The 285,028-nt window shown below is 42.6% G+C and overlaps 18 protein-coding genes across 24 annotated transcripts; 6 read left to right on the top strand and 12 right to left on the bottom strand.

The window, feature by feature from the left end:
* Window positions 1-56,456: 56,456 nt before the first annotated feature.
* oma1 (OMA1 zinc metallopeptidase) lies at window positions 56,457-66,541 on the bottom strand. The gene is made up of 8 exons (XM_084549139.1): window positions 65,751-66,541; window positions 64,448-64,676; window positions 64,126-64,299; window positions 63,929-64,036; window positions 61,895-62,023; window positions 61,635-61,709; window positions 60,878-61,027; window positions 56,457-57,845 (listed from the first exon to the last, which is right to left on the bottom strand). Exons 1-8 carry the CDS (start codon window positions 66,125-66,127, stop codon window positions 57,456-57,458), a joined length of 1,632 nt encoding a protein of 543 aa, XP_084405265.1. The 5' UTR covers window positions 66,128-66,541; the 3' UTR covers window positions 56,457-57,455.
* Window positions 66,542-66,726: 185 nt separating this feature from the next.
* Window positions 66,727-72,370, bottom strand: mysm1 (Myb-like, SWIRM and MPN domains 1). Its single transcript, XM_084548927.1, has 19 exons — window positions 72,185-72,370; window positions 72,011-72,081; window positions 70,998-71,072; window positions 70,827-70,911; window positions 70,625-70,723; window positions 69,930-70,494; window positions 69,611-69,845; window positions 69,408-69,538; window positions 69,210-69,313; window positions 69,052-69,129; window positions 68,889-68,971; window positions 68,755-68,809; window positions 68,602-68,652; window positions 68,345-68,419; window positions 68,044-68,232; window positions 67,829-67,961; window positions 67,562-67,667; window positions 67,389-67,446; window positions 66,727-67,275 (listed from the first exon to the last, which is right to left on the bottom strand). The coding sequence occupies exons 1-19, from the start codon at window positions 72,251-72,253 to the stop codon at window positions 66,982-66,984; spliced, it is 2,556 nt and encodes an 851-aa protein (XP_084405053.1). The 5' UTR covers window positions 72,254-72,370; the 3' UTR covers window positions 66,727-66,981.
* Window positions 72,371-73,871: 1,501 nt separating this feature from the next.
* suco (SUN domain containing ossification factor) lies at window positions 73,872-112,979 on the bottom strand. 4 transcript variants are annotated; one of them, XM_084548806.1, is made up of 24 exons: window positions 112,705-112,979; window positions 95,767-95,881; window positions 94,155-94,256; window positions 93,384-93,718; window positions 92,421-92,561; window positions 91,915-92,101; window positions 90,426-90,537; window positions 89,894-90,021; window positions 89,596-89,663; window positions 89,387-89,494; window positions 88,713-88,818; window positions 86,721-86,741; window positions 86,383-86,438; window positions 85,383-85,474; window positions 85,047-85,112; window positions 84,164-84,247; window positions 81,349-81,430; window positions 79,829-81,202; window positions 79,633-79,720; window positions 79,419-79,523; window positions 78,581-78,735; window positions 78,260-78,351; window positions 77,389-77,444; window positions 73,872-76,889 (listed from the first exon to the last, which is right to left on the bottom strand). In XM_084548806.1, exons 1-24 carry the CDS (start codon window positions 112,755-112,757, stop codon window positions 76,323-76,325), a joined length of 4,293 nt encoding a protein of 1,430 aa, XP_084404932.1. In that variant the 5' UTR covers window positions 112,758-112,979; the 3' UTR covers window positions 73,872-76,322. The 4 variants fall into 4 exon arrangements, with proteins under 4 accessions (XP_084404932.1, XP_084404933.1, XP_084404934.1 ...); XM_084548807.1 differs by having other exon boundaries at window positions 77,389-77,441; XM_084548808.1 differs by lacking the exon at window positions 86,721-86,741.
* Window positions 112,980-113,936: 957 nt separating this feature from the next.
* tmed5 (transmembrane p24 trafficking protein 5) lies at window positions 113,937-117,906 on the top strand. Its single transcript, XM_084548271.1, has 4 exons — window positions 113,937-114,264; window positions 114,839-114,936; window positions 115,014-115,194; window positions 115,803-117,906. Exons 1-4 carry the CDS (start codon window positions 114,076-114,078, stop codon window positions 116,019-116,021), a joined length of 687 nt encoding a protein of 228 aa, XP_084404397.1. The 5' UTR covers window positions 113,937-114,075; the 3' UTR covers window positions 116,022-117,906.
* LOC311490661 (uncharacterized protein) lies at window positions 117,253-122,402 on the bottom strand. The gene is made up of 6 exons (XM_084548272.1): window positions 121,386-122,402; window positions 118,604-118,674; window positions 118,410-118,482; window positions 118,169-118,221; window positions 117,915-118,088; window positions 117,253-117,340 (listed from the first exon to the last, which is right to left on the bottom strand). Exons 1-5 carry the CDS (start codon window positions 121,452-121,454, stop codon window positions 117,977-117,979), a joined length of 378 nt encoding a protein of 125 aa, XP_084404398.1. The 5' UTR covers window positions 121,455-122,402; the 3' UTR covers window positions 117,253-117,340; window positions 117,915-117,976.
* Window positions 118,769-121,271, top strand: pigc (phosphatidylinositol glycan anchor biosynthesis, class C). The gene is made up of 3 exons (XM_084548270.1): window positions 118,769-118,844; window positions 119,360-119,591; window positions 119,663-121,271. The coding sequence occupies exons 2-3, from the start codon at window positions 119,364-119,366 to the stop codon at window positions 120,317-120,319; spliced, it is 885 nt and encodes a 294-aa protein (XP_084404396.1). The 5' UTR covers window positions 118,769-118,844; window positions 119,360-119,363; the 3' UTR covers window positions 120,320-121,271.
* A 99-nt stretch (window positions 122,403-122,501) lies between the features above and the next one.
* On the bottom strand, window positions 122,502-143,345 carry dnm3a (dynamin 3a). Its single transcript, XM_084548269.1, is given in 22 exon segments — window positions 122,502-122,893; window positions 124,097-124,255; window positions 124,345-124,568; window positions 124,894-125,055; window positions 125,676-125,787; window positions 128,493-128,602; window positions 133,287-133,400; window positions 134,126-134,152; window positions 135,836-135,896; window positions 135,986-136,056; window positions 136,142-136,228; window positions 136,319-136,457; window positions 136,527-136,594; window positions 136,756-136,891; window positions 136,988-137,142; window positions 137,145-137,205; window positions 137,207-137,378; window positions 138,166-138,264; window positions 138,414-138,617; window positions 138,731-138,880; window positions 139,223-139,296; window positions 142,780-143,345. Coding segments are annotated over 22 exon segments (2,580 nt in total). The 5' UTR covers window positions 142,941-143,345; the 3' UTR covers window positions 122,502-122,859.
* Window positions 143,346-144,112: 767 nt separating this feature from the next.
* On the bottom strand, window positions 144,113-147,970 carry mettl13 (methyltransferase 13, eEF1A lysine and N-terminal methyltransferase). Its single transcript, XM_084547850.1, has 9 exons — window positions 147,704-147,970; window positions 147,145-147,417; window positions 146,587-147,055; window positions 146,304-146,503; window positions 146,005-146,194; window positions 145,554-145,718; window positions 145,249-145,461; window positions 145,011-145,142; window positions 144,113-144,667 (listed from the first exon to the last, which is right to left on the bottom strand). The coding sequence occupies exons 1-9, from the start codon at window positions 147,854-147,856 to the stop codon at window positions 144,375-144,377; spliced, it is 2,088 nt and encodes a 695-aa protein (XP_084403976.1). The 5' UTR covers window positions 147,857-147,970; the 3' UTR covers window positions 144,113-144,374.
* Window positions 147,971-148,005: 35 nt separating this feature from the next.
* itpa (inosine triphosphatase (nucleoside triphosphate pyrophosphatase)) lies at window positions 148,006-149,875 on the top strand. The gene is made up of 8 exons (XM_084547851.1): window positions 148,006-148,177; window positions 148,408-148,465; window positions 148,553-148,617; window positions 148,704-148,777; window positions 148,851-148,882; window positions 149,018-149,130; window positions 149,216-149,292; window positions 149,514-149,875. The coding sequence occupies exons 1-8, from the start codon at window positions 148,115-148,117 to the stop codon at window positions 149,647-149,649; spliced, it is 618 nt and encodes a 205-aa protein (XP_084403977.1). The 5' UTR covers window positions 148,006-148,114; the 3' UTR covers window positions 149,650-149,875.
* A 5,185-nt stretch (window positions 149,876-155,060) lies between these two features.
* Window positions 155,061-156,592, bottom strand: rangrf (RAN guanine nucleotide release factor). The gene is made up of 2 exons (XM_084548420.1): window positions 156,192-156,592; window positions 155,061-156,040 (listed from the first exon to the last, which is right to left on the bottom strand). Exon 2 carries the CDS (start codon window positions 156,015-156,017, stop codon window positions 155,436-155,438), a length of 582 nt encoding a protein of 193 aa, XP_084404546.1. The 5' UTR covers window positions 156,018-156,040; window positions 156,192-156,592; the 3' UTR covers window positions 155,061-155,435.
* A 122-nt stretch (window positions 156,593-156,714) lies between these two features.
* vamp4 (vesicle-associated membrane protein 4) lies at window positions 156,715-165,263 on the top strand. Of its 2 annotated transcripts, XM_084548421.1 has the most exons (9): window positions 156,715-156,916; window positions 157,610-157,741; window positions 158,436-158,537; window positions 160,342-160,388; window positions 160,727-160,777; window positions 161,715-161,815; window positions 163,029-163,108; window positions 163,215-163,266; window positions 163,348-165,263. In XM_084548421.1, the coding sequence occupies exons 2-9, from the start codon at window positions 157,739-157,741 to the stop codon at window positions 163,377-163,379; spliced, it is 468 nt and encodes a 155-aa protein (XP_084404547.1). In that variant the 5' UTR covers window positions 156,715-156,916; window positions 157,610-157,738; the 3' UTR covers window positions 163,380-165,263. The 2 variants fall into 2 exon arrangements, with proteins under 2 accessions (XP_084404547.1, XP_084404548.1); XM_084548422.1 differs by lacking the exon at window positions 157,610-157,741 and having other exon boundaries at window positions 156,716-156,916.
* A 3,264-nt stretch (window positions 165,264-168,527) lies between these two features.
* On the top strand, window positions 168,528-175,598 carry myoc (myocilin). The gene is made up of 5 exons (XM_084549168.1): window positions 168,528-169,181; window positions 172,010-172,072; window positions 172,158-172,250; window positions 173,887-174,098; window positions 174,189-175,598. Exons 1-5 carry the CDS (start codon window positions 168,686-168,688, stop codon window positions 174,768-174,770), a joined length of 1,446 nt encoding a protein of 481 aa, XP_084405294.1. The 5' UTR covers window positions 168,528-168,685; the 3' UTR covers window positions 174,771-175,598.
* Window positions 175,599-176,671: 1,073 nt separating this feature from the next.
* Window positions 176,672-199,171, bottom strand: prrc2c (proline-rich coiled-coil 2C). 2 transcript variants are annotated; one of them, XM_084547724.1, is made up of 34 exons: window positions 198,358-199,171; window positions 193,407-193,576; window positions 192,982-193,156; window positions 192,754-192,863; window positions 192,336-192,461; window positions 191,866-192,200; window positions 191,667-191,746; window positions 191,208-191,353; window positions 191,006-191,093; window positions 189,780-189,963; window positions 189,047-189,692; window positions 188,784-188,953; window positions 188,041-188,344; window positions 187,729-187,939; window positions 185,192-187,648; window positions 184,497-184,660; window positions 184,248-184,402; window positions 183,692-184,136; window positions 183,489-183,574; window positions 183,213-183,407; window positions 182,864-183,121; window positions 182,587-182,679; window positions 182,362-182,463; window positions 182,087-182,258; window positions 181,763-181,981; window positions 181,472-181,593; window positions 181,207-181,385; window positions 180,883-181,114; window positions 180,640-180,750; window positions 180,338-180,532; window positions 180,151-180,251; window positions 179,309-179,435; window positions 178,731-179,018; window positions 176,672-178,576 (listed from the first exon to the last, which is right to left on the bottom strand). In XM_084547724.1, the coding sequence occupies exons 2-34, from the start codon at window positions 193,519-193,521 to the stop codon at window positions 178,319-178,321; spliced, it is 8,649 nt and encodes a 2,882-aa protein (XP_084403850.1). In that variant the 5' UTR covers window positions 193,522-193,576; window positions 198,358-199,171; the 3' UTR covers window positions 176,672-178,318. The 2 variants fall into 2 exon arrangements, with proteins under 2 accessions (XP_084403850.1, XP_084403851.1); XM_084547725.1 differs by having other exon boundaries at window positions 191,208-191,344.
* A 915-nt stretch (window positions 199,172-200,086) lies between these two features.
* LOC311490396 (flavin-containing monooxygenase 5-like) lies at window positions 200,087-208,379 on the bottom strand. Of its 2 annotated transcripts, XM_084547847.1 has the most exons (10): window positions 208,211-208,379; window positions 205,949-206,102; window positions 205,665-205,853; window positions 205,320-205,485; window positions 204,859-205,001; window positions 204,279-204,475; window positions 203,929-204,076; window positions 203,588-203,795; window positions 203,416-203,488; window positions 200,087-203,338 (listed from the first exon to the last, which is right to left on the bottom strand). In XM_084547847.1, the coding sequence occupies exons 2-10, from the start codon at window positions 206,078-206,080 to the stop codon at window positions 202,921-202,923; spliced, it is 1,674 nt and encodes a 557-aa protein (XP_084403973.1). In that variant the 5' UTR covers window positions 206,081-206,102; window positions 208,211-208,379; the 3' UTR covers window positions 200,087-202,920. The 2 variants fall into 2 exon arrangements, with proteins under 2 accessions (XP_084403973.1, XP_084403974.1); XM_084547848.1 differs by lacking the exon at window positions 208,211-208,379 and having other exon boundaries at window positions 205,949-206,316.
* A 3,517-nt stretch (window positions 208,380-211,896) lies between these two features.
* LOC311490756 (flavin-containing monooxygenase 5-like) lies at window positions 211,897-215,802 on the bottom strand. The gene is made up of 11 exons (XM_084548419.1): window positions 215,753-215,802; window positions 215,415-215,555; window positions 215,054-215,242; window positions 214,812-214,977; window positions 214,581-214,723; window positions 214,294-214,493; window positions 213,918-214,151; window positions 213,529-213,650; window positions 213,373-213,445; window positions 213,214-213,283; window positions 211,897-213,125 (listed from the first exon to the last, which is right to left on the bottom strand). The coding sequence occupies exons 2-11, from the start codon at window positions 215,544-215,546 to the stop codon at window positions 212,772-212,774; spliced, it is 1,683 nt and encodes a 560-aa protein (XP_084404545.1). The 5' UTR covers window positions 215,547-215,555; window positions 215,753-215,802; the 3' UTR covers window positions 211,897-212,771.
* A 3,853-nt stretch (window positions 215,803-219,655) lies between these two features.
* LOC311491175 (uncharacterized protein) lies at window positions 219,656-230,236 on the bottom strand. Its single transcript, XM_084549033.1, has 20 exons — window positions 229,818-230,236; window positions 229,489-229,677; window positions 229,191-229,356; window positions 228,950-229,092; window positions 228,652-228,851; window positions 228,420-228,555; window positions 228,118-228,337; window positions 227,949-228,021; window positions 227,380-227,632; window positions 227,129-227,272; window positions 222,480-222,740; window positions 222,160-222,348; window positions 221,912-222,077; window positions 221,663-221,805; window positions 221,329-221,525; window positions 220,916-221,051; window positions 220,604-220,823; window positions 220,414-220,486; window positions 219,964-220,216; window positions 219,656-219,874 (listed from the first exon to the last, which is right to left on the bottom strand). The coding sequence occupies exons 1-20, from the start codon at window positions 229,947-229,949 to the stop codon at window positions 219,725-219,727; spliced, it is 3,444 nt and encodes a 1,147-aa protein (XP_084405159.1). The 5' UTR covers window positions 229,950-230,236; the 3' UTR covers window positions 219,656-219,724.
* A 1,505-nt stretch (window positions 230,237-231,741) lies between these two features.
* plpp6 (phospholipid phosphatase 6) lies at window positions 231,742-240,771 on the bottom strand. The gene is made up of 2 exons (XM_084548805.1): window positions 239,626-240,771; window positions 231,742-236,691 (listed from the first exon to the last, which is right to left on the bottom strand). The coding sequence occupies exons 1-2, from the start codon at window positions 240,119-240,121 to the stop codon at window positions 236,324-236,326; spliced, it is 864 nt and encodes a 287-aa protein (XP_084404931.1). The 5' UTR covers window positions 240,122-240,771; the 3' UTR covers window positions 231,742-236,323.
* Window positions 240,772-241,153: 382 nt separating this feature from the next.
* Window positions 241,154-248,270, top strand: prdx6 (peroxiredoxin 6). Its single transcript, XM_084547717.1, has 5 exons — window positions 241,154-241,370; window positions 243,408-243,564; window positions 244,861-245,004; window positions 245,471-245,617; window positions 247,957-248,270. The coding sequence occupies exons 1-5, from the start codon at window positions 241,279-241,281 to the stop codon at window positions 248,080-248,082; spliced, it is 666 nt and encodes a 221-aa protein (XP_084403843.1). The 5' UTR covers window positions 241,154-241,278; the 3' UTR covers window positions 248,083-248,270.
* The last annotated feature ends 36,758 nt before the right edge of the window (window positions 248,271-285,028 follow it).

Genomic DNA, 285,028 nt, shown 5'->3' with positions numbered 1-285,028 from the left:
TCTCACACACACACACACACCCACACCCACACACACACACACACACACACACACACACACACACACACACGCCTCACCTGTCCCTCCTTCTGACTTGATTGTCCCAATTTCACATTCTTGCTCTCGACATCTTCCTCATCCATTCTTTCGCAAATCAATTTAACTCCTCCACAAAGAATCCATATTTATTCCTCTATTTCATCACTTCCTTCTACTGTAATTGCGAGGAAGAAACAGCACATCACACTAGGCTTTTGGCTAAAAGAGCGCTGTTGTGTTTTTTCCTCCCCAGTGGCAGTGACTGTGTAGGAGCAAAAAGGTGCTATGCTGCGAATGTAAATCCTGATTGGGGTCTTTACTCAGTGGACCAGGAGAGGGATGTTTGTATATGCGACAACAAAGACAATGACAGGTGAGCCTGGAGCTATGATTGATGTGCATCCAACTGAGGTGTGTGTGTGTGTGTGTGTGTGTGTGTGTGTGTGTGTGTGTGTGTGCATGGGTGCGCGAGTGCATGTGTGTGAAAAAGTGTGAGTTAAAGACTCAAAGGTAAAACTGTGGTAACGCGGCTCCTCTGTTCACAGTGGGACAGCTGGGGAATTACGGTATCACTGTCCTGCACACATACTCACAGCACATACACACACCCCAACCAAAAGTGCAGTGCTTGGGTGTACATCAAAGCACTACAAGGACAAAATGTCCCTCTGTGTATGTGCCATTGAAAATGAATAATGCTTTGTGTCTTTATATACTCCTGTACTGACTATATAACACTGACACAACACATATGACATGAATAGTTTAGTAGCTTTTACATGTGGAAGCTTGAGTGTCTGCGCAGGTCACTATGAAGGATATATTATGTCCTCCAACATAAGTCAACCTATCGATACATTATAATCAGTTCAGTTACCCAGCAGACATACACAAAGTCACAGATTCAAAAATGTACACTTTACATTCTGATGTGACAACCACTGACTTCACTAGAAACATGGATTCAAATATTAATATCTAGCATGTACATTTTATTTTAGTTTTGGTGTGTGTGTGTGTGTGTGTGTGTGTGTGTGTGTGATACAAATCTGTTCACATACACACTGGCACGTCTCATGTGACAGATAGCGGTGGTGCAAACCTCTGATAATTCGCTCAATGAGAAAATATTAGCGCCTAATGACCATGTAAATGTTTGATCCAGTCCTTTCGCTTGGCTTGGAACAAAATACACGTAGGTCCCACATGAGTTAACAATCAGGTGTGACTATTTTCTGGGAAGGACAGAAGCATGGCAGTCGCAAAGCAGGGAGCTGGAATCAATGTGGGCAGCACTGTTGAAACTGTGGGTCCGTCTCAGTCCATCTATATCTATTGAATGAATTCAGTGTTTACAATAAAGTTTGGGGAAAAATTACTTTTTCAACTTTTGTTATATCTCCAGCAGATGTAATGTTCCAGAGCAGACAGAACCGCCTTGTGCAGGTCAAAAACTACATATTCTGATTGATGTTTTGGGGCATGAAGACGCATATACACTGCCTGGCTGAAAAAAAACGTCGCCACCAAAACAAAAAAAAAGTTACACACACATTGGACCACATTTAGCTTTGATTACAGCACACATTTGCTGTGGCATTGTTTCCACAAGCTTCTGCAGTGTCACCAGATTTATTTCCATCCAGTGTTGCATTCATTTTTCACCAAGATCTTGTATTGATGATGGGAGAGTCTGACCACTGAACAAAGCCTTCTCCAGCACATCCCAAAGATTCTCAATGGGGAAAAGGTCTGGACTCTGTGGTGGCCAATCCATGTGTGAAAATGATGTCTCATGCTCATTGAACCACTCTTTGAGCCCCATGACTCCTGTCATTGTCATCTTGGAATATGCCCGTACCATCAGGGAAGAAAAAATCCATTGATGGAATAACCTGGTCATTCAGTATATTCAGGTAGTCAGCTGACCTCATTCTTTGGGTTCATAATGTTGCTGAACCTAGACCTGACCAACTGCAGCAACCCCAGATCATAGCACTGCCTCCACAGGCTTGTACAGTAGACACTAGGCATGATGGGTGCATCACTTCATCTGCCTCTCTTCTTACCCTGATGCGACGGTTCCCCACTATCCTTCCAGTTTTTAATAATGCGTTGGACAGTAGTTCCTGTAATCTCTTTAGATGTTTTCTCTGCTTGATGCATGCCAATGATTTGACCCTTCTCAAACAGACTAACATCTTTTCCACGGCCATGGGATGTGTCTTTTGTTGCCAGCTGAAAGATAATCACCCATGCAGTAATTAGCCAATAGGAGGCTTGTACCTATTTGCTTAGTTAAATCTTTTTCTAAAAAAAATCTAAATTTTTGGCCAGGTACTGTATCTTATTAATGGTTTTATAGGAATCTCTAATTAGAATGATTTGAATCAGCTTGAGCATCAATAAAAATGAATATGACGTTTAGGTAAAGGTATGTTGTTGTTAGGGTAGGATGAGCCATTCTTGAGCAAGTCTTGTAAGGTATGGTAAGGTTACAAAGAATCATGAAAACTTTGAACGTTTCACAGATACGCAAAGATGCACTGATGGAGGGAGGTGAGGAGTGGTGAACTGAACAAGGGAGGGAAGGAGAGACCTTGCTGCAGGGAAGACTCTCCACAAAGGTTCTCTGCAGGGTCTGTGTCCACCACACGTCAATACCCCAAGGCTAAAAACTCTCACACACTACCAATAATATATACACATGTAGACACATACACAGAAATAGAGATTTCAAAGGGACCCCAAGGGCAGTCTCTCTCTCTCTATCTGTCTGTCTAGATAGAGTATTGAAGAGACGTTTCACCACTTTAAGCAATTTTAATCTTTCTCCTTCCTCACCTAAAATGTGACCAAATAACACTAAGGCGCATTATTGTTCCATTATTTCATGGCCAAGAAGAAATTCTGATTGGTGTCAGTAAAACATAGATGTCAATTAAAGTAGAATTACGCTAGGTATGACCCCCACTACAAAATCAGCAATCAATACTAAATTTCAGGTTACCATAGCAACAGTGATGTTGAGATGTTCATTAAAGATATTATTGTCACAGTTACATAAAACCTATAAAAACCTTACTGTGCTCTGTGTTTGGCCATGATGAGGGTGTACAGAGAGAACTAGATGTGTACAAACTACTACTACTTTATTTTACTATTTAATTTAGTCAGTTATCATTTAAGATGTTGCTATTGTATTGGAACAAATTCAATTTACAGATGTGCTATGTTTTGAACTTCTCATCACTTTTTGCTTCATTTTTCAGTTACTGCTCTGTTGTGGAATGGGACTAACCGTGAGCCAAACAAACCAGACCTTTAAAAATGGATGATGAGCTGGACTCAGCTTCTCTTTTTTTCTCTGGTACTTCAGCATGATATGATCCTGAGAATACACTCTGATGAATCCTTAAAAAGTAATGGGTCTGGCAGTGTTAATATATGGAGTGATTCATCCTTAAGTATCTAAAGCGAAGCGAAAACCAAAGGGAACCCAAGGCCTTGAGTGCACAGTTAAAGGATGAGTTTTTAAATCGGGTGGACCATCATCAATGTTTCTTCCATATAGACACATTGTTTGTTTGTTGCTTGATGGAACCATGTTCCAAAGAACACAACTTTCAGATTTCATCAAAGATCATATTATAGGTCTAAGAGAAGATAGAAGTTGAAACATCCCATATTCCTCAAAGAACGGTCATCAAAATGTCGACTCATAACTAATCAGTTACTCAACCAATAGTTTCAGTTGTGGTGCAGATAGCCCTACTATATGAAGTAGTGGTGCTTTTGTCTATACCACATCATACACCATACCTCTCTGGGCATTATTATGTTACATGCATCTTTATGAGGCACAGTCCTACTGGAAATCATGCTACATCACCTACCAGATGAAATTACCATATCATGGGGCAAGAGGAAATGTTTGCCCATGGGCCCCCTAACAGGCTGATGCTGCCATCGTCTGACATTAACATTATGCCAAAGATATTGCCTCAATAACTAATTAAAAAACTAATCAGCTCTAAGACCAAATTGCTCTTTTAAAGCAGCGTCACATCTACACAGACACGTACTGTGGCCATGTGGGATTTTTGTGTGTATGTGATACCTGAGCGCGCAGGTACACACCTTGGCACATATACACTTCTAGTACAATACCCATTCTCACCCTAACTGGGTCAATCCACCATCTATTCTTCTGGGGGAAGGAGGAGACGCAGGTTTTGCTGAAATGGAGGAAGCAAACATCAGAAAGAGCCGCCTCACTGGGAACGAGTCTGCTGCTGGTGAATCTGGGACAGCTGTACGAAGGAGGCAAGGATGGAAGGAAGGAAACACAATGAGGCCGGGCAGCAGAATGGAAAAGGATAGAAAGTAAAAATGATAAAAGCACGAGTCGAGCAAATGATGAGAGGGTAGAGGGCAGACTGAGGGAGGAGAGGGAAGAAAGAGGCTGTGGAGAGGACAGTGGTTTCATTAGTGAGATTGATTAGATGAATGGAGAAGCTAACAGCCTCTCTGCTCTTTAGCTAAATGCCATCTCTGGGCCTATCAGCACCAGCTCCAACAACAACACATAAATTAGAGGGAGGGAGAGAGAAAGAGAGACAGCGAGAGAGAAACAAACAAAAAGAGAGCATAATCATCATCATAAAACACACACTGCAGGGTATTCCTTTGGACGTCAGAGATCACTAACAATAGCAAATGGCTGATCACCTTATTTCATCACAGGAATGTAAGCAACGGCACCGTGATGTATCCTGGTTGTGTGTTTGCAAGCGTGTGTCCAAGTGTGCGTAGAAAAAGCCCCTGAGAAACGTGAACTTGCCCCTAAATTTGCCTCACTTTACTAATCAACGTTCTATCACCACACTCACATAAACACACACACAATTACTAATGACATTCACCCATCCTGAGGGCTTCTTTCTAAAATGTTGCCTTTTACATGGAAACTTAACAAGTGTGAAATTAGAAGGTTACCAAATAATTCTCTCTCACACATACACACAATAACAAAGTGTGTTGCGGGGACTGGAGCTCAGATGTGGAAGTCCTAATTGAAAAAGCCTCTTCCTTCCAGGAGTTTGCTGCTGTGGAGAAACAGCACAATAAGGTAATTAAAAAGCACTGTGTGATGCGGCAGGGTTTATCTCAGGATTGTCACACACTGACTGATATGAATTTACATAAACAAATCATATTTTCTGCCCTATTAACTGAATGTGAAAGTGTGTTTGTGTTTGTAGAGGATGAGAAATAGAACGAAATACTAAGAACTACAATAACTGAGTTAAAGACTCCAGTGTCTGACATATCACGGATGCTTTTCCACTGACTTAAAGGAACAGTGTGAATTACTGAATGACATCTAACAGTGAAGCTTAATATTGCAACCAATAAATATCCTTTTCTTTTCAAAGGCTCTATAGAAAAACCTATGGTTGCCGCTACTCACTGTAAAAACAGTTTGGTTTGTTTGGTTCGTCCAGTCTGGGCTACTGTAAACACAACATGGCGACATTGTAGTGCAACATGGACTCGCTCACTCTGAAGATAAAGGGCTCATTCTAATAAGACCTTCACACAGGAAGGGACAAGCATCGATGGCGTGACAAGAGAACATGGATTTTCAACGACAAAGTGGGCAGGTTCCTAGTTGAAGCCTACAACTAATGGGAGAGACCGATGTGATTGACAAACACTGTGACGCAAGTTTTTCCAAACACTTGCAGCAAGGAAACACCATCCACGACTTTGGTTTCTAAATCCAAATTCAGCTTGGGGTGTTGAGTGACACCAAATGGATTTTCAAATAGAGAGGATAAAGAAGGTTAGCAAGGCAACCAGGAACTAGAACTAGTGACTGAGGTCTATTACAAAGCAATGGATGAAGAGCTAATCATTTTATATTACGGTTTAAGATACCAAAAAGTCCACCTGTGCTTTTCTTGATTTGTCTGCTATGAAAAATTCCACCCTATCCATGACATCGCCCTGCTTTCTCTCCTGGTGTCATCTTCCCATCTTTGTCACAGTAATGCTGCCATCTTCAAGACATTTACACCATCCAGCCCTCCTTGTCCATTTACTTGACTGATCTGAGTCTGGAAACCAGGTGATGCTGCTTTCATCAATTTCTGGAACTTTTCAAAACGAACACGCAACCACATCAAGCAGAGACTGGTCATTTCTCCCTCTTTACAGGACTATTTCTCCCACTTTCTACGTGTAGTATTAAATAGAAAGGCAGTAGAAAGGGCAGGTAAATCTGATTTTCTTCCTCTCTAATGATGACCAAGACTTTCATTATTAAAAAACACTTCAAGACAGTTGGAAATCATGTCGTAGACTGACTATTTACAGCAATAGATAAAGACGGTGGTTGTTTAAATGAATGACCCAACAAAAGGAGTGGGCCTTGTGAAATACTGTTGAGCAATTTGTGCCAATATGACTTTGCATTCAAACCCTCTATCTAGTCTATAAGTTATATCATTGTTATCTTTATTGTTCAAGAATATAGTTAATTGCAGAGTTACAGTGGACAGGGTTAAGACGAGGTATATAGTGTAACAGCTGCTTGGAGGCACACACAGTCACCAGTAGACTGACTCTGCCCAGCTATCTTCACCTTTCCTCTTCCCCCCTCATCATTTTCACTCAGGATGGAGCACAGTTTGCTCTATTAAATCAGTAATGAGATGCAAATAAGATGCAAATCCCTCCCAGAGGAGTGGACTGCTGGAGGGAGGCTATCTGATGTCAGCGTTCAAGAGAGAACCGCCGCCTCAGGAAGAAACGGAGAAGAGAAGGCGTGTGTATGTGTGTCTTAAGAGTGTCTGCCTATGTGTAAGAGAGAGAGAGAGAGAGAGAGACGGGGAAAAAGCAGAGCTGTTGAAAAAGGGGCTAGGGCATTGATTGCGGCTGTAGAAAAAATATTTTTGATTTATCTTGGACACAGGAGCAGAATGGGACCTTCAGTATCACCGCATGGCGGAAAAACTCAGCCGGAGAAAAATAATACCCTCAATCTGTCCTCTGTACAGCTCCAGATAGGAGGCAGAGCGAGAGGGAGGGAGGCGGAGATAGAAAGGAACCGGAGAAGTGTAAGGAAAAAGATGGAGATTGGAAGGGGGAGTCAAGGAGAGGCTGATGCAGCCATGCCTGTTGACAAGAGAAAAATACACCTTTCACAGAGAAATAAAGCTTCAGCTCCCTCACTGCTGCATTCCCTCTGACATAGCAACTCATCTGGCCTCGCCTCGCTCACACCGCAGAGAAAGAGGGAGGGAGGAAGAGAGAGAGGGAGGGGAGAAGGAAGAGAGGTACTAATAAAAAAAAAAAGAAACTACATCAATTGGCTTTTCCGACATCAGCTGTGAAACTATGTGTGTAGTTCATTTCTCTCTCTCTCTCTCTTACACACACACCTTATTCGTCCCATTTGTACGATGCTCCGTTGTATATGAACCTGCTGCATCTATGTTTGCCAAAGATACAAGCCAGGCTCTTGGCATCGGCCTCGGGTGTGTGCTCTCGTTCATCCACCTCTCTCTGTCCGACTGTCCTTTTTTTTTTCCTCCCTTCGTCCCAGTTCAAGCTCAGCTATGACTAAGAGATAAATAAATAAAGTTGGACCTAGACACAAAATACAGAGCCCATTTGTCTCACCATTGCTCACTTTCTACAAACAAACACCCAAGGGACGGGATGGTGATAAACCTGCACTATTTTTAGGTGTAAACACAAACATTGGGTGTCCAAGTTCACATATTTCACCAGAACTGTAAGACAACAGTTTGTAAGTTTTACTGACCAATATTTTAGAAATGACATTTATCATTTATTAGAATCTACCAGGGTCCTCAGAAGAAACAGAAACAACATTGTACCAAACGGCTAAAGAGTGTGTTTACATGGACTTCAGGGTTCAGTTAAGATACGTTTTTTATATTTAAGTAAACATTTTATCCTCATTTCCGAAATCTGGTTATGCTAGATGCTCAAAAACCTAAAAACCGGTGTGGCTTCCGTCAAGTCACATAAACACGCACAATAGCAGCAATGAAATATATTTGGCCGTTTAGATGGAAAAGTTTCCCATCATGTACAGTGTTGGCAAACAGTAAAGAGAAATATTATTGAGTGACCAAAGAAATATGTCTGAGCCACTGCAGAAAAAAGTGGTAATGTCAGATGCTGGGCCTCCACAGGAAGAGACATCAAAATCTGGTAAGTTGCTTAGCCAAACGTTGCATGTAAAGCAGTATTTTTCATTAATTCTTTTGCTTTGTGTAAATGACACGGGCACCTGCGCAAAAGGAACGCAGTAGTCACTAACCGGCGTGCAAGTAGTTATCATGTACACAGGGATTATTAATAACCTAATTTATCCGTGTTGCATGTAAATTTTCTAAATATGATAAAAACCAAGGAAAGGCTCATAACTGGGACACTGGGGTGCATATAAATGCAATCAATGAAATCAGAGACACTGGAAAGCGAGATTCTTACCTGACGAATTTCCCTACTGAAACACAACCTGCACAGAGCTTCATTGTTGAATCAAAGCCACTATGAGGAATATCAATTACTGTACTGGTAGTTAATTCAAACCAAAACAGTAACAGCAATGTTTAGATTTGGCTGGAGGATCAGTCACTTCTTACGAACAGTTAAAAATGGAAATCTTATCTATTTCTCCGTCTTCAGACTAACAGCTGTCCCTCTGTCTCTTACCATACACATCCAGCAGATTTTCTATGCAGAGGAGGGGGTCTGAATGGACTGTCATTATTCCATTCCCCACTGATGGTGATTTAAATAGTAAGTAAGTGGGCTTACTAGGTCGTCAGTCGGTTCATAAGCTTAAAAATCTCTTTGGTAGACCAATAGGGAGTCAGTAGTAAAAGCATGCGGAGCCAAAGCACTGCTGTGAACATTTGCAGCGACGCTAGCTCAGAGGCACATATCAGCAGAAATGTCCTCCAGCAGCAGTTAGAGGACAGCGAAGGACACGGAGAAAACGTTTGTTAAGAAGGTTAGTAAGCGTTGGTGCTTGCGTGTACATCTATAGAGTTCATATATAGTCAATATTTCCAACCAGGCACTGTCAGTACTATAACCAGGGATTGCTAATATGTTTGCATCACGGCCAAAGCAGCAGTATTATTCTGTCTTTTATTCTACAATAATATTCTAAATTGGACAATTGGTCGTAGCCTTGTATATACTGTGTACATTTGAAGGAATATTCTACAGTCAAATATAATAGATCGCCTTGAGATCTTTGATAAGCAATATGGTGTAAGGACAGGCTGAACAGCTGTCTGACAGTATTTGCAAACCTGGGGACAACAGATGAAGGGCACTGCTTGTAGTCTGTAAATGAACACATGGGGATAGCATGCTATTGAATGATCAAGTTGCACAAAGGTACATCCAGGTTTTGGTCTCGAATAAAATTTATAAATTTTACTTTTTTTACCTTTCATCCTGAACATATTGGACAGTTACTGCCTTTATTGTAATTTAGTCACTCACAGGTTTTGTGAAAGACAGAAATCACTATAATATGGCCCAACTCCAACTGCCAGTTCCTATTAGCATACGCACTGAATTGTGCTATACAGGTTAATTACTTACAGAGTTGAATCCTCAAAGAAGCAGACCATTAAATGAACTAAATAAAATGGGAAAATGTGTCCCAAAACATTTGCCAATGGACTGCCAATTGCAGACAGTTGATATATTCATCAACTTGTTTAACCCTAAACATAACTGTCACATGAGTAAAATGCAATATTATATCTACATAATTCATTCATTCATTCATCTTCTGTAACCGTTTATTCCTGTTAAGGGTCGTGGGGTCTGCTGCAGCCTATCACAGCTGTCATCGGGCGAAAGGCGGGGCACACCCTGGACAGGTCACCAGTCTATCGCAGGGCTAACACAGAGAGACGGACAACCATTCACACTCACATGCACACCTACGGCCGATTTAGAATCACTGATTAACCTAATGAGCACATCTTTGGATGGTGGAGGAAGCCGGAGTTATCTGCATAATGCAAGGTAAATTTTGACTGCAGTCCTCAGTCAGTGTGACTCCAAAACAGTTGTGACTCATCAGAGAATGGACATGGGCCTTCTGAGGCCCTGTCCTGTGGTTGTGGTGTCTGGCAACACAATGTTGTTAGTGGAGGCTTTTGGGATGAGGGGAGGGGCCTCTGTGAATCATCCCACAGACACTTGATCAGTTTGGGATCTAGTGAATTTGGAGGCCAGGTCAACACCTTGTGCTGTTTTTAATTTTTTTTTTTATGTTGATCCTAAACCGTTTTTGTGTGTGTGTCTCTGTGTCAGGCTGCATCCTGCTGGGGATGGCTGCTGCCATCAAGGAGTGTCATTGCTGCGGGGTGGGGGTGCCTGGTCTGGTGTAGGTGGGTGGTACAGGTCTAAGTAACATCCACATGAATGACAGGTCCAAAAGTTTCCCAGAAAAACATTGAATTGTCACAAGATGGTCAATGATATTTACTTCTCCTGTTATAATAATGTTCATAATGTTGTGGCTGATCAGTGTATTTTTAGTATTAATGCAGAAGATACCTGTGAGAGTGGGTGAAAGGAAAGAATACAGAGACACTGAGCAATATTCTCATCATACCAGTTTGTTCTTTCTGCATTCGTTGTATCTAGTGCCCATACTTGTGTATTCAAAGCACATAATGTGATGCACTATGTTGCATTGCATTGCAGTGGACAACTCACACAGGCAGAACGGTGCTGTCAGACATGGTATCGTAGACAGCACAAAATGCAAAATTCAGAACTGCAAACAAACTCACACGCGTTCATACACCTAAGTGTGCAGTGCTGATGCTGACAACTATTCTGTGGATAGCTGAAACTCTTCATCTTTGGCACTGTACTATATACGGTATCCATGTTTTCCAATATTCTAAAATTAGAAAAACAAATGTAAAAACACTCACTAAATAGGGTTCAAACTAAGTAGAACAATACAACAGCATTGATGAGAAACACCCCAGTATCACACTTTTAATGGCAATTCTAATGCTGCCTTGTACCTCACTCTCTTTTATTTCCTCTCTTCCCTATCAGCAGTAATGAAAAGCCATTAAAATCCTTTGGACTGTAGGCTCTTCCTTTATTTCTGGACTGATAAAGAAGATGCACTACTGTGAGTTAGTCCCTGGGTCCATGGTCGAGTGAGCTGCACTCAGACACCTGCTGCTCATTAACCACAACAGGGAAAGGTGACCACTTCAATCAGGATATTAAGACAGGAAATGAAATGGACGGAGAGGGTACATCTGGGGGAGGAGGACTTAAGAAGTAAATGGAGAGGAGAGGAGAGGAGAGGAGAGGAGAGGAGAGGACTGGGGGTTGTTCTTTGGCTTTCTGCCCAGATGCAGTGTTATGTCCCTCACCCTAACTCGGCTGCAAATTCCCCAGCACTCAGGAGCGTCCGTGTCTGCCCTGTCCACCTGACATCTCTTAACAGTAATAATGTATTCCATCCTTTTAATATGTTACAGATCAGGGAGTATATTATCGATCCACTAGCTCGGCCATTTCGTTAGCCTGGTCCCCTCTGTTCACACCTTTCTCTCTTGAAAGCTGCACCACTGACAACTCAAAAACCCCACATAGACACTCTTCATTTTATAAGCATCTGTCTATAATCCTCGTTTACGTCTTTGTATGGTTATAAAGCCAGCATCTTCTAGTGACACGGAATGACATCTGGTTAAGCATAACCCATTCTTCATGTATGTTAGGGTTAGGGTTGAAGGTGGTGAACAAAAACTTACCAACCTTGGGTTCTTGACTCTTGTTTCATAGAATAAATGGTTCATTGGATAAAAATTCATCAAGTGACAACATTTAATCAAAACAGCACACAGAGCAACATGGATTTAGCTGGTAAACAATAAAGTCACATTTACAATATGCATGTGGTGTGAATAGTCGCAATTATTCTAATCAGATAGCTTCATAGCACAAATGTGAGAATAACATGAGCACATCTCGCATTTAAATTCATTTACGAAACATGATTACATGCTACTAAAAGGATGAAGTCTTTCATGGAAGTGGTACCTAGTTATGCTCATTCAAGGATCTTGATCTCTATGGAGACATGATGTGGTTATGCTCCTGTGCATTTGTTTGGAGCTGACACAATTGATTAATCGCGTATACAATCACAAGGAAATCTGCAAATACTTTTTTCAAGCCTGATTCTGAACATGAAATTAGTACATTTGCATCAAATCTGTGCCATAGGAACACCATCGGTATACGGATGTAGGATGACGTAGACCACAACTACTCAGATTGGTCCAATATGCATTTCCTTGTCTCTCTGTGGCCAGACAAGCATTTGGTTTAATGGCTGTACACACCATTCACTCTGATGTCTTTTGTCTAATTATTGTTCAGCATTTAACTGCTCCAACTCCAAGATGATCCCCTTAGTCCCAGTCAACTTTGTTACACCAAGAAACTCAAAGCATGGCATAGAAATCACAGCGGCAAGTAGTGTTTTAGCAGCAAAATTACAAAGACTCACCATGCTATGAGCCACTTGCGAAGGATCTTTGTAGATTTCACTCGCAAGTAAAGACCAATGACACTGGACAATTTTTAAACTATTTTCTGACTCTTTCATGACAAACAGATTAGTTATCAGCAGGTTCACCAATAATAAAAATAACAGTCACAAACCTGCATTTATTCATCATAAGGACCAATATAAGTTGCTTAAAGTTTACAAGTTATAAAAAGAGCAACACGTTTTCTGGCTGGCTTGTAGTATGCCAAAAGAGATGTTGACTCCTAGCTAACACTGCCATACTCCATCACCATAATTGATGTTTAAGTTTCTGCTGCATTGCATTTCACTTACAACAGGAACTTGGATCAGGCTGGAAAAAACAGTGACGGTGCACTTTGTTGCTGCACTCACATTATTTCTAAACTTTTCTCCAGAAGAGAAGCCAACCTTTTCTGTTTCAGACTTAACAGCAGTCCCCACAGGCACACACACAAGTCCACCAAAAAATATACACACTGACCATAAGCAAATATTTCAGTACAATACAATGAAATACTTTTTAGATTAAATTAAAAATATCACTTTGTCATGCAGCTACCTACACGTGGACATTATAGGGATTTCAATATATATGAAGAAGCAATCTGCTCTCATATCCAAGCTGTATCACTCACAAAGAACAATTTTGCACATACCAGAGTCCACAACATTCATAAGAGGAAATGAAAAAGAGCATTGTCCCATCCTGGGCACGGGCATGTAGGACAGTGATTGTGTTGAGTCAATGTGATTACCTGGACTCACTCTCTGAGGCAAACGCTGCTGAGTTATTATAGTGTTATTATTCCCAAACTAATATCGCAGCCTGCCAATCACTTACAATGGATTTCTTAACCGCATGCTGACAAGAGCGGTGATGCACACATACTGAGAGGCATACACACACACACACACACACACACACACACACAGACCGAAGCACATTTATACAGAAACACATCCACGCAGATATACTGTAGGCTCACATTTAAACATGGTGAGAAGTAATAACATGCACAAAACGAATGACTGAATCCATACACACACACACACACACACACTCAACCGAACAGGCGGAGAGCCAGCAAACATTTACGCAGACACAGACTTCTCCGGAGGGCCCCAGGGCGAGGAGAATTGTCCTCTTCATCTGAAGTAGAGAGGAAGCCCATTGGCCAAATTAGATTGTGCCATTTCCTGACGGAGTTAAGCATCAATCTGCAGCACTGTGCTGTGATTCGCAGTGACCTTGGTCTATCACAGCGCAGCGTCTGGGAATGCTCAGAGAGCCTCTTAATCAGACCTGGAGGACAGGGGGCCTATGATGACATTACTCAGCCTTTATCTCTCTACACACATCCCTCTGTTTCCACGTGTGTCTCTCCTCTTCCCTTCATTCCCTCTTAGCTTCGGGGTGAGGAGGTGGCCCCACAGCTCAAATGGATGCTTACTTAACCTGACCTCTGAACGTAATCCATGTTCATTGATCCAATACTACACCGACAGCCGGCCCTCACAACGCTCACCAAACACACAACGCATTGCCCCTCTGTATCAAATGTGACCAGTTTTCACTCATTCTACTCAACTCAGCAGGTACATCAACAGGTCACTTTCTGCATCACTGATTGCATTTAAGCATCCGTCCTCGTACCATGCACACATATGACCGTCCTCCAAACAATGCGCACTCATCCTCATTCCAGAGCTACTGCACCCCCTATGTGAATGATGAGATTGCGCAGAGATGGAGATAAATGAGCCTTCATTACAGCCATGATAGCGCCAAGCAGGGCCAGAGAGAGGGATGAGCGGAAGAGAGGCTCTCCTCCTTTCTTTCCATCCGTCCCTCATTTGCCCTGTCCAAGGGCCCTTAATGCATAAAGGGCACAAAAGGACACGGTACATACTGTGGGCATTTAATAAAAATGTGCATTTATATAACCTCTACTTATACATACATACACACCACATAAAAGAAATATGTGCATTTATATTGCTCATTCACACACCCTCACACATATCTAGAGTGCTTCAAACCAAACTCCATCCACAGAGGCTGTATAGCAAACACCTACATACTGTAGATAATGGAATTCTCTGTCAGGATCTATCAAGGAAATGCTTTTACCTCCACATGGATAACACACTTACCCTTAGCTGGAAACACACACAAACATTCATGAACACACACGTTTCTCAATCCCACAGTCATTCTGCATCCCAAATGAATACAGTAAAAGCATACCGTTTTAGGTGCATTTGGCCCATTTGATGATTGAAAGAGATTTGTAAAATCAAAGATATAAAAAGCCTGTCTCATTGTTGGCAGACGGTGTAAGGAGAACGTAATTGGATTTTTTTCCCCTCCTGGTTTAACAGATGATGTTCTGCTATACGGAGGGTAGAAACTTATGAGTTCTGCACAGCACCTGTACACGCATTCGCACAAGCGTCTACACAGAAAATGCGGTACAGCAAATAATGTGATATTGCAATTGCCAGTATGATACAGTAGAGCTGTGTTATTTTCAAACAAAGTGATATTACCGCTCATATCCACTCTATATCAGCGACACTATTCACAGTCAATATTCTGCACAATACCAATACAGAAGCACGACCGGAATTTTAACAACCTTGTGACTAGCCAGTGATTGTGTCTATGTATATATATGTGAGTATATACTGTATGTGTGTGCCTGCTGCTGAGTCATGCAGCATCCACAATGGACTGAGTCAAGTTAAATTCTCAGTAGGTCAATGCCTAGTTGTTACCTCAGGAAGACATGATGTTATTTCACGGGAAAAAGGAAACCAAAAGGCAGAGATAGACAGAAGACATCCTTAAGCCATGCAGACCAAACCTTGACTTCACACACACAAAGTATATTTCCCTCTGTCCTACTCTCAGGCTTTATCTGTCAAACAGATGCACATATACATGTGGATGCACAAGCGTTCACCAATGCCCTCGATTGGCTCAAAGCCAACATAATGACTTGCATGTTTTATCTAAGACAGTTTAATTGCTTTCCCATTTTCCTGTCCATTCATCCTCCCACATCCCCGCTCTCTGCCTAGCTGTCAGTAGTATTGAGCACGGAGGACTATGGGCAGACGAATGAATGTCCAAAATGACTAATTTAACATCTGAAAAATGAGCAAAATCAGCCTTGAGATGTGATTTCTTAACATATACTAGACAGTGTTTATCTTGTCGAGGAGCTCTTGACCCACAAACATGACAAAAGTAACAGCAGGAAGGTTTAGACAGGGAACAGTACAACCTGAAGATGGGGAGATCCACTGTCTGCCCAAGGCCACTTGTTATCTGTCATGTAGGACGGAGGCCAGGACATCTGATGAGGGACAGTCAGTCTGCTCAACTGATTTGATTCAACCTCTGAATATTTTCAGCAAAAAAAGCTCCACTCACCTGAAGACAAGTGCTGTAGCGAGGCAGTGTGACAGGTGTGGATATACAGTACATCCCAAACTACATGCTGCAACTTCCACCTGACCTGAGGGGCAGCACCCTCTAACATCTTTTTATAATGAGGACTCCAGCACATCAGTTCCAATAATAATATACTAATACTATGATGTAATCCAACAGAATGACACATTATGTAAACTAAAGACACAAGCACAGTATCTCCCTGATATCTGTGAGAGCACACTTCTCCAGTCTGCAACCTTGAGGCAGCGCCCAGCCCACAGTGATTGATACTCTGATACAGGCATTTTTCTCACCAGCCAAGTCCAAGCCAGTCAGAAAAACACACACACAAACACGTCTGTCATCCTCGCTGAGCTCTAGCTGGCACAGCATACATCTCCCTTGCTCTCCTGCTCCATCCATCTCCACTTTTCTCCATTTATATTTCCTCTCACTCTCTTCATATCAGCATCTCTATATCTGGCTTCTGTGAGGATGTATTCATCTACAGCATGCCACAGAAGGATATCTCTTTTAATCCTTATCTACTTCTCTGACAACTCTTCTCGATCAGCTTTCTGCTTCTTACTTAACTTGAACACACAGAATTACACTATGAAATTACATGTTGTAAAGCATTTATAACTAAATCTTAACCCTGTGACATATTTCATTACTTCACATTTCAAGCATCCTTCCAACTGTACCATTCAAACCCACAGCAGACTTACTCATTCCTCTAAGTGCTGACACACACCTGACGGATGCTGCGCTTGTCCCAGGTCCTCCTCCTCTGCTGTGCCACCACACCACGAAGGTCACTCCCGGCCCACTGTTGCGTGTCTTCTGTCCCTCTCCTCTCTCTACCTGTCCCTCTCTGTCTCTTTCTGCTTTGGTCAGAAAGAGAGAGAATCCTTCCAGGAGCAGGAAATCCTCAGCTACAGACAGAGACGCTTAAAGACTGCAGAACCTCGCTGCAGCTGAAACGTGCCGGAGCTGCCAGCTGACGGAGCTGTGGAAAGTGTTGGGAGGGAGGCTACGGTCTGCACCACAGCAGCCCACAGACACATGCACAGCACAGTCAGAGAGCTTACAGAGTCGCTAGCTCAAAGCTCACCGCAGCAGAGCTCCGAGTCAGCAACCTAGCCCCCCGCCCCCCCACCCTCCCCACCCGGCTCTATCTCGCGCTCATGCTGCCTCCACCCCCTCCTCTCCTCTTGCACGGTTACCACATTCCACCTAATAGCAGAATCCTCTCTTTCTCCCTTAACTAAAAGGTACATCCATCCCATCCTCAGCTCAGTGACTTTCCTTCAGTCAGGCAAAGGAATGTTGCAGGTGAAAACCAGGCTCAGTCATTACCTTCTTCAGCTTCAAGGTGACTGTGTGCTTACGGACATGGGATAAAACAGGAGCGCTAAAAGTTAACTACATATTTCTTTCCTCCAAAACATCAACATGCAACTACCAATAGCTCATCTTGTGGTGTGTGCTGTCTACAAGACCAGTCTCTCTTTTTGGGACAGTAGTTAAGTTACAGCTTGCAGGTTTTCATTGAAAGTGGTCACCTCTTCCAGCGATTTTCCCTTATGTCTTCTCGGCATCTACTCTTAGGAGCGCTTCTCAGTGAGGGCAGATTTTGCTTGGAATAAAAACCTACAGACTGCTGCACATAAACTGGACCGCTATAACATTATGGCCACCTGGTCATAACCACTGGTCAAGTGAATAACACTGATTATCTGGTAATCATGACACCTGTCAGTGGGTGGGATATATATTAGGCAGCAAGTGAAACTTTTTGTCGTCCTAAAAGTTAAAAGCAGGAAAGATGGGCAAATGGAAGGGTTTGAGCAACTCTGAGCATCTCCAAAACTGCAGCTCTTAAATTATGAATGTGAAAACTATTAGTCCGACCGATCGTGACTGTGCCGGTCGACCCTGAGCAGAGCCATGCCAGCCGTGTGGGACAGAATTATCCGCATGTCAGTCAGGTATATCAAATTCCCAAACAATGCATCTGAACAGGTCAACATTAAAGAGCAATTTGCAGCGAGAACCAGTTTTCTGAATGCAATCGGAGCTATCGACTGCACACACATTGATGTAAAAGCGCCATGACGTGATGAATTTGTAAATGTCAACAGGAAACACTTTCATTCGATCAATATACAGATCATATGTGATGCGCAAATGCAATTAACCAACATTGTGGCACGTGGAGGACAGCATGCCAAAGAGGACATTTCTGCACATCTCCATATTTAAAAGGGGCATGGACAGGGAGGGGTCGGGTACGGGCGATTGGAATGTACAAAGGAAAAATACTTGTAGATCTGAGCGTGCGCCACGTTTTAGATGGAAATCCACTCAAGTCTTCGTACATGAGGCGCCTGGTCTGCAGTGATCAGTATCTATCAAACGTGGTCCAAGGAAGGAAAAGCTGTGAACAACAAGGTCATGGACAAGGCTCATTATTGTACGTGAGGAGCGAAGGTTGGCCTACATGGTCTGATCCAAATGACAAATTACTGTAGCTCAAATTGCTGAAAACATTAATGCTCGTTTTTAAAGAAAAGTGTCAGATATTGCATCACAGTTTGTCTTGTATGTGGTAGGGGAGCTGCAGACCAGTCAGGCGTCCATACTAACCCCATCCACTGCTGAAAACACCTACAACGGACACATGAGCATCAGAACTGGCTCTTTTACATCGCATGGATGGCTGGGGGCTAGGAATAACCCTTTGCCGTCGCCAATGAGGTTGAACTGTAACAATGCTCAGGTGTTGTTACAGCACGTGTCAAAGTAACATCCACATAACGACACGACCCAGGTTTCCCAGAGGAATATAACATGGTAATGAGGTAATTAGTGGTTTTACTGTTGTGGCTGATTGGTGTATATGTTGCCACCCCTGCCCTAACTGCAACTAGCAATGCAGATATAGTTGGGATTATTTTTCCAAGTCTTGAAATATCTGTCACTAGGACTTTGGCCTACACCTTCACAATCAAGGTCAATATCATTAGATTTGCCGTGTTGTAGACATTGAATAAATGACATATGGATTTCACTCAAAGCAGTTTCTGACAAACAATTAAAAATACTGAAAACTAAACCTAAATATCACGGTGAATACCAAAGTGTTTTTAGCCCTGTGGTTAAATCATCCTTTAACAAAGGGACATACAAACCACATCAATACACACTTACAACAGCGAGGGAAATATGAGAAGGACAGCAGCCCCCAGATGAAACCAAATCCACACACCACCACCTTCACCACCACTATTTATCATTTAATGTATTCATCCCTTTCAAACCTAATGCCCTGACAAAGACAGGCTTATTCAGCCCTCCCTAACACACAGATTAGCCACAGACAGACTACACACACACAGACACCCGCACAGAAGAGTGGGAAGAGAGGAACACATAAACAGTGGGAGGGGAAGTCAAGTGGAGCGTCACCCATTGGGAAAAAAGAGCAACTCAGGCAATAGAGGAGACAGCAGCAACTGTATCAGGCAGGCTTAGGTTGGAGAGATGTTGGAAAACATTTAACGTTAATTGTGGTGAAAAGCATGTTCAAAATGTTAAGATTAAATCTGCAGGACATTTGATATATTGATTCAATCATTTAATACCATTAATAAGACAGGCATCACGTTCAGCATGTGGTGGTTCTTCTTCTCTGCGGCATTTACATGCCCCCACACCCCACCCGTGACCAGTCACAGGACAAGCGGTTACAGAAGTTCACATTAACCATGTCTGTTATTTTATTATTATTTTTTATTTATTTTATTGATCCCTCATGGATCTTTCTCCACTTTTTAAGCCATCCATTCACACAGTACTGTGTACACTCAGAGCAATGGGCTGCGACAGTTGTAGCTCCCAGGGAGCAGTTCGGGGGTGAGGTGCTTGCTTTACTGCCGTACACGTGTCAGCCAAGTAACCCTGTTGCTGTAAACTAAAAGCCAATTTATGGTTCTGTATTGGTTTTTGTTATCCTTCATTGTGTAGTCTACACCGAGCCAAGGATTATGAGAGGCTGTGAAGACGCAACAGGAAAGAAACAACCACAGCAGAGTTCAGCCCGAAGAGGAAGAAGCACAAAAATACAGCAGCAGTGTTGTCCTTGTTAAGACTAGGTGTCTGAAGAGATGAACAGCATCGCTCTTCTGTTCTGCATTGATGTCACATAGCGTCTCCATATGACACACAGCCGGTGGGTAAATCCACTGTTCAAGTGGGAAGAGAGAAAATAATAAACTCATAAAAAGTATTTCACAGAGCTCAAAAGGATATGAAAGAAAGGCTCTGCTCAGTCTCCTCTAAAATTTCCTCCAGCCCTCTCCACCCTTCCCTTCTCTCTCAGTCCCTCACTCTGACTGCGCTTTCAACCCTCGCTCTCCTCTCTCATCTGAACAAGGACATTCAGTGCGTCGTCACAATAAAAAAAAAGAAAGAAATCTCTCCACTCATGGCCGTTGCTATGGCCACAGCCATAAACCTGACTGTGCTGTGGAGTGCCTCTATAGGATGTGCTTATGCTGTACATGCTCACTCTGTCAGGTCTGTAATAAAACACACACACATACACACATCACTCTTCCCTGCAGACCAGACACGTCGTGGCTTCCCACAGATCTCTGCAGCAGGATTGTATGGGAACGTGATTCCACCCAGGAAATTAGCTCTGCCATGAATACAGTTGCCATCTACTTCCTGGTCATTAAGTTGTTAAAAGGAGCCACTTGAGCAGCCTATTGACGGCTGTCGAGTGCGGCCAAAGGGGCAGATTGATAAGCAAGTGTGTTAACTGTCATTTGACAGAGAGGAGATAGATTATGCTTAGGTAATGACTGACTCAACGGTATTTAGTTGTGGAATGCTGTTCCGTCTCCCTGCCACTGTCACATGCTCATTAAGAGCATCAGAGCGTGACATTAACATACACGCATATGCTCACTAAAGCATATCATTAAATAGATTTAATTATCTACGTTTTTGAATAACGACAACAAGTGCACAGTGCATTCAACTTCCAAACAAATGACTCGTCAGTACATATCTAATTAGTGCAGAGAAGAGGAAAAAGACTGGTATTAACCTGGGCTTATTCAGTCTGTGCGTTTAAGTGCATGTGCGTGTGTGTTTGTGTGTATTCATTCTCAACTAATTATATTTCCAGGCAGCGCTGAGCAGAGAGGGGCAGGCCTGTGTGTATCTTCCATTCGGCTTATCAGACGTGTCCAATCCTGCGGCAGATCAGATCGAACTGTAAAAGCTCATTAATTACGGATGGTTGCTGTGCGACAGAAGAAGACGGGTAGGGAGGATGGTAGGGGTGAGGTGAGGGGACAGATAGGTGAGTACTCCAAAGCTGTGGTCATCATCACCACAGGGTGATGATGACCACAGCTTTGGAGATCAGAGGTTAAAGGTTGGTGGGTATCTCTGCTGATGGAGGCTAATTCAGTGTCCGTCACATACTGTACAAAGAAAGCATCACACAGCAAATACTCAACGAACACACATGGAAGATTTTAAAAAGGGAAAAAATGCAGGAAAAAAATCTTTATCCTTAAAATTTTCTGTTGACTCTTCTAATATCATTATCCACCAGAAAATTCATACAATTGGGTGATTTCACCTCTTAAGAGTACAGGTTTATCAAACTAATATTTGCTAGCATTAGATGAAATTAGTCAGTAATTAGTAAGTAAAATAGTCAACAGCCACAGATGAAAAGTCAGTGGGTGTTAATATTAAAGCATACTTTGTTAAGTGTCTATTATAACCTGCAGTGTTTCCCATACAATGTTAATACTACGGCGGTCCGCCAGGGTCTCATGTCGAATCGGAAATATTGCATGTTTCAAAAAACGCTGTGCTTGCTGTTTTCTCTCTCCCTACCTCCCCTCCCCTCCCCAAAACCGTCTCCCCCAACCCCTACACACACACACACACTGGTCACTCACCTGCTCTGTAATTTAACCCAAGGAGAAAGCGGCACAGACAACTCACGTAGCATGTGAAGCTATTTCTGTTGACTAAAACAATTTACGTTACCACCACTTTATAAAACCCAATGTTTGTGCTCTTGATTTTTTAGACCATGGAGATTTAAAATTATTTAAAGACAGTTGGTCAAAACCCGGAGAGAAAAGACTCCAGACATGACGTTAACAAGCTAAACATTATAAGCGCTAGCTAGCAAAGTTAGATTGAAAGTCAACCGCTTTCTATAAATAACATTTATTCGCTTTATTTAATCTTACATGCACTTGTCCACAGAATATCACGTCTCAAAGGCATTTTGTTTTGTATACATGTGTATGAACTGCACAGACTGCTGCAATTTGTCATTAAATCCGATATTGGCGTTATTACGGTAATTTAAAGACGGACTGGTAAAAAAACACTCAATCGTATTCTATGTGCCATATCCTGTATATAAAAGTAAAAGAAATAAGTCATTATATGCTAGACAGCAACAACACTGGGAAAACTCTGATGCAGACTTGGTCATTATTATAACATTTCACAGAAAAATATATTTATTATTTAAAAGTAGTTTCTTGCAAGATAGTGTTGGTGCTTTAACACACTACTATGTGTAGTAACACTAAAACAGAAATGGTCAAAGAGTTTCTGTAAAATTAGCCATAGTACCGTATTTTCCGCACTATAAGGCGCACTTAAAAGCCTTTAATTTTCTCAAAAAACTACAGTGCGCCTTATAATCCGGAGCGCCTTATATGTGGATTCATTCTGGTTGTGCTTACTGACCTCGAAGCGATTTTGTGTCGTACACGGCGCTCACGGCGCTCAAAGCCGCACCGCTTGCAGCATTACGGCTACCGTAGTCCGGAGAGCCGAAGTCCCGCCCCTCGACTTCTGGGTCATGGGACCTATCTTTCGAAAAAATATGAACGGCAGTCTATGGAGAGATCATAATTATTTTTTGGTCCCGTTTGAATTGTGGCATGAATTTCACACATGATGTGTGTGAATTTAAAAGATAATTTTTCACGTCAAGAGATAAATTATTTGACGTAAATAAGCTGAACAACATTAGGTTTTGTATGAGATCGCTTAGTGAACTATATCTCTCGTCTTGAACAATGTACGTAACTAGAGAACTATGGCTGTGTCGAGAGCTGTAGTTACACGAAGAGAGTTTTGGTCGGTTCTGTACACGCCAGCATGCGGGTAAGCGGTAAGCGACTTGGACTTGTAGTTCGTTTAATTACGTATTTTCCATAGCGTTTCTCTTAATGCGCCTTATAGTCCGGTGCGCCTTATATATGAAAAAAGATCGAAAATAGACCATTCATTAACAGAGCGCCTTATAATCCAGTGCGCCCTATAGTGCGGAAAATACGGTATATAGTAGTATAATACTGGAGCATCTTTGCTTTCCTGCAGCTGCTTCGTATATGCCTCTAGTCTAAATCCTGAATTCAATGTATTCGGTATGAAGGGCTGATTGGATTCCATAGAAATGACAACAATCTTTTAAGCTCCCTCTGCTTTACCATCAGTTCTCAGCAACCTCGGTGTGCACACCCACTGACATCACCACACAAAAACACACAAAACTCAAATAATTGCCCTTTCTGTTTTCTTTTGTAATTGTTACTATTTTCAACAACGAGTTTACAGGCCAGCTCTCCACGCGGTTAATCAGAGCAGCAGGGCCAGAGAACTGGCAGCAAGGCCCCCTCCACAGCCTGGATAACACACACACAGACACACACGCACACACCCACACCGACACACACACACGCAGAAGCAGGCATGTACAAACACACATGCATCTAGACCCGTGCACCTCCTTTTTCCATTAGTTGGTGACAGACTCCCGGATGAATAAAACATAGCAGATGATCATGCTGCAGTCCTCAGATTAGAGCACACACATGCATACATGCAAACACACACCGATACTGTACAATCACGTTTATGGCAGTACATGAGAAACCAATTCCTATTCGTCACACCCACCTTCAGGTCAGAGAGATAATCATAAAAAGTAATTGGTACACACTCCTGAATATATTAGTATTTGATTTGGGTTCCATCGACCTCCCACATATTCATTCTCAGGACTGGCAATATGGCACAGCGTGTTAATCAAGATTTTCCTCCTCTAACAAGAAGGCTTTTCCAAATGATTTCCTTATGGCAAAAAATAATAATAATAATAATAAAAATGTATAGACTGTAATACAGAAATACGTTGTTTTATAATTATTTCATTTTGTGTGGATCAATTTTATCGCCATTATTATTAAAATAAAATGACTAAATAAAATGTAAAGTTATTAGAATATCATTGGTTGTGCCTCCAAACCAGTGGTCCCAAGTCTCATGTGCACAAGGCTCAAAGATGTCCACTGGAATGGTTTTGTGACTGAAGGGACAAATTGTGACGGTGTAACAATAGCTATGTTTCAATATACCTCTAAATTATTCAAACCATTTTTTTTAAAAATGTTGCAAAAAGGAAAACACATAAGTTCTTTCCAGCAAATAGTTTGGAGCGAGTAAACTTAGCTAATAAACAAATTAGACAACCAGTTTCCATTGCCATCAGAAAAATGAGCAAAGGGTATTGACCACATTTCGTGTTGTCTGGTCCCAGAGAAATGCAACGATTCTATAGCGGCAGCAAGAACCAAAAGAACCAGTGACGGGCACCATACTCATGGAAGAGGGTCATCCTCTCTAGAAGCTGATACGGCCGATCTGCCAAATGAATTAAACATTCAGACACATATTCAGAACCGTGTTTCCATCTCATTAACTGCTTTAACACTTTTCAAGTGAGCATGAAAGTGTTTTGATTAAGGGAGTGTTTTATTCATTTATTTTATTATTTTTTTTTATTTTGTCAGTATTTTACAATAGGATACTTACAAATCAAAGCAACAACAAGTTTGGGTAAAAAGGAAAATACTTACCTATTATAATTATATGTGGATTATAATCCACATTGTAGTTTTGATTGAAATATACTTATTTTGTTTCTATATACGTCATGTCCACTAAATAAATTACAACCACATCTAAGACAGAATATTTGTAAAAGATTTCCATCCCACCAGCTTGTTGTGGCCTCTGCACTGCATTTTTATACTGACTTGCATCATGTTTGATTTTACGGTGAATGAACCGAATCGCAGCACAAAGGAGGAAGAAAAGAAGCACTAGCATTTACAATAGCACCCATTTATTTACGTCAATTCCACAGAGGCATCATAACACATTTCCCAATGATATATTGATATTTTAAAATCCTATGTGCAGCAGATTTAAGTACCTCTCAGCAATAACTCCACAAAAGAGCATCTCTGTTTCCCTCTATTTAATCTCCTGCTTCCTCCCTTCCTCCCACTCTCCCCCCTCCTTTTCCCAGTGCCTTCTGCAATGTCTGGGTGTCATTAATCTGATGGTAGTGGAGTGGTACCCATTACAGTCGCACACCCTAAATCAATGACTGATACGTGGGGGTGTATGTGTGTCTGCATGGCTGAATATTCCAGTGAAGAATCTGTGATGCTCCTTCTCCTCCTCTTAACACTGTTTTTTGATTCCTCTCCTTGCATTGCTGATGATCTTACTCTACAGGAGGGCCCTAATGAGTTGATGCGCCTTCATAAATAAATAGAGACAACCCACGTACACATGCACGTGCACACACACATACACACAAATTACTCTGACGGTTTGTTTTAAAGAGTGAACAGTGAGATAAATCACACATGCTAGTTAGAAGTAAATATTTGCATGTGCTAATTGGACTCATTAATGACAGAGATATGAGTGGGGGTGGGGAGGGAAAAGAGATGAGTGACTACTTAAATATACACCACTGATCAGCTATCTAATTGGTGCTTTGTAATGCACATGCACACAGTCAGCACTGTTTGTGTATTGGTGCGCCGGGCTGTGAGAGGGGAATGATTAATACCTTTCTGAGTCACACATGCGGGTGCAGGCAAAGGCTCTTCGCTGAACCCCCATCTCCAAAGAGGCTTTCAAGTAAATTGAGTTTGGGTTTAGGGTCCTGTTTATATTAATGAGTCCACTGCCGGTTCAGTTAGGCCCAGTGCTCTGTGTTATTACCTGCTTGATAATGAATGCCAGCTTGACTAGCAGCAGTCAATGGAAGCTGCCTCACACAACAGATAATGCTGCAACTTGCCACTGGCTTGAAAGAATAGATCGGTTGTGACCTCTCTAGACTAGAAATTGATAGTAAACTGCAAATGCAGACACACCCCGCAACGTTTACAATTACTATATAGTAAACCTTGATCAAACCGGATTAGCAGATAATTAAATGCATTTGTTTCAAGCTTCTTGGAGATTGGTGGCATCTCTCTCATGGACAATACACTAAGTGGCTAAACTATTTCAGCTGTAAACTGGTAAGGACTCTTGTGCTTAATTCATCCCACTATAGAAAGCCAATATACTTCTAATAAACTATGAAGCATTGTTAATCAATTCTATCATGACTATGGATCAACACTGTCTGCTTTATTGATATTCACTCTACTTTCTGAAAAAGTCAAAATGAATCACACGGATGCTCACTGCTACAGTTGCCTATCTGTATAATGGCAACGTACAACTAGATGGTTAAAACGTAGGCATTACATCTAAGCAGAGCCTACATAGTAGCCTCTGAAAGTGGTCTACACTGTTGTGGGATGTTATACTTGCTCCTTGCGCCTCACTCCGTAATTATGCCGTTAAAACGCTGGTCTGTGGTGTGTTCGTCCTTCAAACAGTGGTGACTGGAACTAAGATGATCGTGAACATATTACTGTTCATTTTACTGAAATCTCTGGAATGCAGAAAAGACAGAAGACGTTAAAGAAGATACTGTGTGCGACCACTTAATGAGGGGTGAATTTTTTCTGCTTCTCCAGCCACTGAGATATGTGAAAAGGCTTTTGGACCAATCACAGCTGTTGTGTCTGGGCCACTGCATGTCAGACTACAGCAGAGAGTTCACTGATACACCTTAACTCATGTCTACAATGTAGATTTGACGCAGGGGTATATATGTACTAATCTTAAAGTTATCATAAGATTAAGTTAGAACAAAGAGTTTACGAATCTGCTTCATTTAAGTAAACTATAAGTGAAGGCTGGAGATTTCCACCTGCAGTGCAGCAGTGGCCAATATGGCAAGAAAACAGCAGATCCACGAGAGTGTTTAAGGAGACTGCTCCATCATGTGAATGAAGATGGCACTTAAAGACGTCAGCTGATCATCACCTCATCACAAATGATGTCATGTTCCTGCTTAAGACCTGCACTGTGAGTTCCATTTTAGCAGCTTAATTAAAATAATGGGCTGCTCTATTCTCTCTGCACTCACTGCTACTTGAGTGGAGAATATACTAAAACCTGGTTGTAGCAACTGCTTTTTCCACCCACATGTTTATAGCATATGGAAGGATATTCCAGTATGGTCAAATGTTATTCTAGTACAAATAAGAAAACACTGACTGGAGTAGCGGGTGAACTCTGGGTCTTAGCTGAACATCTGAAATTGAGGATATATAAATATAACATTATCCATAACAACATAAATCTTGTAAGCGCAGCTCAGCCTGTGAGCTGTGTGTTAGTGCATCCAATGAATTATACCAACTCTGCACAGACATTTTCTTTCTGGATTTTAGAGATTGCTACAAATCTAAATTGTGTCATGAAACATGCCTTTGTACACGCAAAGGCGAGGCTATATTCCTCTGAAATACAGTAAAGTTTACCACCAATAGAACCAAAAGCCAAGTTAACTATGACAGCAGGACTTAAAACATGCCAGTACATTACAACTGACAGATAAAACACCTTCCTGTCGCTGTTGAGGCCTGGGCACACAAAACGAGCGCCAAAGAATCAAGAATCATTGTCAATGAAAGGCAACTGTGATGCTGCGAGCATTTGGACAAAAAAAGTTGCACTTGAACACACTACAAAGATTACAGCCAACAGCCAACTAGCATATATGTTCTGTGTGAGAGGAAAAATAACTTTCCATACCAGGTAGACAAGTAGGGGCAGCACAGTGGCACAGTGGGTAGCGCTGGTGCCTTACAGCAAGAAGGTCCTCAGCTCGAATCCCCAGGGCCTTTCTGTGTGGCGTTTGCATGTTCTCCCCGTGTTTGCGTGGGTTTTCTCCGGGCACTCCGGTTTCTTCCCATCATCAAAACATGCTAGGTGCTAGGCGCCGGGTCAGGTTGGCCCACAGTGGTGACACGCGGTCGCAGCGGCTCAGGACTAACCCTCCATCCGACCATGTAATTTCGTTGTATGATACTGTGGAGGGGGCGTGGTGCATCAGCTGCAGGAGAGAGGTGTGGAGAGGGCTCATGAGAGCAGCACCAGGTGAGAGTGATTGGCACACCTGCATCCTGTTAGACTAATCACTCTCTCCTTTAAAACACAGTAGCATGCTGGACCTGGGAGAGATGAGACACGAGACAAAGAAAGACACTCTTGGCGTCGGCAGGACAGACTATGCCTGCGAGGACACCTGTAGATGTGTAAATGTGTTGTGGTCTCAACAATAAAGAATTACAAATGTCATTGCTGTCTAACTCTTGCTGAAAGAACCCACAGTGGCTCAGGCAACGCCACAGATACGTTGTATAATGACAAATAAAGCACTCACTTTAGTCGTCAGTCAAAGGGGAAAACCAGAGGAGCTAGGATCAGCTGAGAAGCTAAGAAGAGGTAAAAACAGAGTTGACCTCTCCTGAATCATGCTAATCAGTTTGCCAGATAGCCATGTCAGTGTGAGATTATTGCATACTGGGATGTTCAGATGAAACAAAGAAGAAAAATTTATCTGAATTTGTTAATTGCTTACTTTCGTCACTTCTGTTTCTCTTAATTATCTTGTGATTTACAATGAACTGAAAAGATGCCAACAAGTGTCCCGTTAGTGCTAACAGTGTGAAAACTACTGCCACAGACACTCACTGACAGCCTGATAGGGACCACTGATACAGCTTGTTGTATCTCCACCCTAAGAAGAATCACTGCATTTAAAAAAAATAATGTCATTGGAATTCTTCACGGAGACGGTCGGTGTTATGGACACAGAGGCAGAAACTCTGCATTCAGTTGTGTATATTTCAGCATTTGACCCGCCCAACCACAGAATCACTTATTTTTTACCAATTATAACAGAGCTATGTTGTAACCCAGAACTATTTTGTCTTTTATCTGGTGTTCATCTAATAAAACAGAAATGCCATCACAATGAATCTTTAAAAGGTTAGCGAGTGCAAGGCAGCAGCAGCTCTTCATAAATCTTGCCTGACTCCAGAGCTGGGTTCAGCTTGAAAGCTGCAAACATTGTGAGTCAGGTGTAGTGATATTTCTTTGTGCTGTACTGAGCTGTAGTAAGAGTATGTTGTAGCTGGATGTTTGAAAGGCTGCAGCGGTTCATCTGCAGTTGCAAACAGTGAAATCCTCAAGCTTTGCTCAGCATGAGCAGTCAACATTCTTCATGTGTAGCAATTGTGAGTACAGTATCCTGTGGGTATTACATTGAACTGGCCTCTCAGTGTGTGTGTGTGTGTGTAGTGGTGTCTCAGTGGTCTGCTGGTTCTCTATGAGTGAAGCTTCGGCAAGCTTTAATAATTCACCAGTCTCTTTTAGCTCCTAGACAAACTTAGTTTTCACCGACAGGGGATTCAAGGAGCAAGCACAGAGGCAGCTTTGATTTAACTGGAGTCCAGTCCGTCTGCATACACACACATAAATGCACAGAGGCTTGTAATACAGTTCTTTGATACGTTCTCATAAATACTTCCCTCAACATCAACTCGAGTGTAGAAAACCATAGCTGTGTTTCCAGTTAACGCTCAAACAAATTTGAATCAAACTTTTGAAATGTCACCAAAATGAAAAAAAAATAAATTGGATGAGTTTCCTTCAAATGACTTAGAGCAAATAAAGTGGCTGAATTGCATATTTGAAGGCAACACACGTCTGTAATAAACAGAGAAGAGGAAGTGGAGGTCGCAAACCGAAAAACAAAACAAAACGTCAAAGCAGAAGAAACAAAACCAGTCACCCCTAGCCATTACAAGAGAAAATAAAGAGAGAGGGCAATTGAGGAAGGTTTTTTTTGTTGTTGTTGTTTCCAAATGTCTTCTTGAATACTGAATTGTTCATCAAAAGAACATGGCTAGTGTGGCAGACTTTAATGCTATGATGACAGGTCTACACTGGTTGTTCTAGTTCAGAGGTTTCTCCTGCATCCTATCAGGGATGCATTGTGTGAAATTATGGTACGGTACCATATATCATGCCTCTTAATATATTTTTGATGCAACATTGATCAAAATTTGATGGCTTTTATTAACCTCTAAAATTCAGGGAATCTTGACCATGTGACCAGGCTATATCAACCATGTTACATTCCTGTGGTTATCAGTTCAGTCCTAATTTCACCATAAAACCATTTCATGAAAAATATAATGCAACATGTAAAAACTGTATGGACAAAACGTTGTCGGATGCATTTTGTGAAGGAGACAACTACTGCCATGGAACACATCTGTAAAATACAGAGTTTGCTGCTTCTCTCAAGAGCCTAGCCCACAAATCCAAGGTTTACTGCAGTGTTTCCCATTATTTCCGTAGCCTATAGCGGCCTGCCATGGATGTAACATGTCTCAAATAACACACACAAGGTCGTGGTGGTAGTGTATCTTCACATGATCTCTCCAGACTAGTTACATCCCCTCTCTTCAGTCAGTCTTTGTTTTTCTAACATTTAAAAAGACAGTGTCCTCAGTCATGTGGACGGGAAACGATCAAAACCAAAGTCACATGATGTTGGAAGTAAGACACTGAGGTAGATTAAAGACAGTTTGAGCTGTAACTGTGTAAATGTGTAAAGATGAAAATTTTTTTACACGCCATCAAAACAGTAAACTGGGAAAACGAGCAGAGGCCCAACAGAAACATCACAATACACATTAATACTAATCAGATGATTTCATACAAGTATTAGTGTAGACCTTAGGGCTGCTCGATTTCGGAAAAAATGAGAATCACGATTTTTTTGGTCAAGATTGAAATCACGATTCTTCAAATGATTCTTTTTGAGTTTGAAAATAAAATGCATTTATTCGGCATTTCGGCAAAAAAAACTCACTGTAACCCCCCCCCCCCCGCGTTCAATTTGGGAGAGACCCAGAGGTGAACTGTCCCCCGCGCCCCCCTCCCCTTTCCCTTTCTCACGCACACCTTCTGTGCACGGCACCTTCTCAGAAAGCAGGGGCACCTGCAGCTCCAGGGGGCGACAATTTGCCAGTTCCCCACACAGATATGCCAGATAATAGAAAACCATGTAGCGGCGCAGATGTATTTGTTTATTTATTTTTTTTCCAAGTGCTCGTGCCGCCCCCCTTGTGTCATGAAAAAATGCCGCCCCGGGCGACTGCCCGGTTCGCCCGTGCCTAAAACCGCTACTGGCCGCAGATATCACACTGTAGCACATTTTGCACATTATGTGGGCCTGTGCTTCGTCGGATTCTTCGAATCCGAAGTGTTGCCATACAAGAGAACTTGTTTTACCCTTTTTATCGACCAAACGGGACCGTCCTACCTCTGCCATCTCGCTTGCGCTGTTTTCTGAATAAGTGTTGAGTGTTGCAGGTCACCACGCACACACACACAGAGCTCGTGGGGCCGCGTTGAATGCTCTGGGGGAGAGACTGAATTGCGCATGCGCGTGCGTCTCTTTCATTAAAACCTCACAGACAACGGAAAATGGCAAAAGAATCGTTCCAACTCGATTTTATTAATTTGGAGATCGTTTGAACCAAGAATCGAAATCGTGATCAAAATTCGACTAATTGCACAGCCCTAGTAGACCTAATTTGTTAATTTGGCCAGTAAATTTATGGCTCATTGACAGAATATAGAGATTGGAGAGTAGTTCAATGAATGGAGGAGCAGACACTTTATGAGAATGAAGAAAAGGACATGAGTTAAGGTAAACCACTGGAACATACTGTTTACTGCTCACAATAACTTAACACAAAGAACCACAATTGTGTTTTCTTCAACTCTCTTCAGAATAAAACGCACAAACGCACACACACCGAGGCACACAAACACAGACTTGTATGACAGTGATCAGTATTGAAAAGGCTACAATGTAACCCCATGTCTAATTTCACAGATGCTGAACAAATTGTCCTCTAACCTAAAGAACGTGCTTGTGCGAGTGGTATAATTTGTGTGTGGGTGTGTATGTGTGGGTGTGTTTGTTTGCGTGTGTATTCATCCCGCATTCAGACAATGAGAGAATGTCAGGGAGGCGTGACGGAAACACAAGATGCAGGGGGAATGTCTATGTGATTGTGTCTGTTCGTACATCTTGACTCTCTGAGAGAGTGTGTGCGTGCTTGCGTGTGTGTGTGTGTACAATAGTGAGGTATGCGGGCAATACAGTAGACAAGTACATCTCTGCACTGGGCTGCAGTGCAGAACGGCCAACAAAGCGTCACACACAGACACACACAGACACACACATCTTTTCTGCATTCACATTCCACCACCTATCTGTCTGATGCAAGTTGACAGTTTCGCTTCTGAACCGATTTACAGTGAAATGACTCTCGCACAGCCTCACTCGCTGCTACACAACCAATGAATAGCCAAACGTGTCGCATGCTAAACTGTTCATTGAATGTGTGCGTTACTGGATCAGTATCTTTCTCACTTACTGTAGATATAAAAGCGCTTATTGTATGTCACTCTTTGAAAGACATTTTCTCTTCTCATAATTATCCCAGCAGTTCACTGACTCAAAGAGCCATCTGTGCATTTATATTACAGCATTCACAGATATTTAAATAAATCACCATTTTGTTACCCATGAGAAGATTACAAAAGCCCTACAGACCTATAAACGCACATCAGAGTCCAGGTGAGGGTTTGTGGCTTTTGTTAAGCTGTGTGTGTGTGTGTGTGTGTGTGGATCTATTTTGTACCAATAAGACAATCTGACAGCCAAGGAGCTTACCTCAGTGACCACAACCAGGACAGAGTTTAACCTTATTACAAACAATAGCTCCCTGATGGCTACCTAGCTGGATGTGAGTGGTACTGTGTGCGTCTGTGTGTATTTTTTTCAAAATACACCTACGCCTTGCTCACATCAATCTGCCTCCCCATAAATGAACTGTCAGAAAAAGTTGTGTTCAAAGAGAGGCCAGATAGGAAGCAGGAAGGAAGCAGATAGAAAAACGAGTGTAGCAAACAACAAGCGACAGAAGAGAGATCAAAAAGTAAAGTGAGTACACAGAGAGAGCAGCGGCTAGAATAGTGCCAAGAGATCCTGTCTGGTTTGAACCCAGCCTGGAGGATACATGCTCCCCACTGTCCCCGTTTATGAAATGATTCAGACTTTGTTTTGTCAAGAAAAAGATGTTTCGATAATCAGATACAGAGAATGGATTCCGCTATGACAGATTTGATTTAATAAAAACTGTCCACAGATTAGACTAATTTGTTCATGTGTTCAGCTCACTGTTCTCCTCAATGTAAGATGACAACACATCGTGACAGGCTGATCTTTCCCAGCCTGTTTCCAACACACCCACACAATCCATCTGTAAAGAGCACAGAGGCAGTTCCTGAATGTTACAGTCAGATGACATTTATGGCATGACAGGACGCTTTTAACACATTCTCCACTATATGCGTATGTACATAAGTGTGTGTGTGTCGTACACACACTGTGCATGTGTGCGCGCGCAGGCTGGATGTGTCACTGTCTGGTTAAATGTGACATTTCCATGGTTAGAGATTGGGAGGCCAAAGCGTCATTAAAGGTTATCTGTTAATTACGAGGACAACTTCGGGTCACATCGAGGTTACAATGTCCCCTCTCGCCTTGCTTTCCAACATGGTGAGTCACGTGTAAGAGTGTTAAAAGCGGTTTGTTTTGTCTGACCTGACACTGCCTGTAAAGCCACTCAATGCTAAGAGGATTGCCACAAAAGCTCTATTGTCCCCACTTACTTTAATGTTCGCAAATACATTTACAGGCCCCACATCCATTAAATCCTAATACTGAAATCTGATAAGGACCTAAACCCGAACCAAATACGGTTTCACTATTCTGCTCAACCACACAGAGAATATAAGGGCAGTAGTAACAACAGACAAATCTGAGGGTCAATGTCTCTTATAAGACATTTAGAGCAACAGAGAACTGCTTCAGTTCATGTTCACAAACCACCTCTCTTGGGTAACCACAGAACCATTCAGTCTGTAGCAAACCAACACAGTTCATCTTCACCACCTCATTTACACATTAAGTTCTTAGCTGAAGGTCTCTAGTTAAGAATTGAAACGTGTAAATGTGGAGTTCAGAGTGCATCTGTTTCTGAATAAACTTCAAACAAACAGACTTCTGGCATGTCCGTCGTCTTCTGGAAGATGTGGCACCTCCTTTTTGTTTCGCAAACCGTGACAACTGCAGCTAAATACCAGTGTTAACAGGGTATCAGTATGTCAACAATGAAATCTCACCAACCATTCAGAACTCCAGACATCTGGACCATTCACTGTGGCATGGCCTCCATTAGTGAATAACAGTTTGAAAATTAGTCTTAATCTATTTCTGAGTCCACTTCAAATATTTATCTTTGTGAGCTCCCATAATACTATTAATTTGTTGCACAAAACACTCTGAGTCACTGAAGTCATTTTAATGATGATCTTGTTTCATTTTGTACGAAGTATCAGTGGTTTTAATGCCTCTTGCAAATCTTTTCCTGAGCAATGTCTTACGGCAGGCTTACCTTTAATTAAGATTACATGGAAAAATAATGACAACCGTGTCTGAGATTAATACCACTTACTTAAAAAAGCCACAAGAAACAAAACAAAATTGAAATACCAAAAACTAAATGTTTACTGAAATCCTATTATGTCACTTGCATAATAATTTGGAGAAAAGTGTGAAGTGTGTCAACATTCATTTTATTCAAGCAATTCAGCTGAATGGTACTGCATAAGGCAGACTGCACTGTTACCTTTGATGGCTTTCTATAATACTTGGGTGTTTTGTGTAATATCTAAGGAGAGGGGTGTCACACACATTTAAATGCATGTTTTTAACCATAGCAGAAGCACTTCACACTTAGCTCTACTACTTTAAAATCCCATTGAATCACACAGGACAAACTTAACAGACATTCTCTCTAATCCCAAACTTGCACGCAATACAAGAATTGAAAATAACAGCGCAGCACACATTACAGGATATTATTGTAATTATTGTACCAGATGAGGGAGCATTGATTGCACCAGCTCATAAGGTCTTATGAAGAAACGTAGTAGAACGTAGAAACAAGTATTACACCTGCAAGCTGGTTTACCAACAGTCAATCAAACCAACAGAAGAAAAATAAGAAGAACTCTGTAATACTATGGTCTTGTATTTATATAGCATGTTTCTACTACACTGTAAAATGCAATATTAATGCTGACTTGCATTTAATTGTTCACTTAACTATTTGGCGAAAGTATTTACATCTTAATGGTTTTTTTCAAGTAACACTTAATTGCAGGGTGAAGAAAGCAATTTACTTCATAATTCCAAGGTAAGGTCATTTACAAGAACCAAGTAAAGGAAGCAAGCCATTACGACACCAGTTGGAGGCGGCAATGAGCATGTTTGTGCACGTTTTTTTTAAGTAATGTTTACTTATTAGATTTTGCAGTGTAGGAGAAACAGACTAGTCTGTTGTCGAATTCACTGCTGTGCCATGACACCTTAAGTATTAGGTCGACTAGTCACTGATCATGTGACTAGAAAAACATGGACGCCACTCTGAGAAGACAGGTGAGGAGCTCAGTGAATGACTGCAGCAAAGTGTGTGGAAATACTTCACGAAAGATGAAGCCCATTGTACCGTGACACGCAGAATATGTAAGTCACTCCTGAATACAACAAAAGTACTACTACAATTCACACTCATCTGAAAAGGCAGCAGACAATTAACAACCTCACCAAACGTCCTGCGGTAACAGAGAGAAGGAGACTGCAAATCAAAAATTTGAGGGGGTGAATTTCATTGTCAAAAATATTAGACTTTTAGCTGCAGCACACGGAGAAGGCTTCAGAGAAATACTGCTTTGTTTTTTAACCCAGCTATACTATCCCATCTTACAACTAGAGATTGGCGATATTGACTAAAAAATTTATCCCGATAATTTCTGCTATTTATCACGGTAACGATAAAAATGGCGATAAATAAACACCATTTTAGCCTAATCCTTTTGACTGTATTGCATTGGCAAGTTTCGTCTGAGTTTTTTTTTTTTACCGGAGGCTTTGGATGAAGTCGACGCTTCTTGCGCATTTTCTTCATATTCTGGCTTGAGCTGTGTTTTAGTGGCGTTACTGTCCTTTTTATGCACTATTTGTTCGCAAACCTTGCATGTTGTAAATTGCTGCTCTTATTAGACTTTTAAAACCACCCGGCGTATCTGCTCTGCCTTGTAAATATTCAACTATGTTATATTATACTATGCTTTTATTAGCGACGTCATCAGCAACTAGTCGGAGGCAACTTTCATGACATAGTCGACTTTAGAAAATCTGATGGTGTGCAACCCCTAGTTTCTACCTATTAGTACTCAAAGCCTTTTGCAGTCACAATAACACAATCGTTCACACAGACACACGCCAAGCAACTCAGGGTTCAGTGTCTTGCCCAAGGACACTTCGGCATGTGGTCTATGTACCAGGGACTTAACTGCTAACTAGAGCTGGGACGACTAGTCGACGTAGTCGACGTAATCGACGTCATAAATTCGTCGACATGAATCATTTGCGTCGACGCGTCGCCCCCCCCCCCCCCCCCTTTTTTTTTGGTTGAAGTCCCCGTTCCAAACAACAACCTACTAGATGAACTCTCACTCCAGTCCAGTGGTGGCAGTAAATATGCACCAGAACGCTAGTCGCCAATCGCTGTAGACGCCTTAGTTTAAAACGGAAGAAGAAGAAGAACATAACAATGGCGGCGGCAAGCTTTAGTGGGAGCGAGGAGCAAGTTAGAGCTGTCCCAAACGATTATTTTTCAAACGATCGTACAGTATTTCACCATCTCTAATCACAGTCATTCAGCCCATCCCGGTGTACTCGGTCTCTCCAGCCCGCAAGTGAGCACACTCGCACTCACACACACATACACACGCATAGGTCGCGCTGCATTGTCTGAGCTTTCCTGGCTGCACCTGGCGCTCTCCACTCATACATCTGAGGACAGCAGGACGGCATTTGAAGAGAATTTATGAATTTTTTGAGAAGTGAAACGACGAGATGATCTGTGACGGGGTGCTCATTACGTCGATCGCGATCGACCGTTAGATCGCGATGGTAGTGCGGGTAGATCGCGTGTAAAACATTTATCTGTTGCAACTCCAAAACAAACGGCCATCTTTATTTATTTTTACTTTATATTGGCAACATGCCCACAGTTCAGCGGCACACATCCACAGCCACGCACAACTTCAACAACTCAAGACTAATCGTAGGCTATAATTAGTCGTTAGATTAGTCGACTAATCGAAAAAATAATCGCTAGATTAATCGTTTGAAAAATAATCGTTTGGGACAGCTCTACTGCTAACCCTTTGGTTTGTGGACAACTAGCTCTACCTACAGAAGGTTAAATGAGTGTGAATGAAAAACAGGTAGGGATGTGTAACAATATAGGATGTCTATACTTCAATCAGAACTGGAAGTGAGATTTTCAATATTTGTCTACAGTAGTATGGTAGTTAAGGTTAGCCTGTTTTAGTTGAGCTTTCTTGGAGCAACTGGGTCTTTTCCTCCCGTTAATGTAATCGTATTACCACGCAGAAAAGCTATTGTCACATGCTTCTGTCAAACGAGTAATGGAAACGCTAGCAGGGTTTATATAAGTAAGAGGAAGAACAGGGTCTTGCAGAGCACTGTAAAAAGCCATTGTGCAGGAGCTAATTTCATGCAATCAACAAAGCCACCCTGTGTCAAACCTTTGCTCTTTTTAAATCCTCCTTTAAAGAAGCTGCAGGCCTCTGAATCAAGTCTTGGACATGCCTCACAGAAGCTCACAATTTCATTTCACACTGAATGGAATTAGCCAGCGGACCAACCTTGCAAAGTGGCTTTAAAAGATTTTAGTTCCGCCCCAAAACACTCGGCATGTCGCTGCTGTGAAATGTGAATGTGAGGATGTGGATGAGAGTGTGTGCATGTTTCTATGAGGGGGTGTGTGAGTGCATCAGACTGAAATGTTTAAAAGAAATAGATTCATAAAGGTCATGACTAAAATGTCCTTTTTACTTTAGAAAATTACCTAGTAATGCTTCACTGCAGGGCAGGCCTTTAATATCAATATGTCCATTTCATCTGAAGCCAAGCATGTGCTGCTAACTGCAGAGAGAGAGAGAGAGAGAGAGACAGAGAGAGACAGAGAGAGAGAGACAGAGAGACAGAGACAGAGAGAGAGAGAGAGAGAGAGAGAACCCTGAATACTGGAGGCGAACAAGGCAACTGAGGCTACCTGCTCTCCTCTGTCTTTATTTGTATGTTTGGTCACGTCTTACCTTTTCCTTCCTCTCTATCCATCTGTTTGCTGCCCCTTGATTTTAGCTGAAGCATTTCTTAAGAAGCCAACAGTTAACAAGTCGAAAGGAGTTCAGGTAAAGTTAATCTTGACTGATGCATAATTAACAGTAAGTGAGTTAGGAGAGGGATCCTTGAAGGGCCCGAGGCAGAGCTGCACTCTTTTAACCTGCTTACATTTTTTCATGTTTTTATTAGGTAATTTGACTTCAATCTATTTTTTATTTTTTTGTAAAAATTCTGATTTCAGTGTCTCCCCTCTCCTTCATCTCTATATGATACCATTTGATGAGGCTGACAGATTAAGAGATCCAGACTCAAAAAGTCAAATCCAGACTCAAAAAACAGCAGAAGAAAAAAATAGGGAGTTGATCCTGCGTTTGTTGCTATGTGGTACTGGCTGGGGTCCAGAAGGGCCTGAAGGCCCAATGTTGCAGCTGATGAAGAGAGCTCTGCATCCCCACTCTTTCTCCTTCTGCGTACCTCCATTCTTTCTTCAGTCCCCACAGTTCGTCCCTGCCTCAACTCTCATTCTGTACTTGCTAGCTTTCTCCACACCTCTCGCTCCCTCCCTGCCTGTACCCTGCCAATGTGATCCATGTGTTATGCTCCTGCAAAGACTTGCTGAGGCAGCAGAAAGAAAGAATATTTACAGATCAGTCAGATGGGGTTCAGCTCTGCTCCTACTGCACACTCACAGTTCCTCGTCAATCACTGCTACAACAGCTGCAACACGCAGCCAGGGACACTGCTACACACACACAAACACACACACAAAGGCATTTTAGCCACTGTGAGTGTCAGAAAACACACAAACGCCTGCCCATCTGTCCATACAGTATACATAAGAAGAGATGCATAAAAATAATTACCAACTTAGAAACTCCAAATTACTGCAAATTATTGCTATGAATTCACAATTACTATCTATTCAAAAGATTTAAATACATGATGTCTCCTACTTTCTGAACGACCTTTCTCAGTGTATATGAAGAGCTGGTTAAGGTTTTCTCAAAATTCGCAAGGTGCCTTTCAATTTCCTGTTGGGCTGAAGTCTAAATTTCTAGTGATGACATGAATCCTGCTTGTAGCAGACTTTGTGTTATTTGAAACTGCATTTTATTGGGTCAAATGGTGGACATACGGTGCATTGCGGTATACAACGAAGATCAAGCAACTAACAGGAGTAATAATATGAAAGTATTACAAGCATCAGAACCATAACTTTTGTTTTGAGTGAAAACTTTTTTATTACTTTTTTTTTAGATCATTTTAAACAATAAACTAAGAATGTAGCGAAGCATTCGCTGATGCATATCATTCAGCAATGAACATCCATTGAGCCAAGCAGGTTTGCTGTCATCAGCTCAGTTCAAAGACTGAATTGATTGAAGCTCTGGACTTTTTGCTCTAGTACTACAAGTGTCCTCGAACATCCACTGTAAGCACACGGCAGACAAAGTTTCTTCTAAACTTGTGGAAATGTAAGGGATGAATCACCGGGTCCGATGGGAGTTTAACTAAAACTACACGGACAGTGCCAAAACGCACGCACACACAGGAACACACTGCCCTGCTCTAAGCAAACAGATGATGCTGCCAAAGAGAGGTGTTGTGCCTGCTAACTCTGTCAGCCCAACAAGGTCAACATTCAAAACAGAGGCAGTGTGTGGGTGTTTGTGAATGTGTGCATGCATAAGTGTGTGGGAGTGTTTGTGAGGCGTGTTCAAACAACATGGGGGACCTTTACATCCACTTTCTGAATCAGCTACCCAGCCGGGGCGGGTCTCTTGCACCCAGATCACCCTGTTGTCGTGCCGACATCCTGCCAACACCCTGTCAGTCACTCTGACCCTGCCCACCCTCCGGCCTTCACGCACATACTGCAGCACTTCTTCGCCCACCTTCTCCCTCCGTTCCTTACCTGCCGCTAAGGTCAACCAGAGCCATAATGTCAGCTACCGGGCTGGCAAAATAGTAACAGTTTGCCCAGCAACAATGTGACTCAAGGACAAACAGTCACACTGAATCAATGTATCCGCTGTGACCTATTCAAAACTTTATTTCATGCATTCATTAGATTTAAGGTTATCGGCTCCCACGAATCTGATCTGACACTCACACTCACAGGCTTAATGTCACGCTTTGATGCCTTTAAATAATGCTTAACGCTAATTGAAAATGACACAAGTTATCAATCATTTTAACGGTTATCCTCCAAACAGCCTGAGTAATTTATGTGAAGCATATCACCTGTGTAGGTAGTACCATGTACAGTAGGTAGACCAGGTCCACCTCCTGACACAAGGGCAGAAACCAGTTAAACCCTGTTGAATCTGATTCACTGCTACTTTACACCAAAGTTAAATAAAAAACACAAACAGACAGATTGACTGAAAAAAGAAAAACAACCGCTCTGTTCCATGCTCCACACTCTGACATTTACATCCCTCACACACTCTCTATAATAACCAATTATCTAACTGTTTAAGTTAAACTGACAACTGATTTTTATGTACTTAGGGTCTATTCATTTTTAAAGCTGTCCCAGAAAAAGGAGCTTTGATCTTCAATTTAAAAGCAAAGCATGTTACAGTCTCTCTCTCTCACACAGAAAAAAACAACATTAAGAAAGTGCACTTATGCAACTCCACAGTGTTGAGGCCTGTAATTTCTTCCACACCCTTCAGAAAGATTTAATATTAACACATCAGTGAATATGCAGTGTAGCAGACATCTAGGTATCAAACATGTTGCCTCAACCTATGATGACCTGACACTTCTCCCTGTAAAAGCACAAATTATTTTCCCATGCACTCAGTAATGTATGAAATTGCATATTAAAATCTACGATAAAGGTAATTAACATGGCTGTTATATGCATCTCTATAATGAGCAGTTTGGTCATAACTAGTGTGGAAGACCTTTTCTTTTTCTTTTTTTTGCATTGCTTGGTTTTACAATACACTGCAGAAAACAGCTAATAAAGTCCATTCTTGCAGTAAGGAATGATTAGAGTATTCAAAGTTAATAAACCTGATCCCATTCTGCATGTGTCCATGTATCTCCCAGTCTATCGAACTCCGCTCTTTTTCTGTCATTTTTATGTTTGTGCATCTGTCTTTGTTTCTCACTGGTTTTCAGGAGTATTGGAGAGGAATGCCTCGGGTGAAAGTTGAGCCAACTCTGAGCCAGACATTAATAATTGAGGAGGGCATGAGGCGAGAGAATGGCTGCTGCAATATTCATATGTCATATTGACTTGACTGCCAGCCACTCGCCCATGCGCCCAGTACTTATGAAGTCTCACAGATGACTGAGGATGCAATGCTATGTCTTCCTCCAGCTTCCTCCTACAGCTCCCTTTCCTTCCCTCTACACAGCTTCTCATCCTTCATCCGTATGCCACCTCCTCTTTCTCCTCTCCCTCCCTCTGCCATGCCCCCACTTGTCCCCTTCTCCTTCCCCTTCCCCTCCACCACTTCTTTTCATCCCCCTTCATCTGCTGCCATCTCTCAGAAGAGTGTTGCATGCCCATGGGCCAAATTCAATTATAGACCAAATTAAAGAGATGCTTCTCAACTCCCTGAACAGACAAAAGGAACACACGCGTGCACCACTTACAGTCACACACAGGCCGCCACATGCTTCCCACCCAACAACCAACCACTGACATGCACAACGGCAGATATTAACACTCTCCAATCTCTGCCGTGTGCACTAGACATCAACACACACTACTGACACACAAAGGGACAAATTGTAATTTCAGACTGAGTTCTGAGACCCCTTCCTGGGTGTTACATCACTGATGGTGCTTTCCGAATATTGCTCACAAAAATGAATGTGCCCCTCAATCTCTCCAGGCCCCAGATGCTGTCATTAATGAGCCATATTAATGGTAACATAGCCAGGAATACACAGCCAGACGCCTGACTGTTCCAAATCAAGGCGGGCTATCTGATCGTTAGTACCAGCCGTCTGCATTTTAGCATCAGCTGTAAAATATCAAATCCTCAAAAAGAGTGTTTCTGAGGTCAACCAATTATCGAGCGCCGCGAGCTACACTGGCTGCCTTTCAACATGATTAGATCTGAACCCACCAGAGGACATCCAGTCCACTTGTTCTCTTGTATGGAGGGATGAGATTACAAAGCTCAGAATGAAATGAATGGGTATATTTTGGATGCCGTTAATTCTACATCTGCTCTGATGAGTGAAGATGGAGAGCTGGACGCGGTGGAAAGAAAGACTTGTTGTGAGAAGACTGCAATAAAAAAAAAAAAAAGCCTCGGGCTGAAAGCTTGTGGAGATGTAAACGAGAAGAAAACACTACTGCTGCTGCTGCTGCTGCTGTTGTTGTTGTTGAAAGTACAATTCTGGTTTGATTTGCATTGCTTTTATTTCAGTGAGTGGAACAATTGCCATGACCCCTGGGCCTATAAAATCTGCTCAAAACCTATAATAACATTTTGCTAAAATGCATGAACATAAGGCTGCTGCGAAAAATTCCTGAAAACTCAGCTTTTAAACAATGCATTTTTAAAAACAGAATAATGGAAAGAAAAATACTCTAAAACTGAGACAGACATCATCTCTCATCATCAGATGTAAGATTCAAAGGCTTATAAGCTAATGGCGCATGGGGCTGTCCCATGAACTTGATGCATATATCAGGGAACAAACCTCAAGTCTGTCAAGGTGGCTATGTGTCCGTGTGTGTCCGTGTGTGTGTATGCACGTGTTGTGGAACGTGGCAGGGATTGGTGGTGGTCGGTGGGTGTTGCTGTACGTCACCTCTGCTCTCCCTGGGGATAAAGTAATAATATTCCTCCACCAGCCTGAATAGATACAGCCTGAGGGCTCAGACAATACATGGAAACAACAATTCACACGCACACCAACTTGAAATAGCTATAAACCAACAGCCGCCCACTCTGTCCTCACTAAACCAGGGTTGTAACATTAGTCTGCACCAACAGCCAGTTAATCACATACACGCGCGCAATATCAATTTGTGGAGCACAAGCACAGTGCAGTAATAAATATGTAAATAACCCCACAGCTTGTGTGTGTATCTGTGTGTGTGTGCACTATAGGAAACAAATAGTACCCAGGAGGAAAATAGGTGTAAGCTTTTATGTCATTCTGTGCTGCGATGACACACACACACACACACAGACTGACTTATCTATCACAGCAACTTCGAACAAATGGGCCAACAAATACAAATGGATCAATTGGAAAACAGTGCAGCCCACTTCCCGCCACCCTGTGAACACAGACACACAGTATCCATGACTGTGACCGTGGGCTGGGATGGGGGGTGCCTGTCATTGTCCTGTAAGGGGATATCGGAGCTGATGTTGGCGACTTATCCACACTCTTCATAATCCATTGTGTGTGTGATTGTGTGTGTATGTGTGTAGCCGACCAGGCCTGGTGTTGTTGATAAGGGCTGAGGGCTTAGTCCTCAGTCACAGGGACACACTCAGAGCATTAATGAGCCCACAGCACAGAGGAGAGCCTCAGCCAAAAAGGTCTTTATCAGGCACTGGAGCCAGTGTGTGTGCATGTGTGTGCGTGTGTAATAGCAAAAGAGGGAATGGGGGAGAGTCCCTGGGTGTTGTTTTTTTATTTTTTATTTTTTTTAAACACTGCACAGTATTTTTGGTATTGACGATCAAACGCTCTCTCCCTCTGCGCACACAGCCATGCTAGTGGATATAGTCTGAAGGTGAGGCTGGAGGTTGAGATGCAACACACAGCAGTAGTGTCTGAGAGGCCACATCCATCACATAGACAGCTTAAACTCAGAGAGAGTATATGTGCATGTGTGTGTGTGACATGTGAAGTTAGTTAGTTAGGTATTAGTGGATACCTTTGATTTTTCCAAAGCCAAGCAACACAGTGACTGAATGACAGAGCGTTATATTGGTTGTCAACATAAGGCCATGGACAAACGTCAGAAACGACATGGAGACATGGACAAACTGACAGGAGACAGGAGAAGGCAGGGTGACGTAGGTTGCAAAGAGGAAATGTCTGCAACAGGCTATTTCCCTTAACACAAGTACAACAAGAAGCAATGCGCACATCAAAGTATTCACAAAGACAGCAGCAAAATACACTCACCTATGCTCAACGCTGCAGAAAACAGTTGTCAACTCGAACTTTTTGATAAATGGCTTTTCTTCTACTCTTCTTCTGATTTGTTATGTTTCAGTAACCAGGAGGCACGGCTTTCATCTGTGAGAAGGTACAAAGCAAAAAGAGGAAAGATGGTGACACCAGGAGGTGTGATATATGGTGTCTTTTAAGCACCTGAATTTTGTTTATCATTTTCCTTTGAATTATTAAGTGCCATCAAGAAATCAATCAAACAGTGAGAAAATCACTCCGTCAACCAAAGAGAGACAGATGAAAGGGAAACGGGCCGAGTGAAAGTGGAGAGTGGTTTTGAAGTATTGCAGGTTTAGGACTGTGCATTAAGAATTTAAGGGATCTAAGTGATGCTGGTTTGAGATTGCAGCAACAGAGGGGTTCACTCATCGGTACAGTGATACTGTTTCTTGGCAGGGGGGCAACTGCTGAGTTGTGTGTAACATTTGACAGTGGGGGATGTTTCTCAGATATACGCACGCGGGAGGAGGAAGAAGAACAAAAACAGTGGGGGACAGACAGAATTTCAGTGAGAAAAAAAAAATCTACCTTAAAGTAACCAAAGCGCTTTTAGTAAACATTGCCATGAAAGTGGGTCACATTGAGTTACGTAACAATCTAACATCAAATCCTTTAACACGATTTGTTTCAGCGTATGAAATCTGGCCACAGATGACAGATTCAGCACAATATCTTTCAGCTTATTATGTACGTCTATATTTGTGGATTATTTATTTCCCAAGTTTGTTTTCTTTTGGACGTTTCCATTGATTTGTTTTCTCTGATGTGGAGATCTCATTTAAAGATACAAAGAACCTGTTCCAATAGTCATGGATGGATGAACTGATGCATGGATAGATGAATGGATGGATGGATGGATGATTTTTTTTCTAAACATGAACATAAATGTTTAAACAACCTTACAAGAGTTGCTTAAATAAAGTTATTATTATTTTTACAAAAGAAGTGGAAGTGGACGTGATATAATCCACTGGTTTGTCGATTACTGTCTTGAAGCCTCACGTTGTTGGCTGTTACCATGTTGTTTTTTTGTGAGCCATATATGGACAGAAGAGTGCAGCTGGAGAGGCGTTGATGCGTTGATCTCACTAACAGTTTGCCCAAACAATATCAACATGTCAGTCATTAGCCACACGCAGTAGCACATCCTGCTTTACTCCAAATGTGATCATAATTTACTAGATGAATATCACACTGTGCTGAGAAAGACTTGAAACTATCAATGAATACCAAAAATGGAAAAGGTTTACTCAGGTGATAAATCACGTGATGATTTCCTCATACTTCCATTAAATCAGACTTCTATTTGCAACATCCAGATCCATGAAGCAAACACACAATGGTAAGGGGGGCTTTGTAGGCTGAAAGAGTAGGTTTCATAACTTCCTGGGTGTGTCTAATCAGGGTGACAGGCTATGTGTGGGTAAGGTGAAGTAATTTGAGGTAAAACCAAGCTGCAAATTCGAGGACTGAAAAATGAAGCAAACAAAATCACTAATGTCCTCATTTCTGTGCAGGACAACTTTTATGTAACTGTTAATTATATCATGGCTTAAATGTATGTATAATTTTGGGGATGGCTGCTTTGATCAACAAGTGCTGTCACATGCAGCGATCTATCTGACAGGGTGTCACCTACCTGCCTTTAAAACGGCTCTTAAGGAAACCTATGGTTGTATCCATCTTTATATGCGGTCGATGGAAAGTGGAAGTCAAATGAAAATTGAGGAAAAACTCAAGCAGGTTCTGCACAAAACAACCAAATGACATTGAAAACTAACTGAATAAATAACACACAATGCACCAGGTTTATATGAGAACAAATTCATAACTACACGAGGGATGAAACTGATGAGGGCAGCATGAGAATCTCTTGTGGAGGACATCTGCTCTGCCTGATTCATAACAGACCCATATTACAAAACCTGCATACAGAAAGCACAAAAACACATACGCTCACATAACATGTCTGGTTCCTTAAACAGTATGTGTCTGCTTCCAAAGGCCTCGAGTAATAGCAGTCATTACTGCGACCAAGCAACATGAGCACACACTCGTACGCGCACATTGTCCAGCAGGTTATTACAGTGGCAGTGTAGCTTATTACCCAGCCTCAGCACCACTCAATTATTCAGCCGGAGTCCACAGGGAAAGGAAAGCAGCTCAGTGTGCTACTTACAATATGCCTAAGTAGGCCAAAGAGGCTGACTAAAGTATGACATGCAGACGCACCGCAGCTTCACCGCGCAGACCGTAGCAACTGGGAACTCCAGTAACGGATGACATATTTCAGGAGCTGCTTTAGAGTCTCAGTGCATGTGTGCTTGTATTACTCCTGGTGTGGGGAAATCTGTGTACACAGTCACGTTGGAGGGACGTGTTTTTGTCCATTTATGGATAGAAGGTCATTCAATTTTATGGCAACGATTTGGTTTGAAAATTGGTAGTCACAGTCAACACAACTGGTGAACAGGTACAGTCGCAGGAAGCCAAACACGAGGGACAATGAACGTACAAAATCTCAACACGGCCCAGCTCTGACAAATCCGCCCTGCATTACTGAAAACCGGGATATTTCTTCTCACCGCATTCCTATTGATCCTCCGTAATAGTAAAAAACTGGTATATCCTCAATCATTCCTTTGCCAGGGTGCATACATTCACACACACCACAGAGGTCGATACAACCTTGCCTGATCCCCCAATAGTTTATTAAATACTTTTACAATCTTGTGCAGAAGCGCAGAGGCAGGATGCAGAGGGGCTAAGGGGAAGAGCGAGGAGGGAGCAGATCTATTTTAGAGCGAGATTAAGCAGAGCTCTGTTGAAATAGAAGCCCTGACCGACCAAGCCATGATCTGGGGACTTATTAAAGACTCTTATTAAAAGTTAAGGAAGGCCCTAAGAACCTTATACAATAAAAGCGGGGGTGAGAGAATCACACAGTTGGGGGGGGGTGATGTGTGTGGCGGGCAAAGGATTGAGTTTAAGCTCTCTTTCCTTTACGCTCTGTACTCCTATTTTACTGTTTTCACACATATACCACAAAGTCTTTGTCCCCTCTCATCTGCAGTGACTCCTCCTCACTCTCCAACCAGGTCAGCTAAATAAAGTCCACGGTTTTAGCCTAATTTCTGACAGCCTGAAGACTTCACACAAAGACAGCGTCAGCGCACAAAAACAGTTGTGCATGTGCCGGTTAGTGATTTCAGAGCAAATCCTTTTCCCTGTATTCCTCGGCTGTGTGCAGTCATTGAGCATAACACGGGCCTGATGTAGGCTGATTTGTCTTGGTGCGGTCCTGTGTAACTGCAGCCTGTCCCGTGGAGAATAGAGGGAATGCTGTTACCACCTGCTTATCGATCAGTTAAAAGATAAGGCCTGTTAGAACTAAACATTTGACACCAGGGGAAGCGTTAGCGTAAAGCTGCCTTTCTACCTTCCCTGGAACCCTGGGGATGTGGATCGAAAACCAGAGTCCATGTGTGTGTGCGTGCGTGTGTGTGTGTGTGTGATGAGAGATGATCTTAAACAGCCAGTGACAAAAAAAGAAAAAGTATAGCATATTCACATACATCTTCCTTTAACATTCAGCAATTCTCTATCCCTCTCTCTCTGTCTTAATACTACCCATTATCAGTGCTTTGTCCTTCAAACCAGAGCAGGCAGGAAGCATAATGGGAACCATGGCAACGAGACAGCAAATAGACAGCACTGCTTAGGGTGAGTGAGGATGGATGTATGGATAGATGGGGTTCTCTGAAAGGACGGCTGAAGGGGAAGGCAAAGATACGTGGGAGGGAAAAAAATATGAGTCTCAACACCCTCCCTCTTACATGCATGTCTGGATAACACGGACATACACACACAAAACACACACACACACACACACACACCAGCATGCTGTAGAACTTAATTTTCTTGGCAGATCTGCAGGACTTTGAGGCATAGTGTGAGTCTGTGTTTTGGTTTAATAAAGGCTCTGCAGGGTTTTTTTTCCCCTCACAATTTCCAACTCTCTGCTATCAAAGTTACTCATTAAACATATACAGCTCACAGAACTGAGCTGGACTCCATCCAACAGAGAGTACGCATTTATTCCCAGTCACTAATGTCCTGGCATCAAGTCTGTTTTATGAACCTTACCTTACAGCATACAGCTTTAGGTTTGCTAAAATGTTGTGCTGGTCTCCCCCCCTACCCGCCCCTCAAGCAGTAAACTGGAATTAGATTGTCAAATTTTAAACAAACGTCATGAACACAAACGTACGAGGATTAATGTGAATTTATTCTAATTTATTCCAGGCCTAATCCTTCATAATATCCCTCGTAAGTAGCTGTAAGCAGGCAGATGCACATACACAAATGCCTTCGGTTCCCTTTTCCTGAGTAGCCACCACTAAGCCTTGTCAGATTGTCTTTCTTGTTCAGACTTGGATAATAAAGCAAGAAATTAACTTTAGCTAAATATAACTTATAGCATGTTGTAGCCAAACAAACAAAACGTGTGGCATTTAACCTGAATTATGTCTTGCTATGCTAATAAACCTGCTTTGGCCAACTATATTGTAATATAGTTGAGAATGTGTTAGCTAAAAAACTGTCTTGTAACATATTGTAGTTTATCTCATCAATTTCTTTCAGTTTCTGACTAATTATCCATTTTTTGTTGTTTGCTCTTGTTTGTCAGCAACTCAATAAATGTTCGGTTTATCATGCGGTAGCTTTATACATAACAGCGTGTGTTACGTTTTAGCATTTTATTTTTCAGCCTTATAAATATGAACTTGTAGTATGTCTTAGCAAGTTTAGCTTTAAAATAATAGCTGTATAAATAATAACTTTCAGCATGTTTTAGCATGTTTAGCCTTGTAAATAATAGTATGTTTCATCATGTTTAGCTTTATAAATAATAAGTTGCAGTATGTTTTAGCATGTTAGCTGTATAAATAATAACTTGCAGTATGTTTTAGCATGCTAGCTTTATAAATGATAACTTGCAGTATGTTTTAGCATGCTGGCTTTATAAATGATAACTTGCAGTATGTTTTAGCATGCTAGCTTTATAAATAATAACTTGCAGTATATTTTAGCATGTTTAGCCTTGTAAATAATAACGTGCAGTAGGTTTTAGCATGTTTTATCTTATAAGTAATAACTTGTAGTATAATTTAGCATGCTTAGCTTCATAAAAAAAAAAATGCATGTTAGGTTTTATAAATGAAATGATGAAACATAAAATAGGCCATAATATTTTAACGTGTTCAGCCCAATCATAATTGTAAATATTCACTAAAGTTACTTAAAGTAAACGATACGTGTAGGCTACACCTGTTTATTTTCACCGTGGTCACTTACCTTGCTATGTAGCTGAATTCTTAATGCCCGAGTTCCCAAGTTGTGAAAAAAAAATAAAAAAAAATTGGATGGTAACATCATATATTGTCCTTCTGTCGTAGACTATAGAGTTTTCTTTGCGATTTTATATGTCTGAGGGAAAGGTTTCTAATCTCAAGAGAGCCTCGTCCTGTTGGCATGGCGTTGCTTCCCTACCTGGTCGTTAGCTTGCTAAACCGTTGGCTAAACAGCGTCTGCAGATGACGGTTCTGCTTGGACGCCATTTTTTATTTTTTATTTTTTCACATTATGGAAATACGAGATTGTCATAGCCAGTTTTAAATGACCTTAATCTTGCTACACTGAGTAAACTGACCTCAGTTATAATGCCAAGCTCAACCAAAACTTCAATTTGATTGGTGTAATCAGACGAATTTCAAACACCTGTGTGAATAATATGTAAGGCTGCTGCTTGAACAGTCTGATACCTTTCAGCATGAACAAAATAGTTTAAACTGAAAACTATGATCAAATGCTCCGGGACTTCAAACTGAGCTCTATTTGTGGCATACTATCAATCAAAAGGTACTTATATAGGAGGAAACTTGTAGAAAAATGTTATAATTTGCACTAAGAAACGCTCAAGTGACAGGAATATCCTGAAAGTGGTGCGTTCGTGAGCTTGGGAGGCGCTCCATTGAGCACACATCGTGTGGACGAATGAAATCAAAACTTGTTGCATCAGCGCAGAAGACGTGCTGACCAGTTGTACCTTACTCAAAGTCTAAATGCACATCTAAGCCTGTCACAGTTTATTGAATTTAACTGACACTGACTGACAGTGTTTTGGTCTGAACTCTACTCCCCCATGTCTTTCTGATGGATTCACAGGGATCACACAGGAGGTGAGAGGAAGAATATAATGCACTACTGCACTGACAGACACATAGATGGAATAACAGGATGCACGGGGGGGGGGGGTTACACCAATGGACCACTGATGGCCACCATATGTTCTGACAGGGGCTGGAACCAATTATACCAAAAATAGTCAGCTTGTATCAGTAAATAATAAGAAGGAAATGTGGCAATCTGAGCTCACAACATATTTTTAAACTTAATTTGTTGTCCTTCAGTAAACTATACTGCTGCACGTTGTTCATTTTCCCCATAGACCCATAAAAAGAACAGCATCTTAATAAGCTTACCCCAAGTTGCGACTTGACGTATGCACCCAAACACTGAAAGCAACTAGTGTCAAAGCAGCTGAGGAAGACTGATTTAAACAATTTCACCTCATCTCATCTCCACATCTTCTAGTTCCCCTCGGCTTCCGCAATCTTCCTTCCTTTCATTAAACTGCGCCCTCTCCTTCTTGAAAGACCGGGAAGAAAGCTGGTTATTCAAATTTAAATCAACACTGACAGAGAAGCAGATGTAAAAAGAGAGAGAGGGGGGTGAAGAGAGGTACAAAGCAGGTACCTGACGTTGTTAGTATTAATGTGATTCCACTGCGAGGGTTGGGATCGATGCAGTCAGATGAGGGACTGTGTTAACATCCTAATCTCTAATAGCATCAGAGCAGCCACACTATAAAACCTCTACTAGTTCAACCATGAACACACACTCACACACACACGAGCACAGATCAAGACGATAAGACAGACAAGAGGACACGAGGAGCCATTAGAGGAGGACCTGTATTGTATGCTGAAAGAGAATACCCAGATGGCCTTGATGACCCCATGTCACTGCTGTTCACACAGAAACTCAGTTTCCAGGAAAACCACGGCTCAAAGTCCATGACAAAAAAAGCCCCCTACTTATGAAATGATTTGCAGTTTTTAACGAGAAAGAGGAAGTCCAATTTAGTTTAGATTGTGTTTATTTCAGATGCAATACAATTGCTTTTTTAAAAAAAAATTACAAGCTGCACCACTGATGAAATGGTTTACACTTCCAGTTGCCAAAGTGGGCACTGTCAGAAGTGTTGTTTTATGCCTATTTGATTAATTGCACCCTCATTTTGGAATGGTCGCCCTGCAAACCAAGGCTATAGTCCTCACTGCAGTGATGCCAGTTTGATTCAAACCTGCGCCCTGTGCTGTGTGGCGACCCCTTTCTAACACCCCGTCGCTTCCTTTCTGCCCCCACTACCGCCTATCGAAATAAATAAGTAAACTGCAAAAGAATAACAAAACAGAAGTAAAATACCCAGCTTACTGGTATCTAGTAGTAAATTGAGTTGGGATTGTTTGGAAGTGTTATTTCCAAGGCCAAGAATTGTACAGCCGCTGATTTATGACTGTGGACTATAAGCAGGATATTATATAAGATAATCAAGAGAGACTTACCTAAATATACACATTATATGTACATTATATAAATATATATATACCACCCTCTTGGGGTGGTATCTGTGTCATCCTCAAGCTCGGGTCCTCTACCAGAGGCCTGGGAGTTTGAGGGTTCTGCGCAGTATCTTAGCTGTTCCTAGGACTGCGCTCTTCTGGACTGAGGCTTCTGATGTTGTTCCTGGGATCTGTTGGAGCCACTCCCCCAGTTTGAGGGTCACTGCTCTGAGTGCTCCTACTACCACGGGGACCACGCTCGCCTTGACCTTCCACATCTGCTCCAGCTGTTCTTTCAACCCTTGGTACTTTTCAACCTTTTCGTGTTCCTTCTTTCTGATGTTGGCGTCTGCTGGTATCGCCAAATCTATTATCTGTCCTTCTTCTGCTCTTTGTCTACCACCACCATGTCCGGTTGATTAGCCAGGACCTGTTTGTCAGTCTGGAAGCTGAAGTACCACAGCACCTTGGCCCTGTTGTTCTCAGCCACCTTCTGTGGTGCAGCCCATTGGGATTTGGCTACTTCTATTCCATACTGGGTACAGATGTTCCTGTACACTATTCCAGCCACTTGGTTGTGTCTCTCCATGTACACTGACCCGGCTAGCATCTTACACCTTGCTACTATGTGCTGGACCGTCTCGGAGACATCTTTGCATAGTCTGCACCTTGGATCTGATCTACTCTTGTAGATCTTGGCCTCAATGGCTCTTGTACCTAGGGCCTGTTCTTGTGCTGCCATGATCCGTCCCTTATCACTTGTTGCTCGCAACATCCTCAGTGCAATGAGCTTGTAAAGGCAGAAGAACAGATGATAAAACATTCTAAATCCAGCCATAGAGATGTTGCATAAAGGATTGTGCATAGGTTATACATTTAGTTGTGTCATTGTTATACAAGGCCTTCGGTTTGTAACTAGTCTAAAGTTGAAGTTACGGTGAGCAGAGAACACAATCAATGGTAAGGTGAGCATAGAACACAATCAATGATACAGTCAGTAGTATTTTCAGTATCAGTACAAGAGAAAAACACAAGAAAATATCATATAGAACTGAATGGAAGGTTTCAAAAAAGGATAAATGGGAATCTTGCCAGGAGAAAAAGTGCAAAAGGAGGTTACGGTGGCTAGACAATCATTACAAAATGACACCAGCTAGCTCTCTGAGGTGTATGCAGCTGTGACAGTGGCTAACAAAAATTGCTAATTTATTATCTGCATCCTTTAGAAAAGAAAACATAGATAAATTGTATAAATTGTTCCTGTTATTACAGCCTGTTATTACAGCTATTGATCATCTGTGCCAGCACAATACAATGGCAGATACAGGACACATGTGATTTTTGAAGCTTGTTTTTGATTATTTTTCGGATATGTGTTGTGTGCTGCTGAGACACAGAAAGGTTTCAAACAAAGTTAATTGCTCCTAATTTGTCTGTCTGAAAAATGCACTTGCACCGTCAAACTGTTCAAAAAATTGTCTTATATTTAATTTGGTGACTATGAGGCAAAAGAGTTGTTCAGAATCTGTGCTCACTTTCGAGCCGACAACAGTGAATATATACTATACTACAATATAGGACCTGCATCTAGTCTCCTAAAGGGGCAGGACAGCAGTGAAACCCATGCGACAAAAGCAGTGAAAGTGCACGGTCTTGTTTCTGACTTTACAGAGTGAAGCATGATTCCCGTGCTCTAGCTGTACCGTGTGACCAAGGCAGACTCTGACTCCAGCTTTAGCACTCATCAAAGCTGCACCAGACGGTGGTTAAATATGGGAGAAACAAGGACTAGTGTTATCAGCCTACTTAAATGGCACAAGACTGCGTCAGACATGAAGAACCCCAGCCTTCCTCAGCACCACGGTTTTGACCTATTTGCTAAAAATAAAATCTGAGTGCCAGGTACATTAGGTGAAAGGAACAGGAAGTGTCAGTGTTAGAAAAGTAATCATTTCGTCCAAAGCAGATAACACCCACTGCAGTTTAAGGCTGAACGTTTATTTATATTTTCATTAAGTCCCATGCTGTCAGATTTAACTACACTCACATATTTGCATTTTAAGCTCCACAAGTCACATGACCTAAAGGAGGATTTTCATTGTCTCCTGACCTGTTTGAAAAGCTTTTGCTAATCAGAGTCAGGCAGCAGCTAAAAGAATGAAGAGTCTTTGCTTCCCCGTTGCTTCAAAACATTCCAAATCTAATTTTGACTCATTAGTAAACCTCTGGAGTACCTCTGTCTCATACTGCAGACACAACCTCTGGGACTTGCATGAGTGCGTGTGTGAGACAGCATCTTTAATTACCCAGGTAACACAGCCAGATGCTCCATCACTCTGGCAATGGCAGTGATTAAAAGCAGTAAAATATTCATTTCAATCAGACACCCACATGCCACATGTATAATTAATGCGCAGCGGAAGGACACGGCAACTTTTACCACAACCACACACATGCACAGACTTCTCCATCACTGTAGTCCCTCTACACATCAATGCCAGCTGCTGCATATGTGTGTGTGTGTGTTGGGGCAGCTCTAAGAAAGGGAACGTTGGATGAGCCACTCCGAACAGCTCTCCACAGGGAGGTCAGAGGGCAGGCAGACTGCAGTCTGGGACATCATTCAGCCACCTACACAGCAGATGTGCTGGGCTGCTCTTTCACTGCCCCAACTCTCTCTGGGAGTGTTTTTGTTGTGGAAACAGCATCTCGAGTTTGCCATCTCTCAGGCGTTGTGCCTTGTCTAGTGTGGGTGCGCTGCCTTTACTGATCCTTCTTCTACTTTTCAGCGCTTCTCTATTCGTCAATACCTCAAAATACCTGTAAGCAGTTTGTCGGAGGTCTCAGAAGCGGTCTGATGTCTCTGGTGGGCGGAAGACTATACAAACACAAAAGAATCTGAGACTTGAAGTAGACATTGGATTCTTAACATACTTCCTGGAACAGATCCTGTCTGCCCAAGACTGTAGGTGCGAACACAGAGAAACCACGCAGATTGGGCTGCACCGTGTTAAAAACTGAACATCTGATTTCAATATAAATCACACCAGAAAGATTCTCTTTCACACACTTGAAATCAAATCTGCTCTTTTCTCCTGTCAATCCCCGCGGTTCCGCTTTTGTCCTGTTTTCTATTTCTGTCCTTTCAATCCATCCGACTTTGTTTTCCTTGATTAAGCCCTCTGTCGCAGTATTGTTTAGACTCCAGCGCTAGGCTACAATTACTCAGCGCAGTGTGTGTATTGTATCACACTCATTACAATTACCTCTGGGTGTGAGTGTGTCATCTGTTGCCTGCTCATGTTCCAATTTCTCTGAGTGCTGAGGAAGCTGCACCCAGCTGCTTCAGTGTGCAGCAATGTGTCCGGGAAACAGGAAGTCTCCATTATAATGAAAGCGAGGTGTACGTCTCAAAAAATACGTGAAAAATGTCAAATCGCCAGGATCAGGGAGAGAAACATTTCAGTGCGTTTCAGTTTTACTTTACCCTTGTCTTTAGCAGAATATAGTAAAAAGGCTCATACTCTTGTTCAATACACATAGACCGATGTTGTGTTCAAGAAGTGAGAATGTGTAAAGAATACAACTTTGTGTAATACTTTTCTGTAACAAGGACATTACCCTCCGACATCAGTACATCACAGGTAACAGTGTACTCATATAAAACCTACTGTCTAACTGGCGATGAGAAGGTTCGATTTGTTGTGCAGGCTGATGATTTCTGCTCATGATCCATCTGTTCATCCATACATCCAATTCACGCATCTCACAATGGAAAGAAAAAAGCTAAAATCATTGTATTTCTCCCACCCAACTTTTTATTTTTTTCCCTTGTCTCTTGCAAACAGAACACTTTCTCCTGAGATACTGATACTCAAAAAACAATAATCCATTTGCTTTTCATTTCACTCTTTTGCACAAAACTCATCACTGACCACTCACTCTAATACAGACCTACCCTGCCTGCAGTAAAACAAAGCTTCCACAGCAGCCTCTTGATTGCTGTTTTGTAAGCTGATGGAGGCTCAGCACTTAAAAAGCATGACACAAATAATACAATTTATCCACAGTGCAATGCCACATCAGTAGTATTTGGATTTCACAGTGTAACGAAGTGTATTATTTTATTTCGGCGCACACATGAAAGATTACCAAGATCTGAACCGTAACTGCCCTCCTCCCCCCACTATGCGGCTGCTACCGCAGGCTGTTGCTGTAAATACAAATGTTTTCTCAGTCAACTCGCCTTGTTAAATAAGATTTTACAAAATCCCATGAAAGATTTCTCAAAGCTTGACGCTTGATATTGGCATTCTTGTGCAGAAGTCTGTGTTTTAAAAAGCTGCAAACAACCCGGCATAAATTTACACCAATAAGTCCCTCAGGCTAGAAAATGCATAAAGTGCTGTGTGTGTGTGTTGCATGAGAATGCAGTAGTCGTAATGAGAATGTAGATGTCCTCTGCCTTCCATGGACGCAGCCTCCAACATGCACACGTAAGTGCTTACCGTCGTCTCTTGCCATGTGTCAATGAATAATGCACATATTAATCTACCGATGTATGGAAGCTCTACTAATTAAATCAGTATCTCCTCATTCAAGGTTATCTTATTAATATGGCCTCTTTGTAGTCACTAGGCGTGGATACAATTCTCTGTTTATTTCTGCTGACTTTTTACTTTTATCATTCCAGTCACTTCTTTTCACGCGCCCACCCTCCATGTTAGCAGCGCCCAGATCAGCCAGAAGGAGTCTCTGTCAGTCATGTTTGTGGAAGGAAGTTTGTGAAGATTTAACACTGCTGTCAGCTGGTGCTTTGCACTGTGGGCTGGGTTCCTTCCCCTGCAGAGTAGCAGCTTCAGAGGCTGCTACAACCGTCTCTGAAGCTACAGCTGGAGCTGGGCCTTTACTTAACCGATCCACATTTGAGGAAAGAGGATGTGTAGTTTGAGCGAGCAGAGCTGCAGGCAGTCCCGCAGGGAAAGAGGCGGGGCTGTGGGGCAGGTGTGGCTTACGTGCCCTCTGTTGCCCTTCTCTCCCCTGGTCTTTGGCATTTTCCAGCAACAGCCGGACGCTCTTGGAGAAGACAACGCGAGGGTCAGTATCAGGCAGAGCCGGGCAGACACAACTATCCCTCAACTCCAGAGCCTGGTGGAGACAGCAAAGGACAGACACACAGACACTTAAGATACGTCCCTACAGCAACAGTGAAGAAAATAATACCATTCACCATTCAATCAAAGCTAAATGCCTTAATAATATAAATAGCTTTACACAAACAACATTATTCTACAATACAATTGTGTATATTTTATGAGTCAGTACCTGGTGGTAGTGTTAAGTACATCCAGATGTGCTATCAGCTGTGGAGGCTAATGTCAAACACCCACACATTTAATAAATGTTTCCAATTTTTATCATTATATCATTTGATTTCATATAACATATCATACTTGCACATTTTATTTCATCCAGTGTTCTCAAGAGCAGCTCAGCTTTCAGCCAATCACGTACCCCTGGACTCTCTAGAGCTAGCTTGATCAACAGCTACTGCAGTGATAGCCAGTTAGCTCCCTTTAGGCAGAGCAAAAGCAGTGACTATTTACATGGTCAAAATATACAGGTATTTTTGAGAAAGACAATGTTCTTACAGAGCTTTATACAAGGCTAATAAAAGTGAGTACTCCTGTAATATTCCCTCCTCCATGCAGCTGTGGATACATCAACTAATGTGCAACTTAAGGGCCGTGGCTCACTAAGCTGGTGGTTGGCCATTCACTGGTGTTAGGCCATCACTGAGTGTCAGTGACTCTAGTTTTTGATGTGTGTCCCACACTGTTGGTACTAGTTGGATCTCTGATGTGGGCTTTTCAGATGATTCAGCACGTTGCTGAACCAGAGAAACTAATGTGACCGAAGCAAGCAAACACAAGTCAAGATGGTAGACACAGAAGGCTCGTATAGTTTTTCACCTTCATCTCATCTGATCATTGCACACATAACATGTTCATCTGGTTCAATTAAAAGTAGGGCCAGCATTGTACACGGGTCTGGAGCTCTTCCTAGCTTCCAAGCTAAATAAACGATGAATACAGACTACTGCCACCTGCTGGTATAGTAACTTATTTCTTTTCACATAGACACGATGGTTGTGGTTCAAGTCCAACTTTTTGGTCCAGATATAGTAGTCATCTAATGTCAGTTTGTTGTGTCCATACACTTAAACTTGGTTGACCATGTGAATAAAAAAGGGTCAGTGTTGGATATTTACGCTCATTCAATTCCAGTTGACATCCACATCATACTTAGATATTTTAAATGTAAATGTGTTTCTTCAGAACAGAAAAGTAGGCATTTCATTTGGGGATTCATGGGGATAATGCTGAAGTTGCAAACTGCTGTATAAACCCCAACTGCATTTTACACTGTAGAAGCTGCTGCTGCATAAACACAGTAAAAAGTAAATACCATTGACCACTGTGTGACAATACAACGTTCCACTGGAAAACGTTTGGACCTGGTATTCGTGTGGATGTTACCAGACATGTACCACCCACCTAGACCAGACCAGGCACCCCCACCCCATAGCAATGACACTCCTTGATGGCAGCAGCCATCCCCAACAGGATGCAGCCTGACACAGGCGCACACACAAAAACAGTTTAGGAAACAACTCAAAAACTGGAACACGCCTGATCCACAGAGGCCCCTCCCCTCAACCCACTCTGTTGCCAGACACCACAGGACACCCTCTGAAGACCCATGTCCATTCTCTGATGAGTCACAACTGTTTTGGAGGCACAAGGGAGACCTACACAATATTAGGAAGGTGGTCATAATGTTATGCCTGATCGATGTATAAAGCTGCACAAGCTAACAACCTACAGTAGCAGAGATACAGTGTTTGTCTAGACTAATGTAGGAGGCCAATGTAACAATAATAGAGTCATGACAGAAGCTTGCCTAAAAATATGAGTAAACATATTACAGGAGGCAACTTCTCTATATTTCAGACAAACAGAGCTGGTAGAAACTAACCACAATCGCATCCCAGCAGCTAAATCCATTCTCTCTACATTGTCTCACACACCCACACACACTCCCCAACTCATTAATCTCTCACTTAGAATCACCTACAAGACTGAGCACACGCGCGTACTTGGCTTCCCACTCAACAGGCTCTCGCTCTCATGCTACCAGTGGACTTAATGCGCTTTGCTTAAGGATGATGAGCGCACTCGTGGAGGTGGAGAGCGCCCAGAAGAGTCGGGTTAAGTAGCTTGAGGCTGTCACCCCTTGCAAGGTTAAAAACATCACATTATGCATCGCTTTCACCTGACTGAGCTCAGCTGTTAACTGGCTCATCTGCGCTAGTTCCAACGGATGCTGGAATCAGAGAGTTTTCTCGACGTTTGCACGCACAGGCTGATTGATCCCCAAACAACGGTGTTCATCACTTCACTGCCTGCGGCTACGGCCTGGCCTCGACAACGCCTGCTGCTAGAGGTCAATCTGCCACGCAGGGATGTGATGTAATACACGTGCACATGCATCGGACAGGCACATACTCATCGACACAGGCACCTGATCGTCAATTAGTGGTTTACCCATCTGTTCCGTCTTCTGTGCTTGGGGCATCTGACAGTGTACCAACAGTTCAAGTGACTCTCAAGGTTAAATTCACTGCTGCCTCGATATAATGTGAATCTCTCTCTCTTTTTGTGTCTCAGATACGCACACGAATGTTGTAAGGACTGTTGCCCCTTCCCACAGAAGCTGCTGTCTTAACTGCATGTTGATTTCCTTCTTGCCTTAAGAAACGATTGATTGCCTCGCCACTGTTTCATGCACAGTGTGTGAACCTGTGAGACTGAGCTGCTAATGCGGGACTGTTTTCTCCCAGGTCTTCAATTCAAAGCCGACAAAATATTTAGTTAAGCAGGCATCCAGGCTCTGGTACAGCAGAGCCTTCCTCTCTGGCCTGCTCTCCATGTCTGCAGGTGGATATACATCTCTCCAGACGCTTCATTACATTAAGACTGTGTCCAACAGCACCTAAAGCTAAACTATTTCTCCTAAACAACTGATTAGTTGTTTCATCTTTTACTTTACAAATACGTGAATAAAAAATATAATATGCGGGAATCAATCAAGTAACTAATCATTGTGTGCGTCTGTACCTCTGGTATAAGACGGTCCATCTGAGTGAATCTGTTCCTGTGTGACGGGTGTGTGGATAGCCACTCAGGGATAGTGGGCTCTCCTGTCAGTTGGTCTCTGATTTCCATTTGCTGCCAGAATACAGGGGCTGCTCGCACATCTGCACACGCCTGGTAAGGACATACACACACTTCATGGAAACAGGAAAAGACACACAGATACACATGCACAACGTGGCATCCCTCCGTCCTGAGCCCAGATGAAAATCCTTACTGGCCACTAATGTTGAGTTTAGTTTGGCTTGTCAACAGTGCCCCCTAGTGTCCTGCAGTAAGAGTACAATAATTCTATAAAGATAAAAGTCCTTAATGACATCAAAAAGAACCAGTGGCCTTTAGTATTGTCACATTTAATCAAACTAGCAGAAGAAAACTTCGAGAATTTTTGTACCTTTTATCGGTCAAGTTCTGAAAATGCTGGATCATACATTTCCCACAGTACGTCTCATAGCTCCTTTCATATGGGATAAATATCATGCTATAATTCTAAATGGGGAAAAAAAATGTTTCGAAAGGTTTTGAACCTTGAAATCTGACAGTGTAATTAAGCTTTGGTTTTGGCAATGTCTGGAAAGGCTGAAAAAAATGATTTCAAACTTGACAGCGGCTGGATATCACTGACATTTCAAGCTTTCAAAAACACTCAAAACAGGACAAAACCACAATGAAAACAAGAAGCAATTTTTTTTAAAGCATCTTCAGAGTGAATGTTGTATACCTTAGCAGCCATCTGCAATCCTACTTGATCAGCCTCTGCCTCCAGTTTCCGGCTGTAGGGACGCCTGAACATCAGCTAAGAGAGAGCGAGAGAGGGGGTTTATGTGAAAGCGTGTAAAAACTAGATTCCTGCACACGTTTCTCACATAAAGTCTGTACTTTTCAAATACGTACTCACTCGAAATCATTTTCACACTGGAGGTTTTTCTTTAATAGTCTGTACCTGCATATATTTTCGAATGATGAATAGTAATGTCTCACCTCTGTAAGCTTTTCCTGTACCCACTGTCCCAGCACGGCCAGGCTGTCTCGAGGACATATTACCCAGATGGCCGTCAGCAGAATAAGAGACAGGAGGTCCACGACATGAGACAGACTGGCCTGCTCTGCCTGAAGAGGGGGAACAACGTGGAATGAAAAGGAGAAGGTGACAAAGGAGAAAAGGAAAGAGGGAGGGAGAGTAAAGGGTTGGGGCGCAAAAGCAGGAGGATAACACAGGGAGAGAAAAATAGATGTAAAAAGTTTCTGGGAGGTGAATGAGGCATCTGGAACATATCGATTGTTCCCATCTATTTTAGTGGAACGTTTATGCTGTAACAGATTTAGGGGTTTTAACAGCCAATCCAATAGAGCACACCTACTGGGTAATACCGAGCCCATCGATGCTCATTCCCTTCATCTAATTAAAATCTCCTTCAAGCATTTCCTCCGAGGACATTTAAAGTGTGGAAATACCCACAACTTCATTAGACACTTTTTAGAGCGGGAGTAGGCTTTTATAGCTGGAGAAAAAAACAGCCATCTGCGGAGAATTAATAAAGCGCAGCAGTGCCTGAGGTCGAAGGGACTTTGGTCATCACAGCGCAGACAGGATTAGTGAGTGTTTGGAGGTGATTGTCAGCGAGTCTTTTAACAACAGCTGATGCAACAACACAGCAACTCATGCCCCTTCAGCTAATATTATTCTTCAGAGACAGGCTGGGGGTGGAGATGGTGACTAGTCAGGAGTGTATAATGCGGGATATACAGTACAATGCACCTGTAGGAGGTCGACATGCATATTTTACAACCATATGCGGGAGAGACCCGAAGACCTCCAGCTGGAACTTTATGTGCCACGTAGTTGTGAATGACTAAAGTTTTGCTCTTGAACATTATTTGAACTTTAAGTGCTTTCAGTGACTCATCCTCATGCACAGGAAGCTCTGCTACTGATCAGTTAATCCTCTCAAATGTCAGCATACAGCATCAGTCTCAGGAACTAGACAGGATTCCATTAATGCTGCACTAAACTGTGTATCGGTGCGTTATTTAAGCAGAACAGTCTGGATTTAATGAACATAAAAAGACTGTTGTAAATAATAACTATATAATATATTATATAAAAGTTTGCCTATTATTGCCTAAAATTTTACGAAGTAGATTAACAATATGTAATAGGGGTGGGAATCTCTTGGCACCTCACGATTCGATTCGATTCCGATTCAGAGGTCAACGATTCGATTCTAAAACGATTATCGATTAATCGATTATCGATTAATCGATTTATTTTTTTATTTTTATTTTTTTTAATGTACATTTCCATGCGTGACTTTAAATTTTGTGATATATATATATATATATACACACACACACACACATATTTTAGTTTGGTCAGATTCTTAAATATGAGTTTGCTACTCAGAATTTGCAAATCATTTCCTACTATTGTGTTGATCATTAGAGAAAGAAAAACAGATGAATTACCTTCTCTAATTTTTTTTAGAATTTACCTTACAAACGGTGAAAGTCTTGTCGATCTTTCCTCCATCCTCAAAAAATCCAAAATGCTGCCATACATCAGCTTTTAAAGAAGCCGGTGCAAGTCTTATGGGTCTACCGCTCGCTGTTGCAGCCATTTTATCGCCGCATGTAAACAACTCGCACGTGTGTTAAGTGCGCATGCGCGTATAGCAGAGAATCAGCAGGCCAGAGAGGAGAGTTTTCTGTTGAGCTCCGCAGCAGGCGCACAGAATATTGCAGCGGGCGAACTAATTAAAAATTTTAATTTTAAAATTCCGATTATGAACTTATTTGAATCGAGACAGAATCGATAGAATCGAAATAAATCGGAGAATCGATTTTTTTTCCCACCCCTAATATGTAACAAGGTCACTAAAACAAACTCCTGAAGAACATGAACCGTGAAAGACTGATGACTGACTTTCAGTCAATTTGACTTTCAATGGTGACATAATAAGAGGTAAAAACAATGCATAATATCACAACAGCATCTGCTGAAGCCCACATACTTACAGAGTGTCCCAGTAAAGCGTGAGCCATCTCATGTCCCAGGACAACAGTGAGCTGGTGAATATCTGCCACAGCTTCCAGCATCCCCATAAACACAAACACTTCTCCGTTCTACACAAGGAAAAACATACACAAGTATGAGCCAAGAGACAACACTACAACACAACTAACAGTAAGGGTTCTGACTTTGTTTTACTCACTGGTAGGACAAAGGCATTGGTTTCGGGACTTTTCACCACATGAACAGTCCAGGTGAAGTCAGAAACACCAGGGATGTCGTTGTTCCTTTGTGCCAGGTGGTGCACCAACAGCTCCACCGCCTTGTGATGAGGGTCAGTGGCTGGTAGCAGCTGCTCTGCAAACTCCTCCATATACTGAAACAGAGAAAGAAACATTTAAGGAAGAATTTAATTTGCCTCACGGCAACATTTTCTCCATCTTCATCCGTTTAACTACGTCTCATCTTACTTGTGACCGTTTTCTTTTGGTTTTCTATTTACAGTGCCCTACATCCCATCTCACCGCCTTTGAGGTCAGAGCTGCCAGCTCCATGTAGTTCTCTCTGCTGAACACCAGGAGGCGGGTCCGTTCCGTCACTGGGGTCTCATCCAGGTGGGTTAGGAGGAGAAGAGCCACAGTCGCCATAGCAATGATCACACCCGCAGCCAGATGCCAGCGCCGCTGCCTGGCCCATTGGCGCATGAGCTGCCGGCGGTTGTCTGGCAGAGCCACCCACCACTTCCTTATACTCCTGCACACAGAGTCAAGACACAAGGTCGACTGCATTTCCTTACACTGTGGAGCTCGCAACAGTCTCTGTGATGGCATTTGTTAAGGAGCCCTGTGTTTGACACCATTACATTCACTTTATTTCAATGGTTCATTAGGACCAGTTAATTAAAAGCAGTTAATTAAAAAAAGTAAACATAGAGACAGTTTAGAGAGTAATTTATTTGTTGTTCTTATTTAAATGATACTGTCAATATACTTGTTGATAATGCAATTAGGAATGTGTTTATTATTCAATTATACATTAAGTATAATGTGTTGTGCCTAAAAGCAGTTATTACATTCTTCGATTTATATGCATTATTTAATATGTACTACTTTTTAAGAATTGTCAAGCTTTCTTTATGGCACAGACAGACTCTACATATACTGATATTTGAGTGTATTTAATGTGTATTAATTACGATATATGACTGATCACACACATCAGTCAGGCATAAGATTATGACCACCTTCCTAATATTGTGTAGGTCTCCCTTGTGCCTCCAAAACAGTTGTGACTCATCAGAGAATGGACACGGGTCTTCTGAGGGTGTCCTGTGGTGTCTGGCAACAGGATGTTGTTAGTGGGGGCCTTAGGGTCCTATGGGTTGAGGGGAGGGGCCTCTGTGGATCAGGCTTGTTCCAGTGCATCCCACAGAAAGTTGATCAGTTTGGGATCTAGTGAATTTGGAGGCCAGGTCAACACCTTGTGCTGTTCTTCATGTTTCTTTTGAGTTGTTCCTAAACTGTTTTTGTGTGTGTGTGTCTGTGTCAGGCTGCATCCTGCTGGGGATGGCTGCTGCCATCAAGGAGTGTCATTGCTATGGGGTAGGGGTGCCTGGTCTGGTCTAGGTGGGTGGTACATGTCCAAGTAACATCCACATGAATGACAGGTCCAAAAGTTTCCCAGCAGAACATTGTATTGTCACAAGATGGTCAATGTTATTTACTTCTCCTCGCAGTGGTTTGTTTAGATAGATAGATAGATAGATAGATAGCATTTATGCTGATTTGAACTTAAGACCATAATAATACAACAACTTGAGGCTCCTACCTGCCTAGGATTATAGCCAGGAGCTTCTGCAGAGGTTTGAGTACCATCCAAATGAGGGGGGCAGGCAGGGCCCTGAGCCGGGCTGAAGTGTGGAAGTGTTGAGTCAGGACAGGACCACGGGGATGAAGTAAAGAGGCTTTGGGACAAATCTGGACACACACCGTCCGTCCATTGCTACACAACAAAGAGGCTGGTCTAGTCGGAGTAGCTCTCAGGTGGACAGTTGTTGTGTGACAGCTGACCTGAGAGGACACAGAGCATGTCTTCTTCTTCGCAGGACAACCAGATTGTTTGCATAGCTTGAGGTTCCGTATCAGATGTCCAGAAAGAGAACAGAAGCGAGCTCCTTTTAAAAGGCTACCACAAAGCAAAGCCATTTCTCTTTTAAGGTAACACTCACAGGTTCATTCACAGACAGACGAAACAGCTGTCGCCACGGCTGATTATTATTTGAGAGACCTAGAAATGTTAGTCTCAAAAGGAGAAGTTAGTTTCATGTCGACCTGTCAATGTCATCGCTAATGGTGGACGCTACCTACAAGTAACCTTGGTTACCACTGTCCAGCGGCGGTTGACTAAAACGTTTGCTCCAGTTAAAGTGTTGGGTTTAAAACGCCATTACTCGTTGAGATAAATCATTTTACTGCCCCGCAACGCGAAAAGTTCAGAAGACAAACAGCGAATTGCTTCATTTGTAAGGTCCTGCCTCTTTAATGATTCCCTCTAGAAACAACATGCGGACGAACGTTCCGGACACAAAGCGTCCCGCCAAAAATGAAAACTTACACAAATCAAAAAAAATTTATGGATCTCCAGAAAACAAATTTAATTAATTTCCATCTGTTATACAAGCTAACATGTTTTTGTTTTTCCATTGGAGGAAAACTGCTTTTCTTTATAGCAAAAAATAAAAACATGTAGAAGTGTGTCACACAAAAACAATACAGAACAACAGAATATCAAAATATATTTTTTATTTACATTTTTAAAAGAAACCTGTGGAAATTATCAAATTTTCACACATGCATACGCTCACTCCCTCAAACACACATTGCTCTCTTGGGTCAGTCCCTAGTTTTTTGGTTGACACACGCACACACACACACACACACACACACACACAAAAAAACATTAAAAAAATAAAGAAATGAGTAATGACTATGTATTTACAAGAATGTTCTGCCTTGTTAAATAATGTAGTAAAGTACAAGTCAGTGGGCTAAATGGGTCTTCACAGTAAATAGTCATGTTCCGTCGACAGTACAGAGCCTAGATGTAACACAGTGCTGCTGTGTGTCTCCGAGTCCCCTTCCTGCTGCCTCTCCGGACTGATCAGATGATCAAAGTCAGGGTCGTCTGAGTCCACTGGCTCGGGTGGGATATTTGTAGATTCTCCCTCTTCCTGGTCAGAAGGCTCCTGCTTGGAAATAAAGTCTGACTGGAAAAGAGCCTGGATCTGGATGAGAAACGGGTCACCTTCGTCGTCTGGAAGGGGTTCCAGGTACCTCGCCAGAGATGCCAGCATCTGGAGGAAGGAGTTAAAGTGAACCGAGGCAAAGAATAAAGTGGTAAAATGAAAGTGTAAGTTTGTAACAAAGCCATCAGCCACTAATATGCAGAACTGAAGGGCCGGTGTACCTTGTCCAAACAGGTAAGATGAGAGTCTCTACGGAATAATCTGTCCATCTGCACACGCCTAACCAAACACAACAGGAAATAAACTCTTTAGACACCAGAAATTGTTCAAAATCACAAAAAGATGGAAGGCTGCATATTTCAAATTGGCCACAACAATAATGCATCTCACTCACCCAGGTGTTTGAGCGTATTTGTGGATGATCCACTGAGCCCTCCTCATCGTCTGTTCCCAGTCTGGGATGTCTTGTGATGACAGGAAGTCGAATCTGTAGGGCAGCTCTGAGGAGGACCACAAACAGAGACTCAGCCGGAGGGTAAACTGTGTTTCTGTGTACACAAATCACTAAACCACCACAAACCACATTGTCAACTAGATTTCAAAGCCTCTTGATCTTAAATGTTTTGAAGTTTTGAGTCACATCTTATTGTGTGTGTCATACTCTGGGGGCCTGAGGGTTCCTGGACATCTTTTACCAGCAAGCAGGTTGTTTGGGAATGGGGGGAGGGGTTGGCTGGGTCATACGGGCTCACTATCATGCCGATAAAGGGGGCTCCTCCACGTGAGAAATAACTCTGGAACAATGAAGACACAGTGGGTCAGACGAGGCGTTCACATGTAAATCCAGAAAGAGCTCACTCACGGGTTCAGTTTTACCTGAAACTGGTCCTGTGTGTTTATGTCCCGTACTGAGGGGTTGGGGTGAAAGGAGGGATGCGAGTGGTACCAGCCCACCACGCTGAAGCCCAGGGACGACAGCACGTCACATGCCTGCGTCTGAGACAGCGGATCCATCTCGCACTGCAGACCTGTGCTCACACTGTTACACGGCTCCGCTGCACAGATCTAAACACAGCATTAGAAGTCATTAAATCCAGTTTTCAGGAAATATTTATATTTAAAGTCATTTTTAGATCTAGTTTGTCTGCACTGCGGTTTCAAACCTCTTCAGACCTACCTTCAACACTTTCGCTTCCTCGTTGAAAGTTCCACCAAGCAGACCGATGACTTCCCCTCGGGACACGTGGGCATGCTGCACACAAGATCAAGGCACACTTGATTAATTATATCAGAATAAAGGTAGATATTATTTTTGAAAAGAGCTCAAATATAAGAAGCAGCAATAATTGACAATGAAAAACAATTTTAAAATCCCTGGTTAATTATTAGCAGCAGTAAGAAGACGTTCAGAGTGTGTGCTTGTGTTTAACATACCAGGTCCATGATGAGCAGAGTCTCAGCACACACTATGACCCGGAACGGTTCCTGAGGAAAACAGCAAAGAAGAGTTTTTAACCATTAATAGAGATGAGTAATGTGAAGATTACAGCATCACAGGACGACATGATAGGAGAGATGGTCACTGACCTGTACTTGTTCTTCAAAAGGCCTGCAGGGAATTAGCTGGAAGGGATCAATAGACCTAGTGGACACAATGAGATCATTATAAGTAATCCCGTGTGTATAATTTGTTACAAATTGCATTAATCTGGTGTGCTCACCTTCTGTATCTGGACATCTTGCAGGGTTTAGGCTGCTTCGCCATCTCCTCTCTCCGCCAGGCCAGTTCCTCAGCACTGAGGTGCTGATGAAAAAAAAATCAATAGATTATATGTGCTGATATACACTTTGCTGTTGTACTCAATTGTCAAACAGTGTCCAAACCTCGTATGTCTGTCCCTCCAAGTCTTTAGCGTCGCACCAGTTCCCCCATATGTCCCGCACACGCCGCTTCCTGGTCCGCTACAACCAATCAGCAATTAGCTTGAGGTCCAAAACCTTGTAGTTGGATGTCAGAGTCTGTGGGTTCTATAGATACGTACCATGCTCTGCAGTCTCTGGGCGAGCTGGTAGGCCTCGAGCACATCTTTGCCCTCCCTGTGCTTGGAGCGGTCCACCACCTTTGGACGATTATACACAGCTTGCTCTACAAAGAGAAGGTGAGAGCTCCAACATTAAAAATGTTAAACAAAGACCCATAACAAGATCAGTAAGAGCTGCTAAAGACTCAGCGGACTCACCACAATTAAAGTTGATGGCTCCAATGAGTTCCAGGTATGTGTGTATCCTCCCAATGCAGTTGACGTCTCCGCAGCTCTTCAGACCAGGACGCACTGACGTCTTGTTCAGGTACTTGGGCTTGCTCTTCAGCCTAGGGGACAAACACCGCAATGAAACCTTCCTCTGGTGGAAGAAGTCACCAAATGTGAGTGTAGGAATTTACCATTGATCCAGGATGTAGTTTCTGATCTTCAGATATCTTTCAGGGGTTTTGGACGGTCGTCCCTCAAAGAACTCTGGGATTGCTTGTTTCTCATCATCAGTGATGATTTCCATGTCCATCTCTACTTCTTGTTCAGGTGCTCTTAGCTCTTCTTCCTCCTCATCTTCGTCCTCCTCCTCCTCCTGCTCTTTGTCCAGTCTGTCGTTTACAGTATTCTCAATCTTGTCAGCAGAATCTACAAGGCAAAATAAATGCGTACAATCACTAAAGAGAACAACGTGGATGTTATCATGATATAGAAAGAGACAGTGTGGATTACCCATGCCTTCACTAGTGGCTTCTTCCAGTTGACCAGTCTGTGCTGGAATCTCACACTGGGAGCTCTGGTGCTCATTTTCATCAGTCATTTCCTTTGAGTCTGTCTGTGCTTGTGTCTTAGGGCTATACAGGAAATCAAACACTGTCTTAGTTACTTTCTCATCTAACCCAGTTACTTCCTCTGAGCAAGCGAAAGAAGATGAGGGTCGAGGACTTTGCGAAGAAAGAGAGCTGCGGCAGGGTTGGTCCTTCTTCTCTTGGACACTCTCGACTCCACTCAGAGCCGGCTCCATCTGTTCCTCTGTGAGGCTTTCTAGTTGAATCTCGGTTTGCTCTTCCGGCCCACAGGACTCGGATTTCAGCGCAGCCTGCGGTTTCTCATCTGCCTCTTCGTCATCGCTCAGATCGTTAGTGATGTCCACGTCCTCATCCTCATCGTCAGAAAGCTTCTCTATGCGGACGGCGTTGGCCAGAGCGGACATGTGACTGGGTGCGGGCTGAGGGGGTTGTTGTATGTGTAGGCTAGGACCTGCAGGGGGCGCTGCAGCTCTGGATTCTGGTTTAGCCTGAATGATGAAAGTCTTGTTTATTTGTCATTTTTATTTCACAAGCCTTTAAAAATAGTGTAATCTGGTTGTGAAAGAGTTTGTGTAAAAAAGTACATGTTTAAATGTGGGAGTCCACAATTAGTCTTACCTTGTGTTTGAAATATTGTCTGGCATAACTCTTGACCTGGAGAACGGTACGACTTTCCATCAGCTTGGCAATCTTAGTCCACCGTCGACCAAACTTAGCCTGCATGGACAAACACCAGAGCCACAATTTACACAACACAATCACGCAATAAACCTCAAACACCAGTAACATTTCTGAGATAACATTGACAAGGGAATCTCACCAGTCCTTCCTCAAACAGCTCTTTCTCCTGCTTGGACCAGCGAGAAGACGAGCCGGAGGCCGAGGCCGAGCTCTTCGTCGGAGACCTGAGCGGACAGGAGCGTAACAAGAATGTCAACAAAATGAGAGATCGGTGTCCTCGTGGTTGATGCTAAAAGACAATCAGGCTTACTTCTTCACTTTGGGTTTTTTGTGAGCATCACTGTGCCAGATGTGGTCAGGAATCTCCGTACCTGTCAGGTAATATCTTAAAGAAGAGTTGAGAAAAATAATAAAAGTGGCAATGGCAACACTGAAGTGACGCATCTACACTATAGTCTGTGTTGGAGCTGATCGGTCTATCATCTATTTTGACAGCGGGAGCTACACATCGATCTGACCACTCCTAATGTTGGTGCTACTGTTCCGATATACCAGTTTTGTCTGTGCAGCCTGCTTCACTTGAAAGCGAGTCGCGAGTTCACAGTTTCCAAATGTCGATGACACACTTGGATGATCAACTCAAAACTTAACTGATGAAGAAATAATGAATATCCTTCACCCGTCCATGAAACACAACACTGAGTCAAATGCCAAACTACCTTTGGTCTCTGCAGAATGAAGAAACTCAATATTAAAGAGGCATTATTCCAGTCTGAATGACTGGTGCAAAGTAAAGTTAAAGGGGAATTACTGTTTTTTACAACCTGGACCTTATTTCTGGCATGAAACACGATCATTTACTCACGTATACGGGGAATAGCACTAGCGTATCATAACAAAATATCGGTGAAATGAATGAGTTTCGCGGCAGATAATGCGTTATTTAGAGGCTGTGTTTTGGGGCCCCAGTCACTCCCACTATATGGATATATGCAGATCTTAATATCTTCCGAACGATTCCAAATGACACTCCAAGTGAGTTATATGGGTGAGTAAACGATCGTATTTTATGCCAGAAATAAGGCCCAGGTTGTAAAAAACGGTAATTCCCCTTTAAGAGTATGGCTTTTAACACTGTATTTGTTATAGAACTGTAATTTAAATATATTTTGTTAAACAGCTCAAATAAAATAGATTGTATCAGTGTCCAGACATACAGTATATGGACCTAACTATATGTTTACACTAGTCTCATCCTGTCGAAGTCACTGCCCTTCTATCAGCAGTAATCTGGTGGTGCGTTTAAGTCCCGTCAAAGGATACTGTTCCTCCAGCAGCATCCTCTCTATCACCTCTCTGTTCTCCGGGCTGATGGAGCTGTCCAGCTCCCAGGGCTGCACAGAAGACAGACAAGAGTCAACACAATGAGCCACAGCCATGCCGGAGCCGGAGCCGGAGCCGGAGCCGGATGAATATCAGAGATTTGTGAACTCATACCAGAGACCAGCTGCTGCTCTTCCCTGTAGACTGTACGAACGGCTCCTGAACTAAACCTCCTCCGTCCATCTCACTGCAACAGCAAGACAACACGCTGCCATTAATAATACAACAACACGTGAAGTGCAGAGGAGACTCTAAACATCCATCTGACCATCAGTGCAGCCTCTGTTATCCTGCAGTGTATGGGACTGAAAAACAACATCCGGGTCTTCGTTAACTAGCGCCAGCCGCAGCTCACAAGACAATCTGACAGTAAAAACACAATTTCCCCAGAATATGTGACCAGACTTGCCTAATATTGCTCTCGAAGTCGTCTCCCTCGATGTCAATATCCACCTCATCCTCCATATTGTCGGATAAACAACGGAGAGGAGGGACAGAGAGAGAAAACGCTGGAGGAAAAGTGTTCAGCTTTACTCACAGCGCCCCCAGTGGCCAGATGGTCTAGGAGTTTATCTTTTTTTATGGCTGCTGTGATTTTGCTCAAATGTCTCCATCTGGATTGAATCCACATTTCTATCAATTTACTTTCCAGTCTCCAGTTTCTCTAATCAAAACTGAGATTGTTTGATTAAATTATTTTGCTCCTAACGCTGATACAGTAATTAATTTAATCCTCCCATGTAATAAAATTGGACTGATTTATAGGCAACCGTAGAAAGAGGTTATAAGAAGAGACTTTTATTTATTTCTACACTCACTAGCCAGTATATTAGGTACACTAATGAAAATAGACACATCCTAATAGTCCAGCTCTAAATCTCAGCTTCATGATCGTTCTAATGTTCAGTTTATGTTAAAACAGCGTAACAAAGGTGGTAATTCAACCGTATGATCATTTTGGAGGATGTAGTTTGAGGTTGTTGTGGAATAAGAAATCAGAACGCCTTTCAGCATCTGCAGATGGACTCATGGCACAGAGTCCACAAAACAGATTTACTTTATATTTACTTTACTGTCTGCTGAAGGCCACATTGTTCACTCCCCTGTAGCTCCTCAGCCAGACCTCCCTTACAGAGACAACACGGCCTGTAGCTATGACCTGAGCTCAAAGCAGTAAAACTAGGATGGACACAAATGTCAACAGCAACAACTCAACTTACTACACATTACATGGCTCTTTCAACTGGATTGAACTGAACATTATGACATTAAAGTGTTTCTGTTATTTAGCCTAGCCAGCAGATTAAAATGGGGTTGTGGGAATAATAGAAGCGTGTCGATACAACACAGTACAGTTCAGTGGTACTACAAACCACAGCCTTGAATCAACAGCTCTCTCAGTTATTTGACACTAATGCTGAATACCATAACATCAGTGGAGCTAAGATTTAGAGTTGGGCTGTTACATTAGAATATATTCATTTTCTCTAATGTACTTAATGAACTGGCAAGCGTTTGCCCAGTTCCAGATGAATTATTTTAGTAGGACTGGAAGTAATGTTTTGTCTTACAAATGATACCAGCAGTGGTTGGCATGGTTTAACTGCTCTAACCCATGGACTGTATACTCTAATCATTGATTGTCTTCAAAAATAATGATTGGTTTATTTATTTCTTGTAAAAAGCATCATCCCCCCGTCAATGCTTTCTACAATTAAGATACTGAACCCATTCATGTTTCTTTGCCACACTAAGTAGGGTTTAATATTCCATCTACACACAATAAAACCCAAACACAAAGTGGAAAGACAACGAAAAAGTTTTTATTTAGAAATAATTCACAGTTTCTAATGGCACTACAGGAACTGTAGTAACTCAATCCTGCTCAAAAATACTGTGCAGCTCTTCAAAGTACTTGCAGAGAGAAAAAGAGGGAAGGAGAGAGAAGAAGAAAACATAGCACTTGACATAACAGGTAGAAAAACTAAAAAGGCGTGAGGAGTCGTACAAAGTGCACACTTGAGCAGTTTCTCTCCAAATGCTTTCTCCTCATTTGCTGTAGAGAGAAGAAGATTCAAAGTAGTCTTTCTGATAATAAACAAAACAAAAAAAAATAATCTCACATGCATACAGGTTTTACACACTCAAACAGAACATCATCCACATTCAGAGAGGGTTAAAGAAAAACAACAACAACTCAGGATTTGCTGGGCTCGTGGAAAATACATAAAGACGTTAATAGTGTTCCAAATCATACTCTTCTTCTCTGCGTTCCCTTTTTCCTGCAACAATTCATTTCCTCCTGACAAATACACCACTGCCATTCAAGGTGGGGCAAAAACATGGAGTCAATGACAAGTGAAGAGTGTAGAGTGAAAGTGAAAGATCAGCTCGTCAGGAAAGAAGACATGTAGCGTGAGAAAGCATGTCGAGCTCCTAATGGAAACACGGTGGAGTGGTTCATAAAAGCAGAAATATTCAAAGTGTTCTCCACAGTCACAGGGAAAGACGTGCAGCGGCGATGTGTAGAGAAGGAGGAGCTGATCAGAAGAGGTGATGGCGCTCTAATGGGAGAGTAATGGTAGAATGAAGTTCTGTCTGTCAAAGTGTACCCAAGACCAACCGCTCAGAGCCAGTCAGAAACAAAAAACAACACAAGAAAGGAGACAAAAGACAAACACCCCTTTAAACCTTTCACATCTGCAAACAACTGCAGTGTTTAATGTGAATTGTTACTGTTGGTCAGTTATGAAACAACAAACAGTTACAGGACAGTTCCTTTCCTCTGCGTCTACCTTCCCAGCAGCTCTGAACATGCACAACAGCAGCAGTGTGAGGATCCCAATAAACATCTGTCAGTCTGCTGGATACAAAACGTGACCGCTGTTTTTGTCGATGTTTCAGGCCGAGGTTAAAGCATTTAAAAGTTCATAGAAATAAAATATGAGGTGGAGCCATCCACCAGGTCTGTACGTGTCAGTACCACTGAGTAATATTTCTGTACATCATACTTGCATGGATAAACTACTGTGACGCTGCAGGCTGGGGAGGCTGGCAAACCAGTGCCTATCTTAGAAAAATCTCATCATTTAAATAAATAAATAGATAAATAAAACTGATCTGTCAGACTCGTCTGCAGGGTCCCAGTAGATGTGGTGTGTGTGTGTGTGTGTTCGTGTAAACATTCAGCTCCGCGTCCCAGTGTGTTGCCATACTACACTGTACTGTACATACCAGCTGTGAGGATAATTCAAACAGACCAAACTAGAGAAGATTAAAAGAAGAACATGGCTCAGTTTTAGGATGAAAGAAATAATGAATATGTAATGGAGTCAGAAAACAATACAGCTCGCCTCTGGCCTGTTTACCTTCATCACGGTCACAGCATCGTTTCTCTTCATGGTGTGAGAGAAGTGCTTTTGGGCCCAGCCCAAACTAACAGAGAAGGGTGAATACTTAATCGAGAACTGGCAGGATCTACAGACTGCCGCTGCTGGATTTGTGTTACGAGGATAAATGAGACACTGTGCTAAAATGGCTACCACCATGCAAACCTATTTTCGTCATTCAGCCCTGACGGTTGGCTTGGATCAGACAGACAGAGACGCAGAAATCAGACAGGTGCACAAGGACAGTTTAACACTCTGGTCCCCAACAAACACCTGCAGTCACTTCAGGACTAGGACAGGATGGATAAGGTTAAACAACAGCAATGGAAGACAGAAGAAAATAAGGATAAGAGAAGAGAGTTGCCATGCTCCACAGTCCTCTCGTAATGACACATTTCATTGTAAAGAGCAGACTAATACTTCCTGAAGGAACGTAGAGTTGAGGCCAGCTGCTCTCCTTACTGTGCTCAGAGTGCGGAAAAGAAAAAAAACATCACTGGTGCTCAGCTGTCATGGGACGATGTGCTTATCCAGTAGAAAAACCATCCTGATGGGTTCAACTTGTACTGATGCTGTACTCTCCACCACAGCGTCTCTCTGTGCACATCAGTTCTTTCAATTTCATAGAATTCCTAGAACAGATATCAAGGCACATAACCGTAAACAGGTCTTTGACAGGAGTGGATGAGGACTGGGTGATGTCGAGCTACTGCTGCCATAGCCACTTCAGTTCCACGGTGCGCCTGGGTGCTCATGGGAAATGTGGTTCTTTGGGATGTGGTGAGACTTCCTCACGAGTCTGCTACTATATAGTGTGTCTGTGGTTGTGAACACAAAGTTGTGTAAAGTTAAAGTGTGAGTATTCAGACATGTCCGGTGACGGCTGCCACCCCTATGGTCCCGACACTCATCTCCTTGTTTCCCTTCATGAGCTGCTGCAGGCTGGACAGAGAACCAACGCCCCCTCCTGGCACGTGGGCGAACTGCAGCTCCGTCTGACGAGACTTCCGCCGCTTCGTCGAGCGCTTCTCCTGACGGGACTTCGCGGGAGGCTGGCTGAGGGGGAAAGAAAGGCCGTGGCCGTTGCACATGCCGGCGGAGGTGAAGATGGGGGAGGGAGGGGGGAGGTGGCTAGTGTAAGACTCCTCAGAATGGGTGGATGAGCTACAGCTGCTGGTCTCTGAGGGGAACTCCTTGGAGGCGCAAGCGGGCAACGCTGTCACCTTCTCCGCAGATGGAAGGGGAGGTGGAAGGGGGGGAGGAGGTGGAGGAGGAGGAAGAAGAGGAAGAGGCGGGGGCCGGGGTGCTGGCGCGGGGAGAGCTGGGTGAAAGCCGTTACACTTGGGATCCCCGTTTGAGAGCGGAGGAGAGGGATAGAATGCCTGCAGGGTCTCAACCTTGTCCAACGACTTTGTCTTGCAGCGCTTTTTCTGCAGGAAAACAGAGATAAGAGAATTTATTTTAGAACAATTCAAAGACAAGACACATCTAATAATGTGAGTCCAGATTAACCACTTTTGTGCCGCACAAACTGGAGAAGGGTGGGAAAGTTCAACAGGGAATGATGGACTACAGGATTTGGAAAAAGCAAATATTACCAAAACTATTTAATGCATAGTAGATTCTCGTGCTGCGTTGTGATACACAGTAAAACTACAGTAAAACTACAGTACTCCAAGCTTTATTCACGTCATCATAACCATGAGGTGAGGTGGATAATGCACGGTGTGTACCGTCAGCAAAGAAGTGGTTAACAGGTATTTAGAGCGGACTTAATCTCAACACTCCTCACCAGATCCCTAGCATTGTCTACAGACTGAGGAAGAAGTTACTTCCTGCTCTCACACACTTTCTGCACACACTGACTGACACTAGAAAAAACACACAGCACTTATGTAAGGCGGCCATCACGGCCAGCAGACACTGTACCTTTTTCTCTGGAGAAAACCTTAGAGGTTCTACAATGTACAAGTCATCTGGACCTACTGGGGAGGGGAGAGAGGGGCCAGGTTAATGATGGAATGGCAAACAGGAATACATACATGTAACAAGCATGATGTGACCTTGCAAGTAGTTTTATTTAAGACAAAAAGGTGCTAGTCCGTTTTCTAATCAAGGCCTAAAGTTGGAACAGGAGGTAGCACAAATCATTTGACAGAAAACTAAACATAACGCTGAAACAACAGAATAGTGTGATTCAGTGTCATTTTATTATTGATCACTACTTGCAAACGTCTAACAGCAGCCACTAAAGCATTGTGCTCTATTGTTACACCCCATAAGCCTGCATGTGGACACAAGCTGGCAATGACAGCCTCTCAGCCTCAAGGGCAACCTCACACACACACACACACACACACACACAGTTGAAGGATAATGAACAGCAGAGGGAGTTTTAGGTTTCACAAGTCAAAGGGTTTTTTTTTTCTTTCATTGCTTGCGCCAGCCTCTCCCTGTGGGCGTGCGTTGCTTTAGGCACTGGTGACAGCAGGGACATCAGCCAATAAAGCCTGGCAACATGTGTGAGAGGAAATAGCAAAGGTATAGAGAGCGAGAGAAGGGAGACTGGATAATGCGTCCATGTGGACTGTAAGCCAGAGCTGAAGTTCTAGAAAGCAAGAGTTTACAGTCACATTTACATGAGCCAGCTGTGACTGTAGTATCAAGTCTCAATGTTGCTAATGTTTCGGTGACACAGGCAAGGGGAGAAACACAATAAATGGGGGGAGGAGTATGCTAGAGGAGGGACTTTTGTATAATGTGTGTACACGTGTGTTTCAAGGAGAAACAACACTCCTACCTTCTGTAGAGGACAGGTGGAACGACTTGGAGCGAACAAGTGGGCAGGTCACCCTGCGCTTTAGGCTCATGTCATCATAGGAGGAAAAGCATCTGACAAAAAAAAACAAAACAGAAAGACACATATTTACAAAGCTACCGTTAGCGGTAGGACAGGAGTGACAGCATCTGTCAAACAGAGAATAGCTGAAGTATTCAAAACCAATATCCTAAAAGTAGGCGCAGAAACATCATGAGAGATCTGAGAATAACTGAACAACACTCAGTGAATCAAATGCCCAAACAACAGAGACAAAATGATGTGTCCGTGTGTTTAACAAACCTCTTGGGGCTAGGGTAGTGGTTGCTCTTGGGAATGACAGCAGTGCTGGTACTGGGGCTGGGAGACGAGCTGCGGCAGCACTGCAGACACAGCAGGAGTCCCAAAGACAGACAAAGAACCAGAGAGACCACCAGGTAGCTCTGACGGTCAGATACCTGCAGAGGAAAAGTTTAGACTGGGTAAATATCTCATCTAGTTTGCCCTCAGAAATGTTCTGCAAAATACTAAATCATCAGTTTGTGGTAGATACCATATACTACACAAATACTACGTCTTTTCTTTTTAAATAACATGGTGCATTTTTGGGGTTTGGCGTATGATTTCATAAAAATTCCTTCCCACTTGTTGGCAGCTGCACGACAGACAGCTTTTCCCCACTGCATTCCTAATGCATTTATTTTTCATAACACTGTATTTAATCCCCGTGAACACAAATACTGTGCTGTTTGGAGAAAACAGAAAAGCCTTCGCAGCCTAACAAGTTGAAAATGTTTTGAAGTCCACTGACTGCAAAGAAGTCAGTTCTGTGACTGACTGTGACGTTCTGCTGCGCATTAATCAAGTATATCAGACATGTGTGAAAGACTTGTGGCTTAGTTAATGAGTTTGAAAGCAGCTAAAGACTGAACAAACAATTGTCTCAGGTCCAAGTTAACAGCCGGAGGGACTTCCTAGCACGTGTGTGCTGGAGTTGAACAATACTATTGTATCGTTTCGTACCAAACCTTTGACTGATGAATCTGATGAATGACGGTGTGACGCTTAACTGAGCATGGTGCACAAATGACACGGTTAGCTCTAAAATCTAATACGGCAAAGAAACAAATATTGATGTCACCTCTCTCTGCAGCTGGCCGACTGTAGCTGTGAGATTGAGCATCAGTTTGGTGACGTTCTCCAGCTGGCTCTGCAGGACCTGGATGGAATCAGTCTGTTTCTGGTCCTGAATAGATACACAGTAGAAACAAGCCACAACGGTTAATACAGAAATCCAACTATTTATGCTTCGTGAATCAACAGGTTTTTCTCTGATTAAATTGATGCAAAGTGACCTGCTCCTCAGCAATGCGGGAGGTGTTCTGCAGTTTGATGATGGTCTTATTGAATGCCCTCTGCATCTCTTCCATCTGTTTACGGTATCTGGAGGAAACACGTTAAAAAATAAAATAAAATTGGTAAAATAGGCAGTTTCTGTACAGTAATAATTTCTCTTATAAATGTAAAGTGGGCTGTTTGCAGCGGTTTTACCTCTGGCTGAGTTCCTCCAGGTATCTGCTGGACAGACTCATGTTCATCTCCAGAGCTTTGATCCTGTTGTTCAGCCTCATGAACACACTCTCCTTCTGGCTGGACCCGTGAACCGCTCCTCCATTCAATAACACGCCGTTCCCATTCACGGCTCCGCCATTATAATCTCCTCCGTTCTGCAGCTCCGCATAGAAGTCTGTAGCTGTGCGGTGGACGTTGCCATTCCCATTAGTGCTCAACAAGTCCTCTTCCGTGTCTTCCACCCGCTGGGGCTCCCCTGTCTGAGAGAGAGCGTCCCCCTGCTCCCCGTGGATCTGTGAAGCTTGAACAGTTAGTCTCTGCGAGTCCCCGCTGTCTGAGCCTGACTTAGCCATGTCAGTCTGAGTGTCAGTCGGTGGGAAAGCTGCTGGCAGTTCAGTGGGAGGGGGGGAAAGGTCTTCCGGCCTTGATGCAGTGGGAAGAGCCTGAACTGGCTGCTCCTTAACAGGGGGAACCACAACACCAGGAGAGGCCGTCTCAGAGGACAGAGGCTGAGGGGGAGAGCTGAGAGAAAGAGACGGGGTGGCACTGCCGGCCTGCTGCGTCATTGGGATAGAAACAACATGGAGGGGTGGAGTGGGGACAGGGTCCAAGGCTGTGTCTTTAAATGGAGGTGGCAGCTTCTCCTCGTGGGTTGGTGTGGGCTGTGTCAGGGAGCTGTGGATGTCTGAGAAACTGTGAGGGGGGATGGTGGCGGTTCTACTAGGCTCTAGGAGGATACTGAGCTCTGGAGTGTGTGCATCAGGTGTGTGGGTGTTCAAATGTGCGTCGGTTGTGTGCACGTCATCCAAAGGTTTGCTCTCAGTTTGGCCCTTGACAGACACCTCAGGCTCTGGAGGTTTTTCCGTGAGAGGGAGGGCTTCTTGGGGAGGTGTGGGGGCAGGGATCAGTGGAGGGGTGTGTGTGAGGGCAGGAATAATCACAACAGGGTGAGTCTGTGTTTGAGCGCTAAGCTGCCTCCTCTTAAGGCTGCGCAGCCTCTCCTTGGCCAGCCTGGCGGAGCACCAGCGATGGAGCAGCTCGGGCAGGGTGGCCATGCAGGACAGAGACAGGGAGGAGAAGGAGAAGAAAGGACAGTACTTCTGGCTCTCCCACTGGTTCCTGTCTGCCTCCTTCCTCGTCTCCTCCTCTCTCTTCTCTTCTTCCTCCTCTCCCTCCTCCTCCATGAGAGTGACGGTCGACTGCTTGGGCTCTTCGTCCTCCTCCTCTTCTACCAGAGTGACTATCTGTCTATCCTCTGGAGACTCACTTAGTGTGGGGGAAGATGAGGAAGAGTCACTGGAGGCTTTGGAGTCCTCCTTGGCTGGGGGTTGTTCTGTCCTCGCAGGGTCCAATCTGAGGAAAATACACGGTTACAAATTCAGAAACTGAATGTAGGGTTATATAAGAAAAGTGATGTCAAACTTTATAAATCCTTGTGAGATACATACTGTAAATTAATTTATACAGATAATGGTTTATTTGTCTTTGATTATCCTTACACTACAGAGTCTTGAGGGGCTTCAGATGACTTGGCTGTAACTTCTATGCTCTCCTTTTCATTCCCCTCAGCCGTTGTATTACCTGGGATTTGGACAAATGCAAAGGAGTTAGTAAACTTGCAAATCTCGGTCACCATTTAATATAGCTAAGAACATCCTGTGTGTCTGTAGGAGGCACAGTGTAGATGCACAGTACGCAGTGGAACGCCCCTGTTTGAGAACCAGTCCAGTCCAGTTAGAACTGATCTCTCTCCTACAGTCTCTCTTTTTCTCTGCGGTTGTAGGAATCAGAAGTGTAGCTGTAGAGAGCCAGCGGTGAAAGAGATGCTTTGTAAAGTTGGTCCTTAAGCAATAAATGGAAAACCAAATTTATATAAAGTACAATCTTGTAGACAGTAATTGTTCTTACGATGTTTAACTTCTCAAATTAATCCAATGAGTTCAATCTCAAAAAGGATTTCTATGAGTAAATACAAACTTATATGAGTAAATACAAAATTAGATATTTTTGTCCTGTAATTTGGTCCCACAGGAGAAACGCTGAGTAAGAGAGTCATGTCGATGCAGATCTCCGTGTGGTAAACTAAACTATGAGCCAGCTCGGCGTCACAGGCCCCACTCAGCCTGAATTTAGCACAGCTCCCAGCCAAGAAGTACAACACATCCGCAGCCAATGTTCTGCTTAAACGCTGCAGGAGACCTTCTGCCTACCACCGAATACACATCTGGCTCTCTCAGCACATATATGCATGAACAGCCAGGCTATGCATGTGCTTGCACTTTAGCGAAGGCAACAATGTGGCCCAGTTCTCGAAGTAGTTAATTCAAACAATATGTGGGGAGACACACAGGCTGGTGGTTAGACACACAGGAAAAGGAGAAAAAAGCAGATAAATAGTGTGGGTATGAGCAGGAAAAGAGGAACGGTATCTTAGTTTCCTACACAATCTGGAAAGTATTATTATTATTTTTTATCTATTAAAAAAGAAACAGTAATATTGTGCCTCAAGAATATGAACGATATCTAGGATAATTTTGCTTCTACTTTTATTATATTTCTTCATGTCTGTGAACAAAAGGTAACATCTCAGCTGAGTGTTTAAACTATTATTTGAAAATTATGTTTTATACTGGGATTTCCATTCAGATTTTCATGCATAAAAACAAAATGTGTGTCAATACTCATTAAAAGAACTTTACATTTAGTTGTGACTAATAATAGTGTCACCCTGGACACTCTCTCTTCTCTCTACTGCCATCAGGTCGGCATTTCCAATGCCTGAGGACAAAGACTGAGAGGTTGAAGAAGAGTTTCTATCCACATGCCATCCGCCTGCTCAACTCTGAGCCTTAACCGGACTTACATACCACCGCACCACTGCACTTTACTCACATAGCTGCTTTCAATACTGTAAATGTGTGTATATATACAAACTACCCCCCTTTAAGTTAACACTTGAGTTTACAGTCTATATTTTATTCTATATTACAGTCTATATTTTATTTTATTTTTCTTGGTTTACATTTACACTTATATTGTTTACCTTGTGTGTTATGTGCAATGACTACTGTTTTACTTTAGTACTTTTTTTTACTACTGGCTGCAGGTACAAAAATACATTTCACTGTGCATTGTACTATGTATAACCGTGCATGTGACAAATGAAACCTAGCTTATCCTAGCTTATCTTATCTTATCTAGTACTCAGTACATTACGGCATCTAAACCAGACGGGTCACTCATGCTAAACAATGTCAGTTAAAATCTAGAAATAACTTATGTTTTACAAATATAACCAGTTATAGTTTAGGTTGCCTTGAGATAAGGTGCAGGTTGCTTAAAACACACACACACACACACACACACACACACACACACACACACACACACACACACACACACACACACACACACACACACACACACACACACACACACAAGGGAACCCTTATGGAGGACTTAATGTTGTTTAAATGTTAAAAAAAAAATTCTGGCTTTTTATATCTTTAATTTGATAACTCTTAGTGGAGAGAGACAGGTAGAGTGGGAGGCAGGGGTGACATGACCGTTGCAGTAAGGACTACAGAATTAGTTTATGAAGCGCCCGACCAATTCAACTGGATAAGCTTAAATTTTATGACAAAAGAGAATACGCAGAGGAGCTCAGACAATATCAGAATAACTGACATAACATAACATGATTAGATCTGTTTCTGGGTACCAGTCATGTCTTAGCAGGACATATCCATGATCTCTAATAGAAACAGGAAATCAAAGATTAGTTGGTTGTAGTACGCTCCCTGACACAGTTTGTTACACAGACAGATCTGAGTAGCTGGCCTTGAAAAGTGAAAAAGGGGCATACGTTTCTAAAAAAAAAAAAATACTTTGAAGGGGATTGGATGACCCATTTGTCTATTACAGCCTAATTTCAACCAATAAACATGCTTAAAACATGCCCACAGCTGCTAGTAGATCCTCAGAGGATGGCAATTGGTTTGTACAACTTGTGTCCGTCCACAGGCGCACTTTATGATCTCGCAAAATTCACAAGATAAGGTGATAGGTGAAGGGAGAAAAAAATCTTCTTGAAATAATGTTTAGCTTGATATGAAACTGAAAATCACAACTTCCTAAGAAGATAACTGAACATATGGCTGTTCAATCGACAGTAACAAAACAGGAAACAAACACTTGTGAAGGAAAGACGGGTGACAACATTTAGTGAAACAAACTGCTGGTAAAGAGTTCTGTGTGCAGAAAGGTGAGACAGGAGTTGCTTGAAACTTGAAAATCAGAAAGAGTGGTGAGTACCTTCCGTTGCAGATCCACCCTCCAACTCGGGCTTGCCGCCGAGCACGTTAGCAGCAATGTTGTTTACCATATTTAGGATGGCATCTAAAAGAAAAGACCGTAACAACAACATAATTATTTTTGCAAGATGCATGGTTCCAGAGGGGCAGCAGTCTGAGGATAAACACATATTGAAGAAACCACAGGATTTGCCATTTGTTTTTCCTTTTTCCCTTACGACGCTGTTTATTTCCCCTACTATACTTTTCTGTCAGGAACTTTCTTTTTGCCCAGGCTTTCCCACTTTGCTCAGTGCTCCTCTTAAAAACTATATGACCCTCTGCTGTTTTATACATTTTTTGGTTAGAGCCCTTTAGATTTGAGTGTAAAGTAGAGAGGGGGCTGCGGCAGCTGTGCCATTGTTAAATCTGGAGACAGACGGGCACATTTGCGCAAGTGTGTGTGGTTTAAGGAAAAAAACTTAAAGTCGAGCAGCCGTGTGAATCCAAGTGGGTTAAAATACTAAGAAAACACTGAAGTCTGAATGAATCTATAACCGTGTCAATAAACGTACTGGTGTTTGCTGCGCCCACAGCTATACGGAGAACTGAAGTTTCTTCACTGAGATCAAAATAGCATCACATATGAAACGCAAAGCAGTTCTACTTTTCCGTATAGTATGGGATCAACCAGTCACATGCTGCTATAGAAAAGTATTCCCTACTTTGCGTTGTTAAAGTGCTTCTGGCACTGGTTTTCTTAACTGTCCCTCCTTCAATCATCCTAAATCACTTATGAGAACCAAACCTCATGGTGGATAATCTGCATTGTTGTGGCATTTCTAACGTTTTTTTCTAAAGTAACAGCATAAATTGTGTGTGTTTGTGTGCGTGTGTGTACATACTGGTTGCTGAACCAAGCAGGTTTTTAGAGGCCTTGTCCTCTGATGGTTGGTAGCCTGGGGGATAGTCTGCGGAGAAATAGTAAGACTTACATGCCAAAATACATATTTGCACTGTAAGAGACAGTAAGAAACAAGTGAAGGAATCTCTGCTGAAAAATGTCACCACCAGCCTGCGATATTTGGTTACTAATTCTGAGAGCAAGAATCTAATTACACTCCTTCCTCTGTGTAATCGTAGTCGAACTACGTTTTGCGGAGTGAAGCAGCTTAATTATAGTACATCTGGATTATCTGTGATAAAAAAAAAAAAATATATATAAAAAATCTCCATCTTACCATAGTCTTCATCCAAGTACTCCAGTCTTTCTGAGGGGTACTGGGAATCTGCTATCTCCTCGTACTCCTCCACCATGCTCGTCCCAAACACCCTACACAAAACACACACAAACATGGTGTTACACAAACGTACCTAAAGAAAAGGTCACAGGTTGAAAATACCACACGGCTGAGGCAGAGGAATATTGATGGGGGAAGGCAGCTCAGCAACACACGCTGCTCAGATCACAGTTGGGTCTCGAGTATATTCCTCGACTTAAAAGTGATGAGACTGTAAAAGAAAATATTGTCTAATGTTAATGAACACAATCTCTATAGTTTTCTGCACTCGATTTAGATTTTGTTTTCGTGGTTTGGTATGGTCTTCACTGTGGACAGTCTGCATAAAACCCACGCTAACCTCCTTGTAAAAAAAAAAAAAAAGGACTGGAGGGTTTTTATAAGCCCTTTAACCCCAAACTCAAGAATGTCCCCGATGACCCTGAGGACACACGTGTGTGTACATGTGTGCAAACAGAGCAATTAGACTGTGTCTGAAAAGGCAAGAAGATCCCTGGTGCTCTGGGTTATACCACAAACACAAATCTGAGAAGATAATGTTTTATTTGATGCAACTGGGTGGCTTTAAATCCACATATGTTACAGCCAGTATGCAAGAGAAGAGAAGAATAACAGTAGGTATGACGGCATTTTCTGCTGCAATAGAAATGTATAGAATGACAGAGGAATCCCTCAAAAGATCAACTAAATATTTACACAAGATCACAGTACCTCACTTTTTTTAAAATTACAGCACGGGTCCTGGCTTTATACTACAGTGTAAAATAAGCAAATAGACTGGATATTGTGGATATTAAAATGACATTTTTACCAGTAAAATAAATATAACATGACTGTCTGCAAATTGGTTTGTTAATTCTGACAACAGACATTTTGGTCTACGTCTAAATGAGCGTAAAGCTTCCCAACATAAATCGTGAAGTACAATTCATTATCTCACCTGATGAGACTGAGAGGGCAGAAATGCTCTGATCCAAAGTGAGAGAGGAGTTCAACCTGCAGAGAAAATGGACAAACTGTTAAAATTGTTGATTTAATTTTCACTTTAACACCAATGTCAATCCCAGATAATGTATTTATGCCGACCACATAAACCCACAACCCATTACAACTGCCAAGCTTTGACGACATAGTTTGTGTGCACGTTTCTACTTGTTCAATCTATTCCACATGCATTAAACATGATGCCGAAGCTCACCCATTACACTGTATGACCATTACAATAAATAGTGTTTATAAGCGGATCATAATCTCTGACAGAGAGAGGAGAGTGCTAACCTTTATGTACTTGATGAACATCTGATGCGACAGGAAGACAGAAGGAGAGAGAAATAAAACAAGAAAAAGAAATCAGTGAAGACTGATTCAAGCTACAAGCAAGTCAAGAATGTGCATACAGTTCAGCTTTATTATGAGACAAACTGCTGACATGAGCTGGATCATTGTTGTGAAACTGGCAAGACACTGGAGAGATAACGCTAACAAGCAGACAGAAAGATGCACAGGCATTAGGAGGGGCAGACAAAACAGACTGACGAGCTGAGGACAGATAAAATCATCAGAATGAGACGTAACGGTTTTAAGAAGCGTAGATCGGATCAAAGCGTATCATCCTGAAACCTTCTCGACAGTAAACTGTTTATGTAATCAAATAACACTGTTTCAAAAAGTGCACATTCATCACAGTAAGCGCCCCCACGTAACACCTACACTCCTCACATAAAGACGGATAATTATCCAAGCAGTGATCCATCGTTTAACTAGTCTACACTGTGAATATTTAGATAGACTTTCCCTTTAGACATTCAAATAACAGAAGACTGGATATCCAGTCATTCATAACAAGCTTAATAAATAGATTGTCACAGTGAACAACAGACTCAGCACTTGTGTCACCATTAAAGCTGAAAGAAGACCCCTTTGGGTGAAATTGTGGATTAGAGAAGCAGGCAGCAATGACTTAACTCTGCAGACAGAGTCGGTGCTAAAAGAGTTTTAAAAAAGAGACGGATGCCAACTGTAACTCTGGTAAACTGGACTATAAACACTGACCGTACAACACACTAGTTTCAGTGTTTTCTGCCTCTTTAGCTCCCTTGCTCAAATCTAATGTAAAACGAATGCATTTAGAGATCTTAAATGTTTAAGAATTTAAAATGAAAAGTAATCTTACCCACTGCAAGGGACATGAGCAGAAGGCAAGCGATTATTGAACATCACACACTGGATGAATTTAAAAGGACTTAAAAGATTTCTTCAACCTGATTCAAATCATTCTGATTAAAGATATCAACATAACTGTTTACAAGGGCACTAAATAAATTATCCTGCACCAAATCCCCCTCCATGGCTGCTATGATGTTCAGTTTATGTTGAACTGTTGTCATTAAACTGTTAAACTGAACTCGACCACTAAAACGTTCCTGTTATCTAGTCTAGCTCACTGGCTAAAATAGGGTTGTCAAATAATAGATAATAATACAAACCACAGCCTCCAAAATGAAAACACAGTTGAATCAACCACTCTCTCAGTTAATTGAAACGAATGCCGTGAAGATTAGATTTAGAACAGGAGAAAGCATTTGATTTCCCTAGTGTATCTAATGAACTGGCAAATGTATACCATGCCCCAAAACACTGGTTGGGGGATCTTTTTTAACATTTGCAAAGGGGCTCTGCCTGCTGTTGAACAAAGACAAGCTGATTCCAGATTCACATAACCTGAACTTCACCTGGAATTTACCAAGCACAGTGAACATGTGAAGAAAGAATGCATTTACTCTATCCAGAGAGAAAAGATCATCATGTTTATTAGACGCTAATATTTTCCGACTGAACAGATTATGAAAGGTTCTTAGCACCTATCTCTAATTTCTTTCCATCAGTCAAGTCCGTGGCTATTGAGGGCATTACACAAGACATTGTTATTCTGATTGGACTATTATTAGTACATTAGTGGCTCAACACTCGTGTCCAAAAGTATCAAGTGTTCGATATAATCTCCTGACCAAATCTCCGAACACCCTCGGTCCAACTTTGCTAAATAAGCTGTGACACCCAAGTCTTAAAATCAGCCCAGTTCTAATGTGCATCTGCTCTTTAGCTCCTACAAGTTAACCTCTGCTAGTAATGATGACAAGGCTAACGAGTCCTCCAGAGCTTTAAACGCAGCTTTAACTTGTGTATGAATGTGAACAGAGAATGAATGTCCTGCTCATTCCTCATCCCCTTGTGTATAACGCTATTCTCGCTGAATGAAAACACGAGTACCTTCACATATTTAGCATAAAGCTGTTCATCCAGCGGGAAACTCTGGACTATCCGCTCGTCACGGGCATGGAAAGTACCCAGCTTCACCCACTTGTTGGTGGGATACCTGCAAACAGAGCAATGGAAAAGTAAGCTGCGTGTTGACAAGGTCAATGGATTAAGCCAAACATTATCTGGCATGTTCTCAAAGGGGGGGGGGGGGGGGGCACAAATGTCATTGTATTCTTTCTGACAAGAGGTCGATCCTTCTATGCCAAAGGATGAATTTGTTTATGAGTTGTGGAGCAGCTAAAAATAAATCCCGAGGGTGGAATCCTAAACAAAGGCAACTCCTGCTCTGATTGCTCTAAACTTAGAGGTGATAATACAGGAGGAAGGAGATCATTTTTGGCAGCATTCGTCTTCAAGACCAGAGTTACATTATATGGTGATGTCTGAGGAAGTTTCACCAGTGACCTCAAGAATGAAAAGTAGTAACTTCCTATTGTCTTCAACACACTGAAAAAGCAAATAGCCACCATAAAGTCGTCAATGTGTTGACATTTATATCACCACATAATGATATTTTGTCCATTAAGTTGCCCGTGAGAACATGCGGATTATAGGGTTGTCAGAAATATATACCAGGTTATGAGTGGTTCTGTGTGTACATGGAAGGGACAAAGAGAGCATACCTGTCACTGATGGATACTAGAAAGTCTTTAGGTGTAGATGAGAAGAGCTCAAAGTTTGCAATGTCCAGCTGTTTCACTTGAATAGGCTCACAGAGCTCTATTACAAACCTGGGGAGAGGTAAATACAGAAAGTTTATTAACTCATGTTTATGAAACGTTCATACCTACGATCAGGTTCTCTTACAGGCAGACACTGAACGAGCACCCACCAGATCTTGTTGCTGCAGGGATTTAGCATGTAAAGGTCCATATTCTCCATTAGGATAGCTGAAGTGCTCTGAAAAAAAGAATGGTGATTAGCACCCATTAAGTAAGGCATATAAAACAGATGAATTTGTGACTAAATATCTGCTCTTGGTTCAGCTAAAAGTCTTATTTTACATGTATAAGAGCTTTTATAACAACTTTCATTAGTCTGCTGATACAATATGACAGCATGGCGTCAGTATCCTTGTAAGTGTGTGTTTGTAGGCGACAGTGGGGGGCAGGGGCTGTTGTGTGTTTAACCTTGGCCTCGTTGTTGGCAGAGAGTATCTTGGCACCACATTCCACGGAGGCGTAGTTATTCTTAAAGTTTTTCTGGACCTTCTTCACCGAATGGGGAGTGCCACTGGTTAAGGTGTGGAGAGACTGACCTGGATAGAGGCAGAGGGGTAAACATTAGCCACGTCAGAGCCCCTGGAAAAAGAGCATTGCCTGAGAGGAACAACTAGCGAGGTTATGCAACACACAGAAACGCACGCTCCAGTGACCACTGCTACAGAGAGAAGAGAGGAAAGAGAGAGATGAAGAGTGCCAGAGACAGAAATAGAACATGAGGGAGGAAGGAAGTAACAGAGAAATGCAGATTTAGACACGATACAAAAACAAGTGGCAAGATTTTGCATACAGAAGTAATGCTGCACCTGTGCTCTTAAGATAAATTAACATCATCAAGGCATTTTTCAGTTATCCAGTTTAAAACAGAGGCTCAGTGGGACGTTGCATGTTCTTGATGTTGACGTGCTGTGTAGCTTCCATTTATAATGTATGCACTTACTTTTCTCCTTCTCCACCTCCATGACTTGCTTCTTCCACTCATCGAAGGTGGGGATGTCCTCTTTGCTGGGCACTGAGGGATCAGTCTCCCTGCCAACATTAGCCTCCCCTGTCTGAAACACACAGGTCCAGGCGTGATGTCAAAACACAATCACATTCCTAATATTGGCTGTCAAAGTCTTTATTTCAAAGTTTGTTGTAGTTCACAGACAGAGAGTGCGGACCTGAGAAGGTAAGCCGACCCAGAACGTTGGCAAAGAACCAGATTTATACAGATCAACAAACGCAAGGGAGGGAATAGTACGTGGTGCACATGGTGCTGTGATCAAAGAGTGTGGTATGTGTTTGTATGTAGGTGTCATAGTCAGGTTGTCACTTGGCAATAACGAAGGGTATTAAAGCCAAAAGGTTGAAACTCTAGGGGTCAGAGGCAGTCCAGACATTGTTGTTATCTGATATTACGAAAGTAACACGTGGATGTGACCTTCTGGACAGCAGAAACAAAACAAGTGTATATGTGTAGCATGAGACTGATAAGAACAGAGAATAATGAGCCTCGTTTGGCCTTCTTCATCAGCATCCATCTAACACCAGCATCTCTGTGCGGAGGAGTACAGAAAGTACTGAATCTCAAATTGCTGCAGTGACTGTGACTAACAAGGTTACTGTGAATTACATGCACATCACTGTTAACGCGCATTCATGGTGTGTGGTAGAACAAGAGACCCCCAGACGCAGTCCATGGTAGTCAGCTAGCCCCCGGCCACTTGGGCATTGAGATGCATTGAGCTGTGAGTAATTTTTTGATGGATTACATAAGCGCCCTTTTGGACCTCACGAGCGAGTCTGATCCTAAAAATCCACCGACTCAGACGGGCTCTTATGTAAACACCCTGACGCGTACGTCCAGCCACGTACAGATTAGTCATCAGGTCTCAGATCCAAATAAAAAAAAAAAAAAACAATGTGCAAATACACAATCAACGCAAAGCCGCTGGGACAAATGTTTCCCCCGCATACAAGTGTCCTCCGTCCACGAAAAAGGGACTGAAGGCAAGTTGACTAAGCATTTGCAATCTGAAACATTCAAAGGATGACCTTTGCAAGAACAGATGTGCACACTGAATATTCATAGCGTTCATGGTAATGTGGCCAGCAGTTACAGACGTTCTCCTGTGATGATCAGATTTGCCCACTGCAGCATCACATTTCAGCCAGTTATGTCACCTGAGCCACGTACCCTGACTTCGCCATGTTCAAAGCATTCTTTCCTCAACACCTGTACAACAATCACATTTTTCATCAGGACACCTGCAGCTCTTTAATATCTCTAGCAACGCCTGCAGAAAACTCTGCCTTACCTTTCACGTTAGGTTTCTTTTGCATTTGGCTTTGACTTTTCTTTTAATTCACTTAAAACCTTCCTCCCCTTTTGAATTTGAAATGCCCTGATACATGGGAGAGACACTTGGGAATTGCAAGCTGCTGACCTGCTGTTCTTGGCGGTGGGGCTGGGAGGTGTTTCCCAAGTCCGACAGCCCATCTTCAAGGTCCTGCCGCTGCTGCTCTGGTGGTTCCTGGTCTAAAAGCCCTGGAGTGGACTGAGCTTCTGATTCAGGTCCAGAACTGGTATGTCTCTGGTCTGACCGCTGGTCGTCTATGGCCGCTTCATCCACACTGCATCACAGACATGGGGCCAATGAGGTGGACAGGGAGGAGAAAGGGAGGAAGAAGGATAAAAGAAGGAGGAAGAAGACAAATAAGTACACGGCAATATTAGACACGATGCAAAAAAAGTAACGAATGTTCAGTTTTTTTGACAACCCTTTATTGGAGCAGGCAAAAAAATGGAAAAGGGAAATTAAAAATTAAAAAAAGCAGAGGTAAGTGGAGAGCAAGGCCAGCGGTCGACGGATGCGCACAGCAGAGAGGTGTAGCTTGTAACTTGATTACCTGTCTCTGTGCTTTGATTGACTTCCGGTGGTTAGAAACTCACCTGAGGAGAGGGCTGCCAAAAGGGGAGTTTTCACAGGTTGCCAGTTCGGGGGGAATGACCCTGCACTGTGAATCAGAGTGCTCAGCAAAGACAAAGCTGTCTACTGGGAGTTCATCTCCTGCACTGGCAACCCACACTGCACTGAGGGAAAGAAAGGACATGGCGTTTACCACACCTCCTTACACTGGGGGAGGGTAGAGACAGGAGGATGGGGGGGGAGAGAGAGGAGGGCATGGGGACAAGGAGGAGGAGATAAATGACACAGGGCGGGAGAGAGAGAAGGCAGGATAAAGAGAGAAAAGACGGAGAGGAAACAGATGGACAGAAGGGGTAGATAGGTTGTTTGCAGGTGGGGCAGTCGATGTGCATGTCTTGACATCTTGACTGAAATGTCCTGTTGCTCAAAAGATGCCATGGGATGGACATATTCGTCTCAAAGGCTCAACCCAGAAGATGTCTTGACTAATCCTTGTCCAAGTTTCATGTCCACACAAATGGTTCTCCTCATTGTTCGTGACTGTGACATTCATGTCACTGTGCATAAGCAGTCCCACGTGACCGAAATTCTTGGCCACCAGGTGAATGATATGCGACCAAGAAATGTCCAAGATGTCCACTCCGCTTGAAGCGTCTCTTTCAGTTTGTGATTAGTTGTTTTATGGTTGAATTAGAAAACAAAATAATCGAAATAAAATAGACAACTGAGGGGAACAAAAGTTAACCAACAAAAATATCAAAGAAAAGGTACAATGTCTGACATGACAATGGGTTAATTCATTTGGTAAATCACCACTGGAACAGGGCTGAAATTGGCTTTAACCATTATGAGAGGAATATGCAGCCTGTTTTCTAGGCCGTCTAGGATTACAGTTTCGGTTCTCCAATGTGTTTTCTCTGTGGTTAGAGCCAACTTCTAATGCCAGAGATCAGGTCTCTGGAATGATGAAGTGAATCTGAGCTTACCCTGTGTGGGTCGGGCCAGCACTCTGTGAGGTAGGTACGTTTTCAGCTTCATCTGGGGATGTGGCTGGGTTTGGGTCCAGGCTGGGATTTGCAGCTTGGGCATCACTTGAGGTGTCTACTGGGGCTGGAGCATCTGCGGATACTTGGCCCTGTGCTGGAACTGTTTCTGGAGCGGGGGGCGCTGGAGCTTCGGGATCTTGGTCCTGGGTGCGAGTCTGCAGGTCCAAGTCACCCTGGGGGTCTGGGGTAGGTTCTGGCTCAGGAGCAACAGGTACAGTATCAGACTCCGAGTCTGGTTTCGTCTCCACCACCTCAACTTCCTGTGGATTCACAGTCTGGGGAGAGAAACACAAACACGCTCAAATACATGTGTAATTGTCTGATGCAGCTTTAATGTTGTCCTGTTCCACTTTAGCTGAGTTAAGTGACGCCAGTGTGTGCATCATATCCATCTTATAAATGTGTTTTCCCCCGACTAAAGACCAACATGATTCACCATTTTTTTTTTTATTTGTGCATTGTCACATCTATAAGTTGGAAACATAACTGACAGTCCTTCATAATTGCGAAGGTTTTGATGAAGAACAAATAAACACTGGCAAGTTGAAATGCTCTAAACTATCTTTTAGTTATTGACCAACTCATCTAGAATTGTATTTTTTGATCCTCCTCCGTTCTTGAAGAGAGTAGCACCGTGTCTCTGTACACTGCAATTTTAATTTTGTCGATCCAATTGCAATCTTAGAAATCTTTGAGAAACTCTCAGGTTACCTGGTCATGGTGTATGTTGTGTTTTGCTAGCTTCTCCAGCGCTGCTCTCTCCGTCTCTAATCCCATATCGTATGATGTGTGTGTCGTCCATTCTTCCACCACCTAGGGGAAAAAAATAAACAATCACCCCATCGCCTTGAATAAGAGCTTTAAATAACAGCAAAGCAGTTGCGGTATAAGAAATATCAGTGCATGACGATGCACTGCTGAGGCACAAGAATTCAGAATCTTTAAAATGTGTTGTTAATGATTGGTGTTTATGTTAAACATGTTAGATCCGAAAGGTCTTTGCATCTCAGGAAGTGAAAAAGCCCTTTGTTGTAGGACAAAGACTACGTTATAAGGCCAGTGACAGACTGCCAGGCCCTGCTCAACTGCCCTGGCAGGCCTGTTTGTTGCTGGACCTCAAACAATGATTCCTCTTCTTCTATGCTCACAAATGCATACCACAACACACTCACTTCCCCAAATTATCATTCTCCCTGATATTCGCGCATAAACACACAACTTTGAGGGTGTGTGTGCACAAGAACTGGGGCTCTGTAATATTCAGACCAGACCCAGCTCTCAGCCAGCACCAGCCCACTTCATGCCAACAAGGCCGCTCTTCTCTCCACGGTGAATGGATGAATGGCATCCACAGACTTAGAGATGGATTAGTCTCTACCCGGCCGGCCTTAAGCTGATGGGTGTGAGTTGGGTTATGCTCAAGGTTTCTTCCTGTTAAAAGGGAGTTTTTCCTTGCCACTGTCGCCTTCAGGCTTGCTCTGGGGGTTTTAGGCCGGGTTTCAGACCGGATGTTGACAATTTGTACTGTTATTGACGCTATATAAATAAAATTGATTTGATATGAATTGAATTAAATTAGTGTCCGACAATTAGTGTCAGCCACTGAGGTAACAGAGAAGACAACAAAGCTGAGAACTACATAAGCTTTGTAGACCCTGAACTCATGCCCCACTGGGAAGGTTCTAACCTAAAAACACCATGACCTCTATGACTCATTCGCCAAAAAACATATACTCCTGACAATATGTAACTGGGCTGATATTTACCTTAAAGTGGCTGTAAAACTCTTTCTGAGGTCTCCGGACAAAGTTTATATTATTATACACTGTACCAGCTAAAGAAAAAAGATGAAAAAACTGATAGGTTGTTTTCCTTTTTAATTACTCCAACCTGGGTAGGAGCTACAAACACTTACGTAATATCCTTAACGTCCCACCATGCACAGGGTGGCCTCTCTAACCCAGGACCTCCCTGACCAATCACTTGCATTTCTCTGTAACTACGCCTTCTCTCTCTCCAGGCCTCCTAGATTTCACCGGGGGTTAGTGGGTCACGAAAGTACATGACCCAGCTCCCACCACTACTCACTTGGTGTTCTGCTAACTCATGCATTTCACCAGTAAGTCTAATAATACTGCTCAGCATCTCAAAGCTGAGCCAGCAGTGTTGACCACACTGAATATTTAACTTATTTTAGTTGTGGCTATGACAGAAAATCATTTCTAGATGTAGTTTGTTACCAAAAATATTTTAAAAAATCCAAAGATCGTCCAAACAAACTGTATGGTAACATTACAGCTATTCATTAAAATCATCCACATACCTTGTTTTGAGTGGAGTCCTGCTCCTGCTCGTGGCTGTCAGGGTCTTTGTCCTGGGCAGACTGACCTCGGCCAGACAAGCTCTGCTCTGAACAATACACATGTTGACTGGGGTACCTGAAACACAGACAAATGAAATGCAACATTATCATCCACGTACATCAAGTCACTTGTACACCAACATACACTCACTTGCCAAAACATCAGGTACATACATTCTAATATAACAGCACTGCACTTTATCTTAGCTTCATGAAGGATATAATGTTCAACTTATGTTCAGACAGCGTCAGAAAGGTGGTAAATCAATTGTATGATTGTTTTGGAGGATGTCGTTAAACTGCATTGAATTAAACACAAAAGCGTTTCTGATATTTTGCCTTGCCCATTAAAATAGGGTTGTCAAAATAATAGAAACACGTGTCAGCACAAAACAATAGAATTCAATAATACTACAAACCACAGTTTAATTAAACAAAAGATGAATACCGTACCCTTTATGAAGCTAAGATTTGATATGAGCAATGGGTGCCTTTCTGTTCAAAGACTGCTATTGCTCTACATCACAACCTTCACATTGAAAGCATTTCCGTCATCGAGACAGGGTGACTGAGCTTTTTAGACACTGGGAGTGTTGAGGATAAAGTCGAGAGGCAAAACCAAAGGAAAGTACCCAAATTATGTCTACAGAGACAGGCGGGATGTGAATGAACACGTGTAAATAATCAGCAAAAACTAAAAATTCCACTCGTTACACGCATTCTTACAAGCTGCTCAAGGACAACTGCATTCTTTGATTCAGTATACTCAACACCATCCTGTTTGTCCCCCACATTTCAGCTCTAAACTTTTGGCGGGGCTAAAGGTATTGCTGCGATTCTTTTAGCGAGTCAAGGTAAACACAGAGCTCTAATCTGAGGCTCCATTCAGCCTCCGAAACTCAAATAGTCAATTTATGGTTTGGTGTCCTCCAACTTATTTTTGACGACTTCCAATGGTTCCCACAATGTACAAAAACATAGCTGCCCTTTACATGCAGTGTGCTCAAGGCCTACTGAGCCCGGAGCACAGATTAACTCACGTCATCTCTTCCGTACAAGTGGGAGACTGTAAAAGCACAAGAAACGCTGTTTTTTATGGTGAATTTTAATAATAGGCTGACTGTGCTGTCCTTGGAAAATAAATGAACTTTCATTTTATGAATGTCAGAGCTCAGCAGCAGGACAGACTGAATAAATGAGTGCAAATAAGGATGGGAAGGTTAAGAAAAAATAAAAGCCAGAGCTAATAGCAGGGAGACGTGGCAATGGACAGATAAAGAAAGAGCAGACCTAGACGGGGACAGAGGAACGTAACACAGTTTGTTATCTCATCACAAGAGCTGAAATGAAGTGAAGAATGGAGCAAGAGGTCTGTCTAAACATGTTTCCTCAGCTATGATGCCAACAAAGCCACTAACTGCACTTCCTTACCAGGTCATTATAGGTACTCTAGGGAATATAAATGCGTTCTAATACAAGAGTCCTGCACTAAATCTCCTGCCATGTTATAATCTTCAGTTTCTAAACAAGCTGTGTCAGAAAGGTGATAATTAAAGTGTACAATAATACTACAAAACCACAGCCTCCAAAATGAAAACACAGGCGACAGTTCTTTCAGTTAAGTGAATGTAATGCTGAATACAATAACCTTCATGAAGCTAAGACGTAGTGCAGGACTAGGGATGCACCGAAATGAAAATTCTTGACCGAAACCGAAAACCGAAAATGAAGAGCCCGGGGCCGAAAAACCGAAACACCGAAAGAAATACATTAAAAATAATAATGGAGCAAGAGCTTTAGCAGCTGGAAATCAGCATCGATCCATTGTGCTGTTAGACTGAGTATATTTGTTTTTATTTTTATTTTAAAAAAATTGGTTTCCAATGGCACGCCATCTACCCGCACTGCCTTCACGACCTACCAGACGTACTGTGCACCCCTGCCTTGGCATCATCACCGGGAAACTGTCTTGCTTGGGTTTCAGGTGATAAATTAAACCCCACATGGAGAAATTCTTTGCAGATGCACCCCTCTTGAAATTTCAGTATAACACGTTTTGCAAATTGCTATCAATGGGTCTTTATATAATATTTATATAATACTTTATATATTGAAATACGTCCACACGGCAGACATGCCCGTGTTGGCTGCGGTTGTTGCTTGCGTCATCACAACATCCCGTTTCGGCAATAAAAGTCTTTAACCAAATGTTTGGCCACCGAAAATTTTCACCAAATTTTCGGTGGCCAAACATTCGTTGCATCCCTATGCAGGACTGTTAAATTAGAATGCATTTGTTTTCCATACTGTACCTAATAAAGTGGCAAGTTAGTGTACACCTAGATTCAGCTGAATTTGTTGTTTAGCGGACTACTTTGAAGCTATTCGTTAAACTTGTTATACACAGACTGAATTACACTGAAAGAGGCCACAACCAAACAAAGACGTCTTCACACATTGGCCTCTGGTAGGAAAACTAGAAGGCCTCTATGACATGGACGAGCTCAAACTCTGAACATGACAACACCTTACATCAGTTGGTGTCGCATCAAAAGACACAAAAAGCCAGCTCAGCTTGCAAGCACCTTTGCGATTCTCAAACCGGAGCGACTCCTCTTGAGTGGTGGAGTATCAATGTCAGGAGAGAGCAGGCCACATGGACACTCATATTAGCACCCTGTCACCCTGGCTGTCAGAAGGAGGCAGATAAGCAGAGAGCCCACGTACTCACAATCGCAAAGAGACAACCATCTGTGCAAGTCAGTGTACTGTCACTCAGAGAGCCTCGCCATCTGTATTCTGTTCATTAGCTTTTGAGGGGACTGAATGACAAGAACATCCGGTTACATAAGAGGATCCTTTGAAAACTGCCAAGGAAACGGCATTGGATTTATGAACAAATAAGAACTCAAGATGATAAGGTGTTAATCCTACAATTGGAGCTATTTTTAATAAATTCATCAAGTTTCTCTTGAGTCTCTACTGAATTCAACATGTTGTCTGGGTGTGTTGCTGTAGGCTGTGGAAAGAGATTAATATATCTGCTTGTTCTGTGATGGACTATCTCTGTCTGAATGTTGAGAATAAGTGTGATGTCCAGGACAAAGACCTTGACCCCACTTCTGAGGAACAGTTGTCTCTGACACCAACATGTGACACCATTGTTGTTTTAGATCCCCGCTGACAATGAAATATGTGCATGCTTGTATATGTGTTAACACCTCATAATAAAAGCTTTCTCCGAAAGGGCCAAAAAAAAAGCCTCAAAGCCAGCGAGGGAAACCTAAGACGCAAGCACCGTACTGTACCACTGAAGCTAAATTGGGGCTCCTGGCTAAACTTGGGTTCATAGCTTTCAACTATGTTGCGTTTCAAATGTCTGCTGTGTCCACTCTTAACCTCTCAAACAAAAATGGATGTAACGCAAGGGCATCTTCCACATAGTTCGCTGAAAGCGTCATGAGGTTATGAGTGCCAGCAATTTATGAGGACAACATGAAATACTTCCAGTATCAACAGCGATGATTCATGGTTGCATCTCAGGATCTGATGTAACTCAGATACTAGATCCTTTTTCATGCCAAAACTTATGGATTGACTGTTGACAATCACATAATGACTAAACGAGAGAATCATTCAAATGAACAACATTTACTGTCTTGACTGTACATGTTCAGTCAAGACAGATCCACTACTTGCCTTTCTCAGGCTAAGCCATGTCAGGCAACACCCAATGATCACAACCACATACGCTGTTGAGTAAAAAACTGACACATGTTGTCAAGGAATGTCAAGGAACTAGGACAACAGTGAAAATCAGGCCAAACGCCATTAAAACATTCATTTAACACAGCAACAAACGCAACTCTCAGACTCCTTTCACTTCCTTAAACTGCAGATACTACAACCTTTGAAAATGATCCAAAAATGTATTCATGATCTGGCCTGCCATCACACGTAAAATGTATCAAGCAACAAGCAATCACAAGACGCTGATAGAAACTGAAAAGGAATTTTAACTGGGAGTGTTAGAGAGTGGCTCGCTCATGAAAACATAAATAATTAACACAGTCAAAAGGACTGTACAAGTAAGAATAGAGAAGTAAAGCAGGAGCCCATCCACTCCTTTTATAAAGGCAGGATACAGGGCTGTGTATGTCAAAATAATGGGCATAAATATTACTAATCAAACTCAAAACCCATTTTATTTTATCCCAACTGAAGCAGTGGATAACCAGTGGATTCTCCTCAGTTCCTACGCGCTAGAAGCCATATCTTTCTGCAGGTGTAAGGTGCTTCCATTTGTGTTGTTCTTGGATCACTTGACTGTTTGCACGATGTGTTTCCTCAAAGCCTGGCGTCTCTACACAGGACGAACAACGTTGTAGAATTCTTTACAAATGTCTGACATGGTCTAAATGCTGCTGAGAGGTGATGGCAAGTAAGTTCTGGCAAACTCTCTGAAACTAAGTGTGGCTGTTTCACTGTCTAACTTTACAGTGTAGGCTTGACTTTGACAGAGAGCAAATCATGCAAATATTTAATATGTGTATATATGTGTATATGCAGTTCCTGTTATTAATATTTAATAGTCAAAAATGCCTAAATTATTTAATTAGCAGTCCGTTTTTGTTCCTTTCTTGCGATAATCATTTTTTAAAAAGCCTTCAATCACTTAGATAAGAGAACACTTGTGTAAATAGCAAAGGACGTGGCTGACAAACAGATCACATACCACAGTGCAGGTTTAGAGGGAACACGTCACAGAGTAAACCATCCTGTATCAACGTCCCGGATGACTGATGCTAATCTGACGAACTTCCGCAAGTGACTCACTGAACTAATGTTTAACTTGGAAGTCACAAAGCCTTATATTCGAAAAGATAAATATTCAAATACAAAGATTAAAATATGTGGATCAATCTAAGACCACAATTGCCCGCCATTTACTGGGCGTAATGCCACTGTGAAAAAAATGAGATGCTCTCCTTGACTGAAAAGAAAGACCTGAGTGTTGACATTCCTTCCTAAGATTGAAAAAAAAAAGCTGGTGAAAGAAGAAAAAAAGTTGTCGGGCCGATCAGAGAGGATCTGCTCCGTGACCTACTTTTTAATTCAAATCATTATGCAACTATGGGTGGGGAAACGCATGACCCACAAATGCAGAGGGACTACTGAAACATGCATGTTTAAGTGTGACATTTATATTACATACAGGTAGTGGGTCAATGCCAAGACAGTGGAGGGGCCGCCTCAGGCAAGATTAATGAGTCAGCAGCTTCAAATACTCTCTTCTCTTCTGTGTCTATCCCCGTTTCCTGTCCCACTTCAGAATCACCTGGGGATTAGCAGGAAGTCTTTCTATCTTTTGCGTTCCCCTCTCTGAAGATTCAGCTATTTTGCAGCGCTTCCGAAGATAATCAGCTGTGGACAGATGCGCACATGGACCCTGGCTATGTCCTAATACACTGTCTGTACTGGTTCCGAGCAGCCAAATCCCCTGATATTTCCTGTTGGCTTTAGGACTATTCAGAATCAGGGGACGAGCTAACACGCCACCAAATCCACTGTACTGTACTAACACACTGAGATGACACAGGAGACAGGTGGAGGTTTGATTAATCTGCCAACAGCGAGTCAAATATTAGCCCCAGATGCATGACATGCAAAGTGCGCTCTGATATCTTCTTAGACAGGATATTTTCAGAGCATGACTTCACTCTTCTATCTTTTGCTTGTTCAACAATAGCTTATTTGTTGTCCTCTCTAAAATGTACACAAGAATCATAGGAGGTTTTCTCTAGTCATTCTGCCCTCTGATACAAACTCAACGTGGTCACAGCGTTACATGGCGACACATGAACTAGAACACCTGAGCCAGAGCAGATTAGTTGCTGCCTCTTCCTCTCCTGGCCTCAATCTTAGACCAGCTTGTTGTTCTTCATTATATAAAATCTCTCTCTCACACACACTGGTTTAAACTACCCAACAACACGTGATACACTAAGTCATTACTGTCCCTAATTGCCTTAAATGAAAAAGCGTCGCTGTGTCATGTATGTTGTTTTGAAGTTGATTCAAGAATTTAACAGCAGAGTGAATGCTACATCTGTCTGGCCTCTGCTCTAAAAGAGAGTCTTGTGATGTTTTTCCACTGAAGTTTAAACTGTTCTCGACATATGACGTGAGGTGGAAAAAAAACATAAATAACAGCGTGATGGTGAGCTGAGTTAGTTCAAGTTTACCTTTTAAACTAGGTTGTCTATTCGCATGTTCAGAAAGTGAAACACAAACAGTAATAGGGCATTTATTTCCTTGTGAGAACAACTCCTTTAAGCAGCCACACGATCCATTTTCAGCTGCTCCGAAAAGAAGAAAACAGAGAGGAAGGGAGAATCCAGGATCCACGTGGGCAGAGACGGATTGTGGGGCAGGGAGAAGGGCCAGGGCTCGCCAAGAAAAGTAGGCCAGCGCATCTGCCAGGCAGACAAAACCATGTCGTCAGTGTTCGGAGGCGGAGGGAAGGCAGAGCCTAAGAGCTCAGCCTTAAGAGGACTGACTGCGCTTGCGAATGTACGTTAGAGTCAACGCAACCCTTTCCCTCCACGTCGAAGCATGAAATAATGTAGAGCAGCAGTTTGTTCTAAAGCCTGCTGATCCCCCATAATCCTCTCCACTGGTCCATCCTCATGGCAGCTTGGACATAGTGGATGAACTGGTTAATAGCTTTCATGTCAACAAAGGCCGGACACAGTGCCACTTGTGCAAAGACAAGACCATATCTCCCCCTTCATGGTCTCTCTTCAGTGGTAACCAGTGAAATACAAACCTGATCCCAAGGTCAGTTTGTTTTCAAAGCATTGCCTTGACTTGCACCAGGATACAGAGCTAACATCCTCCATGCACACAGTTAAAATGTGACGATGCATTTTCTATTGCGGACCCAAAACTACTGATTTGATCAAATTTCGTCTTTCATTTCTCTTTTTTCTTTTCTCGATATTCTATGCTTTAGGCTACTGGATTACTAATTCCCGTCATTTTCTGTATCGATCCTCTATTTTTACTTGACTACTCATAACTTCATGTCTGTAAAACCTCAGGTACATCTGACCACGAAAGACAGCTGACGAGGGGCTCTCTAGTAAAAGGTGCATAGAGATTGTTTAGTTCAAAGACGACCAGACTTGTAAGAGTCTTGGTTTTAAAGAGAGGCTGCTACCAGGAACTTAGCCAACAGACAAGAAGTGCAAAGATTTGAGAAAATCGAAGTTCATGTGTTCTACCTTGCTGTTCGAGACACATTAGGACAGTGGTTTTAATGTGTTGCTCTCCTCTGCTGCACTGAATGACCCTGAAGGTATCGTGAGTGCTGAATTGAGTAAAGGCCTCATTTCCCTAAGTGCTTTGATGCACTCTGCTGACTTGATGTATAGGAGGAGTACAGGCAACACATTTCATCCCTTTTGAAGGGATCACCTGTACTTACTTTCAGATAAAGGAACCGAATCAGTCTCATTTATTTTCTTGGTCCAAACTTTGGGCTTAGGGGTAAAAACATCCAATTTCATTTTTTATCCTCCATCTTACTGCGGAAAGTGGCAGCTCAAACACAAATGTGCAACCTAGGGTTAATGATAATACTGCATTTAAAATAAAAGACGGTCCATAACAAAGACACTGAGCAGACACAAACTCCTTTTGATTCATTTTGTCCATGGCCAAGGGGCGACTGCTGTCCCACATCACGGAAATCAAGTCTCTGCTTCATGCTTACTTCAAAACAAGGAAACACAACCACAGCATATGTCACTCTCCAGTCCTACATTCAACAGATATGGACAAACAGTCAATGCTGTGTTTGTAACCAGGCAAAACAGATTCACTAAAGCTTATAGAACATCTGGGGTTAGTTTATATGGAGGACAAGTGTGTTGAGATGAAAGTGGAATTTAGTTGCATTTATTCAGATTTATGACCAACAAATAGCTTAAGATTAGTCCGATTTAGTTTTAAGTGTGCTCCATATTAAGTTATCTCGTTTGTATGTAGTAGCAGGTCTACGATATACTAAGAGACCTCTTTGAACGTGTAGATAAATACGTTCACTGACACTGAAGGAACCATTATACTTACTGTACGTATATTAAATCAAATCATGATTAGATTTACTGTCTTTACTTCAAATATGGAGTCTCTCTGAAACAACTGCAGGTCATGACTAAACATCTGCAGATTGAAACCTTGAGGCTTTGCCAGAACACCTGATCAACCGTGTTCTGATAAACTTGCGTCAAACTTCCTTTTAAAGAAGGTGATCAGAAGCTTTCTCATTATTCATGTTCAAATGCCATGATAATTCATGCACTAACACACACACCCAGTAGTTCCTGGCAGCGAATCATCAATTCGTCCTGTTTCCTCTTGATGCCAAATGATTAAGTCACTTGAGTACATTTCATTTTATAAAGGCTGCATGGTTCAATGATCTACATCATTTGTAGAGATCGACTATGATCCATAATGATCTTTTTCCACCAGCACTGTGACGCACATAAATCCTTCTTTGCCGTGTACACAGGATCCTTTCTCTAGGATGCAGTGTGAAGGAACAGGCACACCTTTATTTGGAGGCTATCCTGGAGAACCAAGCAGGCCAAGTCACCAGGTGGAAGCTGCTGAAAAGTAAAGTTCACCTCACAAATCTGCAACCCAAACCTAAATAACCAACAGTGATCTGCATGTTGTTTGCCTTCATTAATTAAACTATTCCCACGACCAAGGACACGTTACTAAAACATCACGATACAACCACCGAACTGAAATTCACACCGGTCAAACGGCAAATCCAAACAACCAAAGCACACTTGTCAATTGTTGCGAATAAGCTAAAACAAAAGCTGTCTATATGCAGATGAGCCTTCTTATTCTACCACTTATCTTCAAATTTGGTAAATTCTTGTACATTTATCTACAGGCTGAGCAGCCACTCAGTCTCTTCAGCAGAAATACCTGCACAGAGTGCCATCAGCAGCTCAGGGAGACAGACGGACTATGAGTAGACTGATAGTGACTGATATCCTTCATTATCTCTAAACGTCACTCATTGTTTTCATTCCTGGAATATTATTTGTATTACTGACATTTTACTTTTTTTTTTCCCAAGATATGACTGAGCTTCTGTGCTGCTGTAAATGGTTTTCTTTTGCTTATTCAGTTATGAAAGTAATAATGAAAACAATTGTGGAAACAAACGACTAAAGAGTCAATGAAGAACTGGGTAGATTATCGATAAGACAAAAATAAAATTCTAACAATTAAACACGGTGGTTAGTGGCTGGACCTCGACAATGAGAAGATGAGAACCCCTACACACCTACATGCTGATGGCAGTGGTAGGTATGGTAAGCCAGTGAGTCAAATAGCTAATTACAGGGACTGGTCGGGTACAAACAGTATTTAACGTTACAAAATGAGAGGGTCTGAACACAGTGGGTCAGCTATTTTCATGCGTTTTCATTAAGACAAAAGTATTTAAGTGCTGTGTTTTGGGACACAAATAACTAACTTATTTCATTGTTTATTATTTTCTCATTTGCTTGTTTTGTAAAATTAGAGACAGAACATGTATGAAAAAATTGCAGATTCCTTATTTTGTAAAATTACGTTATATATATATATTATTTTTAAAAATATATATATAATTAGTTTACTATCATAATCAAATAATCATCCAATCCTGATGATATGGATAATGTACGGAGAATGTTAAGAAATCAGTTTTGTGTTGACTGTCAAATGGACTTATTTGGTGGAAATCCTTACGCATGCTGAGTTGAAATAAATGTGTCTGTCTACATAAATGTGTAAAGCTTAGTTGCATTTATATAAAAAAACTTAAATTATGTCATGAGGGTTAAGAAGGAAAGCTATAAAGCAGTTACAGGCGTTTTTATCGATAAAACCCGGAGCTGTGTTCATCAGCAGTAATATGAAGCACACGCGTCGCCTCAGGTCTAACGCCAAGACAAAAGACCCACAGTGACAGTTTGGTGGCGACAGTGATGCTGTAAGATCGCAGCGTTCCCAGTCAGACGGGGATCAAAGAGGCTTGGGAACACGACATCGGGAACACCGGCCCAGGACAATGGGACTGAAAGACGCAGTCATGTGATCTAATGCAACTTGATAGGAAAAGCCACTTTTGACAGTGAGGGTTATTATGGGTGGGTGTGGTTACAACAATACATGTACATTCTTTGTCACCATGTATGCATCAGATGGCACAGCGGGGGGAACAACAACTCATCAAATGGTCTCCTCAGTCGGTACACGGTGTACCAAAGTGAAGCAGCATGGTGTAACACTTGCATTTTCTGTGCATACTCCGATATTAACAGTGCGCTCCTATCGTGCAGGGAAACACTGTGGTTTTCTAAAGAAAACAGTGGAAACTGACATGAGTCCTGTGACGTCCTGTGATGTTTGGTTACGACGAACACTTAACACCTTAGCTAATCTGAAACAATGACTTACAGTACTGTACAGTATATTGACCATGAATTCCTGACGTCTGTTACCAATTGAATTAAAGCAATATTTCATTTAGTAGGTGGCCTAGGGATATTTGATGAAACTGGAAGGACTTAATGTGCCATTTTCAGGAAAACATGCCCTTGATAGATTTAGTACACAATGTTCTTTTTGAGACCCTGTGTGTGTCAGGTATGGACACGTCTTCCTGTAAATTGCCCTGGCCGAAACATTTAAAAGGCACACATACATACGAGTAATAGACTTTCTAGACTAGAAGACTATATATACTACACCAACAAAGACTAACAGAGAAAGAGTCTGCGCATGAGAGCCAGTCAGTAGCTGCAAAAGGTAAACAGTAAAGAGCAGTGAGTGAAAGAGGGGGGAGGGGAGGAGAAGAAACCAGAGCATTTTCTGAAGGGGGGAAAAATAGTGCCTTTCTCTAAGGAGGCAGTATAAAGCAAAGCAAATGCAGTCTAAAACGCTTTGTGTATTTCATATCCAGCTATTAGAAATATCTCCAGAAACATTTAAACAAACAAAGATGGAGTGATTACATTATTTTAGACTCATAATACGCAATTAGAACCTAATGAATCACTACTGCTGTTAACATGTTTAATGACAAGAAGTTCAAAATATAAAAGAAGCTCAAGCCAAGTACTCAGTTGTCAAGTGAATCCACTCTCTTGCCTTTGTCATGCCCTCTCCTCACGGGGGCAAACATGTGCAGTAACACATTAGCTTGCTGGCGTCGGTTCCCCACCTTTAAAACCTAGCAATCTCCACCCTCTGAATATTATTCACAAACACAGTTAACCGTAGTATTTTCTTTCTAACCACTGACAGAGCCTCAGGCTACTGGCCTACTTTCAGCTCTCACCGCAGGACTACCTTTTCCCAGAAAAATATTAGTGAAGGTGAGCAACAGGATTCTGAAAAGAACTTCCTGCTGCTGGAAAAAAATTAAAATGATCATCCGTTAAGAATGTATCAGAGGAAAAATATGGTGTTATGCATTATGCATGAGGTTTAGCTCATAAAATCATAAAAACAGATTACTGAATTCTTTTTTGAGTAAAGGAAATAAGAGACGGGATGAACACAGAACCGAAAGCAAGGACACACCTTTCATTTTCACGGCGGACTTATTTATGACCGCTAACAGAAAGGTAGAGATGTGCCTCTGCTTTATGCTATTTAAAGCGTAAGAGTCATCTTTCACATCTTGCTGAAAATACTTTTATCAAACCTGACATCGATAAAGAGAGAGCAGCTATGTTCATGTTAACACAGAGGAAACTAAAAAGATAGGAGTTGTTTTTCCGCTCCCACTTACGATCGATGACTCTGATCAACCGGAGATGTTGGAGACGCAAACAAGCTTTACTAGTTCAGTAGCATAAACCGTCATGTAACTGAATTATGAACGCCACTTTCACCACAAGCAGCCCACGTTCAGCTGCGATCAGAAATGAAGGTTGTTTTGATGCTGTGACGTGATTGCTATTCTTTAGATTCAGTAGTGCACTCCTTTTATCCAGAACGTAATCTATCACAGATTTTGACGACTAAAAGAGGAGCCGGCGTTAAGCATTAGCACAGAGGGTTGTGCAGCTGGGACAAAAGAGGGCGAGCAGACGAGAGAGCTCTGTGTGCTCATCAGTCTACATGGCCATTGGGCAGGAACAATGGTGCGTGCTGGACTGCCAGTCCAACTCTGTCTCCTCACATAAAACTAGAGCAGTGCTAAACCTTGGTCTGCCACAGAAATATAGACTCTGGAGTTACCGAGCCTCTAGTCTCACAGCCAGCAGCTGAAAAGGGATGTTATTACATTTTACACCCTGATAAACACCGTTCCAAACAAAGTCACAATCACATTTTCGTCACAATTTAAATTTTTGGTATTTAGATGAAATCATGAAACATAACAGTAATTGTTTTGTTTCCAACGTGATCTATTTAAAAACGATTAGCAATCTTGACTGTGAGATAAACTTGAGTCTTTAGAAACCTGATTCTATTGATACTTAAACAATGCTTTACATTCCTAAGTTAAAGAAAGAGGCCCAGAGATAACAGACAGGTGAGAGTTAAGACATGATGAATCTTTGCTCAAAAGTTAGTCAAGGAAAGGACAAGTAAGTAAATCACCCAATCAGATAATTATTTGTGTGCTGGCTTGTCAGCATTGTTCTGTAAATAGTTCGCTGTGCTGAGTTTCTACATGTTGTAGTAGGAGCTGAAAAATGTTGAACACTAACTACTTATACTGAAATCATTGCAACGCAGAAATGTCGCTGTGACATGTAGTTTAGAATAAAGAGCTATTCACATACTCAAGGCACACCTGCACAGTAGAGCTAACAGACAGAAGCATAAGTCTACCTTTACGCATTGAGCACTGTGCACTGGAGAACAGGTAAGAGGTATAACTCACGACACTGCGATAAATTCTGACCAAGCATCGTGCACTAGAAAGTAAGAATATTGTTACTGTTATGTATAAATAAAATGAAGGCTACAAAACTAGACTCCATTACGACATGCCCGCTAAACCTTCACATTTACATCTTTCAGTCGGAGGCAGAATTCACGAGGCGCAGGCGACCGACCACAAGGCCAACGCCAGCAGAAAGACAAAGCCGTGATCTGATGGAGGCGGAATTAAAAGGACAGGGGAGGAAAAATAAGCACGTGTGTGGACTCATGCTGCAAATGACGTCAGCCAGGCGGTATAACAAGCACATAAAAGTTACAGCAAACCAGCTGGATGAAATTCATAGCTGGGAGCTGACGAGTTTCCGGAAAAGAAAAAATTCAATAAGTTATAAAGTCCTCTGCCAGGGTATCTTTTGTAACCTCCCCATTTACCTTCCAACCAGCTTCTACTTTCATAGCTGAAATAGCCTAAAATAAGCGATGAAGGCACAAAGCGTTCTCTGTGTTTTCGTCATTGCCCTCAGTGCAGAGTACAGGTGCCGTGAGCGTCCGCTAGTGCCATCCGTGACAACCCTCTGCACTGGCGCACGAGAGCAACACAAGGAAGATCTTCTTATGCAACTGCAGCCTCAAAACGGGAACTTTTACGATGTGGGCAGAACACATAGTTCTTTTAACGAGGGGGTCCTCCAGCTACATCCTGGCTTCCTCCCATATATCGCTTTCGAACTGGCATTCAGCTAGTATTCGAGGACGGCGTTCAAACACTGGAGCAAGCTGCAGGGAAATATTTTTATGCCTTTGTTTATTCACAACTCATCAAAGTATGTGTGCGCCTATGCACGATGAAGGGGATTTACCCGATGGTATATGTGAAAGCTTATTGTGCACTTCTTTTTATTTTTATCCAGAGTTGTTCCAAGTACTGGAGCTGTGAGAGAAAGCCCATATCATTCATCCTAAATAAAGGTTTTCCAGGAAACAAATTAGACAATCAAAAAGCCTGTGGTCTTCTCTTACTGGGATGATGTCAAAACATGCAGACGCAAACACAACGACATGACACTCTAAAGATTCTCCTGTAGTTACATAGACAAGACTAATCAGCAGCACAATTATACAAAAATCAGTTGAACCAGTAGATTTACTACTGAACAGCACTAGATGCATGACTTAATTTAATCTGTACAACCTAAATGCTTTGCTAGTTTATTTAAAGCTATGAATGAATTAAAAGTCTCTGCAGTATAATTGAATATAGTAGGAAGTCTCTTACTGGTTATATTGCTGCCTAGTTATCTCACAAGCACTAATCGTATTAGATAATAACAATAATCTTCAAATGGCTGTGAAAGTAATAAGCCTATGACACAGGGACATAATGAGATGATGACAAGACACCATCTCTCAGGCATATAAAAATGCAATAAAAAAAATCCTTTTATGTTTAGCTCTCCGTAGCTTTTACAGAATATACGATTACCTGAAAGACTGTCTGACAGAACAACTTCTAACAGTTTGTAACCTGCAAAAAATGCCACGCTCAGCCAACGTCTCGACATCTCAAGCTAACGCCTAAATGGGAAGAAGTAACATTTCAGTAGCAAGCATGTCATTACTGACAATCAACCTGGCTGGAAATGTGCACCCTCACGCAAACATGCACACACTTCCTCCAGCGATGCTGATGTCAACAGTCTGAGTTAGCATAGCGTGCACACAGTAAGAGCCCTGTTGCTGACTACGTGAGGGAAGGGGCAGACGGGACACAAACAGGACACGTTCTGCTGAGCCTCTCCGAGCGCTACAGCTCAGAGCTCTGTCGCCGAGCGGCCTCAAAGTAAAATACACAGCATAAGAAATAAAAACATGACACCTGAATGGCAAATATTCAACCGGCACATCGTTATTTAAAAAAAGAAAACCAGGAGAATCGTGACAACAAAACCTCCCATAAACATTATCCACCAGCCGTTTGACACAGAGCCCCCTTTTAATGCCTAAAATCACTGCTGCCTTGGAAACCTTTGGATTACTGCAAGAACCGCATTCCCCATTTCTCTCTTCCTGCTGGGAAGTGTGAGAGTTGGCACAGAAGAGCGAGAGGCTGACAGCAGCACGCTAAAAAGAGTTTGCATTAGTAATGAAGTCTGTGCGTGTGGCGGCACGGTCATTAGTCAGTTTGTGGGAAAGTGAAAAGGTGCACCAAGTAAAGCAAGTAAACAACTGACCTGCAAGGCCACTTGTGGGTTTAATTTATAATTCAGATTGTCTGTTCTAGGAATATAATGACACCAAATATGCCGATACCTCAGTCAGTATCTGTTTCCCTCATGAGGCAGAAAGCAGTAAAACAGTAAAAAAAATAATTCTGTGCAATACCTGACCCCTTTTGTGAGCATCCCTTACAGAGAATAGGTACAATAAATACAAAGTGAGAATGAGAAGGAAATTTATTATCATCTGTATTGATTTTTGAATTCAGCAACAAGTGAAAACGTCTTTTTCGTTTCAGTCTGATCAAATACTCGACTACATCTCCTCAGAAAAGCACAGACGCTGCAAAGGTGCTGCTCTACTCTATGCACTAGCAAGAAAGTTTCACTTATTAATGAGGACATTACATAACATGAATCCATGGTATGATCAATAAAACACGAGCAGTGCTTTGCGATGCTGTGACAAAACAAAGAAAAAAAAACAGGATCAGGGTCCTGAAATATAATAATCAGAGAGCTCAAGTATAAATGAAATGGATACGATCATTATGTAATGTGTTACCTTTGACACATCACTGCTAGCTCTATACTGGTAACACGGGTATGAGGTGGCAATGTCCTGGAAGCATGATGATAAAAGAAAGTCGTATACATCTGAAATGATGCAGTAATACCCAGGACAGCTCATTTGTTGCAGGATTTAAATCTATTTATTAGATAGATAAAAAAATTTAAAAAAATGTCTGCAGGCAACTCGCTGGATCGTGGGCAGCTACTGAGTCACCAATCTGGATAAAAGTGGCACGTTTTCTGGACTGTTAATCCCATTCCACAAACTCTGCGTAATGTTACCGGCGTCGTGCCACTGGGATTAAAACAAATTCATGAGTTGTGTTAATCTACCAGACGTCACCTCCGTGCGCATGTACTTTGGAGAAGAACAACAATGACTTTAATACTGCAATGTATTTACAAGAACAGATCTCTGACACATCTGTACAAGTGTGATGTTTTGTTGTTGTATTTTTTACCTTCACACACAGTAAACTCCTCAGTCTTTTTTCCACCACTGATTGTTATAGTAATCTATTCTTTCTTTGTTTCAAAAAATAATTATATGTAAGTTATTCCTTGTTCATACCATGGATGGACTATAAGCGCTTCTCTCCAGGTTTGTATTTTGCTAGATGATGTGGTGGAGTTGGCCTTGAAAAATAACCTCCAATGAAATAAAGGTAAGTCGGAGCTTTAAGTTTTAAGGAGAAATGAGAATCGCAGCATCACTCTCTCTGGTTATTGGTCATGAACGTTACCACCCACCAGCCAAGAAATAACCTTTGCCAACTTCAATGGTTCAAGTTAGCTAGCTATGCTGGTATTCAACAGCTGTCTACCAAACTTTCTCACCCAACACAATTCAAAACGACAAGCTGTATCAGCCAGTCGTGTCAAATATCAATACAACCACGTCTTCTTGTCTGAGTTACAGGTCAGAGAAACACCACACGCTGTAACAAGCTGATGATGTTAGCTATGTAGCAGAGGTGACTCTAGTCACTGACAATGCGGAAAAATAAAACCAAGCAAGCGACGTGACCAAGCGTGCGTATATCATGAAACGTGGTTCACTTATATTTATGACTGTTGTTCGTCTGACATGTCGTAAATAGTGTCATCTGAGGTGTTGTGTCAAGCTTACCAGCACAGGAGAGCTACAATGAGGCACACCAACAAAACGCGCAGCCTCTTCATTATCTTCCCGCGGGGACCAACATCCTCGCTCTTTTGAGTTCTCTTCTACTTTATCACGGCTACACCATACACCGAAGCCTTATGTTGGCTGAATATCTGCGTTAATTTAAAAAAAAAACACGGTTGTCTTCAGAGGATAAAAGCTACACTTGGGGGAGCGCTGCTGCTCATTGTGCGGAGCAGCTGTCCGCCTCTTTTTCAGCTTCAGTAGCCTCTGCTGTTGAGGAGTCGCTGCTTCCTGGTAAGTTCAACCCCCGCTCCCCAAGCGACCAATCAGATCGGCGATAGGCCTGCGTCGACCAATCAGAAGAGACGTAGCAACACGATTTGATTAAAAAAACGACGCCCCCCCCAGGCTCAGGATGAGCTGGTGATTGTGCAGCAGGACGCGTCACCTATTTCTAGATAAGCAAATCATTAAAGCACGCAATATTTACAATTATTGCACAATCGACTGATGGCAGACTATCCAGTTGAAGTGACAACTGTGAAGACATTTATTTGTAAATTCACTTAAGGTGAAGTCCATGGGATGTAGTGTGTGGTCAGTGCTTGAAACGAACACGATGTACTTTTTCTTCAACATTGTAAAACATCTTCAAAAAGTGAAAATATAGTCAATGTATTCATTTTAAAATCATGAAAGGATACAACAAAATGCAATCACATTATATTATGATATATAGTTAACTATCATATCATATTACATCCTGTTGACAGACTAATTTACCTCAATGTAGAAATTCCAAGTCATAAAAATTGTGTTACATAAATAAGATTTTAAATCTGGCTAACAGAATAGGACAAAAATAAAATTATACCCACTAAAAACACATCTTTATACTCTGTCAGTCATGTCTTTACACTTTGAATTTGATTTAGTTACAGCTGCTAGGTATTTTTCAATTACATCCATGTTATAAAAAGAAACACGGTTGCCTGTAGTTAACATGGTAAAGAACTTCATATCCCAAAGTGCAATTCGATATGGGGCCCGAAAATAATGCCGGTAACATTGCATTACAACAAAAGATGAATGCTATTAAAAAGAAATATATCAAACTAACTTGAAATGCTGCAGCGAAATAATTCGACATTTTAGTAATAAATAAATATAAATATAACATATACGTTTGATTTTTAAACCGGCGGGGTCCTGAACTATCGGCAGCCTTCATTAACTGAGTGAGAAGATTTCAACAGGAGTCAACTTTGGGCAAACGTAGCTAACTCTTCCGCTGTTTACTTTTCAGCTCAGTGGCCGGCTACATTGACACCGTTTTGGCTCTTTTGGACTTTAAAGCACGCATGTTTGACTATGGAGCCTGTCCCGGTGTTTCTGTGCGTCCTGTCCGTGTTTGTTTCGCTACTCTCGGAGAGGTTTGTGGTGCTGGCTGCCTTCTCTCAGTCACTGGACAACGACTTCACATTCACTCTACCCCCCGGTCGAAAGGAGTGTTTCTACCAGACCATGAAGAAGGATGCATCTCTGGAGATTGAATATCAGGTCACAAATACTCACAGCAATATTGAATGAAAGTATCTGGCTAGCCGAGTGAACCAACATTAACTGTCAGATCAGTAGTGAGAGTCAGCGTTGACATAACCTGTCAAACCTGATGCTTTGCCCTTTTTGTTGTGGGTGTTGTTCACGTTCTTTGCACATTGTGATATTGATTCACAGCTACAGAAAACAAATGCAACTCGCATTAATTTGAATTAAGTTATCAGATAAAAGTAAAACAGCAGGGTTATGTGGTTCACACCTTAGTTTTCATATAGTTGGGAACCTGTTGGGCAGGTCGGTGTGCAGATGACGAGACAATGGATCTCTGTAATGTGGGTACAAGTTAACATTTGTTGGAGGAAAGGTGCATTTTTTTTATATAATGATCTTCAATGAAAGAGGCATCCAGACTTCTATTTTCAGCTGGAGAATGAGAAGAAAGACTGGCATGCCTCAAATTTAATGTATGAAATAAATTATATCACAAGTCAAGGCAACGACACAAACATGTTGTATTGTAACATGTATTGACCTAATCACCTCTCTTTTATCTCCATCCTCCCGTCATCCACAGGTATTAGATGGGGCAGGTCTCGATGTAGATTTCTCCATCTTCTCTCCTTCTGGTCAGTTGCTGTTCAATGACTACCGCAAGTCAGATGGCGTCCACACGTGAGTAACTCGGATCATCTATGAAACTACCGACCTGGCCATCTGTGCAGGCGCTTACTGCTCGTTTTTCCCTCCAGCGTAGAAACCGAGGATGGGGACTACATGTTCTGCTTTGACAACACGTTCAGCGCCGTCTCGGAGAAGCTCATCTTCTTTGAGTTGATTCTGGACAACATGGACACGGATGAAGACCCAAACGACTGGAAGGAGTATATCCATGGAACGGACATACTGGACATGAAGCTGGAAGACATCATGGTGAGGATGCAGTTTGATATGTAACACCTTCTAGACACATAGATCAATAGATTTGATACAGTGATTTATTCTCACTTGCTGTTTTAGACTTTGTCCTTCTGTTGTGTGCCACAGAGATATTTGTCACAGTGCCACTTATGCTCCCTGGATGACATAGGGTGGGTGCAAAGTGACCCAACAGGCTGCCAGAAAGTATCGTGCAATCCACCACATACAGGCACAGTCAACAGCGAGTGTGTGACGAGAATAAAAATGTCATGAACTCTCACCTATTGGCTGAGGCCAGCCAATTGTTTCAGCTTGCACCACAGTAGCCGGCACCACCCCCTGACTAAAAACAGCCTTAATTTGTGTCAGATGTCACGCAGGCATGACTAAGTAAGAAGGAGGAAATGTGTCTTCCAGCTGTAGAGGAAGGTGCTTTCCCATTGAGGAAGAGAGACACCGGATCGAGCTCCACCGTTCACTAACTCAAGATCTCACTCTTATTTCGATCGCTATGCTTTTTGTTTGGTAATTTAGACTCGCATAGGAGCAAGATTAACAATCTTATATTAGCTCTCTTGTCAGATTCACTCGCTCTGACCTGCTTCTCTTCTCTCCTTCAGGACACCATCAACAATGTGAAGTCTCGGCTGGGTAAAAGTGTCCAGATCCAGACGCTGCTGCGAGCGTTTGAGGCTCGTGACCGAAACATCCAGGAGAGTAACTTTGACAGGGTCAACTTTTGGTCCGTGGTCAATCTTGTTGCTATGGTGCTGGTGTCAATGGTTCAGGTGTACCTGGTCCGTTCGCTGTTTGAAGATAAAAGGAAAATTCGTACATAACACCAGCCAGAATGGAAGAAAAGAGAGAGAACCATACTACAAACACTTGGGATTTCTTCATCTCAGCTCATCTCACAACTCTTAACACAAGATGTCATATATACACATACATTCACACATACAACACTAGAGACATTCACAACCCCACACCACAGTTGACACTCTGGTCTTCAGTCCACTGAATTTTGATCTTATCTTAATTGAAGATCTTATGACTGTCACTTCCTCTATATGCAACCTCTGTCTCTCTTTAAACAATCATGTTCTATGGTCCTCCCTAGCTGCTGTAGATCTTTACATAAGGTGACAAAACAAGTATGTTTATGATGCAACTATATTTCTAACGGAGCCTAAAATAATCAGCCTAGTGGCCAATTGAAAGTGTTAAGCTAAACTAGATGAAGAAATGTATGGAAAAAAAAAATAATTCTGCCAAACATGAGCTAGAGGGGCACAGTCTGTTAGCATGTCTTCCCCATAGTTGGTTACTTTTGAGTGTAACTAAGATGCCTTAGTGATTTGTTTTTAGCTGCCAGCCCTTTGCCAGTTTTGAGGCCTTTGAACATTTGTTTTGCTACAGTTCAATGTCACTTTTCTTTCGGTGTCATTACTGATAAGTGTTTACACAGTGCTGCTAATGCTGCTCTTTGGCACACAAGGGGTCGTGGGTTGGGCCACCTCCAGATCTCTTAATGACTACTGTACTACTCTCTTCGGCCACAGCCTGATGCCTAAATGGCTGCCAGCTATGCCACCCTGCTCTGTGAAGCCTGGCGGCTGCAGCTGGGTGTCCGCTTACAGCCACGTACTGTGTGAAGATGTTGAGCCTGCTTGTCTCTCTAGTGACAGAAGTCTATTTCTATCTTACAGACACCTGCAAGGTCATTACCACTACTACATTGCACAAGCCATCCACTGCCTTGTTAAAGTCAGCAGTCTAAACCTCAGTATCAGTGGATCTTTCAAACCTTTTAAGCCGACATGACAAACATCTGATCACTGCACTGCCTCTAATGTCACAAAATAACTTTTTTTTTTTATTCTCATGAAATAGTTTAACATTTTTGCCTCTGGATATATATATATATTTTTTTTTTTTGGTTGGGAGGGGATTACATGGACCTAACAGAAACGGGTGGACAGCTGGTCCCGATATGAAGTTTTAACTCATCAGTTGTTTGTATTCGACTAAGATTCTACAGTGGGTTGTGGTTGCGTTTTTGTTTTATTGATATTTATTCAGCTGAACAGTTGAAACCTGGCTGCTGCTCATAACTGACTGGAAGCTCCCTGTCGCCATCTCCTGAATTTGTCCTGTGCTGTAACATAAAGATCATACAGTGAGTTCTTGCCTACTTAGTTTACACAGCCCTGTGTGTGAATTGCGGAAAACCCAGCCCTGAGTATTCTAATTAATTTTAAAAATATTAGCTTATATCACGCTGATTTATGTGGATGTCTGTGAGAAATCCTCTTCCTCAGTGTCAGTGTTTATTCCTCTGTCTAGCTGATGTCACTGTGGTATCCAATGCTAAAGTCCTGTATGCTGATTCTGAGTCTTATAGGTGATGAATTAGTAATAAAACCAATTATTAAGATTCTTTCAAAATTCTATAAAAAAAATAAGACATTTTAAAAAGTATGTATGTTACTGATATTACTGAGAGAGAGAGAGAGAGAGAGAGATTAAACTTTCAAAGACCCGAAGACTGTTTTTTACTACCATGATGGAGCAGTGGGGGGGAATAGGGACCTTGATATTTATTCAACTAATGCCCTGTACATGTAAATGTGAATATGAATAAAATAAACGATCATACTTTTTCTGACCTTTGTGCTCTGCTGTGTGTCTGCTGTATGTGGAGACAGTGTAGCCACCAGTTGTGTAGATACCTGTAGAAAAGCCCCAGCTTCCTCCAGCATGCCGCAGCTCAGGTGAGATGATTCGTTCCAGGTCAAAGAGCTGCTGCGCTGTCTGGTGTCTTCTTCTGGGTTTGATGGCGCAGAGGTCTGATGATGAGACACTCTTGTAGTGCAGAATCAGAAGCCCTTCCCAAGTGTAATTGACTGATGGAAGAAAGGGTAATTGTAATGGTCCTTGTTTGCTTTGATCACCCTCACATTACACATTGATTCAAGATACCTACTGGCATCTTGGACTCCAAGAGGGTAATCCAGACCTGCCAACGCAAGATCCGATCTGACAAGTCAAACACAGGACATATGTAGCAAACACATAATCTTAAACTAACAACTAGACAACGGCTGTATGTGGACTGGTAGAAAGAGACGCATAATCCTTGTGTAAATGTTCTCTCTCATAAATTCTTAACTACAAGTTTTCTTATTTAATCATAAACTAAGTTTCACTGTGTTGACAGAATATACCGAAGAGGTCAACGTTGACACAGTGTTGGTGGTGGCCAGGGAGACAGGAGGCACTGGTCCACACACTGACAAGCTGTTTTAAGATAGAACATAGATGCAGTGATTGATACGGTCGTATTAAAACGTGTTGATCATTTTAAAATGTCACGCAAACCATCACCGTGAGACCGTTTAAGTTGAGAATATTACCTTACCTTTTAGGCATGTTGGCTTGCGGATTGGGTCTTTCAGCAGAGAAGGGGCCGCGTATGTTCAACACATGCACCTTGACAAAGAAAAACAAGCAGTCAGTTTGCTGTGGACAGTCAGAGGTACGGCGCACTGCAAAGACTCCAACACTAGGGGGCGCTGTGGGCGCTCTGAGGAAGTGCTTCACTTCCGGGATAGAGACGAGATGAGATTGTAGCATCGGAGCAGAACAAAATCCCTTTCCAGGTGGGTGGAAGACCCTTTTAAAATATTTATGGAGATATTACGGACATGTCTTAACATATTATAGTTTATTAACGCGTGTGTTTGCGGCATGTCTGGTTTTATTGTGGCGTCAAAACCGGAAATACCGGTAGTTTCATTTTGGGCCAACCGTCAAAACCGAGGTGAGGCTATACCCCATTCACCTGACAGCAAACTAAACACAGACAGTACGATTTAGTGCTATTTGTTATTTGGCCTTTAGAGTCGTCGACGAACTCATTTGGAATCATGAGATTAGGTTTGAAGCTTGAAGCTAATTTAGATTATTTGTGTCAAGGTGAAAAACTATAATAAAATATATCACCGTTTTCATAATAACCCCGTTAGGCCTCATTTCCTGTCTATGTATATAATGTGTGTATAAAAATGTGTGACATATTAGTTGAAGATGGAGCTCAGAGGTAGTCACACTAAGTCTGTCCCCGCTTCGATGCTGATGTGTAAGTTGTGCGCTTTGTAACTGTGTGTGTGGTCAGGGTGATGGGGCCAGACGGTGCTCCAGGTCCAGCTGTGCCCTGGAGGAAGGTGCTGTGGGAACGCCAGCCGTTCCCTGATAACTACGTGGACCAGCGGTTCCTGGAGGAGTTGCGGAGGAACGAGGGCATCCGGCAGTACCGCTACTGGGCCGTGGTGAAAGAAGCGGGCTTTGTTGCGCAGCAGCTGTCCTGTGTTGCCATTTTCATCACCCTGTGGCTCTACATGGAGGAGGTACAGTATTCATAGATACACCTGTGCTTTTGCTGCATGGTACTGAGGATTAATCTCTGCTTTCCCTGCAGGGTCTGCTGTCCCCTGAGATGTTGTTGTGGACCAGCCTTGTCTGCGCCCTGCTGGGTTATGCACTGCACCAAGTTTTGACGTCCCAAGTTGAAGCGTGCGCTGAGCCTCGGACGCGCCTGGCTGATTTACAGAGCGCCGCCATCTTCCTTTCCTTCACCTTTGGCTTCTCGCCAGTTCTTAAGACGCTGACGGAGTCCGTGAGTACGGACACTGTGTATGCCATGTCTGCTGTGATGCTGTTGGCCCACCTGGTGTCGTTTCCGTACGCCAAGCCCTCACCTCCTGGCAGCCTCTCCTTAAATGCAGCCCTGTTTGCCTCAGTGTGCTTAGCCTCGAGGTTACCTGGGGCCCTGCACACCTTCGCCATGCTCAGCTGCGCCCTGCTGGTGTTTGCCCTGTGGCCCTGCCTGCTGCAGAGGTTAAGGGACAACGCCCCCAACCAGTTTACCGCAGTGTGTGTGGGAGTGTGCATCGGAGGGGTCGGAGGTCTCGGGTCCCAGTCGCCAGGTGGAGCCGTGCTCTTAGCCCTGGCCCTAGGGAGCGTTACATTGCTCTGTCCCTTACTGCTAGTCATGCTGCAGAGGCACAAGGACAACATACAAGGACCCTGGGACGAAGCAGAGATTCACGAGGACCTGAGCCACTTCCTACACTAACAAACAGAGCAAAGATTAACACAGGCTGCTCCATTCAAGATGTAAACCGATAGAAAATGTATGAGAAACATTAACTCCGTTTGAACAACCATGGCAAAACTTATTCTCTCACAGGGAATATGAAGATGTTTTAAAAATGTTCAAGCTGCTACTGTTTTATTAAGTGCTGACCTCATGAAATTGTGTAGAAGGTGTCTACTAATATGCACTGCTGACTTAAACTATGGACACACCACGCACCAGTTTCCTGTTGGTGATGTTTTAATAATCTGTGGTAGATGTTGCACATTTTACAGGCTGCTGTTGTGTATAAATGAATGAATGAATGAATGAATGCATAGTGTTTAACACAACGGCGTGACTATAAAAAGGGCTCCTTTTGCAAAGGACATTTAAATATTAATATTAGAATTTTAAGATAAAGGGGGTAATTTTTTAATATTAAACAGTATTCACCAAGTGTTTAATAAATAAAAAAGAAGCACAACAAGCTCATCTTAAATGGACAAAGGTTAATGAAACTATTTTTACTGTCAAATGTGCACGATTGTCTGTTTAAGGTTATGGTACTGAGACACGCTTTTTGAAAAGATCAGCTTTAGTTGTAAATTGAATGAAGGTCATATTTTGTCAACAGTTCTTGATGACAGTGACAGCTTTCATTTGAGTTCACCTTTCCGTACTCGACTGCTCTTCCTTAATAATTTGGCCAAACTTGGGAGACTACCAGGGTGGTTCATTAACTTCACACTGATGAAACTTTTGTCTACTGACATTCTGTTTTAGTTTAACAGTCATTGTCATGGAGACTGGAATTACTCTGTTTATTTTTAATTTTGGTCTCTCTATATATATAGCCTATATTAAGGACAAACTACACGGTGACTCATTTCTTCGCTCTGGCTTTCGGTGGAATATAATAAAACGCGTCGCTGATAGTGCGACAAACTCGCCTGTGTGTTGTTTTTTTTTCTCTGTCTGAACATTGTTAAAATATTTTAGCTGACCGGGATAATGTCTGGAGCCAAACCTGACAGTAGCGCAAAGTGGACGCTAGGTGTCGTACCTTCATCGCTTCTCTCTGTGCCCTGGTACGGACGGCGACGGCGGGCCCCGGCCGCTTTGGTGGCGCCATGGTCTGAAACGGCAGGCCCGGCTCTAACGCAAACGTTTAGCCGGCCTGTGTGCAGCTGTGTGCGGCCTCCGTGCTCCTCAGAGATCCGCCAACACGGAGGAGAGAGTGTGTCCTGGTAACAGCGCGTCACAGACTCACTCTAAGGGTCTAATGCTTTTTTTTTTCTCATATATAATATTTTAAACACTCCCGAGAAATTACCCTCATTGGAAATAAAGCACAGGCCTACCAGGTGTCTAATTTCTGTGCCAGGGAGACCCCTATTGAACTTCACCAGTGTACTTTGGACAAATTTTTGCATCCACTCTTCTACTTTAGGAAACATCTGATAGTAATTTCAAAAAGTGATAACATGTGTTACTAATTATCATAAACATTATCTGCTACATTCTGGTGAGGATAAACGCTATTAGTTGCATAACTACAATTGTGCAACCACGTGTTGCTGGAGACCCCTACAACACCAGTAAGTCATTCTGTTTTATTTCACAGATCCCAGTTATTATAGTTCAATATTTTTCACTAGTTTTTTATTTTAGCTTCTTTTTTTTTCTTCAGCTGAGTTTACTTTCAGTGAGTCCCATCTTATTTCCATTTTAATGTTTCAAAATGTTGAGTTTTAATATTGTTTAGTTTTAACTACGTCATGTAGAAAACCCACGCTCAATAAACATATTCAATAATACGTCCTCATTCTTACTGTTTGACTAAACTAACAAACACTTAAACTGAAGGAATTTCCTGTATAAAGTCCGTTTAGTAAATCCACAATGTGTTTTTTTTCCTAAATTCTAATCTAGGTTTTATTTCCATTTATTTATTTATTTTGAAACCTAGTTTAAGCTTTTAATGTGGTTTTCATTAACTGTAATAACCTTGGTTAAAAACCCTACCACGCTTTATATATATTCACATTTTTCTTTATAAAAAAAAAGCGTGGACCACATTTTTGCTGTTTTTCTCATACACAGGCCACGTACAGTAAAGTGGTGAACAGTAACGGTGTGAAGTGTCGTTTCAAGCCCTCATACAATAAAAAAATAAAGATACGTGCTCAAAAATAAAATACCTGTTTATTAACAAACTGTAAAAACAGTGCATGTGTATTCTTTGTTTGTAGAATAGTATCGTGGTATTTTTATTTACACAATGTTCAGGCACTTGAGAGAATCAGCAGACGGTCACACACATTCCAGCATTTATGGCAAGTGATATTATGTACAAAACAGGCTGAGGATGGGAGTGAATTCTGCAGACAGCAGCTCCCAGAGGAGACGGAGAAGCCCAGCGTAGCGCTTCAGATGGATTACACATCAAGCAGGTCATGGTGTCTCTGGGTATAAGTCAGCTGCAGCTGGAGGGACTGTGGGGGCAGATGGGTAATGGAGTTCTGAACTGAGATGATTTATTTCACATTTGGTATTGCTGGGGGATGCCTCCTAGAGAGAAGATCAGATAGAGGGCATTATTGTATAGTTCAATATGTTATAACAGCATTTAATTTGCAATATTAATGCAAATTATTTTCTCTATGGACGACTAACAAAGTGATGAAAGAAATTATATACATCTAGTCATGCAGAGGATAGGTCTAATCCAGATTATTACGTTAGTCAGGATTTAGTATGAAGCTTAAATACCAGCTTTCAACCTTTTTATAGGTTACATTTTCCCAAATGAATGTAATATTCAAACAACATTTAAAATGCAAGCCAATGTCTCCACTGCATCGATAAAACTGTACTGGCACAACAGGGAGTATTTCTGAAACATGGCTTACGCTAATTGCTGACTCTAAATCTGTGTGTCATCACCGACTGATAGACATGAGACCATGAGTGATTTGATTTAGCGAGGAGATCATCCAAATGTATCAGAGTGAGTCAGGGTTCACATTTGTTCCCAGTACTGTTTACATAAACATTTATTGTAATTTTAATTGCCCATAAAGCAATGCATTTTGTTACACAAGTCATGGTCAGACACCGGTGTCAGTGGTGAGAATAAATATAAAAACACAAAATAGACTTAGACACATAATCTCATGCCCCATGTGCTCTATTGTGTAACTATAGAGGAGGCAAAGAGGATGGATGGAAAGAGTCAGGGAAAGAAAAAAGAGACTGTATGCGGGAAAGAACCTAAAGAACCGTTGGAGAGCACAGAGGAAATGAGGCAGAGAGAAAAAGGAGAGACAGGCCAAAAGTAGGGGAGGAACCAGTGAAAGAGGAGAAGTGAAGAAAAAGTACGAGAAAAAGAGGTGCAGGGAAAAGGAAAAATAACGGTTATTGCATGAGGGAAACTAAGGAAGGTAATAAAACAAATGCATGCAAGGAGAAAAAGGGGAAAAGGGAGGGTGAAGGAAGGACAGAGAGAAAGATGAAAACTTGACAGAGTGTTCAGCCTGTTGTCTCTGGCTCCAGTAGAAAGCTGCATGGAGAGAAGTCGTGTCTACTGAGGCTGATGGGAAGGAGAATATGAGAAACACATTTTCTAGCAGACCCCCACCCAGCTCAAGTAACAACCTCTTCTAACCCTGTGACTCTGCAGAGGAACTGTTGATTGTGCATTTGTGAGTGTGTTTAAGACATGGAGGTCATCATAATAGAACAACTCAGCTTGCAGAGCCTAATTTTTATCACCTTGGCACACTGGCTGGGACACGGTTCTGTTGTCTAGAGAGCTGCTGAAACTCCTCAGGGGCAGCTTTGGGTCCACCGTGAGGCACCCGGGGGACAGGTGGAGCATGGCCACGAGCCGCCGGCTTCCCACCGGTCACTGAGTTTTTAGCCGCACTCAGGCTGTGTAGCGGAGAGAACCTTAGGTTACAGACTTACAAAGATTTCTTTACTGCATGCATCTATTAACGTATCACTGCGTGTGTTTGTACCTGGAAGGTTTTATCCAGGAGGAATCTACAGGTGGAGGAAGAGGAGTGGTGCAGGTAGAGGTGGAGATCTCTCCAATGACAGCGAGCGCCTCTTTCAGAGCTGCATGCTTTCGGAGCACTTCCACCCGATGCTGCTGCTGCTCCTGTGACTCATCCATCAGTGCAGAGCATTCTCCCAGAGCGTAGAGCTGAGCCAGGAGCTCAGAGCTAATGAACTCCTTCACCTACAGAGAGGGATTATAAACTGCTGTGACACGTTAAAGTGTAGACTTTGTAAAATGATATTTTACTCTGACTTGGGATTAGGAATTCATTCTTAGAGGCGTGGTGATTTTTTTTTTCTGAAAGTTTCTCTTGTTTTATTCACCGGAATGGGATCAACTAGTGCATCTAATTGTCAATACATGCATGTTAAACGAATGAATTTGAAGTTTTGAGAAAGACTATTATCAAAACTTAAAGAACCATAAAGGAGCTTTAAGAAACAAAACTATAAAGAGAGAAAGAAAAAGAAAGTAAATAGTTAACAGTGAGGTCTGGATAGCTTACACTGTTAATCATGAGGTGCATAATGGTCTTTGGCATTAAGTCCCTGATGGTCTTATACATGATGCCCATGTAGGAGTCAACAAGGTTACGAATGGTCTCCACTTGACGCTCCAGCTGGGGGTCTGTTAAGTTTTCAGGAGGTTCACTCGCCTGCCCATCCTCCTGTGTGACAGACAAGTGGAAACTGACACTGTGAAGATAGTCCTTTATTTATTGATCCTTCATTTATAACCAATAATGTATAATGAGTAATATTCTGCGGGGAGTGCTGAGACGACACAGATGGTAAGTTCATGCTAATACAGATGTGTGAAGTGATTAAGATCTGACCTGTCATTTATTCAGTGCTGGTGACAAGAAGAAACACTTTAGATGGGATAAGAACAGGGAGAGTGGAATAGAGGGAACACAAAGGAGAGGTAAGGAGGAGTGGGGGGGGGGAGAAGAAAGAAAAGGGGGAGTGGGTGAGGGACGGGGAACTTCTGATTAGAAACAGACTAGAACACACACACATACACACATATTGTAGTGACATCATGGAGCAAGAATGCTGTGCTAAGGAGCCAACGACGGAGCGGGATGGATGGGGTGGGGGACTTGCTTTTTCGCTTTGGCAGGGGGAGAGAAGGGGGAACATGGAGAGAGAGGGGTGGGAGGTTACGGCCAGGGTTTAAGGTTAGCAAAGGCAATGAGCGCATACGACGCAAAGGTAAAGTGCAGACAGGTGCAGCTCCCCACAGCTAAGGTCACGGTCGGGTTTAATTAGGAGTCAGAGTACTAACAGTGACTTTCTCAGGGTAGACTCCGGCCCGTAGCAGAGAAGCCTTCCAGCTGTCCAACTCCTCCTGAGAGTTACAGGCCAACTCAAGGCATTTGTAGTCCTTATACACGTTCCTGCAATTCATTACATTCCTGTCAGACATCTCAAAAACATTTACAGTTGCAACACACTAAAAATATACAGTAATAACACACAAAACTCAAGGTTTCCATTATGCAGTGTAACATACACATAACTTTACACACTTTAACAAATACACCAAGTTGTGTAGATTGGCCCATCGCTTACAGGGTTCATACCTAAAACAAGAACAAATGTTTCTTGTTCCAACTCGTATCCACATTACAAACACTGAGCTATTTTTGCTTGAGAACTGTGTGTAGGTGACATTTCTGAAGTTTTACTAACTTTTGAAATGACCACAATCATCAATTATCACGCTGGGTGTAGTGTATTTAAAAGAGAACATCGTGGCCAAAAATGTTCCAAGACCACATGGATGATTTCAGTATCTGTGTTCTCATTTCTTAATAAACTCAGCTCTTGACCCTGTACACAGGTCAAATGTTGTTGGGACACGATGCCTTTGTGTGTAACATGTCAAGCCATAGAAAGCAGCACTTTGCTCGTACACACACACACACACACAAAAAAAGTATGTTTCCATAAAATAATACTTAAGAGAGATGGTCGCTACTTTAGTCAGAGTAGCCTCTATCCCCTTATCCTCCCATTTGCGTTATCAAGCAGTGCGTGTTGTGACTGGTCCTTCTTTTGGGCTGATGAGTTTGCGTGAGATTTCAGTTTAACTTTACTGCCGAACTAAAATCCTTTGACAAATTTATGAGCATGAAACAGTACAACAGCCAAGTCCAGTGTGCTGTATGTAGACTTGTTTACTGTAAGTGGTGCACTGTGTCCCATTCTCCCATCTTGCGTAATCTGCTGATAAAGGGGGTAACTGAGGCCATTTGATTTTATGTATGGGTCAGTCCCATGCAAGTGAACCACAGAAGGAACACACAGCTTTGATGGAAGCAGGTGGGCCAAACTCCTCTATATTACATGTTACAAGGTATACAAACAGACTGTAAAAAGAAACGGTTTACTGTCAAACGTTGAAGACAAGCTGCATTTGCAACCAAGCAGATCCACACATGCGAATGTGCAAACAGTTTTTTCGCCGCGGTACTTCACATAACCTCCCTCACAGCTTCTTATCTACTCATCGTCCTCACATATTTTCTCACTGTTGTTAATTCCAAGCTCCTCTTTCCCTCTGTCTTTCCCTCTTCACACCATTTAACCATCTATATGCTTTGGCAGCGGAGGCAGCCCAACAAAGCAAGAAACAAGCAAAGGATCTGGAGCAGGCTGCGGCCCATCTGTTAAACATTTTTCTTTAATCACTCACTTGTTTCTTTCCTCCTTTTGTTGTTCTCTTCTCACACTCAGAACACACAGCAATTAACCTCAAATATGTGAGACCTTCATGTGTATGCGAGGCAACAGAAATTCAGATAGGAACTGGATAGACTTCAGCAACAAGAGAGCCTACATAGAGAGAGAAGAAGAAATAGGCGTTCGGTTTGTGTGCTTAAGACTGGGCTAGGATGGGTGAGGCTAATAAGTCAGGGCGTGGTGGCTAGCAGACAGGGAGCCAGGCCAACCATGACAATACTAGAGCGCTATAACACGAAGATTGGGATGCTAACATTCAAATACACCAGCAAACACAGATGATTAAATTAGTTCTGAGTTGATTTGTCACTAACATCAGCTTTTTTCCCTATCCCTTTTGGTCTCATCTCCTCAGCTCATGGCTAGTGTGAGATTTTTCACTCATCATGTGGAATTTCTGCAAAGCCCTGACTGCTTTAGATTTGAAGAGTTTCCTGAGGTTTTTGATTACTGTCAGACAGGGACAAAGCCACTGCAATGTCTGCCCCCCGAAAACATGCACACACACAAATACAGAAAGAGAAACAGAGTGAGAAAGCAGGAAAGAGGGGGGTGGGGAGGGGTGGGGGGCTCCACAGGACAGACTTTGACACATTCCTGGCCGATGGCTCTGATACTCTCTCTCTCTCTCTCTCTCTCTCCCGCTTTCTTTCTCCTCTCGACCCGTCCAATTCTTCTTTCTCCCTCCTTTTTGTGGTGAGTCGAGCAATTCTTTCCAAACAAGAGCAGCCTCATCTCTGATCCAAGCTCTCTGGCTTTGATTAGCTGCTTAATGAGCATGCCGTCGGTATGCTGCGGTCTACACGAGCACTTTTTGCAAAGGCACATACACACACGCACAAACGCACTCGCAAATGCCGTTTATGCGTCCGAACGCAGCATAGCACAGAATTATAAACAAAGCCCACATGCTCTGGTACAATCAGGCAGGCTTTGGGTGAGCTCCAGCAACTAAACACTCTCTCTCTCCGTCTCTCTCTCTGTCTCTTATTCCTTGTGCTCTCTCTTTGTCTCTCTGTCCTTTTTAATCTGTTTCACACACATAAACCCAAGCTAAAACCTTAGCCCTGCCCTCAGAGGCCTGGCATATACTTGTAGAATTTTTATTATTTTTTTTAAACCCGCAAAAGTACCCACTGGATATCCTTTCAGTTCCGGTGGCAGAGTTGAATGGAAGAGGTCAGTGGAGGGACAAAACACCACTCTGGTATCTCCTCCCTATCTTCCTCCGACATGTCCACCCTTTTAAAATATCACCAAAATTTCAGCGAGCAGGTGACAAGAAGAGAACTCCCTTCTCTGACTCACGCACTCACTCACCACATACAAGAAAAACACGCCTCCAGTACCCACAAACCTTAGCTCTGTGTTGAAGATAGCAAAAACAAATTTGCTGGACATGAAGCTCTTTTCCACATCTCTGAGCTTTAAGTTGTCCAGGGGAAGCATGTACTTCTTCTCCTTTTCCTGGAAAAGACAGAATATAGAAAGATAAAGTTTGACAGAGGTCGGCGGGGTAATTTATGACATCACAGCGAGTTAACACAGGTGTTGATAGGAAAAAACAACAGAGACAGAGGCCCGATCACTCTGGAGCTTTAGATAAAATAGTTGTGTCTGGTAGTAAATATTTTTCAGCCTGCACCTTCAGATGGAAGAAGGGCCAAGAGACTCGAGCTCTAGTGGGAAGTGTCAGAAGGCGAGGCGAACAGGAGATGTGCAACACTGTGCTAGCAGAGCATCCAAGTTCATATATGATACTGATCTGTGTCTGACTGTCCGACTGACTTACATTAATGAACATCTAACTTGTGAAAGAGAAACAGTGGAAGAGAGAGAGCAGGGTCGAGATGCCATAAGTCTATGGTCTGTCATCACCATGGGGACTTATGAATGACAGAGAACAGTTGGAGGAGTGGAGCGACCAGTGTGAGGAGAACCAGACAGTATGGAGGCAGGGTAGGGAGAAGTGAAGCAGGGAGGGTAGGGAATGAGAGAAGGAGAACAAAAAAAAAAGAGGGAGAGAGACCGGGCCCACATGTGAAAGTCATTACTCAGACTCAAGCTCTAACACAACATTTCTCCAAAAGCGAAGCCCTTCCCCCTCGTCTCTCTTCCCCAGCCTGCTCCCTCTGTCTAACCTTTGAGAAGGGGCCTTCCAGAAAGGCTGGTTATAGGAAAACCATGGATGTTGTAAAGAGAAGAATTAAGATGAAGGAGAACTTTGACCTCCATCGAAACAGAGAGTAAAGAAAACTTCAAAAGAGGGTGTCCTACAAATGCTGTCAGTGTAGACGCATTTGAGCATGCACACACATGTGGTACGAGGTGTGACTATATGTACATTTCGGTCTTCCCTCTCTCGGTGCTCCCCTGAACCCTACGACTTTCTTCCTCTGCTCCCCTTTCCTTTTTTTTTTGTCAAAGGGGCCCACTTCCTGTAACAGAGGCTGAAAAAAATGACAGAACGCGATTGGCGCTCATACAGCAACATCTGGGATCGCTTTAGACACAGGGGGAGGAGACTGGAGCGAGTATAGGGTGCTCTGATGGGGGAGAAATAAAAAGTAGAGATGAGGAAGAGGATGGAGAGAGGCGGACAGAGGGATAGAGGGAGGTGAATTTCGTAGAAGTAGGCAAGGAAACGTTGAGGAACATAGAGAGTAGGAGAGTGTGTAGAAGAATTGGGGAGAAACTGCAGACCACTCCAAAGTTGATTCCCCATGGGTCCCATCAACCCATATATGGCTGCTAAGTTCCTCCCTAACTCTCTCTTCTTCTCTCACTCCCCTTATTTCCTTATGCCTTCCCTGAGTGAACAGGCAGATCCCTAGCTGAATGAGTGAATGTGCCACGTCAAGACTGGATACTACGCCGGGACACAGCCCTGCGGAAGACCGACTCGAGATACCCCAACATCTCTGAAGGAGGAACACCCAAAGAAGTGGATGTCTGATGTTTGTGTAGACCTCTCGCCCTGCGACCCAGCACTGAGACCGGATAAGAAAAACAGAGAATAACAGAGGAAACCTTTTGCCAACTCCCCTCCGCCTCAGGCAGGACTGCTAGCAAACAACGAGAGATGGAAATGGCAAGGCCGGAGAGAAGAGAACGTGAGAAAGGGTCCTGCTCCGTCATCCCAGTGTTCAGACTACCTGTTCAGGATCTTACTGGTGTACAGTAGTCTGCACATTGGTTAGACTGTGCAAGGAAGTGCCTCAGCAGCCTACGCTAATAACATCTACTTATACGATCAGGATAACATGAAAACCTGCACGTTCTCTGCTCTGAAGCAAATATGGGTTCTAATATTCTCTAATATTTCTTGCTAACAGATGTGCAAATGCCTTTAATGTGCAAACGCTATCAACAGCTTTCATTCCAGCAAATACCGCGATAATCTCTATATCTCTGTGTACAATTTGTCAGCCTGAATTAAGTGTCCTTGTTTACAGCGAAGTTTACAGAGAAGTTAACATTCAAGCGAGAGAATGTATAACTTACTGATGTTTTACTAATGTTTAAGGCTACAAAATTAGAGCTATAAATCACCTTTTTAGCTGAGCTTATTTGAGACCCGTTTATAGTAGAGACTCTCTAAACTAACAGTTGTTTTTTTCCACAGAATGACTCACACAGTTTGAGTTTCTGCATGTGCATCTGTGTTGCAATACGATAACTATTGCGCTCCCAGACATAGTGGCACTGCTCTGTATATGCATGTGTGCACATAAGTGTGTGTATGTACCTATATTCCCAATGATGTCAGGGTGGTCGTGAAGTACCATACATCAGAGCTGCTGTCTGAACCTGTGTCTCCCCTTCCTAGAGACTAATGGATCTGAGATATGGAACAGGCCTCACACGCACATACACACAGAGGAGTGCATGTAGATTAAGTGTATAGGCATGAGCCGTCTGTTTTTCTTCAGGCTGCCTGGTGGAGCCCTGGCAGTCGAGGGGTGAAGGAATGTATGTCTGTTCAGTGTGCTGTGAAGATTAAACTCTGAACTATTTTACTTCGCTCTCAGCATGAGGTCAACGCAGGGTACAAATATTATAGCTCACAGAACGCAGATGTAATGCACAGTCATTTACACAGTCAATTAGAGGTTCAAAAATGAACTGTATGGAAGTAATCGACACTGGGATGGTGAGGAGAGTCTGGAAGGGGGGTTTTGGGGGGTGAAGCGGGAGAAGAGGGGGTATTTGCAAAGAGACTGTGGGGGAGTTTGAAGGAGAAAGGGGGAGTCAAAAGGGGAGGTCTGCAGTGTAGAAACAGCCATGTGGGATTTCTCTGGGCAGATCTTGGAAGCTGGTGTTTGGACAAAGCTTCAGATTTTCCAGCCAGGAATGTGCACAGTCCCAGGGAGACTGCCAACCACAGAAAGGGGGAGAAAGAGAGAGGGGGTGAGATAGACAGAGAGGGAGAGAAAAGGAGGAGTAAAAGGCAACAGAGGCAAAAGAAAGAGAGAATAAAGGGGGGCAGCAGTCGAAGAAAAAAGAAATATCTGTGGAGGTAGTGTGGGCGGGGAGTTATGAGAGCGGGAACTGTAAGAGAGAAGAAGCAGAAGTTTGGCCTGTATGACTGTGTGTGTGTGTGTGCACACACAGAGATGTATGTGAAAAGGCAACCGATAGGATCTCTTAAGATAACACGGATGACCGACTATGCACTCAGGCCTTTCAAACACGTAAACAGCTGATAAACTTTTCCAACATAGTGCGGGCTTGCAAATATTAAACAATGACTAGTCAAACTCAAGAACCTAAATTAATTGATAACATTTGGTCTTTCATCCACGTAGCGAGTGAAGCGTATGCGCCTTAATGTGATCTGCAGACAGCCAAAGTTTGTTGTTCTGATGTGGTCAACAGATTTTCTTGCCTGTCTTTGTATGATTTCTTGCAGATGTGTTAAGTCTGTGTGCATGAGTGAATTGATTTGTAAATGCTTAGTAAGGGAATGACAGCAAGAGGAAACCTATAACACAGTGTGTGTACAATATGCATGCCTGGGGCTGTGACTGGAACACTGTGTTCAAGTGATCCAGTGTTTATCTGAAAAGTGACCATGTGTCTGTGTGAGTGAGTGTATATTTTTCTCCACTATTTGCATGCCACTTTGTTTACATCAGAGTCTGCATGTGTACTGTATACTGTATATACAATTATGTCCACTGTGTGTGTGTATGTGCGTGTGTGTGTGTGTCTTAGTTTGGCTTGGGGCAGCTCCAGCTGTGTCAGAGTGAGCCGCTCCAAATGCCTAAACTCCCAGAAGAGGAAGAAAAGGGGGAGTGAGGGGGGAAGAGTGAGGGGAGAGCAGGACGGACAGGGAGGGGGGTGTCAGAGGAATGAATGGGGGAAATGGTGGGGTTCAGTTGCAGATCCAGGTGGCAAGAGAGAAAAGCAGCAGTTACTTGCGCTGGAAAAAGGGGGTTACAGATGCCCCTTTAGTTGTGCATGTTGCAAAAACTCCTGCAGACAGTCTGTGTAGTTTTAGCTGCAACATGGCTTTCAAATAGTTTTGGTGCGGTTACAGAGAACAATAACTTATTTGCAAAAGCATATAATATACACATTGTTTCTACCAACCACTCAGTTCTCAGTCTGTCAAACAATACAACTCAATTTCACCAGCAACGTCATAGCCACAAACCTACAGTGTTTTCATCCAGATGTGAATGTTTACAGGTGCTTGTTTGTATCCATATACAAATGCTGAAATGTGTTTCCCCTCTTCTGATCTCGCCCCATTCCCTCTTCCCATGACATCAACTGTGACAGGATGAGACTGTTGTGGTGTGTCTGCCTGTCTACACTTGCTGTGCAGACCTTCTGCTCCTGTACAGCAGGCACAGACAGGCAGACAGATGGCAGCCCCACTGACGTCAGAACAGAGGGCTACTAGGGCAGCTCCGCCACCGACTTCAATAAAACAGCAGGGTTTTATTGAAGATAACTGTAGTAACAGAACAGCAACGATGAACAATTTACCTTCGACTTCATCCTCTATACTCAACAGTTGACGTACTATTTCAAGCAGAAGTATGTTTTAATAAAATTGTGCTGACTCAAGCGTACTGCTGTGCTTTGGTTTCACTATTCTCATAAATGCTCAGTGGGTATTAAATGAAGGTGCAGGTCTCACCTCATCATCCTTGTACCAGGACAGGGTCTCTGCAGAGAGGATGAACCAGTACTCCTTGGCTCCACCTTTCATGATACCGATGTTGTTTATGGTCATCCAGCCCTTGCATATGACCTTCACAACAACCAAGGAGAAGGAGCTCAGATGGCAACACTGACAGGACCAGCGCAAAAGTGCTGACAGGACAGGTTTTTATGCAAAGAAGGTCAACTCAATGACAGTGGACCATGCTGATGAAAGTAAGACTAAAAGTCAGAAACAATTGACACTGGAGGAAAAATTTAAGTTTGTGGCAGTGAGACATGTGCATGGCGCAGTCACCAAAACATTTCACTCACCACCAGTGGACATACAGTGATCAATGAGAATGTTAAATATTCAATAAAGGTAAAAAGAAGACAGGAAGCATAGAAATAAGAGCAGCCAATCACATCTGGAAACGTAAAACAGGACGGAAGAGACCGGGCAAAGGTGACAGACAAGGGCACTGTGGAGGAAAGATGTGCATAAAGTTACAGGAAATAAGACGTAACACCAAGACATGACGTACATATCCTGCAAACGACATAGGATATTTATGGAGCAGAGGAACTGAGCAAGATTAAGAATCATTAGATTAGAACAGAGGGAATTGTGTAAACATAAAAAAGGCTAAATAGTTTGTGATATTAGCAGAGTATCTGTTGCAGATGTTGAAAAATATGATTAATAAAGCTAGAAGAAGCGATTTTTGCCAGAGCACATGTTTGCTGCCATTAGTAGCAACCCACAACCCTTAAGTTTGTATCTCCAGCAGTGGTAGCAGTAAGTGAGAAGGATTAAAGAGGCTGGTCTCCTACTATTAGACTTGAACGAAGGGCCACACCCTAGAGAAAAACAGGAGATAAAGTAATAACATTATGGTAGAGTTGTTTTGTTTTTACAATATTACCTTTTATGGGAAGAAACTAATACTGAACATTTACTACTTGACTATTATGAAAGCAACGTGAGAGACTGTGTAAATAATTTATGTTATTTTGTATTTTTCAAGTTGTGGTTACAGTGTACTGCTGTTCAAAAAATATTATAACCAAGGTTCCTGTCTAAATCATATTTGAAGTGTGTTCTTAATTATCCCAGTTTTCTAATGTGGCACATAAATATCATGTTGCACATTAATCATTACAGATTGAGACAAAATGCCCTATTTTTCCCTGACTCAATTCCTGTGAAAAGCCAAGATCAACTATGGTTGCATTATTGGACCCAAAATCCTGCTCAGTAACATCACAAAAGTTTTGATTTATCTGCAGCTGTAAAGCTTATTAATGCTGATTAATGCATAACACACGGGACGGGGATGTAACTGGAAAAAACGGGAGACGAAGGGAAAAGTTTTAGTTCATGCGCTTGCACACACAAACTCTGCACTGCACAGAAGTATCACTTTGGAACTTTTAGACGCTACAGACCATTCTAATTAGTAAAGAAGACTGTGATTAAAAGCTAGCCATTGTTTCAAGCCTGGGGCATATGGTGCTAAATGAAGGACGTTTATAGTAAGAAAATTTGGATTAAATATTACTTGATTCTTTAGCTGGAAGTCACTAACAAAACCTTCTTGGGGATCATGACTGTTTCACTTTGACATCCTCCTCACACCACTGGAAAAGCTCCCATTACCTGGGAAACTAGGAAGCTAGAAGACCTACAAACCGTTCGTACAGGTTTCTCGTGTATAATACAGTTTATCCATTGTAGAATTCATGTCATTGTGAAACTACTTGTGTGTCTGAACACGAAGATTAGAGGTAAAACAGGCAAAGCTGTGCGTCCTTTGAACTTGGTCGTTATTTATTTATTTTTTATTTTTTAACTTTATCTTCTATGCACTGGTTCTCCAAGCTGAATCGATTCATCATGCTGAATAGGATGAAAACAACAACAACAACAGGCGTTCAACGAGTTGCAGGACAAACCAGAAAAGCTAGAGACAGAGACGTTCACCGATGGCCCGACACTGGACAACACCTGACCACCAGCTTCACCGCCCTTACAGTTTTATTTGTCCAGGCTCACATGTTGTACTGTATGTACTGAAGATTTTCAAGGGATTTATTTGTGTGGATCCTTGACTTTGTGCACATACAGTAAAATGTCCTCACTTCATAATTTTGTCCTATTAGATATTTGTGTGATATGTCGTCATTATTTTCATTCTGGATTTATAGTCAAAAATGTGCAACGTCACAGTGAACTTTCAGTTCACTGTCGAGTCAAAGTGAATGTTTGAGGCAAATTTGAAGAAAATTCTAGACGGACGCATTTATGAGTTATGACCAAAAATGTCATTTTTGAGGTGACAGTGACCTTGGACTTTGACCTTTTCTCACCAAACTCTAATCAGTTCATCCTGCAGTCAAAGTGAATGTTTGTACCACATGTGAATAAATTCCTTCAAAGTGTTCCTGAGATGACACGACACAAGAGTGGGCCAGACAGACATATACAGTCAAAAACATTAGCTGTCACATTAATGTCAGTGAATGTAGTACTGATGGTCTTACCTGGTTTCCTGTCGCCCCTGCAACAGTTTTCTTAGTGCTCTGATTGTAGACTTGGTGGGAACTGAGAGAGAAGTATAGCAAGGTGGAGTGTTACAGTTTCTAGTTCATTTCATAATTTAAAACTGATTAATTTATTAACCGGTTACTCACTTAGCGAAGCCAATGAAGTCTTCGTGGTTGGTATTTATGTAAGCAAGTTGTATGTCGATAAGCATCAAGATCTGAATAGAAAAAAAAAATACATTAGCAAGAGAAACTAATCTGAAAGTTATTCTTGAGTGCAATGTACAAGTGTGTTTAAATTACCTGCTCTCTGCATTTAATCTCCTGTTCTCGAATTTCAGTGGTTACAATTTTCTCTGTTTCATCTCGCAGTCTGGGAAATGAACTGAGCTACAGAGAGAAAACAGAGCAACAATCTGATTTGACCTGACAGTTTTGAAATCACTAAACGTACAGAACATGACACAGTAATATTCATACCTTGTTGATACAGTGGTACACAGTGGTGAGTAGTTCTTCACTGACCATGTCAATGCATTTAATACACGGCCCTTTTAGACTTGATATCTGTTTCTTCACTATGGCTTCAAAGGCCATGTCGGGAGTGAACAAGCCTGTCCTATGGGTGAAAATAAAAATGTTAAAACAGAAAACTGTAAATAATGCGAAAGCAGAAAAGCATACTGACCTGACACCATGGATGTTTCTGATGGCATAATTAATCTCCCGCCTTAGCTTCCTCTCATCAGTCTCAACCTTAGGACATGCACAGTACACCATAGGTCACAGTTGAGGACTTGTGTGAGGAGCAATAAGTTATGCATTAGTTAGCATTACAAAATTCCTACTGTAGTACTTCTGAATGTGAAGTATTATGTATCCACAAAGATAAACAAAAATCCTACACAGAATCAGACCTTGACCAGTTCATAGGGGAAGCGCTCATGGAAAATTCGATTGATCCTAGCACCTCCTGACAGATTAATAGTGTCCACTTCGTCACCCGAGCCCTCAATTAGTTTCTCAAAGTCAGTAGCCAAACGCTGCACTGACCTGAAAGACGAAAACACATAGACCAGGAAATACATAAATAATTTTTAAAACAGTATACGGGCACACACACACACACACACAGAATGACTGACTGACTGTAGCAGTGTCTTGGTCCTGCGTGCAGGGTCATCTTGACTATATTGTTCGTACTCTTCAGCCTCTTTGTTCAAGGCCAGAAGCTGGCTCTGCAGATGACTACGGAAGACAGGCAGTGTGTCCCGGATGTGGTTTGTCAATTGCTGCAAACAAATATTGTCAGTAAATATTCATACACATATAATGTGTTTTTATCTCTGTATGTGTTTATACGTGCTTTTTTTTTTAACCTGGTTAAGTATTCTTTGTAAATATGGGGTGCCCATTCTTTCAGTCATGTGTTTGTAGGCCGGATGGGACAGGAAAAACTTCTTCTCTGCCTGCAAAGCTGCCGTAATATCCTTTTTCCCATCAATGTCCTTCTGACTGCGGTTGACCACCCCTATGTAACCTGGGAAGGAAGAGATGAAAGGGAAATGAAGAGCATGTGGTCACTGCAAGGAAGACAAAGTGCAGCGAGAGAAAGGAACAAATTAGGCCTCTGATGTGAGACAGCTTCGACTTGAATTTTATGACGTGTCCTTGGGAACTCTTCCCAGACCGCCATTTGTTCCATTATGACTATAGCGTACAAGCAGGAAATGTGTGTCTTTGTGCAACAGCAGGGCATGCTGTATAAAGTGGGCCAAATCCCCTATTTAGTACAGTGATAGAAGTAATAGCACCAAGCTTCGTATCTAATGCTTCAGCTCTGTGCTGTTTGAGGGGAAGTTATTTCAGTTGGATTCCATGGCTAATGCATTTGCACTGTATGAGAAGCATGAAGGATCCAGCACCTGGTGGTGCTTTACCCAATCTGTACACTGCCCCGGGAGCCTCCTGCAAAGACTTTTTCCAGGGCTCTCTCTTACTCTGTCTCATACACAGAAAAGAAAAAAAAAACACAAATCTTTGATTGGCCAACAGACAAGCTGGTGCCTATCAACCTCCCTTCTCAGACAATCAGTAATAAAATTTCTTACTCCTTATGTCTTCCAGATATACACACGAGAACCAGTGAACACGGACGGACACGCAAAGTCATGTACACTGCAGTGATGTTATGTAAAGTCAAAAGCCATCTTGGCACACAGTGAGCCTCTGGCTGGTGATAACACACACTATGATTATGTTAGTCCATCGCGACTAGATTGTAGCTGGATGGCTAAACACACCAAGCACACATGCAAGCAGCACACCTCTGCGTAGGGGAAGCAACCTGTTCTCTAGTATTTGCCTGGCATCAGTTCCTTCATCCATCAGGTCCAGCTTTGTGATGACGCCGATTGTGCGCTGACCTAAAGGGGAGATTAAAAACAGTTTGTACTGCCTTACAAATGTGAGCTCAGAACCTATATTTAATATTTTAGAATAACACTTTACTTAATAATGTGAAAATAAATCCACAAAAAGACAGCAGGACGTTGAGTCATAGTTACAGGATTACCTTGTGGGTCAACATCTTTGGCCAGTTTAAGTGCATCAGAGTTGGCCAGATCAGTATTGGCCGGAGTTACGGCCAGGATGAGACAGTTTTCCTTACAGATATACTGCATGATCATGTCCCTTATCTGGTACTCTATGTCTGCGGGCTGATCGCCCATTGGAACCTTGGTGATGCCTGGCAGGTCCACAAGAGTCAGGTTCAGCACTATAAACACACACATATGAAGAAAGTGTACAAATAAATGAACAGGTCATAGGTTTGAGAAATACACTGCAGGGATATATCACGTGGAACACACAAAACACACACTGTGTTACCATGTGGTGAGTAGATCCGAAGGTTGATGGGGACAGGGGAGACGGCTTTATTAGATCCCGTCAGCCTCTGTGTCTCTGATTCGATTTCCATGCGGATCTCATCAAAATCTGTGAACTGCTTTCCTTTACAGTGGAGAAATTCACCATACTCTAGGGGAGACACACAAAGCGATGATATGGTTGGGGTATTTTTCATAGCTACATTTGTTTCAAGCGTCAGACCGTAGGGTCCCAGAATAATACAGCAACATACATGACTTCTGGTTAATGAAGTATATTTTGTTTTGCAATTCTTCTCTTCTCTAGCAAAAATGTAAAATTATTTTGAGACCGTTTGTGAGATAATAAAAACACAGTACTTTTTGATACTTGTTTAAGAAACACACAGTCTCACAGGTCACATTCTTAGACAACAAGGCAGAGTCATTGTACAACATCATACCGCCATCTGGTGGCTGCAGAGTGAGACGTGAACGGCACAAACGTTCTTACCAGTGTTAGCGCTTAGCAGCTGAAGGATTAAAGGTCTGCGAGTGACAATTCCTGAGCCCCGCGGAAGGAAGTCTCTGTTAGAGGAGAAACACCAAGTTGGAGAAGAATACACACACAAACACAGAGGTAAACTACGGCTAATCGGCAGCTGATGCCACTTCCAACTTAAATCTGAATTATTAGCTCGATTTCCCAAATTTAAATCATTTTACATACCAACATTAAACTGAAACTATACGATGAGCTTAAACTGGCTTACTAGCACCAGAGTGTTTAGTTCTGATATTGTCTAAATTATCCATAACTTGACAAGGAAGCCCAAGAAAATATTTGCCATCTGATCATCCCGATTAGATATGCTCTCACTTTCCAGTTCATTAGGAGACACCAGAGAAAAACAAATAAATTCCTCTGTATTGTGTTGTACCGACACATGTTTCTATTATTTTGACGACTCGTCATGTAGTAGGCTAGACTCGGCTAAATGACGGAAACACTTCTGTCTTTAATTAAATACATTTAACAGCACCATAATCTACATTCTCCAAAATGATCATACAGTTTCATTACCACGTTTCTGATGCCATCAACTGAACATTATAACAGTGTAGGACTGTTATATTATGATGTGTTTACTAGTTTGTGTTGACTAAAGACTAGAAGCTGCAGTGTTGACTATAGAAAGAGGCTGGGTGAAAAATAACCCTCCTCCTTCCTATTAAAATCAGATCCAGGAAGTTTGTTTTATTACATCCTGTTCCAGATGAACACAGTCCGTCACAAAAGGGGTGTCATAACATAGCCATGCCCGAGACAAAGCACTGAGGTGCGTGATAAAACATCAGCACACCCTCAGGAAAGCAGCCCTGCAGCGGTAACATATGTGGCAGTGGCACAGATAAAGGCCTGGAGAGACCTACTGCTCTGGACAATACATAGGCCTCCTTCAGTTAACAGAGCTCTACTGTTTCATGTATGGTTGCAGGAAGCTCGGAAACTAGCTCACCAGCATTCCTCTGAGACAGGATGGAACTACTTAGTCTCCTCATCACACATTTTAGCTGCAATGAAACTTTACCCAAACAACCGTGTTATTCACGAGTGAGCTTTGTTATTTTTAGGACCATGAAATATGCTGGAGGTCAGGAAAAGATGTAACACAACAAAGCTCTGTTCAGCTCGGTTTTTGGTGAAAAGAACGTCTTGTAGGCCAAAAAGAAAGCTGACCCCCCCCCACCGCTTCACTGACACCTAAATAAGTGATAAACTGCTGAGCTGACTACTGTCATACAGGCATTGACACGTCTGGCATCTGCCACTTCAGACTAGCAAATATAGCCTCAATACTAGAGCTGGATGTAGGCCATGATGTTGAGAGCATGAGCACGCCTTAAGCTCTTGATTCAGTTCAGTGAAAACTGCTGGATGCTTTTACTTTTGACAATACAAGCACTAAACAGCCAGAATCCTAACTCCTGGATCTATACACATTATAATCGTTACACATTTTTAATAAGAGCAGTGTGTCCATATTAAAGGATTTCATGAGAATTAGCAACAATTTTAAAATTCATTCATTCATTCATTCATTCTTCATCTTCTGTAACCGCTTGTCCTGTGAAGGGTCGCGAGGAGGGGTGGGGGGTGGATGGGGGTCTGCTGGAGCCTATCCCAGCTGTCATCAGGCGAGAGGCGGGGGTACACCCTGGACAGGTCTCCAGTCCATCACAGGGCTAACACAGAGAGACAGACAACCATTCACACTCACACTCACACCTACGGACAATTTAGAATCACCAATCAACCTAACCACCGTGTCTTTGGATGGTGGGAGGAAGCCAGAGTACCCGGAGAGAACCCACGCAGACACAGGGAGAACATGCAAACTCCACACAGAAAGGCCAGCCGGCCCATGGATTCGAACCGGTGACCTTCTTGCTGTGAGGCATCAGTGCTAACCACCCCGCCACTGTGCCGCCCAAATTATATTATTTATTTATAAATTATAATTAAAGGTAATTCAATCTTTGAGACTGATATATAAGAGTGAAATGGTTCATAAGGGTTTTGGTAAGAGGTTTACATTTTACATGTAGTCTATGAGTTATGAGAAAGAAGGAATTATAACTAATTATTTTAAATTAATGATGAAAACACCAACTTTCCCTTGTCAGGTGTCTGTCCTTTGTCGTTCTTTAAACTATCTTTTTTCAGTTGCAGTTACAATAACTTCATCTGTCCCTTTAGGGTTAATTTAGAGCAACAGTTGCAAACAATTACACCTAATGAACTCAATTAATTCACATATTAAAATCTGGCAAAGCATCAAACCTCAGTCAAACTCTGATCTGAGGAGCTGCTCAGAGATTTCCATCTGAGTTTCTGGCTCCACCATCTTTGCCCAGTGCTCATTGGCTACAGTGATTAATTCCCACCTAAATGCATATAACATCTTATAGATTTGTATATTAATCCAGCTAACTCACCTGGTATATTCAGTAATATAACTTATATTATCATTTATATTGTTTCAGAATCTTGTGCTCCTAATTAATTATAATAATTATACTGTATGCCCATCAAGCTTTAAATAATGTCTCGTCCATTCATTCCACCCACCACTCATCTCCAATAAGTAACATTACTACCACAATACTAACATTAACGATATAAACTATCCTGACGTTTCATCCAGGCTTTAGTAAAAAAAAAAAGAGGCTAACTTATAAACATTAAAAGTAAATAAACATTTCATCCGGACATCATCATCATTACTCCAGAATATTTCAGGGTTTTGAGCAAACAGTTCATTTACAACAGGTGCTCTTAGTTCATCCTAAAAAAAAGGACAGTATAAAAGAAAATGTGATTCATTCTCCACTTCTCGTAAATCACAAAGTTCACAAAGCCTCTGTTCCTCTGGGATATTTTTAAATCTGCCGACCTCATGTTTATTTGCACCAGGTATGGTTTTATCTCTTTTATCTATGTTTTACTTGTGTTTAAAGCTCACTGTTTTGTAGTCCTGTGTGTGTCTCAAGCAGATGGGCGTCCCCGTATACGGGTTCTGTTTGAGGTTTCGTCTGGTTAAAAGGGAGTTTTTTCTCTAAGCACAGTCACCTTAGTGCCTGCTCTGAGCTCTGTTAAGCTTCTTTGAGACAATCTGGGTTGAATTCGACACTATAGAAATAAAACTGAATTAATTGTTTGCAGTCCACTACTAAAAAGACATGGGACTGTCACTGTCAAGTAGTCATCAGAAGTCATAACAGTAAAGTAACAGATTTAGGAAGTGATTTGGGATTTTCCCCCAACTTACCACTGATATATGTGTTTATAGAGACTTGGACATGTCATTCAGTTGTCTTCAAAGAATATTGTGTAGTGTAAGTCAGAACTGAACATTTGTTTACAGTAAAAACTAAACTGAAAGTGGGGTTGGAGTTACTGAAAAATACCACACTATTACAACACCTGAGTTACATACAGAGCCCCTATTTACATATAGCTTTGCTTTTTCTTCTTGTACAGGACAGAGCTGAGTTGGTGTGTCTTACCTGCCCACGAAGTTTTCCAGCACGGAGCTCTTTCCTGCGCTCTGGCCGCCGACCACAGCGATCTGCGGCAGGTGGAGGCTGCAGCTCTGCCCCACGGTGCTCAGGGCATCCTGGAGCCGGTTGACCAGCGGGATCAGCTCCTCCATCCCGCGGTTGCCCATCGCAACAGGGGCGGTTACCTGTCCAGCCCCTTTGAATCCTGTTTTCCTCCGGTTCTAGTCTACACCAGTAACTGGTAGAATAACTACCATACTTAAAAGTTTACTTATGGCTAAACTGTTATTATTTGTGAAAGCTAACGTCTTAACTCCTCAAAAGTCGGTGCAGGATTTTAAATGTCCGAAAGAAGCCGTTGGTACGGTGTGGTTAGTTACTGGGTCTGGTAACGACAGTAGTCTGAGCGTTTCAACTCACAGATCTCCAGTCTCCGAAAATAGCTCGCTAAAAACATTTTCGTTGTCTTAAAAATCCGAGAGTTTGTAGCGTGTCGTTTCCCTTAAAGTTTTGACATATTAAACAAGCTGGCCTCTCCCCGAGTTTGCTCCACGGTCAGGAGGAAAACACTGCTTGACAGCTAACGGAATAAACTTTTGCTGCGCATGCGCAAACTTTAACTCGGCAACCCCCTTATGCTGAAGATGGACAAACTCCATGGCCAATTATGAAAGTGGCTTCCCTGACTTATCAGACACCATGAAAGCTATTTGAAATCCTACACATCCAGCCTGGGTAGGGCTCCGCTGCAGTACTATAAACACTGCAACTAGAACCACGAGTGTACGATGCATCTACTGTAAATAACGCAGCTGCATTCTTTCCCGGTGAGGGAGTGGGCACGCTGCAGCATGCTGGAAACCAGGCAAGTGAAAGAGAAAGTCAAGACTACATCCAACGGATAGGTAATGCAATTCTGATGACACACCTAATATAATGGGGTTCTGTTTCAAACTAAGGAGAAACTGACAGAGAAAAAGGTTGCTTCACTAATTTCAAGATGCCATCTTATTATTGTGAGGAATTTTGTCACTGTTTTGAGTAGCTAAGTGACTACTTTAACATATTAACTCATCATTTATGAGATTATAACTATTTTGAGGTATTTTTCGATATTGTGTGAAATACTTATTCTTTATTTCCAAGATTCTGATTATTGTGAGAAAGTTTATCCTCGATTTAAGAAAATAAGTGAGACAGTAATACATTATTTTAAGATACTAACTCATTGTGAGAATATTTCCTCATTATTATCATATTTTCAGAAAGTTAATCATTATTTTGAGGTACTTACTATTTCAAGAGTCCAATTATTGTCAGAAAGATTAACATTCTCAAAAATTTGTATTTTTTTTTTTACATTTTTGTGACATACCGATTCATTATTTCCTTTCTATTTTGCAGAACAACTCCATTAAGATGTAAAGATAAAACGGTCTTTACTTATGATTGTGTATGTTATACATTAATATGCTTTTCATTAAACTGCATTGAATGGGTGAAGGTACAGCACAGGTACCATTTCATTTTCTTCCACATACTGCTCTAGGCAGTCTTTCCACACAGTTAAAGTCAAACCTCCCCTTGGTCACAAACAAACTTCACTCCACTTTGATTTCTTTTAACAGCTCTGAAATGTCTATGTGTGGCTTGCGGTGGGGTTCAGTCCTGTTGGAGCACAGTGCGCTCTGTAAATTCTTGGCTGACTGGCCCAAAGTTGGGAGGATGCGGGCGGCATCTGATGTCTCCTTTTCTCCACGAGAGCACAGAAGGACTTCGTTGATCTCCTCTTCAATCTTTCGAGAGAGGATGGTGGGAAACACGGCACTCACACGCTCAAGCACGGTTTTCCTCATGGCTGGGTCACGACATGCAAGGTTCAGTATGAACAGACCTGCGAGGGAGAGATAAAGGCAGAAAATATACATATATATATAAAAAAAAAAAGAATAAATACATGATTCTGATAGACCATCTGTAACAAAATATACAACAGCAAACAATATGTTCTACATGTGGACTGAGATTGCTGTAAGTATGGTTGTTTATCAGTTTGTGTACTTGATTATTTATTTGCTTATGTGTCAAATCAATTTACCATGAGGCATTGTGCATACTGTGGGATGAATTAAACGTTATCTTATTTTACCTTGCACATTTCTCGTCATTGTTTCACTTACTGCATAAAAGACTCAAACACATAAAGACAAATAAAGATGTGATTAATCATTCTGTACCTCTGGGAGTTAGCAGGCTGCAAACTTTCTGCAGGATGGGGGTTTCTACAAAAGCAGCTGGAGGACAACTCATACCCAAAGTGCTATCTTTGTTGTCTACATCGAACATGATGACATCAAACGAGCGACAACCTTCAAAGGGGAAAAAAAAAGCCACAGTCACTTTTCTGTACAGTTGATATATTTACAGACTTGTAGCCTTACTTTTAATCGCCCTCGGTTCCGCTCTTCCACTTACCTTCTTTTTCCAGGGCACAGATGCGTTCAAGGCCGTCACCAAGAGTGACAGTTAAACAATCATCTGGTTGGAACCCGAACCATTTCTGTGCCACTTCCAGCACAACAGGGTCCAGTTCTACGACCTCAACAGTTACATTGGGCACAAAGTCCCGCAAAAACTGGGGCAGGCCTCCTCCTCCAAGTCCCACCAGGAGCACTGACACTGGGACATCTAAGAAGGAAAATACAGCAGGAAATAGGTAAAGTAAGATATTTTACGCAAAGTTCTTCCTCTTGCCGTTCTGATCTACCACAGACACACACCTTTGTTTTGTGGCGTTCCCACCCCAAGCATAGCGAGACCAGCCACCATAACCTCATGGTGAGAGCAGCAGAGGAAGCCGCTGTCCACGGTCAGAGAGTTTGAGGATGTTACTGGAGCAGCCGCTGCCTTGCCTTTCTTTTTGTTCTTCTTTTTATGACTTGACGCTGCAGGGGCACAAATACTCATTTAATTTACCTGTTGACATTATAATGAACAACTACTGTCACTATATGCTGTAAATAAAGTCATTATACTACTTTTACCTTTTCATTGTTTTTTTTTTAATTCTTGTTGGTCTGTGCTGAAACTGAAAAACTAAATCTTCATATGTTGCATGTTCACTGCGTGCACTGTTGGTTGTGCTTGATGTATTAATAACAGGTTTTAATGAGGTCGTTCAAAATATTCATTAAATAAACTGAAAGAAAAGAGGAAGCAAAAAGAAATTACCAGTACTTAATGCAACAAGGCGGCTCTCTGATTGAATAAGTGCAGCGTTGGACAGGAACACAAGTCTGCGATACAGCTCTCCATCTTCTCCTTTCACATTCTCCACACAGTACTGCCCACTCAGCTGACTCACACCACTGGCCACCTCTTCCCGCCAACCAAGGTCTCCTCCCACTGACAGAAATGGCACCTAGAGAAGGACAGTGAGCAGCAATGAATGTAGCGATGCTCTTATTTTGGTAAAGTGTTTTATTGTTTCAAAGAGACTTTTAAAAACAGGAATTCTTATGTGTGCTTACCTGCTGGTTGACTGGCATCCCCGGAGGAGCCAGGTCCATCACCATTGGCGAGAGTTCAGACTGGACAGACTGCATGTCTGTGTACTCCTGATTCCTGTGCATTGCGACAATAACCAGGCGCCGAAAGTTAGCACTGGCTGCTAGCTGCCGTCGTCCCTCACCGGAGCTGTACAGCCAAGCCGTCTCACTCCCCTGAGGCACTGATACAACAAGCAGATGGAATCAGGCAATAGGAAGGAACACAAGGAAAGCAGAAACATGTTGAGATGACTGAGGAGCTTACCAATAAATATAGCAAACTGGTTGGATCTTGGCACCTTGGCACCTGGTGGACAATCTTGTACAGTGAGAGTGTATCTGGGAAGGCCGGTCTTGGCGTGGCAGAGAGTGAGTGAGAGGTTTGAGCTTGCGTCAGTGGTTGTCCGGAGCTTCTTTCTCAAGACAGAGTAGGACTGATGCTCCTTCACAGCTGACAACAGCTCTAAAACCTGCGCGTGACGGACAGGGGCTCCGTCTTCTCCGAGACACATCTCAAGAATGGGCGTGGGCATGGGCTGCCGGAACTTCGTGCAAACTAGAACAAAAACAGGAAGAGCAAAGGAGTCTTCCTCTTTCCCTCTTTCCTCCTGCAGGCAGTGCAGCCTCACGGCCCATCCGAGCTGGACAAAGTGCTCCACAGCCAACTTGATGACTTTCTCCTGAGCCAGCGTCACACAGACGTACCGCCCTCCGACACATAGCACACGGCTCACCTGCAAACACAAGGACAGTGCAGTGACAATACAAACAGGCGCACTGATTATTTATTGCCTATGGACACCCTGCTCAACTGGTTCCTCACCTCAGTGAGCATGTTCTTGGCCAGAGCGCCTTCTTCTTCAGAGGCCATGGCATCCAGGGTGCCCTTGTCCAGAACAGCCTGGTAGCTGCAGTCTTCGTATGGAGTCTGCGTAGCATCCACCTGATGGAAGGTGAGGTCCGGCCTGCGTTCAGCATTTCTCTGGTTCATGTTGGTCACTACTGTCTCACTGATGTCTATATTGATCAGATGTTTGTACCCAACATCATAGAGCTGTTCACTCAACTCAGAGTTACCACAACCAACCACCAGCACCTGCAACACAGACGGACAACACACTTTTACCTAAGCAGTGTGATTTCAGGCTCTGGGTTTTGAAACGCATCTTGAGACAATTTGAACTGTTACTGGTGCTATATAAATAAAACTAAGTTGAATTAACAAAGCAAGAAATTCTGAACCAGACGTGTTAGCAGAACGTGAATGGATAATACAAACTGGCCAGCTGATCAGCTGCATTGAAATGTATCTCATGGTGACACATAAGTGTAACGATCCTGGTGCTCAGTGTAACGCTAAACCCCTGCATATCCCACTTTACCTTATCTTGAACTTTGATGTATTTATGCAGCACGCCGCAGAGTTTGTTGTAGTCTCCATACCATTCAAAAGCTTTCTCTCCGCGCTTCTTAAAAAACCTCTCCCAGTACCCAGCAGAGCTGAACTCCTCGGCGGTGCGAGGTAAAAGACTCATTCTCGGCTGCGGTGGTTACAGCTGTCAAAAAAAGTGTTTTGCTTGGTGGTATGTTTGCAACCACTTCTCCACATGGCACTTAGTACTTATTTTTCGACCCGGACAACTTTCCTGCCAGCACGGCTCGCTGATTGGTGAATAATTCATGGGCGGGGCCATATCCTGTCCGGTGATTCGCTGAGGCTCTATGAGCTGATTTTATTGGCCGCCGATGAGCCGGAAGTGCTCGGTCCGATAGTCCTCCGGGTTTTATGCATCATGGCTGTTCCCGCGGGAAGGTCTGTGGTCTTCGTGACTGGAAACGCAAAGAAACTCGAAGAGGTAAGAATCACACATGTTGTGTGTGAGACAGGTTGTGTGCTCACGGTTGTGTTGAGCTGTCCAGGCCATTTCCAGCAGAATACGTGCATTTACTGCCTTTATGTTGTCCTGGGACACTGCTTGCTAAATATAGCCGTTTAAACAGATTGTAATTCATTTCAGTGAACTTTTTTTTTCGTTAGCCAAATATTTTATTTGTGCTTTTCTCTCTCTTTGGTGACATCCATCAGGTCATTCAGATTCTGGGAGACAAGTTTCCCTACAAACTGGTGTCAAAAAAGATTGACTGTGAGTATTACTATTAATAAAAGTATAATTAATGATAAATGTTGCTGTCCATGGAATCATTTCTCATGCAATATATTCTTTATCCAGTGCCTGAATATCAGGGAGAGCCAGATGAGATTTCCATACAAAAGTGTAAGGAGGCGGCACGGCAGGTACAGTATGTTGTCACTGCACAAATTTGTACAGTATGAGAGTCAGATGACTCAATAAACAAGTACTTTTTGTTCATTTCCTGTAGATTGATGGGCCAGTCATAGTAGAGGACACCTGCTTGTGTTTTGGGGCTTTGGGGGGACTGCCTGGCCCTTACATGTAAGTACAATAACTTCTTCTGAGCTATTTTACTATTACATACCTTAATTAATTAAAAACATTTGTTTTGCAGCAAATGGTTTCTTGATAAACTCAAGCCCGAAGGTAAGTAATGAAACAGTAGCTTTGTATGACTTTTTGATCAAAGTTATGTTGAGCTGCATGAGAAAAATAAACTTTGGGAGCTGTCTAGCTTTTAATGTTTTTTAATATTTATTTTTATTCGACATTATGTTTAAGGTTTGCACAAACTGTTAGCTGGGTTTGAAGATAAATCAGCGTGGGCACTCTGCACTTTTGCTTTCTGTCCTGGGAAAGATGAACCCGTACAACTCTTCAGAGGGAAAACAGAGGTCAGAATATATCTCTCTTAGACCCAGAGTTTTGGTTGTTTGTGTGCGTTTGTATTCTTTATTGACATTTTTGTGGACATTGTAGGGGTGCATAGTTGAACCGAGAGGGCCTCGAGACTTTGGATGGGATCCATGTTTCCAGCCAGACGGATATGACAAAACGTAAGCACTGTTTAAAATTTCCACTACATACCACAAGGAGGAGCCAGAGGTTTACACACTGTCTATGTGAAAATTAAATACACTAAACCACAAGATCCTGTCTAGCTTATGCTGTACACCTGGAATATTCATGCATATTCATATAGATAAGTATCTCTATAATTTTACCTTCGTATCAAGAAAACATTTGTACTAACTGCAAATTTTAAATTCTCTTGCAGCTATGCTGAGCTACCCAAAGAGATAAAGAATTCAATCTCTCACCGCTACCGGGCACTGGCTGCCATGTCTGAGCACTTCATTAAAATCAACAATGCCTCGCCACAGAGCAAGAAGAAGAAAGAGCAGGAAGATTAAAGTATCCCCTTGGGACACCAGCAAGTTCTGAATCTGCGGCAATAATGTTTCAAATGTCTCGTCATCAGATTTGAAAAGGCAAGGGATACTCTTGATTACAAAGAAATTTTTTTTATTGGCCGATTTTTGATCACAACATGTGCTTGCAGGGTCTGCAGTGGAAAAGTTGCTGTATAATATCTGTTTCCTTTTTAAAAAAAAATAAAAATAAACTTCATGTTTAATTGTAAACAAATTCACCTTTCTTTGTGGACATTATTCTGTTTTTAGAGTAACAGAGCCTGTTACAGCACTGAAACAACATCTTGTCCTCTTTCTAAAATGTTCTAGTAATAATAGGTGTGCTGGCAACATATTTAAAGCTAAAACTGTCATCATTAATTTAATAAATAGAAGGAGCAAATTAGAGATGCACCGGATCCAGGTTCCGGATCCGGATCCGGCCGGATAATGGCGTTTTTATGGGGTCCGGTTACTGCCGGATACCTAGCGTGGCAACCGGATCCGGACCCGGAAGAACGTGATTACGCGGTTAATGTTTAGAGAAGCCATCCACTACATTGTGTTAGCAGTCCTCGTCGGAAATGGAAGCAGGGAGCCGAAAAAGTGCTGTGTGGCAGTACTTTAAACTGGTAGAGGGAGATTCAAGTCATGCGATATGCACGCTTTGCTGTCAAAGTTTGTCTCGAGGTAAAAACGTTAAAGTGTACTCAACATCTCCGCTGTTTTACTGCATTATAATGTACAAGCTGATGATCGGAGTAGGATCCGGATCCGGTTCCGGATCCGGCAGGATCTTAAGCAGTGGATCCGGTATCCGGCAGGATCCTAAAAATCAGGATCCGGTGCATCTCTAGAGCAAATACAGATGCCTTGAATTACCATTTCAGTACAGTCTGAAGCACGCAAAGAAAGTGCCACAGCGCCTGAAATAGCAGCTAAAGCTCCTGAAGTTCCTCCTGCTTCTCCTGAACTTCTTGCTGTAGCCCCAGAAGTTTCTGCTGAAGCTTGTGGGGTACCAGTGGAAGCGCCCGAGCTGCTCGTCCCAACAACTGAAATACCTGTTGTACCACTTGAAAAAAGGGTCCAGAAAGATCAGATGCTTCTCCTGAGCAACTTGCTGTTAAACCAGAAGTTTCTGCAGAAGCTTGTGAGGTACCAGTGGAAGCTCCTGAACTAACCATCGCAGCCACTGAAATACCCGTTGGGGATCTTGAAAAACTTGCTGAAGGACCAGAAGTACTCACTAAAGCTTGTGAGGTACCTCTTATAGGTCACAAGCTGACTATCGCAGTACCTGTTGGACTTGTAGCACACAATGAAGCTCCAAAAAGAACTGATGACGCTTTCGAGAGATCTTCTGCTTCTCCTGAACTGCTTGGTGCAGCACCTAAAGTACCCGCTAAAGATCATGAAGCACATATTGAATGTTGCAAGATACCTGTTGTTGCTCCCAAGCTGATTCTCACATCAACGCAATTAATTGTTGGAACTTCCAAAAAAGTTGATGAACCTCAACTAAGACCAACTGGTTCTCCTCAGCTTGCCGCAGCACTTGAAGTACCTACTGTCGCTTTCACGGCACTTGTTGAAACTCCCAATGTGATTTCCTTGGCACCTGAAACACCTGCTGAAGCTCCTGAAGTGGCTGCCAAAGCGGTCAACATACCTGCCATGCAGCCCACACTCCAGCCTGAAGCAGAAGACCAACGACAACAGTGGAAGGACAAAATGTCCCGTCTGGTGGTGGAGCAACAAGATACAAGGCACAGTAATCCAGGCACGGAAAAACCTGGAGAATGAAAAAAGACTGTGACAGCACGAGAAGACCAGCTTACTCCAGTTGATTAGTTCCGTGAAGGAGGCGCTTCTTAGATTGTGTCATCTGCTGATTAACATCTTCAGTCAATTAAATAAAGCATCAACAAATTAAAAAAAAAATACTTCATCTCATCTAGTGAGTCATATTTGACATGTTTCTAATAATATCTGTTTTTCTTTTTACGTTTTGCCGCATGAGGATTGAGAAAGAGCCAAAGTTAGTGTCTTGATATCTGGAGATTCAAGAAATTCTTGGGGTTTATCGCGGCTGTCATTGGGCGAGAGGCGGGGTACACCCTGGACAGGTCGCTAGTCTATCACAGGTCCCTACGGCCACTTTAGAATCACAGAAAGGCCCCTTCTTGACGTGAGGCATCAGTGCTAACTCACACCACTGTGCCGCCCAAGTTTTGGTTTATACAATATATTGATATTCCTGTCATTTCTGGCTGTGTTTGTTTGTTTGTTTGTTTTTGTTTTGTTTTTTCAGTATAGGAGTAGAAAGTGTTTTCCAAATCCAAAATGTTGCACCACCTAATACAATCATGTTCGTTTAATTTGATCAAAAATCAATTGCTTATTTAAAAAATGTCACAATATTTCCAACAAAAGACAAATACCTAGTTTTCAGCAAGCAAGGGAATGGATAAAGCGGGTTTATTCAGATTTGGATCCATCAGACAGAAATAGCTTTCTCATTAGGTGCATGTCACTTTGTGGAATGAGAAGAACCACTCAGTGTGTTGGTGAACTTTGACTAAAGGGCTCCTAAAGTGTTGAATCTGTTTGTTGGCTGAGTTACAGTAACACAGAGAGGGCACTAGATGGCCTCTCTGTGTTGTATCTGTTTTGTGTATTAGAGAAGGAAAAAATTAGATCTGTCTGTGTGTGTTTTATTATTCGCATTTAACCAGCATTTAACATGCTCTAGATTAAAATGCTAAATGAGTATTAAATGCTGCTATTTTGATTCTCAGTTGCTTCAAAAGTTTGAAACATTTCCTCCAGATAATTTAAAATTGTACTTTGTTCTAAAGTGGATACTGCTGAGACAACATTTTGTGTTTTTGTTTCCAAAGAATGATAAAGACAGTGTAAGTGAAGAGCATTATTCATAAAAAAAAAGAAATAAGCTTTAGGGTCTTGATGAGAGCAGCAGACCACTCTGCGGCCTGACTGGCTCCTGGAATTGGGGGATTAGGAAAGAGGAAGTTCTCTGAAGGGGAGAGTGGAGTGTTCAGCACAAACACTACGGTAATAACAAGGGAGTTTGGGTAATTAATTACCCTGGAGCTGGAAGTCTCCGAGCAGGAACTATGCATACACCTGTGACTGATGTCCCCCAGATGTACTGAAGATGTGACACATGACGGTGAAATATTGTTCTTACTGAAGTTGCCAAATGTTTACTAGTTTATGCACTGCACATGTACTGGCGTGTTTGTGCTCAATGAATCATCTTCTCATGTATCCATAATTATATTAGGCTTTTCTAATCATACACTCTACAGGGACATTTTTGCTACTGGTTATTGAAATGGAAAGTTAGGGGGTTTTGTCAGGAAAACACTGGATCCCTCTGTTTGCCTACACCTCCAGTTTTGTTTGGGGGCTCTCCAGGAAGTAGCAAGTAGCTGTGAGAACAGGAAAGCTGTATTTGTTCTCATCAGGGAGACTTCACTTCATCCTTCAGCCAAGTTTTTCACCAGAACATGGGAGAGACGTGCGCCAGACGGCAGGTCACTGTAGGTTAAAGACGTCACATTGAAGGCATCCCTCCTTTTTCTTTCCTCGACTCAAAATCATCACAGTTATCGTCAATTGCTACTGCCTAAATATATCTGGAGCATTTAATATGTCACCTAAGAAGGGGTTGGGAACGTTACAAATGGTAATGTTTCATTTGACTACTTTCTTAAGCTTGCAGTCATTTGAAAGCCATTCTCTTCTTTTTGTGCTTTCTTTTGAAAAACGCCTCATACAGCTGCAATACTTAATATCTCACTGCCTTCCCCTCGACATCAATGGCCGAAGTACCCCTGAGCAAGGCGCCCAACCCCAAACTGCTCCCGGGGCCCTGCACATTGCTTTGAGTGTGTTCACTGCTCTATGTGCGTGTGCACAAATGGATGGATAAAATGTTGGTGCCATATTACCGAAGGAACACAATTTTGTTTCCCTCTGTGTTGAGTATTGTCTCTGACATGACAATAAATTCTACTGTGAACTAAATGGAAATAAGGACAATTTATTTTTTTATTTTTTTATGTATGTTTTTAACAATGCCAGATTTTCTCAGTTTCTGGTTTTAGAAAGAGCAGTAATCAGAAGGTGGAGTACCTTTGCTTCTATAAATGTAATTAAATTAATTGCCTCCGAGTCTGCCTAGTATTTGGATATCCGGTTATATAAAATGTTTTAAGCCATTAATGATGATTATGAGAATCTGATTTATATGTTTTCTTTCTTTTGTTTATCCGCCTCCACAGATTGTAATAATTGATCAAAATGAACAGAGAGACTATAATTGGTCTGTTACGATTCTCTCTACGATGCCCCTGAGACATGTTGTATGGACTGTTTTCAGTGTTCCAGAAAGATAGGGCCAGATGGTTTGTACTTTTCCATGTTTAGGAAAACTGCCACGATCTGCAAGTCAAATGTCTTTTCCCAAAACCTCATCAGGTCTGAAAGACATTTTCTGACTTTATTACAAACAGAACTGTTGACAGCATGTTTATTTTATGCAGTCAGAAGGAGGCCCTGCTGTTGTGATGCTGTGGTTAATGAAGGAATGTGCTCCTCTGGGACCACTCAGAGGAAAGGAAGCCTGCCTTTATGAGATCTTAATCCATCATGGTTGAACCAGAGGATGAAGAGGGTTTGATGTGGCTTCGGGGGGACAGAGTGTACTTCCTTTTATTTGTTATGCAAGACTTACCTGAATTCCCCTGCTGTGATGAGGTGTGTGTAACAGCAGACTCAAGTTAAAACCATTTTTCTTCAAATAAAAGCACATGTAGAGTACCTGAAAATGTCTTTGATTAGATAGTGTGTTCAAGTCTGAAAGGATTGCTTGTGACTTCAAAGCTTCCCTTTTTAAAGGTAATTTCCTATTCCATAAATCTCACCAGACTCATTCTTGGATGAAGACATTTTTAAGATTCAGACTAATGAAGTATTCTACCATGAGGCCACTGCTGTAATGCAATGATGGAAACAGCTGACCTAATACATATTCCTGCTGGACTTGCCCTCTCACTTTTCACTGTTTATGCCCAAACCCAAAGTGGGCTGATGGCTCCATGAGTATTAACCTGCATTTTAACTGCTCCGGAGGGATGTTGTGTAAAGGATTGCATTTCACCTTTAACCTTCTACTGTGACCTTTGCCATCCCTTGTGTTGTTAATACTACCATACCGTAAGAAATATGGAGATTGAAGAGGAGTAGCACAAGCCGGGTGTGACAAAGTGAACTTTTAGTAGACCTTAGGTTGTGATTTATATATGCTCTGCATGCCCCACTGTTTGTTAGTGACCTGCAATCTGTGTATCCGGCTCAAGCGTTGCAGTAGCATATAAACGTAACTGGAGTAATAGACGAAGGCTGGACAAAGCGGGATGTAGTGGGAATATAAAGGCAGAAACCACAGGTGTAACTATAACTTTTGTTATTTGTCTCAAATCTCTCAGACACAAGCTTTGAACACAAATGAAACTTGGGGAAATTGGGAAATCCAACAACAGTGAAACTGCAACAGTCTTATTCTAAAGCATTTATGATGATGAAACTTTGACTACATCACGAGATATTTGGCTTTCAATTCAGTTCATTTGCTAGAACAAATATGTCTGGGCAGGACCACTGCTCTCGCCAATCTTTTGCTGGGCTTGGATTCAAAACATATTACATTATTCTCAGCCAAAACTTAAGAGAAAGGCTATGAATAATCAGGAGATAATTTATCCAAACAGCCCGGGATTGTGCAGAGTCAGAGTCTGTAACAAACGCTGGAAGTCCTGCACCGTCCATGGTTGTTTGTGTGTCCCTACAGCAGATGCACTGCTGCTGCTGGGGCTGATATTCTGTGGGTCGTTGAAGGTTACCAGCACATCCGTGGAAAACTGTGGCAGACGGAACAGACCCAGGTGAAGGGTCACTGTATTCCTAGCGTCTTCATTGAACTTGGACACACACTGCGTCCCGGTCAGCATCCAGCCAGAGCTGCACTCTGACAGGGACAGTCCGGATTTGGGCAGGGCCTCAACGCTTGTAACTTCAAAGGCACCTGGCTCCAAAGCTTTGTTGCTGCCTGCGATGTCCTCAAAGTGGTACCTGGCCGCATCATGGTCTGCCACCTGACCCTGGTACTCCACGAGCTCCACGATCAGGCTCTGGTCGGTGTGGGCGTGGGCAAACACCTCCTGGTTGTCCGGGATTTCCCTCAGATCGCTGATGTCTGTGGCGCTGTGGGGGATGACAGCTGACAGAGCTCCCCCAAAAAGAGGATGAGCCTGATCATTGCTGCCTTCTGCACTCTGCATCTCTCAGGGACGCCTGTTAGCAGCTAAGAGGGAGCAACAAGAAACACTATTAGACACTGGCTGCTCTTAAACACCCAGTTTCTGCTTAAAAATGATTCGAATTAAAAACAAACAAAGAAAGAAACACGTAAATCTGTAAATACGGCGTAATAAATAGACATCCACATGACTAACCTCGCGCCTGCCGCTGCTTCTCCTGAACATGCACTCGCTTCCGGTAAAAACGTTTCTTCTTCTTCGTGTTAAATTTTAGCTGCGTGACAAACGCTCTGCTGCCACCTACAGGCGAGACACACATCCGCCTTAAAACCTAAAATGGACCTAAACTGTAAAAGTAGATATTCATACACTTTTGTTATTAACTTAGTTTAAGTAAATTTGAATCTGTTTTACACACAGGAGCTATATAATTGTCTTTTTTTTAAATCTAGAGTTATATTTTGTTTATAAACGAATCCTACAGTACAGCAATTCATTTAGGTTACGACTGCGCATTTATTCGTAGTAATGCCCAAAAGTTATCCATATTGCCTTTTATATTCCTCTGTTTTATATTTACGGCGTAAAGAATAAAAATGACGCTAAAACTAAACATTTCCCCGCGCTGTCAAACATCTCCCGCAGCCTCTCGCTTCTTCTTCTTCCTCCTCCTCCTCCTCCTCCTCCAGCTGTTTGTGTTGATTTCCAGGTCAGCTGATTCACACGAAGGAGGAAAGACAAGAGGACCGCTGACGTCCACAGTGACCAGCCTTGTTTCATCGTCTCGACAGCCTTTGAGATGAAGTAGACGGATCCGTAAACCCTCGTTAACCCCTTGACATCTCTGGATTTATCCCCAGGTGTCTGTGTGTAGAAGTTCACCGGCGTCGAGCATCATCAGAGCGTGTGGGAATCACCAGGTAGCTAGTCACGTTAGCATCGTTAGCTTAGCTTATCGGGCTAGCTAAGGGGCCTGTCATTTCTGGCTAAATTAGAAAGTAACTAAACTTTACTGGCATTTACACTGCTCTCGATCTTTACTCTCACGGTTGTGGTGTCGTAGTCTCATTGTATGTGTATGGTAGACGACGATATTCAGTCGTGTTTGCGTACATTTAGCACAGACAGTTAGCTCGACTAGCTAACGTTAATAAGTGCTCTTGATACCTGTGATTATGAGATGTCAGTGTCATTTACTGGTACTTGCTCCTTCGATGAGTCATTTTCCTTCCTGAAAAAAAAAAAAAATTCTTAAAAAGATATAGCTGTACTTGCATTAATAAACACAGCATCTAGTTTCCTTCCTGGGATAGCAGTTGATAGCATTCTTCTTTTACTGTTTGCTTAAAGTTGCAATCCATAAATTGAATACTGTCCTGAATAATCAATAGTACTTACCTGTAGTTTTTTTTATGCCATTTTCACAGCTCTCAAATCTAAAATCGCGCATCTATAGCTCTCAGTAAATAAAGGCTGGATATAAACTGGTTATTTAATGGATTGCACCTTTAAAGTCCTCCTTGAAATAGACTCTTTTCTAAAGTCATCCCTCTTCAACCTCTCTCTTCTTTCTCTTCCTGCTGTTATGTGTCTTCACGCTGTCACTGCTTCAGACCTGTCTCTCTTGTCCTCTGTGTACTGGAAAGCTCCTCTTCTCTTCTGGCCCCTGAAAGGCCCTTTTCCAACTGCAGTGCCAGAAAAGGACGCTGGGAAAGCCACAGTGTCATACCTAACTGGATTCAATGGTATAAGCTGTATTTTCAGTGTGTGTGTGTGTGTGTGTGTGTGAGAGAGAGAGAGTAAAAGATCGCTGTGCTTCCCTCTGACGATTATTGTACTGCTGAGGTCCACGTGCTGTTTAGTTCAGTCTCACAAAGGCACTTTATTGCTGTGTTTTGTGTCACTGTTTGGAACATGTAACACCTGAAAACAGACTCGAGGGTGCATAATAGGAAGATCAGCATGTTTCCCGTATCTGAGTTGTAGAGTTTTTTTTGGCATGCAAAGCGATGATGACATTTCCTTTCACATCTAGTTGGACATAATGCCTGCTCCAGCTTCAAAATACATCTTTATATGTCATGTTTTTATTTGTCAGCAACAAATAAGATGCAGGAGAGCATGTTCTACATGTTCTCAAGGAGTGTTGGTTTCCCAAAACATTCTTCTTTACGCAGTAATTACTCGGTGAGCCAAAAGTTAAGATATAAACATTATCCTTTCTTCTCCATGTTCCGCCTTGAGCAGCCAGGATCTGGCTGTGTTTATCCCTGCGATTCAAATCACCCACTTCCTCCCATCAATATTAGAGTACTCTCATTCATCTGTGTGCCACATGTAACAAATGAGAACAATGGGAACGTTGTGGCTCGACTGTGTTCAAGTTCTCCCAAATTGTTGCGAACCCTAACGGATTTATATTGTCCTCCTGTCCTGCAGAGGGAGCCAGAACGGGAGGAGCAGCCTGAAGACAACATGCCCCCCAAGTTTAAACGACACCTCAACGACGATGAGGTCACGGGATCCATTCGCAGCGAAAGGGTGAGGCACAGATAGAGGTGGGGGTGGGATTTTGCTTTTAGCTGCAACCATCATCAAATAACAGGATGGAGGAAACAGACAGTGTACATGACAAAAGAAGGAGACGTGTAATAATAGTGCCATTGGTTTATTACTAATCAGACAAGGACTTTTGGTCATTGAAGGTATTGGGATATTTTTAATTATTTTTATCAGTTAAAAACAAAAATTTTAGTTGATTACTTATTGTTGTACACCGATTTACATGTATTTTTTCTTTGTCTTTCGCAGACATTTCTTTTAATGTTTCAACTATTTTGAGCTGCTGCCTTTCTTTGCTATATACGGTGTTTTACTGTGTGTTAACGTGCATTGTCAGATACTGTCGTGTTAAAGTTAGTTGTCTGGGATGGAACTTGTGCAGCGGTTGTCTTTCCTGGTTTGGCTAGTTAGATGGGGTGTTGGATCAGTAGTCTCTATGATGATCTATAATAATTGACAAGTCTAACTCTAAAATACATATTTTGCAGACAGGAAAAGCAACAAAACCTAGGGGAAAGAACAAAATAGACTGAAGTTTTGAAGTAGCTGAGGGATTCTAGGCTGGAAACTCCTTTGGCCAAATGTCTGGTCCTCATCAAAGTGATCGCTCCATTCCACCCACATCCACATCCACATCCACATCCACCTCCTCTGTCCTCTGTCCTCTGTCTTATTCTGCATCCTCTGTGTAATCATGCTGGCTGTTGTGTTGAACTGGCATCAAAGCTAAGCTTACAGGGGCATTTCCACCTTCCTTGATTTTTATGCTGTGCGTCCCGTCCGTTGATAATTGTTAACAGTTCTCTGAATGATTCCCGTTCTTTTTTAGAAAGAAAAGAAAGAAAGTTGAACTGAAGGAGAGCATCGTTGCTCCGACATATGAAGTTCTTTATAATTATATGGCCATTATACTTAATTTTCTTTGCAGATGATGCATTTACAAGAAAATAAAATGTCTGTATTTGTACTGCATTGGCTTGCAGCCATCGTCATTACAGTGCAGGATTTCCTTCTGTCTGCTCTTTGTAGTGGCAGGTGTTGTTATTGTTAGAAGGTTTTTATCATGACTGAAAAATGTTAATCCTCCTCATGATATTATACACTGGACTGAAGGGGTGTAATGTCAGGTTACTTCCTTATATGATTAAATTAAGTGCCCTTCTTCCCAATTGCAGTGAATATAGTCGTCCTGCTTCTCATCCAATGAAAAATACACTGTCACTGTCTCCTCCTGTTAGAATTGAGAGCTGTCTGCACTTGTTCTCTATAAATAGCATTTTACACAGGGTGCTCTCTGCCCTGATTAAAGCGATCAGTGGCTGAGACATGGTCGTGATCATGGCACAAGCTAATCCACATGATCCACTAAGATCCCAGAAATGTTCTTTTATCTGAATCTGTTCAGGTCCATCCTGGTTTGTCATCAAAGAGCTGAGTTTTTATTGAGCTGGGGAAGGCTGAACATCAGAGATGACTGGCAGAATACCTTAAGTGCTCTGGATTAATATTGTATTTGGCTCCATTTGAAGACATTTTCATTGATCTGTTCAGCGTCTGTCTACAGACCTCTGGAGGAGGCAGTGCAGCCAGATTCATGTCTCTGCATCAGCAGCATCTCAGTTGCCTAATTACTGCATCCTGGTCTTTTAAATATGTGAAACAGTTTTTGTGTGCAACCAAAGAACCTATGTTAAATACATTATCAGGCAGCCTGTAGTCCAAACTTAGAATCTTTCATTTATGTATGACCTTCCTTGACCTCTGACCTTCACCTCTTTTACAGAGAAACCTATTGGAGGAGGACTCCGATGAGGAGGAAGACTTCTTTCTGTAAGTCCGTGTGAAGATATATGCTTTTCAGGCCCTTCAGTTATATTTTACACAGGAAAGTCAGGAATAGCCTGGACCATCAGAGTGTAGCTTCAATGATCGATTAATTTATCAACAAATGTGAACATTATGTACTTTTATTTGACATATGTGAATAATCATCTGTGTGCTTTCCACGGTTTGTTGGAAATAATTGAGCTAATAGAGATCAATGGATTGATTAATAGTTATTAGAGCAAATATACTAACATGAGTTGTTACAGCAGAGTACAGACATTCAACAGCATCATTCAAACACAAAATTGCCAACTCTGACTTGATTAATGTCCGTTTTCCAGGAGGGGGCCTACAGGACCCAGATTTGGACCTCAGAATGACAAAATCAAGCAGTAAGTACAAACACATTCCTGATTACAGAGAAAAGACAGAGGTCAGAGTGGTATTTCCAGTACAAACTTTGGTATTTGTGTTACGTAACAGTTGTTTGTCATGTTAACCAGGAGCTGTCGGGTCGTTAGCACATTGTGTAAGAGAGAGGCTCTGTCGTGTGCAGATCATTGTGCAACCTTCCCAGCACCTCTGGGTTCCTCTGCAGTCTTGTTTCCATATTAACCTCCAGTCAGAGAACAGAGCAGGTCATTGTTGAGACTGCCTGGCACCTACAGTTGTTTCTCCACGCTCCCTTCATATTTTGCAGTTAGTCATTGTTGTGAGAGCATGAAACCGGATACCATCGTTCCAGGAGTGTCATGTGGACCCAAATTCACATCTGTGTCTGTCTGAACCTGAGGTCGTTACAGTGTTATTTATGTTTAGTTGATGGTGCTCATGCTTTTCTGTGTCCCCAGTCCCTGACGGTGTGTTTAGTCCTGCTTTTTCATTTGTACCACCTTCAGCATGCATGTCAAGCTGGAGGCCGAGCTCAGTCATTTCCTAGAGCCGCTTGTCTGAGGCAGTCGGTTTGATGGCGCAGGAGAACAGACGGGTGTTAGAGAAAGAAAATCCTTCATTTTATATCAGTTTAATATCAGTTATTCTCCCTTCAGAGTCTCTTTGCCTTTTCTTATTTCTTTGCCAAAGTCCTTATTCTCGCCAACCATGCAGCTCCATAATCTGGATTAGTCATGCCATGCTCAGGTACGAGTAGCATAAATAAAGCAAGGATTTGAGCATCATTCGGCAGGTGAGTGCGGGTCACTCAAAGGCCGAGACGCAGCTGACAGATTTTCAGCTAGCTAGCTACGTCCAGCTGTAGAGAATCTGTTGCGCTGCATGAAAAAAAACAAGATCAATCCTTCAGTTCCGATCATGATCCTGTGTTGACAGGGTGCAGTCGCAGGTTGACGAGGTGATCGATGTGATGCAGGAGAACATCTCCAAGGTGATAGAGAGGGGCGAGCGTCTCGACGACCTGCAGGACAAGTCAGGTGAGTCACGCTGGGTTTCTGTGTGCTCACACGTGCAGAGTATGAATTAAGTCAACTCTACAGGGACTGTTTTATCAGTCTCAACATACTGTACACGGGATTACTTGGGGAATTTACACATACGATTTTCCAAATTCAGACAAGCATCTATTTGTGAAATAACTCGAAAGGCTGTGATATCTGCCAAAGAAGGTGCCGCTGAAGAGCTGCTGTGTTTGCCACCTTTTACCAGCTGTGTGTCTAAAAACAATACAGTCTCACCCTCTCACTCATAGTGTGATCTCTCTGTTACATAACTTCACACACACACACGCCACACCGCTCTCCTCCACTGATGAAGACATGAGGCTGAGCTGCTCGCGCCTGTAGCCAGTCTATTTGGCATCACGTCAACCACTGCACATGTTGTACAGCTCTCCGTCATGTGGATGGGTCAAGCAAGACAATGATGCACATCTGGAACACATTTGTGTGTGTGTGTGTGTGTTTGGCTGTGAGTCTTGTATGACTGATTGCGTGTCTGCTGTTCGTGCTGTCCTTCAGAGCCGTCTTTATGTGAGCAGTATAATATCCTGTGATTGACACTTACAGTTTGCCATCTGCGCAGGTAACCTGTTGTTAAATTCCACGAGATTAACGAGCATCTTCTCAGATGCCCTGCCCGAGCGCTTCTCTTTGTAGTAGCGACAGGTCATAAACAGGCACATGGAGATGGAAACGGCAGACACAAATACTCTAAAGAAGGATGGGGGCTTGCACAAGTACAGTTCCGCACGCTAGGGAGCTGTAGCCTTCCTGTTAACACTCATAAACATCAAGTTAACAACCGTATCCAAGAAACAGAAGGACGGTCAGCAGTGTGGGCGAGCTGTTTGGATTTCATGACAAGGACAGAAGGGAGGATGCAGGAGGAAATGTGTTTCTGTTCCGTTGTGTTTTAATTTGGAAACTTATTCAGCATTTTAATCATTAAAGTTGAGTTTCATAAAAACAGTTCAAAGGAGTGATCTCAGCGGCGGGGTCTTATATAACACATCACACAGCCCACAGCCACACAGTTTGTGTTATCCAGCATCAAAGTGGAAACAATAGTCTGTTTATTGTTTACTTCGTGATTGATAGAAGTCTCTTTCTCCCCTTTCCTCCTCCAATTTATCTTCCTCCTCACGTGTGCTCCCCCCGTCCTCTGTGCTCCGGTCACGTGACGTCGCAGAGAGCCTATCGGACAACGCATCTGCCTTCAGCAGCCGGGCCAAGCAGCTGCATAGGAGGATGTGGTGGAGAGACATGAAGGTGGGGTGTTTGTGTCCGAGCGTGAGACACCATCATGTCTCTTCTTTGTTTCGCGGTTGGTCCAGTGTTGGAGGAATGCGTTTAATCTTTATCACTTCTTCCACAGATGAAGATGATTATTGCGCTGGTAGTCATTGCCCTCCTGCTGATAATCATCAGTGAGTATCAGACCAGATACGTGAGTGCAGCTTAATGTTGCCGGGGCTTCTTCCTTATGGTTCTTTCCCTCTCTTTTTCAGTTCCAGTGATCCTTCGATTTCATAAAAACTGATAAGGAGGACGAGGAGAACCATCCTCTTCACCCTTGATCTCCCTTTGCACTCGGTCATCCACTCCAGCTAGGGGGCACCAGCCAGCTTCCCAAACCCTCTCCAGTGTCAACCCATGTGCCCTCTAGGATCTGGCCTCGACTTGCACCTTAGTACCGATCTTTGCATTGCAGTCTCACATACATCTGCTCTGAGATCACTACTAAGACTAGAAACTAAGCTGCAGAAAGGGGACATGGGGTACAGATCTGGGGAGATATTTTAATGCAGTTTGGGAGAAAAGCTAACACCCAGCCCTCTAGTCAATGTGAAGGAGTGCTCCATTCCATGATACATATCACGTGTAGGGCCCTGGCTTTGCCTTGACAACAGGTCCTGCATGCCACATCCTATTGATATATATATACTGTAAAGGCAGGGAATCTATTCCACCTGTCTCTCTTAGGTTAGCTGGTCTGAATCTGCTGCAGCAGTCTCAAATAAAGGGGCTGTAACATCCGGCAGATGAACCTCTGATGTCTACCCACGATTCCTTGTGTGCTCTCTTGCTCTGTTAATATGGAGAATTAGAAGTTTAAAGGGAACACTTCTCGAATGAAAGCACATTTTTCTGTCCAACACAAGGTGGGTGGACATCTGAGGTTCATCTGCAAAGTCCAAAGCTGTTTTTCACAGAGTTTTTTCTGATTTCACTTTTCAGATATGTTTCCTCATCACAGATGATCAGAAAAGGGACAAGAAAGAAATGAAACGTGTTCATAGGACGTCCTGCTTTCTAGCATAAATCGCATAAATCACCTTAGCTTGTTGTACTTTGCTGAAGGACCATGTCTAACCAGAACACCCGGGTTATGAATGTCTCCTCACATATCTGTACTCTAAACCTCTTAACTTCCTTTCGCTCGGCTCTGGGTCGATTCGGTCACGGCTGTCCTACTTTCTTGCTAGTGATATCACACTGTCTGTCATTCTGCACATGGTTCTGTTTGGTTTTAATACAACTTCTAAGTTCTTACCTCCGTGATGCTTTGTTTGAAGGTTGGTATCACTGTCGCTACTGGAGGGACACCTTATTTTTCTTTACTGTTACATTTAAAGGTATACTATGCAGGATAATCCCAAAAACAATGTATGGACTCGTACAACAGTAATCCCTCTAAATCACTGCATCCGTGGAGACCCTGCCCTCTGCCTGTATTTTCCTTTCTTCATATTTTGCCTTGTAAGTGTGTTAGTTCAGGATGTTTCTGGGCTGCAGCATGTGGACAGTGGGTGTGTAGCCTTCAGCCAATAACAGCACGCAGGATCTCTGTGAAAACAAGCAGGTTACGTCGCTGTCTCCCGAGTCATGAATGTACGAGGAGCCATGTGTCTTTGGCAGAGGGTGGGGTTGAGCTGCAGAGCAAAAAGGCCACCGTGGACAAGACGAAGCATGAGTTTTGGCTAGAGTCACACAAAATCCGGTAATAGCCTCCATAAAACTATCCAAAAATATGTTTAGTGTTCCTTGGATTTGCTGCTTTCTTGTCAATAACGCCACTCCCTCTCTTCATTGAGTTTCTAGCTCGCTCAATCACCACTTTGTGCTCTCTTCTTTCCTTCTCTTTGAGTCGGGGGGGGGGGGGGGGCTAATACGAATGTTGTTTACAGCCACCAACTAATCCTGCTTAGTATACCTTTTTGGAGGGGCGATTTATATGACCTGAGTTAAAAGCTGATCTGTGAAAAAGCCTAGGTGTAATTGTGTAACATTGTCATTTATTATTTTTAATGTAATTTATTTTAGCTGTAAATATTGATTCTGTAATGATGATGTACGATACTCTGACATTGCATTGGAAGACTGTGATTCTTTTTGCTCTGAAATAAAGGGATTTTAAAGGGCACTTGTCTGGTATGTTCTGCTTCGAGCTAGGTCAATCTCTTGGGAGGTGGGGTCAGAATATGTGGGTATGGATGGAAAGAGCAATGAGGGTAACAAACGGTTGAAAATCCCGATGGGGGGGAAAAAAAGGTAAAGGGGTGAAAAAAATGAATCTCCCTGCCATCTCTCCATATTTGAACCCTCCTCGCACCCTCAGAGCCAGTAATGTCTCGGCCTTTCTTTTATCTCCTCATTACCCGACGATTTTATTGGTTTGTGACTTTACTGGCAGTGTGGAATCCCAAGATGGTGCTAAACTTGGAGGAACTGGAGCCTGTGAAGCGTTATTGTTCTGACAGACCCACTGCTCGACGCAAACCAGGGCTGACAGCTCTGCCCTTTGTTCAGCCAGCGCTACCAACCCATGTGAGGGGAGAGGGAATAAATTGGCCCGTAGGGACCCTTCGCTTTATTGAGCTACAGCAGACCCAGAAAGAAGGAGGCGATGGCTCTGTGTCAGCAATGAAGATGAAGACGAGGGATGTAATTTCATCTGACACACCTGTTTAAGGTGAAAAGGCAAATTGTTAAATCACTTCTTGAAACCAGTGTCTATGAACATGCTTTCATGTGATGTTGTCTTTTATTGTTGTTTGTATTTGAATGCTTTTCTGTTCAGTTCTGGGATATTTATTGTTTTGTTATATTTACACCGATCAGCCACAACATTATGACCACTGACAGGAGAAGTAAATAACACTGACCATCTTGAGACAATACAATGTTTTGCTGAAAAAACATTTAGATCTGACATTTGTGTGGATGTTACTTAGACATGTACCACCCACCTAGACCAGACCAGGCACCCCCACCCCATAGCAATGACACTCTTTTTTCACACAAAAAGATGAAGCCTGACACAGACACACACACAAAATGGTTTAGGAACAACTCAAAAAAACATGTGTCATGACCTGGCTCAACCACAGGGAGACACGGCAGTATTTCAGCCAAGCAATACATTATTTATTCACCAGATTAAATCAAATTAATGTGCCAAATTAAGAATAAAGTCAGTGGCGTGTGATGGGCATGAGTGAAGAGTATGTGTGCAAATGTTGTAAAGTGTAAAAGACATACAGTTAACCAAAAGGAACAGAACCAAAGAGTCACGTGAAGTGTCTGGGAAGAAGACCAGAGGGAGACTGATAAGGCTTTTTGTAAACTGGGCACACTGGGCACCACAGGTGCTCCAGATCACATAATCAGCTACCTGCAGGAGAGACAAACAGGGGTTACTCCTAAAGATGACACCAGGGGTCATCACACATGAAAAACAGCACTAGGTGTTGACCTGGCCTCCAAATTCACTAGATCCCAAACTGATCAAGTATCTGTGGGATGATCCGCAGAGGCCCCTCCCCTCAATCCATAGGACCCAAAGACCCCCACTAACAACATTCTGTTGCCAGACACCACAGGACGTCCTCAGAAGGCTCATGTCTATTCTCTGATGAGTCACAACTGTTTTGGAGGCACAGTGGAGACCTACACAATATTATTTCCTCCTTCCATTGTTCTCGTGTCTTCTCTCTGCTGTGTTTTTGTATTGCCCTGTCTCTTTCTTTCAACTTGTCTCAACCTCTCAACTCTAATGTGACCTTCTCCAGTTGGCACCGTTCGCTGTCTGCTGTTATATGAGCTTTACTTTGTCTGTCAAAGGTCTTTGTAACTTGTGTTTTTAAGGTCGCTATAGAAATAAAGCTATTATTATCTAAATATTGATAAAGCTGCAGTGAAAAAGCTGCACGTCATAGGAGTCCGGCTTAAGTTCCCCCGATAGTCCTGATTGGACGGAAGATTTCAGTCTGCCTCTGGTCTGAATGAGTGTGTGTCCGCATGAGACATTTTTTGTCCTTTTGGCCTGCAGGGACACACCCACACTGGCAGCAGAGGATGTTTTGGTCCTCTTAAGGGCTCATAGTGGATGACCTCAGATTCCGGGCATAGCGACTGTTATATGAATCATACTGTGTAATAGTGAGCGAAACTCACAACAGAGCAGGGTGGACAGTGTGCCAGCTAGACTTAGTCAGACACACGTGATCAGTAGAAGTCAGTCGATGAATGCTGAAAATATTGACATTATTTCCTTTTAGAACATGTGCTTAAATTGTGAATATTGCGGTTTGTTGTTTTCAAACTCAAACGCATATTTCATGCGTCTGTCAAACCAATCACAGCCATGCCTCATTAATCAAAATAGGCGTCTCAAGTATCACCAGCTGCCCGTAAACAAGTGCTGCAAGAAGAGTGCGGAATCAACCTGTAGGCTGAAGTGTGCTTCTAAAGGTCTGCGCACTTCATCTTGTTCACCCAATTGCAGCTCTCTTCTCCTGTTCAGCCTCTGACCTTTGGCGTTCCTTGGAGAGGATATTTTATGGATTAGAGTGGCCTGGCAGGTCAGCAGGGATGGACGGACGGACGGACGGACGGACGGGAAGTCTGAACACACGCAGGAGTTAGGAGACGCGCGGATGGGGAGAGTAGGAAAGGAGCCAGGAAAGACTGAAGGAACCCAAACAAAGAGGCAGGATATGAGGGTAAGATGAGAGCTGTGAGGTTCAGGACTGGAAGGCGTGTGTCACAGTCAAAACTTTCATTTAGCCTGTCTGAACGCATCCTCCATATTGCGTGACTGTAGAAGTGAGTGTCAGTGATTCTGTGTTAAACCAAAAAATAAAAAATAAAAACAGAGTTCTGGGCAGTGAATGTGAGTCTGCAGCATGAAAACACACAGGCTCGGCAGAGGGGGCTCGGTGTGTGCCGGGGTGAGCTTCAGGTATCCGGCGGGTCACTGAATGACTCTAACCTCGACCCTGTGTAATGACGGCTCTTGTTGGCTGCTTGCGTCACATTGTGGCCCCCCTACCAATATGAAAGCGGACACCGGCTCCTCGGGAGGTAATTGTATCCAAACTGCCACACTGGACCCCAAATCTTCTAAGACACATCTGACTTCATGACTTCATGTGACGGTAAATACACAAACAATAAAAAGACAGTGAGCTGTCAAGTTGGATTCTTAATCCTGTGAAGATGGGATGTTTCCCCCTAAAAACAACCAGCATCTGATTATTTTCATTTCCCTTCTTCCTTCCCTCTCACACCCCTCCACACCTCTCTGACTCTGATCTCCCCCCTCCCTTTCACTCCTCCTCTCGTCCCCCCTTTTTTTTTTTTTTTTTTTTAACTTCCCTCCTTCTGTCCCTTCCACACTGTATAAATATCAGAGAGCGGTTGAAGAGAGCTGCAGAGTGCAGACCTGCTCACAGAGGAGAGAGAAAGACTGATAGCAGCAGGGAAAGAACAAACACCTGAGGGAAGACTGAGAGGAAAAAAGAAAGAAATTGAAATTGAAATTGAGAAAGGTGTGTCTCAAACATGTTCCTCCTTCTGTCACTGTGTATGTGCGGTCTCCTCCTGCGAGGAGACGCACAGGACCGAGCTTCTGTGTGGAGGGGTAATGACCGAAGTGGACGATGCCACTACTCCTTCACCGTGCCCAGCCCCGTTGAAGCCAGCTGCCCGCAGACGGAAGGTCCGGAGGTGGAGGGTCTGAAGGCCAGACTCAGCCTCCTGGAGGTGATGGTGTCCCGGCTGAGCGGCGGGGACACTGTGCCTCCAGGTGGTCAACAGGCTGCCGGAGCCAAGGCTCAGCCTGAGCTTCAGGAGGCACTCAACCAGGCCGTGGGTGAGAGGAACCTGCTGCGAGGGGAGAAGGAGCGTCTGGAGAGGGAGGTGGAGGGGCTTCAGCGCAGGGTGGAGGAGATGAGGAGGGAGACAGAAAGGCTGAGGAACAAACCTTGTCCTCCCCAGACCCCCGCAGTTCCACCCGGCCCCGCTGTGCAGGACAGGGCCCCAATGAGACCTTCTGGAGGTAAGAGATACACCACACACTCCAAGAGAGCTATTACAAAAATGTGCAGCCCCTCTCATTTATAAATAGAAAATTATTTTTACCTGTATATAATCTATTGTTATTGTTCAGTTTTTAGCTGTTAGATGAACGTAAACATTTTATAAAACTCTTCTTTATTCATAATGAAAATGAACTTCATGACCTAACCCCCATGCAGACAGGCTGTCTTTCAGCTGAGAAATGTACTTAGTGACTCAGATATAATGGTTTATTGGGACAGAGAAGTGATGACACATAAATGTCATGTATGTATGGCATACATTCCCAAAATTCCAGTGCACTGGTCATGAGTGGGGATCCCCATACGTGTGTCTGTCTTTTCTTGAGGAGACGAAGTTCAGGTTCCTTCCGAAAGCAAACAAATCGTCCCCAAGGAAAGGTTACATTTTTATTGATGGACAGCTGTTTGCATGTGTTTTAATGTTTTGTTTGCCCCATTATTCACCAGAGTCACCCAGCTCAGGTTTCTGTCGTCCCCACTTCCTGCCCTGTATTTTGGGGAGATGGAGGCAAGCCAAAGAGGATCAGTTTAGTATTTATGGGAAGATCCTGCTTTCTTTATGGCCGGTGTTTCCCTCAGCATGCATGGCGAGAAGTGTCCGAATAGCCCGGTTGTGGAGGGGAGGAGGGGCTGAAATGCGATGCGTGCTGTAGAGGCGGTGGTTCCTTCTTGCCCAGGTCTCAACTCGGGGCTTTTGATGACTGGTGGGGGCCGGGCAGGGGGGGCAAGAACACTATACTCCAGGGGTTAGAGGGCTCTGAAGGTCTTTGGAGTTAACTTGGAGCCGGTGAGGTTAAGCTCCGGTATTCTGTGTGTGTGCAGTGGCCAAACATCCGTCTAATTGGCCTCCGTGCTCGTCTTTTCCCTCCATCTCCTGTTGGCCACCACCCCTCCACTCCCCCCTTTCTCCTCTAAGCCTGAGCTCTGTTTACCATCACAGCTTCAGTTGCTTCAAAAGCTGAGATTGCCAGCAGCAGTAAATCATTTCTTCTTTCCAGATCCTGCCATACATCCTTGTGCTCCCTCTACACCAGGGCAGCTTATGTACTTCATCTCCTGCATTCTCCAGATTATCTGTTGAGCTCTTCATGTTTGCACCTGCAGACTGAAATACACATAGAGGGCCTCCCAGGGTGACAGACAGATGTTGAATCAATCATAGACAGGGAAGACTAGTGCAGATAATAAATAAAACCACCCTGGCAAGTTTTTTTTTCATTTGTTTGTTTTTGTGTCTGTGAGTGAGGATACTCTGACAGGAAGATTTTTATTGTTTACAACCCAAGCCGTGGTTATGATCTGCAGTCGTACGTGCCACTCAAAATATATGAGGGGGCGTTCTATAAATGGGTGACGTTATTTTAAGAAAATAAAATTTACACCGGATGCGACAACACAAACTAGCAGACGCTAACAGATGGCAACATGCTTTTTAAAAGGAGGCCGGACCGACAACAAATCAAACCAGATTTTAAAGTTGCTTTTGAACTGCTAAAATAGAGAAGAGCAGTCTCAGATCTTCATTTAGAGATTTAGATTCAATTTGGATTTCTTTTAATTTTCTGCACATGCATCCAGCAGAAAAAGTCAATAATATTGTTTGTAAGGGTCACTCAAGGTCACATGCACCAGATAGACAAATTGCTTTCTTTGTTTCTCTATTATACATCGAGCATATCTAGAGGCAAAATGTTGATGACTGAGTCTGGGCCGCTGGCTCCTCACACAGAGCCTCTTTCTGGGAAATTAGGGAGGTTTTTGGTATTCTGTTCAGTGACATCTAAAACAAAGACACACACACACACACACACACACACACACACCCACACACACACACACACACACACACACACACACCACATACCAGGGAAAAGACAGGAGGGGAATTTGGCTGTTTACCTGTGATGATGATGAATGACTGCGTCCTGTGGGAACGGCCTCAGAGCTTAGAGGGGAGCTATTAAACTTTGTTAACCACTATGGACCCTTTTGTTTTGCAAGTTTTTAGCGTGTGCAAATACCTTTTCAGTTGGGAACACACTGTAACACAACATTCCTGTTGTTCCCCTTACCTGCTCCTCTCTGAGAAACGACATCGGTGTCCAGGTGCTAACGTTTATTGTTCTCCGCATCATTAGGGCCCGTTAAGGGTCGGAAATCACTGGACGCTGCACATGCAGCAGGCACGTGTGCAGGCATGTACTAACAGTCACGCACAGGCGCAGATACACAAACACAATGAGTATGTCAATCTTCACCAAAACACATTCTTGTAAACATCACCACATCTTTATCTCCAAACCTCAGAGGAGTAAACACATTACGGTTTGACATTGTTTACTTCTCACAGTAATAATGCCGTGAAGGAGGATAATGGAAAAATAAGGACAGAAGAGAAGAGAAGAGAAGAGAAGAGAAGAGAAGAGAAGAGAAGAGAAGAGAAGGCTGATATGTGACAGTGATATGGGGGAAGAAGAGCCAAACGGCTGGTTTGAAGTTTTGAGGATGTGACACTGACAGCGCTGGGGTGGGGTGGGATGGGATGGGATGGGGTGTCAGATGTGTGAGTGGTGTGTGTCTGTGTTATGGTCAGTCAATCTACCGACTGTCTGACTCCAAAGCAGCTGGGAATCCATTTAGGGTTGTTTGTTTCCTACTGTCACCCTTCCCCGCTGTCAGTGGCGTCATATACATGTTTGGGAACACTAACCCTCTCCATACGGTTGTAACGCCACGAGTGAAGTCAGTGAAATCACGAAGCTGTGTTGTTTGCCTGTGTGTTTAGATGCGCAGATGTCTCACCTGATGACCAGGCCCAACAGGCAGGGAGACAGCAGCAGTCTGACAGGTGAGATACATCTTTCTGCAGCCTTCTCTTTCATTCTCTCTTCTTTGTGACTTCTTCAGCTCACTCCATCTCTCTCTCTGTTCAGATTCAGCGTGGCAGTATGGAGGTCCCAGCTTTCAGGAGCTGAAGGCTGAGGTCACAGAGATACCTGCTCCAGACGGCAACGAGGACAACACAGGTCTCTGTCTCTAACTTGAAGTATATGGGTTGTTGCCATCTTGTGCCTGACTCCACCTAACTCATTATTCTTTTTTTCAAAAATGGGCATAAAGGTATAGCATGAACCGGTGGGTGGGTCATGCCAAGGCAAACAGCTGGCAATCTGAGCTGGAACCCACTTAGCTTCACCCTAAATCTATATCTAATCTATATTTTAATCCTAAAACAGGAGAATATAGTAAAGTTTAGTTGACTGGCCATTTGAGAAAATGCAGTTTTTGGCATTTTGTTGCTGGCTTCATTTTTCAGCCACAGAGGTTGGTGTCAATTAGTCTGCTCTGTGACATTAATCAAGCCGAGAAAAGATCTTAGTTGGCTCATACGCACAAAGCTGTGGAAGTGTGTGGAATGTGGACTGTGGAAGTCCCTAAATGTGCAGTTCCTCTACTGGCTCCAAAAGTAGACCCCGATGTTAAAATGTTTACAGCCTGGTACACAAAAGCAATTTTGGTCTCCATAGCTAATTTGCTGTAATTAGGCAGGAATTAAAATGCTGAAGAAACAAACAAAAAACATTCAAAAGTTGTTGAACAGTGAAAGAAACAATGAACATAAAAAGTTTTGTTTGAACTCCACAGAGCAGCTTTAAGATCAACTCTCTGATTATGAGTATTTCACAAAAAAGGGCCCAAAATTTGTCTGAAAGAATGCAGCGGCAAGTCACAAGTGGTCATATGTAAAAAGCTAAAACTCAAAGAGCATCAGTGTGATCCCTTAAAATCCGGCTTTTGCAGCTTAAACGTCTGACGCCTCTCCCTCCACCTTCTCCCCCTTCATCCATCTGACCTTACAAACATGACACTCACCCCTCCTGCTGACAGCCTCAAAGCAAATACTACTATTAATACTGGGGCATTTGGGGCGAGAATACCACAGTCATGCCAATCCGTAGGCATGAGGGTCCGCGTTTGTCTTGTAAATATAGAGGGAAAGCACCTTTAACACACATGCGCACACACACATAGTTAAACCTTTTATAGACGGGTTTCCCAAAACCACATTCTAGCTCGTGCCACTGAATCTCTCTCAGCAGGTTTAATTGTTTGGGTAAGGTCACGAAAATACACGTGCGGCCAACACGTGAAGTCATTTAATCTCAGATGAGACCACGCCACAGTGAAGCTACATGGTAAAGGGTGTATTTATAAGACATATTCCTATCTGACTCTAAATCAGGTGCTACATCCTGGGCCTGAGAGCGATGGTGTATTTTAGGCAGTGGTAAATATACAGCCTGCCTTATCGTTTACCCCGTACGAGAAGCAGAGAGTTCCTGCGCAGGATCACTTGTGGGACAGCTACTGCCGCTCTGAAGGCGGTGACTCAGACAAAGCTGGAGCTAACTGAGATGTCAGGCAGCGTCTCCAGACCTGCCGTCTGCCTTCAGGATGAGGAATGACGAGGTCATCACAGCCTTGATCCATTCTCGGGTTACCCTCATCGTTCGTCAGCCATACGTGTAGATCCCCTTCAGTGTACGCTCCTTACTCTGTGACTTCTCTCTCGAAGACTTACCTCAGCGCTAACACAGCCACCCTCGCAGAACCTAGATTTTTATCCTTCCCTCTCATGTTTCTTCTCCTTCCTGTTTGCAGGTTGCGGGGAGCTGGTTTCAGTTGGCGAGCCCTTCACTCATAGGAAGACTGACAACATCGCAGGTAAATATGGCGTCTGGATGCAGGACCCCGAGGCCGTTTCCCCTTACGGACCTAACATGGTGTGGCGTATCGATACTGTTGGCACGGACGTCAGGCAGCTGTTTGGGTATGATGACATGGAGCAGCTCTCTAAAGGCTTCCCATCTAAGGCAGGTGTCACGTGGAGGATATTTATTCATATGAATGAGTCCAAAATCTTTGGTCTTTCCCAGTTATTGTCTCGTGTTGTCCCATGACAGGTCCTGCTGCTGCCAGAGCTGGTAGAGAGCACAGGTGCCACTCTGTATCGAGGCTCCCTGTATTATCAGAGGCGCCGCAGCCGCACTCTCATCCGCTATGACCTGGCCTCCGAGAGCATCGCAGCCCGTCGTGACCTACTCCATGCCGGCTTCCACGGCCAGTTCCCCTACTCCTGGGGAGGCTACACGGACATCGACTTGTCTGTGGACGAGAAGGGGCTGTGGGCCGTCTACTCCACCAGCAAGGCCAGAGGAGCGATTGTGATCTCGCAGCTGGACCCGCACAGTCTGGAGGTGAAGAAGAGCTGGGAGACCAACATCAGGAAGAACTCCGTGGCCAATTCCTTCATGATCTGCGGCAGGCTGTACACCTTGGCCAGCTACACGGCCCGCGACACCACCATCAACCACGTGTACGACACCGAAGCCAGCCAGGGGAAGGCTGTGGCCATCCCCTTCAAGAACAAGTACGGCTACAACAGCATGGTCGACTACAGCCTGGCTCAGAGGAAGCTCTTCGCCTGGGACAACTTCCACATAGTGTCCTACGACCTCAGGCTGCGTCGCCAGCAGGCCAACTGAGGCCAACAAGAGAGACTGTCGAAAAGTGACATTTGCTCACCTGTTCCTGCTTCAAAGACTCACAGCTTTAGAACACAACACAAGTGTCAGCAGTAGCTAGAAAGCCGACACCATCAGTATTCACATCTAGACGAGCCTAACTACCAAACTTCATTTGAGGAATAGCGTGCCTAGCAGGTCTGCTTTTTTTGTTCTTAGAGGGAGGGCTTTTGCTGTGGCATGGTCCACAAACATGTTTTTAGAGGAATTATTTTTGTACTGCCTTTAATGTATGATTATGTTGTTTCCTTGACAAACTATATAGATATATCTGAGGTCAGAAAATGGGGTGATTAACATATAAAGTTTATGACACAAGCTCGTATGGTACTACATGCCCTGCAGTATTTGACACACAAACTGCTCTCTCGCTAAGCATGTGTTGAATATTGCACGTAGTCGTATTTTGTAATCAGCATAATGATGTAATGTTCAAAATCACGAAATAAACTTCATCCTCAGTTACAATAGTATGTCTGGTTATTTGTACCATTTTATTACAAAAGAGTTGGTGGCAGATAACAGAAGTGGCTGATATTGAGAAATCCTACCTACCTGGAAAAGGCTGGGCTAGAAGACGGGACGGAGGCACTAATCATAGCAGCACAGGAACAGGAAGTATAAGATCAAGAGAGTCGGGATCTATCACACCAAGAGTGACCATGGGTGCAGGCTGAGGTCAAAGGTGTCACTGAATCAATCCGACACGATGCAACAGGGTGTAAGACGCTAGCAGGCAAAGAATCATGGAACCAAGATGATACCGTAGTGTGTGGAAACATCTGTGCAGAGTATGATTCATATGAACTGGAGGTCCCACGGTCAAAATGGGAGACACCATGTGGTGGAGAAAGAGCCCAGATCCTGAGGGACTTCCAGATACAAACTGACAAACTGGTGACGGCCAACCAACCAGACATTGTAGGTTGTAGAGGGCAGTAGTGATAGATGCATCAATACCGAGTGATAGCAACATCAATTCCCCTGGTGACAGGAACAATGGGGGCTAGGACCTCCAAACTAGGAGAGCTGGACCCAGGTGCTCCACTTGACTTCTGAAGGTGTGCTGTGGTATTTGCCACGACCTGCAAGTTTTTTTTGTGGGGCCTCCATGGATCTGAGATCAACTGAGATCTGGGGAACTTGGAGGGCAACACCTTGAACTCGTTGTGTTCCTCAAACCATCTTTTCTTTGTGTGGCGTTGCACATTATCCTGCTGAAAGAGGTGACCACCATCTGAGGATACCATTACCGTTTATGAAAGGGTGCAACAATGCCTGGGTATGTGGTACGTATGAAAGTAACACCTACATGACTGGCAGGACCCAACGTCTCAGATGAAAACACTACCCTAAACATCACAGTGTCGCTTCTTAGGCCTAACTAAAGAAAAACATGCATCTTGTGGATTTGATGCAAAATTTTACAAATTACTATTTAAATTACTGAAATAATAAAATGTCTTGTCATAAAACTAGAATGCCGAGTTTTTTTTTGGGCTAATGAGATACATAGTTCAGCAAAGTAATACTTTATAAATCAGTTTTATGGCATTTATAAATTTTGAACAACTCAATCTAAATACATTTCTATTAATGGCCAATTATGTATGATTAAATTAAAGTATTCTATTACATCTCATTGCTTTGTTGAAAGGTGGAAATCATACTTTGCATTGGCCTTATGAGGAAACACGCTTTTCTCATCTCTCGTCATTAACAGCAGTGTTGTAGGGACACCTAGTGGTCACATGTCAGGTATTCTGAATCTGGCTCATGTGTACAGCAGAATAAAATCTTCCAGAGAACATTGACAGAAAAAGTCCTCAAGTAAAAACCAGACATCACTGAAAAAACATCTGAACAGTATATTATTTTTATTAGTTTCTGTAACCAAACCAAGAGAATGTAAATAAGACCGTACATATTTTAATACAGCGATGAAACCCCTGTACAAGTACAACAAAAAACAAAAGAAAAAAAAAATAAGTCATTACCCTTCCCTCCCTCATTCATCCTCCAAAGCACGGTAGATGTGAGGAGGACTCCCTCACTGCCTTAGGGTGCATACTACTGTACATTTCTGAAAGACCCTTGTCACATCCCCAAGATGAGAGCACTGTGGGTGGGACAGCCAGCGGAGGTGAGGCAGAGACAGAAAACAGCACTGATTGCTCTCATCAGTAAAGACAACAAAACAATAAGTGTCCTTCTGCCAAGATGCTTCGCATTTATTTTTCCTTGTTCTCCACCCTGTTCCGCCTCGCCACGGAGGTCCACATACACACTCGCAAGTTTTCTACCGTTTAAACAATCAACTCACAGAATCTATCCCTCTATACAGCCCTATCCTGCTATACTCGAGCTAAGGGCACTGAAATCAGTCAATAGCAGCAGGTCTGGGTGCTTTACAGTGAAGTGTGTATATGTGTGACAGCAAGGATGGGTGTGAATGCAGTGGAAGGGTGTGTGACAGTAGCCCCCCTATACTGGAACAGCTGTAAGTAGTGATCATACATCACCCACGTAATCCTGTTAAGTCCACTCAAAACTCTGCTGCCGTGGCAACAGCAATCCTAAAAGGCTGTGACATCATGTCAGCGCTGCTTTAACCTTTGGCTAAATATTCAGGAGAGTCCAACTACAAGCTTTACCCCCTGGTTATACCACAAGCACACACCCGACACACACACACACACACACACACCCCTCGTAATTCTCAGGCAAGGAGATGAGAGCGGAAGGCAGGAGCGAAGGCTCACAGGCAGACGAATCAACAAATCAATCCTTAAAGTCAATCAAATGCTGCAATTTTCACATTTCCATTCTGGTAAAACAAAGAAAAAAAAAAAAAAAAAAAAACAACTAACAAAATGACAACAGAGTTTCTGATTTCATGACTGCGTGCAGTAACTGGATCAAACCGTTGAGTGAGTGTGTGCACAGATCTCTGGATTAGTTACGATGGGAGACTGGGCAACAAAAAGTGTTCTTCACTAAATGACATCTCCTTAAGATTGTTCCAACTACAAAAACAAATCAGGTTCATTCTTTCGTTAACAAAACAGGTTTCTCCTATAACACGTGTGATCCTATTTGGGGGGGGAAATTAAAAGGAACAGAAATGAAGAGCTATAAAAATGGCAAACTCAGCAGCAAATCTCAAATTTCTCTCTTCAACTCTCCTCTTGTCTACCATCAAGAGTAGATTTTTTATGGAACAACTTGTGCAGCAATTGTATCGGCATCTAAACAAGATGGAAGAATCCAACTCAAATGCCCCAGCCTACAGTGGGACGAGACAGGGGAAGAAAGAAGAGGAAGAGGAATATGTTTACATGCGACAGCGCCTACTGTCAGTGACCACTACCGTCTGGATCTCTACCCAATTCATCCTCCTCCCCCACACTGTCCCTCCAGGGCTGATATGAGGTGGTGGCTGAGTGAATGAGGCTCTCTTCCCCTCTTCCATCCATTCATTACGTCACCCGAAGAGGGTCGAAAGCTGTTTACTTGCCCTCTTCTGGTTTGATGGCCTGCGGTTTTATGGGGCCAGTCCGTATGGGCTTGGCCGTGGATACAGGGGCTTTGTCGGAATCTGGGCGGTCGCCTCCCGCCTGGTGGTTTGGCGCCGACGCGTCAAGAGAGGGTTTTCCTCCTTGATCAAGCCGAGGTGCTTTGCTGACTTGCGGGGCCTTCAGTTGTTGTTGTTGTTGCTCTGAGAAGAACTTATGAGTAGACTGAAGCACCTCAGCCCGCTGCTTTGCCTAGAGGGGCATGAGAAATGACATGAGCCAACCACTCAGCAAAAGATCATGATTGGACAAGTAGGACTAACAAAACATATGCAAAAAATATAAATAAAACAATAATGATGATGATAATAATAATAATAGGCAAATGTCAGAACACAAAACATACCTTCAGGTCCTGTTCAGCTTTTAGAGCAGCATGTGTGCCTCTGGGTGTAAGTGAGGGACCAGAGGGTCCTCGTGGAGGGTGCTGGCTGTGCTGTGGGTGCTGCGGGTGCTGCATGTGCTGCGGGTGCTGCGGGTGCTGCGGGTGCTGGGGTCGGGGATGAGGCATGAGACCACCACTCACATTGGATGACATTGGAGGGCCCATGGGTGAGCGCTGGACACCTCCAGGAAAAGAGTTAGCATGAGGAGGGCGAACCAGAGGAGAGACGATGCTGGGCTGAGACAGGATCTGAATGAAGTGGAACAAAGAAAAGGAAAATAAATAAACCGGTCACTTTCCACAATAATACAGGCTGCCTTCAAAGGGACAACTGTCAGCTTGCAGTTGTGACGTGCAAGTAGTAACATCAGCTTTAGATCAATGTTACCAAGCAGAAGTTGGCATTTAGAAACCACAGAGGTAACAAATGGGTAACAGTCATATGAACTTTAATGTGAACATTGTAAAGTCAACCACATTTGAAGTCAGTAATAAACAGTCAAAACAGATTATTGCTAGATAACTACAGCATGTTTAACCTGTGGGTTGAACTGGCCCGGGAAGTGCTGGGTCATTCTCATGCCGGCAGAACTGGGCTGAAACTGCTTCTGGTAGAGCAAGCTGTTCATCTTACTGGACTGGCTGCTAGGAGACGTGGAACTGGCCCTGCAGGGAGAGGACAGGGTAAAATTACAAAAGTGTACGAAGTGCGTCGGAATGACACATGAGGTGAGGTAATATTTGAGTAAGATGTCCAGACTAGGGCTGCAACGATGCAAATGATTGTGTCGATTATGTAAATACGGTGATTTTGACAGCTCCTCCACTCAGACGTGCCAAAAACAATCAAATCAAAATAGCCAGAACCCAGCTGTTAAAAATAGTTTGGGAATTCAGAGATAAAATATGGTCCCACCACAGGAGAGGAACCACCAAGAACAAGAGCTCTTCTCACTAGAGAAGACTGGCCTGCTTTCTGAACTCAGAACAGTGAGTCATTAACGCCTCAACAATTTCTGTCAAAATGCCTAAAAATGCATTCCCAAAGTAAATTTAAAGCCATCCTTGAAACATTTGGAGTTTGGGTCTCTTTTGAAAGTCCACACTCTGATTTTTTCCTCCCTAACAGTCAGAATCTGTCTAATTGCTACTGGCACTTAGTAAAACGAGTTTGAATACACTTAAAAAGAAGGATTTTATGTCCGTCAGTTTTTGCTTCCAATGTTTTGACGTGTGGTTCTCATCTGCTGCCATACAGACAACACACGATACACTGCTATTCTTGGTTTCAACAGACATCTGGTCAATAAAAACAGTGAACGCCACATTGCTTTGAAAAGCAACTTGTGTAGTGGTAGTGATGACACAATTCACGCTGTACCTGTAATGGCTGGAGGTGGGCGTCGTGCTCCTACCACCGACAGGAGGGGTTCCAGGCTTCACATCCATGCCACTGCCAAAGAGTTTCAGATCCATGTCCATCTGCAACATATCACAGAAAAACAAAAGATTTGTATGATCCAAAGCCTCCCATTTGTTCACACAGTCAGACACACACTGTGCGGTACCTTGCTGGTGGGAGGCTGCATCATGTTGTGGTTTGGGCCCATGAGGCCTCTGTACTGCTGAGACACTGGGGGCTGACGGTTCATGTTGGGGGGCTGGGCTTGTGGTGGAGTGGGAGGCAGAGCCAAGAGGGGCTGGCCTCCACCTGAACCAAAGTTAGGAAGGGACAGCTGGGAACCAGGCAGAGGGACAGTCACCTGGCAAGGAAAAAAAATAGACATGGAGGAAAAAAAAATGTTGAGCTCCTGTTTTATGCCAGTAGAAACGGTTTGAAAGCTTTAAATATTATTTACGTGTAGGTTACCTGTTGCATTGCAGAACTGGGGGACTGAGTGTTGCTGTAGTAGCTACTCTGACCATGTTGTTGCACCTGCCCTGAGTACATGTTCGAATGCTGATTCATTCCCTGTCGAGCCTGAACCAAAAACACAACATCAGATTAAACATGTGCATGTACAAAAATAAATAAAATACATCCATCAGTATGACAAAATGACACTCAATATCACAAAGTAATGTAAATTTTTCCTGTGGGTAGTCTGGTTACCTGCAGCAGGTGTGTATCAATGAGCTGGGAGCCTCCCATACCAGAGGGCTGGTTGAGCTGTGGCTCAAACAGAATGGGAATGTGTTGGGTGGAGGAGGGCTGCTGATAAGCCAGATTGGACTGTGGCTTGCCCAGCTCAGATGCCTGCACGCCTGGATAGCTGTGCAGGGATGGTCCTGACAGCATCATGGAGGGCTGTGACAAGCTGCTCTGCATGAAGGCCTGTTGAGACCTGAGGACAGATGACAGGAACAAAATTGGGATCTTGGCGCCTTTATGTTTCAGCTTGGTTTTGGATTGACGACCTGAGATGCTGCGCGCTACCTGAAAGTCTGCAGCGAGGAGCTGAACAGGTCCTGCGGCTGTGAGACTGGAGGACCAGTGCTGAGTCCTAGCTGAGCCTGGTGTGTGTGTTGGTGTTGGTGTTGGTGTTGGTGTTGGTGCTGAGGCTGACCTTGCAGCGGAGCATATATAGGAATGGGAATCTGCTGCACTGCTGTTGGCTATAAAGCGGAGAAACACAGATGATTTGACTTTCCATTTCAAACATTTATACAGTGTGTATTTTACTTCTAACAGAAAAGCCTACCTGTGAGAGGCCAGGCTGGAAGCCTTGCTGCTGTGCCAGGGAAGGAGGAGCCAAACGAGGGTGGGGGGTACTGAAGAGGTGGCTAGTGTCCATGTAGAAGGCTGGAATCTGAGCTGCAGAACCTGAACATACAAGTATTTAAATATTTTTACAAGAACAGGACTATAACAGATAACAAAACAGCTAGGCAGCTTATCCCAACAAAACACAAATGGATGAAAGAACAGACCATTTCCACGCAACCAACACGTGTAGCTCTAGTGTCAGATGTCAGTGCTGTGTTTGGCTCACCTGCTGCAGACTGGGAGACATACACCTGTGGGGTCTGTTGCTGCTGGGGCAGGAGGGGAGGCACACAGCCGAGCTGAGAGAAGCTGCTGCTACTACTGCTACTGCTAGAAGACAGACTTCCACCTTGAAGCTGTTGGGGCTTCACTTTACAGATGTTAGGGGGGTCGGAGGCTGTGGTTGTCTTGGTGCTGAGGGACGATGTCGTATAGGTCCCAGAACCTGCACGGTGAAAATGATAAATTGGTAATTATGAGACGTCATGATTGATGTCTATGTAGGAGGTACATTGAAGGACCATGTATATGTAAGTGGGAGTTATGTTACCTGAGAGTGAGGTGCTGGGGGTAACCGAAGCCACAGGAATCTGTGGCATGGAGGTGGAGGAGAAGGAGGAGTATGAAGAAGCACAGGAGGTGATAGGGGAGGAAGATGAAGTGACTGGAGAGTTCTTCTCCAGACTTGGGGAGTTCTCCCATGCTTTGCGAGCCGATTCCATCTGAGGAAGTAATGAAAAAAACAAACAAACAGAGGCTTAGGTTACATTTCACTGAAACAAAGGGAGGGCAAATTTGTCATGAGCGTGCTGTACATCCACGTACCTTTAGTGTTAGGTCAACAGTAGCAGGAGAGACAGTGCTGAGGCTGGAGCTCTGCTGCAGTGTCTCTCGACGAGGAAGGGGCAATGAATGGGGTAGTGCCACCTTGGGTACAAAAAATAAAACTCTTTAAATAATGGCAGGGCAAAAATGGTTTTATTTTTATGACAACAAATGAAGAGATGTCATCTGTATGGTTATTGTGCCAGTGGAAGAATGTGTACTCACGTTAGCCACCAAACTCTCTTCCATTTTATTGCCTCCTGTAGGAACACTGTCAGCCAGCGAGGAGGAGGGAGCAGTGTAGTCAGTGACAGATTCCTGAGAGGGAGGGGCAGTGACAGTTTAACACCAAATCACTTCATGTTAATAAAAAGACAAATAATTAGGAAAGAATTCAAGCTTCAAGCAGTCTAGAGATATCAGTGAGCCCAATCATGTTATAACTCAAGTATGATCAAAACACACAGCCTGCCCGAGACCGTGAGACAGTAGCACTACATACCTTAGAGTTACTGTTGTACTCTGCTGAGGGGACTGTGATCATGCCCTCAATATCTCCACCCAGTTCTGGTACTGTGGTATCACTAGTGGGAGGACTGGAGTCTGTAGTTCTGCTGACGCCTCCTCCAGGCACTCCTCCTTCCATCCCTTCGCCTTCTCCTCCACGTGCATCTTTGGCCTTGCGGTTTTTAAGAGAGCGCTCTTTACCAATGGGACCTGGCTTGTACTCCTTGGTTTCCACAGGTTCCATCTCAGGTAGCTGAGGAGGAGGAATAAAAATATTTACTATGGAGTAGGCTTTCACACAATATGAATCAGTATTGTTCAGCAGAATAAAACAGTCCAGTTACCTTCTGTGTTTTGATTGGGCCAGCTCGAGGTTGTTTCTGTCTCTGTTCTTTGGGAGCAGGTAGTTTGTTTTCAGAGCCAGTTTCTAACAATGCAGGAACTCCATCACTGTCGGTGCTGCCTGCAGATGATGGTGCTCCAAACTGAATACTGTCTATTCCCAGTTCACCACTGCCCTCAGCTCCGGGCTTAACACCCTAAAACAAACAAAGAAAGTTTACCACACGGGAAGGAAGGAAACAACCAGTCACGAAAGATGCAAAAGGTGTTTAATGTACCTCTGAGGAGACAGTCCCTGTAAAGGAGGTAAGAGGTTTGTTCCAGGCACTCACAGAAGGTGGCTGGGGAGGGCTGATTGGACCAACTGGAATACACAGGTAAATGTATTTTAGGCCAAGCATTCGGATAAATTCACGACTGTATCACATCGAGATTAAGAAGTCGAGACGTGCTGAAAACAAGAATGAACGTTCCCACTCACGCTTCTTGACGTCAGGTAGGACAGTGGAACCTGCTACCTTGTTTTCCCACAGTTCTGTACCCAGAGTGCTGTGTGTCTGTGCGGGAGCAGGGGGTAAGCTCTTTGAGCTGAAGTCCACGGAAGCAGCGGGAATGGAGGCCAGAGGAGCCGTTGTTCCTTCCATAGTCTGAGGGGCTGCAGTCGGCTGAGAGGGGGCTAGATGAGGATGCTGGGCAGCAGATATGGGAGGCTGCTGTTGGGCCTGGGGGGCAGAGACTAGAGGAGGCTGAGACTGTGATGCCTGCTGTTGTTGTTGCTGCTGTTGTTGTTGCTGCTGCTGCTGCTGCTGCTGTTGTTGTTGCTGCTGCTGCTGCTGCTGCTGCGATGACTGTTTTTTAGCAAATCTTGGCGGCAGTTTTCCCCCACCCCCTCTGCTCTTCTCACCTGAGCCTTTTTTACCCCAGTTCTGTAGGGAGTAGTATCAATATTAATACAATGTTACAGCAGAATTACCTATTCTCACTGAAGTAATGCGTTGCTATTTAAAAGTGTGTGCTCAAACTATCCCCCTCCCTACCTGAGTAGTCTGCTCTTCCTTTTTCCGTTTCTCTTCATCCTGCAGGCGTTTCTGTTGCTTGCGGGAGACCACCTCTGTAAAGCCATCGTCATTGGCGCTGGACTGTGGGTCCTCTGTGGTGGTGACCTCCGGGTGGTCATCAATAATCACAACACCTACAATAACCAGATATTTACAATCACTTTTCAAATAATGAACAGCTGGATACAAGTACAGGTGTCTGCCACTGGCAAGAGACTGACTACTGACTCGCATAGTTGTTGAGGTCAAACTGAGACAGAGCGTTCTCCTTGGGCTTCTTGGTGGCCTGTTTGGCCTCATCTTTGCGACGGGAAGACTGCTCTTTTGAAGACCTCTGGCCACCTCCTCCAGCTGCTGGTGCTGTTGCATCCATGTTTTGCTGGGCTACAGGGCTATTGTCAAAGACAAGTTGGAAACAGAAAGAACAATTTAGACCCAGCACAAGACAAGTGTGTGCCATATGTCTTGGCATAACTACAGAGGAGGTTCAATACAATAAGATGTTTACAGGCAAGTAAACAATGTAATGAAATTTATGCAAATAACTACTGTTTTGCTTTATTACCACTGTCAGCAGTACAAAATGACAAAGAAGCCACTGGACAGCTAGCATGTGTGTTGATGCACTACATGCCACATTTAGTCATTTCTTTATCAAAAGATTTTGGAGGCCAGTTACAGAACAATGTGGAGACATCACTCTGAACAGTGGTAACAATGCAGAGATAATTAGGTTTTACTCTAGTGTTAGTCCACTTAGACACTATAATAACTACAAAAAACTGTTTGATGTGTGTGAATAAACCTGCAGTGTTATTCTACTGCACACTGCTCATTGTGTCAAACCCTCTGTTCAAGTGTTAATGTAAGCAGACCGAGTAAATGCTTAGCACCAAACAAAAGCCTGACTGTGTCAAACTTACCCTTTGCGGCCAGCTTTAGGCCCCCCTCTCCTCTCTCCTTTGCCCCCTGTGTAGCTGCGGCCTGGCTTGGCTCCGCTGTTTCCTCTACGATTCTGTCTCTCTGTAGGCCTCTGACTCGAGAAACTCCTTTTGGCTGCAGGAGCTCCATCGCGTTTTGGAATTACACCTGCATCAGGTGGGCTTTTATTGGGGGTCAAAGTTCCCTGAGGAGCTGCAGGTGCTGGAGCAGAAGCAGTGGCTGCTTCATTAGCAGCCTCCAGTGCTCCTTTCCTCTCTTCTCGTTCTCTCCTTTCATTAAAGTCGCTGCTCTCGGAGGCAGTTTCCCATTCCTCATTGGCTTGATCTGATGAGTTCTGATTTGACAAGTCAGGGGACTTGGTACCGACTGCAGCAATGCTGGGACTACTGGTCTCAGGCAAGGGTGTTTCTAAAGAAGAGGGCAAGTCGTGTGCAGGCACTGTGGCTGCCACTTCTGCAGGCACAGTTAGAGGGGTTCCTGGCGCTCTAGACAGGGTTGGGGATTGGGAGACTGGGGCAGGTGCAGAGCTAGGGACAGCAGCAGGCACAGAGGGTAAAGGAACAGAAGGACTGGGGACTGTTTCTCCACTAGCTAACACTGCAGCCTCGCGCTCTTTCAAGCGCCTAAAGCGGGGAGGTTTATCTTGCCTTGGGGGCCGTGCAGGTCTGGATCGACGAGGCCTTTCTCTGCTACTTTGAGGTGCCCCGTCCCCAAATTTCTTGCCCTCCAATTTGGGAGGTCGCCTGTCAGTGGGAGGATTGTCATATCTTGCCGAGGACTCTGCGTCCTCAGGCCTGAATGTCTCCATTGGTTTAGAGGGCCACTGAGAGGAAGACTCTCTAGCTGTTGACCGTCTAAGAGGGGCAGAGCGAGGGCCTCCACGTTCCCTTGTTCCACCCCGTCTACTGTATAAGCCTCCTCTTCCTCGCCGTGATGGCTCTCCTTTAGGAAGGAATCCTGGCTTGGGCCGACTCTCATCATCACCTCTCGGGCCAACCTTTTCCCCCATATGAGGAGGTCCAAAGCCTGGCTTGTGGGGTCCCGGCCGACCGTCCCCAGGGAGCTCTCTTCTCAATGGACGGCTAGGTTTGGTGCTAGGCTCACGGTCAGAAGGGCCAGTATCACTAGCAGACTCCCTGCCACCTTCACTTTCAGAGTCTGTGTCTGAACCACGACGACGCCTGCGTTTTGGTATAACTTCAAAGTCTGAGCTCTCACTACGTGTCTCGCTTTCCTCCCTGTTGCGAAAAGCAGCAGCACCTCCAACGGATGGTAAGTCAGAGCGTGATCGGGGCTCTCGATAAGGGTACTCTGGCCGGCTCCGACCACGACTCCCCCTGCCTCGACCACTATAAGTTCCCCGGTAGCTCCGTCCTCTCGAATAATACTCCCCTCGGCCGCGTCCTTTGAAATTTGAGTCAGCAGGCCATTCTCTCTCTCTCTCCCTGTCCATTTCCTTGTCCCTCTCCCGCTCCCTCTCCCTCTCCTCTCTCCGGTAGGCTCGTGGAGGAAAGTTGGACTCTTTCCGGGAGGGCAGTTTAGGTTCTGGGTGTTTATCACTGCTTGGTGGTTTTTCTGTTTTCTCCTCCTGAGAGGACGAGGTGGGAACCCCAGAGGAAGGCTGAGAGTCTCTGGTCCTTGGATGGGCAGTAGGTATTTCCTCTACCTCTGCAGTTTCTCTCTTCCCCTCACCCTGAGGTCTGATGCCCTCAGCCACAGCTGCAGCCGCAGAAGGAGCTTTGGAAGACTGATCCTTTTTGGGCCGGTCTCCTCTTTCCCCTCTTTCCCCTCTTTCCCCTCTCTCGTGACGCTTCTCTCGCTCTTCTCTTTGCTCCCTTTCTTCTTTCATGTCCCTCAGGACAGGCTTCTTTATTGGCCCCGACCTGCGTACTGGTCTCTCTCCCCCTGGTCCTTCTCTGCGTCCAGGCCCTGATCTCCCACCCCAGCGCAGCTCAGCTTTCTGCTTGCTTGGGGCAGGCAGAGGTAGCTTCTCCGGTTTATGTAATCCATCCACAGGAGGTGTAGCCCTGTTACTGGTTACTGCAGCCTGGGAATAGAGTTCATTCTGATTCTTATCATCAGGCCGTTCCGCTGTGTCTTGTAGCTCTAGTGATTTTGTTCCCAGGGGTAGCCCATCAAACCTCGGCTCATCCAGCTTAAGGGAGTGGCTGGAGCCCTGTGAGACACTCCTCTGGAGCATTGCTTGACCAAGAGCTTCCACCTCTTCCCCACTTGGTAAACCTGGCTCCTCAGAATCGAAGGCTGAGCCTACAGGGACCCTGTCTAGAGGACCTGGAGTATCCTCTGGGCTCTGGGTAAATGCTGACAGGGACTCTGAGGGGTCACGGAAAAAGTTACTTTTACGGGAGTCTAATGCGCTGTGGTCCTGAGGGTAGATAGCTGGAAGTCCCCTGTCAAGATCTAATCCGGAGTCCATCCTGTAAAGAAAGAATTGAAATTGTGTTGTTTCCAAAAATATAAAAGCCATTGATCATTCCTAAATAATAATATTTGTTACCTTTGCTCCTTGTTATCATCCCGTCCTTTTGGAGGTGTTACAGAAGGCAAAGGTTCTGACTGTGGGTAAGGGTCCGATCCCCATACCATCCTTGAGTCAGAGGGCAGGCCATGGTCACGGATTGGTCGGGTCAAGTGATCAAACGAGTCAGAGCTCGAGCTGGAGTTGTCACCTGGCTCTCGGCGCACAATTTGCTTAGGTGGCATCCTCCCTGAAAAGGAAAAACACAGAGTGACTTTAAGTTATCAGGCAGTTATCATCACATTAATCACAAACATGCTCATCCACGTTCTATTCTGCATATCTCCTTACCAGGGTGAATGTTAGATGGCATGTCAATAGGAGGGCGACCTGACATCATACGGGGGTCCATGTAGGACTGCATCATGAGCCAGCGGGGATCGAAGCCCATGGAGGCCAAGTGCTGGTGGTGGGGACCTATGGGTTGATACATGGAACGGTGTTGCTGCTGTTGCTGTTGCTGCTGCTGTTGCTGTTGTTGCTGCTGCTGCTGCTGCTGCTGCTGAGTAGCTGGAACACTGCCACCACTGGATGGAGATAACGAGCCCCCACTCTGCTGTTGCTGTTGTTGCCATTGTTGCTGCTTCATCTGCTCCTGAAAACCCAAAGAATAAAAGTAAAATTTATGAGCAATTAAGCTAATTTGACTATGGTACATATTCAGTGTCTGCCACCGACGGCCCAGGCATAACTGCTTGTTCGGACAGCACAGTGAACTCAAAATGGTCAGCTTGTATCCAACTGTAGCCTTTGCAAAGATATGACAGCACTACACAAATATCACAGAATTGGAAAGACTGTAATTAATTTACAAATGCTATTATGCATACGAATACATCTCCTGTTACGACAAGTCCATTGTGGGAAAATATCTACTAAACCCTAAATACTCTTTTCTTATGCTACCTTTGAAAGAGAAAATGTAAGATCAATTCAATATTAATTATCAAATCCACATTAGGAAGCTACACGACCGCACTTGGCAGATGTGTATTTTATGATTTAGACAATGTCGAGGCTACTAGGAACCTTACCTGCTGTCTGAGAAAACGAGGTGGCAAAGATTTTTGAAACTGCTTGGAATAGCCTGAGATTAGAGAGGGACGCATAGCAGCCGCTGCCTCTCCTTCCAGCTGTGGGGGTGCAATGGGATCCTCACCACTAGGGGTTTCCAAGTGGGACAGAGACAGGTGGGGCTCATCCACTGCAGAAAAACAAAAACAGCATTGTGTACATGAACTGATATGCAGTCAGAACATTTTCTAGCAGTTTCTTTCCAAATGTCTATCCAGGTTACCTCTGTTTTCTTCCACGTTAAAATAGTCACGGATAGGCACTGATGTCCTGTCAGTCTGGTTCTCCTCCATCAGGGGTCCGACCTCAGCCAGTGAGGTCTCACTCTCACTCTGTGGCTCTGGAGCTACGGCTACAGGTCTCTGGACAGGAGGGCTGGGCTGACGAGGCAACTCAACCTCCTCCTCAACACTTGGTTCTACTCTCTCTCGTTCTCGCTCCATTCTATCCCTGTCTCGATCCACCCTCTCAGATAGAGGGGCTTGCATGATTGGGGCCTGTGATTGTGAAACTGGAACTGAAGGTACAGGACTGGGCACAGGAGGAGGAACTGATAAGGAGGGTTCCTCATGGGCAGCTCCCGTCTCGTCACTGGTGGTCTGAGAAGAGCCAGGTTTGCCCTCACTAGACTGGCGGTGTTTTTCATTGAGGCGTTTAAGTTTCTCAGCACAAGCAGCAAGCCGCTGTTCTTCCATCCGCCGCTCCTCTTCCTCTCTCCTCCGTCTTGCCCGCTCCACAGCTTCAGAAACTTCCGAGGGCTTCTTACGCTTTTGTCGCCAGGCGTCAGAGTCCTCATCAGGACCAGGTGCGACTGTAGCCTGTGGTTTGCTACCACGTGGAGCTCCACCACCAACTGGACGACTGCCACCCTGGAAAAAAGAGAAATTAATACAGATACAGACTGGTCACCATGCCAAGATAATAGTAGGTTTGTGTCATTCATACACCTGCTTTACCTGGAATTCTTGGGGAGCAGCTGACTTATTGTACTGCCCTATACTGCCTGGCGATGGTGCTCTGGGGTCTGCACCGTCAGCCCATGAGGTTTTACCGCCCCCACGGTCTTCAGATCCCTCTTTCCAGCCCTCCTGACCATCTGATGTCCGAGATCTCATACGCTCCACTTTACCCATCCACTCCCTGAAAAGTACGTAATCAAGTAAGGTTCTTCAAACGGTCAATCCATCTACTGAACTAGGTTCCATACCTAACACGCAACCTGTGCATTAATCTTTATCACAAATGCTACCACAATAACAACACTTATTGCTTTTGCTAACTTCTACCATTACTGTAATAATCATTTCACTGTTCTTTAGCGCTTCACACATCAAGCCATAATAATAGTGCTGTCATGAAATGACCTTCCTCTAATCATTCTGTAAGCATGCTGCTTTATAAGCATCAATTTCAATTCTTCACCAATTAAACAGAAAGAGAGTATTGCAGTGTTTCCCACATAATTTCAGGAGACCCTGGTATATGGCACATAAAATAAGAGCCTGCGTTTAGTATCAGTCCGTCATAAATTACCGTAACAACGTGGACATTGTTTAGCGACAAAAAGCAGCAGCCTGTGCAGTTCATAGGACTAAAAACTAAAGATAATGCTGTTGAGACATGGCATTCTATGGACAAATGTATGTATATAGTAAACAGTTGACTTTCAATCTAACTTTGATAGTTAGCGCTTATTGAGTTAAGTTAGTTCACATTACGTCTGCAGTCGTTTCCTCCGGGTTTTGACTAGCTATTTAAATAACTGTAGATCTGCATGGGGCTTTGGGGAGGGGATGGAGGAAGAGATGATCTAACTAATGTGGAGAAATGCTTTGGGGAACAATAGGATAAACACTTGGACATGCATTCTTTATAGCTGTTTTTTTTCTTCCTAGCAAGTAGCCACTTTTCATTCATTTGTATACAGTATGGAAATCATCTTACAGGACTTTGTTTGAAATGCCAAACAAATTGGAGAGGAGCATTTCAAGCCTTAATGTAAAAGTTCTCGTATGGCCGTTCTTTTGCCAGCAGAGACTGATTAAAAGTACACAGTGATTTATTATTTTATAATATACTCAAATATTCTATAATTTGGACTAAATGGGCCAAATGTATAAATACAGAAAAACACTTGTGTGAAGATAATCAGTAAGACATTGTAAAAGATGAAAATGCTTACCAGTTTTCTCCTTTTTCTTTAGCAGCTTGGTTCTCCTCATCATCGCTGAAGTTTAGTTTTTCAGTGTAGTCCACCTCCATCTGAGCTCCTGAATTGTAGAAGATAATTGATACCAATGTAGAACTTATTTATCCAATTACCTTAAATATCCCTAGATTACTCATTAGTTTGTCATTTATAGATAAATTAAAAAGGTACTGACCTGCCCAGCCCTCATCTGCATCAGTGTCTAAGTTGTCCAGCTCCTTTAGTTCTGTTGCACTGATTATAGAGGGTCTATCTGGGTCTTGGAGCCAGGCCTGGGGGGGTGGTTGCTGGGGTCGTGCCGAACGAGGTGCCCTGACCGCCCAGCACGAGAGAAAAGAGAAAATCTCATTACTTAAGATAGTATTTATTAAGATACTAAGAGAATATGAGGCAGCGTAATGTGTCTTACATATGAGAACAAGCAACAAGTCATAAGATGTCAAATTATTTTGATCATGTGTTATTTTAAAAAATATTGTTACTTTTAAATATTGCAGAACATTTTTCTTAAATATAATTATTATTGTTTAAGGATAAATCATCATGTGTTCGCGCAGTGATTGAATACAAATAGAAAATGTGATCTCCTATTCCACTTCCACCCAGGTATCTAGGTTACTATCATTAAACTCACTTCGCTCCATCTTGTGGTACAGGGTATCTGAAGTTCCCTTGCCCTGGTGCAAAAGACATTTGAGGATAGGCATGGAACATCTGAAACACAAACACAGAAATCATTATGCACTGTAAAGAAAAGACAAAACGTTACCACTGGACATTGCAATAGTGATGTATTCATGTAGTCATTCCATAATAATTGATCAGTAACTTACGTAAGGTGGCATCATGCTCCTGAAAGCAGGGTCAAAGTGAGTTGGCACCCCAGCAGAAGGCTGCTGCCCCCCATTAAGCTTAGGCTGAGGAGGGCCAGGAGGGCCAGGAGGGCCAGGAGGGCCAGGAGGGCCAGAGGGGGGCAACCTCTCCCTGCCATCCCTCTTCTCCCTCTGACCGTCAGTGGTTAGGTTTCGGCCAGGTTCATCAGCCTCCCCTGGTGGTGTAGAGGTACCAAGGCCCGTACTACCCTCCTCGGGAGCCTTGTTGTCCATCTCAGGGGGGCTGGATGCAGTGTTCAAATTCCTGCCTCCACCCTCACGCCAACTGCCAACATCTAATGGAACAGAGATTGGTAGAGATTTCTTATTACCTGACATATTATCAGGCAGCCATGTGGCTCCCAAATACTAGGCAACAGAGAGCAACTAGAGAACAGTGGAAGATGTTTATGTGCGTATGTGGGACATACTTTGAGGTCTGAGGCTGGGGCCAGGTCCATATGGCTCCTCCTCCTGACCGTCCCCTTTCTCTACCTCACCAGCCGCCTGCAAGCTGGGAAACTCCTGGTGAAAATGGCTGCTCACACGAGGAGACCCTGTACAATGCAAGCAAATCATTATAAATGTGCAAAAATCACAAGTTTAGAAGGTCTAACTCTGGTTCACTTTTCTGGTGCAAAGCAGCTCTTCCATTCCAACATTACATCAACAGGTCTGCATGTAGGGTGAAACGGCAGTAAACCTTTCAAGGATTGTCCCCACGTTAGGTCACAAGCAGGGAACGTAGTAGATATTTTGTTTTTTACAAACCCCTACATAAATGGCATTGACCACTAAGGGACTACAAATGCATTTTCATGACAGGTTGCAGTTGTAGAGCATATTTACCGTCTAGCTGTGTCTGCTTGCTGTTTGCCCAGGAGCGACTACCCCCAATTGAAACCTCTTGTGACTGGATCACTGCTGGTTTTGTTGGGGGTGGGGGCGTCTCCTGCTGCCTATGGCACATAAAAACATGGCAGAGCTTTCAACAACACTAATAATTTAAGTCAGGGAGGTCGGTCAGAGACAATCATGCAAGTTATTAAAGATATGTGTGCAGGTTATTCAATTTACCTCTCCTCCCCTCCCTCAGGTCGCGATGCCCAACCACTACCGTCTTTGGGAACAATGTTGACGTTGGGGTCGTTTCCCTTGTTCTCTGCCTTCAGGCTGGGCAGGTTGGCCGGTGGAGGCATGCGCCGGCTGACAGCAACTTTGCCCAAACTCTGGAGCCCATGTCTGGCAGCCACTGCAAACATTTCATACATAGGCGTTTTTTTTTTTGGTTTTGTTTTTTTAATACCACTTTTCAACAGAAGATGAGTGTACAACAAGGGGAGGGGCTTGAAGATGGGCTCGCAGGTACAGGTAAAAACTTGATACTTAAAGTTTGTATTAAACAACATCAAAGACAAGCTATTCGCGTTTACTGAAAATACAGGCTACTCAGTTATCACTAGCAACTGCATGCAGGACCAAAATTATTAGTGGAAGCTTACCTGCAGTTTTCTGGGTTTCCAGAGACTTGCCTTTGTAGGTATTGAAGAGGCTAAGGGTCGCATACTTTGTTTTGCCATCCTTTGCCTTGGTGCTCTGCCCTGACTTCTCTGACATTTCGCTGGAAACTCATTGAGTCTGGTCCTTTGGCCTCGCCCCCAGAACCAGCCTCCTGTAGTTTAAGGGTGGGAGGAAACAAAGACGTCACAAAATGTACAGAGGCTATTTGGATACTGAAATGCAACATAACCTTGTCCGAGGTCGTGTTTACCTACAAACTACAGTTGCCGTTAAAAGATTCTTTCTTAACCATCTACACTTGATCATAATCTTTAGTACCTCACTTGTATATAACCTATGCCGTACAGTATGTTACTGCTGGTTTGTCTGTGTCACTACGTAACTGTACCGCAAAAATGGCAGCTGGTGTTGGGGTTTCTTTGTGTAGTTCAAACAATGGCAGCTGAAACTGAGCAGATTATGTTGGAGTTTGAGCTAATAAGAATTACTGCAAAGCAAGAAAGGGAAACGTCTAAGGAGAACGTGTGTGTGTGTGTGTGTGTGTGTGAAAACAGAAACCACTGAAACAGAAGCTGGTTGAAATTTCTGAGCTTGTCTGACCACTGACGGACACAGACAAAGTGGACCTATCACAATTGTAATGGTATGCCGAGACTAGTAGTTCAATTTCTGAGGAGGTCCATCAAATACGGCACATATTAAACTGTACAATGTGCAACATTTCAATTAATATATATATATATATATATATATATATAAAATATAAGTGAGCTACGCAGAATGAGGACAACTGGTTAAAGTATGATCAGGAATACCAACAAGTGAGTCGACGGAGGACCAAGGGGAAAGATTTACTCGGAGGGTCGCAACAAAATCAAAGGTCTGAAAGTGAATTATATTGAGTTGTACCAAGGACAGAGAGACAGCATGTTAGTAGCTGCAGTGTCTTTCCTATGTCACACAGAGGTCATTTATTATTAATGGAGCTTTGGTGTAACAGTGCCAGTGAGTGTGAGGTTGTGTTGGGGGTTGAAGGGAGCTGACAACGGATGGGGCTCAGCAGGTCTGGAATACAACATTGTAGTTGACCATATGTTATCAAATAAGCACCTTGAGCATTAACCATTACAATAAATTGTAGAATGTGGATCTCTAATTAGGTATTGCTTAATTATGATCATGAATGTGATAGGTTGCATTTTATTTAAAATAAAAAATATTTTAAGAGTATAAGTGTAAATCTTATGATGCACTCTTTTCTTCTTCTCCATCTTCCTTGTTGTAGTAGTGTTTATTCTTATTACCGAAGGTCAGGCAATGGCGGCATTACTATAATGCATCAACTACTACTATACTCCAGACACAACAATAGCAATAAAAAGCAATTTACAGATTTATAAGGTGATGGCACAAATCTAACGTTTACAACTCTGTCTTATGTGTCAAACAAACCTCGATCACAAAAGTCACACGTCAGACTTCCTTGAACATGTTACACTCAATTCTCGAGTGTAAAGCCAGAGTGTGTTTCTAAATCTGCAAAGCAACACGTATTAATTATTATGAGGAACTGACAGGTGAAGCAACTTCATTAGGGACGTCCAGATCGTTATGTGGAGATCACACACACTTTTTAAATGATCGGAGGGGAATCGGTATTGGGCTTCAGCCAAGCCCGATCTTTTCTAGGTTATTCATTTTAGATCTGCCATAAACCAAAACCACATCCCTGTAGCATCAAAGCATCTTCATCCTCTTCTGTTTTAACAGCAGCTGGCTAGCGGCAAAGCTGCCAAAAAAGAAAAGAAGACTTCGACCCAAAATACTGTGACTAAACATGTCTTCTGTGTGGAGGTATTTTACTGTGGAAAATGAAGTCAGCCGGACTGAAATTTGTAAATTGTGGAATGTGGATATTTTACGATGTGGTGGTTAGAGATTGTGAATCAATACCACTACAAAAAAAAAAAAAATCTAAACGGAACACGTCGAGTGCACTCAAGCAAAGTCGGCACCGAAGCAACAACAAACGCTGAACACTAAGATACTACTAAATACTACAGAGGGGGTTACTGAGTTTATGGTGTTAGATACACAACACACTTCTGGAGTAAAATCTGCAGGAAAGGACATTTTTGTATAAGACAGGGAGACAAAAGAATCTATCTTAAAAGTATTCAAACTTGAATCACTGCAGCTTTCCCGGGTATTTAGGTTTGTTTGGGACTCCTATGAGCTACAGTAAATATGCTGAATATAGAAAACATGTTATTGATGCCATTGTGTCAAACTGAAGGGAACACTTAATCAGAAGTACTTGTGATTATACCATTTTGATTGATTAACTTAAAGGGCAGAGGCTGGGCATATTAACATGTGCAGAAAACCTGACAAGAATATGGGACATGAAAGGATGCGTTTGATGAAAGGGGAATAACAGGAAAGACAGAATACTTCGTCTCGTTAGTCAAAGTCCATGTTCATCCGAGCACACGGACCACAAATGATGTTACCTGTTCACTGCCAATGAGACCACAGGAGAGCACTGGTTCTCCCGTGGCATGGAGCGAACTGTTCTTTTCATTTTGTTTATGACTGTGTCAGGTTAGAGCAAGAAAAAGATTCGTCATCAAGCGCACAATAGTGTTTCAAGTCTCCAAGCTCAACTGATCTGGCCTCACCTCCAGCAGGACCCTGCACCCCCGCAACTACTGTGGCATCACAGTCCATCAAGGTAAGACATTTAAACCCTTTTCCAATTCTAAAAAAAAAAAATAAAAAAATCAACACTTTGGTGTTTTTCCTGAGAGAGAACCAATTTACTTATGTAAATTGGTTCATATGTTCTAGTGTAAAGGCTACAGTGCTGAACTTTTGCATTTCCGCAGTGAGAATACTTACAAACACTGTTGATGGATGTGCATCACGAACACCTACAGGAGACAATCCCTTCACTTCCTTCAGCGCTCTCAAACACTTTAACTGTAATCAGTGTTTGTCCTTACTAATTGCTTTCTTTTTAAGACCACAATCGTTCTTCTTGTAAACACCAAGTTTCACCAAGTAAATCTGGAGCAACTTTTGGATGCTTCACCGCCATAGATGATATGTTCTGGGGACTTCTGTTACATCTGTGGATTTGTCCATCATAGACATCACCCTACTCCTAGTTGCTGTAGGCTCCAGTCTTTGTCGCTATGGTCGGCCCAGCTTCAGCTCTGGTAAACCAGTCATTACTGGCTGCTGTCTCTGTCCTGCACCACGGACAGGTTGAGGAGGTCGTCTGTCCCTCAGGCCATAAGACTATACGCCTCCCTGTGAGGAACCAACTGGACTGGGATTATATGTATATATATATATATATATATATATATATATATAGTTTTATTATTATTATTACATACCCTAACGCTGCAGAAAATCACCATAGACATTTACAACTGCACACGGCAGCCCATGCACCCCACTTCTTTGTTTACAGCGAGTCACGCAACATGGCAAAGACGCCGTGTACATGGACTAAATGATGGGCTTCATTGCTCCGAATGGTTTGTACAGCGGACGAAAGTATACAACACAAAGTTACAGTCATGAATTTTGATGTTTTTATCAATAAACATAGATGTTACATGGGCTGTGGACATGCATATTAATTAAGCGGTTGCATAACGGACCCATAACTAAAAAAAAAAACGTTGAATCCACCATTATAACTGATTACCGTGTACAATATTGCCTTTGAAGAAGCCCATCGCACTGACCCTGATCAAACGTCTTTACCACTACTTACCTTTTATGGCACAATGAACATAAAAGCTCGGAAAAAAGATGAGAATTGGGAGCCACTTAAGGTTATTGTGGTTCTTTTCAATGCCAAGTAATCAATGCTGATGAGGTGGTCTCCCTTGGGAGCTGTTGGCAGTTTCATTATGCACAGAACAAAGTGGTGGACGTCTGCGTCTTTACATTCATGGAACACTTGGATGCATAAATAAAATGTCTGCTGCTGTAAATGCCCGTTAACATGCAACCACTGTCTGATATAATCGATCCTTAAAGGCTATTTGTTACTTGCAGAAACAAAAAGCATGTGCCTTCCAAAAGACACGAGATCGCTGATCAGGCTGAGACACTGAGTGGTCAATCAATAGGTACCAATCTAAATATATGTCTGAACAGCCTCCCTCAAACCAGTGAGATGCACCAACCTTAAACGTATGAGGAGACAGCATGCCCATGCTGCCTACAGATAATGCCCCAAGTGTTTTCCACGTCTGAAGGAAGGATGTTCATGAATCACATCGTATCTTACGCATACAACCCTGCCAAACTCCTAAATGTGCACACTCACACACTAAAAATGTTCTTTAGGACCATTTCCCTGAATCTTTTAAGCACCACGAGTGGGAAGGAAAGGATGTGCCATAGCCCCATTAACATGAGGACGCACATCGCCTGAGCACATTGTCCAATTCGTGGGATATCTCTTTTGACATTTTGTTGTTTAGTTTATTTTCTCAAATCACTGCCATTGATGAGTCTTGCAGGCCATCCTTGCCCATGAATCAAACTACTGGTGGGCTGGGTGGCTCATACCGGCAGGGGAGAAGAGGCCCTTGTCGCCCGGAACTCAAACACACTGGGTTTATATTAACACTATAAAAGCGCAAAAGTTATACACCGAAACGCCAACCTTACAAGGTAGCCAACGTAAGATTTATTTTACAGTTTATGTGAAAACCGGTGCTGCTACAGAGCAGGCCGCCAGCTTGCACCGTTTAGCATAGTTTCGTTTCTCACGAGTCGCCATCACATCCACTTTCAACCCGTCAGTGACCAAAGTATGCTAACCAGCTAGCAATGTGTGAGCACCAACAAATCAGGGACTGGGCTAAACTACAGATTTTCAACTTGCATGGCATGAAGGCCCACCTGCCACCGCCGGTGCCTTCTTTTTTCTTTCGGGTGTTGAACGGCCTCACTTGAAATCCGGTTTCGGCCTGGTTGGTGCTGGACGAATATGTGTCTGGCCGGCGGATTACAAAAGCTGGTTAGCCTGCTAACCCAGTTCGGCTAACGATGGTTAGCTACTTCGCTCGTTGCCTGCCAACAAACAGCTCTCCACATGCACGGCTTTGAGCTTTACGTCTTCTCCGCCGTTAAAAGCCGCCAGCCAGTCCTCGTCTGTTCGGCCGTTACTGCAGGAACCGGTACGCCGTAGTCCAGTGGTTCCGTGTCTCTCCCCACCCGTTATCTCGTGCCAGACCGTTTTTCTAGTTGAGTGAGGCCCCGCTCGCGCCGCGGCCTGTCGCACAATCAAAGATGGCAGACTGTAGTTGCCAGATTTATCTGCTCTATCCCCCTCTCAATGCGTCCTCTCTGCAGGTGCTCCTTCACACGATGGTTACCACTTACCATCCACATCACTTATTATATTCAACTTTCTTAAGAGCAAGTAATATCCTCATTATAATGGGAGTTAAATTCTAAATTGAGCTGAATTATTATGGTATATAAAGTGTAAGTCTTCATAAATATTAACAGATGTTGCTTATGATATATTACAGTGATTCTTACTATGGAGCCCCTGCATTACAGGTTAACCAGTGATTTAATAACGTACAGGATGTTAATAACAGGATTTTTGTGGGTAATTTGATCACATAACCAGTTATGGACATAAAGTACTCAGTTGTAAAACGGCTAACAACATTTGTAGTAAGCTGTTCAGCTTTGGTGCATGTCCCACGTGTCCTTGTGATATGAATGAAATATATTATGAGATATAATGTGAGATTGTTTGTATGTGGAGCAGTATTTGGCAAATGTTCCTCATAACGTGCCTATTGTGTTTATTATTACTATTATTATTATTAGGAATATGTGTTACCAGTAGTCTAACTTAGAAGTAGATAGCGTATAGATACATCCGCAGGTTACGGTTTTATAATGAAGTTGTAGACTAAAGCATACAATAAAATCCCGCATCAAGTAGGGCTAGCCTACGTGAGTTGTTAGACATCCCCAGAATGACGTTCATACCTTGGTATCCCTAAACTTGGCAACCCAAATGTAAAAGAGTCACGCGTGGACGAAATCTAGTTCCGGGGTATACCGGTGGTTCACGAGCGGCGGTTAATTTGAAACTCTTTAATTATACAGTCTGTGGTTTGAAATCCATGGGCTAGGGTTGAAAACAAAACTATCCATGTGTTATCTATCTATCTATCTATCTATCTATCTATCTATCTATCTATCTATCTATCTATCTATCTATCTATCTGTCTGTCTGTCTATCTATCTATCTGTCTGTCCGTCCGTCCGTCCGTCCATCTATCTATCTGTCTGTCTGTCTATCTATCTATCTATCTATCTGTCTGTCTGTCTGTCTATCTATCTATCTATCTGTCTGTCTGTCTGTCTGTCTGTCTATCTATCTGTCTGTCTGTCTATCTATCTATCTATCTATCTATCTATCTATCTATCTATCTATCTGTCTGTCTGTCTATCTATCTATCTATCTATCTATCTATCTATCTATCTATCTATCTATCTATCTGTCTGTCTGTCTAATTTACATCTAGTCCTATAACCTGAACTATGTTTTATGGATATAAAACATAACATTTTCATCCTATACAAACACAGACTACAGGGTCTACAGTATAAAAATATAAATATACAAAAATACACAAATATAAAATACACAAAGCTGATCTATTTGCAATTATTTCAGTTGATTCTTCACACATTTAGCAAGTTTCAGGAGGCAGCGGTACTGTGCCATCCTGTAGGCAAAAACAGTCTTAGCTACATGAGGTACTAGAGGGGGATTCCCCATCACATGCCTCCATTATGATGCAGTGGGACACAAAGGACCATACTATACAAAGCCTCATGTGGCTTTTTCAGCAAAACATCAAGCACGTTCAGAAGCCACCATTAGGTGTCATCATTGAATCAGAATCAGCTTTATTGGCCAAGTATGTGTGCACATACAAGTAATTTGTATTGGAATGACCAGTGCACATTAGCTTAGTTCATGGTCCAGCTTGATATAGAGTCAGAGTAACACATTTACAGAATTACTGTGTGTCTATGTTTACTTGAGCAGTAGCATTTTTTGCTGTTGCAATGAAGTGAGGGAAATATTCACCTTTACAATGAATTACTTTAGTTTAAATGACCAAACAGTATACTAAATAGTTTCCTTCATGTATCAGCAGGAAACTCAAATGCTTGCTGCTTGGTTATGATTGGTTACCTTCTTGCAAACACCTTATGAGTTGTGCACTTTGGTGTGATCTGCCTGAGTTAAGCCACTCTCTCTCTCTCCCTGTTGGGTCAGACCCCATCAACTCTGCTATCTTATCCAGGCTGGCATACTTGACTAGAGCAAAGTTTTGTCAGAAAAGGCCATAGATAAAGGTCGTTTGGGGTAACAACTATAACTTAAATCTCTGGTGAGTATTTGGAATGTGCATAATCTGATATTGAATAAAATATGATGTATGGTACCTTCGATGTGTTCACTTGTACAGAAAATTGAAATTAATGATGAAAAATAAAACAAAACAGAGAAACAGAAAAACGCAGTTACATAGAAAGCAGATCCATGTTTCCAAGCAATCCTGCAAATGACTAATCTACTGTTGCCCAGGTTAAAAGAGTGTCCAGTGGAAAACCTGGCGATGTGTAAATGCACACAATTAGCACAATGTCAACAGCATGCATGGATAACCTCTTACACACATCCACCCTTAATACGAAGGCCTTTTTTTTAAGAAAAAAAAAGATAAAAAACTACCTGAGAATAAAAAGGCCGCTTACCCTGACCCTACATTCAGGTCATCATGTTAATGAAATAGATCTGGACTCCAGTCTACATATGAACCCTAGAACACTGACCTATGTTGTTTCCTTATCACAAGCTCTAAAGAAATATTGGCAATCCAATTGCCAACTGGAAAGCAAACAGTTATTCTGTGGTTGTATTGATGTATTACACAGCCCCTTCTGGTACATATCAGTCTGAGGTTTGTGTTGAGTATTTTATTTCAGTCAAAATTAAAACATCACTAAGCCAATTAATCATTTTTAAATCCACTCCCTAATTACAATAAACTGTCATTAAAATGCTATTTTTGAGATTCTTTTCAATTATCCTCTAATCCAGACAGTGTGACTGATTTATTTGGGGGGGCTATAAAGGTTACTGTAATTTCAAGAGGTGCAATATGTTTTTTTAAACTGTGGTATAAACACTGTATGTGGAAACAAAGTGCTTCATTGTTGTTTATTGTAAAACGCTTTAGGGTTACAATCAGACATTAATTAATAAGGGGGGCAAACTTAACACTCACGTCTCAATAAAGAAAGAGCAAACAGGAACATGGAAGTGTAGCAAAGCTTTGTCAGCAGCATTTCTCCTCCTCCTGTCCTGCAATGTTTATCTTCATGTTCATTCATCACTTCAAAGAAAGGCAGACTAAAAATTTAAAAGGTGTAATGAATTATTTTTAAAATGTAATGGACTTAGTTGAAATGATTTTGTTTCTATCTTTCTAATAAAATCTATTATTTCTAATAAAGTACATCCAAAAGCAAACAGTACATTAAAGCAAAGCATTAAATGTGTTTCTGCCCTGAGCTGCATCACAATAGTGGTATGTATTATTTTACCTACATATAAAATTACATGAGGCACAAGTACATTACATATAGTCATCAGGTTATATTCCATCTCAAATTAAAGCCCACATCGCACTGAACTGATTTCTTTCAATCAAAAAATATAAAGATAGAAACAGAGCAATACAGTTCTGCAGATTGGACAAATATGAGTAAAACAATGCACTAAATAATTTTTAAATCATTAAATGGGAGGGGGCCCACCTATCTTGTAGACCTCCTTCAATATTACACCCCCTCTAGACCCCTTAGATCCCAAGACAGACTGCTTTTATCAAAACCAACTGTCAGAACCAAAAGTGGTGAAGCCGCCTTTAGTTTTTATGCTACTCAGCTGTGGAACCAGCTTCCCATTTTAATTAGAACTGCACCCTCAATTGATTGCTTTAAAACCAGAATCAAGACCCATCTTTTTTCTGTTGCTTTTTCTTAAATCATCTTTCTGTTTCATCTGTTTTTAGTCTTTTTATTTCTTTTTAATTTTAATTTTAATTTTCACCTAGTGACTGGTACTTGTGTCTGTGAATCAATGTGCATTCTTCATTTTATTTGTGTAAAAGCACTTTGGGTTGCCTTTGGTATGAAATGTGCTATATAAATAAAATTGCCTTGCCTTGCCTTGCCTAAATAATGGCTTTTAGTGTAGTGCAAGATCAGCTGCTATTTGAAGTTATTCAAGCGCAACTTTGACTAAGGTGCTGTACATTGGTACGATTTCAGAACTTGCTGTGGTTTATTTTAAAACATTCCCTTTCATGTAAAAGCATTAACCACAGATGGAATGGGTTAGTTATAATTGTTGCCTCACTGTATGGGCAAGTACTCTTTAATCCTGTCCAGCAATGCAGTGGGATCCTGCAGGACAGCTGGAAGGTTGTTTCTGTTAAGGTAGGCAGCCAAGACCACAGCACCAGCAGTCGTCAGAAGCAGAAGCCACTTAAAAGATCTCTTGGGTTTGGGCTCATCACAGGGCCTGGTCTGCATGGGCTTAGCCACTCTCTCCCACTGAGTGAAGATGGCCTGGCGGGCCCCAGCCCACTTTCCTGGCCCTCTGAGGCGATACTGGTATGGCGTGCAGGGACCGAATAACACATTCAGTCCCAGCCTGGGTTCAGTCAGCAGCATCCTTAGGATGTTTGGTCGGACGCCCAGCAGCTCTGCTATCTCATCCATGTAGCTCACATAGTCAACCTGGATAGTGTGCCTCTGACTGGTGACATACCTGAAAATGAGACTCAAGTTGAATAAGTGCAGAACAAGCCAGTGCTTTAAAGATCTTGAGTAAATTCAATTCAGTACCTTTTAGCCATGTCGTCCCTCTTGCACTGAACGTCTTTAAGCATGGCTTCTACTGAAGGAAGCTTTAAACAGCCTGTTTGAAAGGGGGCACAGTTATTTTGTCTATTTTGTAAACACAAAACAATTCTGTACAGGGCTAAGTGATAAGAAAAAGTTAAAGAACCTCTGTTACCTTTAAAGACACGTGTGGCCCACCGGGCCTGCATCTCAGATATGGGCATAATGGCTCCCAGTGGCTGCACTAGACCAATAATAGCCAGTGTGTGCCGGTCCATCTCAGGGGGAAAGACATACTTGTACAGTGCTGCTTTGTTCTCAGAGACTGAGACAACATGTGAAGCCAGGAACGGAAAGGAAAACTTGTAACCTGTGGCAAAGACCTGCAAGACGGATATTTATGTCAGTCTTAAAGCTACTTGCAAAACGTACTGTTGTCTATGAGTGTGTAGGGAGGGAAGAAACACAAACAGACTGTGAGTGATTTAGTGTGTACACATAAATGATCCAACCTACCACAAGGTCAACATCTTCCACCACACTTCCATCATCAAACTCCACACTGGAGCCATTAAACCTGCGGATGTTGGGTTTCACCTGAACTGTTCCAGATAGGATGCGGTTGGGAAGCTCATCGTTCACGGTGGGATGTTGGCTGAACAACCTGCAACAACAAGAGTCAACAGTTCCACCAGTGACACTATGCTCCGAATAATAAAAACTTTTAATAGTGCCTCACAAATGGCGATAAAGCAAATTCAAAACAAAACAAAAAAGTATCTTGCCCTTAGGAACCCAATCATCAGAAGATTTTGAGGCAATCTGCAACACTTAGAGTACATCTAATAGTATAAATACAGTACTACCTGTGCTTTGGCTTTAGATTGTACAGAGCGTGGTCAAATCTTTGGTTGAGCCGGCTCTCTCCCATAGAACAGAATAAACCAAAGGGAAGAATTCTGCCTGCAGCATCCACCATCCTGTTGAATAACATATCAAGGGGCATCCCGTTGTCCCCAACTCTGTTCAGAACCCAGGCTCCCCTTCGAGTGCTCAGGTAAAGCTAGGAAGAAAAGAAAGTGTCATCAGTCAATGCGCTGATACTTCCGAAGTGTTTTTTTGAAAAGTGATTATTGTTTGTTGCATAGAATCTACATAATGCATAAAATCTTGGTTTTATGTTATGCACTGGAGAGAGAAATAAGAAATTCAGCAGAGAGAAGCTGAGGCTGCAGCTGCATTGTGGTGCAAGAGGACAGGGCTGACTGGCTGTAAAGAAAATGAGCTACTGAGAGTAAATAGCGACCGGTGGCAATCATTCTGTTGCCATGAATTTTATTGTGGGTTTGTTTTGGGAGGTTTTGGAACGATTTTGAGAACTGAGCATCAGGGCCTGGCTGAAATTCAGTCATCTATAATAACATAACTCTCTCATCTCAAACCCACCTGCTTAGTGACTCTGCTCAGCTCCACTGCTATGTCTCCTCCAGAGTTTCCTATTCCAATCACTACTGCCTTTTTATTCCTCCACTCCTCTGGAGTCTTGTAGTCTCTGCTGTGGAAATACTTTCCCTTGAAGGTGTCAATACCTGAAGAAAAAAATGAAAAAGACTTGTGACAACTAGTGTGTCTTCTCGTCTGCTTCAAAAAGACGTCAAGCATTATTTAAAATAGATATTGAAAGGTTGCCCCAAAAACAAAATTCTAGCTGAGGTTGTACTGACAACATAATTTGGGTGTTGCCACTCCCTGCACAGTGTCACACTGTACAAAGTTTAGACAACAGGTCATAAAGTCATATTATGGTAAGGTTGGAAAAACACAATTCCCTCTTCCTATTGCTGCAGCTTAATCAGTGCACTTTGCCCTTGAGCAAGCATTATCAGGATATTTTTATTCTGTGTTACCTGGGAAGTCATGGAGAGGCAGGTTGGGGATGCAGTGATGTCCAATGCAGATCATTACAGCATCAAAAATGTGTTTCTCCTTTTTGCCATCCTTGTTCTCTATTTCAACATCCCACTGGCCTGAGTGAGAAAAATCTGATCTCTGCTTCACCTGCAAGACTCTGGTCTGGGCAACAGAAGGACACAGACAGTATAAACTGATTTATTTATAGCAAACAGGGGACATATTTTCTAAAAATCTTGTACTAAACAGGGTTTCACATTCGCAAATTAAGATGATAATTTGCATAATGTCAGACACACAGAAGCAAAACTGAAGGCAGGAGGTTAGTAATGCATCCTTACATTAAAGCGTATGTGCTTGGTGAGCTGGAAGTGGTCAGCATACATCCGAAAGTAATCCATGATGAGGGAGTTGTGCATGAAGTTTGGGAAGTGTGCAGGGATGGGAAAGTCACTGTAACACATCATCTCCTTGGAGGTGTTGATGATGACAGAGTGGTAGATGCTGGCTCTGTCTGGCTCTGGGTTCTCCTACAAAGACAGTCAGGAAGATGAACAATCATCTTCTTTTATCAAACATTATGTGCTGAGTGCTGAGCAAACGTAAACTGCACGCAGTGTCCAACCTTGAACCTCCACAGACCACCAATGTCATTGCTGCTTTCGAAGCAGACGGGCTCCAGACCTTCATCCAGGCAGGATTTGATACAGGCTAGTCCTGAACTACCTCCTCCAACAATTGCCACACGGCGCGGCATGCTTCAGCTCTGTAAAGTCAACCTGCCCAAAGGTGGAAAGAAAGTGATTTTTATTTTTTCTAATGCATTCGACCACAGCATTTCACTAACGGTCATTGGCTGCACAGCTTACATACTGCATATATTGTATTCTTGTGTCTCTGAATATGGTTCAGTTTGCATCAGGGTGTGATCCACTGTGTGCTGCTGTGGACAGCGGCCTGTTTGCAAATTGTCCCTGCATCTTTCTAACAGTCTCTAATATTAATATAATTTGAGATCAAACTGCAGACACTGTAATACAGTCTTAAAGGGTATCACATGTGTTCGCACAAATGTGCTTTTGTCATAGGTCCCCTGTTGTTGCATAGATGTTAGCTAGTGATGAAGCCAGATTTCAGTGGGAGGGTAACTGATCATTTTGCTTCTTCGGAAGAGAGAACAAAATATCAATACAGTTTAAATAGTGGCTGAGACGACCATGGCTGTACATGACAACATGTTGCTGAAACAAGTGTTGTATTCCAACAAAGCTGGAATCAATGTGGGCTGCACAAGGACGTCAATATTGTCAGTAAATTTAGGAATAACCACGTTCTTTTGTTGTGTGGATCTGACACCCCACCGTGGCTGGAACCGCCTTGTGCATGTCAAAAAAGTTTTGTTGCATGTAAACAAATGTATGATATCGGATGTTTTATTTAGCATCCATGCAAACAGTTAATTTGCAATCTCTAATTATATTGTTTGAATATTTCAATCGTGATAGAAATTTTGTCCATGTAGACACAGAACAAGCTAATGAAATGAATAAAATATAATTCTGATTTGACTGGATTCCTACTGAGGTGGTTATATGAGTTACTTTTGTTCGGAGCTTGCTTATAATTCGGATCATTAGCGAAGTACTAGTGTCCGTGTAAACCATACCTGTCAAGTTTTGGATTTAAAAATAAGGGAAATTTTCCGGCGCCCGCCGCAAGCAGTCCCACCACCCCAACCAAGCTCCAGTATCCCTTATATCAGGGGTGCCCACATTTTTCTGGCTTGCGAGCTACTTTTACAATGACCAAGTCAAAGTGATCTACCCGTATATATATATATATATATATATACACATTTTTTTTTAATTGTCATATTAATAGTTGTTACAGTGTTAAAAGCTCTATCCATCTTTGTTTTTATTTATATCAAGAAAAATTGGTGCACTGCACCTTTACAAAAATAGCGCTGTCTCTTTAAGAAAGACGGTAGTCTGGAGTTGTTGCGTGGCTGTGGATGTGTGCCTCTGAACTGAGGGCATGTTGCAACTATAAAGTAAAAATAAAGATGAAGGTTTGTCTTGCTGTTTGTTTTGGAGTTGCAATGGATACATGTTTTAGACTAACATCAAAAATAATAATAAAAAAATAAATAAATTCAATGGCACGCGATCTACCCGCACTACATCGCGATCTACAGTACCTGTAGTATGCTACTGCAGGTGGCAGTTATCGCGAGGCTAGTGACAGAGCTCAGATTGGGAATATTTTTATTTTATTTTTTTTACTCCGCCCGGGCCCGGGGTATTATTATTTTTTAATAACGCATGTTAAAATACGGGAGATTTAAGGGAAAATACTAATACGGGAGGACGGCGGGAAAGAAGGGTAAAATACGGGACTTTCCCGGCCAAAACGGGATACTTGACAGGTATGAGTGTAAACGCAGCCAGTGTCCAGTTAACCCACCGTTCATTCACCCTCCTCCCTGAGAAGTTTGGCAATCCCTGTGCACAAACCCATGCATCCATGGAGCTGCTGACCATAACTTTACTGCTTTGAGGTGTTGTTAAATGAGACTTTATTTCTATTTGGGACGTTAACAATAAACATAGGTTTATTTATCTACTTCATTCAATATATTTTTTTAAAAAGTTGAATCGGGTGGATCATTCTTTTAATGTTTGATCTAGTTATTACATAACTCTTAAGGGATACACTATACACTACGCCCTGTAAGGCCTACCACTATAAAAGTTGCAATCGCTGCCAAAGTTCCACTTTAAATATCATCCTGCACGCTTTAACAGACCTCTGCAGCATTAATCGTTGTCAATGCCGTTATACAGATGTAATGTAAAAGTTGCGATCGAATATTCGCGTTTCTTACCTTGATTTGATGAAGGAAGCAGCTCCTCCGAGTCGCATGTAACTCAGCGGTGGGCGGAGTCAGAGTGAATTTATCAGTGAGCTCAACTGACCCTTGCTCTGATCTGCTGAAAAACAAACAGGGTCTCTGCTAGAATGAAAAATACAGCACTACACGATCCACTTAGCAACCAGATATCATAAACGTGTTTTTATCTCTAGAGATTACCTTCCTCCATCAACTAAATGATGGGGGAAGTTCGGATATTTTCATGGTTTGCTCAGGCTGTTTTAAAAACAGTAATGCAGCAGCATATAGAGGCAATGTTAATTTCACAGCACATACATATGTAAACAGTTTAGATTTTAGATTTTACTGATATAGCATCAAAAACAATAAAAACTGCTTTGAGATGCTGCATGGTAACCTGAGCCCAAGACACCAGGAGGAAGAGCTAAGGTGCCAGTGGCAGAGAAAGCTGTAGTAACACAGAGAGGCCACGAGAGGGCGATGATTTTTAGGTAATTGACACTGTGTGTTTCTTCTCTCTTCAACACTTCCGAGGCCTTTTGCTCAATTGTTCATTGTTTTTCACATGTCCGTTTCTTGAGCAATGAACCTGATAAACACTCTCTTACAATACTGTACACTTTACCTCTGAACAAATCTGAATGCATCTTTGCTTGAGTGACAGATCTCTGTAGAGTCAGACACTTTCAGGTCCAATCTGAGCTCCTTTCCAGTTTCTTTCTACTTTGATTAAATTGTTTGACTCCAGTATCTGGGGAAAGCTGGTAAAGATCACTGAAATCTTCAGAAACATACTGATGTTAAATCATTGTTTTTCTCTGGGTAGCTAGATGAAGCCACGTGTTTGTGGTTCTCTCTTAACAGAAGTAAATACGCTGTGAGCAGCATTAGACTGTCTCTCATGACAAATTCAGCATATCTTTCAACTTCCTAAATACGCTTTAAAATACATATATTTTCATTTTATACATGTATATGTTCCATTCTCATGTGTGTGCTGTATATACTGTCATAATCACTCAAAATACTGGATGATACATAGACAACTGTCAGAAACATGCACCTTTGAGGAGGAGGTGTGGTGCAATGATTAGAGAAGCAGCTTGCTTGAGGTGCCTTGAAAAAGCACTTAACCCCCAATTTGCTCCACGGGCACTCCACAAGTAGCAGCCTACCATGCCTAGTGTACAAATGTAGGATCAATACAGTAGAAATTATTTATGACTTTATTAATTGACTGAGTTCACTGGGAGTAAACTGAAACAGCCTCAGCATCCATTTATTATTTTACAGACAGGCTATGTGCTGTCTGACTGTCACCCCATTACTTTCAAACACTGTCTCAGCCCTCCTGCTTGAGATGTAGGGCTACATCAACAAAACAGGGAAACAAATGTTAATGTAAAATAATGTAAGGTAATATGAGGTAGATAATCAGTTGGAAAATTCTGTATCACACGGTACCTTACACCATCAACACCCTGCTCTGCATTTACTCATGGTTTGGAATGTGTTTTTCTGAGTTTGAACCCTGATTAAATGTGTGGAGTTGTCACCATTGACATTTATATTACACTTGTTGTTTTACTGCTTTGAGTTGAGGTCATGTTATCTCTGTAAGGGGGCCTGGTGGGAGGGCTAGAGGAATGTGACCTTCAGCAGATTGTGAAGGACAGAATCTGTTTTGTGAACTCTTTGCTCATTTTGCCACTATCAGTGCTTTGTGCTTTGTTTGTGCTGTGAGCCCATCTGCATATGCTGGATTAATCACACTGAAAGACCAGAGTGTTCTGATTGATCATTTCTTAACACAAATTTCCACTACAGTTTCTACCGGCAAGACAAGGTATTCACAAAGTAAGAAGAGATCTCAATATTATAGATGGAGATAATGTTTGAGAACGGATTTGGTAATTACCAGGGGTGGAAGTAACGAATTACAAATACTCACGTTACTGTAATTAAGTAGATTTTTTGGGTACTTATACTTTTCTGAGTATTCTTTTAAAGTGTGTAATTTTACTCATACTTGAGTACAATTTGCAGCATGTAATCTACTCCGCTACTTTTAGATTTAAAAGTCGCTACTGAGTACGCCCCCAATCCGCGACCGCGCCAATTGTAAGGAAAGGACAACTCCGCAGCTGCGGCAGTACACAGCCAGAGAGCGCTTAATTGAATGAAGATTTGGAGGGAAAAAAGCCAAAATGGAGACAGAAGTTCAAGTGAACAGTGAAAATGATGAAGAAAAGACGGAGGACGAGTGCCATACCTGGAGGAACTTTTCATTTACAGAGGGAGAAAGGGAGACAGCGTCCAGATGAAGTGCAAACTTTGTTTGACCTCGACAATGATATCAGTTTACAAGACTTCAACGTCTAATCTCAAAAAACATATTGCGGTAAGAGGTTTTACATGTGACCACGTGTGACATGTGTGAGGAATAACAAAAGGTTTGATTTTGTTTTATCTATCTTTTAACAAAAGAAATATTTGATTTTGTTTACAAAAAAATGTTCTGCCTGCTATCGATGTAATAAAACATCTGGTTGAAAAGTAATTAATACTCTGAGTAGTTTTTGAGAAGAGTACTTTTTACTTTTACTTAAGTATTTTTTTAAGACCAGTACTTTTACTTGGAATTGAGTATAATTTAAGCAATGTAATGGTACTTGTACTTGAGTACAAATTTTTAGTACTCTTTCCACCTCTGGTAATTACTTCAGAGACTAGGTTTACTACTATACTAAAAACAGGGGAAACAACAAGAATATTTCACAAGCAGTCAAACCAAAACTCACCCAGAAATATTTTTTTTCTGACTGGTTCAACCAAGGAAAGACACTCATATTTCAATAAAACAAGAAAATAATCTTCCTGTTTGAACTTTTACCAAGGTAACAAGTATAGAGCATATCACATCTTGACAGCAAACACAGAACAATACAACAGCAAACACTAATCCGAACAATCCGCCCATACTGGTACTGAATACCTTTTTATGGACTGAATTATCATTCTGTCCCTGCAGTGCCTTTTTTTGTCTCCTCTTTCTGGAGTGGAGGAAAGTCTTCCTCATCAAGGTGAAAGCTGGAGTTTGATGTTGTATACCAGGGGTTTACCAGCTGAGACCACTTCTTTTGGTTGTTGACTTCCATCTTTTGTTGTGGGAAGGCTGCCTTGATTGAATACTCATTCAATCAAGGCATACGCTTTGGTTGGCATGGGTTCTAATAGTTTCCTTACAGAATAAAAGACGTCTGTTCTGTCTCTGATTCACTAAGTCATCAGACGTGATTTGATGACATCACTACCTGAATATTTCATCCAGCCTTCACTGAACCAGTCAGCAATCTAGTTATTATTTTTGGAATTTTGAATTTAGATTAATTAATTTATTACCAGCCATCTGGTTTTAGTCATCTGATGTACTTTCTGTACATAAAGCCATTTAGGGTGTGTATGTGTGTTCAAATATCACGTACCATTAGTGTATGGAATACTATGGTTCTATTGTCGGATAAAAATCCAAACAGTTGGCCCAGTTTATGATGAAAAGAGTACGTAAGTTTCATTTATGTAACATGAATTTATGTTTGGCCTTGTCACACACCAGGACGTTTGAAGAATATATTCAAAGTATTGCACATTTTGATTTCATTCATTCATCTTCTGTAACCACTTGTCCTGTGAAGGGCCACGGGGGGGCTGGAGTCTATCCCAGCTGTCCTTGGGCGAAAGGCGGGGTACAGTCTGTCGTAGGGCTAACACAGAGAGACAGCCAATCTAGAATCACAAATTAACCTAACCAGCATGTGTTTGGACAGTGGGAGGAAGCCAGAGTACCCAGAGAGAACCCACACAGACACGGGGACAACATGCAAACGTATTTACGTATTTACGTAATAAAGTAATAATGAAACACAGAACTCAAAGGGTATAAAAAGAGCTATTCAGTGGTGTTTGCATTCACATCAGATGAACGGTTTTAAAAACTGCAGCCCATGTGACATGTTCTTATGCAAGTCAAGGGGACTGAAAGTCAAGATACAGTACACTTAATGTAATCATACAAAATATTTAGCTTGGGCTACTGATCAGCTGTACAGAAATATACATCTTCACTAATTGTCCCTTTAACTCAGAGGCTGTATATAAGTTCTGTCTTGTTTGGACCACAGGCCTGTTAATCATCTGTTGTTCTGTTTTCATGTCAGTGAGTCAATGCTTTTCCTGCATCTGTGAGCCTCAGTCGAGAATCTTCTGTGTATTCGATGGTGGCACGCAAATTACACTGACCTTTGGAAATGACATAGTTACCCGAATACTGCTTTCACAGTTTTATAACTTCACATTATTACATTACAGCCTTTGTGCACTGCATGAAACGTGAGAAGCTGTCTATCAACTCTGCATGCAAACACAGAAAGAAAACACTGAAATCCAGCACACAGTTTTCTGTAACAAACAGACCAGTGCATTATTTATGTTTCAGTGAGTGTGTATGAAAGGTCGCTCCATTCATACGTTTTGCATGTTGTGATCAAACAGCCTACCACATGTCCGTCAGGGCAAACTTGGCTCGATCCACAATCTGAGCGGCTCCTTGTAGCGTTGTGATGATCTCTTCTTTAGATAAAAGCACAGCCATTATTACAGTTCCTCCAAACATCAGCAGCCAGGGAGAACACAGGATGGACCTCCCGTTGTCTGATTCTGGAACCGCTCTGGTTCTGAAAGGCTGAAAAACCCGCTCCCACTGAGTGAGGATAGCATGTCGGGCACCGGCCCACTGTCCAGGCCCAGTGAGACGATACTGATAAGGGGTGCACGGACCAAAGAAGACCTTCGCCCAGAGGACAGGATCTCTCAGTAGCAGGGTCAGGAGGTTTGGTCGAACACCTACCTGTGATCAGAGTCTTTCATTAAGGTTCTGTTTTCTACACTTTGTACAAGTGAATACAAACTTTGACAGTGATTTGAAGTGAACTAACCTCCTCAGCCATGAAGTCCAAGTATGAGATGTATTCAACCTGCAGAGCAGCTGTTCGTGGGCACTTACAGCTGAGAGAACAAAGTAAAGCAGTGGATTCAGCTTTGAATGTGAAAGAAATGAATGATCTGAAGGACACCTGTCTCAGGATGCTGTCTACCTTTTCATGTATCTGCTTCTCTCGGACTCAATGACTTCCAGCATTTTCTCCTTACGCGGAAGACGGCTCACACCTTCAAGATTCAACACAAGGGCTGTCACTATGTTTCCCTTCGTCCCTGTGTGTGTGTGTGTGTCTGTGTGTTAAATAGCTTACCTGTAAAGACCTTAACAGCCCACCGTGCCTGCATTTCCACTATGGGCATGATTGGTCCTTTCGTTTGGAAAAGACCCATGATGGCCACTGTGGGCTGTTGCAGTGACGGAGGAAACACCCTCCTGAAACACGACAAAACTGTGTTTTATTATATACAGTTATAGGTGACTGTATGATCATAACTATCACCCTAAATCAGTATTACAAGGTGATTTTGCATAATAGCAATGAATAAATTAGGTGTTTAACACATATACTTATAAGCACAAGTATATTAAGATGAAAGTGAAACTCTCAGTCATTACATTTCAATAACAGCAAAACGACAACTACATAATGCAGAATATAATCTAACACCAATAATAACAATCTGTCCACCGTGAACTTACTTGTACAATGTCACCTCTCCATTAGGACCTTCAGACAAAGCTGAGGGCAGGAATGGAAAGGTTCCATTATAACCTGTGCAAAAGACCACAGCATGGATGTTGTCCTCTACTGTGCCATCTTCAAATACTACTCCTGATTCCTTGAAGCCTTTTAGGTTGGGCTTCATGACTAGTGCCCCCTGAAGAATACGACCTGGAAGATCATCATTGATCAAAGACCTTCTGTCCAAAAGTCTGTTAAAGAGAAGACATGATAAATGGAGAGAACTTTTAATAGGGTGAAATTGACAGGAAAACAAAATAAGTCCGTGACAAACGGCAGTGAGCCGGAATCATCAAGAACAGATGCTACCCAGGTCAAAATTGTGTACGTCACCTGTGTCTGGGTTTAAGGCCGTACAGTCTGTGGTCATATTTCTGGTTCAGTGCTCTCTCTGCCACCCAGTTGACTAAAGTCTTGGGGAGACGCTGTATTAGGAAGTTGTTGAGCCTGGTGATGCCTGTCATGTCCACAGGTAGGCCACTGTTGGACATCCTGCCCATCACCCAGGCCCCCTCGCGTGTGCAGAGAAATGTCTGGGAAGCCAAAAAGGTTGGGTGTAAATACAAGAGGTGTGCGTCTTATAGTCTTAATTCAATTAATTCACTCAATTTCTGTTTAACCTTCTGGGCAGATCTACTAATCTCTACAGCAATATCGCCTCCAGAGTTGCCAATGCCGACCACCACCACTCTCTTTCCACGGCACGCGTCCGCATCTTTATACTCCCAGCTGTGAAAACACCTGCCAGAAAAAGTCTCGTGTCCTGGACAAAAAAAGGGGTTTTCTTTTAAATAATGTGCTAATTTAAAGTCACAAAAAGTGTTACAGAGGCGGGATATCCATTTGCTCACCTTGAAAGTCAGACAAGGGTAAGGCTGGGTGTGTGTAGTGACCTGAACACACCAGAACCGCATCAAAGACGTGCTTCTCTTCCTGACCGCTGCTGTTTACGGTCACCACGTCCCACTGACCGGACACCGAGAAATCTGGCCTTTGCGTAACACTCCTCACTGTGGTCTGAAGAGTGAGTATAGACACAATTAATATAAAGAACTTTGCCTTTATACAGTTGGCTTAATTAGACGGGGGTTACCTGAAAGTTAATGTATCTGAGCAGGTCAAAGTGCTCAGCATAAAGTCTGAAGTACTGTAGGAGCTGGGAGTTGTGCATGTAGTTTGGGTAGTCAGCAGGCATGGGGAAATCACTGAAACACATCATCTCTTTGGAGGTGTTGACCACCAAGGAACGGTAGATGCTGGATCGCTCTGGCTCTGGTGTCTCCTGTGGATACAAAGGGAAACTGGACGAGAGCTGACAGCAACATCACTCTGACAAAGACATTTTGTTGTTTCGCACAAACTATTTCTTCATACATCACGAAAGCAAGATTCAGCAACAGCTACAAGACAAGATGAGCATGTGGGATGCTCCCTCAAACTGTGCCCCAACTCACCTTAAACTTCCACAGGCCACCGATGTCATCACTACTTTCAAAGCAGACCGGCTCCAAGCCCTCCTCGACACAGATCTTGATACAGACCAGGCCTGAACTGCCTGCTCCAACTACCGCCACACGTCTCACCATTACTGAACACTTGTGCAGGAGAGGACGAAATAAATCAGAAAGGCTAAGACACTAAGATCCTCCAGCAAAGTTTCACATGTTTGTTACTTCCTTAGCATTGTAGGGTCATGTGCCTCCTCTTATCTGTTTGTCAAGAGACAAAGGGGTCTCATTCTTAATAAGTTCTCTTATTGTGAAAATATGAAAGTTATGTCAGGTGTTCTTACCTTCTCTAGTAATCTGACTGCAAGTCTTGTGCCGATACGCTCAGATGTTAAACAGCCTGCAGGCTAACATGAAATAAGCTGCAGTTTATTACACAAGCAGTTAAACAGCAGTGCAGGGTAAGGACTTTAACCCTTTTACGTCGAGTGGAGGGGCTTTCAGAGGAAAGCTGTTAGTGCAAAAAGTTCAGTTCAGAAAGCAGGTGCTTAAAACTGAGGAAAAAGTCGAAACCATGGATTTAACTAAGCAAATAGGTACGAGCCTCCTATTTAGGGTTGCGATCCGTCCCTTGAAGAACTGAAGAAACTACTCGGATGAGTGGTAAAACGTCTTCTCAAAAAAAAAAAAAAATCTCTACAAGTCCATTTGGCTTTTTAAACCTTTTTTGGATAAAACGGGAAAAACGGAATCGTCCCGTATTTAGAAACAAAGGTACGCGTCCCGTATTGAGCTGAAACGGGACGCACTTTTGTCCCGTATTACCGTGAGAATCAAAAATAGTGTGTAAAATGTCAATGATATAATGAATAACAGGGCGATTTAAATGAAAATTTACGATAAACTTATTACCAGGCCGTCTCCTGCTCTGTGACCAATGAGATGACGGCAGGAATCCCGCTCATCTCATTGGTCGAGGTACTGTCGCTTGCGAAGACGATACCGGAAGACAACAAAGCAACAACTTTTCCTCACTTTTCCTTTCTGTTTTCACTTTTCTTATTGCACTATTACAAGAGGAATGTTCTGCTTCTTGTTGTTTTACATTCATTTATACAGTTTTAAGTTAAGCAGGACAGGTTTCTGTTTAAGAAATATCTTTAAAATAAAGTTGAATAATAATTTGTTTTCCATTTGTTCATATCACTCAAAAATATGCATCCAGTTAAATTAAGGTTTGAGTCAAATAATTAAAAAATCGTTTCACACACACAAAAAAGGGCTAAAAAAAAAAACCTCACCACGCCTGGAAGGGGCAATTGGGTCTGCCGGTCCTGCCAATGAGGTGTCCCTTATTTATTTTTCAGGGAGTTGGCAACCCTACTCCTATTGGATAATTACTGCATGGGCGATTATCTTTCAGCTGGCAACAAGTTATTTAACCCCATCTGATGCAATGAGTAGCTTCTCATTTCTTAAACAACCATGTAGAAACACACATCCCATGGTTGTGGAAAAGATGTTAGTCTGTTTGAGAAGGGACAAATCTTTGGCATGCATCAAGCAGAGAAAACATCTAAGAAGACTGTAGAAACTAAAATTGTCCAACGCATTATTAAAAACTGGAAGGATGGTGGGGAACCATTGTCTTCAAGGAAGAAATGTGAAGGGATTGGGACTGAACAGCTGTGTAGCCTTAAGAAAACCACTAATCAGTGAGGCTAACTGGCTTCAATTTGCCAGGGAACATAAAGATTGGACTCTGGAGCAATGGAAGAAGGTCATGTGGTCTGATGAGTCCAGATTTACCCTGTTCCAGAGTGATGGGGGCATCAGGGTAAGAAGAGAGGCAGATGAAGTGATGCACCCATCATGCCTAGTGTCTACTGTACAAGCCTGTGGGGGCAGTGCTATGATCTGGGGTTGCTGCAGTTGCTCAGGTCTAGGTTCAGCAACATTATGTGTCCAAAGAATGAGGTCAGCTGACTACCTGAATATACTGAATGACCAGGTTATTCCATCAATGGATTTTTTTCTTCCCTGATGGCACGGGCATATTCCAAGATGACAATGCCATGATTAAAATCAGGCTCAAATTGTGAAAGAGTGGTTCAGGGAGCATGAGACATTATTGTCACACATGGATTGGCCACCACAGAGTCCAGACCTTAACCCCATTGAGAATCTTTGGGATGTTCTGGAGAAGGCTTTGCGCTGTGGTCAGACTCTCCCATCATCAATACAAGATCTTGGTGAAAAATGAATGCAACACTGGATGGAAATAAATCTTGTGACATTGCAGGAGCTTATGGAAGCTGCCACAGCGAATGAAATTTTTTTTTTTTTGGTCAGGCAGTGTATATTATACTGTTATCGTAACTAAAAGTTACGCAGAAACATACAGTCCAGAACAACACTACTTGCAGCCTGTTTCGAAAAATATGCAAGAACCTAGACTGATTACAACATGTGTGACAAAATGATCAAATTATTGTACATTATGGTACTTTTGGCATCATTGACCGTATATTTTGCAGAAGGTAAAACTATCAAACAGGTACGACGATTATCTTACATCTGACAGAGTTAATTGCCATTGTTTGGGCTTCTAATGAAGCCATGTTTGGATAACAGATAACAGATCTCCAGACCAAATATGACTGTTTCATCAACTTGAGCATCTTGAGACATGAGAAAAGAGTTGAGAGAGGATGTCTAGTTTATACTGTTAATTATTTTAAAAAAATTACAACAGCTTGGTTTAAGTATCAGCTTGACACATGCAAAGCGTTAGCTTGCATGCAGACAAGGTATGACAAGCCGTTGTGCCTCTTTTGCTCTCCACGCAAACTGGTTTCCTTCTTGCATCCAAAGGCTGCTTAAATGTGAGTGGCCAATACTGAAATGCTTATACCCAGTGTCAGGCTGTATAATGGGGTAACACATGCATCCATGTATGGGGTTTCATGTTTAACAACCAGTCTTACAGTGTTAAATGGATAATGTTACAGATCTACTACCGCATATTACCCCTTCTTCATATGTATTATTCCAAATTATGTCACAAGGTGTAGCAGGAAGTTTGGACCCAAATGAAAGGCACAAGAGCAGGCATGAACAGGAGCCAAAAGAACTTTAAAGAAACTTACTTTGTTCATAACAAAAGGTGCCACAACTCTAAAGTAGGATAATACAAACCAGATTCAAGCAAAAAGTTAGTTCAACAGAAGTACCAAAAAAAACTGAGAAGAAACAAAGGGAAAGACACAACTATATATACTCACAGCTAGTGGGGTATCAAGGGACGGGTGAAACTAATAAGGGGAGGAGGGCAGGCGTGAGCAGTCACTCAGGAAGACCACAGTCACTCAACACCACAGTATGTCTTCATGATAGGGTCTAGATCTGTTTCAATGGAGAAAAAACGAAGAATTCCCACTTGTGCCACACATGGTGGCAGAAGGGACTGAAAACTCCCCTTTACTACATATTGATCCTTCAGATTTTATGAAGGTCTAAATACTTGTGCATGTCTCCCTGCCTGCCCTCACCCTGCAAGAAGGATTTATTCCGTGTAAAACAAGGGCACCTAGTGGCCACTACTAATAAAATAATTATGTGTCATTAACTCTTTCTGACTTTTTGGATTTCGTTGTAAGACAGTCATTCGGTCATGCTGTTTGATTATTAAATTCACATCTTTTGTGTAGCTAAGAATACCAATACCACATTTTATGCAAGTTGTGATCATGTGTACTATTGCAGTTAGCAGGTTAAACAGGTTAAAACCCAGCGGCTATGCGCACACAGGTCCCATCTTGCTACTCCTCGCAGTTTCACTTTCTCATCTAAACACAACAAATATGTTTACAAGAAACCGTCCTGCAGAAAATAGTCCATGCACATCAAATTAGTAAAGGAGAAATTAACTCTTCTTTCATTGTATATATTGTTCATGCGTTAATGTGTTCATGCAGATTTTAAAATATTCAAATTGACAATGGATTATTAACTAAAAACTAAATGAAGTTATGTAATATGTGAAAGACTAGATTACTTTATATCACATCAAGGAAATGGTACTGAATGAGTGGAGAACCTTCCTAACATATTACTGTGGAACTGGTTACAGTACATTAATGAGTCTTTCTTTGCAGTCATTACACAAAGCTTCTCTAAAAACAGGTCAAGGTGTTCCTAGTGTGCTGTGTTACTGTAAAATGAGTTTCAGTAAATGATCACAAATAGGACAATGCTAAAAAATGGTCTCTGTTAACGGGTCCCGTTTCTGATAAGACATTGGACTCCTAGTCCACTCAGACTCTTTGTGGGCGGAGCTTGGACAGCAGGGTGGGGATGGTGGTCGGGTTGCGAACATGTATGTAGTAGAGAGCAGCTCCTCCAGCCATGACAGTCAGGCTCAGCTTGATCAGGAAGCCAGTGGATGAACGCCGTTGTGCATCCAGCTGGAGGAGACAAGTTAAAAGATTACCCTCTGCATCTGGATTGCTGTAACGACTTAGACAATGTAGCAGACACAGCTCTCATTTCAGACCTGTCTGGTTTTTAGGGGCTGGTACATGCGGTCGAACTGGGTGAATATTGCTTTCCGGGCCCCTTCCCATTTCCCTGGTCCCTTCAGCCGGTACTGGTAGGCTGTGACTGGACCCCACATAATCCTCTTAAAGAGTGGGAAGTCTGTGAAGAAGAGCCAGAGGAGATTTGGCCGGACTCCAATGTCCTTAGCTAAGCCATCCATGTACTCAACAAAGTCCACATGCAGGGGTGTCAACTTTGACACCACAAAGCTGTAAGAGGGACAAGGCACAGTGGAAAGATTTCACTCACTGAATATTAATACCGCTGTGGTGCTGGTAAGTCTAACATTAAAGAATGGATCAAACACCTTTAAAATCATTGACACTTGCCTAAATAAAAGCCACTGAGCTGATTATTAGCTGGGTATAATTTGTTAAATCATAAAATGTTCCCATGTTTTTCGTACTTTTTCTCAATGTTCTTGGTGTCCTTCTCAACAGCCTTGATCATGGCCTGATTTGAGGGCAGCTTTGTATGTCCTGAATAGCAAAAAGACAGAACACTGGCTTTAACAGACTGACACATACTGTACAATGTTATTTACTCTATACCATTAATGTGCCTTTTTTTTTTTTTTTTTAAATCGCCAGCCTCACCTTTGAAGACACGGGTGACAAAGCGGGCCTGCATTTCAGCCTGAGGCATGATGGATCCATCAGAATGGATAAAACCCACAATTGCCAGAGTAGGATGCTCCAGGTTTGGAGGGAATACATGCTTGTACAGACCCACACGGTGTCCGGATTTGTAAATAGCCTTGTCTGGCAAGTAGGGGAAATCGTAGTTGTATCCTGTGGCGAACACAATCATATCCACCTGCAATAAAGGAGACACAAGAGGTTAAATTGTTCTTGAAGATAACGTGCATATGTATAGCACATGAGTTGATGTAGGTACAGTTCTCTAACATTTTCCACAGTGCTGCCATCCTCAAACTCCACGGTGGAGCTGCGGATCTCCTTCACATTTGGTTTGATGAGGACTGACCCAGACAAAATCTTAAAGGGCAGGTCATCATTGATCACTGGGATCTGACTGAAGAACCTGTTGAGGCATGAGGGAGATAGAGACATGGAGTGATTTAAATGGCGCCCACATCTTAGCAGACATACAGCTTTGCTGACACCTCCCTTAGTGTGTTCATCTGTCCATCCATTACCCATTAGTTTACTTTCACAGCTGATGTACTTGGATGTAGACTAGCAACCATTGCACACGCATTCATAAACACACTAAGACGTAGGAGACATTCAGTCTTTATGTGAGAGCTTACATTAACACAAACCATAATGCTACTCGAAGAGAAATACAAATATCTCACCTGTGTTTGGGTTTGAGGCCGTACATGGTGTGGTCATACATGGAGTTGACTTGTTTCTCACCGAGCCAGTTGAGAAAACGCATCGGCAGCAGTTTGAACATGATGTGGAAAAAGCGTGTGTTGAACATGTCCACCGGGAGGCCGTTGTCAGAAACCTGGCGGATGACCCAGGCACCGCTGCGAGTGCTGAGATACACCTGTAAGATGAGAGACTGCCATCGTCAAGTTCTTCATAGCTGAAGAAGTGAAGGTTGAGGACACACAAAAGCAACACGCACACTGGAATGAACGGTTTAATATGTTATTAAGGACTGAAAATAAACGAGGAAACTACCTGCTCTGCAACTCTACTACCCTCCACTGCGATATCACCCCCTGAGTTACCGATACCGATGACCACCACTCTCTTCCCGTACATGTCTTCAGGACCCTTGTAGTCCCAGCTGTGGGAATATTTCCCCTCAAACGTCTCAATTCCTGCAACACATCAGGAATTGATGTCATTTCAGATTGTTCCTCTTTACCTTAAGTCATCCTGTATCGTTACAAACATGCACCAGGCAGTAGCGTACAGCATTAATACCTGGGAAGTCTTCAAGTGGCAGGTTAGGATAGTTGAAGTGACCGGAGCAGCAGATAACTGCATCAAAGAGATGCTTTTCTTCCTGTCCATCTCTAGTCTCGGTGATCACTTCCCACTGACCGGTGCGAGAAAAGTCTGGTCTCTGTTTAACACTCTTCACTGAGGTCTAAGACATAAAAGATATATATCCCAGGTCAGACTATGCATATATTGTAATAACCATAATGTCTCTTTTTGTATCTTGTTACCTGGAAGCGAATGTGTTGCAGTATTTTGAAATGATCGGCATACATCCTGAAGTATTTCATGATTTTAGAGTGGTGCATGTAGTTGGGATAGTCAGCAGGGATGGGGAAGTCGCTGTAGCACATCATCTCCTTCCAGATGTTAATAGTGAGGGAACGGTAGATGCTGGCCCTGTTGGGCTCTGACACTTCCTACCGAGAAGAAGTTTCAAATGGTAGAGGTTAAGAACTGACAAAAGAAAATTAAAGGCCGGAAAACATAGCTGAAATAGAGTGGGGGAAAAAACATCTTATTTGGCGTTTTTCAAGAGCGAAAGTCTTGCCTTGAACTTCCACAGTCCGCCCATGTCATCACTGCTTTCAAAGCAGGTTGGCTCCATGCCCTCGTCCAGACAAGCCTTTATGCTGGTCAGACCGCAGGGGCCTGCCCCGATCACTGCGACTCTTTGCACCATGATGGAACTGCAGTACAAGGTGAAGCAGTGAGAGGAAGAAGTGATCATTGTTAGTACTGCTGTACTCTCACCTCCAGAATCTACCAAAACAGGCTTCATCTGACAGAGGAGAGCAAGTGCAGTTATCATCTAAGGACTTTGTTGTTCAGTTTTAGATGAACAACCATTTAAGATGCTTCAAGTACAGCTCACAGGTACAACAAAGAGTCCCTCAATGTGGCATCCTTGCACTGGCAGCGGTTACATATCATGATGGGACAGTTTATATTGAACTACCAGGTTTCTGTACAGTGACCCTTAATCAGAGATCCTGTCATAAAACTTCAGTTCCTAGAACCCAAATGAAGGCCAAAGGTGATTTTGCAGTGAGAGTGCTGAAACCAAGCGACCCTTTGGATGTAACTTGCAAAACCGCACCTGTGCATTCATATAAGTGTCTGTTGAAATCATCTCATTGACTTTCTCTTACCTGTTTTCTGCAGTTTTCACTGCAAATTTGCATTTCAAGGGTCAGTTTTATTTATTTTTTTTACTTTGCAACTGTGCAAAGTCAGTGCAAATGTGTTCATGCTTTCAATTATTTTATTTCTCTTGTTACTTGTTCTACATCTTTGTCAGTCACCTTTGAATTCTTACTGTTATGCAGTAATTGCTTTGGTGCATATGTGATAATCAGAGCCTTCAGTTGTCTTACTTTACATCTCACACATTCATATAGTAATAGCTATTAATGTATGTGCAATGAGACTATTTAACTATATATATATATATATATATAGAGAGAGATAGTATAACTATAGTTATCTATATTTAATAGAAAATTAGAGAGAGGCACACCCACTCTTCAGATGTTTAACAAGTTAACAGTGAAACTGTGTGCAAAGCATGCCAATTCAAAAAGAACAGAAACACAAGGTGCCGTTTTCTGCAGTGGAATCCAACCTAAGGAAAGCCTATCAGCTTTCTTTCTTACCTCGATCCTTGTGTGTTTGGTGGCTTTGTGTCCAGAAAGAGGGAAGAAAATCATCTGAGCATCGGCTTTTATAGCTACCCAGCCAGTGACCAATGGCACCATTTTTTCTCCTCCCCCTCCAATACAGGAATGAGAAATGTGCTCTGCGCGATCGATCAGAAAAAAATACTCCAAAACTTTGTTTAACTCCATAATACGCTGATTTATTTTAATGAAGAACCTTTTCTTTTTTTTTCTTTTCTTTTTTTTCTGCTGATGTACAGTTAATTTATAAAATACACTATATGTTTGTATGTGGTGGGCGGTCTCAGCTCTGATGAGTTAATAAAGAGACAGTTATCACCTGTTAGACGCGTTTGGCAACCCATGAAATCTTTGAACCGTGATTATCGGACTTTTTACCAGACCAATTAGTTTACCGTTGAAGTCTGTTATGTGATGTAATTAATAAAAACGGACCAAGCAGTGAAGCAGAGCCTGATGCCATCGGCAGTGTAAAGTATGGTGTGTTTTACAGTAGCTTTGCTGTGTTTGTGCAGAGACTGTATGTTACACTGCAACCAGCTGTTTGCATGGCGCGGCTTTGCTCTGATAAATCATTGACACGGAGGATGGATTAAGAGACGATGTGTCAGTGTGCATGCCTGGACTTTTATCAAAGTCGTAAAAGTAGATTAACCCCATTGTTATAATCCCTCGAAGATAAATGCGTTACTTGGAGCTGATGGTGTCTCTGCTCCATCAGTGCTTCATGACTGAATGTGCAGACCTTTATGTGGCTCGTTTAGAGGTTCCTCTCCTGTACTGTAAAATCGAATCGTTTTCCTCTTACAGTTCCCCAGAAATAATTTCCTTCAATCCGATTAGTTGGTTGTTGAGTGGATTATTAAGCACGTGCAGATTTCAAAATGGTGTGAACAAAACTCTCCTCACCAGTGCAGATGAATCACTGTGTTGTATTTCTGTCTTTGTGCTTGTTATAGGCCTTTGGATTAAATCTGTTTTGTTCTTCTATCCGGGCTTTTTTACTTTTTTCCGCTGCAGGAAACATAAAGAGTGGATGTTCTTTATCTGTCCAGTATTAATATTGAAGCCTCACTTTTCATTGCTGTTTTATGTAAGGTGACCTCGAGTGCTCTGAATTCTCACAAATAAAATGTACTATTATTATTGTTATATATGATAAAATGTACGATGAATTAAGCAAATTTTGAACCTATTACAGAGGTGACTGAGTGTTGCATTATTAACATAGGCCAGGCCTTCAGTTTGTTTATGGTGTCATTTTTATTGTTAATGTTTAGTGAAGTTTCAGATCCCTAACGGTGCACTTCAATGCAACACGATGACCTTTACCTCAGCCTCAAACGTGCCGAACCATCCATAAATTTTCTGACTTTTTTGTAAGTCGAGGTCAAAATAGTCACGGTCTAAGCAAAGCACCAGTCACCTCTCAGAGACAGATGATCTCCTGCATGTTTTGGTTCGGTCTCAGTGACTCCACAGAGAGAGGCTCAGACTTTGAGCACTGTCATCCTTGCGCTTCTTATACATTATTCTTTGTTTATCGACAATGCTGTTGCAAAAGCACAGTGTGCAAAAAAAGGTTCAAATGTATCAGAGGACAGTAGGCAGGTTGTCAGGGAGGGGTCAGATAATGGCGCAGAAAACATGAATCAAGGACAGAAAAGTTACAGGGACAGAGCGGGACAGACTTTGCCCAGCCTGATGGAAATTTCCACTACTGTCTCTGGCAGTGTAACCTGCAGTAGAGTCTGGCGGTAAGCATTGTAAGTTCAGTGTGTTTATCAATACAATACAGAAACTGTCACATTAAGAATCCTTACATTCATAAAGTCTTGAATTGCCTTAATAGTTAGTGGATTTTATAAATAGGCAAATAAAATGTAAGGTTCAGGAAGATGCTTTAAAGTTCTTTATGGCTTATTGGTTTTAGTTTGGTCTGTTTTAATATGAAATGGATAAACATTCCCACAGAACTTGCATTTATGATTTTATTTTGTCGAAAATATGTTTAGTATATTTTTTTTGTATGAATCAAATGAAAAAATATTGCTGGCATGATTTTTAAAGAAAAGGAGCTGAGCTGAAACTGTAGTGCTTGTTCAGTCCACTTATTGCTCAGCACGGGAGAGTGCATGGGACATTTTCAGACAACCCTGCGTTCAAAAAAAGTGCTTTCATCAGCTCAAAGCGAGGTCACTTTGCTAAAGCAACATTTCCTTTTACATCATGTGAAGTGCAGTCCTTATCAGCCCTGCAGTCCTGATTCAGATGTTGAGGACCAGAGGGAATTTCTCACAATCTGCACGTCAGCATGTCGTCAGTAAGGGAGGCGGTCACTGATGTGACAGCCAGCCTCAGGGTCTAAAAAGCTGCACTTTGTTGTCTTCATTTTATGTGAGGACACTTGTACTGTTTTGCTCATATACTACGTAGACATGAATACAAGATGACATCCAGATATTTTTTGTAATATATTGGTTTATTCATGCCGGAAACATACTACACATTCATGGTTTCTCAGAGTGTTTTTTTTTTTTTTTTTTTTTTTTGCTTCATTGTGCTTGAACTCTAACGATCCAGTGAAAAGACAAAGCAGTACAGACAGGTTCAGCTGATCTATATTCTGCCAGCGGTGTTCATACATTATGCAACTAATTTACAATAGCCTTTTAGATCCACTGTCAACTTAAGTTAAGGAATGTGAACCTCATTTCCTGTTGTGCGGAGGAAGGTACTATAAATATGTTGAGGGAGTGAAAGGTGTACACAGTGTGTGACTGTAATTCAGGATTCCTTTAAACCAGGGGTGTCAAAACCGGCCTGCTAGAGGGTCCAATCTTACCCGTGGGATGAATTTTCAAAGTGTGAAAATCACATTGTAGACATTAACTATAGTTTTTCAAATAAAACTACCTGCTATTCCTCATTTTTCCACTCGGGGTCGCACTATTTTAGTAAAAGTTGCAGACATAACACAACATTGAGGAGCAGAAATAAACAGTATATTTTTTTTGTATGAATCAAATGAAAAAATGTTGCTGGCATGATTTTTTAAAGAAAAGGAGCTGAGCTGAAACTGTAGTGCTTGTTCAGTCCACTTACTGCTCAGCATGGGACAGTGCATGGAACATTTTCAGACAACCCTGTGTTCAAAAAAAGTGCTTTCATCAGCTCATAATTTCAGAAATAAACAGCAGGTGGTGGCAATGTGCTGAAATTGCACTTTTTGCAGGTTGCTCATACAGTGTTTTGTAAAAGGATAGCTCATTAAATGTAAACATTTTCATATCGTAATTATACTTCTTTGCACTAAAACAAAGGGGAAAAGTGATTGTCATTTTATATATGGAGTTACTATTTTAATAATATGTTATGTTGCTTTAGGGTTTGACACCCCTGCTTTAAAATATATCTTGTAAAATAGTTGAACAAGTTGTTGTTGACAAATGTTTTAGTATTTAAATAGATGAGACGTAAAGATAGAATTCATTTCTTGACAGATGCAGCACGTTCAGACTGTTAGAGGACGGAGTTTGGACAGCAGAGTGGGGAGGGTGTCTGGGTTGCAAGAATGGAAGTGGTAGACGGCAGCTCCTCCAGCCATGAGGGTCAGGCTGAGCTTAACCAGGCGCCCAGCGGTGGAGGGCTCTTGGTCCACCGTCTGCAAGAGGTAAAGGGAAAATGTTGTCATTTGAACAACTTGCTACATGTTAAGACAATGCGGTGTGTTTAGCATTTCATGCAAGAGAGACAGCTTTGATTTCAGACCTTTCTGGTTTTTAGGGGCTGGTACATGCGGTCAAACTGGGTGAAGATTGCTTTGCGGGCCCCTTCCCATTTCCCTGGTCCCATCAGCCGGTACTGGTAGGCTGTGACCGGACCCCACAGGACTTTCTTAAACAGTGGGTAGTCTGTGAAGAAGAGCCAGGGGAGACTCGGACGCACCCCAATCTCTCCAGCGATATCGTCCATGTAGGAAACAAAGTCCACCTGCAGGGGTGTCAGCTTAGACACGATGTAGCTGTGGACATAAATTACACGTTAATGTTACGTGCAACACTCAAATAAATGCAGTGAAAGGTAAGAATTATGTTGGAATAAAGTCAACAGCTGTTTTTGGGTGAAAAATAAAAAAATTTGAACTAATCCAAACCACCTCTACTCAGTGCACTTAGCAACGCAATGCAAATGTATCATTAGAATTTAGTAAATGAATTATCAGAATTTTCAACTTGAAGCAGCATGTGTGTAAATGGTTTGAGGAAGTGTCGCTCTGTCCATGTCTTCCACAAAGATAAAACATAAAATGAGACAAGGTTGAGATTGAGACTATTTACTTTTTCTCAATGTCCTTGCTGTCATCATCCACAGCCTTGATCATGGCCTGGTTTGAGGGCAGCTTTTTCAGTCCTTAGAAATGAAGAACAAGAGACAGACCGTGACTATACTGAACTACGCCTGGACATGATCCTGATGGCAGGGGATGAACTGGCCGTGCGGTCTTACCTTTGAAGACGCGAGCGACCCAGCGGGCTTGAATTTCAGCCTGAGGCATGATGGCTCCAAGTGCGTGGATGAAACCCACAACTGCCAGAGTAGAATGCTCCAGGTTTGGAGGGAAAACGTGCTTGTACAGACCCACGCGGTGCCCAGATTTGTAAATAGCATCCTTTGGGAAGTAGGGGAAATCGTAGTTGTATCCTGTGGCGAACACAATGGTATCCACCTGTAAGAGGGAAAAGAGAAGGAATTAAATTGTACTTCCAAGTGAACTCTTGGGAACTTTCTAGAGGACACAATTTTCGGACCTTTTCCACAGTGCTGCCATCCTCAAACACCACGGTGGAGCCACGGATCTCCTTCACGTTTGGTTTGATCATGACTGATCCAGAAAGAATCTTTAAGGGCAGGTCATCATTGATCACCGGGATCTGACTGAAGAGCCTGTAGAGGTAGCACAAAGCGAGATTAAGATATTCTGATTCTGACTTGAGCAACAATGTGAGGAAGCCACACACTCGGGTTCCTGACAGCACCCACCTGTGTTTGGGTTTAAGAGCATACATGGTGTGGTCATACATGGCGTTGAGTTTCTTCTCTCCAAACCAGTTGAAGAAGCTCATTGGCAGAAGCTGGAACAGGATGTGGACAAAGCGTGTGTTGTACTTCATGTCCACTGGGAGGCCATTGTCAGAGACTTGACGGATGACCCAGGCGCCACGACGAGTGCTCATATACACCTGCCGGACGAGAGAGAAGAACAAAACTAAGCATGCATGAAACTCACAAATAAGTGTGATATCAAAAAGTACTAGAACAATCCGGATGACTTTTTTACCTGCTCTGCCACTCTGCTGCTCTCTGTAGCGATGTCCCCCCCTGAGTTACCGATACCGATGACCACCACTCTCTTCCCGTACATGTCTTCAGGACCCTTGTAGTCCCAGCTGTGGAAGTATTTCCCTTCAAACGTCTCAATTCCTGCAACACATCAGAATTTTGCTATCACATATCAGTCTCTTGTTTGTGTGTTGGAATCCTCTGAGCACGTGTGTGATGCATGAAAAACACGTGTTTACCAGGGAAGTCTTTGAGTGGCAAGTTAGGGTAGGTGTAGTGACCGGAGCAGCAGATAACTGCATCAAAGACGTGCCTCTCTTCTTGTCCGTCTCTATTCTCAGTGATCACTTCCCACTGACCAGTGCGAGAAAAGTCTGGTCTCTTTGTAACACTCTTCACTGAGGTCTAAGACATAAAGGCATGCACTTAAATGAAATAGTTTGTAGATGTCAGATATTAAGAAGCAAAAATAGCAGTAAAACAATAATTGTGAGCTGCATTCCCTTCCATGCTTTTCTGTCTGCCTTTTCTTTTTACCTGGTAGCGAATGTGCTGCAGCAGTTTGAAGTGTTCGGCATACATCCTGAAGTATTTTAAGATTTTAGAGTGGTGCATGTAGTTAGGGTAGTCAGCGGGGATGGGGAAGTCACTGTAGCACATCATCTCTTTGGAGATATTGATGGTAAGGGACCGGTAGATGCTGGCCCTGTTGGGCTCTGACACTTCCTGCAGCGGAACAGTCAAAAAAAGTAGTAGCCAATTATCACATGTATGATGCTGAGGGGTGGGATGGAAAACCCCAGTTTCATGTGAATAGCTTAGGGCGCATACAATAAAATGATTGCCAGCATTAAATGGTAACTTGCCTTGAACTTCCACAGTCCGCCCATGTCATCGCTGCTTTCAAAGCAGGTTGGCACCATGCCCTCTTCCAGACAAGCCTTCATGCTGGTCAGACCTGAGGGGCCTGCCCCGATCACTGCGACTCTTTGCACCATGGTGGAGCTGCAGAAGAACAGAGGAAAACATTTAATTTAAATAGGCTCTTTCACTAGACATCGCAATTCCAAATGTGTAACTTGGATTTTTTTTTTTTATCTGCCTAATGTGTAGAATATGATTGAAATAACATGTTTTCATGGTTTAGCTCAGTCTCGTTTTTAGCTCACGGAAAATGCCCTGGTAAGACTTTCAACTAGAACATGATAGGAATCTAAGACGGGGCACTGTTCACTCCAACTTGCATCAGATCAGTGAATTACTTAGAACTTGAAGCAATTCCTGGTAGCACACAACATAAAGCAATTAATGGTTTAGCCATTGTTTGTTTTACAGAAATCTTATGTGCTGACTTATCTACTCTGCCATAAAACGTGTGCAGTTCCTAGAAGCAGAAAGAAGAGCAAAGGTGATCTTACCGTTCTTTGAGAACACTAAAACTGGAATGACCTTGGTCGTTATTAGAGCGCAAAAATGTGCAAATCTGCCTATGATTAACAGTTCACAAGCTGTTCTACCTTTCTTGTGTTTTCCTTTAGCATGCTGCAGTTGCACATGCATACCCTACACAAGACATCTGACTTTTAAACTCTGAAATGACTAAAACAGGAGCCCTGTGCAGTAGAAAATGCCAGGAAGACAAGTGGCCTTTCAGTCTTACCTTGTTCCTTGGGGGTTCATTTAGTGTCCCTGTCAAGTGGGACGAGCATCACCAAAGCACCGACTTATATACATAGAAGGTAACTGAAGACCTGGAGTTACCTTTCTCTTTTTTTCTAGTCCTTCCCCAAAAAAAGGCAGATTGATCTGTGTGACCTGACTTTGACTAAAGTTCAGTTTGTGTTCTGAATTAATTTTGATGGGTTGAAGAGTACTGATAAGTGACTGAGTAACAATGATTAAAATCCATTATACACAGAGTCAGACAGATGAAGATTTGTTTCCCATTTAATTAAAAACCAACAGCAGTATTTAACAGCAGTTTCAAACCCAGTGAACACAACGCATTGCAATCACGTAAACATTACATACTGTTTCCACTAAATACATTAAGATGTATTAGAATCAAGTAAATACGACTGGAATACAGTATAATTTATAGTACATCACAATAGATCATGTGCAAAATGAGATAGAGATCTTTGAGAGTTGGGTAAATAAACAAAATGCATTTTCCTAATGGAGGCGTTTCTCAAACTGTGAATAAATATGCAACACACAATTGTCAATCATAACCAGAATTGCAATCAAATATAACAGGGTCAAAGCACTGCTGCAAATTTTTAACAAAAGACCCATTGCCCAAGTGAAGTATTCCCAGGTGATTTAGACCAGGAGTGCCGCTTGGCTGGTCCCAAGCAAGCTCCAAAGGGCATGGTATCCAATTGGTGTCATGGTAAAAGTAAAGCAACACTTGAGGAATCAGCATATTTACTTTTAAAGTACGTTTTAAAGTAACTAGTGCATGAAACTAGTAACCATTTGTTTCTTAGTGTATATAGAATTTTGGTGTTTCCTTGCTAACGGCTGTGTTTAGAGAATTCTCTGTTTTTTTCTTAGATGTTAATTGTTAATCTACCATGTCTCAGTGATGTTAGTGTAGTGTTTCTCAGTTCCCCCTAATGTGTCAACGTGGTCTGATCAGCCACTATATATGTGCCCCATTGTGTTCATTTATTAGGTCTGTTTTTTGAGTTCATTGCAGTCTGTTAGTTTTTCAGTTACAAGCTGAGATCTATTAATTTGACCTCTTTTATGGGCCCAAGAGTTTAAATAATTTATTGTAAATTACGTTTTTGCATTTTTGTTAAATAAAACCTTCTTTTTCCTTAAACCACCTGAGTATTTCCAACAAAGGTTCAAAAAAGGTATCAGGATATACCTGAGTATTCTCCTGCTTTGGCCAGCTCGGTCTCTCACAAGGGGTTACAATACCACGAGTGTCTGTTGACATGGTTACCAATCTGAATAACTCCCTTTTTGCTGCTGTGTGAAGTGAGTATCCAATCACCATACCTCAAAGGAGGGTAGAATAAAAAGGGCTGGGGTCGGCCGGGGTAACAGTGAAAGATAGCAGCTCAGTGTGGTGGCTCCCGGTGGCAGACATCCAAGCTTAAGAGGCTGTGGCAAGAAGGTGCATGCTGGCATCGCAGTGCCTCTCACATTCACAGCCTTTTTAGTGAAACTCGACAGATCCTGAACATGTGCCTTAGTGGTGGGTACATGTAGACGAGTACAGAGTAGACAGATGGCCTGTGGGGCGAATACTAGCATAGCGTGAACAGTGCAAGCCTCACAACAGAGCCAGAGATGGGCTAGTAAGTTTAGCAGCAGAGGACCAGGAGGAATTTTAGCCTTCTTAGTTCTTCTATTCAAATGTTGTTATGCTTTAAAATCACTGAAAAACTACTTAGATATTATATGATGTGGATTCAGATCTAGGAGACCCTTGCTGTGAACTGGGCATGAATGAAAATATTCAGATGTATTTACACCAAAATCTGCACATTAACTCACGAACTCATCCTTGACAACTGTGTATCATCTCTCAGTTGGAGATTTAAGTTTCACCTTTTCATCTGCAATGGTGTCCAGAAGCAGTTCAGATGTAATAATAATAATAGTACTAATAAATGTAAATGGAATAAAAGCATGGTGCTTGGAGCCCCACAAGTCTTTTGGACATAACTTTACTGTCAAGCAAATTTAGACTGGTGAGAAAAAAGGTAATGGAATAAAAAAACTTGCAAGCTGCCATATCAGTCGCTCTGACTGGGAAGATCTCTGGACAGTTATTGCAGAATAAGGGCACAGTATCCAAAGTCAACAGTGGGAACAGTCTTAAGTAGCTGTGGCTCGTCTCAGATACCTGAATCTGGTTCAGACCAACCTCCACATAAAATGTCCCACAGTCAAAAATCTCTCAGAAAGTCAAGTACAATATTTGTAAAAACTACACAGACACAAGTCATGTTTTAAATGCATTTACACGGAAATCAAATATTCACATTCATGTATAATGAAAAGACTTATGGACAAGTTAATAACAGGTCAGCAAATTAAGATCCTTCTGATGTCCGGCAGTGCTCAAATGTTTAAACCTGTTCAGTTTTCTGCTCTTTCCTGGCACAGTGACCCGACCACACACACACACACCAACATAGCAGCCAAAGGCATGCAGCGAAGACGTCAACAGTGAATGAATGGATCAGGTGCCACAGGAGACACATGCACAACATCATTTGCTTCTCTTAAAATCTCTTCAGAACCACTGCAACTCCATTTTTTGGAAAAAAACAGTATTAGCAACTGTGCTCATCCCATACAAATCTTATGACAGGAAAGTAAAGATTTAAGATGCCGTTCCACTGCATTTACGCAAAGCTTTTTTTTTTTCTAAAAGACACATAGTTCAACCCGAAGTCCCACACCACCCAAAGTCTTTTGTTCGGGTGTGACGCAGCAAACGTCAAACATACACCCAGGTTATGGGTCATCCACTGGCGTCATTTAAAGTTTAAATGTAATTGTTGGAACTCAGCCTGGAACCCTTCGTCTCTGTGCGCGGAGAAGTGGAAAAGGATTAACCATCAAACATGCTGCTTTCAGGAAATAGCAAAAACATCCTCAGGACCACATGTTTATGATTAAACACGGGTAAAAATAAGATGATCTTGACGGATGCGTGACTTAAGCCACACGTCTCAGCGTACGGTGGCCCAAACGGTGACATTTGTGACTCTTCACAGATATTCAGAAGCAGTTCAGCAGGTCACTCCATCTTCAAATATTGACCAACGCTTTTCAACAGTTGGCTGTTAATCCCTTTACAGATTTATTTACTTTGTGAATATTGAACTGAAAAGTAGTACACCATTTAAAATATTAGAAAAAAATTAAATTTAAATCACAGGAAGAATTGTACGTCATACTGAGTGAAAATACAGCATAAATATATTATGAACTGAGGAATGTACAATATTAAAGTACAAGACTTGTTTTTGTACGGATCAACTTTATCTTCATTCATTCTTGTCACATAGCAGGTTACAAAACAATAGGCTACGTAATGATCGCTGGTCCATGAACCTTGGCAGCAAACCAATTTATTGTGTAACACATTAAACAAGGTGTCCTCAATGACCCAAACTTGATGCCATGCTGCTGATATTTCAAATGACCTGCATACATTTGAAACGTGCGCTGATCATATTCATCCTTGTCTGTAAGGCTAAAATTATTGCTCCCCACAAAAAAATAATAATAATTCAAAACAGTAAAATGCCAGCATATTCAGGAATGATTTCACAGTAGGAATTAAGAGTTCAAAAGAAACATTTCAGGTGATTTTTGTTTTTTGTTTTTTTGGGGCTAAACCTAAAGCCTCACCTCGATTCTTGTTTTCAGACATAAACTTCGGTTGTAATTTAAACACATTTCAGGTATTTAATTTTGCTTCCCCCGCCAAAACTTTACGTATAACATCTCATTCCATTCCTAAAACTCACAAATTAACAGCTATCAGATCGTCGAAAACTCATCAAATGTTAAAGAATAATCGTTGTATCAGAGCAGAGCTTGATCTTGACTCTAAAGTGTCACCACTAGATTCAAATTTTCTGTTGTATTACAGTAAAGAGCTTTAATTTTGGACGAGAAAACAGAAAACACAATGCAACGCTATCTCTACTCAGTGTGTGAATGAAGAGTTTTGTGTGAAAACATTTGTTTTGCAGTTTTTTTTCCTCTTCAAATATTCTTTTTTTTAGCATTTAAAGTGAACACATGTGACACATCAAGTGAAAGTGACTGAAAACTGTAAACATGCATCATATATTTAAAACGGCACATCCATAACTAACTGACTATTGCGTGAACCCAAACTGTGGTTATTTTTTGGCAGTTTTTTCCAGGTCACATTTCGTGAATATTTCTTTACAAGGAAGATGTAAATATACAGTATGTAACACTGTACTTAATAAGGCTCAAGTCCATTTTATATGCAGCGATCTTTTCCAATACAGACACACATACATACAGTGAAGTTTGCCAGCACTTCACTGAGTCAGTTTTGTACTATGAACTTTTTAAATAAATACATGGTGTGATAAAAACAGTAATTCAGTGAGAAAATTTAAAACCTATATACTGTATACCTATCTGATATGACGAGCATGTAAAGCAATTGCAGTAGGAGATTTGTGTTGACGACCTGATAACATTATGGTTAAGTGCATGTAATCCATCAGAGCTGATTAGTTATCAGTCACATGTGATGTTCTGGTTAATTATTAATGAAACAGCGACTGTATCAAAGACAAAACAATCATACTGTCAAATAAATCAGTGAAACAGACTCTGAGAACACCAACCTAATATCAATTGGTTTCTAGAAATGGTCCTATAGCAGGTGGGTTAGGTGTCGACACATGGATTAGTTTTCTCCCATGAACCTTTCTTCTTTCCTTGAATCTTTCTCGCATGCGTTTATAAGGCCTATTCAAATCCCAACTGTTGACTACAGGTGTTACGAGATATTTCAACAGGAAGACGTAGAACTAACCAAAATATAAATAGGAATTATGCAGATTTCTTTCATTTACTTTTATATTATAGTTTCACATTTACTGCATATAACTGTTTGATTATGCATTAATTGATAAACCATAAATCCCGTAGTTTCAACCTAGTTGCTCATTCATTCATTCATTATTTTTTCAAAGTACATAATTCACATGAATTATTTAAGTTTTCCTCCATGCTGTAATATTACAGATGACTGGGCAAAGCTCAAGGACTGCACTTAATATTTCCTTAGAAACAGTGGTTGTAGTTTCAAGTGGCAGTCTCAGTTTAATTCTCTTTGGTGACACCTATGGGGATAAATCGTAATTGCAGGTGTGCTGCAGATGTAATTTTTAGTTCCTAATGCTGTGAATGACAACTTTCTAGTGATTCATAGGCTCAGTCATCATTGTGTTGCCTTAGTAATGTTAGTGGGTTTTAATAGTGACACCAACTTTTTGGATTGCTACTTTTAATACTGTCCTGTAGCCAAACAACCGCTACTGCTAGGACAGAGTTGACTTTATCCTTGAATCACACCAGTGAGATGACTTCTGGAGGTAACGTGATCAGATCTGTCCCCTTTGGTCTGCTGTGATTAAAATCCTGTACTACTGATTGTAAACTAGTTGATACTAAAATATTTGGGGTGGAGGTGGATTTAAGCTAAATGTGTTTGATAGAGAGCTCCCCCTCTAGTCAAACGATGATTTCTCTTGTATATCAGTCTAAAAGAGAAAAAGGTGTGCAGGCACACTTACAATCAAGATATAAACCACCATGTCTCCTCCGCCTTCAGTCTTTAACATTAAGCTAACTGTCCTAGCAGCCCTTGCAGGGTTTGAGGAGAAAGCCACAGTATCTCCACCAGGTTGTACTGGCAGTAGCCCATCCAGAACCCAAAGATCACATCGGTCACATTGTGCCTGCCTAGAAGCACTCGGCTCAGCCCCATCAGGACCACCCAAAACAGGACCAAGACCCTCAGTGGGGCAGCCAGCACAAGGTGAGCCAGCAGGAACCGCCCACACATGGCAGCACGAGTGGCATGGCCAGAGGGGAAGGAGTAGCGGTCCACAGAAAAGGTGGCAAACATGTCCATGCGGTTATGTGCCGGCCTACGCCGACGCACCACCGCTTTAACAATGCCAACCAGGATGAGGTCCAGCAGGAGGCCTGCAGGGGATACAGACGAAGGAGGAGATGTGTTATAATGTGCCAAAAAAATGCAGCCACGTTAAAGCAAAGTTTGTTAAAACCGTGTTAAAAAAAAAAAAAAAAAGAGGTACTATTTTTTGTTTTGGCACCATCTGGTGTTAGTATTAAGACATAAGCAGTAACAACATTGATAAGAACCGAATGTGTAAGGTAAACTGTTCATGAACAGAAATTAAAGAGGTTTATAAAGTGGATCAGTCAGTGGATAAAGTCAATATTTATCAATCTTGCCTAGATCGTTCAGTATTTGCTTTTAGAGGTTTATTGTTATTTGATCTGAGATAATAAAATTGAAAACTGGAGAATACACTTCCTCAGTTACCCAGCATTATGACAAAGCAGACTGAAGCAGATAGACAAGCAGTGGCCAAGAAACTGAAGACACATACACACATAACAGACAGTTATCAGTGACATGGAGTATGGTGTGAACCTGCAAATGTTCCTGTTTTTGTAATTTTCACCACAATGAGCCAACAAATGTATCCAGTTTGATGCCAGTGAAAGAAATAGCACGGATTAAAGGAATCTATGCAGTTTGTAAGTGTCTCTGCACCCAAAGAGATTTAATGTTAACAGCTCCCTATAGCTGCAGTGCTGAAATATTAATGCAACAGTCAAGTGGCATTCATCCAATCATCTATAGTCAGTGTACGAGCCATTATGGTGGCCAGGAGGACCCCAGTTTGGAGAGGCAGCCAGGAGCTATTATATTGATCTATGCTCTTCAAAGTCACAATAATCCACTGACATCTAATTTTAAGCACTGCCAAGAGGACAACAGCCAGAAACTCCCACACTGAGATTCAAAACCACTTTCTATGAAGCTTAAGGGGGACATCATGAAGGGTTTGACCATCTTTATATACAGTCAGTGTCCGGTTAAGTCATAAACTGTTAGTTCAGATAGACATTAATGTCACAGAGTGGTAGCCAAGCAATTCCCATGTTCTGCAAGTAACGCTGCTGTTGTGACAGACAGCAACGTAATGGTTTCAGATTCACGTTTGAAAAGGCTGCCCGATGAGGAGGTACAATGGTCATAATACTGTATACAATGCAAACCTATACTGATTGAGAGTTTTTTTGATGGGCCTTGTTTTAGACCGCAGTTCATTGCTAGGCATCGGTGCTGGTGCTCCTATCTGCTTCCAAATTGGAGGCATTCTGACCTCCACCTACTAAGTAATGTACTAACTATAGATAAGTGCGTCTTACAACCCAACTTTAAAGCATAGCTAAACTTAGTTACCACTTTAATACCACCTAAAAACAGCCTTCTGGGTATTAACTGAGATCTAGCTTAACCTGTAAGAGCAGAGGATGCTGCTTCCTCTCCGACATCATGCATTTAGGTGGGACGACTGGTAAATATTAAATGATCACTGAAAGATTTTAGGGGTTTAACACATTATTTATCTTTTAACCGTAGGGAAAGTTTCACTTCTGCAGATTTAGCATTTTGAAACTTGCCCATCACACTTTGATTTTTCAACATGCACGAATAAACAAAGTCTACACCTTTGTATCAAGCAAAACCACAATGACACACACTCAGTGGCCATCTCATTAGGTGCACCTTGCTGGGACTTTGTGGCGTAGATTCAACAAGGAGCTGGAAACATTCCTTTGAGAGTTTAGTCCATGTTGACATGATAACTTCAGACCACTGCTGCAACTCCTGCTTTACCACATATCCCATAGGTACTCTATTTATTACACAGCAACATTGTGAGCTTAATTTACTTTTACTATTTGTGCACACGTGTTTAAATTCTGATGTAATCAAAGTAAGAGCTGCAGTACCATTCATAAATCAATCTACAGTCCATAGACAGGCCTAAGATATGTCTTATTACATTACAGAATACTCTGGTCTACAATATGCTGCAGCTCACTTTTCTGAAAAGGCTCAATCCTACCTCATCTCTTCATCCTAATATACGCTAATCAGCCACAACATTATAACCACCTTCCTAATGTTGTGTAGGTCTCCGCTGTGCCTCCAAAACAGTTGTTTCACCAGAGAATGGACATGGACCTTCTGAGGGTGTCCTGTGGTGTCTGGCAACATAATGTTGTTAGTGGGGACCTTTGGGTCCTGTGGGTTGAGGGGAGGGTCCTCTGTGGATCATCCCACAGACACTTGATCAGTTTGGGATCTAGTGAATATGGAGGCCAGGTCAACACCTTGTGCCGTGTTTCATGTTTTTTTTAGTTGTTCCTAAATTGTTTTTGTGTGTGTGTCTGTGTGAGGCTGCATCCTGCTGGGGATGGCTGCTGCCATCAACAAGTGTCATTGCTATGGGGTGGGGGTGCCTGGTCTGGTCTAGGTGGGTGGTACAAGTCTAAGTAACATTCACATGAATGCCAGGTCTAAACGTTTCTTGGCAGAATATTGCATTGTCACAAGATGGTCAATGTTATTTACCTGTCCTGTCAGTGGTCATAATATTATGCCTGATCACTGTATATTTTCCTGATGTGGCTTCGGTCAGGCAGACACACTCTGAAGGCACAGCTATCCATTCATCATGCGAATGCAGAGTCCGAAGCATTCACCTGTTTTTCCAGTCACCTGTTTCACCAGCTGATCTGTAAGCTGCCTTACACAGGTATGGAAAACATATCACAGGAGATGTTGAGCACCGTGTAGAGTAGATTAAAGCAAGAGAGCATGAGCAGGAAAGATGAAATCAGAGAGACGGAGGTAGACCAGGATGAAGGACAGGTGACATCTACAGGTGAGAGTCTGCAGCCCAGATGAAGGAAATGAACAGAAATGATTATGGGGACTTTTCTTTAAGAGGAAGTGCAGTATAAAACCAGGACCAGCTGCAGAAGGCAACCGCAGAAGATATAGAGTGACAACAAATAGCAGAGTTGATTTACCCATGAACAGGTTGAGCATAACTTCCTGTCCTGCAGCGCTGTCGCTCTTGTACATACTGTAGGCGGTGCCAGCCAGCCACGGGATGCCATGTCCCGATATCTCTATGAGTTTCATTAACGGACGCACGCTGCCCCAGGACGAGTCCTCAAAGGCGCACACCCCCATGCGCTTGGACAGCCACAGGTCGATGGCGAGCAAGGAGTCGAGCGCTACGCGGATGAAGGAAGGGTTGAGCCGTATGCCGTCTTCTTCAGGTGCCCCCTGGCCGCTCGCTGAGCCCGTGGAGGAGTTGGAGCCCCTGCGTCTGCTGGGGCTCTCCGAGGCTCGGAGACGGGCCGTGTTCGGGTCGGAGCCCTGCCGCGGGAGGTGTGGCGGTGAAGACCGGTTCAGCGGCTTCGTCAACGACATGAACTCGAAGCGGCCGTTGGAGCTGCCGAGCACCGGGCTTCCTCCGCTGCTGCTGCGACCGGGGCTTTTGGCTTTAGGAGAAGGCATGTTGTCCGTTATCTACCGACGAAGACAGTTATGTGTGATGTAGCGGCACCGCAGTGCTAAGTCGTCTGCAGTACTGTGCGGCGTTTCGCTCTCTTAGTTCATCTGCTGTACGCTTTACAATTCATATCACGTCCGGGTACCTTGAACCAAATCGCCATCTTTGTTGTTCTTGTCGCAAAGCAACCTGGGAAATTGTGTTTTGCTGAAATCAAACTACACATTACTAATAATATGATATACTAATGCATACTAACTTGTCATTTCAAGATGTAAATCCTTAAAAATCCTTAATTTCTTTAAGATATATATTTTTTTAATTACAGAAAAACAAGATAAATCGTTAATAATAAGAATAATAAGAAAACCTTTAATAGTCCCACAATGGGGAAATTGCAGTTTGCAACAGCATACAGAAATGACAGAGATAGAACAGATAATAGACATATTGCACAGACTGGTGTTATTACACCATAAGGTATAGTCCTACACCTAATATTGCACATATTAGGAGTGCTCGCCATGGAGCCTAACAGCAGCACGAAGAGAGTAAGAAAGAAGATGCAACAAAAGACATATATATTTTTATAAATTTCAACAAAAATAACAAAAGATTCGTTTGTGAACACATCTTTCTTGTGAGACACCGTATAGACAACAGTCGTTCACTTTTTTTGTACTGTACATTTATTCTTTCATTCATCTTCTTTAACCGCTTGTCCTGTGAGGGGTCGCGGGGGGGGTGGAGCCTATCCCAGGACAAGAGCCTTTGGACAGTGGGGTGAGGAAGCCGGACTACCCGGAGAGAACCCACGCAGACACAGGGAGAACATGCAAATTCCACACAGAAAGGCTTTCGTACAGTACACTTTTTTTTTTTTTTTTTTATTTAGTTACTTATTAATGTGCTTTGATTGCGCGGGAAACATAGATTGTTTATAGGTCATAAATATTTATCGTTTTATGAAGTCGTTTTTACGACTATTTTACGACTCTTCTCTGATTGGTCAGCGTCGCGTCTTACGCATGGCTCTGTTCGGGACGTAGAGTAAAGCCCCGCCCACGCCAGGACCCATTCATGTGTGTCTGATCTACAGAATAGCCAGGCACGTTTTTCTCGCTCATTTCTGTGGTGACTGAGCTGCAGAGAAGAGCTGACCATGCCTGGGCTGCTGCTGGGAGACGTGTTCCCAAACTTCGAGGCCGACACCACCATCGGCAGGATCAAGTTCCACGATTTCCTGGGCAGCTCGTAAGTGCGAAGGTTTCTCTTTCTAGCACCACGTTGTAACCATTAACTGCACATAATAGTGTTAATCAGGATTTGAACTGTGGTTTTAATAGTGCAACATGTGATTGAACCGTGGCGGGTAGTAGTATGTGGTTTAGTGCGTACTTATCCTGGATTTATCCTGAATCCAGCATCTTTTGATTTGCTCTGATGTGACACATCAGCCTAAAGAAAATACTGTAAATGTTTAAGCGACACCTGCTGGCTGTCTGACAAACACTGGATTACACAAGCATGAGTGTGTTAAACTAGATTACATAATACAACTATTATCTGTTGAACCCCGTTCTTGTGTTTTTGAATAGCTAAGCTGCTCACTGAAAACAGAATTGGGACTATAAGTAATGTGCCAGTAAATGTAGGTGTTATTCTGATACAGTGGAATTGATTTATCTTGTAATGATAATGATAATGAGGCTTTGTGCCTGTGTTTCAGTGTGAGCTTGTATCTGGGTTTCAGTAGTCCTCGCATCCCCATTTGCATCCTCTCAACGTTAGGCTCGGGCAAACAAAAGAATTGTGTGTGCATGCTTAACAACATGCTCACACATGCCGCTAGAGTTTCTTTTGTGTGTCTGCTTTGTTGCATCACATGGGTTTCAGTTTTCTGAAATGACAAGCATAATTTAGCACTACTCGTATCTTTTATGAAAAGCTTAAACAAATAATTTACCAATTTTCAGAATTCAGAAGAAAGTCAATTTTCTTTTTTTTTTTATACATCAATGTGTGAGTTTTAGATGTTAACCAGACAGATTTGATGAAACTGTTACTTCATAACATTTATCCCCCTTATTTCCTCATCCTGAAGTCTGGGCATTCAGTGGATGAGCTGTGTTGCAACTAGCACTAGCTTCCAAACAGACCTAACTTGTAAATGAACACTCCCCTGTTATATTCGCTGCACAATAACTACTTTATTTCCCTGCTGGGAATAGATGCTGGACTTTGAGAGGCAACCATCTGTTAAAACCGTGTCCTAGTTTTCTAGTTTCCCATTATGTTTAGTTGGAGCTGTGCCTTACTAGGATTGTTCCCGCGAGTGCAAGTGGAAGTTGCAGTCCCATGAGAGTGAACAACAAACTTTGTACAGACATATCTGACTATGACTCAAAGTTGTGCAACAGAATCAAATGAAATTTTGTCAGTTTTATACATCAGCTTCTTTCTTTTCAGCTCCTCTTTTTAGAAACCGTTAAAAATGCTGGAACTAACTGGCACTGTCCCAGTCTAACCGTGGCTACTGGTCACCCAGTAATCAGGTGATCTCAGTGCCTCTACCCCCATGACAAGTCACAACACACTGAAATGCAAATCCACGCAAATCGTCAGAGGCACAAAGCCCACGTGATTCCAAAATTAACTTTCTGCCCCTTCAAATTTTGCTCATGGGTGCAGAAAATGTATGCCTTATTTTACACAGGACATCATTAGTGCAGCTGCAGCACATCTGCAGTTATTCTTTCACAGGCACCTGTTGCTTTAAATCTTGGCTAGGAGCTTATCTGCTGAGACTGAATGTTCCCTGTTTTTCCTCATTTCTTCACCTCACTCCACCTCTTTGTGCTCCTTCTCTCCCAGTGTTTTAAACTCCCACTGCATTCTTGAACAAAAATATGTCTTTTATTATGGCACAAATACACAAAACATAGAATAAATTCACTCCTAAAGGAGATCTGTAAAGCTCACAGGGAAGTGGAACCATTGGAAATACTCTATTCAGTCTAAACAACCTTTGAAACAACCTTTGGTCTTCTTCATTCAGCTTGTGGTTACTTGTGACTGGAATGATGTAACAGAGCCGGTCCATAAAAGCTCTATTCAAGGTTGTGGAATAGATAGAATATAAAATAGAATAGAATAATAAAAATGTGGACTGCTGGATCGCAGGGACCTTAATTTTTGCTTCCACAATATAATCTTTATAAATGAATGTTTCTGCATGAGAAACGGAGGCCTCGATGAATGTTGTCACACATTGTTTCTCTTCCCCTGCAGGTGGGGTATCCTGTTTTCCCACCCAAGGGACTTCACTCCTGTCTGCACCACTGAGCTCGCCTGTGCAGCCAAGATCAGCGATGAGTTCAAGAAACGAGGTGTAAAGATGATTGCCTTGTCCATTGACAGTGTTGAGGATCACCGCAGCTGGAGCAAGGTTAGTTGGCGTTGTACTGTAAGTTTCACTATTCTTTAGCTGAGGTGTTCAGCAGGTGGAAAGGCAACATCACTGAACAGGTTACACAGCTTGTGTTTGCCCGTTGCTCATAATGTAAAAACGTTGAATGCCGTTATCATCAGTTACTGCAGTCAGATAGTGATTATCTTAAGACTCAGGTTATTAATGATTTGTGGACAGGATGGTTGCATGTACGTGCTTACTGTCATGCGATCTCACTATAAACTCCTTCTGATTTCACCAAAGCCTTTCAGTGTATTTTCTTTAAATAAACAAGGAGCATATTTACGAAACATAAGATTTATCTAGCTCAGTGGGAATAATAATAATAATAATGGAAGGGAGTCAACTCGGCAGACATCGCTCCTTCTTTTAAAGGCGAGAAAGTGCAAACCATGACTTACTAAGTAGTTTAACTAACATTAGCAACTGTTGGCAAACTGATGTTTGCAAAGCAATCATGCAGAGAGGATGTGACGTTTTCTCAGAGCCAGCACATTGGCTGTGATACTCCTGCAACTGGTTTGCTGGAATATTGTTGTGTTGATTGCTCCAAGCCACACAGGTCTGTGCAGGCTTAGTTAAATAAGTAAGTAAAAGACTTAAAAATAAGTAAACAGAAGTAAAGTGCAAAGTGCACGGTGCCCTTCCCGTTACCAAATACGAAGTTTTAGAAATGAATTAAACCAAATCAAATCAAACTACCAAATCAAAACCATCCAATAACACAAGAGAAAACCATTGCAGTTTTGGCTGATAAGACCCGCAAGAGCAGGTGACATGAGGATAAAGGTGAGGAAGACAAAGATCTGCAAAAATGATTTGAATTAAAATCATTAATAAATTAAATTAAATTAATTATTAATAAAGTAATACAGCGTAGATGTGGGCTTAAATATTAGACAACAATGAAGTCACTGATTATGCAAGCCTTTTCTCTTCCAGTGATTGGTCGAAGGCAGGGGGTGTCTATTTAGACCTCAGAGCCAAAACAAACAGAGATAAGAATGTGCTTTTCCAGAAAATCTTAACAAACGTTATTATAAACCCCTGTTACATAACGATGTTGGCATCACATTAATAGAGATACGAGCGTGTAGGTCATGCTAGTGAAGCAGTGTTTATGCAGGGGTTCAAGTTTAGACCCTGGTCAGACAACAAACCTGTGTTGCATTAGTGGAGATGGCTGCCAGGATGGAGAGAATTATTAACGGAGGATGATGACACGTGTTTGCAAGCGTGCAAAGGCTGAATGTGTCCCTTCCCTCTGCATAGGATGTGATGGCGTTTAACAGTGAGGCTGAAAGCACTCTGCCTTTCCCCATCATCGCTGACGACAAGAGAGAACTGTCCGTCCAGCTCGGCATGCTGGACCCTGATGAGAGGGACAAGGATGGAATGCCCCTCACCGCTCGCTGTGTGAGAAACCTGCCCTGCCTTTCATACTCACACTAATGGGCCCTTCATCAAAAGAGGACATTGGGTTTTATGTTACATCACTATAGTTAACACACAAATGTCCTTATAAGTTTTATACGTGCTGCCCAATTTACTCTTCCTTTGACTAATACGTGAGAAACAGATTTATCCTCCAAAATTATCATACAGTTGCATTGTGGGATAAATTAAAGGATTATCTTATCTTAAGCTTTGACTTTGTGCAGGGCTGTTTGGAATGCATTCACTATAGTACCTAATGAACTGGCATATGATTTGAGAGTTAAATGCATTGAATAACATTCTTTAAGGACACATAATTATTACAGAGTTATAGAAATAATTTGTCAAATCGAGCCTTGATTTTTTTTGTAAACACATTTAACATGTTGAAAAAAAAAAGGAGCATGTTCAGGGTGTAATGTTGAACCTTGTCAATCGTTCTCAGGTCTTTGTGATTGGCCCTGACAAGAAGCTGAAGCTGTCCATCCTCTACCCTGCCACAACAGGAAGGAACTTCACTGAGCTGCTCAGAGTGATCGACTCTCTGCAGCTGACGGCGCAGAAGAAGGTCGCCACACCCGTTGACTGGACGGTATGTAGTTAATGCATGTATTTATGACAGGCCTGTTGATGGACCGCTAACACGTGGGTCTCTTCATAGACAGATCTTGTTATGATCCCAACTGTGTACATGTAAGTCACATGAACAAAACTTGAGAAAAGCTCTTTGCATACTCTGCCAGAAGCTAGAAATTAGTTCTCGCTCCTGGTGCTGTGAGAACAAGAACAAAGTTCTGGCCAGGTCATTTATACTTCACGAGAAACTCAAATGCCAAACTCCGGGGAAGTCCTCATAGGGCCGTCCCACTGCAGCATACGTCACACGTGCTAAGCATTGTGAGAGATGCGGTAGATGGACGACGAGATGCACTTTTCTTATTATATTCGGATGTTGGGCAGTCATTTTGACCACCGTGTCCGTCGGATCACGCTGCTCTTACACACGGTATGGCGATCTTAGCATCTGGGAGCTCACAGAGTGGCTTATAGCGTTTCAGCTTTTCCGCATTACTCACATCCACTGACCTGTCACAGAATGGTTGCCGGTTCTGCCCGGTTGATGAGTCGAGAACAAGCTGCGAGGACTCCCTAATGAGGACTGCGAGAACCAATTTCTTGCTTCTCGCGGAGTATGTAACAGCCTTAAAACCAACACTACTGTAGGTCAACGTAATTTAAACAGCCTTCAGTTAAATAACATATCGTCATCAACTGTTTTAATACAGGTCGCTGTACAATGGAAACTATTTCTTCATAGAACACTTTTGCAACAGTGAAGGAGCACTTCCTAATATGTGTTATTACTATTATAACATCCTTTAGCTTTTCATAAAGGCATAGTTCAAAAAGTTGTAGGATCTGCTTGATCACGTTTTGTCGCTGAGAACTGAGGCTATGGCTAACATCTTTGACCATCTGTGTCCCTAGTTTTTGTCCTGCACAGTTGACACTATTAATTGTCATAGTAGACTGGAGTAAACATTGCATTGTTTATCATTTGTGAATCCCCACTTCTCTCTTCTGGTTCCTCTTTTTGAACGATGAAAGCACACTACTGCCCCCTGCTGGTATGAAGAGTTATTTCCTCTCTCACCCCTGCTAGTTGGCCGTGGTTTTTGTGGTGTGTTCAAGTACAACTTTTCAGCCCAGACCTGAGGCAATGCCACAGCCGGCCTTTGTTGTTGCCAGTTGTTTAATATTGGTTTGGTGTTTCTGGGCTTTTAAATGCGAAGGTTAATAGCAATCATATCTGTCGCTGAAACAGGAAGCTATGACCAGCAGCTTAGTTTAGCGTTTAGACTGAAAGCAGGGCAGTCGGCTAACCTGCCACTCGAAATTTAACTAAATCCACCTAAGAGCACCTTTGAAGCTCGCCATTAAAGGGCAATCACACACAGGCGATGGTCGCCTGTTTCCCAGTGTCGGGCCGTTGATGAGCGGCTGATGAAGCCCTGGCGCGTCCTGCACCGTTGGCAGTAGTCAGTGGCTTTTCAGGCAATTCAGCGTGTTGAGCTGGCGGTGCTAGAACAGGAGAGAACTCTGAAAAAGAAAAATATAATTAACAAAAGTACAGCAAAATGACAAACACAGAAAGGCTTTTCTGGTTATGGATGATCATATCATTGTGAAAATATTCCTGTATTTGAGTGTTTAGATTAGGTAAACTGTATCCCAACCAGAGGTTACGCTAGACTTTTTTGTTGTCTGTCATATTGACTACCAGGGTCATAAGAATCCCGTCATAATCTATTTTTACCCGTCACTTTAATTTTTTTAAATGATGACATTTTCAACAGCATTAAAATTTCATTAACTTTAAGTACTATTTTTCAGAACAGTATTGACTTTAAATGGTAAAAAAAAAAAAAAAGTTTGGGCTTTCTGTCAAAATGACAGATGGCCATCAGATTTTTCCGTCACACAAAAAGCGGTCAATGATGGAAAATATTCGATTAACGCTAACCCTGAGCCCAACTGATCAACATGATCTCACGGAGAGACCAGCTCTGTACGATAGTTCGTAGCTTTTCCCAGCTTCATAGACTCCCAGTTCATAGCGTCTCTTCCAGTTTCCTGGAGTTATTTCCTTTTACACAGATGCTGAATGTATGAGCCAACTGACCGTTGGCTGTGGTCTTTGTGGTGTGTTCAACTTTCTGGCACAGACGGATGTCATTAAAAAGTGTTCATCCCTTCCAAAATTACAGTTGCACGTCAGATCAAGTAGCACAAGAACCATCTGCCTGTAATGTTTTATCATTACAGCGAAGGGTTCCTTTAACCGTGCGACAAAACTAATCCTTGCCTCTAAAAAAAACATCCCTATTCTTACATTTTTATTTTTATGTATTTATTTATTTTTCTTTACAGCCTGGTGACAAAGTCATGGTCATTCCCTCGCTCTCCGAGGCTGAAGCTGCTTCTCTCTTCCCCAACGGTGTGACAACTAAAGAGATGCCGTCTGGGAAGAAATACCTGCGCTACACACAGATATGAAGACGCACTATGACAGCATCCTGCTTCAGTATCTTTGTTTGATCATTCACACGTAGGACTGACCAAAATGAACAGGTGCACTTATCCAGTTTGGTGACTTAAGTTTTCTAATCAACACTGAGCCTGCGATCATTATAGAGTCATTGTACAGTGCCTTGTTTACTCCAAATAAACACTTTTCACACATGTTTCTGTATTTCTGTGCTTCTTCACACTGTTAAACAGTTGGGGAACTGAGAAGAGGAGGCTTGGTAGCACGTTGCTCTGCTGCGACTTACCACTAGGTGTCCTTCTACAACCTGGAATAGAAATGGCGCCATGATTCTTTAGCTGCACTTTCTTTAGCCTGTCAATAGGTGGTACTATATGGACAGTAGTATCCTCTTAACAGCTGTTGGGTAAAAGCACCAACCAGTTCTCAACAACTGCAGTGATAGGGAGTGGTACCACATGTACTAAAATGACTATTTACACTTATACAGTCATCAAAAAGGGAGAGGACACGTTGGTTGTAAAGCTGCTTTCTGTTTTCATCAAAGTTTTTTTTTGATGTATAAGGCTTTCAGAACTTTCTCTTGTTTTGTTTTTATCATTTTTGCAAACACAGCATTACAAATGACTGCCAAAAGCTGTCATAACGCCTCCATTTATTGTACACCTAAATACTTAAATACCAACATGGGGATGGAACTTACCATACTGGTTCTAGTATGGTAATTCAATAAAGACTACTGGTGTTTCTCACGGAGATGTTCTTTTTGTTCCAGTGCAAGATTTTAAGACTTAAACTAGGGCCTTACAGTGAATATTGCTGCATGTTTATGTTTATTTAGTTTATTTCTTACAGGAACCATGTACAAAATGCATTAATCACCTTAAAAGGGAAGAAGATACACTGTACCAGATTTAGCAAATTGTTCATTTCCATCTGCAGTCCCAGGGCTGAGTGATTTGCATTGTAAACTCGTTGGTGAAAAAAACTAAACCAAAAAACGTGCCGCTCACGTTTCAGATGTCTACTGGTTGTTAGCAGTTCCTCCAAAGAGATGTTCTCTGGTTTCATTTCAATAACTGTAAGAGGCCCTAAGAGTTTTTTTTATTTTTTTTTTGTGATCCATTGTTTCACACACAAAAAGGAACAACTGGAGAAAAGCCATCAAAGTGAAATGACAATTGTGTAGCAGAACTTTGCTTTCACCCTTCATCAATCATCTCGTCTCCCCCAGATTGAACTTGTGAGCCTTTGAAGGCCCTAACTCCTGTGTTCGTAAACCACTGGAAGGACGTTAACCACAACAAAACACAGCTTACATGCCATCAGTTTTGCTTTTGATGCTTAAAGTGTACTCTCTGGTAGCAGTTCTGTATTCTTAGTTTGGAAGTCAAATATTTACTTGTTATTTTTACGTTACATTATATTTATACCTTGATGTAAAGGACTTTAGTACTTCTTCCACCACTGAATATAAGTTACTGAAGATCTTCTATTATGAAGGGGAACAGCGCATGAGGGTTTACCAGTGCAAATATCGCATGCTACGAGTATTGTTTTTAAAAAAACCATAAAGCATCAAGCAGCCAGAGACAGATGAAGGACTGATGTTTTTCGACCACAGTACATTCATCTCAGCAGGTCGCCCTTAACTGTAGACAAGACACTGTAGGCAGGGCCGAGGTGTGGGTTTCTTCTCTGAGTTATTCAAACCCTCAAAACACTGCATGGCTTAGGATCGTATTAGTTACTTAAAGCAGTCTGAAGGTGAACACTGATCTCACACACATGCTCACACACTCTGGCCCTGCATTCACTCTGAGTCAGAGGAATGCTGAGGTCAAAGACAAAAGATGGGATTCCCTTTGAGCGAGGAGGGAGGCAAACAGTGTGCAGGGCCAGATAAAATATCTTAGGGCCCTCCTCCTTTCCACTCCTGTCATCCACACAATGTGAACTGGAATGTTATTCTTCTTTCTTTCGCTTTTCAATCACTTATCAGAGTTATTAAAAAGTTTGCACATTGTTCACCGTGTGTAGTTCTTCGTGGAATCAGGCCTGTATTCTTCTAGATGAAAATCCTTCTGGCCAGTGACCAACTATCTGAAGTGTGTGATAAACATTTGTGTATTCATCAGGTAACCCTTGCCTGCCGCCTCCTCCGCCTGTTCTCCCTTTCACTTCTCTGGTGGCTGTTTTGTCCCAGGGAGTTGTCCAAAATAACACCCACACAGACACACCGTGCTGATCAAATGCATTTCTCAAATTCCAGACTACAATAGCCTGTGCCAGAGCATGAGGAGTGCTTTGGGTGTCAGACGCTGGCTTAATTGCCCAGTACCAACCTGAACCTCCCTCCCTGTTCATCTGTCACCCCTCTCTTCTTGGCTATCAAGCCAACTCACCCCACCTCGCCTCAGCAACACTAGTACATGAAATACAACACCAGCCCCAACCAGGTCTCACAGGGCAAATAACAAACAGAATACCAGCTGCTGGCTTCTCGCTTTTTCTGTAAGACGCGCACACACATACACACACCATACGGCTGATCAAAGGCGTACGCGCTGACCTGAAAGCAGTGGCCTCCCATCAAACTCATCTTAGAGTCTTATCTTGTAGTCTTATCCCGTGTGTAGAGTCTTAAGGGAATAGTTTCATGTTTGTTTCATTGCCAAGATGAGTAGATTGATATTATCCACATACATTTATTTCCCACATGAAGCTACAACCAGGTTAAGTCAAATCACAGTGCAAAATTGATAAAGATGTAAACAGCATGCTTGGCTCCCAAAGGCAACATGTCATGTCAACAATTAGATTTTTGTCACCTTAATAATGTTGTTAATGTAATGTGTTAATTGGAAGTTTTGTTGGACAAACTAGATTAAAATCCAGCATGTCCAGGAACTTTGTATTTCAGTATAGCAATAAAAAAACAAACCCAACACAACTTCCCCTGAATTAAATTAGTTTATAAATGGACCAACGACTCTATGTCAAGTACACATATTATACTGTCTGCCTGCCAAACAAAGCAGAAGTTAGAAAAAGCTTAATTTATCCACGATCGGACTCTTAGCATCAAGCTAGTGAAATAACCGCACTCAATGGTTGGAGGTGTTCGTACCTTATTGAGCCTCCGGGAAATTACTAGTGAAAAAGACCTCACCTCAGGCCCCACCACACCTTCTTTATACAGTATAACGTAAATTGTAGGAACTGAGCCACACAGACTTGCCGCAACTGTACTGCGTTATTAATTCATACAAGTTAAGCTAAGTTAAGCTTACACAGTGACACAAGGGACTTGTTGGGTACACTGGCAAAAGAGCGGCACAGCTGCCAAGACATCTTAGTGGTAGGGCGGCCTCTCATTATTGTGCTATTTTCTGTCTTCTTGTCGGTAATTGTCCAAAGACAAAGGTATATTTTGTTGTTTTGTTGGTGCAACCAGCTACACAGCAACTCTTCAGCTGAGTTAGACAGTTTTATTCAAATGGTTTACACTGCCGCTGTTTATGCTGCACATGGGATGGATTTACCCTTAAAGCGACGTGGTGATTATCGGTCTGATGTATGGAGCCTTTGAGGTGCTGATACTTTTCTGTTTATCTCAGTTTCCAGTGTTTATGCTGAACACAGCTGCTGGCTGTGGCTTCATATTTAACATACACACATGAGAGTAGAATCAATCCTCTTATCTAACTCTTGGCAAGAAAACAAATAATGTCCCTAAATGTGAAATTAGTCCTTTAAAGTGTACCTTTAATGAACGCATATGTATGTTTCTGAGTATGTGTGTTTATTCATGAACCGTGGAAGAGGTCATTATTCCCATCTTGTGTGCCAGGCATTGACTTCATCACCTGAAGCTGCCCGTGACCTGCAGGTTAACAAGCCAGAGACCAGAGGAGCTACACAACACACACAAGCGCATGTACTCGCACATATGCCGAGCTACGGCTTGATGCTTTCCAGACGCGCCCTCACTCTCTCTCCCTCCTCCATCGCCTGGCACTCTCACCCGCCCCGCTCTCCACATCTCCCACACAACACACTCGCACAATAGCACCTCCCCCATCTCGCTCAAGCCCGCTTATCAAAGTTTCTGCTTCTTCAGCTTTCCTTTCCCATGCACAGACAAAACACTGTGCAGTCAAATTCTTTGCTTTGTTTCTCCCTCACACACAGTGTTCTTCAGTCCTCTTTATGATTCATAGTGGTTACATTCTGAAACTGCTACAAAACCCGTAGGCATTTCTGTGTAGCAACCTACCCAGTACGACTAAGATAGACATTACAGATAGACAGTAAAACAGATGAACAGGTTGAAGGTCAGGCACACAAACAGAAACGTAAGTCACGACCTTAGGATTTGGCTGAACTTTAAGGAGCGTTACTTGCAGTCGAAAGTCACCCTTGAGCTTTCCTCACTCCTTCTAAAGCATGGATCAGCGGGCCCGTAACAGTAACACACACACCTGCACACACAGAGGTGAAGACATGATGATAAAAGTGATGAAAGTGTATGATCCTGGTGCCTGGATAAATGCAATTGTTTTGATGGCACCTCGTAAATACAGTATCCAGACAGGCCATTACTGCAGAACAGGTTAGGGCCAGTTAATGCTGTGAATGAACAGGGTGATAAATGAGAAGGTAAAAGTGCAATCACTCTCTGTGCTTATCTTTATCTCTCTCTATCAATATTGTTGGCTGTCTCTCGCTTATTGCTCCCCTACGTTCTCTCTATTAGAGACACATTGATCACCGGCTCCTGGCATATCACCTGAGTAATGGCTAAGGGTGTCTGGGCTTTAAAACAACCCCAGCAGAGTGCCAAGAGCTTTATCGTGGCGACATGGCAAATGGCCGCTCACATAATAAAGTGTGCCTCGGCATGTGCGTATATGTGTGCATGGCCGTAATGCAGGGGACATTAAGAAGAGACATCAAACGCAGCCCTATAAGAATCACAGACCACCAGCATTACCACAAGCCACAGAGCTACTACACCACTTTAAGTCATTAATAATGTTTTCAACATGTGTGCTTTAGTTTCCTTAAAGGTACAGACACAGCAAACTGACTTAATCTATCTATCTATCTATCTATCTATCTATCTATCTATCTATCTTTCTATCTATCTATCTATCTATCTATCAGCCAACAACCAGGTGCCATAAACATTCTGTGCCAATGTATAAGGCAATAACTAGATCCTAGCTTCCCAGCTACTATCAGCGTGGAGGAAAGGAAGCTAGGAAAAGCTACAAGCCATTGTACAGAGCTAGCATCTCCTGAATCATGATCAATCGGTCTGCCGTTTACTCATTGTAAATGATTGTGTCGTAGTGAAAATATTTGTGTATTTGACTGTTCAAATTAGATAAAGTTGTAAAATATGAAAAGCCTTCTGTGTGACCTTTGGACTTTATCGTACTGTTTACTGCCGTTACTTCCACAGCTAGCAGCCAGCTAGTTAAGCTAGCTAACAGGCCAGGAAAATTTATTTATTTTCTGACACATTCTGCATCACATTGCTGCAGCTTGTCAAGACTCAGTCAAAGACATTTTTGAAGTTTCTGGACCCTTCAGTTAAAAAAATACATTTTCCACTGCAGGTATTTTTTGCTATCAGTTTCTGCCAAATGCAGCCATATTTGTAGTTTTGGATACTTTATCGTCTCCAGTAGAATTGTGGATCTAACACAGTTAGATTAGAGGCTAATATTCGGGAATGAATGTATTCATTTTTCAGAAGAACACAGCAATAGATCCAGTGTTAATTCAATTAATAAAAATGGTCCTGGATCTGACCGAGTGACTCTTCCTGATGTTATCCCCTTCACGTAGGTTTGACATGGACATCACAGGAAAGGGAAGCTGAGACGCAAAAACTCATAAGCAACAAAAAAAAAAAAAAGTTAAAGAACGGAGAGCAGAAAGGAAAACGATAGAGACCCTATAACCCCAAAAGCCACTGTGTTCTTTTCCACTGGTTTGTTTTTCTTTAAGCAGAGGGCAGCCAGTGAGAGAGGGCAGAGGGAAGGTGCCTGTGAAACTTTATCGCTGGGGGAAGAGAGAGCGAGCGCCACGTTCCCGTGTTTGTGTGCGTGGCAGTTTGCTCTTTTGTGTGTGTTGAGTGTGATGTGGTGGTGGAGAGAAGAGAAGGAGGAGGAGGGGGCAGAGAGAGGGCGGAGGCCGCAGAGGTGAGGAAAGAGAAGCGAGTGAGGGAGGTTGAGAAAAGAGAGTTGAGATGGCATTGCCATGGCAACTGTATAGGGTTTGGATGATTTTCCCCTAACCATAATGGGCTAGTTTGGAGTATAATGAAACCAGTCTGGTTTTCCTGGCTCTCACACCCCGGGTCATGTGCTCACACACACACACACAGCTGAGAGGCTAACACATGTTTTGCTTTAGTACTTGTTTATGTTCATCCAGCAGTGGGAGAGCAGAGCCACAGTTAACTATCAATTAAAGCGATGATCATAAAACAAGCACTTGTAAACAAACAGTGCCAAGCTAACATAGATTCAAAAAGAACAATACAATATTATTATACTACGCTGATAAATCTGCCTCTTTCTAAAATACATGTTAATAAGGAAGTACATGAATAAGATAAACTCTTTCAAACTCCATGGAGTCCTACATTAAACACGAAGATATAAGACACCAGATCTTTGCTGCACAGTTTAATATGCTGAAAAACAGATCCTTTCTCGTGCCACAGTGTAGCTTGTGAGCTATACCCCACCAGGAACCAGTGAGTTTTCTGGGTTACTGCTTTCAATCAGTGCGCTTATAAAATGTTTTGTGTTAATGGGGCTTTAAGCCAGCATATGCTACACATGGAGAGTAATAAGTCTCTGTGTGCATGTTAAAAAAAGTTTGGAGGTGTGTGTCAGAATGTGTGTATGTGAGTTAACGTCTCCTCTGACCGAGCATAATGAGCTCCCCTGGGACTCCCTCACCTTCCACGCCTCCATCACTCCCTCCGTTCTCCTTCTTTTCCCTAAACTTGGCCTTATTAACCCCTCACTTCCCCCCGCATGTTTATTTAAGTAGGGGACGATGGGGAGGAAAGGTGAGTCGACCGCCTGTACACATGTTTATTTACTTAGGAAGGGCTGAGGATTTGAGAAGGTGGAAAAGGGGGAGCGAGGATGAATTTGTGCGACTTTGATTCCTAGTTTGGGTTTGTCTGCTGGGAACAAAAAAGACAAAGCGACAACAGCTTAGACATCGGGTCATTGGCTTTCACACCTTGGACCGACCCAGTGGCCATGATTCTGAGGTCAGCTCTATCGCTAAACATGCTACGCAGATCGACAAAGTCTGACCAGACATGAAGCAGTTGAGGGACGCTGCTCAACCCCTCTAACCTGCCCTAAACCTTTATGGGGTCATAGGTCAGGAGCTGCCCTTTACTGTCTGTCTGTAAGGGTGTGGGTATGGCTCACCTGAGGGTGTAGCTGAACATAAACTTTGTCACATGACCAAATTGTTGTTTGCAAGAACACTTGCATATGTGTAAGCACCATAAACTCTATAATAAAAGACTGACGTGATGTCAGTCGTTGGACTCTGAAGGTTTAAGGCTGGGTCACTATCTTGGCTCTTGTATAATCCAAAAATGGGCATGGTGGTGAACGATGCACCCACCCAACGTGACGCCACCAAGCTAGCTAAGGCTTCCAAATTAGGCTATGCTGCTATTCTCTGTTGCTAGCAGACGGCTAACACGGCAATGGCCTCCGTCGTAACTAATAGACTTAAAACAGTTATTTATTATGTGTCATTCAGATTATATTACACGAGTTTAAAATGGCTTTATACAGTATATAATAGTGCTACTTTAGCTGAAGTGAAGGTGTAGAGTTTCCAGAATATTTCACCACTAGGACTGGAGCTCTGTAAGTCAGCTAACATTTCCATAATACATATCGACCAAAGAATTAGAAGCAAATGACTTAGTTCAACTGAGTGCACATATTTATTGACGTTACTATTTTGTATGTAACGGTTGAGGAAGACTTTAGAGACTTTACGACTTATGAGGATCCTTTTTTCAGTACCTCAGTACACATCAAAAGAGGTAAACACAAAAAGGTTTATTACTATCATTATCACTGCTGGTCAGATATGTACTCCCCTTTGAACTGACATTAAATATTTCACCTATAAAACTGAACAGATTTACAGTATGCTTGTTTGTGTTCTTGCTGAGAGTTAAATGTGAAGACTGATACCACTCCCATGTCTGCTGGGCAACCAGCGAGGCCTCCAGTAAAGAGCCAAAAATAATTTGTCACAGTCTTGGCAAGAAAACGAAAAAGCACACTTCCCAAAATGTCAAAAATCGATTTCACTGATTTAAAGACTCTCAAGAACAAAGCTTATCAACAACATTTTTCATCTCCATTCACAGGTGGGACACAGAAATATTATCGCATGTACTTCTGGTTAGCAGAGGGGAGAGTCACCTCGTGTTGGGGCATCCAACCTTATCTGCGATACTGAATAACAAACTGAAAGTCAAATATTTGCATGATAGTTCTTGGATCATGGAAAGTAAAACGTGACTTGTTTGAGTAACCACGGATATTTCTGGCTCTTTCAAAGGTCTTAGTTGTACTCTTGTTGTGGTACAGTCTTTGTGTCAGGGTGTTTAGGGCAGCAGCACTCCGGTCATCAGCAGGGATAAAGAGATTAGACCAGGAACAGTCCAAAACATTATTTGGCTCTCTGTGTTACGCCTGATTTAGTAAACTAAAATAGCAGAAAAATCACAACCTACATTACTTACGTGTCACAGATAATCTACAGGAAAGAGCGTAAATATTTTTCTGCTCTCATGAGCTGGCCTCTCTTCACTAATGTATAGATTTAGGGGCGAGTGGACAACTGTAGCTTGCATCAGGTACTGGCTCCTTGACAATGTTTTTTTTTAAACAGATTTGATTTTGAGGTTGAGGTAGAGGGTGGTGGGAGGTCAGGCCTCCAAGAGAAGGGATTTCCCTGCTGCTTAACTTGCCTGCCCTCTTGTCACCTGGATTGAATATTTTAGGCCTCTTATAGCAGGATTGGTGCCATGCTTCCCTTCCACCACCGTGCACCTCATCTCAGACAGTCTCATGGTGGTGACATCCCAGCCTTGTTGGGTGTTGGATTTTGCCACAAATTCATGCGCAAATAGGGAAGAAGTGGAGCAGTGTGCGAACAGGCGAGCTCTTTTTGGGCGGGACAATTCTCTTGAAAGCTTGTTATAGTCCTCTGCGCTCGCTGCCCATAAATAAATACCGATCACACTGAGAGATGGAGTGAAAGGAGAAAGAACCTGATAACAGGCAGAGAAGAGGAAGAGAAAGTGAGGTTCATTCATCACGTCTGTCAAAGACATCCACCTGAAAAGGTCTTATGGACAAATAAGAACACTGGAGGATGGATAGACAGAGTGGTGCCAGTAAGAAAAGAAGATTGAGGAGGTGGAGGTGAAAGGCAGACAGAAAAATCAGTTTTCAAGTGCTGCCCAGCATTGGTTTGGCCTCAGAGCCGCTGCCAGGGATCAGTTTTCTGTGCCACTCTAGCACAGTGAGCCTTTGTAACTCTGGTTCTCAGAGGAGCTCAGGCCTGCTCCAGCTGGCTCGTACCCAGCCTGGCGTTCTCATGTCAGGGCACAGACAATCAGGCACGCTGGGCTGTAGTGGATGCTGGGGAATTTTGACAATGTTTCTTATCTCAACTCTCCAAAATAGCAACTAAAATCTGCTTGATACCATTTACAGAACACGCTGGGCATAAGCTGCAGATCACTGCTCCAACAGCAAACAGAGACCTTTTTAAATAGAGGTCTTTGTTTTATTGCATTCACCGAGGTTACTACTCTACTGGGAACTCTAACTACAGCAGAAACAATACATATACTGTACCACAGTGAATAGCGTTATATACCAATATTAACACACTGTGTTGAAAGGCTCATGTTTGGCAGCGCAGAGTGCTTAACACTGTAACACTTATGGAAACTAATCACAAGTACCTTCATTACTGTGAATAAATAGTGTTTTATGCACTAGGAAATTTCAACATCTGTTACTCGAGTGCATTTGTGAACTATTGCCTATTATCTTTCAGTCTGGATGACTAATCAATTTAAAGTCGCTACAATCAATGTTTACCTATTACATTATAGTAGAGCATGAGTGACTGTGAAACCAGCTGTTGTTGCAGGTAATGAACACAGAGTTCATTATCTCACAGTTCTGTAGTTCTCTTTTAGCGTCCTTCAGCTTATTGTTTTGGTTTGGACTTGGTTCAGTGTCATCAGTCTTAAAAAATAAAATTAAATAAATAATGTGTGACATTACCGATACACCACTCTGCCAATAAAGAATGAGTCCCTCAACTGGTCGCTGGGTTTCGTGGACCTGCGATCTCCACAAAACAGGGATGAACTCCTGCCTCCTTTCATGACAGCAGGCTGTCTACATGCTAACACTAACAGACCTGCTATCAAGCAGTGTGGCTCTGGAGTGTTAGAGAAATATAAGTTGACATTACCAGAAACAAGCTGTCAGCTGTGTGCGCCTACGGGAGCTTAGCTAGATGAAGAGCTAAGTTTATAAGGCTGCAGAATCTCTGCAATTGACATTTTCATATTCATCACTGAGCCATCATGTGCTGTAGGGGAGCATGTACGTGCGCAATGCTTCGCCATTCACTGACTTTTTCACCTGTCTGTCCCCTGTGACATGAAGCAGATTCAGCGTCTGAGACGACCCCAACTTCCCCATCAATGGCAGCATTCATCATTCAGTAATAGGCACTCCGTGTCTGTTTTGTCAGCATAAAAATGTGAATATAACTCACAGCTTAAAAGCAAGGAGGCAACAGGAGGTTTAACTACCACTGCACGGCTCCTCCTCCTCTTCTCCTCCTTCTGCACAGATGCACAGATAAGAGCAGACAATGCACTTCTTTGAATACAGACAAGGAAAAGAGGAGTTTGACTGATGAGAGCACTTACAAGCGCATGCACACACACATATTAGCAGATTTGTCATGAGGGCCGTGACAGGCGCATCTCAGAGAGCGTGTTATCATCTCTCTTTATGAGCGTCTGACAGGAAGAAAGGCTGCACTCTAAATTACACGTCTCTGTGTACCCAATCCTGTCGGCCGAACAAAACAGACATTTCTTAACCGTCCTTCTGCGAAACAAGGCCTTTTACAGTTCGCGGTAAGCGGAACAAGTTAATGCAGGTACGTATGCTCGCGCACGCACGTACACCAAAGCTTGTCCCCAGCAATGTTTGTGAAAGAAGAGTGTGTATAAAACAAGCAGACAGCTGAAAGGGCACTTTGCCACTTGGCACACAGCCATTTTCCATTTAACATCCCCTCCTTTCTCCTCCATTTCACCCCTTGTGCATCAACCTGGTAGTTATTTCCACCGTCTTTCTCTCTGTCTCTGGACAACACACAACCTCCATTTGTGCATATGGGTACCCTTATGTTTGTGTGTGGCCATATTTCCTAGCACTAAGAAAGCCTCTCTGTTTGGGTGATCAGATCACCATCAGAGGAGGAATGAGGACAGATGTGGAGGGGAAACGAGCGGTGGGAAAGATTACCAGGACAGCTGCAGGCGGAGCAGTTACTCTCACAACAGTTTGGCAGGAGTTCAAATTTCAGCTCTGTACCACCCTTCTTGTTCAGTTTCTCTCCGTTGTCCCTTTTTCTGGCTGCACAGAGCTGCATGAATGCTGTCCAGTTGAATATTTCAAACCACCTTTCCTCCTCCAGTTGAATTCATGCCTTTGTTTCTTCGTCTCCCTCCTACATATCCCCCTCTATGCCATTTGCCAAACCCACAACACACACTCAAAGTGGGCCAGCAGTCAGTTTCTGAAGGTCAAGTTTGATGTGACAGCAGGTGGGAGGGTGGGAAGGGGGACTGCGCGCTGGCTATGATCCACGAGCCCTCCACAGCAAAGCCAATGCAACACTGTAGTGAGAGAGAAAGAGAGAGTCAGAGCCGGGCTGTGTGTGAACTGAAACTCTATTATCATGATGTAAACAAGAACGCAGCCCCCACATGTGTGGTTACCTGATACGGAGATACACTTTTCCGCATCACCTCTGTGGCCAACATGTACGTCAGCGCTGTATCACTTTGAACGTAAACACACCTCTCCTGGCACATGGGTGGATGGAAATCCAGCAATCACTTCTGACAGATACCTTGAAAGAAGCTTAGCATTTCAAGACTTAATTCAAGTGCGTCATTTTGCATTAAGATAATTTCAGCTCTTTTTTTTCCGAACCACTTTTTTAACTTCACAGTCAGCACATACGCACACAGAGAAGGGTGAAAGTAAAACTATAAAGAGTGTATGTGAAGATTGTCAGTCATGCAGCCCATGGTGTAGCTATGATTTTTGGATACAAAAGAGTCTAACCAGATAGAATTAAAGTTAATTTTAGATGTAGCACAATAGGAGGTAAAAAAAGAAATCCAAATGTAGAACAAATCTGAAGAATTTCTGTAAAAACAACATTTGAATTTGTGAATATAACCTCCAAAAAACTATAAAGAAAACCACTGACTAACACACTGACTCACTCTGTCTCATGGTTGGGGGGGTGCGTTGCTAGTTAGCTTGCAGCAAGTTAGTCTTTTTCAGTTTTTTTCCGTCTGGGTTAAATAAACTCAAACTGCACAAACAGTTCTATAGTAAAATTTGTTGGTAAAAAATAGTAAAACATTTGCTTTGCACACAGCTTTGCTTTGCTGTGATTTCTTTCAATTTTAGCCAAAATTTCAGCCGCAAAATCAAAAGAAAACAACTTTAAAACACATAATTTAAGTTAAATCGGCCTCTTCGCTAAGTATATGTGTGTGAATAATCTGTCTGTCCACACAGGAGTCTCACTGAGGACGAGAAACCTCCATTTAGCCACACACACACTCGCTAATTCCCCTCAGCGGAAAGCTGATCCCCTTCATATTTCCAGTTCAAACGCTGAGAGAAATGTCTGAGAAATGCAATATGTTGGAGAGGCTTGGCAACTCAAACAACAACGGCAGCAAAACCTAATGAACTTTGTGGGAAAAGATGAAAAGAAATTAGCTGCATGGCAGATATAATGTATGTGTGTGAGTCTGAAGGAGTGCAGGTTCCCATAGTGTGGTTTCACTTAGAATGAGGCGAGCTTCTTTAACTATTTAAGGAAGAAACAACTGTGTAACAATCCTGAGGTTCTGAAACTGGTGTGTATGCCCATAGACAGACATGCACGTATCTTAAAAATGCAGTAATCACAGTTGTTAGTATCATGAGTAATCACTTCTTAAGCACTTATCGCTGATTGTAATGGCTAAGTAATGGGGTACATGTGACGAATAACCATGGACTGTTTTTTAAGATGAATGAATCTTCTGTGACGTCAGTGACTTCCTGAAGAGTGGTTTGGAAGCTCAGTGTGGTAGCACTGGCTATTGGCACCTTGGCAATGCCTCAGTTCTTCTAAGGGTACTTTCACACTTAGTTCCTTGTTCCAAAATAGGGATCATTTCTCCCCAGGTAGGTTCATTTGGGCTGGTGTGACCACAGAAATCACCCGGTTAGAGAGGATGGTCAGGCCAACACTTTTGTAACCTAGCAGTTTACCTAATGTCAGAAATCAACTGCCTTGTGAACAGGAACTGGACCAAGGTGCAATGCAACCTTGTGACATATTGTATCAGCTACTCCTTGAATCTGAACCAAATAAGTCGTGAAAGCACCCTGACTGCAGTGGGCAAAAAGATGAGTGCAGCTGGGGAAGGTGTGTGGTGATTAGGCATTCAGCTAATTCCCTGTGACGGCACCTGCCTGTCATTCAAAGCCACCACAGCCTTACTTATGAATAACCTTAAGCCTCAAAAGTTAAACAGATGACTGTAGAGTTGTTGTGAATGCGGAAATTACCTAAAGCTTTACCAAAACCATTTTTTCTGTACTAGGTTGTAAACATGTTTATTTCTACTGTGAAGTTGGGGATTTTGAAACGTGAACCCTCACTTTACAGAAGAAATAATATAGGGTTAAATGGAATGAGGTTGTATGAGGATTGAATCATTTTTCAGCCCTTGCAGTTCCTCATAAGTCCTTAACCCTTTCAGAATTTTATACTTATGGGTTTGTGAATATCCCAAGACGAAAGCGTTCATATGGTCTTGAACAGGGTAAACACAACCTCCCATTCAAGCACTGTGCTTTAGAATCAGAATCAGACTTTATTGGCCAAGCATGTTTACACATTTAGTACAGTTCTACAGCATACGTACTAGCCCTGGAGGTTGCCAGTTGTGGAAAACCAGCGCACATTGAGACATTTTCCTTGTGAAACCTTCACTGGGATCCATTCTCTGACAGATACGTCTTTTAGTGAACAAACTGCTGTTGTAACATATCCATCAGATTAGAGAAAGACATCACTGAAATCAGCACTGCTTGTTTTCATTTCAAAGGGACACATTTCACTGTGAGCCGTCGCAGTGCTTGGGTGGATGTATGATGGATACACCAGGAGACAAAGGAATGTAACAAAGAAAAGACAAAAGAGGAAGGATAGACGACTTAAATCCTGACTAATTTCTTTTCAAGACCGAAGATCTTGTTGCTTTTTAATATTCCAAATGAAGAACAACGTTTCGGGGCATTACTCAAGTTTATTCCTCTCCATCAGCTGAATGGTTCGTGCACTGGCAGGTAGGCAGGCACTTTCTCACTGGAGCGGTGCGAGCTTGCCAAGCTATAAAAGCAGCTATAAAAATCACCTCCAGAACCAGCTCAGATGCCGGCCATATGGCCATGAGTTTAACAAGGACAAACTGCACCTCCTCACAGCTGCTTGCTCTCTGGAGTTCAATTCTTCCCCCGTTTCTGCTTTTTCTAAAATCCCTCTCTACATATGCAAGCTCCTTGCCCCCTTTTTCTGACTACTCCAGACTATCAGCTCATGTCTGGTATTCTGTGGTTTGTTTCTCAGTGACACTGACACAGTGGATTGCTACATAAAAAGCGTGCAAACTGCTTTAGGAAAATTATTATGATGCTAATTTAAGCATAGTATATATTCATTTCTTACACTTTAGCCTTTGCAACCCTTTATTTCTGGTTCCATTTCTCTGGGTCAGATCAGAGGAGAACGACTACCTGTTACACAGTATGGTATGACGATAACTTTTTTAACTGCAGAGATAGTTTGAGTTCACGCATCTATCTTTAAATACAATGATGAAATGCAACATTGCTTTTATCAATTTGCTGCAAAACATTCAGGTCAGATCAAACCATAACAGAAACATTTGAATGTTGCCGTCAGCCTTGTACAGGGGAAAATATACTGTACTGTACTAAAGTACTGTAAATGTCTGCACAAAATCCATCCACTTCATGTGCAGATGTCTTACAAGATTAAGGGCCTAAATGGACCACTAAAGACAATGTGGGCTAGTGAATATTTATACATTTTTTGAAATCAAATTTTTTGAGAAATGGTGACCTATGTTTTCTTGACTCATGGCGCCAGGATGGCTAAAAATAGTCTAATATGTTAACTGCAGTATGGCAACGAAAGTATTTAAGTCAACTTAAAATGTGCCTTGGTTAAACTGAGCTAACAAATCTATAAAATGTTGCACAAATTATCAAATTTTTGTCAAGTGCCATAAAAATGCATTTTTAAAAAACAAAAAATTAAACTCTGATTTTAAAAATCCAGCAATTTGTTTTAGTGAATTAAAAACATGACTGTAATTCAGACCGAGAGAAAGAACAACAAGTGTGCTCTTTCTTCACCAGATTAGTCATTTGTCAACAATGAGGATTTTCCGTCTACAATCAAACTCGTGTCGACAATTCTCCATCCCCTGAGCCTCTTTTCTTTTCAGTCAAGCTTCAGGTCTGCCGCCCTGTTATTACCTTTGAGCTTTAATTAATGGACACACCTGTCACCACGCTGCACACAGACAGAGCGGGTCGTACGTGGGACGCTGGGGAATTCCTGGTTAAACTGTACTACTCACTGGATTACAGAGCCAGCGTGTATTGTTGCTGATCTGCCCCATAGAAAGCAGCGCTGTCGAGAAGCTTTCATTCACAGGTGTTGTGGTTGAGGCAGGAGTCATCTGCATAGTTGTGTCTGTTTGTACATGAGGTACAGCGGCCTGATCAGAGAGAAATGGGACTGAATGTGTGTGAGCAGAAAGCGAGGGGCAGCGGGTTTGTTGGTTGTCTGCCCTGCTAACAAGCAGAGTTAAAAGCCCAGAGTGACAGCCCTATTACAGGCTAATGGAGGCTGAGACAGCTGAGACCCAGACACACACACGCACACACACACAATAAAAGACCACCACGCCCAAGAACAACCTAGTGCCTCCCCCCTGAGCTTCGCCGCCTGTTTTTACCTTCATCCCTCCTGTCCTCCATCCCTGTAGTTAATCTTTATGGGTGAGGGAGTGGCACCGGGATGGGCCGATGGGATGGGCTCTCATGCTATCAGCCATCCCTGGAGGTAACAAAAGGTCAAGGACTCTCATTTTTCATCTCAGCCAATTACCCTCCCATTCCAACCTGGCTTCCCTCTGTCTCTCCATCTTACCCTCTTACCCTGCTCCATACAGTCCCCTAATCACATCCGTTCTCCCTCACATCAGCGCACAACACATACTCTTCACACACATGCACTCACAGCCTTACGCCGTCCTTCAAACGCACAGCTGAAACAGGATGACAAACTGCAATTGTTCAACACAGAAAAAGTCTGATTAAAGAAAAGAAAATTCCACAGAAATTAACATTCCTCTTTCTCCAGATATCTTCCAACGGCTGCCTTCATTCCTGAATCTCCTGAGCTTTAACAGACAAGCAGACAGCGCTTGGTCCCCGCTGCATATCAGTCAATAGGGCTGAATGTCTGAAGACTGTGGTGTGGTTGTGTGTTTGGGTGACCCCTGGGGTACGGTCCAGATCAAGTCCCGAGGGGAGAGTCTTGGACAAGGCCTGACCTTCCAACTCTCTGTGGTATGCTAAGCATGTAGCAGGAAACAAGCAGAACATCTATCTGTCTACAAAAAGGGGAACTGTTTGCCTGCAGGCCAGGATGTAAAGGGACACTGCAGAGAATAGAGAGCAGGGCAAGCGTCTGTATGTGCGCTGGGAGGCGAGTGTGTGTGTGCATGAGGGGAGGGGGGGTATCGAGCGTGGGTGATGTTGGCGATTACTTCTAAGAGGGACGGCAATTAACCCTACGCTTCCCAGTGACCTTCTCATTCCCATACTTAACCCCTACCGGAGGTCAGAGGGCGGCAGGCTCTCAGCGGCCTGTGGCTCTCTGACAAGGCAATCCACAAATGAATCTGTGGCAGTGAGAAGAAAAAAGAAGCCTGCAGAGGAGAATGATCGGGGCTGGATCCCGTAGTTAGTATTCATAATTACAGAGTGAAAGCTCCAGCTGTTGCTATTTCATTAAATAAGACACTTTACCATGTGCTGTTTAATATACCTGTTAAACTGCATTTTTTTCCACTGCATGCTATCCTGCATCTTGAACACAATACTAAAATGCATCGTTGCTTTTATGGCAGCGGTTTTGGAAGAACATCTAAGTGTGCTCACTCATGCTGAAAAATGCAGGTAAAATGTCCAGTTAAAATTTCCGACTCAAAATCCCAGTTGTCAACCTAGTAGTAGTGCTAAACGGTTCATTGTCTGGATCCTAGGAATAAACGCCATTCCATCCAAAAGTTTCCGGGGACATCTCACTTAAATTAAAAAAAAAAAAAAAAAAACTCACAGTGGCATTGATTTAATGTTATTGTTTAAACTGTGCTACTGACACTCTTGGTCAGGTCTCCCTCTGAGTAAAAGATTGCAAGTTGGATTCATCCTCTGGGCATCATGAACGTCCTATTTAACAAGTACACTTTGACCTGCTTTAGGTGTTAGATGACAAGTCGGTGGGTTGCAAAAGTTGTGTGTGATTCAACCCCTGATGACAAAATGACATTTTGAACAAACTTAACAAATTTTGAGACATTTCCATCCAAAGGTTCTTGTTGCCAGAATGGCTAAAGTAGATAGTGATGTCTGTAGAAGTGTAAACATTTAAGTCATGTAACTTACTGTATGCTTAAAAGTGTGCTTTGGATAAATGTAGGCAACAAGGAAAGGTCTATAAAAGACACAATATCTATATCAATCTAATCTATATCAATATCTACCTATAAGATAGTGTGTCTGTAGATGCAGTTTCAGTTAAATTCAGTAAAATAGCAGATTCAGCTGAGCTGTATGGAAGGAAAATATCTAATTAAATAAGAAGCAAGTGAGGAGATGGGGTTTTGGAAATATTAGTGCTCACAGAGGTCGGTCTTAAGTCAGATGTAGTGGATCATAAAACAAGAGACTGAGCTTTTTGCACTCGTATTTTGTTAGACCTCCGATCTTTGTTACGTTAACTATTGTTCCATATTGAGTTCAGGTGCTTATTAATGAAGGTCGTGTTCAAGTAGAGATTTATAAGAGCCAGAGAGAGTGCACGTAGATAATAAGTCAAGAAGTTTTGGGAGACAGACCAACTTCCTCCCCTTTCTCCACAGCAACTTTAATTTCCAGCAAACAACACAGAACGTCGGCCAAGATCAGGGATTTACTGTGACTCATTAACTGTGCTCGTACAGTGTTTACGACCACACGTGGCCCTCCTCCTCCTCTCTGATTCCAGGATGATGAGTGTACCTGTACCCCCAGGAGGGAATCACGGTTTGGGTAAGCCCTCCATGGAGACCCCCTGGGTCTTAGTACAGAACACTGGAGCCAGGCTGCCTGTAGTGGCTCCCCAGAGAGGCTGAAGGGGGTGAGTGGAAAAGGCTAAGTTAAGGGTGTGGGGGAGTATAGGGGGATGATTCTTCAAGCAGATATGCAACAGTCGACTCTGGGTTTTAATCCAGCGTGGACACATCTGCTCAATATATTCCTCTCCTTTAGTCATACACCATTGTTTATTTTACATGACATACACACGATACGATACAGAGCAAATAATGTGTTTACAGTGTCTAAAGACTTGAATATGGTCTTCGTGTGCATTGTCAGAGCGAGAAGAGACAGTTCAACTTTGAGTGAACAACAGTCAAAGAGTCTGAAGAAAAAGGAGGCCACATGGTTTTTAAAAAACCCTATCACCCTAGCACTTATTCTGATACGAAAAGAAAGACAGAAAATGAGGAAAAGACAACAAAAACACAGCTGGTAGTGTGAGATGAGAGCGAAGAGTCTCAGGTTTGAGTTGTGAAAACACACTCTCGGCCTAGTTTGAATACCGCAGTCCCCTCTTGTGAGGGGAACTACAGGCGAACACTGCTTCAGTGGACTTACAGTGACGCTTGAACTCCCACTTTGTTTTGACGTAAAGTCAAAGGTTGTTGTGAAACAAGATTCAACGTGCAATTGCTTTTTAACAATCATTTAAAATCAGTTTGTTTATACTTAGCACACATTACTATTGCTATTTAACTTGCTAAATTATCCATCGGGTGGAGTACACTGTTGCTGCGTGGTAAAACCCTATCACAGTGAGAAGATACCGCCGACAGTGACTCGCCCGCACCTAGTTCAGAAACAACCGCACACATGCAACCACCTTATGGACCCGTTTGAACAGTCACCGATGTTACTAATATTTTCAGGAGAAATTGTCTTTTTAACTCAACCTCTCCATGAGTTGTTCTCTCCTCTTTTAAACTTTGCCTTTTTCCACAGCAGGACAGAAATATCTCACTGAAGAAACATTTTCATTGATTTTTTTTCCCTCTGCCCGTTGAAAATGGATTGTTATTTCACAGTTTTTGATCCTCTGATCAAAAAGGGGCCACTGACAGAGACAAATACACTGCTGTCCTCGGGACAGACGCTCGCACTCATGCCAGAAGAAGAAATTAAAATCTTACTGCAGACCAGTTGTAGGCCTACAGAAAGAAAATGGAAATATACAGTCCACACTCAGCCGTTACATGTACATTAAGATGTTTAGACAATCCTGGGTTTGACAAGTCACTTGTTTTCGTATTATTAATGATAGATCTTAAGAGGATGTTAAGGAGCCTTGTGGAAGGAGTTGTTTCTTTTCTTCTGTCCAAACGTGACAGCAGTGATTACAGAGAAGATTCCCAGCTTGGCAGGATCAGCGAGTCCACAGCAGATTACTGTTTGAATTACACGAGTATAAGAACTGTCTTTATCTCCGCAGGTCTGTCATTTGCCCGACTCGCAATTCTGCTGGTGGGTCATTACACTGTGCTCAGCCGCATGCACACGTCTGCACATGCACAAAGGCGGACACTCGTGCATATGTAGGATGCAACCGCACATGCAAACTTGTTCGCCTTTGGCTTTTGGCTCTTGTTACATTGTTTTTTATCAACTTTAAAGTCAAAATTTGAATTCGGATACAAAGCAAAGCACGGGGATTATAGCCAAGTTAATTATAGCAAAAGTGTTTAGAGAGATAGAGCTCACTGGAATGCTGTTAGTCATTAATGTCACACTCCAATAACAATTACTGGCCAGGCAGTCTGCCACACACACACACGCACGCGCGCGCGCGCACGCACACACACACACACACGTAAAGAAAAAATGCTCTCCACACTCTAACCCACATATCATATCGTGAAATCAGACCTCCGCAGAAAAGTGATATAACAGATCCATCTTTGCTCATTTAAGTGCCCCCCTCTCCCTCCAGCTGTCTCTCTTTCATCTCTGTGTCGAAGTGCCGTGGCCGAGGTCCAGTTTCATGGGCTTAAATTGAATCAGGAAAATCAACTTCGTTTTCATCCTCATGTTTAATGAGAGAGGTGCAGGGATTTCCAAGGTGCTGCTCTGCCCTGTTTTCTTTAGAAAGGTCTCGCTGTTCTGGGAAGGAAGCCTGGAGAAGTGGATTAGCTAAAACCCAAAGGAAGGAAGAAACAGATATGCTGGACCACATCGCTCTCCCCACACACACACACACAGTGTAGGAGCTAACCTAAACGCCAGGACGGAGAGGTGTTATAGGACCTCTTAGGAGGTTATTCTCTTCCAGTTCAGAATCAAACAGCACCAGAGAGGAGAGGGGAAGGACGAAAATCTGAAACACATTTTCACCCTTCGCCCTGACATGTGGAACTTGTACTGGGACTGTTTTCTTTTCATCTGGTTGTGATGGGGCTGAGGGGTTTCTACAGTGTCCCCTCTGCCCTCTCCTCCCAGGAGGGCTGTGCTGACCTAATTATCAACCGGGACGCCGGCTTGCTGAGAACAACAGCGCCTTTGCAGCTTCTCGCTAAGGCTCCATATCTTCCTCTAGCCACAGTACAGCACCATATCACCAACTTGCTAAGTGGTCCTCTGTCATATGGTGTTAGCCTGGATCTCCAACAGAACTCACAGTCAGTAATTCTGTAGGAAGCTGTGACTTCCACCTGAGAGAGAAATAGTTTTTTAATAACTATATTATGTTATTCAGAAAATCTGGATTGGCACAGATGACATTGTTTGCAGGTGAAAAGCCTTTGAGGGAAATATTCACTTTGTTACAAACTGTAAATGTAATGCATGTCTTTTTTAAATTTAACCAGATTGCTGCTACAGCGTAGAAAAGTGTGTGAAAATGCAATAAAGTGCTTTCAGCCTCGAAAAGGAGGATGTGTGGGAGTGACAAAAGACCACCAACCTCTCAACCACAGCAGTCTGCTGTGTACCTGCCACCTCAGCTCCGTTGTTAACTGCCGGTTCTCCTTCACGCACACATTTGCACAGTGAAATTAGGGCTTTCCTTTTTCCCCTCAACTTTCTGAACAAATCCCCCCCCCCCCATAGCTGAGGCGGTGACGAGCAGCAGTATGCCCACGCACACTGCGTGGGGTCTGTCTTACCACAGTCGCTCTGCTTGGCTACGTCTCGGGATCCCCTCAGCCCCACGTAGTAACATTCAAATAAAATATGAGGTATCTTGAAAGGTTAAAAGGGCTTTGAATGTTGTGCAAATAATGAAGTGAATTTAACACTTTACAAGTTACAGATCACACCCAGGATAATTCTGCTTTATTATAACTTGAACTGGTGAGAATGCAGCAAATGTCTCTTGTTAAGAAACCTCCATGTTATTTGTAATCTGTTTTAAACATGTAAAACCAATTTTTTTATTAGCAGCATGTATGAACCTTCATTTTTATATGTTTCTTGACTTAAAGGGCCTTGTTCTCATATCTCAGCGCTCACTTTCACAAGAAGAAAGTTCTGATCATTTCTTATGTAGGTGCAGTTTGAAGTGATTCTGCATTGTCTAAGTACACTAACCAAAATATTGCTTATCTTACACAATGCAGAAAACAACTATAAATATCGCATAGCTGCAAAGACTAATGAACCAGTAATGCCAGTTAGTTTCACTTCTTCATAGCTAAAAGATAACGTTCAGATTTTACATTTGTTACTAGGTCCTTGTGTGGTTATGAGTGAGTCACGATGGGGGGCTCCTCATGGATTCTAATCGGGGAGACCTTAAAGATCAGCTAACCACAGCATGTCTCCAACATTGCTCTTAACTGACTCACCACGCTGTAGGCAAAGCTAACCACAAGGGTGGGAGGTGACAGCGAAGCAGACGGGGGGTGCAAAGCTAACTGTGAACTAGCTGGGAATCCCTCTCAGTCTGATCAGAAGAGGTGTGGTGAGTTAGAGGGGATACAGACCAATGCGCAAGGTAAACCTCAGCAGATGCGCTTGCAGTCACACAGATTCAGAGCCCTGCAGCTGGTGCAGAGGTGGACAGAAAGTGCGAACCTAAAGGTCGAAGGTTCCTCCACATGTTTACACGTTTCTCAACAGAAAACTACAGCAAAAATCCCAGGTGAGAAAGAGCCAGAGGGTTAGTGGAAATTTTGAAAAAAAAAAAAATCTTCTTAGTGGGAAAATCTATTCCTGTAAGCTCAGTAAACGTACGTGACTGATATCTAAAGATGCAAACGAGAAATCATTGGATGTAACTTTATAAAAATTGACAATAAATATAAGGTATGTAAACAAAAGGCTGGCAGTTTTGCAAAGAGGAGTCATACTGAAACTACTAATTTGTACTTCCAGTAATGCTCAAGCTTGGCGGCCCTGTGTTAAACGACTGGCCATTTTGACTGCTTGTGTTCTGGGAAAGAACGATCCTTCCTTACTGAACGTGTGGGCACAAACCTGCGGCATTTACTTGAAAGGTGCTGCAGCAAGTAGCCTATTTACACTTGTAGTTGCGGTTGCTAACTCAAAACTAAAATACGTACATCCGGTAAAAACGGATGCTGCAATGGCAATATTGCAACGATGTGGATATTCTGCATTAGTATCTTCAGAATGTTTTGTGCATGCATGCAATTCCTGCAATATATCTTAAGAAAAACACGCTTTTTAATGCGGGCGGTGGAGGTTTTGCATGACTCCCAGTTTGAGTGATGACAGACAGGTTAGCGGTGTAGCATGTCTCAGTGTTACGACCTGCAGGTACCTCTGAACCTCTAAAATGAGGTGAAATGAGTTAAAGGCCGCTTGGGGTGAACCTCATATTCAAGAGGCCTTACTGGAGCAGGAGTGTACGTGTTAATGTGTTTGGTTGGAAAGAGAAGCAGACGGGGGACTGGGTAGTTATCTGAAACCTAGCTTCTGAAAACAGAGCTCCCTGCTGACACGTGAAACCTGAAGTGCCAATTCAATTTGGCCACAGTCACATGAAAACATGCACTGACACAAGAGAAAGAAAGAAAGAAAGAAAGCTAGCGTGAGCCGACTAGGATGTTAAAATATGCCCAAGTGCACCTTACACACACCGCTTCCAGTTCGTAGCAGTTGTTTGTTGTTGCACCGTTACGCGTTTGATTCAAACTTCTTCCTGATAAAGCTTGCACAGACGTCTGGGTTCCGATGGAAAATTCTGAAGCCAGCACCACAGGCGTTCTTTCTTCCCGAATTTAGAGCTTCTCCCATCCGCGCTCCACCTGATGGGTTTTCCTCCTCCTCGGCGTCCAGACGGACCACGCCAAGAGCCAGACTAGAGCACAAACACAGGCAGGAGAGTCGAGGTTGGCAGGTGTATAGAGAGACAGGAGGGCAGAGGGAAAGTTGAGCTGGCTTGAAGTGAGAGTTGCAGGGGACGAGACAGGTAGGGCGAGAGGAAAAGGTTGAGGGGTGAGTAAGAGTGAGAGAGGTGTGGTGAAGAAAATGAAGCTGCTTTCTGTTGTGAGTATGAGGGAAAAGAGAGAGAGGGAAACCCAGACACAAACATAAACACTGGCTCGTACTTCAATGATTCCTCTTTCTGGCTCCCTGCCTCCCCCCTCACCTCCCTCCGCACAGGCCACGCATAAACAAATATAACGTGGAAAGGCATCAGACGGGCCTCGTGCGTCTCAAAGAAAAAGCAGTCTGAAAGCGAAGGAGAAAAAGGAAAATCGTCATGGTGGATTTGTCTGTTTCCATTCTATTAAAAGACCAATTGGATTAGACCGGTGCACGGTCACTGCCTCCACTCAAACATCCAAATCACATCAGCTGTAAAGTCAAGCTGCCACGGAGAAATGTCACCCTGTTAGACGTCTGCCTGTCCCCTCTAAAGTCATAAACCTGAAATAGAAAAGAGAAAACAGCAAGACAGTCTCATATTTCACATCCTCGACAGAGACAGACACGCATAAATGCTCTCCCACACTAAAAACACAAATATATATATATATATATGAGGGTCATCGTTAGATGACCATAAGGAGAGGAGTATGAGGGAGTGCGACTGACACACACCAGGCACAGAAAACTGACAATAACCATGTCCTTCACACACGCGCACTCACACAATAATAATGTTAATGCACAAACGCACACACTGGGCGCTCGGCTCTCTCCTTGGAAGGCACAATGTCACAGATTACTGCGGCTCCTTGGTCTGACTGGTAATGACATCATGCCTGGGTCTGCTCCCAGAGATCCCTGCTGCTGGCACACGGCCAGCCCTACATCTGCAAAGAGCCCTACACACGCGCGCACACAAACACACGTACACACATACTGTATGTACTGTATACACACAACAGTGTTAGGGCCCAGCCACTCTCTCTCTCCATTGTGCCTCTGTGAGTGGGAATACAGTGAAGATGCTCAGCTGGTTCCAGTCACAAAAAAAAACAACTGTGTGCTCTTCCACTGGTGGACTGTTTCTCTTCAGCTCAGCTTTTTTACACTTTCATATCGCAGAGTGAAACAACTGAAATGTAGAAACTTAAAGTGACAGCCTTCTTCATTTAAATAAATGTCTGTTGAATTAGAATCTATTGCAGATTTAGATGAGCCTACGGTCCTGGTAAAAGACTTAGAAATTACATATTTGGATTACTATGAGCTGTGTGTTTGAGGGAAAATTGTTAATGTAATCTCTATAAACAGATCTCTGGACGTGTGCTCCATCATAACCAGACGATAGCTGACGGGCGGCTGCAAATGCCAAGCGAACAGTTCCTTCTGCTGCAGTTTCACGTTAAATGAATAACACAAAGTGGCATTTATTATGAATTTGTGAGTGAGCTTAGCACTTAGAGGCCTACAAGAAGAACAAGACGGAGCAGCCACAGCGAACTGTTAGATGAAGAGCTGCTGGTGACAGATTCACACGCCTCCAACTTCTTAAGCAGCTAACAAGCTCCTCCCACCGTGCCATGCTGTTCACAGACACGTGAGCAAAGGTCAGATCACGGATACACACAGAACGCTGCAAAAAAAGACAAATTGTTTCCCGACTTCTTTGTTAAAATGATAATAGTTAGTTTCGCTGCTGCGCTCAGAAGATCACAACTTGAAGGTGTGAAAACAGCCAGGTTGTTACGCTAAGCTAAGGTTACAAGTAGCAGGCCACCACTCTGATCTATTTAACAGGTTTCAAAGCGGTATCAGTCGTCTCTCTGCAACTCTAAAAAGTCTCAGAATATATATTTAATGTTTGCGTACAGATTCTAAAATTGATTTCTCACCTAAACAGCATTTACGGTTTCGCATTTTTCTTTTGTTCTGTCTGTTGTGTGGGACTCATGTGCGTGGGTGTTTGTTGGTACATATCTAACCAGTGAAAGACATACATGGGCTTACCAGACTTACCAATCTAGTTTCTGTCCGGGTGGTTAAAATGTGCACAGCTTTCAAAGATCAGTATTTTCCGCCATTGTCAGCCGTCGCCTCAAAGGGACCAAAGGTACAAGTAAACAGGATTGTGATTCCTTCATTCCTTCTGCATCTTTTAAGTCTAGTCTCTTTTAGTCTATTCCATCGAATAGACTCGCCCAGTAAGAGGAAGGTGTGTCAGATGATCTGCACGCTGTCTAGATTCACACAATACAGCACAGACAGACATAACAGACATTTAGTGTGCGCGTGTTTGTTGTGCGTACGTCTGCGTATGTGTCTTCTGGTTTGTCTTAAACCTGCCACTGCTGAGCCTGCAACTTTGCGGAAGTGTGTGCGTATATGCGTGTGTGTGTGTTGGTGCTGGACCATACCACTGGGGTCAACCAGAGCCAGTTGCTTGGAGCTGATGGACTGAGCCACACACATGCTCAGCTGTGACCTTAAGTGAGACGAGAGAAGGAAGAAGGAAAAGTAGCAGGTCTCAGGCTTTCCTCGCTTGAAGCTCACTTTAATCTTACATTTCTGTAGATCCTCACACACATCAGCTGCCCTTTACTATAAGATGCCAAAATGTAAAAACACATTTTTAAAGCTTTACATATTTAACAAACTGGCAGATAATCAGCTGCTTATTTGTGTTTTATACCTATTTATCCCCAGTGATGCCACTTATCAATAGTTTCTCCTTGAGAAACACACAATATTCTGTGACAAGTGAGTCTAAACTGTAATATAACACTAGTCTTACGTCATAATCATGAAATGGTTTTAATACTTTAGATAATTTTTTCTCCCAAAAGTCTTTTAGTGCATTTAAAAACGACACTCTCTGTTTCCAGTGACGAGTTCTTGATATCATCACAGTTGTAACTTCATGGTATTAACCTGTGAGCACTGTTTACTTTCCTACAGTCATAGTCATTTTAAGTTACTTACAGTCTTAAACCATATTTGGATAGAAACCATGGTTGTCATTAAATCAACCTGGACCTGCCATATGTCATATATTATTATATTACGACTATGCTATTATCCCCATATCGTCACAAAATGCCAAATATGCAAAGTTTTCTTTTTTCGTTGTCTCTCCTTCCTGCATTTATTTAGATTATTTTTTATTTAATTGTGTTTTTCTTTGTATCTTTGCATACATATACTTCCTTCCAGACTTAATATTCAGACATAGCACAATCTAGACAAAAATTACTATGGGTGATGCATTTATGCTTATACTTTTTTTACTTTTTACATTCAAGATGCCCTGTCCTTCTTTGTGCACAGACTGTAATTGAGTTTGAATCCTTTGACTGTCTATGGAGAGCGTATAGTGGCTGTAAGTATATATACAGTTTATTTTTACACAAAGGAGACTGCGGTGGTGCTCCAGCTCCTAAAGCCAGTAAAGGCCTCACACTGAGATAGACGCAGTTTCTCTCCACACACACCGCCTCACCACCCACCGCTTGCTGTTTGTTTAATATGGCATTTGAGTATGAGAACAGTATATCCCACTCCCATCTTTATAAGGGCACAGTTAATGCAATGCTGAGACAACCCCCACATTTGCAATTATTCCCACACTACACACACACACACCCACACACACACACACACTTGTGAGTCCGATGCCAACGGCTGCTGCTTCATGGCAAAGTCCAGAGTTTGCCATAACTGAGGAATAGCATCTGCTACGTCTCTCTTTTCACCCAACCACCCGACTCCTCCAAACTCGCTTCTCTTCATGCTGACACAGACAGGCAGACACACAAGTGCACGATCGCACAGCCGTTGAACAGGCGCAAATGTTATTGGGGCTGGCACCGATGCTGGAATCTCGTCTGTCTTACTGTGATGAGGAGAAGTGCACAGAGGAGCGCTGAAAGAACAGATTTAGACTTTTGTGTTCTTGGCGTAAGTAGGCCAACTCCTTGAAAGACAGATTCCTGCTAACCGTTGGCCGTGGTAATAAATACTAGAAAACCAAAGTAAAGAAGGAGTGGTCCAGACTATGCCTGAAAGCCCGGTATAGCCAGTTCAGTTGGTCACTTTGTCTCCACAGGACATCCTGAGCAGTTTCTAAATTAAGCTCATAAACAAATTGTGTCAAACACGATATATGGAGCTGATATTCTCAACAGGCATTAAGACGTGACCGTTGGCAGCAGATGTGTGCTATATTTGGTTGACTCTGTAGTTGTGAGACAGAGGTTTATCTTACTTTTACAACCATGCTGTTGAGTTGTCCCTGAAAGAAAACTGTGCTGGATAAGCTTTAGGAAATGAAGGTAATTTTGGTCTGTAAGTCTTCATGTTGTTTGTCCACTTCCAATTTCAGATGGTGAATATGGTAAATTGTTTACCAGATGAACATCAGCCCAGATATGCAGCAGTAAGTCTGTCATAATTTGTTGAATTTCATGGATCCGGCTATTAAACACACTTTGCAATTAATACTGACAGGAAGAAGCTAAATAAAGGTCTGTAAAAGTGGAACTATATTTTCCACTTATTAAACCTACTTGTATTTTTAGCAGCTTGCAAAGCATTTGTCCTTTAAACAGTTTTTATTTTGTCTCTTCTTCCTCTGTAACAAAAAATATGAATAGGTCGTTTTCCCAGATATATTGCTCTTGATTTAAGGGGCGTACACATAACGTATAGTAATGATGCTGTGACTAGAGATCACAGAATTGTAATGAAATTCAGACAGTTGTAGCGATAACAGAGGAAAAAAATGGTACAGTACTTTGAGGCGATGTGATTGAGGCTACAACCAATCGGACGGACTGATTTCCTCAAATGTTTACCACACCACCCATGACTTTTGTTTCCTTGTTTCACTTGAAACATCTGGACTGGGAACGTCCACCGGTGACTAACTGTCAGCTACAAAGTGATGGTCAATGAGCGAATTGCTTTATAGCTACAGGAGCATGGATGGCGAGTGTACAGAACATAGAAGGACAGGGTTAAGAATGGGGAAAGATCATGGTTGTGGTATATGTGTAAGTATGAAAGTCATTGCAGAAGCTTTTAAAAATGATCTTTCCCGCCTGGTGTCTAAAACCACTATAATCATAACTAGAAGATGTTGCAATGGAAGACTGCAAGAGCTTCCAACATTAATGTCCACATTTTTGCAGCTCTCTGAATATGTTAACCAAACACTATTTTAATAACTAGTTGCCACCTTGCAGATGTTTGACTCTGATTTACAATATACAATATTCAGTACATGTGTTGAAGACTTTGAAGGAGTTTATAATGTCACAGTGAAGATGACCTTGACATTTGGGCATTCATGCTCCTAACTTTTTATCCTTATAGAAATTTACATGAAATTTTGTCATAATCAGAGTATATGATATTGTGTGGTCACAGTGACCTTTGACCTCAGTTCAACCACAAGTCCAGCTGAACATTTGCGTCAAATTTTAAGAAATTCTGAAGGCATACCTGAGATGTCACTTTTGAACATTGACTGGATGGAGATACGGTCGGCCATCAGAGACTCTGATTCTTCTCGGACAAAGCAAAAGAGCACGATGCCAAACAAATTAACACCGATCGTACTGGTTGGGAATTGAACATTTTAAAATGTTTTGTCCTGCTTCATTTGGCTGCTGGCCTGCAGCATCCTATTCAACGTACACAGTGTGCTTGCACAGAAAAAGAAAACACGGCACAGTCAGACAGAGACACGCAAGGGGGGGACGTCGAAAGCCAAGTTAAGTAACAGCTGGTTTGAGGAACAGAGAGTGAATGAAGGTAGAAACCTCATCAGTGTGAGCGGAGCCAGACAGAAAGCAAATGTCCTCTGAAGCATACAAAAGAAGAAGAATGTCAATTTTGCATATGGAAGTGAAAAAATGGTTAATCTCAAACACTGAGGAACAGGAAAAGACTGTATACAGAGCTGGAGAAAGACAGAAAGAAACGGTACAGAGAGGGGAGATAACATTGCTGGATTTTTGGCTTCACGCATGAACGACCTTCATCATAGGACTTATCAGAAAACACCTGGGGACAGATGTGATCTGGAAGCTGCAACCTTAAAAAAATTACCGTTGGTACTTCACAGAGTTCTGTTGAAGCCCAGCAGAGAAAGTGCAAGCAGATTTATGGAGTAGAACACACATTCAGCCGAGCTTCTCTGTCGATGAATGCTATGAAAAGGCCTCATTGTGTAACAGCTGTATCCCAAACTGTACAAAATGCCAAAACTGAAAGGGCATCTCAAAAGCTTAGCGATTACTGTGCCATGCTTAGTTTCTCTGACAAATCATAAACAATCCAGCCTTGCAGCTGACTAATTTAATGCTAAGCTTCGCTATGCTACGCTAACGTCCCACAAATGCTGGCAATGCGATTATGGTTCTATGAGTGCTTACAGGGACACAAATGCTCTCACAATGAAGCACGTCACAAGCCTAAGCGGAGCTAAGCCGCGTGGCATTTCTAGGATATTTCAAGTAAAATTTAACACAAATTCCTGCTGGCAAGATGTTTGGTGAATCTATTTTTACTAGCACAGAAGGCCTGATCGTTGTTTATGCCACGCTGTTTAATCCTTGCTGCTCCAGGGGGCTTTCGTGCGGCTACGTCTCTGCGGCTAAAACTGTCTTTAAAATCTCCCATTCATAGAGAATGTGCTGTTAAAACTCCTGTCAATCTTTCCTTTTCTCTGACACTTAAGCCACATCAATCCTAAAATATTTATTGTAAAAAAAGTTGCTTTTTGTTTTTCCGAAGTAATCCAACACAGTATAATTACACAGGGAACAATCTACTTCTACTTGAGCAGAGGTTTTTATTAACTTTAAGACAAGTCTGGAATAGTACAAGGCATAAAAAATGGATGACGCGGCTTCCATATATTAGAGTAAATCATGGGGATGTTGTACTGAAATTCTGAGACTAGCAAAGTATATTTTGTGGATTACTTTCCCTTTAATTTAGACACTTCTGATAATCCAAACAACCACGTTCAACATTGTTTCTTTAAGCCTTTCAGTCCAGATTTTGGGTCAAACATAAGCACTGCAGATTTTCTTGGAGCACTACAATGTGCCACGATAAGGATCATGTTCACTGCACTCCGATTCACTCCTAAAACCTCTATTTGTTTATAATAATCCATCCATGTGATGTATTAAAGGCTGCTAAACCGTTCGGTTCTATGTCTTTGGGGCTAAATGGGGTAATTTGTTTTGTTTTAATAAAGCAGGTGTTTTTCTTGGGTCAGATTGTCAAGGAGCAAATTGCTTTCTAATCAAATCACACATGGAAAGTCCAGATGATGGCGGACAGAGCGCAGCGCTGCATCACTGGTGACCCAGTGTGCAGCGATGGGGCCCTGCTCCGACACTCACACAACTCCAAGCGCAAGTATTAACACAGCTATGTTTTCATTGCAAAGCAAAACATGTCACTTCATTTGCCCCAGTTTAGCCCCTAATCACAGTGACGGGCAGGTGGGAGGGAGGCTCTGTGACGGCAAGCAGCTCGAAGCGAACTGCACGGTGATCAGTGAGCGCTCTTGTATTTTTTGGTTTGGAGTCACGTATCCACTGGTTGACATCCAACACACACACAGATAGAAGCAGACATTATTTAGAGAGTATTATAAGCAGTTCAAAGCCGGTTTCCGCACAATTGTACCACAACACAGAGTAAAAGGCTGCCAAAATAAAGACAGTGAATAATAAAAAAAAGGAACATGTTGTGCCCATTCTGTTGAACAATACTCTGCGATCGTGTGTTCACATGGCAGCACAAACAGTAAAAGCAGTCTTCAGGAAAGAGGCAGGCAGAAGAAGGGGGCCTGTGTGACCATTGAAAAGAGCAGCGTGTGGCTGTGGGCCTAGAACAGCCAGCAGTACATTTCCATAACAGGAAAGGTCAGTGTTGTGGCTCCAGGGGCTTTAGAGACGCTAACACAATCCATTCTGGGAGCTTGCAGCTCTGCTGCTCTACCTGTTGAATGCACTCCGCAGCCTCCTACTGCACAGTGTAATGTACAGTACCAAGTTGGACTTTTGTTTTTCTACATTATATATAGCACCAGTTCGTGTTTGGGGATTTTATCTTTGACAAACTGCATTCTGAAGTTGATTCAATTAAGTTTACAGCTTGTAAAATAACTCAGTAACCCATTCTGTGATGTGCCGTACTGTGCTGTACTTTAATGCCAGAGTTATTTCCCCCCAACAACAAAGCAACTCTAATCTTGAAAGCGGTATTTTATAAATTCTACTTTAGGATCGCACTTGTGTAAATGCTGCCTGATATGAAAAAAGTAACTAATTTTCAAATATGTGCAATAGATGAATAGACTATGACGATTTCACCTCACGACATTTCAGAGAAAAATGTTTATTCAACCGTTTATAATAGGGAGTTAATTTGCAGACTCATATTTTCCATGCAAAATATGAGTGCATACACCAGTATATGGTACTTTTGTAGCCTTTACATGCTTGAAGAACTTTCTGTGCGGCACACTGCATAAAATTAGTGTCAGTATTAGTGCTGCTAAAACTAGTTACAAATCTTAACACTTATTCCACCATTGCACACATGACACATAAGACTGATAGCAGCCAGTTCTACACAGCATATATACACACACTCAAAGCAAACAAACCTCCCATAAACACAGTTTTCCCAAACCCAGTGCTCTGTAAACAATCACACATTTTATTGAATCCACATAAAAAGCTCAGTTTAAAGTGGTGTTAGCAAACTGTCCTCTCCAGCTTCCTCTCTCCCCATAATCCTGCTAAAATAATGCACACTCATGTCTTTACTTGACAAAGTCCACCAAGGAGAGGCTTTAATTCTGTGGGCAGTTTGTCTAATAAAAACACACAGCATGCATGTGTTGTGTGTGTAGCTGTGCGCTCTGACGTACAGCGTTTGAAGTTGTGTTCCATACAAAACAACAGTAGAGGAAGTTGAAGCAGCTTCTGGTCTTTCTCTTGGACCAGGCTTTGGGGCCTCGGGGGGGCCCATAGGAATAAAACACTCCTTAGCGCAGGCTCATATACCTCAACACCTGCAGCACACAAAAGCCCTCTGTGAGTGAAACAGTCAGTCAAAAGTCACAAATGCTCATGTACAACAAGGAAACAAGGTCTGCTGGGTAACACTGTGTCTCTGGTAATAATATTAAACATAGGCATGATTTTCTATTACCCTACGGTACAGTGAAGCCTATAGGCTGTCACATAATGTGAATGTCTTCTTGTCACAAGTGCCTTTGACAACCTTAAACACAATAAAATGGTATTTTTTGTTGTCGTTTGTTTTTTTACAGTTTTTGCCCGTTGCTTGAACACGTTTTGCAAAACTTGGCTCATTGTGTCAAAACTCTTCACACAAGCAAATAAGACGCAACACTGGGAAATAAACCATTCACATTTATGTCAAATTGAAACTCTGCTATCAAAACCTAACAATCCTTTGTCAAAATGATACTCTGATGACAGAATGCGTCACCCACTTGCATCATATGAGTACACCGTCAGATCAGCGGCAACACACTAGTCTGCTTTATATAAAACACTGCAGTCTTTTGTTTTCACTGTTTTCATTCAGTTCCACAGGAGGAAAGTTTTCACAACAACGAAAAAGTGAAATACTCAATTCAAAATCATTACATTACAGTAGTGTATTTTACAGTACAGTAAATTCAGTTAAAGCAAAAATAAAACAAACAATACACTACTGTAAACACAGAAAAACACAATTCTGCACAAGTGGGCTTATGGATCCTGCCGTCTGTTGGCGTCCACCCCCAGCAGGTCTTCTAGCCATTCTGTAGAAAAATGCAACCACAAATTGTTATTGTTTGCTTGTTTTTTTTTGTTTTGTTTTTTACAGTACTATGCTGTACTTTACTGTATTTACCATACACAGTACTGAAACATCTCAACACATTATCTGTATGTTTCACAAAACTACCACTTTTGTTCGAAAAGGAGCATTAGCCACCCTGCAGTACAGTACATGTGATGCGTAACATAAATACTCTAGATACAGTCTGAGTAGAGTAGAGAGTTGAAGACATACCTGTTTTCTAGTCAGAATGTCCTTATTATGGATGAAAGTGTGAAACGGCTTAGATTAGGGTGGACCCTCTGCCCAGCTTCCCTCATAGTCAGGCCATGGTTTATGACATGGTCCACCAAAGTTGCTCTTATGTCATCCAAAATAATGGTCCTTGCATGGCCTCTTCGACCACGTCCTCCTCTCTGTCTCTGTCTTCCTCTGCCTCTGCCTCTAGCTCTCCCTGCCTCCATGCTTGCAAAGTTCTCAAAATGGCTTTTTGTAGCTGGCTGATCGGTGTTCAGTTTTCTAAGTATTTTCAGGTGTGTGTCTAAGTGCTTTCAATTAGCCAATGTGTGTTGTATTTTGAATAGATGTGTTTTCCCAATGGTACCCTGAGATTTCATTTTTGAACTAAGTGTCTTATGTATGAAATAGTGTGTTTTGTGCAGGAGCAAGTGTGTTGCAGAAAGGGGCAAGTGTGTTACAGAATTTCAACTAAAGTGCAAAGCAGCGCTTTTGTTTATGGTATGGTTACACTATGTTTAAGGTATAGTAACAACAACTTCAAGTTATGTTTGGTTTAAGCATGTGTCTATAGTGTTCAAGCAACGGGCAAAAACTGTAATACAGTTGGAGCTTTATCAAACAAATAAATGCATACAGCTCTTTCATTTCATAATCCCTTCAGACCCTCTCTTTACCCATCTCTCAGTATTTTCTCATGAGGCTCCCGTGCTCTTGAGACTGAAATTGAAATAATATTGACATTGGAGTGGCTGAAAAGGCACCGCACGGCTAATAGATATAATCATCTAACGTAATTATCTCCAATAATAACAGCAGATAATACGCCTCTGTCTGAGCGCGTGTTTGTTGTTGTGTCTGACGGGATCCTCCCTGGAAAGATGGGCAGTGCCACCTCTCAGCCTCACCTTCTGTGCTTGTGGGAGAGTCCGATTGCAACCTGTCAGGGCCAGGTTGCGGGCTGAGGTCTGAGGTCGCCCGCTGACTGGGTGAATTCCCCCTCTGGCACGGGCATCTGTCGACTCTGCTCTTTGGAGACTGTGGAGCCTTCACATTGTCAGAGGTTGAGATTAACCTAAAGAAAATAACCTAAAAACAAAATGGCAGCAGGTAAAAAAGTACACGTAATCCACCGCACAGCAAGATTCTAATAACATTTAGTCGAACCTCATTAATTTAAGAAATCGTTATGACAGAACTGGAGTCCAAAGAGTGATTTCTCTGTCTGGTCCCGCGGACCCGAGTCCATTTACCTAATTAAAAAAACAAACCAGCGGCCTGCACGGCTCTTGTGTTTACTGCTGGGCGATGGAGGACATAAAACTCAAGCAGCAGTCAAAATGCAAATAGAAGGCAGGGTAACATAGAGCTGAAGGAAACAAGGCAGAGGACAAAGAAAGGAGAAATGAACTGATGACAGAGGAGTCGGCTTTTGACGAAGGTTTCGTTTGTTTACTTAGCATTTTTCATTTGGCGTTAGAGGAGCACTTTGACATTTGTGATTAAATGCTGTCTAGCTGAGATTTCGATGAAAAGATTGATTGTCACGCCATATATGAGCTGCAGCTGGTTTGCCTAGCCGTAACACGGAGAACGGTAAAATAATCCACCTACTGGGATCTCTAAAGCTCATTAGTTAATACTTTGTACCTTGTTTGTTTAATAAGTCGGCTTCTGGCCCAGAATAATACCCCTAAGTAAAATACCAAAAAGCTGTTTCCAGCTTTTCTGCTAATCTGATCTAAATATAAATGTGGCTTCAAATCTAAGGGGCATACACACGGGAAGAGGCTAGCGGTGATGTGACAACAAGAGGCTATTTGATTTCAACGCAAGTTTTTAGCAAGTTGGATTTACAACAGGCGTAAAATTCTTTCGAGAAGATGTACGAAGAAGTTGAACGAATCTCTACTTTGAGGTGACAACCAGTGGCAGTGACTGATACGACTGACTGATAGAAGAAACAAATGTTAGCTGCAAAGGAAACGTGACTGTGGCGGTGAACATCACAAGCGGTGCAGTTGATGGCGGCGTTTTCTTTTTAAATAAAAAGTCGATAATAGGAGCTACTTAATAAAATAAATAATCTCCAGTGAATTATCACTATTGAAGTGTAGGTTAGATCTAGGCGGACGTTACCAGTCTTATTTTGTGTCACATTTAGGGTGGGAAATGTACAAGGGGGTTTCCTAGGCAACAAGAGACTGGAACGTCTGCTAGCGACCAGCTGTCAGTTAAAAAGCTATTGTTTCTTTAATCTAAATTTATTTGTTTTGTATGAGTATGAAAGTGATGATCTGCCTAATGAAAGTGGCTGAATCCATTTTGCCGGAGTTAAAGGTTACACTGTCAGCACGTTAAAGTAACACCGTGTAATTCTTTTTAATTTTATTTACTGATTTTATAACATGATGGTGTAAGCGTTACATAACTTGTCATTTGTCATCTATTAATGCAGCAAGAGTTCTGCTGATTTCTACAGAGAGTAGAAAGAAGACAAAAAGGATGGAGAGGAGGAGGAGAAACACAAAAACTGTAATGAAAAGAGATGAGAGTCAAGGACGAGAAAGGGAACAGAAGAGCGAAGTGAGAGTGGAAGGTGAAGGAGGACAGTGGGGCAGGG

The sequence above is a fragment of the Chelon labrosus genome (assembly GCF_963514085.1).
Source record: "Chelon labrosus genome assembly, chromosome: 7".
In the NCBI taxonomy this organism is placed as follows: domain Eukaryota; kingdom Metazoa; phylum Chordata; class Actinopteri; order Mugiliformes; family Mugilidae; genus Chelon; species Chelon labrosus.
Note: the sequence above shows the minus strand (reverse complement) of the source record. Positions and strands in the feature narration are given on the sequence as shown.

Coding starts and splice junctions, on each gene's coding strand:
- oma1 (XM_084549139.1), bottom strand. CDS start 66,127: ATGGCTTTGCTTTGTGGTAGCCTTTTAAAAGGAGCTCGCTTCTGTTCT. Junction 61,710..61,894: donor TACAGGAAAAGCTTACAGAG/GTGAGACATTAC, acceptor GCTCTCTCTTAG/CTGATGTTCAGGCGTCCCTA. Junction 61,028..61,634: donor GATTGCAGATGGCTGCTAAG/GTATACAACATT, acceptor TGTCCTTACCAG/GCGTGTGCAGATGTGCGAGC.
- mysm1 (XM_084548927.1), bottom strand. CDS start 72,253: ATGGACGGAGGAGGTTTAGTTCAGGAGCCGTTCGTACAGTCTACAGGG. Junction 68,653..68,754: donor CTTTTGAAGAACAAGTACAG/GTCAGTGACCAT, acceptor TGTTTTCCTCAG/GAACCGTTCCGGGTCATAGT. Junction 67,962..68,043: donor ACACACAGGACCAGTTTCAG/GTAAAACTGAAC, acceptor TCATTGTTCCAG/AGTTATTTCTCACGTGGAGG.
- suco (XM_084548806.1), bottom strand. CDS start 112,757: ATGAAGAGGCTGCGCGTTTTGTTGGTGTGCCTCATTGTAGCTCTCCTG. Junction 92,102..92,420: donor TTTGGCAGCCCTCTCCTCAG/GTGAGTTTCTAA, acceptor TCTGTGATGCAG/TGTGGATGAAGCGGCCATAG. Junction 79,721..79,828: donor CTGGAGGAACTCAGCCAGAG/GTAAAACCGCTG, acceptor TGTTTCCTCCAG/ATACCGTAAACAGATGGAAG.
- tmed5 (XM_084548271.1), top strand. CDS start 114,076: ATGGAGCCTGTCCCGGTGTTTCTGTGCGTCCTGTCCGTGTTTGTTTCG. Junction 114,265..114,838: donor CTCTGGAGATTGAATATCAG/GTCACAAATACT, acceptor CGTCATCCACAG/GTATTAGATGGGGCAGGTCT. Junction 115,195..115,802: donor TGAAGCTGGAAGACATCATG/GTGAGGATGCAG, acceptor TCTCTCCTTCAG/GACACCATCAACAATGTGAA.
- pigc (XM_084548270.1), top strand. CDS start 119,364: ATGGGGCCAGACGGTGCTCCAGGTCCAGCTGTGCCCTGGAGGAAGGTG. Junction 119,592..119,662: donor TGTGGCTCTACATGGAGGAG/GTACAGTATTCA, acceptor CTTTCCCTGCAG/GGTCTGCTGTCCCCTGAGAT.
- LOC311490661 (XM_084548272.1), bottom strand. CDS start 121,454: ATGGCGCCACCAAAGCGGCCGGGGCCCGCCGTCGCCGTCCGTACCAGG. Junction 118,483..118,603: donor CAAGCCAACATGCCTAAAAG/GTAAGGTAATAT, acceptor ATCTTAAAACAG/CTTGTCAGTGTGTGGACCAG. Junction 118,089..118,168: donor TCTTGGAGTCCAAGATGCCA/GTAGGTATCTTG, acceptor TTCTTCCATCAG/TCAATTACACTTGGGAAGGG.
- mettl13 (XM_084547850.1), bottom strand. CDS start 147,856: ATGAGTCTTTTACCTCGCACCGCCGAGGAGTTCAGCTCTGCTGGGTAC. Junction 147,056..147,144: donor CCAAGAACATGCTCACTGAG/GTGAGGAACCAG, acceptor TTGTGTTTGCAG/GTGAGCCGTGTGCTATGTGT. Junction 146,195..146,303: donor GGATGCCAGTCAACCAGCAG/GTAAGCACACAT, acceptor GTCCTTCTCTAG/GTGCCATTTCTGTCAGTGGG.
- itpa (XM_084547851.1), top strand. CDS start 148,115: ATGGCTGTTCCCGCGGGAAGGTCTGTGGTCTTCGTGACTGGAAACGCA. Junction 148,178..148,407: donor ACGCAAAGAAACTCGAAGAG/GTAAGAATCACA, acceptor GACATCCATCAG/GTCATTCAGATTCTGGGAGA. Junction 148,883..149,017: donor TGATAAACTCAAGCCCGAAG/GTAAGTAATGAA, acceptor ATTATGTTTAAG/GTTTGCACAAACTGTTAGCT.
- rangrf (XM_084548420.1), bottom strand. CDS start 156,017: ATGCAGAGTGCAGAAGGCAGCAATGATCAGGCTCATCCTCTTTTTGGG.
- vamp4 (XM_084548421.1), top strand. Junction 160,778..161,714: donor CAGAATGACAAAATCAAGCA/GTAAGTACAAAC, acceptor CTGTGTTGACAG/GGTGCAGTCGCAGGTTGACG. Junction 161,816..163,028: donor CGACCTGCAGGACAAGTCAG/GTGAGTCACGCT, acceptor GTGACGTCGCAG/AGAGCCTATCGGACAACGCA.
- myoc (XM_084549168.1), top strand. CDS start 168,686: ATGTTCCTCCTTCTGTCACTGTGTATGTGCGGTCTCCTCCTGCGAGGA. Junction 172,073..172,157: donor AGACAGCAGCAGTCTGACAG/GTGAGATACATC, acceptor CTCTCTGTTCAG/ATTCAGCGTGGCAGTATGGA. Junction 174,099..174,188: donor CTAAAGGCTTCCCATCTAAG/GCAGGTGTCACG, acceptor GTCCCATGACAG/GTCCTGCTGCTGCCAGAGCT.
- prrc2c (XM_084547724.1), bottom strand. CDS start 193,521: ATGTCAGAGAAGTCAGGGCAGAGCACCAAGGCAAAGGATGGCAAAACA. Junction 188,954..189,046: donor TAACGTGGAAGAAAACAGAG/GTAACCTGGATA, acceptor GTTTTTCTGCAG/TGGATGAGCCCCACCTGTCT. Junction 181,594..181,762: donor TGTCTCCCAGTCTGCAGCAG/GTGAGCCAAACA, acceptor TTGTATGTTCAG/GTTCTGCAGCTCAGATTCCA.
- LOC311490396 (XM_084547847.1), bottom strand. CDS start 206,080: ATGCCGCGCCGTGTGGCAATTGTTGGAGGAGGTAGTTCAGGACTAGCC. Junction 205,486..205,664: donor CCAAGCACATACGCTTTAAT/GTAAGGATGCAT, acceptor TCTGTTGCCCAG/ACCAGAGTCTTGCAGGTGAA. Junction 205,002..205,319: donor GCCTCTCCATGACTTCCCAG/GTAACACAGAAT, acceptor TTTTTTCTTCAG/GTATTGACACCTTCAAGGGA.
- LOC311490756 (XM_084548419.1), bottom strand. CDS start 215,546: ATGGTGAGACGTGTGGCGGTAGTTGGAGCAGGCAGTTCAGGCCTGGTC. Junction 214,724..214,811: donor ACCCTTGTCTGACTTTCAAG/GTGAGCAAATGG, acceptor TTTTTTGTCCAG/GACACGAGACTTTTTCTGGC. Junction 213,126..213,213: donor TGGACTTCATGGCTGAGGAG/GTTAGTTCACTT, acceptor CTCTGATCACAG/GTAGGTGTTCGACCAAACCT.
- LOC311491175 (XM_084549033.1), bottom strand. CDS start 229,949: ATGGTGCAAAGAGTCGCAGTGATCGGGGCAGGCCCCTCAGGTCTGACC. Junction 228,338..228,419: donor ATGGCAGCACTGTGGAAAAG/GTCCGAAAATTG, acceptor TCCCTCTTACAG/GTGGATACCATTGTGTTCGC. Junction 220,217..220,413: donor ACCAAGAACATTGAGAAAAA/GTACGAAAAACA, acceptor TCCCTCTTACAG/CTTTGTGGTGTCAAAGTTGA.
- plpp6 (XM_084548805.1), bottom strand. CDS start 240,121: ATGCCTTCTCCTAAAGCCAAAAGCCCCGGTCGCAGCAGCAGCGGAGGA. Junction 236,692..239,625: donor TATGCTCAACCTGTTCATGG/GTAAATCAACTC, acceptor TATCCCCTGCAG/GCCTCCTGCTGGACCTCATC.
- prdx6 (XM_084547717.1), top strand. CDS start 241,279: ATGCCTGGGCTGCTGCTGGGAGACGTGTTCCCAAACTTCGAGGCCGAC. Junction 241,371..243,407: donor CACGATTTCCTGGGCAGCTC/GTAAGTGCGAAG, acceptor CTTCCCCTGCAG/GTGGGGTATCCTGTTTTCCC. Junction 245,618..247,956: donor CCACACCCGTTGACTGGACG/GTATGTAGTTAA, acceptor TTTTCTTTACAG/CCTGGTGACAAAGTCATGGT.